This window comes from Amphiura filiformis, chromosome 6 (genome assembly GCF_039555335.1).
Source record: "Amphiura filiformis chromosome 6, Afil_fr2py, whole genome shotgun sequence".
In the NCBI taxonomy this organism is placed as follows: Eukaryota; Metazoa; Echinodermata; class Ophiuroidea; order Amphilepidida; family Amphiuridae; genus Amphiura; species Amphiura filiformis.
This window is the reverse complement of record NC_092633.1, coordinates 55118841-55407198: the sequence shown is the minus strand read 5'-3', so window position 1 is coordinate 55407198 and position 288358 is coordinate 55118841. Positions and strand designations below refer to the sequence as shown.

The 288358-nt window shown below is 36.8% G+C and overlaps 9 protein-coding genes and 1 long non-coding RNA gene across 18 annotated transcripts; 5 read left to right on the top strand and 5 right to left on the bottom strand.

Annotated features, from left to right (window-relative positions):
- The first annotated feature begins 27974 nt into the window (after nucleotides 1–27974).
- On the top strand, nucleotides 27975–36783 carry LOC140154623 (uncharacterized). Its single transcript, XM_072177190.1, has 4 exons — nucleotides 27975–28168; nucleotides 30808–31094; nucleotides 33455–33586; nucleotides 35956–36783. Exons 2-4 carry the CDS (start codon nucleotides 30906–30908, stop codon nucleotides 36781–36783), a joined length of 1149 nt encoding a protein of 382 aa, XP_072033291.1. The 5' UTR covers nucleotides 27975–28168; nucleotides 30808–30905.
- An 18269-nt stretch (nucleotides 36784–55052) lies between these two features.
- Nucleotides 55053–60955, bottom strand: LOC140155649 (kelch repeat and BTB domain-containing protein 8-like). Its single transcript, XM_072178573.1, has 2 exons — nucleotides 60838–60955; nucleotides 55053–58890 (listed from the first exon to the last, which is right to left on the bottom strand). The coding sequence occupies exon 2, from the start codon at nucleotides 58875–58877 to the stop codon at nucleotides 57105–57107; it is 1773 nt and encodes a 590-aa protein (XP_072034674.1). The 5' UTR covers nucleotides 58878–58890; nucleotides 60838–60955; the 3' UTR covers nucleotides 55053–57104.
- LOC140155650 (KRR1 small subunit processome component homolog) lies at nucleotides 60941–73785 on the top strand. The gene is made up of 9 exons (XM_072178575.1): nucleotides 60941–61054; nucleotides 65300–65487; nucleotides 66844–66978; nucleotides 68201–68326; nucleotides 68898–69038; nucleotides 69628–69798; nucleotides 71552–71629; nucleotides 72274–72435; nucleotides 73560–73785. Exons 1-9 carry the CDS (start codon nucleotides 61033–61035, stop codon nucleotides 73755–73757), a joined length of 1221 nt encoding a protein of 406 aa, XP_072034676.1. The 5' UTR covers nucleotides 60941–61032; the 3' UTR covers nucleotides 73758–73785.
- A 2513-nt stretch (nucleotides 73786–76298) lies between these two features.
- Nucleotides 76299–90121, bottom strand: LOC140155651 (NADH dehydrogenase [ubiquinone] 1 alpha subcomplex subunit 9, mitochondrial-like). The gene is made up of 10 exons (XM_072178576.1): nucleotides 89982–90121; nucleotides 84920–85096; nucleotides 84119–84216; nucleotides 83131–83222; nucleotides 82316–82457; nucleotides 81920–82022; nucleotides 81263–81330; nucleotides 80442–80518; nucleotides 79354–79516; nucleotides 76299–77808 (listed from the first exon to the last, which is right to left on the bottom strand). Exons 1-10 carry the CDS (start codon nucleotides 90019–90021, stop codon nucleotides 77644–77646), a joined length of 1125 nt encoding a protein of 374 aa, XP_072034677.1. The 5' UTR covers nucleotides 90022–90121; the 3' UTR covers nucleotides 76299–77643.
- A 130-nt stretch (nucleotides 90122–90251) lies between these two features.
- On the top strand, nucleotides 90252–104474 carry LOC140155648 (thioredoxin-like protein 4A). The gene is made up of 2 exons (XM_072178572.1): nucleotides 90252–90360; nucleotides 102672–104474. Exon 2 carries the CDS (start codon nucleotides 102793–102795, stop codon nucleotides 103219–103221), a length of 429 nt encoding a protein of 142 aa, XP_072034673.1. The 5' UTR covers nucleotides 90252–90360; nucleotides 102672–102792; the 3' UTR covers nucleotides 103222–104474.
- Nucleotides 104475–108179: 3705 nt separating this feature from the next.
- On the top strand, nucleotides 108180–123650 carry LOC140155647 (uncharacterized). Its single transcript, XM_072178571.1, has 3 exons — nucleotides 108180–108294; nucleotides 115906–117565; nucleotides 123392–123650. Exons 2-3 carry the CDS (start codon nucleotides 115927–115929, stop codon nucleotides 123619–123621), a joined length of 1869 nt encoding a protein of 622 aa, XP_072034672.1. The 5' UTR covers nucleotides 108180–108294; nucleotides 115906–115926; the 3' UTR covers nucleotides 123622–123650.
- Nucleotides 123651–133756: 10106 nt separating this feature from the next.
- Nucleotides 133757–154666, bottom strand: LOC140154621 (uncharacterized). The gene is made up of 13 exons (XM_072177189.1): nucleotides 154636–154666; nucleotides 154092–154145; nucleotides 153235–153435; nucleotides 152252–152431; nucleotides 151349–151465; nucleotides 150386–150517; nucleotides 149656–149782; nucleotides 149366–149440; nucleotides 148960–149031; nucleotides 147811–147882; nucleotides 137483–137554; nucleotides 137063–137140; nucleotides 133757–136172 (listed from the first exon to the last, which is right to left on the bottom strand). The coding sequence occupies exons 1-13, from the start codon at nucleotides 154664–154666 to the stop codon at nucleotides 134474–134476; spliced, it is 2910 nt and encodes a 969-aa protein (XP_072033290.1). The 3' UTR covers nucleotides 133757–134473.
- A 1486-nt stretch (nucleotides 154667–156152) lies between these two features.
- Nucleotides 156153–158595, bottom strand: LOC140154289 (uncharacterized). The gene is made up of 3 exons (XR_011859296.1): nucleotides 158468–158595; nucleotides 156925–157281; nucleotides 156153–156281 (listed from the first exon to the last, which is right to left on the bottom strand). It is a non-coding gene; the product is annotated as an uncharacterized lncRNA (long non-coding RNA).
- Nucleotides 158596–170937: 12342 nt separating this feature from the next.
- On the bottom strand, nucleotides 170938–238051 carry LOC140155645 (cytoskeleton-associated protein 5-like). Of its 9 annotated transcripts, XM_072178562.1 has the most exons (46): nucleotides 237974–238051; nucleotides 225975–226068; nucleotides 225338–225531; nucleotides 224504–224630; nucleotides 222914–223165; nucleotides 222259–222388; nucleotides 221758–221858; nucleotides 221310–221423; nucleotides 220349–220453; nucleotides 219789–219878; nucleotides 219137–219301; nucleotides 216125–216253; nucleotides 215180–215395; nucleotides 214591–214674; nucleotides 214030–214140; nucleotides 213332–213424; nucleotides 212821–213006; nucleotides 211957–212054; nucleotides 210627–210810; nucleotides 208663–208902; nucleotides 207948–208289; nucleotides 207182–207376; nucleotides 206434–206619; nucleotides 204549–204677; nucleotides 202579–202689; nucleotides 202218–202367; nucleotides 200822–201025; nucleotides 199798–199933; nucleotides 199359–199552; nucleotides 198382–198527; nucleotides 196700–196723; nucleotides 195404–195478; nucleotides 193276–193479; nucleotides 191821–191920; nucleotides 191235–191411; nucleotides 190775–190962; nucleotides 190155–190230; nucleotides 188960–189148; nucleotides 188084–188245; nucleotides 187254–187346; nucleotides 186236–186428; nucleotides 185517–185701; nucleotides 185223–185273; nucleotides 183178–183210; nucleotides 180986–181030; nucleotides 170938–175171 (listed from the first exon to the last, which is right to left on the bottom strand). In XM_072178562.1, exons 2-46 carry the CDS (start codon nucleotides 226029–226031, stop codon nucleotides 175049–175051), a joined length of 6387 nt encoding a protein of 2128 aa, XP_072034663.1. In that variant the 5' UTR covers nucleotides 226032–226068; nucleotides 237974–238051; the 3' UTR covers nucleotides 170938–175048. The 9 variants fall into 9 exon arrangements, with proteins under 9 accessions (XP_072034663.1, XP_072034665.1, XP_072034666.1 ...); XM_072178564.1 differs by lacking the exon at nucleotides 180986–181030; XM_072178565.1 differs by lacking the exon at nucleotides 195404–195478.
- A 4530-nt stretch (nucleotides 238052–242581) lies between these two features.
- LOC140155643 (RNA polymerase-associated protein CTR9 homolog) lies at nucleotides 242582–277299 on the top strand. The gene is made up of 22 exons (XM_072178561.1): nucleotides 242582–242668; nucleotides 243904–244002; nucleotides 245413–245652; nucleotides 246598–246715; nucleotides 247111–247200; nucleotides 249122–249378; nucleotides 250016–250123; nucleotides 257819–257938; nucleotides 259285–259491; nucleotides 260890–261018; nucleotides 262005–262188; nucleotides 262713–262801; nucleotides 263237–263422; nucleotides 264015–264158; nucleotides 265523–265615; nucleotides 266498–266614; nucleotides 267514–267731; nucleotides 269892–270027; nucleotides 270586–270729; nucleotides 271225–271376; nucleotides 273865–274035; nucleotides 275203–277299. Exons 1-22 carry the CDS (start codon nucleotides 242615–242617, stop codon nucleotides 275717–275719), a joined length of 3573 nt encoding a protein of 1190 aa, XP_072034662.1. The 5' UTR covers nucleotides 242582–242614; the 3' UTR covers nucleotides 275720–277299.
- Nucleotides 277300–288358: the final 11059 nt, after the last annotated feature.

Below are 288358 nucleotides of genomic sequence, written 5' to 3'. Positions count from 1 at the left end.
AATTTCAAAAATATCAATTTTCAATCATTATATCAAAAAAAAAAAAAAATCTAAATTACTAGTATTTGATATCAGAAGAACATTCCTTGTATTCAAAATGCAATTCAATATGTATGATGTGCTCTCAGGTCCCACAAAAATATGTGAAAATGTCGCTATCCGAGCCCTTAATGTGTGCCAAAAATCACTTGCCCCCTCTTGGCTTGCCAAAAATGGTTTGCACCCTTCCCCTCTCAGCTGGTCAAAAATGTCTTCCTTCCAATTCCCAACCCCCGCTCTTAATTATTGGTGAAGGGGATGATTACGCAATCTAATGTTCAGATATCAGTAGACCTATATTTTTAGAGAAAAGATTGGTATAGCTATATATTTTACCTTCATGCAAATTAATTGCTAAGTTTTAGGTAAAAAGAAGCTATGTTTTTGCATGCAAGACATGGCCATTTATTCCATAGGGAAAAAGACACTAAAGTTTCTCTATTTTTGAGGAACTATATAAAGTTATCGTAGAACGTGTTTCGATTAATGGTGATCAAGACTTAATTGATCTTAATTGATCTCATCAGCTACATTTTGCTCAGCTTAATTTAGGTATATTTGTTCACAGTAGAAACATAAATCTGCATAGCTATATAACTTGGGTCTAAAATGCCTAACTTTTTGACATTGGCAATTTGATCCATTTTAAGTGACGGAGTTTTTCTCTAAAAATGGAAAATGCAATGTCTATTATGGCATTGTGTAGGCCTATGCTAACATATAGTGATGTTCTACTATGAAAATTAAGCATGAGTGGTTTTGATTTCATTCAAATGGATATCTTTTCTTTATTAGAAAAGAGTAGACCTATTAGTAGGCCTACATATCATAATAATGAAAATCTAGTTGGGTACAATAGGTATATAGTTCGTATTTGTTTGGTATAAACTGAGGAGTAGGCCCTATAATACAAGTGCCTTCATAGTGGGTGACAACACCGGGGTGGACTCCATAAGTGGGTTTATCCTCTGTGGTGGTTCTGAAAAGAATGTGTGATTGGAAGCATGTAGGTGATTTATTTTTTCATGCATACATTTTGAGAAACATAAATGCTTTTAAGGGCATATTTTAACCCTTTTTTCAAATAGGGAGCTTGCTACAGAATTGTTTAAATGTTTTGACCACGAATATGTATTTCTAAATAAAATGATGCAAATACACTTTCAGCTCTTCATTAAAGCATCAAATTATACATTATCTGAATAATAATAATAATAATAATAAAATATATTTTTGAGCGCCTCACAACAAAAGCAAGTTCACCAAGCGCTTTACAAAGCAAAATACATGAAAGCTAAATACACAAATTATTTGCAAGGTACAAGCCAGCTGTACAATGCCATAAATTAAAAACAAGGTTACTATACCATAAATTAAGTACAATAATTAATCTACATCTTGAACGACAATTTGAATAAGATGAGTCTTTAGGAATGTTTTAAAGTTCTGCAGAGAAGTGATGAATCTAAATGATATCTGTAGTATTTGGGCATTTATTGGTTCATGATTTTATGATTATACCGGTGTCCCAAAAAGGTTACATGTAGATTTGTGAAAATAATCTAAGTTGCTGTTAACAAATTATATTAATGTCCTTTTCACATGACATAATCTTTGTACCCTCTACTCGTACCCCTGTGAATGTCAAGTTCACAACGTGCGTATTTAGCCCGCATTCCAAATTCCTGAGCAAGCTGTTTACTATGTTTACGGGACATAATGCAACACGAGGTTCGCTGCCCGCGCACAGTACATAGCATGGCAGATGCAGTATTATTCTGTTGAACAGAAAGTTAATTTTGTTCAGTTTTATTTCAAGAGACCAATCAGAAAATGGACAATATTCTTACAGTAATTTCAACTCAACAAAACCCAAACAAAGCCTAAATGCAAATTATTATTAATTTCATTATGTTGATGGCAGAAGATACAGCGTGCAGAAATGCTTTCACCAAAAATTGGTGACTCCATATGTTACATTATAATATTTTATGTATAATACTTTTCGTGACGTCAAAAAGTATATTACAAGTCAAATAAAAATGGGTTCCACGCCGAGTTGAATCACATTAAATAGCGCGCTATAATCCCGACTCTTAATTGTTTGCTAGATTCAAGCGAGGTCATCCGAAAATCTATCAAAGATAAATTTCTACTGATGCTGCTAAAAAATCCAAGAGGTGCTTTTGGATGTTTATTCTGCACTTTACCAGTAGGCCTACTATAGTAATAAATTCACCAGATCTATTTAATAGATTAAATCCACCGTGCCAGGAAACTGAATTCCTTTACCATTGTGTACTCTGTAGTGTTTTCTATTGGCTTTCCCTACACCATGACATCTAATTTCATAAACTTATAAAACAGTTATAAGATACACACATTTGCTTGCATTTTCTTCATTAATGTTTATAATGCACCCATATTTATAAACAAAATTTCAGATTTTCAAGAATATGCCTATTTTTAAGCACATATTCTTACTAATTCCGACATGTCCATTATGAAACCGTGTGAAACTGACCCTCGAATCCAAAAAAATTGGACCCCTCAAATTCCAATAATTAAATTCCTTTTGCTGGAAAATACACTAGGCCTATTATTATGTCAAGGACTCACAACATGCCCTTAGGCTTCTCAACGATGTTCACTTCATTCAATGCAAATCATCAATCACTACTATTCACTATGGATGTGAAGTCCTTGTACACCAGTATCCCACATGACGAGTGACTATGAGCTTTACGTCATTTCCTTGACAGACTTAAGATCAAAGAACCATCAACTGACACTATTTGTCGACTTGCTGAACTTGTTCCGAATCTCAATTGCTTTGAATTCAATGGACAGTTTTACCTTCAGACCCAGGGCGTAAAGATGGGTACCAGATTCGGACCAGTATATGCTTGTATCTTCATGGGTTTCATTGAACAACAGTTTCTACAACAGTATAAGGGTCCAAAACCTCATCATTTCCTCAGAGACATTGATGACATAATCGCGACACTAACTGCAGAGAAGAAGATTTGTTACACTTCATGGAATTTGTCAATCAATTCCACCCGGCGCTTAGATATACCTGGGAAATCTCCAACGAACAGATCAGTTTCCTAGACATCATGATCACCATCGATGGCAATCATCTCTGCACTTCAGTACACTACAAGAGCACTGACTCCCATTCGTACTTGACCTACACATCATCACATCCAAAGTCATGTAAGAATTCCATACCGTTCTCACAACTTCTCCGCCTGAGACGACTATGCAGCAGTGAAGCCGACTTCAGCAAGCAATCCTTGGACATGATCCAGTTCTTCAAGTCTTGTGGTTACCTCGACAATGTAAACTCTGCGGCATTACAGCGGGTTCATACCATCACCAGAGAAGAGAGGCTTCGCACTGAAGAGCGTGCCGACAATCACCAATGTCCCCCGCTTGTACTCACATATCATCCAGCCACTGTTGCAGTAAGTAATGTGATCATGCGCAACTGGAAGATAATTAGTGATCATCCTACAACCACTGATATCTTCAAAGAACAACCCATTGTGTCCTACCGTCGCAACAAGAACGTTAAAGATCACCTTGTTCGCTCTTCACTACCACAAACAGATGAAGAGACGGTAGCCAACCACGGCACGGTAACCTGCAAGCGACGCAGATGCAACACCTGCCGCCATCTGAGGAGCAACAACAGCGTAGCGGGACCCAGAGGAGTGTATCACATCAAGAAAACATTCAGTTGCATTTCAACCCATGTGATTCATTGCATTAGTTGCAAACGCCATCCCACCTGTCTATATATCGAGGAGATAGAGCGTAGGTTGGCCGACAGATTTACAGAGCACAGACACGATATCCTTCAGTTCTGCGTGACATCTCCCGACCAGTTCCGGAGCACTTCACTACCAGTGACCACACCTTGGATGATGTCGAAGTGACAGCACTTACTCAAGTTTCAGATAGAAAGAACCGCAAGCTGATGGAACAACAAATCATTTTCCAATTTGGGACACTCAAACCCAAGTAACCCAACGGCATGAATCTACAATTTAATGTATTCAATATAAATAAATGTGACTCTTAATTTCATCCATCATGCCGCTCAGTAGTCCAGGAGTTGCGATCTGCGTATCTGTTTTCGTTTTTGTGTATTTCCTGCATGTTTATGGTATGTGCGCTTTACGCGCACGCACAACACGCGGTCGCTTTTCACACGCACACGCAACAATCTTTTCTTTGGTTGTTTTCAAGTATGTGAATCGCAGCCCACAGTACACTTGATAAAGGCCATGGGTCGAAATATTGTGAATAAATCTGTGGATTAAATTCCCAGAAAATTAAAACGGTTTGTTCCAAAATTCTTATTTAATGGATCTACTAAACTCCTCAAAAAGGTTTGGAAACTTTAAAAAACGGTTGTATATCAGACAATTTTGAAATCTATCTCCATATTGTTTCATACCAGCGAAAACATTGTTCTTTCCTGTCAACAATGACACCTCATTTGTGACGATAATTTATTCCACGGCTGAGTAACTTTCTTTGAAAGACAGAGAGGTCTCAAAGAAAATGTGCGAAATAGACCATTATCTGCGCTCATCTTATTGCTCTGAATGAATGAACGAGTGGTTTAATGCATGAATAAAAGAATGTATGAAATGTTGTTTGCAGTACATCATGTTGAATGAAAAGTGCTAGGATGGGATTAGCAGTTCTAGTACATGTGGATTCAAACAGATCAACGCAAGTCAACCTATCTTGCTGGTCACTTCTTCATAGTGGTCATTTGCAAGAAAGTTCTAATCAAACATGGTTCAATTACCAGACCTGGATAAAGCTCGCGCTATTGGTCAGCTTGAGGCTGGCATACCTCAGAATCACGTTACGGCGACTTTTGGATTTTCTTGCAGTATGATCTCCAAGCTAAAAGTCAAGTTTCGTCAGACCGGAGATGTTAAAGACAGACCCAATAAGTAGCCATACAAGAAACAGAACGGCTGCAGAAGACCGGTATGTGAGACTGGCAGTACTTTGAAACCGTTTTTAATGAAACAATGTGGCATTCCTTATTCATGTTTACTGATGCAAATGGCGCAGACAATGACAGATTTGGCACATTTTGTTTGAGACCTCCTTGTCTTTCAAAGACAGTTACTCAACAATGAAACAAGTTATGGTCACAAATTTGGTGTCATGTTTGACAGGAAAGAACAATGCTTGCATTGATATGAAATAATATGCAAATAGATTTCAAATTGTTCTGATATATAGCCGTTCTGGTAAGTTTCCAAACGTTTTTGACATATGGATATATGGACGAGAAATAAGATGCTGTATCGTGCACAAAGAATGGTCCGAGCCTATTTCATATGACACGGTGTATGGATTTCAAAAGACGGTGTTATAATAGATATCGGCAAGGGAATTATTACAGCATGACGCTTTGCGTGTGCCGCAATCCTCTTGACAATCAGCCAATCAGAAAAGCACATTACAAAAATATTTTCGTAGAGTTGAATTTATTTCAACTCAGAAATATATTTCAATTTTAATCTCGTTTCACGTTTAGCAGCACTTTGACTTGCGAAAAAGAAACAAAGGGGCAGTGATGATAAGTATACTCTGTGGAAAGCCATAGAGGCCTAATAATTAAATATATAGGGGTTAGTCTTTGCCAAATATTTATATTTTCTATGTGGAATTTCTTTTTGTATACATTACAATAAAAAAAGACGGGTCATACTTTTTAAACGTTCAACGCGTTTATTAGTAGGCCTATACTAATTGTAGTTCTATTAATTTTATTATGGTTGTTAATTATATGTATTAAAATTATTATTTTACTAGGCGGTTACCCGTATTTCGCGGTTCTCGGCTGTCATAGTTATTGGCTTTTGCAGATCTCAAACCTTGTGAGTCCAATTTCCACCTACCCACCAAGTATGAGCTCCATAGGCAATTTGAAATTTTGACCTTTTTGACCTTTGACCTCTTAACCGTAGGTCTGAAGAAAAGATCACCGTGGAAACTTTTGTTTATTAGTCCAAGGTCCACCCACCCACCAAGTTTGAGCTCCATTGGAGCAATTTGAATTTGTTACCTTTCTTGACTTATGACCTCTTAACCGTAGGTATGATGAAAAGGTCACCGTGGAAACTTTTGTTTGTTAGTCCAAGGTCCACCCACCCACCAAGTTTGAGCTCCATAGGGGCAATTTGAAATTGTTACCTTTCTTGACCTATGACCTCTTAACCGTAGGTCTGACAAAAAAGGTCATCGTGGAAACTTTTATTTGTTATTCCAAGTTCCATCCACCCACCAAGTTTGAGCTTCATACGGGCAGTTTGAAATTTTTACCTTTCTTAACCTTTGACCTCTTAACCGTTGGTCTGACAAAAAGGTCACCGTGGAAACTTTTGTTTGATATTCCAAGGTCAACACAATGGCATGGCTAGATTTGCCATTGAAAGTATTTGAAATTAGACTTCAATTGAACTTGACCCCGTCCTTGACCTTTGACCTTAAAAAATATAAACTCGTTCTTCCTTATACCAAGCTGCACCCACCCACCGAGTTTGAGCCCCGTGCGACCTACGACGGCCTCACATTAGCAGTCACAGACAGACAAACAGACAGAGAGACAGAGAGACAGAGAGACAGAGAGACAGAGAATAGCGTATTATTATATATATTATAGTTTTATTAAAGTTGTATTAATTGTGGGACCATTAGTACCCATATAAGAGGCGTTGCATATGATTAACATTATTCATGTTTTAATGTAGGCCTATTTTGGGATGATAAATAGAACATACTCCAACATTACATGTAATATCACCGATATCAACATGCACAAAGTGTTGCAAATTCATAACCCAACGTGTTTATGTTGTAACCAGTTCTGCAACTCTTATTAATTTATTGTTTTACCCGTAAGTAGAGTGGCGTTGTGAAGTGTTGTGTCATCCGGCTTTTTTTTTATTCCAGCGTAGGCCTCTAAATACCGTACCAAACTATTCATGATTATTGATAACATGAATAAAATCAAAGCAATTTTTATTACCGTATTATTATGTGGGATGTCTATAAAATTAATGTAGTAAATTATCCGTTTTTTTTGGTTTGTTTGTTTTAAAATTAGTAATTGAAGTATAAGCCTACTGTACAGTTAAAATATTATGCAAGAAGACATCAAAAGGTGGTCATCATTGCGTGTAAGAACACTCACTAAATTTACCACTCTTAGAAATTGAGCAACTCCTTATGAATTAATTAAGCAACACCCAATATAACAAAATATATATCTTCTCATTCGACGTGTAATACTTTTTGACGTCACGAAAAGTATTATACATAAAATATTATATGTAACATGTGGAGTCTGCAGACTGCCTTAAGCGGTACCCTTGGACAATAGTATTTAAATACCCATATACGGATTCATTCAATAATTACCATTTTATTCATTCATTAACATAATAGCAAAATTTGAACCTCTAAACTCAATATAGATATTGTTAAATCTATCATGTTACCTACGAATACCTGGGTTTCTTCACGTATCATTTAATAAAGTGTTAAGTGTATGCTTATAGTTCCTAAATGCTGCAATTGGGGATACACACAAGGATTCTTACCAGTCAATTGGGGAAATGCCGCAAAATAAGGATATACCCCCATTCCTCTTTTTTATAACATGAAGGTGTGGCAGAATGTCAAAATCACAGACACTTATTTCATTCAGGATAGATACAAGGATTCAATTGGGGAAGTACCGTGAAATAGGGATATCTTCATTTCTTTTTGTTACATGGGGATGTGGCAATCAGACACTTATTTCATGCTGAAATTGGGGATACACAAAGGTTTCTTACCAGTCAACTGGGGAAGTATCGCAAATTGGGCACAAAGGTGTGGCACAGTGTCGCTCTCACAGACACTTATTTCATGCTGCAATTGGGGATACACACAAGGATTCTTACCAGTCAATTGGGGAAAAATAATACCGCAAAAATAAGGATATCCCCATTCGATCTTCTTTTGATAACAGAATGTCACAATTGAAACCTAAGTATGGGCCCAATTTTCAGCAGCTGTTCTCATAAAAGATTCTTTGGAGTGGCATAATTATAGTTTCTGTATTTTCTCATCTTCTCTGGTTTAATCAACAGTTCACACACCATGCAAAATGGAACAGGACATTGGTAAATGCCAGTTTAGGGATTCTGCAAGGTCTTGATCGATGTGAATAAAGTGTTAAGTTTGTCACCCATTTTCCCTTGTGTGCTGTATGAGCATAAGAATTTATAAAGATGTTGTTTTAACAATAATAATTTTCCCTATCCAGTAACGATGTCCCGTGTTCAGGGGAAGCGCTAGAACTAAACACTCCAGTGTCCGCAGGGACCCCCGAACTTGCAGACAATTAAAAAGTAGGGGGTCCGGAGTAGAATTTAGTGAGTCCAAGTTGCACAAATGCAGCATAAATACATGTAGTATGTCTGCAATATATAGCGCTAGATTGAAAAACTGGGGGTCTGCAGGGACCCCTGAACTTGCAGAAAATTTAAAAACAGGGGTCCAAACACTATTTTGGTGAGTCCGGGACCCCAAAAAGCAACCTAGCGCTACCCCTGCCCGTGTTATATGAGATGATAGATATTGGCCTATACTGGTACACAAAGAATTGTTAGTACCAAACTGGGGATGACGTACTACAATTACAAATCAGCAGGCCTAGGACCAGGCTAAGGTAGCCTAGGTCAACATAGTACTTAGTAGGCCTTATCCTGACAAAACCAAATCAACATCAAAGTTAAGGTCAACGGGAATATCCCCATTTCGCGGTATTTCCCCAATTGACTGGTAAGGATCCTTGTGTGTATCCCCATTTACAGCATGAAACAAGTGTACATAAATTATGGGTATAATCAGAAATAATGGCACCAAAGTGTGACAAAGTGGTCAAAATTACAAAGAGTGTTCTTGCGACAAGTGAGTTTTGGAACATTTATTTTGCGCACCATGTAGTCTTTATATTTTCATAAGTAGACTATTAAGTGACTAATTTGAAAGAATGTGGTACTTAATAATAGCAAACATTTCAGAAAATGCCATGAAAACCCATGCAAAACTTTTTAACTTGTACATTTTTTACAGTGCATGTTTCAAATACAAGTACTTCTTTTCACGCTAGCATGTAACACTCCTGACCATACGGGGAAGAAAATTGGGCATATTATTTTTTACATGACAGCTATGACACCATATACAAAACACAGTTTTTGAAGGATGAATTTCCGTGCTGGTCTTTTTCATACAACAACCTCACGGTGCCATTATTTTTTACTTTACCCATTATACATACCATTCTAGTTTTACTGTTTATAATACAGTGGCCATAAACCAGTAGAAGGGGCCTATTAGATACCATTGTCAAATGAATAGAACTCACACCCTAGCATGTGATTTACTATGAGTATGAACATCACAAATTGAAAATCTAGGCCCCTATAAATAATATAAACCCCGGAATATAAACTCGTTAATGAAGAAAACAGCATGAAATCAAAACAGTACTCTGATATCCACATTGCTGATATGAAATTCTGAATAGATATCAACAAGTAATCATGGTAATGACAATTTGGCTTCTGACAGAGTTACAACAATCCCCCAGAAATCAAGATTGGCAGCCAGAATGTTGACAAATTTCTGTAGGCTACATACTTGTCAATTTCAGCTTATAACCATGCAAAAATTTAGTTGCAACCCAGCAAACACAAAAACGTTTTAAAACGTTTTAAATAAGTTATATTTTGGCTTTTGGTTTAGGTAAAAACGTTTTAATAACATTAAAATGTCGGGTTATATAAAGGTCATGATAACGTTTTAAAACGTTTTGTATGAAAACACACTACAACAATATTTTTAAATGTTTTCAAAACATTTTATTTTAAACTATTTTTGCAAACATTTTTGCCAAATATTTTGTCAATACTTAAATAACATTATGTTAAAATATTTGAACCCAGCAAACACAGAAATGTTCTTAAAATGATTTTTTTAAACCTTTTAATAACATTTAAATGTCGGGTTATATAAAGGTCATGAAAACGTTTTTAAAACGTTATTGCAAATATTTTGGGCAAACATTTTTCGCAAAATATTTTTCAACCCCAAAATAACATTCTGTTTAGAATGTTTTGTATCAAGTTTTCAAGAATGTTTTTGGAATGTTATTAAAACATTTTTATACCCTTAAATTATATGTTTGCTGAGCAGTAGATTATCAAAAAATGTTTTTTAAGGTTATGAAAACGTTTTATACTCTTAATATACCCTTTATATAACCCGACATTTAATCGTTTTCTGACAACCTTTTATATCCTTTTGCGAATGATGTTGAAAACGTTTTGTGTTTGCTGGGAAGTTACTTACGTTGAAGTTGAAAAATATGCACAAGTCCAATGAGCTGCTGGCCACATTAGGTTCACTTTTGTCCATGGAAACGGGGACATCAAATTGGGTTGGCTTATTATATTTTGTCAGTGGAAATGGGGAGATCACATCAGTTATTTTTTTTCTGTGGAAATGGGGACACACTCAGCTTGATTTTTGACTGTGCAAATGGGGACGTCACAACAGTGTGGTTTTTGTCTGTTGATATGGGGATGTCACCTAAACTGTGTGTAAACTGCATTGTTAAAGCATCTTACACACATGTGTGTGGCAGATTGGGATAAAACCATGCAAACTGGGTATGTACCTCAAATCACCCCAGATTTTCAAAAATGCATTTTTACATCAAATTTTAACATATTATGACCATTAGAGAATTGGGGATATCCCCATTTCACCGTATGTCCCCAATTGATTGGTACGAATCCTTGTGTGTATCCCCAATTTCAGCATGAAACAAGTGCACACCCCCACACACGGACACACACACACCATAGTGATTACTAAGTCTCTCCCTGAACATTCAGGCGAGACAAAAACACATGAATTTAAAATTATACCACAACAAAATGTCGCAACACTTGGAATTTTAATTTGATTCTCAGTAGATATAGCACCAGTAAACCTAATTCGATTCGAAAATATCACTCTATCTCGCACAGGGGGCAAAAATGACAACATATGCCTGCATTTTATTTCAGCTATATATCTATTCAGCAGATAGAACAAAAAAACCACATGAATTTAAAATTATAAACCAAAACAAAATATCGCAACGTTTGAAATTTTAATTTGATCTTCAGGGGGCACATCACCATTACGCTTCCCAACGTGCAAAAACGCCTCTCGGAAATCTCTTCTAATTTTTCCCCCTGCAATAGATAGAGCAATGAAATTGGACATGGTTATGGGATAATCCTTAAGCTGTAATATATATTCTTATGCACATGGATCGCCAATATTGCAAATTTGACATTTTTACCCCATCCCGTGATTTCTAAGCGCTTGAAAACTCAATTCTTGGGATTTTACATCGATACATGATTTGCGCGATTAGTCCGCCAGGACAGATTTAAAATCATTTTTTCTGCTCATAATTTCTTAAAAACCATCCCAGGTTTAATATTGCATCAAAAAAAAAAAGGGTATGTCAGACTCATATTGGCTGAAAAATTAAAGAAATAAACTCAATTTCTACGTTTTACAGGGACTATTTACGGGTTGCACTTTTTCTCCGCGGAATCTTATGCTGGTGTGCCCCCTTCAGACGATAGCATACCAGTAAAATGATTCTATAAAATATCGCTTTATCTCGTTCAGCAGACAAAAACGACAACCAACGGGCATTTAAATTTGAGCTATCTGCAGTTGATAGCAAAACCACACGAATGCAACAAACACCAACTGACATGAAACAGATAAAGAAATGCAAAAGCTTTATTTCAAAGTTTGTTTCAGCGTCATACGGTATTGGGTTCTTGAGATATTTCAATTTTGATATTACCCATGTAAATCAACGCAGGAGCTCTATAGACACCGGCACCAGAATCGAGCAAATTACGGCATGTCTCGCCACATTCTCATTTAATTTAAAGTTATGGTAAATTCGTAAATACAACTATTACATCTGACGATAGCTTAAATTAAATTGATGGTGTAATTTGGGTCTCCAGTAGGCCTAGTGCTATCTACTGAAGATTAAGTTAAAATATTCAAGCAGTTAGGTCTGCAGACTGAGTGTTGTGACATTATTTTTGAAACGGAGTACGAGAACGTCATAAGCGTAACGGATGCGCGCATAACGCGTGCAGTATCAAATTATCGCGTTTTTTACGCAATCCCGCGCGACATTCGATCTGTCAATCATCTTCAGTAGAATAGCAAAACCATGGATGAATAATACGTGCGTTGTCGAAGTGCATGAGAAACAAGTTAATACTGAAAACCTTTATTCACAAACTGACTTTTTCCCAGTCATAGTATTACTAATCAAAAGTTGCGTAAGACTGTATTTTGTTTATTTCAATCAAAATATTTCTGCTCATGAAACGTGTTTTAAAATGAGTTTTTCCTGTTATAAAGAATTCATGCGCATTTGCTATCTACCGAAGATAGCTTAAATTTAATGCATTTTGTTACTCTTATCTCTTGAACGAAATAAGTTGATGTTTTTAGAATTGTGATAGTGGCGCTATCTATTCAAGATCAAAGCAAAATTTCTAAGTGTTGCGATATTTTCTTTTTCTAGGCATAATAATTGTGCTGAATTCACGTGTTTTTCCTATCTACTGAAGATAACTCAAACTAAATGCATGTTGTCATTTTGTCTCAAAGAGATAGCTTATTATTGTTGAACCCTGTTAGTGGTGCTATCTACTGAAGACAAAGAAGTTCCAGTATGGTGGTCAAAAATAAACATTTTAAAAGCAAGCACTAAATAAACATGTTTAAAGCAAGTCTCCACTGCTTTAAATTTTATTTGGATCTTCAGTAGATATTTATAGCACCAGCAGGCCCAATTCTAACATATCACTCCATCTCGTTCAGGAGACAAAAATGACAACGTAGGCCTGCATTTTATTTCAACTATCTTCAGTAGATAAGAAAGAAAACACATGAATTTAAAATTAAACCACAACAAAATGTCGCAACACTTGGAATTTTAATTTGATTCTCAGTAGATATAGCACCAGTAAACCTAATTCGATTCGAAAATATCACTCTATCTCGCGCAGGGGGCAAATATGACAACATAGGCCTGCATTTTATTTCAGCTATATATCTATTCAGCAGATAGAACAAAAAAACCACTTGAATTTAAAATTATAAACCAAAACAAAATATCGCAACGTTTGAAATTTTAATTTGATCTTCAGGGGGCACATCACCATTACGCTTCCCAACGTGCAAAAACGCCTCTCGGAAATCTCTTCTAATTTTTTCCCCTGCAATAGATAGAGCAATGAAATTGGACATGGTTATGGGATAATCCTTAAGCTGTAATATATATTCTTTTGCACATAGATCGCCAATGTTGCAAATTTGACATTTTTACCCCATCCCGTGATTTCTAAGCGGTTGAAAACTCAATTCTTGGGATTTTACATCGATACATGATTTGCGCGATTAGTCCGCCAGGACAGATTTAAGATCATTTTTTCTGCTCATAATTTCTTCAAAACCATCCCAGGTTTAATATTGCATCAAAGAAAGGTATCTCAGACTCATATTGGCTGAAAAATTAAAGAAATAAACTCAATTTCTACGTTTTACAGGGACTATTTACGGGTTTGACTTTTTCACCGCGGAATCTTATGGTGGTGTGCCCCTTCAGACGATAGCATACCAGTAAAATGATTCTATAAAATATCGCTTTATCTCGTTCAGCAGACAAAAACGACAACCAACGGGCATTTAAATTTGAGCTATCTGCAGTTGATAGCAAAACCACACGAATGCAACAAACACCAACTGACATGAAACAGATAAAGAAATGCAAAAGCTTTATTTCAAAGTTTGTTTCAGCGTCATACGGTATTGGGTTCTTGAGATATTTCAATTTTGATATTACCCATGTAAATCAATGCAGGAGCTCTATAGACACCGGCACCAGAATCGAGCAAATTACGGCATGTCTCGCCACATTTTCATTTAATTTAAAGTTATGGTAAATTCGTGTTTTATTATTACAACTATTACATCTGACGATAGCTTAAATTAAATTGATGGTGTAATTTGGGTCGCCAGTAGGCCTAGTGCTATCTACTGAAGATTAAGTTAAAATATTCAAGCAGTTAGGTCTGCAGAGTGTTGTGACATTATTTTTGAAACGGAGTACGAGAACGTCATAAGCGTAACGGATGCGCGCATAACGCGTGCAGTATCAAATTATCGCTTTTTTTACGAAATCCCGCGCGACATTCGATCTGTCAATCATCTTCAGTAGAATAGCAAACCATGGATGAATAATACGTGCGTTGTCGAAGTGCATGAGAAACAAGTTAATACTGAAAAACCTTTATTCACAAACTGACTTTTTCCCAGTCATAGTATTACTAATCAAAAGTTGCGTAAGACTGTATTTTGTTTATTTCAATCAAAATATTTCTGCTCATGAAACGTGTTTTAAAATGAGTTTTTCCCGTTATAAAGAATTCATGCGCATTTGCTATCTACCGAAGATAGCTTAAATTTAATGCATTTTATTACTCTTATCTCTTGAACGAAATAAGTTGATGTTTTTAGAATTGTGATAGTGGCGCTATCTATTCAAGATCAAAGCAAAATTTCTAAGTGTTGCGATATTTTCTTTTTCTAGGCATAATAATTGTGTTGAATTCACGTGTTTTTCCTATCTACTGAAATGATAACTCAAACTAAATGCATGTTGTCATTTTGTCTCAAAGAGATAGCTTATTATTGTTGAACCCTGTTAGTGGTGCTATCTACTGAAGACAAAGAAATTTCCAGTATGGTGGTCAAAAATAAACATTTTAAAAGCAAGCACTAAATAAACATGTTTAAAGCAAGTCTTCACTGCTTTAAATTTTATTTGGATCTTCAGTAGATATTTATAGCACCAGCAGGCCCAATTCTAACATATCACTCCATCTCGTTCAGGAGACAAAAATGACAACGTAGGCCTGCATTTTATTTCAACTATCTTCAGTAGATAAGAAAGAAAACACATGAATTTAAAATTAAACCACAACAAAATGTCGCAACACTTGGAATTTTAATTTGATTCTCAGTAGATATAGCACCAGTAAACCTAATTCGATTCGAAAATATCACTCTATCTCGCACAGGGGGCAAAAATTACAACATAGGCCTGCATTTTATTTCAGCTATATATCTATTCAGCAGATAGAAAAAAAAAACCACATGAATTTAAAATTATAAACCAAAACAAAATATCGCAACGTTTGAAATTTTAATTTGATCTTCAGGGGCACATCACCATTACGCTTCCCAACGTGCAAAAACGCCTCTCGGAAATCTCTTCTAATTTTTTCCCCTGCAATAGATAGAGCAATGAAATTGGACATGGTTATGGGATAATCCTTAAGCTGTAATATATATTCTTATGCACATGGATCGCCAATATTGCAAATTTGACATTTTTACCCCATCCCGTGATTTCTAAGCGCTTGAAAACTCAATTCTTAGGATTTTACATCGATACATGATTTGCGCGATTAGTCCGCCAGGACAGATTTAAAATCATTTTTTCTGCTCATAATTTCTTAAAAACCATCCCAGGTTTAATATTGCATCAAAAAAAAAGGGTATCTCAGACTCATATTGGCTGAAAAATTAAAGAAATAAACTCAATTTCTACGTTTTACAGGGACTATTTACGGGTTGCACTTTTTCTCCGCGGAATCTTATGCTGGTGTGCCCCTTCAAACGATAGCATACCAGTAAAATGATTCTATAAAATATCGCTTTATCTCGTTCAGCAGACAAAAACGACAACCAACGGGCATTTAAATTTGAGCTATCTGCAGTTGATAGCAAAACCACACGAATGCAACAAACACCAACTGACATGAAACAGATAAAGAAATGCAAAAGCTTTATTTCAAAGTTTGTTTCAGCGTCATACGGTATTGGGTTCTTGAGATATTTCAATTTTGATATTACCCATGTAAATCAATGCAGGAGCTCTATAGACACCGGCACCAGAATCGAGCAAATTACGGCATGTCTCGCCACATTTTCATTTAATTTAAAGTTATGGTAAATTCGTGTTTTTATTATTACAACTATTACATCTGACGATAGCTTAAATTAAATTGATGGTGTAATGGGTCGCCAGTAGGCCTAGTGCTATCTACTGAAGATTAAGTTAAAATATTCAAGCAGTTAGGTCTGCAGAGTGTTGTGACATTATTTTTGAAACGGAGTACGAGAACGTCATAAGCGTAACGGATGCGCGCATAACGCGTGCAGTATCAAATTATCGCGTTTTTACGCAATCCCGCGCGACATTCGATCTGTCAATCATCTTCAGTAGAATAGCAAACCATGGATGAATAATACGTGCGTTGTCGAAGTGCATGAGAAACAAGTTAATACTGAAAAACCTTTATTCACAAACTGACTTTTTCCCAGTCATAGTATTACTAATCAAAAGTTGCGTAAGACTGTATTTTGTTTATTTCAATCAAAATATTTCTGCTCATGAAACGTGTTTTAAAATGAGTTTTTCCCGTTATAAAGAATTCATGCGCATTTGCTATCTACCGAAGATAGCTTAAATTTAATGCATTTTATTACTCTTATCTCTTGAACGAAATAAGTTGATGTTTTTAGAATTGTGATAGTGACGCTATCTATTCAAGATCAAAGCAAAATTTCTAAGTGTTGCGATATTTTCTTTTTCTAGGCATAATAATTGTGTTGAATTCACGTGTTTTTCCTATCTACTGAAATGATAACTCAAACTAAATGCATGTTGTCATTTTGTCTCAAAGAGATAGCTTATTATTGTTGAACCCTGTTAGTGGTGCTATCTACTGAAGACAAAGAAATTTCCAGTATGGTGGTCAAAAATAAACATTTTAAAAGCAAGCACTAAATAAACATGTTTAAAGCAAGTCTTCACTGCTTTAAATTTTATTTGGATCTTCAGTAGATATAGCACCAGTAAACCTAATTCGATTCGAAAATATCACTCTATCTCGCACAGGGGGCAAAAATTACAACATAGGCCTGCATTTTATTTCAGCTATATATCTATTCAGCAGATAGAACAAAAAAACCACATGAATTTAAAATTATAAACCAAAACAAAATATCGCAACGTTTGAAATTTTAATTTGATCTTCAGGGGGCACATCACCATTACGCTTCCCAACGTGCAAAAACGCCTCTCGGAAATCTCTTCTAATTTTTTCCCCTGCAATAGATAGAGCAATGAAATTGGACATGGTTATGGGATATCCTTAAGCTGTAATATATATTCTTTTGCACATAGATCGCCAATATTGCAAATTTGACATTTTTACCCCATCCCGTGATTTCTAAGCGCTTGAAAACTCAATTCTTGGGATTTTACATCGATACATGATTGGCGCGATTAGTCCGCCAGGACAGATTTAAAATCATTTTTTCTGCTCATAATTTCTTCAAAACCATCCCAGGTTTAATATTGCATAAAAAAAAAAGGGTATCTCAGACTCATATTGGCTGAAAAATTAAAGAAATAAACTCAATTTCTACGTTTTACAGGGACTATTTACGGGTTGCACTTTTTCTCCGCGGAATCTTATGGTGGTGTGCCCCCTTCAGACGATAGCATACCAGTAAAATGATTCTATAAAATATCGCTTTATCTCGTTCAGCAGACAAAAACGACAACCAACGGGCATTTAAATTTGAGCTATCTGCAGTTGATAGCAAAACCACACGAATGCAACAAACACCAACTGACATGAAACAGATAAAGAAATGCAAAAGCTTTATTTCAAAGTTTGTTTCAGCGTCATACGGTATTGGGTTCTTGAGATATTTCAATTTTGATATTACCCATGTAAATCAATGCAGGAGCTCTATAGACACCGGCACCAGAATCGAGCAAATTACGGCATGTCTCGCCACATTTTCATTTAATTTAAAGTTATGGTAAATTCGTGTTTTTATTATTACAACTACTAGCGGGACACCCGCGCTACGCGCGGGTCCCCGCTAGGTGAGTAAATGGGAGCGTTCACTAAAACGGGAGGAATTACTGAACAGGTAGAATCATTGAAAAGGTAAATTTCATTTATCTGAGTCTGACCCTCGTTAAGCCTAAGTTTCCATTTTAGTTTCTTTCTTTCTTTTAGTTTCTTCTACATGGGCCAATTTTGTTCCATTTTTTAAAAACATTTTGCTGCTGCTAAGCTTGCAAATTTCCGTTACCATGTTTTTATTTACTCAATCCCGTTCCCATTATTTTCTAAATCTGTCCTTTCTTACATTTCCTGTTGACTTCATTTTTTTTATTTGCTGCTTAGCTTGTGATTTCCCGTTTTCATGTTATTTATTTAGTTCTGTCCTCAGTTTAATAGTTTTTTTTATTTAAATCATCTAATTTTATTAGATTTTATTATTCTTTCCTTCTTTAGCCTATTTTATTCCCGTTTTCATTTTCTTACTGTGACTAACTAAAGGCTAACCCACATATACGTAGGCCTACCTGTTTGTCCTCATTTTGTTTTCTTTTTTAATTACAGTAGGCCTACCTCTTCATGTTGTTTGTACTTTTTAACACACATCTTTTCCCCGTATTTATTACGCCTACGGTCGGTCGTTCACCCGTATTATCATTCATTGCGCGACTCTGCGTCGTTTACGCGCGACATGGCGTAGTGCTGCGTTACCCGCGCGCTATCGCTGCGCTACGCGAGCGGCTTGACATTAGATACGCCCGTACGACGCGCACGGGCTAGCTTGACAACTGACTCCCTTTTTTGTTTACCCAGCATAGCAACGTACCACATTTTCACTGATTTTGAGGCCAATTCTTGACCGTTTTCAACCAAATAAAGTTTAAACACGTTCCCGTATATTAATCGATCTCCCGTATGAATTTGGCGACATTTGGATCGAAACTGACGGAGCCTTTATAGGCATACATAGATACATAGATACATAGATAGATAGATAGATAGATACAACATTTCCCTATTTATAGTAAGATTACATCTGACGATAGCTTAAATTAAATTGATGGTGTAATTTGGGTCGCCAGTAGGCCTAGTGCTATCTACTGAAGATTAAGTTAAAATATTCAAGCAGTTAGGTCTGCAGAGTGTTGTGACCATGCATAGACATACCACCTAGACCTGTAACTGCCCATCCCTAACCATGGCAGTAGGTGAAGCCACGTATCCAAGGTGATTTTGGTCGGGTGGTCGGACGCGGAGAAATAAGCGTTCATGTCTGGAACGAAAAACGCGATCGTTTGCGTGATTGCTGCGCCGTTATCGCCCGCGTCAAATGCAACATGTTCTGTAGATGCGAACATGTTTGCTTGTTGCGTCCGGGTTGCGTCCTTGTCAAAATCGTTGCTAAGCAGTGTTGACTTCACTACGCAAGCCAAAGTTATAGGTCTAGGTACTTGTTTGTCTGGGGTTGTGACATTATTTTTGAAACGGAGTACGAGAACGTCATAAGCGTAACGGATGCGCGCATAACGCGTGCAGTATCAAATTATCGCGTTTTTTACGCAATCATAGGGCCTGCACTTTGGCTCGTTTTTTGCAGGTTTACATGGTCCAATAATCACAAGATGACTGACATGTGGTAACAAAGGAAGCAGTCACTGCAATTTGATTATGTCCCATATGATTGGCCATTCAAGACACCCCTGTGAATATACTATAGCGGCCTTTTCAAAATATAATACCTGTTTGCTTGACTGCATTGACAATACCCGGGAACAATACACACAGTGTATGCATTGGACAAACTTTTTAAAATAAGCATGATAAGTGATGATGTGACCTCCAGATTTATACATCGTTCGTCTCTCACAGAGCGTGTTTATAGTGAGACAATCTTTCCGTTATTTAGCTAAACTGCCGCGTAGTCTAGATTGGCAATGGTAAGTAAAATATAAACAAATATAGACTGCGTGGCAGTCCAGTTAAATACCGGATAATCTGGCTCACTATAAACACGCTCACACTGACGACATTTGATTGAATGGACTGCGCCGTGATTACGGTGAAGGACACCGGTTCAAATCCTTTGTTTGAAGCCAATCGATAAAAGCATGCAGGGCCTATATACCCTATACCCATGTACAGTTTATCCCTTACATAACCTATGTCTTGAATACGCTGGCAACGTTATGTAATAATCGGATTAATACTATATAGCAGCAGGTTCAAGTTTTTGAATAATCCGCGCTACAAAGTCCCATTCAGTGATCCCAGCGAAAGTGAAAAAAAAAATCAAATTGTTACGTGTATAAATTTTTTAATGAAAAACAAATGGCAAAAAAACAAAACAGGAAAACGACAGTATTGACGAAGTTGAAGCCCCATTCAAATACATGTAGCTAATTTATATACTGTCAGTACCGGTATATAAATTACAGACTCACGTAAATGCATTATTTTTTTGTCTTAGACACACGGCTTTCGGCTGAACCACTACACTAGCAAGCTATGTTAGCACATCTATGACAATGACGAAACGTACAAAATCAGCCATAGGCCTTTTATGACCTTTGACATTCTTTTGTGGCGAGTGACATGGTCTTTCAATTCACGCCGAGTGTCCTTGACAGGTTCGAGTATGCTTCAGTGGTCATGAACTTAAAGAATTCAAAAGATAACCTCTGCCCCAATAATCCCAGGCAATTATCTGAAACTGCTCCTCGGATCATAAGAACTCAGTCCTCAAATGATAGTCATAATAATGTCCAAAATATAAAACTTACTGACTATCATTGAAGACTGAGTTCCGCAGTCTAGTATCCAAAATCTGAATTTTGATGATTTTTACGATCGTCGGGATGAAAAAAAAAAATCAAAAAATCACTGAATGGGCCTTTAGTTCCCTACTCTCCTTACCCTGGCAATATAAATCAAAGAAAAATAAAGAAAAAATAAATAAAACAAGAAAAAGAAAAAAAAATACAAAGAAAACGCATTCTGAATACGAAGAATGTCTTTCTGATATCAAATAAATTTCATAATTTGGAATTCACGATATAATACAAATTTTATGACAAATTATTAAAATTTGATATTTTTCACATTTTTGATATATAACAGTCCTCGAAGTAAATATCATAAATCTAATGATATATTCTTAAACAGTCCCTGGCATACCATACATGTATAGGCCTATGTATAGTACATTAGTCTGCTTTATCTGTTTTAAACATAATTTCCATAAAATGTAAGCTTTTACTGTCAGATATGTCCCCTTTTAATTTTGAGCAGAACAAGTGAGGTAAAGCAAAGAAAATTGGAATTTACTACTACTAGCGCCAATGAATGTTATACGATTGTAAAGCGGTACGATCCTCTGGGTGTGTGTGTGTGGGGGGGGGTGCGTATGTGTGTCCTGCACGCGTATTTTTCTGCAACTATAACGGGACGCAATACGATACCGGTATGTTATAAGAATCAAACTTACAAGAAAGATGGCTCTTGTCAAATCCTACAATTCTGTCAGAGAAAATATGCATATTTGCATTAAATTTTTTATTAATTGACATAATTGATTAATTAATAAATATTTTATTTAATGATTTACCATAATTCCAAACATGTCAAACAATATGTCAAATTAAAGCTAATGAAATGCTTTATAAATTGGTAAGAGCACATTTTGCAGAATGCATTTAGTATTTTAGTTAATACATGATTCAAAACATTCTATTCCAATTTTTTGCTACACACGCATAGGAGCTGTACTTTTAGAATCCGCGCCTAATCAATAATAATTGTCTTTCAATCCATTGTCAAAGTACTGTGCTCCCTGTAGCATTATAGTGACCAGGTCGCGATATTTTTTTCCTAGTCAACATTTGCATCACATAATACATTTACATGATATGTGACGTGTCATGTCAAAAGGAGACACTTTTGGGCAGGATCGTAAATGGAGAAATAGCCAAAATTCTGCCTGGGGTGATTTTTTCACAATTTCGGTTTGTTACGAATTTGTGATGTTATTAATGTTAAAAATATTGTCTGATAGTTTCAGACCCGAATATAACTGGCATCTTGTATTTTTGAGACCTTTTTCAAGGTAATTTCCTACTCTCAACATTGTCAATAATATTTTTAAAGGCCGATATCTCAATTTTCAATTTTATAATACTATAACTTACGAACTCAATATCTTCGCTTAGGAATGTCCGATTACATTGGGGAAAACGGCATTGTGGAGCAAAATATCTCTACATTTAAGATATGTACAAACCTCAAAATTGATAACCTGCCCAAAAGTGTCTCCTTTTGACATGACACGTCACATATATAGGCCTATATGAGGCTGGATTGAGCTGTGTTCAGTTTTATACGGCGGATTTATTGCCATAATTATTACCTCTTACTTAACAAAAGAAAAACAAATTTATTCCAATTAAAATTCTACCAGGGTTCGAACCCACAACCTTTTATTTAACAGTCGAGATCGAATACCACTACGCTGTGAGTGCTTCTGCCAGAAATGCGTTTGTTCATCATACTTATTGATTACGGAATAAATCGCAAACACACGATATATATTATATTACTTGTCTATTAGTAATAAATACGTATATAATCTCCAATCAATAATGAACCTTGCCTCCGACTATGCGGTTCCTATGCAAATGTTGACTACTTTAAAATTTGAAAAGTATAAATCACGTTAGGTCTAAGGCTGTGCTAACACTTGTCTTTGATGACTTTGACCACAATTTTGTATTTTTTCAAATATCTTAAAAATTCAAGAATCTAAGCTAATTGAACAGACAGTAGTAAATTAATATAGGCGACCAGGTCCTAGAGTGTGATGGTTTTGTAGCAGATGACAGTGCTCATTCAAGCCTGTCAAGGTCAGTTAGTAGCCACTTGCTGAATGGATGGCCATTATCAGCTATCAAAGAGATGCCTTGTGCAGCTGCCAATCACAGTAGAGGTTTGATAACATTTTGTTAAAAACCCAAATGTGATATAAGGACAAAGCTGTGCATGTTGGTACTTAATTGTTTGGATTCTTATGTTGAAATTCCCTTGTATTAGTATTTTTATGTGTAGTGTATATTGTTCATAAATTATATAGCTTTTAAATTTTGGGCATTTTTGCTCTGTTGCACTGTACCATTATGGAATTTGAGCAAATCAATTACCGACACAAGCAGGTATACAGTGTATTATTTTATTTTTTTATTTCGTATCTCAGGAGCACAGCTCACTTGGTAAGGCGTCAGAATTTGGTACACGAGCGCTTCGAACTTTAAATCGGAAGGTGGTGAGTTCGAGCCTCATCACGGTCACATTAATTTTATAAACCAAATATTGTTCGAACTTTTCATATTTGTTTTTCTTTTATTGTTTCTTTTTTTTTTTTTTTTTCTTCTTGTTTTATTTAATTTTTTCTTTATTTTTCTTTGATTCATATTGCCAGGGTAAGGAGTGGAGGGAACTAACGGCCCATTCAGTGATTTTTTCATCTGGACGATCGTAAAAATCATCAAAATTCAGATTTTGTACAATGATATAGTCAGTAATAATCTTTTGATCATTATATGACTATCATCATCCGAAGAGCAGTTTCAGACAATTGCTTGGGATTGTTGGGGCAGAGGTTATCTTTTGAATTCTTTCATGACCGCTGAAGCAGAGTCAAACCTGTCAAGGACACTCGGCGTGAATTGAACTGATTTAATTTATATACTGACAGTATATATAAATTAGCTACATGTAGGCCTATTTGAATGGGGCTTCAACTTCGTCGATACTGCCGTTTTCTTGGGTTTTTGCCATTTTTTCATTAAAAATTTTATAAAAGTAACAATTTGATTTTTTTTTTACTTTCGCTGGGATCACTGAATGGGGCTTTGCAACGCGATATATTCAAAACTTGTATTCACCTACTGTTATAGCATTAATCCGATTATTACACAACTTCGCCAGCGTATTCAAGACATCCAATGCAAATAATCACCTAGATTATGACGTTCATACCGTAAATATGGCGGAGTACTCAAATTCATTCAACAAAAGCATGATTACAAGCTATTGCAATCTACCGCGACAGCTCGTCTCACACTCATAACAAATGCACTATAGGATCAAATAGGTTGACGACAACGTTTGATTGAATGCACTGCATTGCGCCATGATTACGGTTGAAGGACACCGGTTCAAATCCTTTGTATGGAGCTAATCAATAATTTCACGCACATCCTCTATTATTGCCCAATTATTGCCCGGGATGATTGCACACTGTAAGCTATTGTTATAATGTTTGATGAAATCGTGTTTAACTATTTGCTTAAGAAAGGCACAATACAGATAAAGCAGACAGATTTACTACATGTGGTACATGTATATACATATAGGGAATGTGTTCGAGTATTACCTAATTATAATAGGGGCGTATCCAAAAATGAATTCACACCCCTTTCAAATGTCGAGCCAAAGTGCAGGCCCTATGCCCGCGCGACATTCGATCTGTCAATCATCTTCAGTAGAATAGCAAAACCATGGATGAATAATACGTGCGTTGTCGAAGTGCATGAGAAACAAGTTAATACTGAAAAACCTTTATTCACAAACTGACTTTTTCCCAGTCATAGTATTAGGCCCTACTAAAGTTAATTTCTTTAAACTTCCGTGGTCCGAGCTGTGCGCCAAGCGTCTACGAGCGTACACACAGAAAAAATAAGCAATCATGCTGATTGGCTGATCAATGCACTTGACAACAAGTCGGTTGACCCATTGGTTGTCTGTTCGGCGCGTAGTAGGCGACCTTGTCACTTTTACGCGATCGCAATTCACCAGCGCGTACCCCGACCACGGAAGTTTAAAGAAAACAACTTTAATCAAAAGTTGCGTAAGACTGTATTTTGTTTATTTCAATCAAAATATTTCTGCTCATGAAACGTGTTTTAAAATGAGTTTTTCCCGTTATAAAGAATTCATGCGCATTTGTTATCTACCGAAGATAGCTTAAATTTAATGCATTTTATTACTCTTATCTCTTGAACGAAATAAGTTGATGTTTTTAGAATTGTGATAGTGGCGCTATCTATTCAAGATCAAAGCAAAATTTCTAAGTGTTGCGATATTTTCTTTTTCTAGGCATAATAATTGTGTTGAATTCACGTGTTTTTCCTATCTACTGAAGATAACTCAAACTAAATGCATGTTGTCATTTTGTCTCAAAGAGATAGCTTATTATTGTTGAACCCTGTTAGTGGTGCTATCTACTGAAGACAAAGAAATTTCCAGTATGGTGGTCAAAAATAAACATTTTAAAAGCAAGCACTAAATAAACATGTTTAAAGCAAGTCTTCACTGCTTTAAATTTTATTTGGATCTTCAGTAGATATTTATAGCACCAGCAGGCCCAATTCTAACATATCACTCCATCTCGTTCACGAGACAAAAATGACAACGTAGGCCTGCATTTTATTTCAACTATCTTCAGTAGATAAGAAAGAAAACACATGAATTTAAAATTAAACCACAACAAAATGTCGCAACACTTGGAATTTTAATTTGATTCTCAGTAGATATAGCACCAGTAGGCCTAAACCTAATTCGATTCGAAAATATCACTCTATCTCGCGCAGGGGGCAAAAATGACAACATAGGCCTGCATTTTATTTCAGCTATATATCTAACCTTCCATTTTCGTATCTAATCTACTCTGCACTGATCTTACAATAAATTAGTGATTTAAGGCATAATAATACCAACATCCCGACTCAGGCTTATATAACTCGCCAGCAAGAAACTCAAATCAGTATCACTATCATAGGCCTATTCACTTACCATGCAGATACAGCCTTGACCCAATAATTATTAGGGTTACAAATTAGATAAGCAAACATTACTGGGTAGATATATATAATAGGCCTATATAAGTTTTTGAGTTAGCAGTGTTCAAAGTAGAATTTAATGTCATTTGTCAAATAATAGGCATATTCGCTACTTGCACGGTTCCGCCATTATGCACTATGTGCGGGGAGAGCCTCGAACTGGCAGCATACATGAATGGGAATTGAACTAGTCATAACGTTCTGTGTAAGGTTACATAATTCTTCCTTTCATGTATGCTGCCAGTTCGAGGCTCTCCCCGCACATAGTGCATAATGGCGGAACCGTGCAAGTAGCGAATAGGTCCTAAAAACTTCATTTGTGAATTAGGGGTTCATTCATAGGATTGAGGGCATGATCGCTGTTTATGCCCGAGGCGTAAGCCGAGGCATAAATCAACGATCATGCCTGAAATCCTATGAATGAACCCCGTTCATACATACCCAACATTCTGAACATTGTTAGCTATCCAAAACAAATGAAAATAATAAGGTTTACAAGTTTAAATAACATTTTCATACCGTTTTCCTTCAAAAATTGGGAGAAAATGAGTAGGCCTATTATACTTGCAGGAAGCAGCTCGTGAGGTCAACGGCCGGGAGTCCACGCGTTCATCTCTTGCGCTCCGCGTGTGATGGGCGCGGTGACATGCGCGTGTACGCAACACTAGCAAATTGTGGATCGCGTTAATTGGGTTCCAACGCTGCGTGACGCAGCTTGTTTATGCCCTGCGTACTGGTCCAGGTGGTGTATGACGTGCAGTCCCTAAATTCAGTAAATTTTCATCGTCAACCGTGTAATTGAATGGGATTATTTTGAAATTTTAAAACGCTTGAAATATCACAAACAAATAGGCCTATGTTGATAAATAATATAAATACAAGCTAAAACCGTTGGGGTTCGATAATGAACCCCACAAAACTAACCGAGTATATGGAAAATGCCATACGGCCGGGCGGTTTCACGAGTTGCCGGCTCGATCATGTCATCCGCCGCCTGTACTGGTCATAAACGGTATTTATGACCAGCAAAAAAGGGCGCAAATCCAATCAGAAACGTCGTTATATCGTGAGTAGGCCTATGTATGAACGGATTTTCAAAAATGTATGTTTAATATAGGCCTATGTTTAATATAGGCCTACAGCAGTCAACATCATGTTTAGAAACTAAACAAAATTAAAAATATACGGAAAAAAGTAACATAGGCCTAAATTAGGGGTTCATTCATATATTTTCATGACTAAACGATTGTTTATGCCCGAGGGCTTTAGCCCGAGGCATAAACAACGTTTAGTCATGAAAATATATGAATGAACCCCGTTCATATACGCAACATTCTGTTTGCTGTTATTTCCTCCAAAACTAAAAATACCATCATTTTAAACTAAAAACTACCAGTTCCTTATCATTTTTTTACAGTTTCTCCATCGCTAATTGTAAGAAAACGTTTTCTTGCTCAGTCCATCGTGCTTGGACTCGCGCGAACATCGCGTACATCACTCGCGCTTTGCGTAAATAGCTCGCGAACATAGACGCGTAATAATCCTACTCGCGAGCGTCCATCAGTTCTCGCGCGGCTTGTTTATGACCGGAACGCCGGGCATAAACGTTGTTTATGCCCGCCTATCGACCAATCACGCATGCTCTTATATAGCGAGTATGTATGAATGAGCTGTTCAAAGTTGATTCAATTCCTCACGCATTGTTGAAATGTATATGTTGGATGAACAGCTAAGTAAATAAATACAATAATAAATAAATAAACAGAGTAGAATATAAATAAGTAAACAAGACATATAAATACATACCATAATTAATAAATACATAATGGATTGGATATTATTATATTATAACAACAAACAGAACATGATCAGTTATCGGCGATATCATCAATACACCATGTGCACGGCGATTACGGAGGTCGAATTGTCAGGGAGGTCGACTTTTCCGTAGGTCGAGTTGTCAGGGAGGTCGATGATGACAGGTGATCTTGTTGTTTTGCTATTTGTTAAAATCTAAATCATGGCAGCTGCAGGTGGCCGTGGTAGTCCTCCTATTCCCGTGGCCGGTGGCAGAGAGTTTGACAACCGATGCAAATACACCATGTTCAAACCCAGGTATGTATTCCATTGTCATGATTGTAATTTGTAAAGTACAAATGAAATATGAATTCGTTAAGCTTAAGCCCCCAGCAAGTGTACCATGTTTACTACAAAACACAAACCCATACAAGGATTCATTCTAATCATAAAAGCCTAAATGTAATACAGAGGGTCCAGATACATGATCATGGATTGAATCCATGGGAATAGCTGTGTACATGTACACATAGATTGAATCCATGCTCTAGCTGAAGCAGGGCATGCCATGGACTTTCAAATATTTGGACTATATCCAAACTAGACCTGCCAGCATTATCTTGGTCAGGCTGATGTCACAAAGGGAAAGGAGAAAATGCCTTGTAATTTGTAAAACCAGTGTGTGCATGTGCAGTTCCCCTTCCTCGAGCTGGTTGCTAAGGGGACAATGTTCCCGGATGTCCGACCGAGTGAATGCCTCCCTTCTGACCATGCTGACCCTGGCCTGTTATAAATAACATCACATCATGACATAAATGACAATTGACATCTACTGGCCTGTTTTCATGATTAAACGGTTGTTTAAATGCCCTTGGGCTGCAAGTGGCCCCTCGCGGCCTCAGCTCAGGCATAAATAACCGGTTAGTCATGAAAATATATGAATGAACCCCTAAATAATAGTTTGATCAGCTCGTAATCGGCAACTTTTTAGGGCAAACTACCCTGAGAATGCAATAGTGGTCAAGCTCTATGAGTTTATCTTGGTACGGGCCCTTAAGGCCCCTGTCGTTTAGGCGCCTAGCCCTATCATAAGATTTTGACATTTACCCCCTGGTGCCCAAACCCTTTGACCTATGGGGTTGAAACTAGTGCACACCTCCAAGTCAAGGAGCATCTTTTTACCAAGTATGGAACCTGGAGGGGCTATCATTATACATTTTCCGCTAGAGGTGACAAAAGAATTTTCAGGAGAAAAAGAAGGAGAAGAAGAAGACGACTAAACAGCAGAAATACTATGCCCTGCTGTGCAGGCATATAAACACAGCCAAAAAAGAAAGTCTCCAGTAGTTCCATCCCCATTTAATCAGATTCTGATGAGTTTATGGCAAACTAATTTATATAATAATTGTCTATACACTCTCCTTCGAAGATTGATACCAAATTTGATATCAAAAGTTTAATCATCGTGAGCATGGGAACCTTTCTTTGGAAATTCGTGCAATTTTAAAAATGACATAGGGAGTTGTATCACGCGGCGGGGCTAGCGTGTGTGTCAATAATTACGTCGCCTGAATAGGCCGGCAGGTTAATCGATAAAGCGTGACTGTTTGTGACTGCGGGAATTTCAAATGGGGTATAACATGTCGGGTTGTATGTGTAGCTGTTACACACATTTCGGCGTTGTTGTAAAGTTCTTTACCGGGAGATTTATTGAGTTCAAGTTTTAAACAGTTTGCGCAGACTTCAAAATAAGTAATGAGACAAATTTGTTTCAAACGTTTTCTTGTAAGCATCATCAACATAAAATATAAAATTATCAGCATTCACACAACATTATCTGCAATGACTTCTTTTACGACGTTATAAAAAAGTATTTTTTACATCTACACATCTGCACGCATCTGAGAGGTCTAAATTCATTGTCATTAAAGGTTTACCCATGCATGTAAAAATGCAAATCAAATACCCCGCTCTTTTAATTGTGCGCAGGCAAGCATGGCAAGTGTACAATGATTCCTGTACGGGTTGCTTCGGGCCACATAATACGCTGATACCATGCATTGACTTTTGCGTGGTCAATTCGTAATTTGTCATTTTTAAAATTGCACGAATTTCCAAACAACGGTTCCTTTGCTCACGATGATTAAACTTTTGATATCAAATTTGGTATCAATCTTCGAAGGGAAGTGTATAGAAAGTTATTATATAAATCATTTTGTCATAAACTCATCAGAATCTGATTAAATGGGGATGGAACAACTGGAGACTTTCTTTTTTGGCTGTGTTTATATAAACTTGTACCCAGCCCTCGAATTAAGGACCTGAAGGGGTACAGCAACTTTTTAGGGCTAGTTGATAATTGCCTTGGATTTTCACTGAAAAGGCAAGGCAGCATAGCAGTTTGTAATATTTCAAGAGGGCATCATGGCAACTGTTGCAAATTTGAGAAGGGCACCAAGGCAATTTCTCAAAAGTGAAGAAAACATGTCACACAAATCTAGATAGATGGTTTTATAATGAAGGGGCAGGGCTGGGGCACCATCGGCAACTTCATTAGAGGGCACGGCAAGTGACTGCCTTGGGTAAAGGACATATTTTGAGGGCATTACGGCAGTGGAGATGGGCACCCATGGCAAAATGCCATGGGTGCCGTGGGTTAATTTGAGGGCTGCTTGTACCCCAAAACATGGTATTGCCATCAAAATCAAATTGATTTGACCAAAATTACCAAACTTCGATCAAATACTTTTTTCCAAAATGGCTGCCATTCCAGAGTGTTTTAGCCAGGGCACAGTGGATTTCAGATATGATCAAAAACATCTGTAATTCTGTAAATGTGTTCCCAATGTTTTATGGGAGATTTTGATGCACGTTTTTGGTTCTGTCCAAACCACTGGATCAGTTGACGCAATTCAAACTAAATCAAATTGTTATTTCACTTTTGCACATGTTTACAGATTCAATGGAAAAATCTCCTGCTTTGGTATTGGATCAAACATAATTGATGATAGCGATCTTGATGGTGAGATAGTTGGATTATGTTTTCAAAAAGTTGATGAAGGACGTATCAGACCAGTACTACCTGTTGGTGATTTTTCGTCCGTCAACTGGACAAATGCACCAACAAGAAAAAACAATAGGCGTCACACGGTTCTTCCACTACCAGCAGTGCCTGCACAGATTCCAGCCACATGGGAAAGATTTCGAAATCACAGCTGTTGTCCAAGCTGAATTGCTTCATTTGGTAATTGACAAATATGTGTCTCTTTTGACATTATTAGGCCAAAAAAAAAAGGTTTGTCTTAAAGCTCGCGCGCGCATTTGTAAATTCGTGAGATTTGGAAAAAAAGAATTTATTTTTTATTGCAAAAAAAAAAATTTTTTAGTTTTTCCGGAAAAATTCAGCGAAAATCAGATTTTTTTCTCCAAATACCATGGAAAAAGTCGGGAATAAAAAAAATAAAAAATCGCATTTCGCATTTGTTTTCAAACCACTTGTGAGCTTTGAGACAAACCATTATTTTTTTTGGCCTTACATGTATATAGGCTATAATAGTATAGACTAGGGAGTAAACCAGGTTTTGCTGATGGCATGAAACAAAAAATTTTAAAAGCCAGGTTGGTTCTGACTAGGTCGGGGCACCCCCCCCCTCCATGGCGCTGCCACTGCACCTAGCATAGCAGTGTGAGGAAACATGACACCACTGCTCTGCTACTGCATAGAAGTGCATGGTTAAATTTGAATTTCAGTAATGTCAACGATAAAAACACTGTTAACATGCCAGTCGATTCCACATTTTGTGTTATCTGCACACATCACTTTTGTTCTGAAATCGACTAAGTAATAATGACACACACACAGTTTTAAAACAACATCTTTTGCACAGAATTCAATGGGATTTGAACAGTAAAGTGGCAGTTGAAACTCTGGTGATAACACTTTTACAGTGCATGATGGGAAGTCCTTAATTCATCCTCTGGGTTGGACCAAACCACACACATCCACCAATTTTTCACATTATTATGTTTTGATGAATCCAAGTGTGTGAAAATATTGGATCCAAAACATAATAATGATAAAATTGGATGCTTTACGCCCAATATTTATTGGTCTCGCTATGAGTTTCAAAATATTGGACTCGACTACGTCTCGTCCAATATTTTAAAACTCATAGCTCGTTTGACCAATAAATATGGGCTCAATCGATCCAATTTTATATCACTATGCGACCCTCTTACAATGTATATGTGACCATCCAGCACAACTGAGCCCTGAAGTCGCCAATCATCATTTTTGAGATATTCAACCAAAATATTCTGCTTGAAATTGGCTTTAAAATGATGTATATCATGTCTATAGTACTTGACATTTAAGTAGTGAAAAATCAATAAAACAGTCAATAAATCCTTTGTTTATTGTTAAGTTCAATGGAGCATATATCTCAATAGTGGCACTGGAGACATCCGGGCTCAGTTGTGGTGGATGGTCACATATAGTAACTGTAAGACCCCACTGTGACCCGGGACTGTGACTCTGTACATACATTGTATAGTGCCCTACATTGTAGCTCTGGGGCCTGGATTCTATAACAAGCCATTGAAAAATCTTGGTTGGACCAAACAATTCATGCTCCAGAAAGCTCGATCATCGGGGCCTGAGATTGGAATTCCAGTTTCCTTTCTCACGAAGTAAGGGCTAAGAGTAAAATTGTACAATTGTGTTTGGGAGTGGCCTTCTCTCTTTTCTCTTTTTCCTAGCTATTTTCTTCCATTTCTTGCTTTGTTTATCAAAGCTATCTAGGCCAGCATGCATATATTAGCCTACACTGGCTATTCAGGCTTGTGCATTTGTATGAGCTTGGAACGGTCCATGGTTTTCCGTGGATTAGCATGTGTTCCTCACGGACCAACCTGGGTAAACAAACAAACAAACAAATACAAGATGATTCTGCATTCCATGCTCCCTGGCTTGATTAAATGTTTATGAAGAGCCTCTACATTTGGTAAACATGAAAAGCATTAATTAGTAGACATTTTTCAAGGTCATTCCTACTCTCAACTTTGTCAATAATATTTTTAACCCTAACAGAACTAGGACTCACTAAAGCTCACTATTAAAACCGCTCTGCGTGCACGGATTCCACGGGACTTGATGACGCAATCAGACCAAGTCATATATACCCAGGGAATCGCTGGCGGGCCAACGTCACCTGTGTAGCTACATGCTGGGGATCTTCTGCGTGGCATGCGAGGGGTCCGAGGTTCAATCCGGGGTGCCAAGTGACTTTCTTCTTCATCTTCTCTCCTTTTTCGTTCCTTCTTTCCCTTCCGATAGCCAAAAAACCTCGGGTAGGGTTAGGGTTAAAGGCAGATATCTCAGTTTCTATAATACCGTAACTTACTAACTCAATATCTTCGCTTAGGAATGTCCGATTTCATTGGGGAAAACGGTGTTGGGGAGCAAAATATATTTAAGATATGTAAAACACTCAAAATTGATAATCTGCCTAAAAGTGTCTCTAGATGATATTACCACGTCACAAATATGAATGACAAAGGAATGTCCTATTCTGATGTGCAGTTAATATACATTTATTATTTCAGTTGACTCCTCTAAATGGACAAGCACCAGCCAACTTATTTGAAGGATTGACTATTGATCCTGTTCGAGAATTGCATATACATCATATGGTGCAAATTCATGCTCAGCTGAATGCGAACAACATTTACTTTGGGGTAAGTAGACAAAGTAATTCATTGTAATTCTCTAACCATCCATGATTCAAACATGAGTGAGATCTTTCTTTAAATATGTTGCTCTTAAGGGAAGGGTATGAACGTTTGGACAGTATTTATTGTGGGACATTAGAGCACATCAGACATATCGAATTGCATTCTGAATACGAAGAATGTCCTTCTGATATCAAATAATTTTGATTTTTGAAATTTGCAATGTAATACACATTTTATGACAAATCATTAAAATTGATATTTTTGATATTTAACAGTACTTGAAGTAAACTTTATAAATCTGATGATTTATACTTAAAGTGTATGTAGGTGGGATGAAAACCGACGATCAATTGAAAATTTTGACCTTTTTAGTATTGAAGATATGGATTTTTCCCCAAAACACAAAAAAAAAAATAGGTCTTTTTTGGGAAAAATCCATATCTTCAATATGAAAGGTCAAAATTTTCAATTGATCGTCGGCTTTTCCTCCCAGCTACATACATTTTAAGAATATATCATTAGATTTATAAAATTTATTTTGAGGACTGTTATAAATATCAAAAATTTGAAAAATATCAAATTTTCATAATTTGTCATAAAATTTGTATTATATCGTGAATTTCCAAAAATGAAAATTATTTAATATCAAAAGGACATGCTTCGTATTCAGAATGCAATTCGATACGTCTGAGGTCCTCTCATGTCCCACAAAAAATACTGTCGAAACGCCATAAACGCTCATTCTAGGTCCCTTAAACGGCATTTCTAGTTACACTTGTGTCGGGCTATTACTGCTCTGAGATCCATGCTGTCTGCATCTGGTGCTGCATTTTCTTGTTTAACTCCAATTTTGTTTAACTCCAATTTTGTTTAACTCCATTCTAGCACTCATCCATGTTTTTCCCAAAAATTGGCATGGAGTCATCAATACAGGAAGATGGGGTGTGATGTCTGAACTGATATCCAAACCTTGTTTGTACTTATGTGAATGTCAAAAAATTGGGGATAGTGAACCTTGTTTGAAATTAGTAACATGTAACATCAAACCTCAGGGTTATTGCACATAGCATTCATAGTATGACTTGCAGATTTATATTGGGTTCCAGAATATATTTCTTACAAACATTTTCTGAATGTTTGGAATTTGGCAACTCTTCTAGTAGGGCGCACACAGCTTAAATATTGCTGGCTCTTTCTAAATCTGAGTGCACTTGTGAGTTGCTCCCTCCTAGGAGAGTAGAAATCCACAGAAGACAACTTAGAAATGCCAGTGATCTTGCCCAGCTACCAGTTCCTGATTCCAAATTAAATAAATAAGTTCTGGTACAGATCCAATAGAAATGAAAGTAGTCACTACTCACTAGATATATTTCAGTTCCTATCAGGAACCTTGTTCACTCTGCAATGACTGTGGTGTTTATGTCGGCAGTCCTTGGCTGTGATGGTGTTGCCACTTTTGTAGTTTGCCGTTTTGAGATGATCTGGTCATAGATTCTGTCCAATTTGTATGCCCCCTCGTCCTTGTTCATAGTGTTTTTGCCCCTGCTCCTGATCCAGATGGCTCTTTTAGCCAACGTGTGGTTTTGTCAGAACTTATTTATTTAATTTGACTTTGAACGATCCTGATGAATCTCATCAATTAAGTTCCTGATTCCATCTGTCCTCTCCTGCTAAGACATGGATCACATACAGCCCTCCTTAGCTGTCTTTTATCTTTGATTTATTCTGCATGTTTTGTCTTGATTTTGTTTTTTGTATGTATTTTGCCTGTTTTGCATCCTGTGTAATGCAATGCGACTTTCAGACTTTGATGTTAATAGTCTGTAATAAAATTAAAATCATATTCATAACCTCATTAATATACGTGAAGCCTGTAATCCAATCAAAAGAAATTGATTTCCTGACCGCGCACTAATTGCGAGGTCATTAATAACTCACAATGACTCCGGACGCGCAACAATGACTTCTGCGCGCACGTGCGTGTATAAGCTACGCGTTATGGCAATGCACACGCCTACGCGATGCCGTCGCGCTTCTGTGATTGGAAGCTCTTGTTGTCGGCGCGAATGTTATATCGCCTGGTTGATTTTTTTGTAGGGTAGGTTACAACAATGATTAAAACTGGTTATATTTAACAGCATTTTATGGCATAAAATAACATAAAATGCCATTTTGATTTGTTCAAAATATTAGATACGACAAAATTGTAGGGTTTTGTTTTGGACCTCAGCCCAAAACAAAACCCTCCGATTTCACACAATGACCTCAAAATAGATGGTGCGCAGTTATTATTGTCTCATTAAAGCTGTAGTATTGATGCAATATCAGATAACTATTTACTACTAATGAAGCAAACTTCCTGTTCTTTGCAGGATTTTTCAGGCTTTGTGGAAGACATGATCGATGGGTTTACAGATAATGCTGTTGGTACAAGAGATGCACTGAGAGCTCTATTTCCGGTACTTGTCCCTTCCAACCAAAACACAAAGAAAGGAATTAAGATCTCCCCTGCAAACTCTAAAGAAAACAGGACAATATGTGATGGTGTGTTACATGCTTTGGTCTATGGAAGACATACTGATCTTCCAGAGATCAGAAATAGGGTACCAGGACGCCAAAGCCGCCTTAGGCATAGAGTGCTGCTGCCTAAAAAAATAGGTAACCGTTCAAGGTCAGGTTCATCAGGCTCATCAGGCTCAAGGTCACCTTCACCAGTTAATAACATACGTCTATCTTCACGATATACAAACAACGTTGCACCCATCCCAACAGTGAATGATATGGTAGCGAACCCAAATGACTTTGAATTAAGAGCAGGTGACCTGCATGAGTTTGTTGAATCACATGCCCCAGGTGCAGTTACATTCCAGGTCACCACAGATGACAACAGCCATCAATCAATGAAAATTCAGTTGGTTATAGAAGTATCATCTAGGATAGAAGAGGGTGGTTTATCTACTGTCGAGGAACATCTTGCATTTGGAACGGAACAAAACTTTCAGCAGTGTTTAGCTGCCCTCTCAGAAGGCCAGCAACAAATATATGGACTTCTTGTAGTGCCGAATGGAATGAAAATGATCAAGGTGGAGGAGAGTAATGGGACGTATGAAGTATGTGAAACCGACTTGGTTACATGGGGCAGTCAAGAAATTATTGGCATTTTGCAGTTGATTAGTGATATTCTTGAACAAGATTTCTAAAATATTATCTAACATTACAGACTTCTATGTGATGCCACCATCTTCTTTTTTTTCTGAACTCCACATAATACGAGGGGGTATCAAAAAGTTTTTGAAATCGCCCAGAAGTGAAACAGCTATATCAATGAAATTTTGTCAGTGCAATCACTGGTCCTTATGTACACTATGGTTCAAAAATGGTTCCATAAGTATGTTTACTTTTTTTACAGGCGACGCTAGATGCTAATAACCTGCTGCCCCAGTTACTGTGCATAAACTGCAAGATTGAGAAAATTGAGGCAAGCAGCGTTATTAAGATCCTGCTTTTGAAGGGTTGCAGTGCCTAGAAAATCGATGATGAAATGAAACTTATCTTCGGTAGTGATTGTGATATGTCACTGTTGCTTTTTGGAAAAGGAATTTTTATTTCATCACAGATTTTCTGGGCACTGTAACCCTTAAAATGGAACTTAATCATGCTACATGAATCAATTGTCTCCATTTTGCTGGTTATGCAGTTACATAGGCAGGTATTGACATCTACCGCCTGTAAAAAAAGTAAACATACTTATGAGACCATTTTTGCACCATAGTGTACATAAGGACCAGTGATTGTACTGACAAAATTTCATTGATATAGCTCTTTCACTTCTGGGCGATTTCAAAAACTTTTTGATACCCCCTCGTACAAATCACATTCAACCAATACGAAGTTGTGCAGAAGGCATATGGCCTGAAAACTAGTACCGTATCCTGCAAAACAGGCCTAATTTGCAATTAGTGATTAAAAAAATACACATACATGTAACATCAAAAGAAAGAGAATAAGTCTCTTTAGCCGTAAAGGGGAAGCATCTGGTACCATGTTATTCGGTTTGAATGTTAAATGGAACAATCCAGCGTCATAGAGGGAATTATATCATGATTACAGTGACTTTTGCCGTGTGATAGTTTTTATTATATCATGATTACAGTGACTTTAGCTGTGTGATAGTTTTTATTATATCACTCATACATAAATTCTAGACAGTTCATTGGTTGATTGCCATTTATCATTTTTACCATCAGCCTCTCCGTGTGATAGTTTTTACCATCATAGTGCTACGCCGTAGTGCCCCTGCGCCAAGCCGTGCGCTGACTCTTAGACTCACCGATTTAGTTATGGGGTGGACACCAAAATGTGAAGTATGTCATGGCAAAAATGCTGTTATGTTGATGAAAAAATGTATTCCCTATGTTAAATAGTATTTTTGAGCAACAGAATTTATGTTTGAGTGATATAAAACAATTAATATTAACTGTCTTAAATTCATGTAATGGTTGAAATATAATTCCGGCGAGTGGAATGGAACAATACATCTTTCACTTCGTGATTATATTTCGACCATTACACTCATAGACAGTTAATATTTGTATACTATCACACTCATAGGCATGTACTATTTGTATACTATCACACTCATAGGCATGTAATATTTGTATACTATCTCACTTGTCTTATGTGTGATGGTAGAGTAGTATTGACTTCAGTATATTTTCATACTTATTTAATTTGGTTTTTGGATAAATTCATCACAACTTAACAAATAACCAATCAAATGAAAGATTTTGGCTTCCAAATCACCCGGCCCCAACTCAACACAAAAGTTGGTAACCATGAGAGTTTCCAAATCTTTCAAAGACCCCTTTGCAATGATTTTTCATCAAATTTACCTCCCTTTTTCATGCAAAATCAAGGACAAAATTGGGCCAAAAAACAACCCCTTTTTTGTGGTTTTCAATAACTAGAATTTCAAACACCCATTTCAATGACACTAAATATTGACATAAAATTACCAGATTTTCTCAAGTACCCATTTTATCCAAATTTCGCAGATGGTGCAAATTAAATGCCCCTTATTTTACCGCTTTCATGGTCAATTTCACGGACAGTGCAAATTAAATACCCCTATTTTGCCAATTTCGTGGTCCTTGATACTGGTAACAAAATTACCCATTTTCTGCATCATTTGGTAACTCTCATGGTTACCAACTTTTGTGATGAGTTGGGGGGGAGGGGGGGCAAAATCATTACTCAAAATCCCATGCTTATGTTAAGAAAATAGGTGTGAGCTTTAACTTTACTGCAGCTGGTGTGGGTTAGTGTGCAGAGCACTGACCTGTGTTCCATGCAGTGTTTACTTGGTTTTAAATTGAAATATTTCTTCAAGGATTATTTTACATGCAAGTCATATCAAAATAAAACCCTGGCATATAATATTGTTCACAAGTATTTACGCACCGAATATAACCAAACAAGAAAGAGGTTAGAATGAAATCTTAGACTATTTACATGTACACAGCTAGATGAAAATAATTATTCTTTATTTACAGCTATAAATGATTTTTTTTTAAACAAAGATCACATAAAATTGATTTTTATTGTGAAAATCATTAAAAAGCATGTTCTGTCGCAAGCTTATAAAGATGGTTTAAGGGAATTGGAATGAGCGTTTTGAGCGTTTCGACAGCATTTTTTGTGGGACATGAGAGCACATCAGACCTATCGAATTGCATTCTGGATACGAAGAATGTCTTTCTGATATCAAATAATTTTCATTTTATGAAATTCACGATATAATACAAATTTTATGACAAATTATTAAAATTTGATATTTTTCACATTTGGAGATATAACAGTCCTCAAGTAAATTTGATAAATTTAATGATATAGTCTTAAAGTGTATGTAGCTGGGAGGAAAAGTGACGATCAATTGAAAATTTTGACCTTTCATATTAAAGATATGGATTTTTTTCCCAAAAAGACCTAATTTTTTTGGTGTTTTGGGAACAAAATCCATATCTTCAACGATAGGTCACAATTTTCAATTGATAGTCGGCTTTTCATCCCACCTACATACACTTTAGGGAGAAATCATCAGATTGATAAAGTTTACTTGAGTACTGTTAAATATCAAAAATATCAATTTTAATGATTTGCCATAAAATGTGTATTACATTGCGAATTTCAAAAATCAAAATTATTTGATATCAGAAGGCCATTCTTCGTATTCAGAATGCAATTCGATATGTCTGATGTGCTCTAATGTCCCACAATAAATACTGTCCAAAGGTTCATACCCCACCCCTTAATTTGTCCTATTTCTTTTATGATAATGTAGTTGTAGTATCGCACTAACAATCAAGTTCAAAACAAAATGAAGACTGTACATAATATAATTTATAAGGAATTAGAGCAGTTTTAATATTGCATATTTTAGGTCATGACACAGCCGAACTTTTCCAATCTTGATTTAAAAAGGTCTATAAAAGGTCTATTAATATGCCTATAGCACGATTTCAATACGACCTTCGGTTACAAAGTTACAACAATTTGAACACCTGTACATTGAAAAGAAAGAAACAGAGAAAATCAAGTTTAAAGTTAGAGTATTTTCATTGAGTCATTTTTAGCACACCTAAAATACATACCGTAAAACCTCGTCTACAAGCATATAGAGTGCTTTTGGTGAAAGCTAAATTAATCCAGGCGCCATCTATCAACAAAATTAGAACATTATGGAGTTATAGCGAATAAATTACCGATACAAGCATATACAAATAAGTACTATTGTAAGACCAATCTATAGTATTGGGATATGGCTGCATCGTCTTAATATAGCCTTCATCAAAATCAGTCTATATGCTTGTAGAGGAGGTTTTACGGTACATGTTTAGTCAACTTGGCAACGATAGACTATGGGCTCATCCTTGAAACCCTCTCTCCCCCTGGGTTTTTTTGGAAGCAGGTATTTTTGGAAACCTTGTCCATTGAGGCTTGGAAATCCGCTTGTCTGCACATTGGCCAGCGGTGGGTGAGCCGCTGAGGCTTTTTCAAAATAACCGCCAAAATCACAAAAATCGCCATAACTTGGTAATTGAAGCGGGAATTGAAGCTCCTAGCAGCATAATTCTGATGTCTACACCCATGTTTTCAGGGTCAAGAATTCCAACAGTATCACTTACAATGGCAAAAGGACCTAAATTTCTAAGATGGCTGCCAAAATTTCAAAATGGCCAACACGTAAAATTAAAATTGCCTATATTTCGGTTCTTGAAGCTCCTAGAAGCATGGTTTTAATGTCTATACCTATGTTTTCAGTGTCAACTGTCAATGTATCCAGTTAGCACATTATAAATATCCCTGAATCAATAATTGTTAGATGGCGACACAAATTTAAAAATGACTCCCTGAGAAAAACATAATTCTTGCAAATTGTACCTTAGCACCAATGAACAATTGAATACATGAATCCAAAACCCACCCAAGTCCAATCAGCAATTGGAAGCTACTTCATCAACACCAATATCAGCAGTAGATAGCTAACCCAGTAGCAATCAGCAATAGGAAGCTACTTCATCAACACCAATATCAGCAGTAGATAGCTAACCCAGTAGCAATCAGCAATAGGAAGCTACTTCATCAACACCAATATCAGCAGTAGATAGCTAACCCAGTAGCAATCAGCAATAGGAAGCTACTATATAAAAACACCAATATCAGCAGTAGATAGCTAACCCAGTAGCAATCAGCAATAGGAAGCTACTTCATCAACACCAATATCAGCAGTAGATAGCTAACCCAGTACCAATCAGCAATTGGAAGCTACTTCATCAACACCAATATCAGCAGTAGATAGCTTACCCAGTAGCAATCAGCAATAGGAAGCTACTTCATCAACACCAATATCAGCAGTAGATAGCTAACCCAGTAGCAATCAGCAATAGGAAGCTACTTCATCAACACCAATATCAGCAGTAGATAGGTAACCCAGTAGCAATCAGCAATTGGAAGCTACTTCATCAACACCAATATCAGCAGTAGATAGCTAACCCAGTAGCAATCAGCAATAGGAAGCTACTTCATCAACACCAATATCAGCAGTAGATAGGTAACCCAGTAGCAATCAGCAATTGGAAGCTACTTCATCAACACCAATATCAGCAGTAGATAGCTAACCCAGTAGCAATCAGCAATAGGAAGCTACCTCATCAACACCAATATCAGCAGTAGATAGCTAACCCAGTACCAATCAGCAAAAGGAAGCTACTTCATCAACACCAATATCAGCAGTAGATAGGTAACCCAGTAGCAATCAGCAATAGGAAGCTTCTTCTTCAACACCAATATCAGCAGTAAATGGCTACTTTATAGTCAATGAACAATTGAAAGCTTATTCATCAACACCAATATCAGCAGTAGGTAGCTACTTTAGCGCCAATGAACAATTGAAAGCAACTTCATCAACACCAATCAGCAAAAGGAAGCTACTTCATCAACACCAATATCAGCAGTAGATAGCTAACCCAGTAGCAATCAGCAATAGGAAGCTACTTCTTCAACACCAATATCAGCAGTAGGTAGGTACCTTATTATAAACGCCAATGAACAATTGAAAGCAACTTCATCAACATCAATCAGCAAAAGGAAACTACCAATATCAGCAGTAGGTGGCTAACACAGCAACAAGCAGCAATTGGTAGCTATTTCATCAACACCATGCACCAATATTAGCAATATGGCTACCTTAGCGCCAATGAACAGCTACGTCAATTGAAAGCTGCGTACCAATCAGTAATAGGAAGTTACTTCAACGCCAATATCAGCAGTAGATAGCTAACACAGCAACAATCAGCAATTGGTAGCTACTTCATCAACACCAATATCAGCAGTAGAAAGCTAACCCAGCAACAATTAGCAATTGATAGCTACTTTATCCACACCAATACTTGGGCTTGGATACCGTACTTCTTGTGTTTAGGCAATAGACATGTTAATTATTTTTCCACCCCTACACACATTATTTGGCCCACATCTCAAAATCAGGATTTCCGAGTTCCGACTGATTTTGCTTGATTGCATCACATATATTAAATTTTCATCGATTTGTAATCGATTGGTAGTATTTTTATATTCAGGTCTAAAATCGCGCAAAGAAAGGACGCGTTTTCATATGTGTTTCAATGGGACGCTGAATTGGTGGTGTGCGTCCTTAAGTGCGAGTAAGGCCGGCGCACATCACCAATGCAGCGTCCCATTGAAACACACGTGAAAACGCGTCTAGGCCTCAGACCTTTTGATTATAAAAATACCACCAATCGATTGCAAATCGATGAAAATTTAATGTTTCAATGTACGGGTAGTCTTCTGATTAAATTTCGAGATATGGGCGTTTAAACAGCACCACTCCGTTTTCGACCCGTTCCCGAACCTGAAAACCCGTTCTGGCCATTTTTCAATCCGAGGGCCTATTTTTTTTCAAAAATTATGCCACCTTTTTGGTGATCCAAGTTCATGTGTAGGTCTCAAACTATTATATAGCCTATAACATGCTTTTCTTTTTGATTGCAAATCTACAGGCCCAAAATACCTTAAAAAAAGAAAGTTTCTAAATCTATAACCAAAAGAACCGATTTTGAAACTCTGACAAGGCATATTGGCCCGAATTAGGCCTGTCATAGAAATCGGGTCAAAAACAGGATAGATACGTGTAAAATTACGATTTTACGGTCTGAATTAAAACTTAAGGGATAGGGAATGAGCGTTTGGACAGTATTTATTGTGGGACATTAGAGCACATCAGACATATCGAATTGCATTCCGAGTACGAAGAATGTCCTGATATCAAATAATTTTGAAATTCGCAATGTAATACACATTTTATGGTAAATGATTAAAAATTGACATTTTTGATATTAAACAGTACTCGAAGTAAACTTTACAAATCTGATTATATGTGCTTAACGTGTATGTAGGTGGGATGAAAAGCCGACGATCAACTGAAAATTTTGATCTTTCGTATTGAAGATATGGATTTTTCCCCAAAACACCAAAAAAAATTAGGTCTTTTTGGAAAAAAAATCCATATCTTCAATATGAAAGGTCAAAATTTTCAATTGATCGTCTGCTTTCCTCCCAGCTACATACACTTTAAGACTATATCATTAGATTTATAAAATTTACTTCGAGGACTGTTATATATCAAAAATGTGAAAAATATCAAATATTAATAATTTGTCATAAAATTTGTATTAGGCCTATATGGTGAATTTCAAAAAAATGAAAATTATTTGATATCAGAAAGACATTCTCGTATTCAGAATGCAATTCGATATGTCTGATGTGCTCTCATGTCCAACAAAAAATTCTGTCGAAATGGTCGAAACGCTCATTCCAGATCCCTTAAGGAGTCAATGATTTTAAAGCACTTCAAAGTGAAAATATAATTTTCATAATTCTGATTGTTAAAGTTCATCAAAGTGACGAAAAAGTAAACAAATTCGGCGTTCAGAGTTTTGATGAGTCAATATCATGTTCAAATTTTAGCTTGTGTCCTTAAAACGACTCAAATATCAGTTTTTGTCGGGGGAGGGGGAATGAAACTTAATGAAAAAATATGAATGTGAAGAAAATGTATAACTTACTTTTATTACGTTTAAAGGGAAAAATGCAAATATATCATTCAAAAGACGCTGATGCGAGTGACATTTTTCAGATTGTCAAAAACAAACAAACAAATAAAACACTGTTTCCGTTCATGCCATAGGCATTGGGTAGGCCTACGTAACGGTTTACAACAGCGTGGTGGGCATAGTTCAAGTACTGCGAAAGGTGTAACAATTAGATAACGGGATGACATCATCCAAATATTTGTACACAAATTGACAAGGAATTTGATGGACTTTGTACAATTGAAAACACGAATTTTGAATGTATGTGGGAAGATCACAATTCCACAAACAAATAAGCGGACAAATAAGTGATGATTCTCAAATTAAGATGAGCATAAAAGCTAGCATAGCCACTTGGTGCTATACTTGATCAGTCTCTAGAATTGCATGGACATGCATGCGAGGACATAGAAGTTGGAACCGATTACAGTAAGTTTAAACTTGTTCAAATATATATTAATTAATTTCTGCTCTTATAGATTTGCGGTCTGATAATATTGGCAATTTATTTCGAAAACAAACATTCATTAATTAAATTATCAATTTCCGTGTAACTTGTTTGTTGTATAAATATGGTACACAGATCCGTAAAACGAATTGCTTTTTTGAAATCATTCACAGTTCGGCCCTACATGTATAACACAAACGATGTTAGCTTCATTGTTTTTTAGATAAATTAACAATAAAATTGATTATCCAGTAAACCTGTACTATTAGAATGCCTTCATAATTATAATTTCAAAAATGGTTATTTTGTTTTATTTCTTTAAGTCAAGCAGTGTCCGGCAAGTTTTTTTTTCAAACAACAGAACAAAAACATATCTATCGTGTCAGTTGGCACTGCTTGAGTTTATGCAATGCTTTTAGCAATACTATAATATCATTTTATGGAGCTATAAAACTAATCATTGAGTATATATAAAAGTATATAAATGAATGACTATCTCGATTAATCAAGGAAGCGTTCGTCACATCGTCTTTGTCGTAAAAAAAAGTCGACAACACTGAACTCGAGCGATTCATTTGCGACACTAATAGTAGGCCCACTAGGCTACTTTACAGCAAATTTTAAACGGAAGACCACAAACATATGGGAAATATTGAAATGTGCAGTGCATACTCATATCAGTAAATTCATGATTATTCATTACGCTGAGATGTACTTTCAAGGAAAATGGTGACATTTTCTAACTTCACAATTTTGAAAACATTTTAAAACAACTTGAAAACCTGAACACATTTCAAAGTATTGCAGCATATAGCTGTACGATTAACTTTTTATGTTGTATTTGTTCTTCAAAGTTGCCATCTACCTGATGTCGAAATGACTGATAACCAGACAACAGAGCTATGACAATGCCATCCTGATGTTACCAACCTGATGATCGTTACTTCTGCTAAGATCATGGAAGACAACGTGACCACAACACCGTTTAGCACTCTTGATGATCGAGTGTGGGAGCTGCCAGTGGTTTATGTAATCGGGATACTAGGAATCCTGGGCAATGGCATTGTTTTCTTCGTCTTCATGAGAAATCCGAAAACGTTGACAAAACTATCTAATTTGTATATCTTGCACCAGACTATAATCGATTTTTGTAGTTCGGTTGTTTTTCTTGCATATCGTACGCACTTATATTACCAAGAACGTGGATATCTTGCAGGTACAAGTTTACTGGACGTTATTACTTGTAAAATATGGTATTCAGGGTATATACTCTGGGCAATGTTACTTACTTCAAATCTGAACTTGACATTACTCTCTTTAGAAAGACACTTTGCTGTGTGTCATTCCGTGATACATCGAAATAGGTATACAGTTAAGAGAGTAAAGATCAGCATGGGTATCATATGGATGATTGGAATATCCTATCAAGTTTACATGCCTATTACACATGATATAAATGAATACGGGTTCTGTAGACCAAAGTGGCCGAATAAGGTAATTCAATCTGCCATGGGCGTGGTGACTTTCTTAGTAGAATATCTTATTCCATTGACGATAATGACGTATTCGTATATCACGATCATCATCCAACTGAAGTCCCTCTCTGTATCTTACATTGAAAGAAAGCGTCAGACAGGGATTGTGAGAGCAGCGCCTGAATCCACCATCACAAAACCACGAAGTAAGTCGCAATGTCAGTCCACTGCAACGTCAACCGTACCCACGAAGCCACGGAGTCATTCATTTGGACAGTCAGTAGCGGATAGAATCAGATCAATATCAACAACAACTACAGGAGCAGGAACATCTTCTCAAGTTCAATCTCCTGCAGACCACCAATCTTCAACAAATACACTAACTCCAATCACAGATGCTTCAATTGAAATTTCATCTGACGCAAAAAACGAAGATGACCTGCCTCCGGTTCGGCCAACACGATCTCCAACCCTTGTGATGTTTTATACGGCCAAACATAATGCCACAAGGACTCTTTGTATCGTCTTCATCACATTCGTTATCTGCTGGACACCGGCAGAAGTCGAATACCTCATCGATAATTTTCGCAGTGAAAATCAAAACTGTTTTGTTAATTGTGAAAGCATACTTGATGCAGTTGTGACTAATATACTTCTATTTAATATGATTGTTAACCCCATTATCTACGCTATATCGCTCAAAGAATTCCAAGAGAATTTAAAGAAGACATTTTCGACTATAAAGAAATTCTGTTCGTCGATGACAATGCCATGCAAACTACGTGCCAGACGTCGCACAAGTTTTACTCCAAATCAACATGGGCAAGACAATGTTATATGTACTAATGAGCCACGAAATATAACTGTGCTACATCATCAAACACTTCAGTACAGAGAAACGTACCATTCCTAAAGAGCGTCGAATGGTATTTATAAAAGTATACACCTATCCGACTTCGCCATTACTGCGGTGTCCCCGATGTAAAACTGCGGTGTCCCGAGGTCGGGGGTTCCATCCATTATTTATTGTGTGCTATACAGAATTGTACCCGGGAATTGTACACAACAGTGATATTCAATACACAATCATGAGTATTGAATTACGAATTAAATCTCCCGCTCTGGTACATCTGTGTTGCCGTCAATAGAGGGCCAAATACAGTAAACGCTTCTCGGATTGGTGTATAGGACTATAATTATAAGGCGCTTTGTCAAGTACAACATGTTCAACATGTTTAACTGAAAGAAACCTTGGTGAACGGAGACGATAACAAATTCGTTCTACCTATTTTCGTCATGAACTAGTAAGATATAAAATGGTTTCAAATTTTGTTTGAAGTGTTGCTCTGATTGACTTTTATTAATAGATATAATAATATAGTCTTTTTGTTTAGTGGTACTCTAATGCCACATGATCAAAGTTGGTCAAAAACAACAATAGTTGAATCAAGTTTTGTGAAGTAGCACCAAGTTACACTCCCGGGTTACACCTTTTAAACAGTTGTACGAAGTTGCGCAAACTTGCACAACTGCGTCGTGTAAATTTGCCAATAAATATGCAAATTTCAGTGTCAAGAACTAACACATTTTTAGTTGAAGGTTGACAACTTCGTATAAATTTGGGGCAATTTTGTCATTTGATGTATATGTATTTAAAAAAATCTCAATTAATGCCGACTTCAAGGCGACTTGAGAAGCCAATGACACTGTATCTAGAGACCGCCTCTGCATGCAATATTAGGCTTTTAATAATAAATATATTATTTATTAAATTACATGCCATACTCCGTATGGGCCACTCATTTCCTTTTAAAGGAATTTTCTATTTTATTATTACATGTAGCCCTACATTTTGTATGTCTAATGTCTTTCAACATTATCCAGTATAGTACAGCTCAACTGATCATACTTTTCCTACATTCGACCTTGCATGATTTTTGAGTTGACAGTCATGAAAATAACTATAGATACTTGACAGACCATTAGTAGCCCAGTTCTGAACCTTTTCATTGATCATTCATAACAATAGGTATAAGAAGGGATTATAATATATCCGTAACCTTGATATTATAGTACATCTCGAGGAAAAAGTGCAATGGACATGTTTTCATTTTATGTTTCAAATATCCCGCGCATGAAACAGGCATGAGACTGCACTTTCCTAAAAAAAACTGAAAAAACTGAAAATGCGCGTGAAATTGGGCAAAAAGTACCAAAAACAGGCTGAAATTAAATAAAGTTGCGGAAATTTTGACTATAAAAAAAACTGAATTCAGTTTTTAAACTGAAAATTCTCATGCCTGATGAAAATTGAGTATTTAACCCAAAATGGAAAATGGAACAATTTATTGGAAATCTGTTTAACAGATTTTTTTGACATCTTTTTCTGCACTGTATTATACCTAAATTAAGAAATTTTATAAATATTCAAAGAAAATATAGGTCATCCAAAATTTTTTGATTTTTACACATTTTGGGGCAAAAAAGGAAAAATAAGCAAAAATATCAAAATCTGTTTTAACAGCTTCATTCATCAAGTCATAACAAACAGCCTACATGCTTAATTTCTAATAAAATATTGAAATTGTGGAAAATATAGGTATTTATTGATTTTCATGTTTTTTCTTGCAAATATGCTAATAATATGCAAATTATGAAATTGCAAAATAAAGTTTCTACATAGCATACATCTTTCAAGTGTGATGTTCAAAATGACAGACATCAAAAAGAGATTCGATGAAATGTAAAGGTGTAGTAACAATTTTTGCATGGACTGTCTGGTTAGGAAAAGTACGGTAAGTTGAGCTGTAGCCATAAAATTTTAACAGGCCATTTGCACTCGTATAAAAAAAAGATCAAGCAAGTTGAAAGCCAGAAACATTACATAACAAATTTTCTTGACAGGAAAATAAGAAAGTGTAAAGGATTAGCAACTAAAATAAATGCAGTTCATGAAGGGGACTTGTAAAGCAAAGGTCTTCGAGTGGGAATTTCTGGCTATTCTAAACCCAAATCACTAATTAACCTGCAAACACATAAGTAGTTATTAAATAATCCAAAAACATTTTCAAACGTTTTGTATAAAATACTACCAAAATGTTTTTAAACTGTAATTGTTTTTACACATACAAACACAATTGTCAAATTTAAATAACATTACGTTTTTGCAACATCTGAATATGTTTGAAAAGTGTTTATATAGTCTGTATACCTTCCTTGAGTCAGTAATTTAGATTTTTAGTTAATTTAGTTTTTTATTGTATCTCTAAATGTAACGATGAGAAGTATATAAAAGTATACATTTTCAGAAAGGAAATAATGCAAGGAATCCAACTAGCATTTTTATAACAGATTTCTGCAAAAATTAACAGTTTTTGAGAAAATCTCAAAATTTGATTTTACTTTACCAACTCGAGGAAGGTATACAGACTCTAGTTACTAAAATCTTGTGCACCCTTTATGAAACCAAATATTTTAAAGTTTTTCAGACATCATTTGTACGCCTATTTGAAAATGTAATGGCAACATTTCATGTACTCATAACAATGAAGCAAAACATATATGCTACTTGCCTTGTACTGTATATTTTATTATTTTCATGTGTAACAACATACCAAGAAGTGGTAGGTACATGGAAAAAATGAAACATGTTATAAATAAAGGAAGCAAATAGAATAAGAATATATACATCATAGCTTGATAGCACTTCTAATTAGCAAATATAGAACTATAAATACATAGCTTGATTTGACCAAGTAATTACACTACATCCAGATTTTGAATTTTCCTGCCAGCAAAGGGACCGTTCACAAACACTTGTAAGGGGGGGGGGCTGATGCAAAAAAATTTTATCGCAAACATTTTTCGGGGCCCCCTTTACAGACCTCAAAAATTTCAGGGCCCCCTTTTTAACATGAAAATTATGGGTCAACCCCATAGAAAAGCATATAAACTCAATTTTTCCAGGAAAATTTGTGGTCATTTTTTTCAGGGCACCCCCCCCCCTTAGGAAGGTCAAAATTTTTCAGGGCCCCCCTTTTTGCATCAGGCCCCCCTTTACAAGTATTTGTGAACGGTCCCTAAATTTTCATAAAATAGTGAGTCCTATAATAAATGGGCTATTCCAGTTGAAATCCATGCACCCCTATGGAAGACATGACCTTAACCTCCCACACAGGGAGTGTGAATTTCAAGTGGAGCTACTTGAATGTGTGACTCCATGTGAAATCTACACCCCTGTGTCACTGTGTGGGTGATTAAGGTCATGTCTTACATAGGGGTGTAGGATTTAGATTGGAATAGCCTATTGTTAGTACTTTTAATTGAAAGGAGGCAGGTCAGATTTGTTCATATGTGTCCAGATCTGATCTAGTCAGGCTAAAGTCGGCAATAAGATAAAGGAAAAATCAATAAAAACATAAGAAAATGTAAAAATTAAAGGTTCACAACTTTGCAACCAAGTATACAGGGCACCTTGGGATTCAACATCTGTAAGTGTAGGTTCTGAGCAAGTTAGAAATGGTAGTAACTAATTTTTCAACATTTCCGACTTTGGCCTGAGTGGATCAGATCAGGTCACATTGACTTGAGGCATGTATCAAAATAATATGTTTCCTAAGTTTAAATTAAATTGCACTAGTGGCTTTGATAACACAGCTATGTTTCACAATGACCCATAGAACAATACTAATGTGGTAGCCACAATGAGGACTGAGGCTATCACTTTTTTGTTTATAACATTTAAATGGAACATATTGCAGGCCTAAATTTGAACAGGAATAAAATAAAAATGGGAGCTTTCTTCCGATGTGAAAATCTACATTTTTAAAGGATAAAGAGGAGGATGAGGCTGTTGATGCGGTCACACACCTGTAAGTGAATGCAGCTCTGAATGAAATATGGGGTGACACTATAAGTGAGGTACAAGTCATAGTATTTGTGTGAACACATACACCTCAGGTCTACAGATTGTATACAGGTGTCCCAAAGAAATATTTGTTTTTTATTTGTTTTTTCTAGAGGCTAAAATGACCCTAACATATCACCACAAACATGCAAAAACTGGCAAACATTTGATGATATTTTGCAAACATCTTTTACAAATTGTTGATGACAGTGCATTTTTAACATTATGTCCAAGTCTTGTTTTTCTTTTACATTTTGTATCAATGTAAAAACAAGTTTAGTATATTTACTACATTCCCTGTGCAGCCTTGTCCAAATCTCTCTTATTATTCCTCGCTCCTCTTCATCATCATCACGCAATGACCATATGTGCATAGATGTTAATAGACTGATGGACGGATTTAGGGATTATCATTTTCTTCAGAAGGGGGTCCCAAATTTACAAAAAGTCAGCGTCAATAAAATTGCGACCCTTCGGCAACAAATATTTTATGACTCCCTACCACCGATACACTTTACCCCCTGTACAGGCTAAAATTGTTTTGAAATCAGTCTTTTTGAATAAAATAAACACACTATCTGTGCACTGTGTGGTCATCTTATGACTCCCTACATTTTGGTCATCAAAAGTTTTATGACACCCCCCCCCCCATGTTTTTCTTTCCAAAAATGTATGACCTCCCAGTATATTTGGGACCCCCCTTCCGAAGAAATTGATAGCCCCTAAATCTATGAGGTTACAAGATGACTTGTATGGAGACTCATTATGGGTAGTCTCATAACAGGCTCATAAACTCAATCCACTTTCAGTCGTTCCACATTAACGTACATGTATGGGCATTTGGTGTGCTGATCATGATGGATGAACATAGACACACTTTATCACACACTATGATATTAAATTTTCTTTGTGTATTACCTTTTCTGAATCAAACCTTAATTGACCTCATTTTTGGACCAAATCTAAAAGTAGACATACTTCACTACTTGTCAGATCTGTATTAAATTGTAACCAAATTGGTAACTTTATAAACATCACTAAAAGTAAAATTTTGAATGAATGAATGAATGAATGAATATTAAAACATACATGTATACTACAATTTTTCCTACACATAACACTTGTTTTTTGTCATTAGGGCTGTCCCTAGATCATTTTCTTGGGGGGGGTAAGTCCAAAGTTTCATCATCAATCAGAGAATGCCATATGGTACAGCGTGGAATCTGCATCTTTCTTTACCTGAATAGATGCCATAGAAAATGTTAATGGGGGCATCAAGTAAAAAGCTGAGCTTCTTTGTGTTATAAGCACTGTGTTTAGAAAACAAAATGCTAGCAATTTGAGATGCAGTCCACCCTTTGTGTACAACACTGATGGGTGTCAAATAGTAAATTTGACTAAACTCACCATGCAGCAATCATTAAACTTATTGATTATGCATTTACAGTATTTTGAGGTTACAACCATTTTCCATGGTAAGTTTCAGTATATATCCATGAAAAAAGCTAATTCCCAAAATTTCAGTTGAAAATTGTGTTTATGAGTTATGCGTGCTTATGTTTTTTACATAAGGGGAAGGCTCCACAGGCCACTGTTTTGTAATTTTGTTCTGTTAACAGAAAATAAATATGAATTTGCCAATAATTTTGCCAAACAAATGAATCTCTAAGAATGTTAAATGTTTTACGCACACAAACATAATGTAGTCAGAGGTTTCCAGTGGTATCAAAATCTCATCTTTTTAAGAAAAGTGGGGAATATGGCTAAAGATCACAAAATACCCCTTTAATATAAATATTAAAAAAATTCTGAGCAAGTTGAAATGGATCAAATGATGCTTAGATATTAGAACAGAAAAATTTTAACACAACAACATGATCTCATCTGGGTCAAGAACCACAGCAAGCTGGTCACATCTAGGTCAACAAGCAAGTAGATAGATCAAAAGATAAAGGGCGAGCCCTGAAACAAACACAATATATGACTGACCATTGATAAAGTTTATAATACTTATGAAGTAAAATTAATCATTAACATAATTGCCTTCAATAAAATAAGTCACATATTTACAATATGAGAACAAGTGTAATATACACATACATCCATACAGGGGCACAGTAGTTTTATAGGAGACTTCACACGATTCCAGAAAAGATACAGAAATGAGGTTGTTTTTATAATAATTAAAAAACTCTGCATTGCAAGATGAAAGTGTATAGCACAATCCTAACCATTTAGTTTGACTTAACTGGCAAAGTCAAATTATAAAATTATGGGGTTTTTTTGGGGGGTGCATTTTTCTTGCAATCTTAGACTTGGCACAATTTTATGCATTAAGAGTCGTGTATTTGGCCTAGATGTTACTATATTTATCTTAATTTTAATTAATGGTTATAAAAAAGAACAGAAAAATGTTTCACAAAAATAGAATTAAGAGATTGAAATTAGTCTGTATACAAGTCTTTTGGCTTGATCATGAATTGATTGCTTTAGCATACAATGTACAAAAACACCCTAAAATGCATGTTAAATTTGCCCTTTTCACCAAACATTTAGTCAAATAAAATATATGCATTTGATTTGCATTCACAGTTAGGCCAAAAAATTTTTTTTTAAAAGATTGTTTGCTTGTCCTCCACTGACCACCCTAATCTGGAAAAAAGGTTTTTTGTTGTTTTACTGTACAAATGAATACTGACCCTAAATTCCAGAAAAAGTTTTTTTTTCTTTCAACATTTTTGACATCCTGAAAAGTGCATTGTTTACTGTATTTCATCCAATCAAGGATTTCATCAAATTACAGAGGCTTCAGAATTCTGCAGCCTGTGTGATTTTTGGTGTTGGAAAAGAGAAGGTTCTGAACATTACAACTCAGTGGTGTAATCTACAGAAACATTTCTAATGAACTGAAGATATTTTTATGTCCTGTGTAAAACTGTGTACAAGGACAAACAACAAAATAAGATAATCATGAATATTCTATAGTAGCACTAGCAGTAAATTCTTCTTAAACTTCTACATTGTATGCTCTGTCATTTTAAACATAGGGGGAAACAGTGAGTGACTGGGTTTCACTGGGTGACAGGTGCATCAGTTCTTTGGGATTGTCACAGTCAAAAGGCCCTAGTATTAATATGGCTAATTCTTCAGCAGAAGCTGAAGACGTCAGTTTAGCCAGTGAAGTGCTCCAATGAATTACCAATTTTGTAGTGTAGAAGTCTAAGAAAAAATTCCTAAATATTGCATGTTAGTAAGACCTAACATAAATGAGACAAAAATTCATTCAAGAATACATACAACAAGTTTGTGAAATTACACACTAGAATTTAAAATAATGTAATATTACCAATTTTGTAGTGTAGAAGTTTAAGAAAAAATTCCTAAATATTGCATAAGACTTAACATAAATGAGACAAAAATTCATTCAAGAATACATACAACAAATTTGTGAAATTACACATTAGAATTTAAAATAATGTAAAAAGAAGACCCTGTCTTTCATTTTTAGGAAAATGAGAGGTACACTGTACATGAATAAAAACTTTGTATTCTTGTTGGAATGGAATGGTAGAAAACACACACTCTATGCTAAATGATCTCATGCAGATACACTACATGTACATACAATGTACATGCCACAAACTGTTTAAAGACTAAAAATGAAAAACAAACAGCAATCATAAATTCCAATATTGAAAAAAAAAAAAATTTGGTACATTGTACTTCTGATAACCGGTACACAAACAATACACAATCTCAGCTGTGCCGTTCTACATGCAGGCCAAATGGGTACTGCATCTGAAATTTCAGTTGAAATCCATACACCCCTATGGAAGACATGACCTTAATCATCCACACAGTGAGTGTGAATTTCAAATGGGGGTTACCTGAATGTGTGACTCCATTTGAAATTGACACCCTCAGTGTGGACTATTAAGGTCATGTCTTCCATAGGGGGTGTACATGTATGGATACATGCAAATGCCATCCATTTTGCTTTCAAATTTGCATAAACATTTTAAAATCATGGTACAAATTTAATACTATTTTTCAGTACATTTTTGTGCTGCAAATACATTATACTTTTAATGTACACATTTATTTACTTGAACACCATAATTCAAGAACCAAAGTATTGGCTTATAATTGGCGAAATAAATGAGGCTCATTGTGTATTACAATGTAATATAGAATGACATGCACACAGTTGGGCTCAGCACTTACGTTAGTTGCACATTGCATAATGTGTGACTGGTGCGCGCTTATGTGAATTTACGCAAGCTAATGTTGGGACATTATTGAAGCGTGCAGTAACAAAAACCGAACAATTTTTGCCAATTATAAGCCAAAACAAACTATAGCAGCTTCCTACATCTACATTGATCATGTACAAATGCATGGAAGTTACACTAAAACACTTTTTGCTTGTAAGTTTCTATGACTGAACACATGCACTAACACTTTGTGACTACATGCAATATGGTGTCCACTTTCACTATTTAGAGATTCCAGAAACAATCTACATACATGTACTTGTTACAAAGAATGACTGAATCACAAGTTGAAAAAGTTTTCACTAATAAAGGCCTACATTACAATTTACAAAAAAGGTTCAATTTAATATTGATGTAAACATACACAATGCAGCCTAGAGTACTTTAACAGTTGCTATGTTACAAAAATTCAAATTGTATTGCACTTTACAAAATACTTGTCTTCAAGGTTTCATAGTGTTGCTAATTACGTGTTCATAATAACGTCCAAATTCAAGCAATTTACACAGAGTTCATGAATAAATAATGTAGCCACCATGATCATCTAATTAGAGCTATTATATACATATGTAGAATCTATCTAAATTTCTGTGTTTTAACCCTACCTGATTTAAAGCAAAGCTATTGGTTTGACCTTTGTGCATCTATTGTCTCATACAAAGATACCGTCATTTTGGGGTAAAAACAACTATAATATTTTATAATAACCTGTCCTTCAGAATCATTGTTCTACAAATATGTACATAAATAAAGGTATTGCCTATTGTTAATATAGGAGACAATGGATGCACTATTGTGGCTAAAACACTACCTTTATTGTCTTAATTAATATCATGTTCAATATTAACCTTAGACTCAAATTATATACTTCCCAGCTTCCCTTCCCGTTCCACAAACAAATGTTTAATATACAACACTCATGTTTGTTTTTAACTCTGCCTCATACCTCTATGCCCCCACTGGACAGTCCAGAAAACTTTTGTTAAAGTTTTCTGTACTGATCAGTGGTGCAATGGCTTAAAAGTCATGACACCACAGAGGATGGTACAATATGTGGCATGATCAAGGAGAATGAGTCACATGTCGACCCTAATCGAAAATGAGTTTTATATAGGCCTACATGTATGTTTCTAAAGAAGACATTTAGAGCCTTCTGAAACTGAAAACCCCACAGTGATACGACTTTTCTTTGCAAAGTTACAACAATTTATCAATCGCTGAAAACAATGTAAAACAAAAGAATTTGAACACTTTCTTTGCCAATATCTCAAAATCAATATTAGCGACATCCGACTCATTTCCCTTGACCGTGTCACATATATATGTCTAGCTAAGGTGGGTATTAAACTAAATTTAGTATGATGACCAGATTGTTTGTCATCTAAATCCAATTTAAAGGGATATACAGTATAGGTACATTAATTCTGCTAGATGAAAACCAAACCTTGCAGCTTTCAGCTTTTCACACCCAAAGTTTCCCAAGTTCAATTCCATATACATACGGTATATTAAAAAAAATTGACGTATTATGGCAGTTGTACAATAAACACTAAATGGAATAAACACACAAGCCAATTATTTGAGGGTGCTCAATAAAATAATATATGAAAAAACAATTGAGTCAAATTTAGTAGCAGGGTCCATTTCTTCACAATTTAAATATCAAAAATTATCAATAAGCTGGTCTAACATTTTGGGTGTTGAAATTAATGACTGTACATGTATATCCCTTTAAAGATCTCATACCTTCAACTACCATCAGCCACTCTGTCACCAAGAAATATCTTGGCCACATCACAGCTATGGACCTCTTCCATCGGCATATCAAACCTTATATCTTCCCATCTTTCATTAGACTCATTGAACTCATACAGATCAAATTGTGGATTGAGTTGCATCGGGATGCCTAGTCCCAATTCATGGACCCCACACCACATTCCACAAAGATAAACTTTGGATTTGTATTTCACAGCCGAACCAAATTTGATTAAACTTGGCAGGGACCCTCTGATGCTCCACCTCTGTGATAATGGTGCAAAAGCTTCCACTCCACAGCAAGGCACGTCTGCTACATCTTGCGATAGAGGAGAGGCTGACAACCCACCAATTGTCCAGATCTCTGTGCCGTACGTGACGCAGGCAACGCGGATACGAGGACTTGGCATTGCAGGCATGACTGGTTTCCAGGTTTTCGTTGTCGTGCTGTAGCTCATAGTTCTGCTCCCTGCAAAGATGTACAAGCTATTCGTGAGTGTCGCAACGCTAAATTCGATAACATCACGAGGCATAGGATCGATGAAGTGCCATTCATCCTTAGCTATGTCATAGCATTCAACACTTTTCAAAATCTCCCAGTCGTTCATGCCACCGATAGCATATAAGCATCCATTTAAGTGTACTAATCCAAAGTCGGCCCGTCCTTGCAACATGGGAGCCACTTCCGCCCACCTTCGCCGAATATGATTATACCTGAACACAGTTTTGTCTTTGTAGTCATCCGTGGCCAAGTAGATATCATTTGTTGGTGTAACAGCCATTTTAGCACCGAGTGTTCTGCACACTGCAGGTATATCCATGAACTGATAGCGCTTACTTGGGAGTTCTACACTCAGCAATGCATACTCCCTTCCACGACGACCAAACAGTAAGATGGATTCTTGAGCTGTCATACCCAACCTTTGTACACCCTTTCCTCCGCTATCTCCATCTAGACATGGTACACTACTGTGTTGAGAGGCCAATCTCTCCAGCCGGCTTCTGCACTCAGCAGGAGCCTGATCAAACACGTCTTGAGCGAGAGCTCGCCATAAAAGAGCTTTGTCAACTAACTCTAAATGTATATCTCGTAACAACTGCTCTATGTGAATAGATCGGCCGTCTCTATCAGCAGACACCCATCTCATCACGGCTTCAAACATCGCATCCTCTTTGTCAATGTTAAGATCTTGGCTTTTAGTCAAGTCCACCAAAGTTTCTGCCGAGACTTGCAAGAACTCATCTTCTTGGCAGACGGACACAAAGTTATAGTTGATGAAATCCCAGGCGGATTCAGCCAGCGTTGAGCACTGGTAGAAAACAGCTAGTTTATAGATGCCTAAACAATTTGCTATATCTAGACACCTCTCTAAGTACTCTGCACAAAGATGAATAGCAGGGGCAACCTGTAGGAGGTTTGCAGCAACAAAGACACTCTGAACACAGTCGTTATCCAGGTGCAGATTGCCTGTGTACATGAAGTCAAGGATATAGCCAATAGATTTGGGATCCACTTCTTGTAAAGAGACAACAGCTTGTTTTACCTCCTGCATTCCAGCTGTAAACATTGCTTTGAAGTATGGCGAGCATGCTGCCAAGACATTACGATGGCAAGTGAAATCTTTGCGACCTACTCGGACTGTTACGTCCGTTAGCGTCTGATGAGCTCGCAGTTGTGACAGAGACTCCAGTAGTAGGTTGCTATGGTTACGATCTGAGTAACGTGCATGATTGGATGTGGCTATACCAGGATCGTAGCCAGCCATGGTGTGTGCAATTCTGGAAGAAAGTAAATGAATTCCAGAGTAAAAGAATGCAAATATGATAGCAATATCCCCACTTTACATGTACAGCTAAAGCCAGGGGGTAATGATATGTTAAGGGCCTACATGTACATGCATGTAACACTATTCTGAAACAAACTGCAGCTTTAACAGACATACATGTAAGTTGAATTTATACTTGATCTCTGAGCGATTGCGATGCACTGCTTTTTATTCATATCTTGAAATCCCAAGAAGATTTGACCCCGGTGAGGTCAAATGAAAGAGAAACTAGAAATGTTGCAATTTTCGACGCAAGGCGTCCATTGGGATGCCTCCACCATGGGATGATTTAAATTCAGAAAGATTGGAATGTCAAACTGTATGAGTGGTAAACAAACATTCAAACAAACATAACCTCAAATGACCTTTGATCTACGTATGTGACCTTGGATACCACCAATATATGAGGGTGCCCATAAATGCTGGTACATGTATGACCCAAATTTGGTTGTGTTCGAATTTAAACTGTTCATATAAGACCAGATTTTAACCAAAAGTCTTAAATAATGGTATTTTCCAAATTGACCTTTGACCTCAGTGTATGACCTTGAACAACACCAATTGATGAGGGTTCTCACAGTGCAATTATGACCCAAGTTTGGTAGCAATAGGATTTGAACTGTTCATATGAGAACCAAAAGTCTTAAATATTGGTATTTTGTTCCAAACTGTCTTCCTGTTTCCCCAACATAAGTGTGGGTGCAGTTGCACCTACTATGAACTTTGAGGGGGATGCAGCTTATTTTCTCAGTCATGCATACAATCAGCTTATCCAAGAAAAATCAACTGGCATTCTGGCAACACTACAGCTAAGACAGCAAGTGCTAGTATTGGATGCAGCTCAGTCAAGAAGAAGCAACCAGCCAGTAAGGTTGCGAAATGTCACTACTAATACCTGGATTTGTTATGAGAACTCTAGTAATAATCTACGGTACATGTCTAACAGACCTGAAGTCTTGCAGTGGTACATAGGGATGCACTGTAACTAGTGTAAGTTTAAGAAATAGTGCATTGGCAATGTACAGAAAGAAAAAAATATGTACCCAGTTTGAGTCCCAGTTTGATTATTTATACTTCATTATTTATTAAACTAAGCAACTGAAACCCCAAAATGGCGAATTATGGTATAATTTACTTAAATCATTAATAATAATAATTTGTACAATAATACGGTACAATTACCGAATAGGGTGCAACTTGCTAGACTTGAGTCCAGTCCTTGTTTACAGAGTTTAGGGTTAGGGTTTAGGGTTGGGGTAGGGCAGTCTTGTAATAAGACTAGTAGAGTTGCACCCTATTCGGCAATCGCTCCAATAATACTGATTTGAGAGGGCATTTTATTTAACAGCAAAAACAGCCATCGGTTGCGTGCCGATGTTTTGTTAGCCAGAGCCGCCATCTTGGATGACTAAATGAGACTGTATGAGGGCAGTATTTTTTTCAATCATTGTGCAGCAGAGCGGGATGTAGATTTGCACGAATCAAGGATTCTTGCAAAAATTCTCTTGCGAGAATACAAATCAAATGGATTTGCCCGCACTGCCACAGATTTCTAGGCCTGCATTTTAGCCTACGTCTCGTATCCTACTATAGTACTGAATGTACTGTACTATTAAATCATGTGAATTGTGTTGTGATATGTGACGATGACTTGATTTAATTAGCCAATCAGAACCCGACTTAATGTTTACGCCATAAACTGCACCAAATCGGGCAGTGCAAAAGATCTTTGCAAAATGCTGTAGTATACAATTTTTATAATTCTATTATTCTACATGACTGAACATGTTTTGTGTTGAAATTGATGAGAGCATGATAAGCTTATTGAGTCTGACATTTCTATTCAATTCATGATAAAATAATCACAATTTATAAACATTTAAATAACCAATTTACAAACCTTTTTGGAAGTGCAACGATAAGAGTTACCTATCGGTATTTTCTGTCAGTTTTAGCGATTCTAGCGGTTTTTATCTTGGCCTTTTCTTCTCCTGCAAATCAGTTTCCACAGTGACCTGAGTGATTGACCCTAAATCCACCTTCTGCACATGCGTAACGGAAGCCCGTGCGCCGTATTTCGCAGTCGTCCAACAAAATGGCCACCTCCATGGCAGAAAGTGAGTACAAAATATTGTTCGTAAATAAGTATTACAGTGCGATTATTCTCGATATTTTGAGTAATATACAGTTGACGTAAGTTTAGTGTATAATAATATGTTGAAAATGCCGTAAATCATCCCTTCAAATTCCAGAAAATCGTGTGTATTTGTACGTCATACATACACACACATGCACATGTGCTAGTATACTAGCTAAAATGCAGAAAACCTTTGACGAGCGCGACTACCGTGATGTTGCAAATTCGGCGCTAACAACGCGTACGGCGCACAGTTCATTCATAAATTTCCACTCGGCAACAACAGATCGCCTCAGCAGCCAATCAGAGACAAGTGCGTGCAACGCATTAAATACGCGATGTATCCTTACAATACGCGCTCGTCAAGGTTTTCTGCATTTTAGTATAGTACACGATCATGTCCGAAATTAATATTTTGTTCTGGGTCTGATTATTCGGACTAATGTGCTAGGTATGCTAGGTGAATTCAAATTAGCCATCAAACTGTATCATTTTATATATGAAATTAAAGCCCTTGAGTAGGTATGTGAGCATTCCTTACCTGACTGAGCATGCGCAATATTCAGCCTCTCTCAGCATAGGGAAATCGCGCACCCGGCGCCATTTTGGAATTCATTACCGGTAGTAAATTTTACGGAAAAAAAAAAAAAAAATTTTGGGGAATTAGATCGAGTTAAAAACAGTTCCAAAGCTTACAAGGTCAAGTCAAAAGGTTGAACTTGATCATAACCCGGAAGAGGTCAGATGATTCGCACGTGGTCGCGGCAAATTTTGGCGACTTTCTAGTGGGTTTGAAAGTGACGATTTCGATCAATTTTTTTCGGAAATTACTCTCCAAATATCTAAATAACGGAGTTGAGCGGTAAGTTAAATGGAGCACGCGGTGAATAAAGATATTTTTTGTACATAAAATGTTTGGTTTGATGAGATTGGATGGATGCCTTGCGCAAAAAGTGAGTGAACTGGGGACTTTGTGTAGTACTGAATTTGGCTACTTTTGCCAGTGAGTGAACATGTTTAACCCGGCATGCTTTATATACTAATTGAATGGGCTCATGCTGTGGATGCTGGGATAGATTCTCACTCTGTGCCGACTCGGGGGAAGAAGCAAATTTGGACCTTTTCTATTCCTATCCCATCATGCATAGCGCTATCAGATTTTTGCTCTGATAGACGCATGAATGACTGTGGGCACATCGGGTAGGCCTATGATGGCGGGGGATAGGGGCCTACAGGCCGTTTTTTGGCCATTTTCCTATTTGATTTTCTAAATGTTCAAATTGATGGGGGGGACATAGTCCTATGGCGCTTTCACGTCATGGGGGGTAACTTGAGCAGGAGTGACCCCATTCTAATGATCAAGTGAACTGGCCCTCGAGTTTCCGCAATGATCTTTGGAATAGGGAGCATGCGCCAGCCAGTGCTCCAAAGGGTGCCTGCTCAAACACAAAACTTAAGGTGGGGGGAGGGGAGCGGGGGGGTCATACTTGAGCAGGAGCGACCCCATTCTGTTGATCAAGTGAACTGGCCCTCGAGTTTCCGCAATGATCTTGAATAGGGAGCATCGCCAGCCAGTGCTCCAAAGGGTTCAAATTTGATGGGGGACATAGTCCTATGGCGCTTCGTCATGGGGGGGTAACTTGAGCAGGAGCGACCCCATTCTGTTGATCAAGTGAACTGGCCCTCGAGTTTCCGCAATGATCTTGGAATAGGGAGCATCGCCAGCCAGTGCTCCAAAGGGTGCCTGCTCAAAGACAAAACTTAAGCTGGGGGAAGGGGGGGGGGGGTTCATACTTGAGCAGGAGTGACCCCATGCTGATGATCAAGTGAACTGGCCCTCGAGTTTCCATAATGATCTTGGAATAGGGAGCATCGCCAGCCAGTGCTCCAAAGGGTGCCTGCTCAAAAACATTTTCCTGGGGGGGGTGAATGCATCAGCTAGTGCTTATAACAATTAAACATTTTAAAGGGTGCCCCTCAAACAAATTACCCCCCCCTTGTATCAGTGAAAAGGTGTACTGGGTGGGTAGTATCAAAACCATGAGTTTTTCAATGACAAAAAAATAATAAGACACTTCAACACAAATTTCATTTTTTTGAATAAGTTTTTCTTTATTTTTGCATATGCTGTTGGCCCTCACTGTGGTTTCCCAGGGACTGCCTTTTGAGGAGAGCGTGAGCAATCGCTCTCTTCTGCTCTCCTTAAATCGGAGAGTGATTTTTAGCTTTCCTTAGTTGACCATTCTCTCACTACATTTTATTGTTAATGTTCTAAACAGCTCTTGAAGGCTCTAGAAGAGCTATGTAATGCTCTCCTGCAAATTCCAAAAGACAGTCCCTGGTTTCCATCCTCTGTCAAAGCTGGAATCTGCATCAGAAAACAGAAATAAAACAAAATGTTACTCATACATGTTCATTTGTATATTAGGGGGCTATCATTTTCTGCGGGGCTCCCAAATTTCCAAAAAGTCAGCATCAATAAAATTGCGACCCCCCTATTTCGGCAGCAAACTTTTATGACCCCTCTCCCACCACCCACTGATACACCTTACAAGTCATGTACCGGTACGTACCCCCTGAAGAGGCTAAAATTGTATTCAGTCTTTTTGAATAAGATAAACACACTATCTGTGGTCATCTTGCGACTCCCTACATTTTGGTCATCAAAATTTTATGACCCCCTATTTTTCTTTCCAAAAAATTATGACCCCCCCTGTATATTTGGGACCCCCCCCTTCCAAAGAAAATGATAGGCCCTTATGTTCACATCAATTCAAATTCAATCAATCTAGGATTACATTTACAGTTCAGTACCGGTAAATAGCAAGTGCTTGTTTCTTAAAATTGTGTACTCACAATGCACAGTATAGGCCTATAAGCATTTTAATATGTGCATGCACAAAAGTTTGTACAGGAAATTGGCTGAAAAATTGAGACTTTCAAATTAGCATATCTCCGCAACCACATGTCGTATGACATTCATTTATGCCTCATCAGTTTTCTTTCATTTACCTCTTTAATATGAGATTACTTTGATGAGAATCAAAAAAAGTTCTATTTTTTTTGTATTATACCTACCTTGAGTAAACAAAGCCAACACTGAAAACCTTTTTTTCATAGCACTTTCCGTAGCAAAGTTAGTTCACCACGTAAACTTGTATGGCTCAAAATTCGGACCGCTCGCCATTAAGTTTACTGCTTTCTGTGTTTTGAAATTTGTTGACGTTTTAACGATCCCCGATTTCCGGTCGATTATTTTAGCTGTGTCGCGTCACATGCACAATCAAACTTGCACCATTGGCACTGTACAAATAAGAGAACACACCAGGTACCACCACCATGATGATCAATTGCACAGTTGGGAAACCACCAACCAACAGTACACACAGAGCTGCTCACATTACAACCCCATGCACTGAACTGACCAATCAGGTGCATGGATTTTCAAGAAAATTTGTTCTGGACTATGAAAAATGCTCATGCATATTACGTGATTGATGTATATACATGTGTCAATGGAAATAGGATGAAGATCGAGGAATAGCTAGGTAGTGTAAAGTGGTTATTATCTAGGTATGCTAGGTGAATTCAAATTTGTCATCAAACTGCATCATTTTACATATCAAATTAAAACCCTTGAGTAAATAAAGCCAAAACTGAAAACATTTTTGTCATAGCACTTTCCGTAACACAGTTACATCTTGTCAAAGATTGACTTTCATCAAAAAGATTCTGCTAGCAAAATTCCCCAAAACAGCATTTAGGGGTGTTTCTAGATCTTAGTCTCATGGCGATAGCAGCTTTTTTTTAATGGAACTGCTATCAAAATCCTTCTAAAATTCCATGTGCGAGTGGCTCATCACCATAAAAAATCATATATTTGGGTCAAGTGAAGTATAGAAAACATATTTATGTAGGTTTCCTTCACCGACCTGTTCTCGAAAAAATTCAAATTTCTATGTAAATATGCATTGTGTTTGGGCCCCGGTCTTGGCGAATTTCGCTGACTAGCAAATGTGTTAACTAAGGTTTGCCTGGGATACCTATATTATCCCACAAGGTGCTAAAGATTGCACATTCTAAGAGGGATTTTAATAATCTCCTAATTGATCCTGATGATACAGCACTATTTAACTATTGCGGACCTTACAGGACCTTTTGCTGGTTTATTGAGTCGCATAGCAAAATAACTGAATTGCACAATTCACTTTTCTTTAAATCTCAGGATCATCAGCCAAGTTTTCAGAAGATCTGCTTGAAGTACCTAAAGGATGGAAAGAACCAAAATTCTCAAAGGATGACAACCCAAAAGGATTGGCAGTTGAAAGTTCCTTTGCTACACTTTTCCCAAAATACAGAGAGTCATATCTGCGTGAATGTTGGCCCCTAGTGGAAAAGTCTCTTAGTGATCATGTAGGTGAATGAAATCGTGTTGGAAAGTGGCTATTCCAGTTGAAATCCATACACCCCCATGGAAGACATGATCTTCCACACAGGGGGTATGATTTCAAATGGGGTAATTGGGGTTACCTGGATGGGCGACTACATTTGAAATTCACACCCACTGTGTGGGGGATTAAGGTCATGTCTTCCATAGAGGGTGTATGATTTCAACTGGAATAGCTCAATTCATCTATCAAATGGATTATGAAATTATTGCCAATGAAAAATGCATACTTTTAAAATCACTAATTATTTGCAATTTTCCGTTCTGTAATTCGGGGCTACTTTGGCCCTTCAGGGTAAGTTTGACCTACCAAAAAAAAAAAAGAAGAGTTTTGTTAATAAATTCAGAATTTTTTTTATTCAATCTTTTTAAATTTGGAACTACCAATTACCCTGCTTTGTAATGCAGGATTTCTCTGGGATTGAAACTAAACAAAGTTTTTAATTTTTAGACATGTAGAATGTTTGTTCATTATGAACTATTCCAACTACATGTAAAGGGTGCACACCAGTAAATAGCCCCATTGACTTTCTGTACAAACAGGGTCCAGGAAAACATCATTTTCTTGACTCCAGAGCGATTCAGTTCTTCAAAACTTACCCTTTCTGCAAGTCAAAGGTCAGATGAAGTCATCCATTGTAGAAATTATATACGGAGTCTAGCATTTTTTTTCCAGAAAATGCAGACTAGATCACTCTATAGCCTATACAGCTTACACCACCTCACGAATAGCTTGGTGTTTCTGAAATGTAATACATTTAGCCAAATCGTCATAAAAAGTCGGATCCTGCTCATTTTTCACAGACAATCTATTTCCCAGGCCTAAATGAGGATTAAATATGAATCGGGGCCTAATAGTTGGGTTTTAAGCCTTTTCTAATGTATTTAATTAAGTCGTATTGCACGTTTCCTCGTTTGAAACGCTGATTTTTTTCTCCCAGGGTGTAGGAGACTTGTATTTACTGGTGTGCACTCTAAAAACGAAGGCGATTTACACTAGTGGTTTATGAGACTGGCAACTCATATCAAAATGTTTCCTTTTATGGATAACAAGAAGCACCATATAGGGCATGATTGTTTAGAATGTCATGTCCTTTTCTGCGGATCCAATTGGCTTCTCTCAGCCACCTGGTAGTCATATCTTCACTATCAATTACTTTAGAGTCCTCCCAATTGATTTGTAGAGACCTTACGATCAGTGACGGCAGATTTGTGAATATCTGTGACAGAAGACCAGGTGGCTGAAAGAAGCCATTTGAATGTTTGTACTGTACTTGGATGTTTACTAATTAATGGAATGGATAATGGTGTGAATTTTGCAGGGAATCAAGGCTGTGTTGGACGTCGTGGAAGGCAGCATGTCAGTACACACAACTCGTAAGACTTGGGATCCATACATAGTCATCAAATCCAGAGATATGATCAAATTATTAGCCAGAAGTTTACCATATGAGCAGGTGGGTGTATATATAATTAACAAGAGGATAAGACTAGCAGAGCGTGGGCTCAAATAAATACTTTGTTCAACCTAACATAGTGGCAAAAGTTATTATTTTATTATTTATTACTGCATGCACCAATAAAGTACCAGCTTACGCTTGTATAAATTCACATGCACCCATGCACCTGTTCAAACATTCCCCAGCATTCAGTGATTGTATTTTATCAAAATTATTTAAATACATTTTCTTACTTTTTCCTATCCTGCATTCATCACAATAAGCAGCAGGCCATGAACATTGTTTAGCACCAGCTCGTGACCAATCACACCTGCTGTTAGATTTATGTATGAATGGTTTATTAAGTAACAAAACAATACTTTATCCAAAATGTAATATTGTTTCAGTAAATTGTGGAATATATGTTGTTTCAATAAAAAAAAACATCTATAACTTTTCTTTTCCAATATGGCCATTGCCCAAACTATAGAAAGTAAGAAAGTGCTAGTGGCGATTTTTGGAAAAGCACTCTTCAATTACATACTTAAAACTAACGACATAGTATATGTGATGCAGCACATCAAAAGGGTGGAGGCTCTGCAGCTAAGTATAGATTAAAATAGCCAGAAAAAATGAGGAAAATAAAAAGAATTTGGGAGGCTTTTTCAATTATAAAATATGAATTCCTGATCAATTTTAGCAAATGAGGTGTCATTTTAAATCTTGCAAAATGCTTAAAAAGCAGAAATACTGAACTCAAAATTGATTTAAAGTCCCTTTTTAATTTGCTGCATTACATTATATCCCTTGTATCTCTGTATTAAAGAATCTGCACCACTAAATAAAGTAACCTAGCAGATGGCACAAAATCATAATTACGGGGCCAGGACTATTTGAGTTGAAATTACCTTTGTGTTATTCTTGAGAACATTTAAGGCTTTTTAAAGATATTTTTTGAATAATATAGTATTAGTAATGTGAATTTCGATCAGGGCACTTAGAAAACATTGATCCCAATCGACAGGTACATGTATCTCAAAATTTTAGAATTTACCATACACTTTTATCATCTTTTATGACTACTTAAAGAAATGTAATTGAAAATTGCATTTGAATAGAGTCATTATATAGAGTAATGTAGGGAATAGTTAGTGGTATGGACCCTGAAAGCCACTTACAAGTTGTGTCTTTGTCAGATATTACATTTGTGTGTTTTTTGTTATTTCCTAACCTCCCTCAGGCCCTTAGAGTTCTAGATGATGGAATGTCAGCAGAAATAATTAAGATCGGTAGAATGGTCAGAAATCGACAGAGATTTGTCAGAAGACGACAAAGATTAATAGGACCCAATGGCTCCACGCTAAAGGTATGTTATTTGTCAGAAGACGACAGAGATTAATAGGACCCAATGGATCCACTGTATGTTATTTGTTTTGTTTTGTGTGCTATTTTACGACACCCAAGTATTTTTGTGACACAGTGAATGTGTTATGTTACCATCTTCAGAGGTTTCATATATTCTGGAGAGAGCATGATCATGGGAACTGTGTTTATTTATGCTTGCTCTCAATGTTGATAGAATACAAATATCGTATAGTTAGAGGTCAAGGGGTGGCAAATTTAGAGGGGTATACACAAAGAACTACAGCCTATTTGAGAATGGTTCTAGGTCAATGGGGGGAGGGTGCTGATTCCAAATTATATATACTTTCATAGAAGGTGTCAGAAGTCCTCAAAAGGTCACGGGGAACACAGGGATCAAATTTCAAAGTTGGTCAATTATGGTAAATTCATCTCATCATAAAGATTCAGAAAAAGTATTATACACATAGTGAAGTTTTTTAATAAGTCAAAAGAAAGCAATACATAAGGTGTGTGGCCTGGTGTGTGCAGGAAGTTGTGTTGTAACACTGTTGTTTCTTTTTTCCAACATCCAGGCAATAGAGTTATTAACCAAATGCTACGTGATGGTACAGGGTAACACAGTAGGTGCTGTAGGGCCATACAGAGGTTTGAGAGATGTCAACAAAATAGTGACAGACACCATGAATAATATACACCCTATATATAATATCAAGGTAAGGTTTGCATATATCAGTCTGTCGGTTGTGACTGAGGTCGATCAGTTTAATGTATTATGGAAATCCTGTAGAGTGTTTTGAAATTTGACTGTATGAATTAAACATCTTAAGTTATAAAGTTGTTTTATTAAAAATGTTTGATTTTGTTACACATACAGCACCTAAAGCCTGGATTTTTGCATGCTATGTTAGTTTGTTGAAGTACATAACAATCACGTAATAATCAGAATTTTATAATAAACATTGAGGGCGTCCTCCTCGATAAATATTTCAATGTTGCTATAATCCTCTCTGTAATGGTAGAACATCATAAAATGTTGCCGAGGAATGCACAGCAAATTCTCTCATGGTATAAGGGAGGGTGACAAAATGTGTTCAGAAATTAAAAGTTAAAATATCAAGCAGGATACCTTTACGAGGTGCTAGACGTCAGAATTTGTGATCTGGGAGGAGCTTTATACAGTTGCCAGCAATCGGCAGATTGCGATAGCAGCCCTCCACCAATCTTTATCACAGTGCATAATTATGCGCTCTATGTATAATTTCTAAACAAAATGCTCAATTACATCCATTTACTTATTTCCAGACAATGATGATAAAACGAGAACTGATGAAGGATGACAAGTTGAAGAGTGAATCATGGGACAGATTTCTACCTAAATTCAAATCAAAGAACTTGAAGAAACGCAAACAGCCATTGAAGAAGAGAACCAAGAAAGAGTATACACCATTCCCTCCACCACAGCCTGAAAGCAAGGTATGACGAAACAACTGCCATCTTAATACAGTATGTCCTTGAATAGTCGCCCCCTTCAAACAAACGCCCCCACCACTTTTTTAACCAAGATGTTTAAAAAAATGCTGATATTTCCATGCTATCTTGTGTAGTAAGCTTACTAAGGTGCACGCATGGTGTCAGTAGTTGGCGAAAATCTTATTGTAAACCTGAAAGTGAACCTAAGTTCATAGTTTGTCATTTAATCATGAGGTTTAAGCTTACCTAAGGATTTTAACAGGAATTATCATTCTAAAAATGACCTCAAATAAACACCCCCTCCCCTTTTGGAAAATACAACGCCTCCCGGTGGCGATTATTCGAAGAATTACAGTACACACGAGGCAAAAATTAGGGGTATTGTGTTTAAAAATTGTGGTATATGTGTTTTGCTCGAAATGTACCCAAAACTAACTGGTGCTTTTGCGCGTTACTAGACATACTTCATGGCGTGATGCACTGACCGTGTCTAAGGAGCAACACAATGCATTGTAATTATTAACAGAATTGTTTCATTCATTTCCATGAACCATTGGCAAGGACCTGAATACCCCCAATTTGTCCCCATCACTGACTGCCCTATTGCACATGGCAGTAAAGGGAGTCCTGGTTCTCCTCTGTGGAATTCTGTGGAAGAAAGTTAAACAGTGAAAGATTTACGGAGATGATGTATCATGCAATAAGTTGGTTTCCTCATCTTAATATTACAACCTGTAACTGAATGTTTGGATATAAGTGACATCAATATGCTTGATACCCATCAATGTTGATGTTTAATGAAAACATCTTTATTCCATACAACATGGTGCTGTGGATATGACCATAAGAGTGTCTTGTCCATGTTAATACAGCCTGTATAATTGCGGTGGTGGTTTGTTTTTGGAGGACAATGACACTGATTTAATGGTTACTCTTCTTAAATATTTTGCTTGCTTATTAATTTGCTTTATTAATTCTATTTTTATCAACTTTAGAAAAGCACTTTTGCCATAGCGGTGTGAGGCCATGTACCCCTACTCATTTCCAGGGGTAATTGTACTTGAAATGGCTACATGTTTTAATGTTCTGTTAGTAAAACACAGACCAAATTCAAAATTAATAGGCTATTCCAGTTGAAATCTGTACACCAGAGTGAATGAGTGACTCCATTTAAAAACAACTCTTCCATAGGGGTGTATGGATTTCAGCTGGAATAGCCCAATGTTAACAAAATTAAAGATAGGAACACAAGTGTAAGGATTTTACTCTAAAATACAGACACATACCTATGTTTGGTTTATAATTGGCAAAAATTTAGTTTTTGTTATTGTGTGTGTCAATAAAGTTTCAACTCATGCTGGCTTAAATTCACAGAAGTGTGGGCCAGTCATGCATTACGGCACACAATGCGCAGCCAGCGTAAGTGTTGTGCCCAAATGCGTGTACACCATTATATATTAATACACAATGTTATGCGTCTCATTGTTTTTGCCAATTATAAGCTAAATAATTATTTTTAGGAAATTCCTTGTTGAAACAGGAACCCATTTGTAGGGACTTTCTGTGAACACTGCCTCACTTGAAAAGGACTTCTCTAGGGAAAGATCAAATCTTACTCATGTTTACCGACATAGAGTACCAAGTAATTTCAACTCGTCACTGCCTCACTTGGGTAACAGTTACCTGTATACCAGTATTCAAAAGTACCCCAAGGTTGTATAGAATCAACTAATCAAACTCATATCTTGTATTTCAGATTGATAAAGAGTTGGCTACTGGTGAATATTTCTTGAAGGAAGGACAGAAACAGGTTAAAGCACAAGAGCTGAAAAGGGTATGTATACAAAGTAATGAAAGGAGAGGTCAAATCAATCACATGGGAACACCCTATGAAATGTTGTGAATGTCAAGGATTTAAGATAAGGACATTTTCTACAACAATATTATGTTCCCTTGCTCTTGATCATGATATTTAATTATAAATCACGTCAACATTCTTCAGTTAAACACTGCTTTGTCTACAAGCATGCAATGTAATAATAATTGGTTTTGGTTATCTTTGGCCATAGTGTGACTGCTTTGATGGGCATGGTTTAAATGATAGGCCCAAGGTGATTTCAAAGCTATGCTGTGACCAAGGCTCAACATTTTATTCAATACATTTCCATAAATACGCTTACATGGATGTTGGAATTGGATTGTGAATTTGCGGGCAATACTGTAAAGCGTGATATTTTCAGGGAATTAAAATTTTGCATTTGGAGAGAACCCATTTTCTTGTGACATGAAAATTTACAGAATTTGAACATTCAGATGATTCAGATTATACAATAACAAGGTTGATGCTTTCAGTAAATGATATCAAGATAGATTACTTAATGTTATCCTGTCTTTTATGACATGGTATTTGGTAGAAAAAAGAAACAAACACACAAAACATCTCACATAAATTGACAAATTATTTTCCTTTTCTATTAGATGAAACAAGCAGAAGCTAAAGCCAGGAATCAAGAGAAGAGAAACAAGGCATTTATACCACCTAAGGAGCCAACGGTAGCATCTAAGACCACACCAACAAATAGTACTGATACCAGCATAGACATTGATGCATTCAAAGCCAAAATTAAGAAGAATACACAGGTAAGAGTTTAATAGCTTTTTATTTATTAATGAATTACTATATGTGACCTATCTTATCCAATCAGGCCAACAGAGGCAATTTGAGTTACATGTATTGTACACAATGTGATTCTTCGCCGTGAGCGAAATAAGTGTTAATTTACAATGTTTAGATTAGGTTATACTGTATGGAGGCTAGGTGCAAATATCTAATTTCAGGAAGGGGGAACACAAATTTCTCCATGGGGAGATGTCCTCTAAAATTCCTAATAGAAGAAAAAGTATAGAAATAATTGCCCTGTACATCTTCCTTTTAGCCCAAAAAACAGCCATGTTTTGGACCAAAATATTCTAAAATTGACAATTTTGTGTGCGGTTCATGGGCTATGTCCCAGTAAAACCAGCACAAAACATGTTAATTTCCCCCTAATCCTAATCGCCCCTGGTAGCCAGGTTGACCTGGTTCATTGGATTAAATTGTGTTAAATATATTCCAAGGAAGCAATCTATAAATCAGAAATTATCAGTCCAGAGTTTTCATACTTCCTTCTTTTTTGGGGAGGCAGAAAGTAAACAAATGACATATCCCCTGGGTAACATGACAAATATGTGACCCCTCGGCACAACTGAGACATCCGGGCTCAGTTGTGCCGAGGGGTCACATATGGTATTTGAAGAAAATTTAATTGTTTTTGAGGCAGTGAGATTGAAACTGTATCCACCTATGATAAATTTACCTGTGCTTTTATTCAGGCATGAACATTTTCAGCATTTTAGCTGATTTCAGTACTTTTTGTTATTGTTTTCATAATTTTTATCAAATTCACAGAAAATGGTAAAAAAACCCATAATCTTCAGTGGTTTTTATTTCAAGACCAGTTTTCATGCCTGTTAATTACTCCCTGCATACAACTGGTAAATGGGAACATTTCCTTCCCTGCACATCCAAGATGACTGCCATGCCATCATGGACTTGCAGTAAAGGTGAATTTGAAAACTGCTTATGAGGAAGAATCATTTGAATTTTTTTTTTTTTTTTGCTTCAATTGTATGTGTTAATCATGATTTTGACTTACGCTGAAATAACAGAAACTTGCTAATGTATTCTAAATAACCACTTTTTCTCTTAATTTTTTTCTTTGCAGAAAAAGATGAAATTTAGCCAACCAGAAAGCAGTGACTCAAGTAAAAGAAAAGACAGAACTGGAAAGTCTAAAACAAATGATGGTGATATATCACCCATTAAATTTGAACTGTGCGAACTACGAAACAGTGTAATAATGGCCTTAAGGCGACGGAAAAAAAGATACACTGTTCTACGGGCAGGTGGACCTTTCAAGTAGGGTCGTTTTTTGTTTTTGTTTTTTGGGTGTTTTTTTTTTAAATGACCCAAAAAAATCACCAAAATCTGTAAATAATTTGTAATTTTGAGAAAATAAAAATAAAAATTTTGTTCCTGAAATTTCCGAAATTTGGGTCGGCATTCATTTGTACAGGAAAGTTGTTTTTTTCCCCCCATTTTGTTCAAAATCTGGGTCAGTCGGGCCAGTAGAACAGGGTTTTCTTTTTTCGTCGCCTAATGTCATATTTGCACATGACAAAGTTGAACATCCATGAAGAGATGTTTGTAGTACCAGTGATGATACTAGTAATTAACATATCATCCAGAACCTCCAGTGATGATATGGAGTGGTAGGATCATTGGAACAGTACTGACATGTTCAAACAGACGTCATAGTCTATTGGTAAACAAATATGTGACATGATCAAGGGGAATGAGTCACATGTCGACCCTGGTCGAAAATAAGTTCGGAGGACATTTAGTGCGTTCTGAAACTGAAACCCTTATGTTACGTCACTTGATCAATCGCTGAAAACAATATAAAACAAAAGAATTTTAACACTTTCTTTGTCAATATCTCAAAATCAATATTAGCAACATCCGACTCATTTCCCTTGATCGTGTCACATATTCTCTACAATGCACAAGCTATGAAATCTGTAGATATCATAATGGGTTCTGGGTACTTTGTGTTTCAAAGTCACAAATTTCCTGGAAGGGGGGGGGGTAGCCTTTGGTCTTGGTTGGGTTCCCATGCTCAGGTCCCTAACAAGACTATAATATAAGTTGATAAGCTGGTGTGATAGTAATATGGACAATTTTGAATTTTTACCCAGAGCAGCCAGTGCATTATGTTGAAGAAAAAAAACCACACAGTGCATCTGGCTGGATTCGAATCGTCAACATTCATGATACTAGGACAATACTCTATTGCAATTGAGCAATGCTAAAGAAAACCGAAGATTGAAATCTCTAGGTATATTAGGTTTGAATAATGTTCGTAACATTCCAAGCAGAAGGTATCAGAACTCCTATTATAACAAATACACAAAGTCAAATTGGATGAAATTGCCTATAAATTTCAATCTTCCACTCTTCTTCCACATGAGATTAAAGCGCTGTGCTAGTATTATGAAGTTTGTTGCCAGTTTGAATCCGGTCAGATGCACTGTTTTTTATTTGTTTTTTCAATGTTATGTGCGTTGGCTGCTCTGGATAAAGACTAAAATAGACTAACTTGACCCCCTAAGTTGACAAAACCACACCATTTCCTTCACTTTACGGGATGTCCGCATCAAAAATATTTGGGTTATTTTTATACCCTAAATGTGATTTCTTCAGGGAAAACCTTTTCACAGAAATTGAGATTTTGATGTATCAACTTTAGTACAGAAGCGTGGATATAACCAGGATCCAGTGATGAGCGCAGACAAATAGATAGGAAATTGCACACCACACAGAGAAAAATATTTCATGGGGGATTGCACGGAAAATAGCTACTTTTGTGGGGATTTGTGCAGTTTTGACGATATCGCAGTGCTTGTGCAAGATTTACAGCAAGGGTGTCTGGATAATTTTTCTTGTGCACAATGGCAGAAACCAAATAGAAAGACCCCTGTACTTTTGCTGAAATTTGCCTTAAAATTGCACAGAAATACTCATTGAGCGGACCAAATCTTACTACACGGAGCACCGTGTTGGGACCTGGATATAACAATCAATACTGTTGCTGCATTATCTTTCTCATATGTATTAGATGTTGATAGCATGGCGGAAAGTAAGAGAGACTGTTATAAAGCTAAGACTATATAGTCTACTTCATTAGACCCTTTTTAATTTATCATCAGTTATCCGACATTCCCCTTCTGACCATGGAAGCGCCCTCTATCCTGTTATGATCCAACAGCTAAATCTTCAACATTGATTGCTCACTCTGAAAACTGCCCCACACCGAGAACCGTGCTGCTTGGGCAGGGCAGTTCTTGACGGACAGCGGTTTTCTGAGTGAGCCATCAACGTTGAACATTTATAGATCGGTATACTGAATAGGATAGATGGCATTTTCCCATGGTCAGATGGGGAACAGACCATATAACAGTGATAATAAATTCAAAAGGGTGTACTAAAGTAGCCTAATAATATCATTACATACTTGCAAAATACCAAGTCGGTAGCTCAAAATCCGATAGAGAACATTTTTATTTGTGACACAATCTGGTCCATGAATGCCAAAGGCGTCAAATTTGAAATTGAGATAGATAAAGGCAAAAATAAGGAGTAAAAAACAATAAAAATACAAAAGACATCACAAAACTTAATAACTTTAAATCAAGTATACTAGACCTTGGGCGTTTTTATTATAATTATGATAGCCATTTTTTTTTTCAAAAATGCCTTATTTGACCTTTATGGACCAGATTGTGTCACATTTGACAAGTAAGAGCTACTTCATTATAACTATTATTTGTTTTTAACAATTTGTTTTAACTTATCAACATCTATACTTGTCAACACAAAAATAAAGACAATATGGATATCAGTATATATGTAGTCTTTGTGTCACACATTTAATGGTACATATTATTAATTATATGTATCGTAAAATAAGTTCACCATACTCAAAGGGTTGATTCTCTTCTCTGCACAATGGGCACTACTCTACACTGTTTTAACAATTTCTGTATAAATTAACAAGCAGCATCAACTTTCAAATAGTTTCAGCAACTTTGGTACAGCTTTTGATCTTGAGTACCTTCCAGCATTGCACAATGTAAATGATGGGAAATGAATATCAGGTATACAATGTACTACGTTTCAGCCAGGTTGTCACCTCTTACATCATACTCGCATGTTAGGTGCTCTCTGGCCAAAACCTGTGGAAATCACTCTGGTAATATTTTTACTATAAGGTCAAGAATTTGGCTCTGCTAATGGCATCACACATTGTTGATTTCCAAGTCTGACATCTTGGGAAGTGTAATACATGTGAACCAATGTAATTTAACTTGAGTTTGTACCCATAAAGTTTGATGAGGGCCCATTGATTTTCAAACCCAAGGGTATCAAAATGGACTATTCTAGTTAAAATCCATACACCTATTGAAGATGCGACCTTAATCTTATACACAGTGAGTGTGAATTTCAAATGGGGATACTTAAATGGATAACTCATTTGAAATCTACACACCTGTGTATGGATTTCAACTAGAATGGTCCACTTCTAACACTGGTCTTGCTGGACACATGTGAGCCTCTGAAAGAGGTTGATAACGGATATGAATGATACGGAGCAAAGAAATCTAAAAACAATGAAGCGTAAGATATATTTAGTACTTCAGGATTTAACAGGACATGCATCTCAAACCAACATTCATAAGCCTACCCATTCATAAGCCTACCTCTTCAAAAAATGAAATGATGTGATCTGCTGGCTAACTGACAAAAACCTAGAGTCTACATTTGAATCTAAAACATTTTCCTGGGATTTCTCCCATGAAACATGAACCAGAAACATCACTTTGGATATATTTCACTAGCTGACTTTTCAGATTTTCAATTTTCTCAGATGAAATCATTTAAACAGTATGTCATATCTTTGAGGATTTTCTTTTGCAATTGTGTGACGAATTTCAGTGTGTAAAGGACTGCCTTTTTAACACGTTGCCAATTAATAAACTCATTTCTGTTGGATGTACATTTAATGAATCTCTACAACAGCATGTCAATGGTGAGTGACCGGGAACTTTTAAGCAGTAATTCTTGTTTAGTTCAGTCTTTTCAATGAACAAGGTCAATCCAGTAGTCTACAACATGCATATCAACAAGTTTGCAAATTCTTCCCGCAATAAATTCTATCATATTTACACACACATTGCATTTGATAACCACTACACTGCAGGTGCTGGTTCAATATCATCAATACCAAGATCAAAATATCTATCCGCTCTGTGCCTCCTTAGCACCCTGATAGCCCCATCTTCCACTGTGGTTGCTTTCACTCCAAGATCTTCTAAGCCTGGTATTCCAGCAGTGACATGTTCATCAAGATGTTGCTGGAATGAAGAAATCAAGATTATGATAGTATTACAATCAGATTAAAAGGCAAAAATAGTCAGATACGCTTGAAGGTATAACTATGTAATGTTTGATTTTACTGAAAACAATTAGCTGTTTCAAGTGCAAGCACAGCAAAAAGTACCTTATGACTACAATTTACACCTCCTTCCTTGCAAAACTACTTCTTTTGATATTACTAGAAGAGTGTGTGCAAGAGAGATAATGCATTAGATTTGCAATCCTTATTAATTTCACATTTACACTTCACTAATACCAGTTATTTGTTAGAAAGCCTTAGGGGAGAATTACCAGATTCTTACACTATATCAAAATTTTATTGCTTATAATCTGCCCCAAACTACCCCTGATCAGCCAGTCTTATGTCACACTTTTCTGCACAACCATCTTTTTTCCCCCACTCTCTCTCAAAGGTTTGCGTTCAAACTTTCTTTTTTAAATTCCACAATTTTAAAATTATTCATGGAATTTCAATGATCTAATCTTCTCTTGAATCTCCAGGACCAAAATGAAAGCTCCATGACTTTTCCATGCTTTTTGCCAATTTTAAAAATGACCTTTCCAGAGTCTATGGGCACCCTGATAGATACATGTGCACAAGTAACAGGTGCATTTCTTGAAAAACCAACTTGGACCTTGCTTTCTTTGAAACTTTCATCATCTCCTCAGGCCCCCACCTCAAATCCCTGTTGATATTAGCATTCTTTAAGTAGAATTACATGCAAGGCATGCAGTGCATCAGCTAGACATGTCTATGGCTAATTAAGTTGATGGTAAGTTTCCTGTTCTGAAACTTTAACCCTGTTGATATGATCATTTTTCATTTGAAGTAGAATTACATGCCAGACATGTTGTGCATCCGCTAAACATGTCTCTAATGAAAGTTTATATTAAGTTTCATGTCACATATTTTTGTCGGGTGTTTATAACTTCATTGTATTTCATTATCACTTTTTTTTTACTAAAATGAAAAGAAATTTGCTATTTTTTGTAACATGATGAAAGAATCCTTAAATTTTCATTATTGACTACATCCTCTCCCCCTGCAACTACGATAGACTGCTGAAATCAAGAGCAGGGCATGTCTGACATTTGAGAGTTTATTTTTTCCAACTCAATGTTCAGATAGTGGACTTTTGGCAAAAATGAAAGAGTGATGCAGGCCAGTGACAGGAAACTTGGAATCGACTTTCATTAGCCTGGGGTTCATTTCACTAGACTTTTAATCCTTCGTAACTCAAGTAACCATTCGTAAAGTTACAAATACCCAATACTAGACGTAACTTTATGAAGGGTCCCTGCAGTAAATCCCTATTACCGTTCGTAAGTAAGTTAAGCGAAATGGAACTTAGGACTTGTCATAAGTTACGAACGATTTCGAGATGTACCAAACTTCATAAAGTTGAGTGAAATGGACCCCTGATGCTCATCACATTCATGGCATATCTTGCTTAAAATTTGTATAGACATATTCATTTAACTTGCGCTACAAATAAACAACCAATTGTTTATATTTGCCTTACCAGTTCCAGCATCTCTCTGCTGAGATATGGCGTACGTTTTGTCAGTTCAAACCCTCTTGCAACTGCCCTTAAAGCAAACCTAGGGATCATTGTTTTCACATATGGCCGACGTGATACTCGATAGATGAATGATACAAGATCATCTAGGTGATATCCTCTAGGCCTGCAAAATACAAAAAGAAAAAGCATTTGTTTTGTATCATTAGTTCTCTGGGTTGATGGGATGAACAAATTTTAATCTTTACCCAGAGCAGCAATTATCAATCTGCATGTTTACACTGGTAACCCACAATCCGATTCAGGCAACAACCAGCACGTTTCTACTGATGCGTAAAATAAGGGTTGTGGTGTGTACCGGAAGTACTGAAAATATTTTCCTGACCCCAAGCTGCTTTTAAGGTCACGATGTGATACATAAAATGTACATAAAAGTAGTTCAACACCCAGCAACCGTTAACCGTTGTGTTTCCACTGACAGAAATAACGGGTGTCACACCACATGGTCTACCTCTTGAGGTGGATCACGGTTGCCGGGTGTCCACACCGCATCACTCTGAACCGATCTGTTTCCACTAAGCACATTAACCGGTAACACTCTAAACTAAACCACATTACCCGCCAACCGTTCCCCAGTAGAAACACGCAGAATGATAATGGAGTATGCTTGCTATTTAAACATGACAGGTGCTGAGCGACAAAAATTCATATGCTAAATCCTGATATCTAGGTCAACCACTGAGCAGTATACAGATAGAATAAGAATGGATAATTATAATCAATTACTGACAAAAATTACTGAAATGTGCAATCTGCAAGTGTAAGTATCCTATGAAATATCCTGTGAAATCTTCTGAATACACACATATACTTTTTAAAGGCATGAAGACGTTGGCCACCCAAGGTACACACTCATGGCTTGTTATCCCTGGTCATGTGCCTAGCACTCAACGGGTCAGAGAAAAACAAGTTTCCTCTTCATCTTTCCTTCCCATCCAGGTAAGGCCTCCAGTAAGTTAGGGTTAAATCAAATTAAACATCACTTCACACGTACTCAATGCTCTAGACTAATAAAACAGTTGTTTCCTTACCCCATTAGTTCATAGGTTCTTCCAGCTGTATCCTTGTCTTTGATACATGAAATGATAGCCTCTGCTACGTCAGACACCTGTCAAAAAAAGGCAAAAAAACTAGTAATTTAGTTAAAGATTTTGGTGATTTTTAGAGTCATTTGCTAACAGTGGCTTAGCTAGGGGAGGTCATGGGAGGATACATGACCTCCATATCCCAGGTTTAAATCTAACCCTATTTCAAACTTTTAACCATTACCCTAATACTCAACACTAATCCTCAACAAAAACCAGCCTGTAAACTGTAATCTGTATGCAACACTCTAAATTTCCCGGTTCATGTTAATTCCAGGATACCCTCTACACCCCATGTTTAAACCTAACCCTATTTCAAACCTTAAACCCTAACCCTGATACTAATCTTCAAAAAACCTGACTTAGCCTGTAACCCTAATTGATATACAACACTCTAAATTTCCTGGTTATCTATATATCAAACAAGGAAGTTGAGGAAAAACCCTTACACCAAGCACATAACTTTCTCATCTGACCATGGACACACCTGGGCAATCTGCAGCGAATCGTGGACTTATCATAATAGCCTTCTATGGGTACATCTATTATGTATGGCGTCAAATGTATTTTCAGGCTATAAAAGAGCAAGACCTTCATCTTCTATACAAGGGAGTGTGAATTTTATATAAGGTTACCTGAATGGCTATCTCCATTTGAAATCTACTACCTTGTGTGTGGAAGATTCAAGGTCATGTTTTCCATGGGAGATGTAAAGATTTCAACTGGAGTCTGAATAGCCCATTGCTGTTCTGTATGATAATACTTACATAAACAGGTCTTTTCACTGTAGTTGAAGCACTTGGATAAAGCGGTACATTACCAAAGAAGCGTTGATCTGGAAACAATAAAAAATTATTGTAATTGTGTGTTGTATGGCATGCAAGTCACCACTTGCATTGAAACAACAAACTGCAGTTTCAACCACATTGATGAAACTTGGACCGTTTCCATACCTTTTCAGCACGTCTGAATACACAAGTTAAGTATCAATTACTAGAAACAATACTGTCCTATATGACAAAACTGACATTTTTGTTGTTATTGAGTTTTCAACTTCGATGACAAACAGGTGATTAGTATCTACTTTCAGATTATGAAACATGCCTAAGTTCAAACCTAAACCTAAAATCTGACACTGTAAAACAGGTGTGCGTGTACATTGTACAAATTGACAGAAAACAAGTTCTATTAACCTGTGGCTGAATCATTCAAATATCTCTAATCTTGTTTGATTAGTCCAGTTGCCAACCATATATTCTAATAATAAGCTGGGCGTCTGAATCTCAATTATACATGCTGGGCAGGTGTGGTTACACTTTTCCTTTACTTACACTGTGGATAAGTTGTAAGTAGATGGAAATATCCACAACAAACTGACAAATTCTGAGCAGTATTTTCTGTAACACATATAACATCATACTTACTTGCAAAATGATTGAAGTATCTATCTTCTGGACCAAATATGAGTGATGGTCTGATAATGGTGGCATCTGGGAACTCATCTTTTACTACAGTCTCACCCACAGCCTGTAATGAAGAATGCAATTACATTTTTCTTTAATTATAGCACCATTTTGGTATAATAGCACCATTTTTGTGCAATTTATGCTTGTGTATTAAGTAAATAATGAGGTTAAGCTTATAATATAATAATAACAATAATAATAATAATAATAATAAGAGTAGCTTTCAGAGTCATGCCGCTGCCCCTCAGCGGTGTGCCGCTACGCTTGCAGACAAGCGGCATGATGAAGCGTCACAACGCTCAGCAGCAAGCGGCAAAAAGTATGAAACCAGCATAAGGCTGCACCACAACCTACCTTTGTACTGAGATACTTCACATCTGATTTGATGTCAGCATTGAGTGCTGACATATGAATAAATCTTGGCACACCAGCTTCCTTGGTATATCTAGCTAGACTTCTGGCTGCATCAATATGAACAGCTTCATAGGGGAAATTTCTGCAGAAATACAATGTAGCAAATAAAAATTAACACAGATATTCAAATTACGTTATGTCAGTCAATAAATAGTTTCAACAGAATATTTTTGTGTGGCCCATGTTAGTTGAATTAATTAAGCAGATCTAAAATATTTGAATTCTTGAATACCTTTCTTGTTCATAAAGTATGGCTCAAGTTTCAATACATGAAATCTATGCAGGACCTACAGATGACAAGAACTCAATCTCCAACCCTTCGGCAACTTTAACAGTAAGACATTTTACTTTTTCATATCCTTTCTGTGACCTTTGGTTTCATTGTGATTTTGATTTCATTAAGATTCCCCCCAGAAATCATGGTGTGTCGGTACATCATAGATCTTCAGTGTATCCCCACTGAAATACCATAAAATTGGCCCAAATCTGTGAAGTGCTTCTTCCCTATTTCAGCATAAAATTAAGAAAATTTCAGCACATTCATGCATTAATATTGCCTATTGCCCATTCTGGCATGTGCACATGTCCCAGTTAAGTCATTCTCAATTTCTGACCAGGACAGCACTAAGCAGTGGGATGAGAGGGAGTGGAGTTGTCAGTACTACATGCACTGCTTGTGCCCCCTCCCTCCCCCCGTAGCATTCAAACCCGATTCAAATTTAAGAACACCACAACTCGTGATATGTCAGGCTTACCTTGTCTCATTGTTTGAACCAATAAGATTGATGACTACGTTGCAATGGCCTATTATGTCTCGAATCAAATCTTCATTGTGCAATGTGTAATCCTGTGACAACATATAGAGCAAGTGATAAGATGCTTGTAATAAGCTAATTAGTCCAAGTGAATTCCATACACCCCCTATGGAAGACATGAACTTAATCTCCCACATAGGGTGTGTGAAATTCAAATAGAGGCACCCCAGTTGAATTTCACACTCCAAGTGTGGAAGATTAAGGTTAAGTTTCCCATAGGATAGGGGGCGTATGGATTTCAACTGGAATATCCCAAATATATAAGCATACATGAGAAAAATATTTTGTTAAATATCTCTGTTTAATTATAATGATAAAAGTTCAATTTTAAAATCTATTTTCATCACAAGGCTGTGTGACCTAATAGTAGTATACCCAAACTCCAATGTACTAAAATTATATTGATTAATTGCAACAAAAAGTTGTTGGAACATTTGAAAAAGCATGGCAATCACAACATCATACACACATTACACATCAAGGGTAGCGCTAGGCTGCTTTTTGGGGTCCCGGACTCACCAAAATACAGTTTGGACCCCCTATTTTAAAATTTTCTGCGAGTTCAGGGGTCCCTGCAGACCCCCAGCTTTTCAATCTAGTGCTACCGCAGACATACTATTTACATGTATGCTGCATTTGTTCAATTCGGACTCGCCAAACTAGACTACGGACCCCCTACTTTCAGAATTTCTGCAAGTTCGGGGGTCCCTGCTGACTCTGGAGCGCTTTGTTCTAGCGCTACCCCTGTTACACATACAGAATTACAGCAATTTCATGCACATATGAACAATTTTCATGTACATATTACAATATAACTTAAAAATCAAATTTGCCAATTTTATGAGTGGTTCGTGATGGACAGTCATATCCTTGCGTATCATCCTTCCACCATCCCAACACACACACACAAACACACCTAATTTCTTACCCTAAACAAGAGCTGGCCAAGGTCACCCATCACCTTGAGATGATTTAGATTGTATTCATCACAGCGATGTGGTACTACAATTTGAGAACCTTCTCGTCCTGAAAAACAAACAAACAAACAGATAGATAAATAAATAAACATCACAAAAAGAAATTGTTCAGCTTTCCCAATGAATCACTAAATTCAAGAAAATTGGTGGGCTGGTAAAAATGCATCACTTTGTGGATCTTATCTGTCCTTATTTGGATTACAGATGATACTGCTTAAATGGTTCCTGTACTATTCCATAGCTGTGGTATAATTATTCAAGCACTATTTTTAGAATTTACCATATCACAGGCATTAATTTTGCCTGTCCCAAGAGTGAAATGCCCATCCAAAATGACGGGTGGATGGGTGGCTAGCTAACACCATGTGTTTTGAATGGCATCACAATACCACCTAATACCGTAGAATTCCGTCTAGAAGCATATATGCCTATAAACGAGGGTTTTTTTTAACGAAAGATATGAAAGGCCAATACCCTTCTCAAAAACATTGCAATAGATTGGTCTTACAAATATACATGTTTGTACAGCCACCTTTATCAGTAATATAGTTGTTCAAACTCCAAATAACGTTTTTGTTGAGAGTGTCTGCCTCTTGTCTCTTGTGTCAAAAAAACCTCGTTTAGAGGCATATATAATTATGCTTGTAGACGGAATTTTACGGTATTACCACTCTTGCTAGTATCAAAATTGGACATTCAAAAAAATATACAAAATATAAACAGCTGATGTACTGATCAATAAAAGAACTCACCCAATCTTGTGATTAAGTAGCGTCCAACAAAACCAGTACCTCCAAAAACAGCAGCTACAATGCCACTGAAGGACGATCTTCCACCTCTTCCTTTAGGTACCAATGACAGGTGATGTTTGTTGCTAGCATTGCGATGCGGAGTGATTGCAATGCACCCTAATGGGCGCAACACTGCACCTATTAAGCAAATGACATTTGAAAAAAAATGTATTAAAACATTCATTTCATTCACACATTTTGCATAGATCTATAACACCTTCACTATCGAGATCGAATTAAAAAGACTAGTTTGCGTCTTACATCATGGCAAAGGCACTGCGTGTGCGCGATTGGTTGCTGTGCTGACTGGTCGCCTGCACAGTACTGCATTTTTGGTCTGGTTGCATTTGATTGACAGGATGTCAACTAGTGAGTCTTTTTAATTTGGTCTTAAATTATAGGTACAGCATATAAGACTGGTAGCGAGTCTACAGTTTTTGTCAGAGAAGAACGGCAGTTAGTTGTTTACATTTTAAGGTCCGTATGCACAAAAGAGTTAGACTGGGTCTAAAGTTAGACCTGGTCTAAGCAGAATTTAGTTCCACCAGGAATGGACCTTTACTCTTATTTCCTTCCTAAAGTAGCTAGCAAATTTTAAAGATTTAAATGCAAAGTTCAAAAATAATACAAAAGAACTTAAGAAAATGTAAAGGAAAATGTCCTTTCTCCTAGTATTAAATTCCACTTAGACCAGGTCTAACTTTATACCCAGTCTAACTCTTTTGTGCATACGGACCTGAGAGTATGCAGAGCGTAAACATGGAAGTGGGGTTCTGATTGGCTGAATCAATCGTCTGACAATCACAGCAACAGACTGATGCGTCCAATTTACTTGAGAACTCCAGCTAAGAATTTGCACACGATAGTTATGCATTAGAAGCCAGAGTGCTTTGCTATGGTTTTTCGGTCTGACAGATTTTTTTTGCACAGGAGGTTATTTATTCTGGTAATGTTGAAATTTGGATGAAAGTTATTTTGATGAGTCAGCTGTATCTTTTGAGCAAGATTTGCCTATTTTGGGCAGTCTAAAATTTTGCTGAGGTGTAATTTTAGCAATATTTTTGATGCAATCGCCTGTGTTTACTTCTGAACTTCCATTGCTTTACACAGTGTCATGCTTCGGCGAATCCGACTACATTTTGAATGCTACAGTCTCTAGCCTGGAATGTGAAGCTATCAGTGAGCAAATTCTTGGCTAGACTTCTCGAAACAACGTCCAATCGACACAGATCGGTGCCACTGAAGAAAACGCAAAGCTCCATATATATCGCTCATTAACAGGGCGCTCCGCTTGCGCAATCTGAGTAAGGTAAGGGACTGCCGTCCTTCTCTGAAACCCATCCAGTATAGACCTTTTTCATGGACATCACCTATGCCAATCAATCGATATTGGGTCCAGCATTATATTCGAGTCATCCGCACCCAAACGCAAATATTGCGCAGGCACGCTCGTTCAAGTTTGCACCACGCTAGGCGTCCTGCGCGAGATTGCCAGCTTGCAATACGCGTTAAGTTTCGTCACGCTATGAAAATTGAAAAGTAAACAAAATTGTGAAACAAAACAAAGATTGAATTTCAAATAGAATTGCGTTTTTTCCGTATCTTTTGTATTTTATAGCTCATCAAAACAAGCCGAAACAAAGGTAATCAGCATACAGTTCCTGTTTAAACAATTATTTTATGGAAGCTAAAGGGACAGCTGACAAAACATTAATCAAATGCAGTGAGTAAACCTTTGACAAGAGCATATATTAAGTATACATCGCATATTTAACAAATACTCGCACTTGTCTCTGAATGGCTGCTGAGGCAATCTGCTGTTGCCGAGTGGAAATTTATGAATGAACTGTGCGCCGTACGTGTTGTTAGCTCCGAGTGGAAATTTATGAATGAACTGTGCGCCGTACGTGTTGTTAGCTCCAAATTTGCAACATCGCAGTAGTCACGCTCGTCAAAGGTTTGCTGCATTTGCTGAGAAAATATGTGTGCAGTATAATTAATTGGTGTTTTCACATCGTGGGCATGTGGGAAACGCACATGTTGTTTGTTTACATCTGAGACCCCAATATCGATTAGGTGACGTTATCAGAAAAAGGTCTATAGAACAACCTCGACCACTGGCGACCAGGGCTGTCAACTCTCACGCATTGCCATTGGCTGTGAGTCTCATGCAATGCCATTGGGTCCGTTTCTCACGGTCTCAAGCCAAAGGTAGTATAATCTCACGCCTAGTAGTAGGGGGGTCACACATTTGCTCATTATGTGTCTGCATACGACCCATAAATGAACAATGGCATGTTTTGAGCATAAAAAAATATCAAATTGTTTTCTTCATACAGACCTAAACATTTTGAAATATTTATTTAGTATATGTGTAGTTACAAAAAAAATATTTTTTAGGTCTATTGACCTTTTGAATTTTACACGGCGGCTCTGTGAAAGCACCCGATCATTTATCAGCAAAGACCAGTGTCTGGATCCGCAGAAGAAATTAAGAAATTGCCTTTAGAAAGCGAGTTTTTTTTTTTGTTGCCAACGATGTAGTGAATTTTAAAGTTACTTTTTCTGAACCATGAGAAATGTATCTTTATTTTGGCACAACTTGTTTTTTTCTCGATAAATTTGAAAATTTGATGTTTTTTGCCCGAAAGCGTGTGTATTTTCCCATAGGAAACGCCGTCCAAGGGTGAAATTTTGATATGATGACTGTAGATGATGAGTTACCCTACTGTGTGCCACATGTGCAATCAAATTGAGACCCTTTTTCCTGAATCTCCACAAAAATATCTTTCTTTTGGCGTAAACAAGAAATTTCTAGGATGTTGGGTTCAAAAATGGCAATATATTGAAACATTTGTTTTTTGGCCATTTTCCTGTGTATTTTCCCATATAGAAATTGTTGACCTTACTTGTGAAGTTTCATATTTTTCCATTTCTGGAGTGTAGTTATCAACATATTATGACCAACTTGTTGTTTTTATATCTACTGCAGTGGTCCAACTTGAAGTCCTAGAGTTGTTTTACCTTGAATATGGATGTACAAAGTTGATATTTTTATTCGAGGGTGTCCGTAACTTGCTGTTTCATTCTGTAGCACTTTTTTACATTGAGCGGCAATTTCCTTGATTTTCTAGATTTTTCCCACTTTGGAGCAATTTCTCACAATATTTTGATGCACATGAAGCTTTTGTTGTTGTTTTTGTGTTTCAACCCAAGGGTTAGAGTTGGCTTAGTGTAAATGCAGCCATTCACAATTCATATTTTTAATCTGAGATTGTCGTAAACCTGCAATTTTATTCTGCAAGGGGTTAAAATGAGAGTGCGACGATCCTTGATTTTGGTGTTTTAGTCCATATTTGGAGTAATCTTTTTCAAAAACTGAAGCAAATGATGTACCTCTTGACATATCTATGTTGAAAGACTCAGTTATACAGCAACTTAAAGTGAAAATCAGACATAGGAAGCATATAATTTTGATTTTTTTTTCTTCAAACATGCCATATTGTCGAAAACATGCGTTTTTATCCAAATCATGCTGAAAAACAGCAATTTTTCAGATATTTTAAATTAGCGTAACTCGAAAACGCTTTATCCAATTTGAACCATTTAAATTGCTATCTTCATCTTTTTTTTTTTTTTTTCTGAAAAACTTAATGCCAAACATTTATATTGTAGATAAAATAATGATGTGACCCCCCTACTAGTAGTAAATCTCACGTCAAAAGCTGGAAAATTAGTAAAATCTCACGCATCGTGAAAATAATTTGTTGTCCCTACAACCCCCCGGGCTTTTCAGAGTCTCGAGGGCTGTGACTCAAATAATCACGGGGCAAAATGAACATTGTAGTCGGCAAATCCCGGTACGCCTCTGTTAGGGACAGGCACATCTGAGTGAGTGCGCTATTTATTTTACTTGATAATAAAGCCCTATGTAAATCTGTGCCATTTGTGCCACTGAAAACACCATTTTGGAGAAAATGATGAATAAAACCAAAATGAATCGTTTTCAGATGCTCTAGTTTGCATTGACAACAGATTCAATGCTTTAGGAAGCAGAATGCAACATTGACTTCACTTTTTAATATTTTTTTCTGTTAGATATGCCTTGGTGAAAATCACCGTTTTGGTCAAAAAGGGGTCAAAAAGGGCATTTTGGGAAAAATTATATTTTGACCCAAAATTCATCTTCTGACAAAAGGGAAACATGGTTTGACAAAAACTTTCATCCTTTTCACATAACAATTCCAGTTTACTTATTTGCTGGGAGAAAGCACTTTTTTTTTATTTTTTTGGAAAAATCATTGTTTTTGCCTAAAATGGGCCCGAAATGGCGAAAAATGGCAAAATTTGACCAAAATTAGCACAAAAATCACATTTTAACACCTAAAAAATTGAATTTTCATACAAAATTTCACAGATGTGTTGGAAATGATAACATACATAATATTCAACAAAAATTAGATAAAATTACAATGAAAACAAAAATTGACAGGGTGGCACAAAAATTATCAAGTCCCCTATGCACTCCTATGGTAAGTCTTATCAGAGAAAATGGCCCAATGTTCCGACAGTAATTTCGTCATAACTTCACTTAGCAATACAGTAGAAGATTGGTTTTGGTGTCAAATTGTTTCTGAGAAGTTCTCTCTTCCAATAAACAACAATTCATGTTAATATAATTAATTTGAAATTTTTATGCCTGTCCCTACCTCTGTCTCACGCCAAGCAATTCCAAAAAGTTGACAGCCCTGTCCGGTCGAGAGAATCATATTGTATTTATTTCGAGAGAAACAAACAAACAAACAAACAAACAAATATTGTATTTATAATTTATACATCCATGGCTGTCGAATTCAGCTACCATAGAACTACACAATAACTTTCGACATCGGCAAAAGAGGATTACATAAAATCCTTCGATAAAGAGGAATGCAATTTTACAAGCCTTAATCCTTATCAAAAAGTACACCCAATGATACGTTTAAACAAATGCTCTTGAGCTCAAAATAACTAAAAAACTTACTCCGCAAATTGATCGTCGATTTCGTTAGCAGAGCTGACATTTTCAGATGTAGGCTCGTTCGCGGCCACAGAAGGGTGTGATTGCTGTTGTCCCTTTCTTTGTTTTATATATTAAATTTGAGTGAAATTTGCATTAATATAAAACAAATTACATATTTCTTAAATTCATATTTGGGAGTAATTGTGAGATTAAAATGAATATGGCTTTAAAAAGGCAGTTCCTAAATACCAAGCAGTGTCGAAGGCTGCTGCCACAAGATGAACTTCCGCGTCCGGGGTCAAATCATCAGTCATCAACAAAAACGCTGAGAAAACGTTCCTCTACTTTGTTATTTTGCAGCAGAGAAAGTCCTTATACATGTTATAGACTTACAGTTGAGGTATACAGTTTTATTTATCATTGTTATGCCTGTGTTTCGTATTTTCTGTATTTCATATGTCGCTCCATTAAATTATCTATTTTTACGTAACTGTAAGTAAGCTTAAAAAATAAACTTAAATATACTAAAATGCAGTAAACCTTTGACGAGCGCGTATTGTAAGGATACATCGCGTATTTACTGCGTTGCACGCACTTGTCTCTGATTGGCTGCTAAGGCGATATGTTGTTGCTGAGTGGAAATTTATGAATGAACTGTGCGCCGTACGGCGTACGCGTTGTTAGTGCCGAATTTGCAACATCACGGTAGTCGCGCTCATCAAAGGTTTACTGCATTTTAGTATAGTCCATTGTTTTCAGATTTCCTTTTACAAATTAAGCGTACTGCTAGCCGTCCAGCGCGTATTATTTGCATAAGGTCCAATGCACACGCTTGACGTCGCGCACGTATACGTGGTCGTGGTGAAAGTAAAAAGCCCTCACTTCGCTCGGGGATAAAATGAACCCCGTTCATATACATACCAGAACATTTGATTTGTGATTCTTATTTCATCAAAATAATAACAAAAAAATTCCAAGTAACATTATTAAAAAACAGGATTTTTCTTCATTTTCCCTACCTGGTGATCGCACATCCGGGATATCAGGCATAAACGCTGTTTTAATATGCCGGCTCTCGACAATCATGCGCACTGTTATGTAGCGTGTATGTATGAACGGTCCCTCGGGCATTTACAACTGTTTAGTCATGAAAATATATGAATGAACCGGATTGAACCCCTAATGCAATTCCTGATCTAGTCCGAATAATCAGACCCAGAACAAAATATTAATTTCTGACATGATACTGTACTGGGTCTGAACTGTTTCCATATGAAATCTTGATGGCAAATTGGACAATAGAAGCACATGGTTCTACGTGACAGCTTTTTAATCCCTATTCATGTTACGTGAATCACGCTATTGTGGACCATCCTTCTGATACTTGAGTGTTTGGACAAGCGGAACGGTCTTTTGTCTACCTCTCTGTTTGTAAACAAACCAGGAGGTCGAAATCGTCCTCCTCGCCGAATACGAAAGTCAGCGTAATAGTACGGCACTATTCCTGATCATGACATGAGAAAGTTCTAGAATATTTTGTATTCCCCATGTTAGGCCAAATAAAAAAATGAACATGTTTCGCGTCCCCTCCCGCTTCCTTTTTTGAGGTTTCCTCAAATATATTTTTATTTTTTGAAATTCAGTAATAATAACTTTTCAAAAAATAAATCTAGGAAGTTGGGATGCTTTCTATAGCCTTGTTAAGATACAAGAAACATTTTAGGAAGGTTTTGTGATCATTAGAAGGGGTGTAACTCTCAGAACAACAAATGGAAAAGGGCCTCCTCCTTTTTCCAGGCCTCCTCCTTTTTCCAGGCATTTTTGTATATGGTCATTTTCACGGTAAAGGGTGTAACTTTTGATTTTAGGGTCAAAATTTCAAACCACTTAAATATGTTTCTGTTTACTGAAATCATGCATAGAAGCAACTTAAATTCCAGTAAAATAATGTTTCAAGGCTTAAACCTTTTGATTTCTAATAAAAAATTGACATTTCCATAACATTTTGGTTAAAATCTAAGAAAAATGTATTTTACATAACCTCAGAAAATTATGACATGAAAGCTGGAATACATGTGAAATCCCATTCCAAAGTAAGTCAACAGATATAAGTTAAATTTTATACCATGTTTTGCTATGTTTGTAATTGCAGTTTTGAAAATTTTAACATCAAGTGTCATTTACAATGGAAATTTCCAAACCTTAAACATATTTTTTAAGTTTTAATTGGGTTCCTAAAATAATTTGAATGTCTAACTTCATGTACAAATACTACTTGATGAAAGGAACCTCCCAGCCAAGTTTCACAGACATTGGAGTTATTTTTTAGAATTGGCAATTCAAGCGATTTGTGTTTCGGAGGCTTCAGTTAACAACACAGGTGATCATAAAAGTAAAATATTTGGCTAACTACTACAAGTTGACATAAAAAATAGGTAAAAAATATCACAATTACCCATTTTCATGCTTTGCTTCTAAGTATTGAATTTCAGTTGCGACAAAAATTAAATTATCACAGCAAGTCATTTTTTTTGTTTCGAGGCTTCATGTTAACAATTGTTAAACATTGCAGAAGGAGTTTTTTTGAAAACAACAGTGTTGGGATCATCTAAGCTGTTATTTTCTTGTGTGTATTGAATCAATGATTCTATGTGGCAGATATTGTAGATTTATCACATGTTAATTTTTTCACCCATTTGTTAAGTATGGTGTTTTTTGCATGTGAAGCCTCCGAAACAGGCTTTTATGGGTATCAGTATATTTTTCAAACATTAACCATAATGTCAAATTTTTTTTTAATTTATGACATTCTGCACATATCAAGTAATAATTACAATGCAGATATCAGTATGAAACACACTAATTTAGATATGCATAGATGATAATTAATGTTACTGTTGTTTCGGAGGCTTCATTTGTTTCGGAGGCTTCAATTGTTAACGGAAAGTTTGTATTGGGTCCCATTTTCAAACGGTGATATATATCTCCACGATTTAAAAACATGTGACTTGAGGATCTACTTTGCTACATTTTGATAAATAGATTGGATGAGCTCTTTTATTTATATTTGCACAAGCTTGCTGAACAGTTTGTTTGGAGGCTTCAAAAAGTTAACGGAAAAACGGCTCTTTGAAGTCAAGATTTTATAAAAAAATTTAAAAGCTTGCAAATCGACTAATTTTTGTTACCCATTTCAAGTTAAGATAACAACTGTTATGAATCAAGAAGAAGTGAAGAAATAACCAAGAATTATGAACCAAAGCTACACCCACAAAGTTTGTTAACAATTGTTAACGGAAAATGAAGCCTCGAAACGACAAATATCAAGTCCGGTTCTCAAAAATACAGGGCTGTTCACAATTAAATCTAATGTGGCAGTGTTTACTGAACATATGACTGTACTTTCAGGATAAGAAAAATTATCCATGAACTAATTGAAGAAAACACAGGGTTTTACAAAAATGTTACTGTTTTTTATAGTTTTTCAAAATGGCAATATTAAGTACATTTAAGCCTGCTAAAACTGAACGCAGTAACTCCCAAAGCTGATTATGCTACCCAAGGTAGCTGCTAACTAGATGACTTATGTAGCCAAAAATCATGGAATTCTGTGGCTTTATTAGAACACTACGGATTAAAATGTTAAAAATCCAAAGTTACACCCTTTACCGTGAAAATGACCATATGGGCGACTTAAAAAAAAAAGACTCCAAAGTGGGACATTTTGTCCGAAAATTCAAATTCGCTATCCAAGTGATTTTTGTGTGCTACTTTGAAGTTAGTATGTTAAAGTTTGTGAAACAGTTGAGGGGACAGTCTGAAAACATCTATTTATTTTTTTATGGCACATGTACTACAGAATATACCCACTTTGTAAGAAAAGTCACATAAAACTTTATTTGTTTTTTAGGTATCTAAAATAATGGTTATCAACACTACTGTAACATTCTGAGGTAATCTGTGACATGAGTTAAAGACAAACAAGCCCTTTAAAGTATATCTTTACCATCAAAAACTGAAAAATATCATTTTTCATATTAAAAACACTGATTTTTACTCACTTGAGGGGCAGAAGTTTTCATTCTCAAAAAAATTAACTGTAGTTAAACTGTTTAACATACCTACATTATAAACAATACCTGTCAGAAACTATTCCAAAAGTTTTAAGTTCATAGCATAATGCATGACAAGGCACTGCAGGATCCAAAATGTATTTATACCATATTTGTACATTGGTGTTACACTCCTGACGTGCCAACTTTGATAGGAAATTGCTATTCTGTGCATCTCAAAATCCTTGTCTTGTTTAGAAATCAAGTATTTAGATTGTTCAACATATATGAAACATAGAAAAGCTCATTCTACAACAATTATTATGGGTGTCTTTGAAATTTTTTGTCCCTTCTGCAAGAATTTATCTCAAGTTTTTAATATTTTAATGATAATTCAAAACGAATATCAGTAACACCATGTAAACTTGCCTTTAAAATGTCAACATAGTCTTGTTTTAACCATTCTGAAAATGTGGAGCTAATGCTTCATTCATTTCTAAGATAGTTCAACACCAAGATACATAATGTACTTTGTTCACTTTGTGTTACCCTCCTGACACACCAAGAGTGGTAAATACTAGCAACTCTTGATGATCACAAACATTTGACATTGTTTAAAGAAATAACTGTTAGGGATGTTAAAGTAATGCTGACAATCATAAATATATTAATTACACATAAATTAGTTATAAAAAGTACAAATATGTGGCTAAACATAGTGTCTGTTAAGGTACTTAGGCAAGGTGAAGCCCTGTTTTTGAACAGAACACATTAACATTGCCATGATTTTTATTTTTGTTGGTTATTTGTACTTTAGTTTATATGATTACATGATATATTATTGATAATATTGCCATAAATTTCACTTTACAATTGTGCATTGGTGTTGTTTTGTTGTCAGGAGTGTAACTTTAAAATGGTGTTACACTCCTGACAACCAACTTAATGCACAATGAAGCAGACACATGTAACATAGCATGTCTGTTTCCATCATTATTAGTTTATTTGCACTAGATACAACAACAGAAAAATATGATTGCTCAATTTCATCAGCAATAACATTGTCAAAATCCAGGATAAAATTCAATGTTACACTCCTGACATTCTTAGGGTACACAGTTTGAACTCAAATTTATAATAAGAAAATGTAATTTACAAACATCAATTTAGCATTGAATGAAAGGTAACAGAACACCTATTCAAAATATGGAAACTGGAATTTTCAGCTGTTGATTAATATTCTTTCTTGAGTGATTTTATTGCTAAATTAGAATTTGACCCCCTTTTTTGAAAATGTTGACTTCATTGGTAGATGACACATTTGTTGGTACTTACAAAAGCTAAATTATACAGATATTTGGTAAAATTATAATATAAGGGTACATGTTACTGGAACAAATATCAGGAATCAAATTGAATAGGTCTTACTTTTGCTATAGCTTACAGAAATTTCATGTTGAATTTCAATGTCCACAAAAAACGTTACCCTCCTGACTATTTTTGGCATCAAAAATTCTCATATTTTTTTTCTGAAGCAGCCATAGAAAACATTTTCTGGCAATGAAAGGTGGGCATCATAACTCATATTTAAGAATAATTACCTGCTCTAAAAATCATTTCAATTTACAAATATAGGGTGGAAACTGAAAGGAGTCATTTTTTTTGAAGTCGCCCATATGCTAAAAAGGCTCTATTAGGCGCGTGAAAGTCGATTCCGAGTTTATCGTCCCCCGCCCGCGTCATTTAAAAAAAAAAAAAAACACCCGCGTCAAATGTTCAAAAATGCCAAAATAATTCATTATTTTCAAAATATCAGTGTTTTCACCAGTTTTAGCAATTGGAAACATATATTTTTGTTTGTAAAACATATAAATTCATAACTTGGAAGCAAAACCAGGCTCTTTTCTAACTTTTCTAGTCCCTACCCATATAAAAACATGTTTATAAATAACATGTATGAGTGTGGCTTTAAATCAACACGCATTTTAGGTCAATAATGAAATCTGATGAAATAATGAAAAATGAAAAAGTCACCTCACCAACCTGGGAAAAAAAAGGGACGATAAACTCGGAATTGACTTTCATGGGCGTTATAAGTATGGGTATTTACACCAATTTTGCAATAAAAATAGAAAATAAAAAGCCCCTCTTCCTCCTTTTTTTTTCAAAACCCGGACGTGAAACATGTTTTATTTTTACTTGGCCTTATGTGTATTTGAAACACTTTTTTACTTTGTTTTGTTTTGTTTTTTAGCTTTTGGATTGTCCCTCAACCTAGAGATAAATGCTAGGATCATTAATGGTTGACATTTATAAAAAAAGAAAAATAGGTCCTAGTGTAGGCTGTAGGCCTATATGGTCATTTTCACAGTAAAGGGTGTAACTTTTGATTTTTTGGGTCAAAATTTCAAACCACTTAAATATGTTTCTGTTTACTGAAATCATGCATAGAAGCAACTTAAATTCCAGTAAAATAATGTTTCAAGGCTTAAACCTTTTGATTTCTAATAAAAATTTGACATTTCCATAAGATTTTGGTTAAAATCTAAGAAAAATGTATTTTACATAACCTCAGAAAATTATGACATGAAAGCTGGAATACATGTGAAATCCCATTCCAAAGTAAGTCAACAGATATAAGTTAAATTTTATACCATGTTTTGCTATGTTTGTAATTGCAGTTTTGAAAATTTTTAACATCAAGTGTCATTTACAATGGAAATTTCCAAACCTTAAGGGCTGGGGTATGAGCGTTTGGACAGTATTTATTGTGGGACATTAGAGCACATCAGACATATCGAATTGCATTTTGAATACTGAAGAATGTCATTCTGATATCAAATAATTTAGATTTTTGAAATTAGCAATTTAATACACATTTTATGGCAAATCATTAAAATTGATATTTTTGATATTTAACAGTACTTGAAGTAAACTTTATAAATATGATGATTTATACTTAAAGTGTATGTAGGTGGGATGAAAAGCCGACGATCAATTGAAAATTTTGACCTTTCGTATTGAAGATATGGATTTTCCCCAAAACACACAAAAAAAATTATGTCTTTTTGGGAAAAAATTCCATATCTTCAATATGAAAGGTCAAAATTTTCAATTGACCGTCGGCTTTTCCTCCCTGCTACATACACTTTAAGAATATATCATTAGATTTATATAATTTACTTCGAGGACTGTTATATATCAAAATTTGAAAAATATCCAATTTTTATAATTTGTCATAAAATTTGTATTATATTGTGATTTTAAAAAATGAAAATTATTTGATATCAGAAAGACATGCTTCGTATTCATAATGCAATTCGATAGGTCTGAGGTGGTCTCATGTCCCACAAAAAATACTGTCGAAACGCAATAAACGCTCATTTTGGATCCCTTAAACATATTTTTTAAGTTTTAATTGGGTTCCTAAAATAATTTGAATGTCTAACTTCATGTACAAATACTACTTGATGAAAGGAACCTCCCAGCCAAGTTTCACAGAAATTGGAGTTATTTTTAGAATTGGCAATTCAAGCGATTTGTGTTTCGGAGGCTTCAGTTAACAACACAGGTGATCATAAAAGTCAAATATTTGGCTAACCACTACAAGTTGACATAAAAAATAGATAAAAATATCACAATTACCAATTTTCATGCTTTGCTTCTAAGTATTGAATTTCAGTTGTGACAAAAATTAAATTATCACAGCAAGTCATTTTTTTTTGTTTCGAGGCTTCATGTTAACAATTGTTAAACATTGCAGAAGTAGTTTTTTTGAAAACAACAGTGTTGGGATCATCTAAGCTGTTATTTTCTTGTGTATATTGAATCAATGATTCTATGCGGCAGATATTGTAGATTTATCACATGTTAATTTTTTCACCCATTTGTTAAGTATGGTGTTTTTTGCATGTGAAGCCTCCGAAACAGGCTTTTTGGGTATCAGTATATTTTTCAAACATTAACCATAATGTCAAAATTTTTTAAATTTATGACATTCTGCACATATCAAGTAATAATTACAATGCAGATATCAGTATGAAACACACCAATTTAGATATGCATAGATGATAATTAATCTTATTGTTGTTTCGGAGGCTTCATTTGTTTCGGAGGCTTCAATTGTTAACGGAAAGTTTGTATTGGGTCCCATTTTCAAACGGTGATAAATATCTCCACGATTTAAAAACATGTGACTTGAGGATCTACTTTGCTACATTTTGATAAATAGATTGGATGAGCTCTTTTATTTATATTTGCACAAGCTTGCTGAACAGTTTGTTTCGGAGGCTTCAAAAAGTTAACGGAAAACGGCTCTTTGAAGTCAAGATTTTATAAAAATTTTAAAAGCTTGCAAATCGACTAATTTTTGTTACCCATTTCAAGTTAAGATAACAACTGTTATGAATCAAGAAGAAGTGAAGAAATAACCAAGAATTATGAACCAAAGCTACACCCACAAAGTTTGTTAACAATTGTTAACGGAAAATGAAGCCTCGAAACGACAAATATCAAGTCCGGTTCTCAAAAATACAGGGCTGTTCACAATTAAATCTAATGTGGCAGTGTTTACTGAACATATGACTGTACTTTCAGGATAAGAAAAATTATCCATGAACTAACTGAAGAAAACACAGGGTTTTACAAAATGTTACTGTTTTTATAGTTTTTCAAAATGGCAATATTAAGTACATTTCAGCCTGCTAAAACTGAACGCAGTAACTCCCAAAGCTGATTATGCTACCCAAGGTAGCTGCTAACTAGATGACTTATGTGGCCAAAAATCATGGAATGCTGTGGCTTTATTAGAACACTACGGATTAAAATGTTAAAAATCCAAAGTTACACCCTTTACCGTGAAAATGACCATATGTAAAGTTATAATTTGTTTTCATGTCTCACTCTATTAATGATTTCAAAATGCATTGAATTTGTATCCATTTTGAAATCATTAATAGAGTATGACGTTCCAGCATGCATGTCATGAATTGGTCATCTTTTGTGTAACATAATGTTTTATGATAAAAATATCACCAATCTTGATTCACTTCAACACAACTTTTAATGAATACATTTCAGACCATTAAAGTATACGGTCGTGCGCTATGAATTGGGGGCCAAATGCGTTACATACTAAAAAATTCAACAATTTACATGTTTTTGTACTAACACTGATCTAATTCATATTCTGTTCATCAAAACCCTATAAAATTATATCACTGTAAAGCTTAGAGTACCAGGAATACACACATACAAACATTTGGTCAATATACAGGGTGCCACAAATGTCATATAGGGTGGAAAAGTTAAATTTTGGTTCAAAAAGTGTACAATTTTGTTCCTCTCTTATTTACTAACATAAACACCTGGTCTGTTAAAACCTTTTTAGATGTGCTAATAACATTGTAGACTTTCAAAAAAAGCAAACTTGTAATGATGAGTTATGTTGTCTAACTGAGATACAGGGTGTTCAAATATCTACAAAATTTTTATGATTTTTATTATATTTTCAATCCAAACTTTTTTCCTTTATGGTTGCATGTCATGAATTGATCATCTTTTGTGTAACATAATGTTAAATGATAAAAATATCACCAATTTTGATTCACTTCAACACAACTTTTAATGAATACATTTTAGACCATTAAAAGTATATATTTCTGAAAAGCTTATATTACAAGGATGCCAAATCAACAAAGTATAACATCATAATACAGGGTGGGTAAGAAATATACAGGGTGGAACATCAACAAAATTAGCATCTTTCTTGTCATGGTAAACCCCATATTTTCTTTTTATGAAAGCTATGTAGCTCAAAATAAATATGGATTCAGAAAGACATTACATGGGCCCTTCAAACAAATTAGGAAGAAAGAGTTTGGTATCCCTTGCGTTAAACATACAGGGTGGTCAAAAATTGTAAAATTATTTTACAATTTGTATGACATTATCAATCAAAACTTTTTTCCTCCATGTCTGGCACTAAAACTAATAGCAAAATTGAATTCCTCATCAAATTTCCTAAAAAATATGTGTACTTTTAAATAAGCAGGGTGACTCAAGCAAGAGATAGGCCATTTAGAAATGTCGGAGCATTATGTGCACACTTTGTACAGTAACATATAGGGAAAACTGTCTTAATTAGCAATTAATTAGGCAATTAATTAGTTATTTCTTTTGTTACAGTTGATCTACTATGAGGTAGATCTACAATCCAGGATGATATATGTGCAATTTGTGGTCCATGCTAGTTGTAGTTTTTAAGATACAAAGGTTTAAAGTTTGCCATATTTTCACAATTTTGTGTATTAACCCTATGGGGCTCACCCGCCCCAGCTCACCCGCCCCGGCTCCTCCATTGACACATCTTACATACTGAAGTATAAATCTCAAAGTAGTTGTCCAATTGACTTGGGTTTTTTTGTATTTGACAAAGAACAAAATTATCTACAAAATGACACCAAACTTTCTGAAATAGGTATCATACTTTTAGAATAAATCAAACTTGAAGTGGGAAGAAAGCATTTTCATGTTACGGCTCCTCCATTTTTGGGTGACCTATTTGTGACATGCGACCTTATGCCCTACACAAAAACCAATGGCATATTTGAATTCCTCATCAAATTTCCTTCTAAGAAATGATTACTTTTACAGAAGTAGGGTAACTTATTCAAGAAATATGACATTCAGAACATTTCGGAGCATAAATGCATGCTTAGTACAGTAATGTATAGGAAAAGCCTAGAACCCATGACACAGAATGCAGCACATTTACAACAAATTAAACTAGCTTAAAGTAAAATTGGTCACATTACCTACTAGACATAAATACCAAAACAATGGTACATAATTCATCTCAATACCTTGCTGGGTTATGAAGTTACAGTAAAAAATATTTTTGAGAGTCACCAAAAAACAATATTCCCTATACTTTAACACATGACATGCCTCATCCGTAGGCTCCTCATCCGTAGGCTCCGCCACCCCTGACTTAACATCCTTTAATTGGCAATATCTCACAAAGTACAAATAGTATGAAAGTTTTACCTTCCACAATTTTAGCCAAATAAATTAGCAAGAAAATAAGACCAAAACCAGTTCAGTACACCTATCCATTCTTGAGATCTGTGACAAAATGTTTGGGAAAAAATAAAAAAATTTAACACCGCCACCTTTTCCTATACCCCAATTCATGGCGCACGACCATACATTTCTGGAAAGCTTATATTACAAGGATGCCAAATCAACAAAGTATAATATCATAATACAGGGTGGGTAAGAAATATACAGGGTGGAACATCAACAAAATTAGCATCTTTCGTGTCATGGTAAACCCCATATTTTCTTTTTCTGAAAGCTATGTAGCTCAAAATAAATATGGATTCAGAAAGACATTGCATGGGCCCTCCCAACAAATTAGGAAGAAAGAGTTTGGTATCCCTTGCGTTAAACATACAGGGTGGTCAAAAATTGAAAAAATAATTTTACAATTTGTATGACATTATCAATCAAAACTTTTTTCCTCCATGTCTGGCACTAAAACTAATAGCATAATTGAATTCCTCATCAAATTTCCTTAAAAATATGTGTACTTTTGAATAAGCAGGGTGACTCGGGCAAGAGATCTCGGAGCATTACGTACGGTACACACTTTGTACAGTAACATATAGGGAAAACTGTCTTAATTAGTATTTAATTAGGCAATTAATTAGTTACATCTTCTGTTACAGTTGATCTACTATGAGGTAGATTAACAATCCAGGATGATATATATGCAATTTGGTGTCCATGCTAGTTGTACTTTTTAAGATACAAAGGTTTGAAGTTTGCCATAATTTCACAATTTTGTGTACATGTACAACCCTAAGTATAAATCTCAAAGTAGTTGAACAATTGACTTGGGGTTTTGTGCATTTGACAAAGAACATAATTATCTACAAAATGACACCAAACTTTCTAAAATAAGTATCATACTTTTAGAATAAAGTAAACTTGAAGTGGGAAGAAAGCATTTTCATGTTACGGCTCCTCCATTTTTGGGTGACCTATTTGTGACATGCGACCTCCAACATAACATTAATTATTATGCCACTGGTGTTTGAAAATGAAATGCATAATTAAAGTTAATGGGCTGATCTGGGGAGGGGGCACTTCAATAATATGAAATGGATATAGGTGTAGGACAAAACTTCAAGGGGCATTCGGTTAGAGCAAAATGTAAAAAATATGGGGTCATTGGGTGAGAGCATGATTTTTGACCTTTTTTAAATGAAACCTTTGGGTGAGAGCCGAAACAGTGCCAGAGAAACCTCAAACATTGAATTTCTAGTTCTAAATGGCTTTTGTATTTTCAAAATAAGTAACAAAATCAGTGATAAATGAAAGATGGAAAAATAGGGGGTCTTCGGGAGACAGAGCATGTGTTTGTAAACAAATATGGGGTCTTTGGGTGACAGAAATGCTGACAAAGGGGGTCTTAACAGGCCTACAGTACATATACCCGTCACCTCTAAAGTGGGAGTGCAAATTTAAACCAAAAAAAACTTTGTTCATCTTTTGAACAACCTAAACCCAAATTATTGATCAAGATTTCATGTGTAGGCCTACGTATGTAGTATAATATTTTTCTTACAAATATGTAATTATTTTTTATTTTCAGATAATAATCGGAGACAATTGGCGGAAGACGGATAAACTACTTTGAATAGCTTACAATTACATTGATTTGATCCAGATTGCACTGGACATTAGCAAGTTGCTATAATCCCTACCAGTTCATCATGTCTTTTATGTTGCCACATCTCCACAATGGCTGGCAAGTGGACCAAGCCATCATGTCAGAAGTTGACAAAGTAGTCGTTATACGCTTTGGTCACGATTGGGACCCAACATGCATGAAGATGGATGAAGTCCTGTACAAAATTGCAGATAAGGTGAAAAACTTTGCAGTGCAATATCTAGTGGACATCACAGAGGTTCCAGATTTCAACAAAATGTATGAATTGTATGATCCATGTACTGTGATGTTCTTCTTCAGGAACAAACACATTATGATAGATTTAGGGACTGGTAATAACAATAAGATCAACTGGTCACTGGAGAATCCACAAGAAATGATTGATATTCTGGAGACTGTGTATCGTGGAGCACGTAAAGGACGAGGTTTAGTTGTGTCACCAAAGGACTACTCAACTAAATACAGATATTGATGGTACATTGGCACATTTAATGTACAACAATTCATTAATTTATACTGGTATTTTAATCCGGGCACATTTTTTTGACATATATTGCATAACATTTATAGGGACTGGAGTCATCACAAGTTGTCTGTGTGTATGGCATCACACACAAGTCGTGTGTCTGTATATCAGTCCATTTATTATGAATATTTGCTATCTACAGATGACCCATCTGGGACTGCTGTCCCTATTTTTTGGTATCCAGTGATGGACGTTTAAGCAGAGAATATCTTTTAGAACCTTTAAAAATGTCTTGAAGCAATTTGCTATCAAGCCTTGAAATAAGCAGACTGGAACCAGGTGCAATATGAGTTTGAACATTGCTCCTGGTTCACTGGGATTTTACAAGAACCAGGAGCAATTTCTGAAGAAACAGGAACGATTTTCAAATAGAAATAACCTTTTCTGCATACTCTACAGCATATACCAGCACTACTGCATCAAGTGCAAAACTGGCACCAGGAACAATTTGTTTTAGGTCATTGCTCCTGGTTCATGAGAATTTTATAAAGATCAGGAGCAACTTGTGTTCTCTACGAGGACAAATATTTTGCTCCCAGTCCCAGTGATTACTAACACTATTTATTTCAAGGCTTGTTTGCTATGTGATACTATAAATGAAGTACAAAGTGACAACGCTTGCGTATACAGCGCGTAAACAGTGCGCAGTGCTGCATCTCTGCTGAGATACACAAGCCTTCAAAGTCGGCACAATGTGTGCGTCCGCGTCTGTACTTTGTACTTCAGAGTAGACTGACTGTAGTGGGGTTGTCAGCAAAAAATTGGATTTTTTTTTCTATTTCAGTGTCATTTTGTTTGTTTACTCATTTTCCATCAATGCATTGAATAGTGCATGCACTCCTACATACATCATACATGCAATGCCCTGTAATATAATTTTGAATGTTCATTAGAGAGGACATAATTCAAAGAACAGGCCATAAGCTAGCGAACCATGAAATTACATACATTTATGCATTGTTTGCCAAAAGCAGGGCCTGTGAAATATTACCTTTGTTGCCAAAGTCAATACAAGTTTGAGTACCAGTAATACAAACTCAACATTGACTTCAATATCAATGCATGGCATATCTGTTGTTGATTTGCGAGCGTAATGTCTTTGAATTTTACAATTACTGTTTAATTATCAAAAAATGACATCTAAGTCAACCTCATTAAATTGTTACACTTTAATTGTATTGTGTTGTAGTATTGTCTCATTCAAAAGAAAGAATTGGCCTGCAAAGAGCAGATATGATTAGGTTTTCATTTTCACACTTTCTCAGGCTAGAAGGTAGTTGTCATTTAACCAAACATTGCAAGTCACAATTAGGAAATAAGAAAACAGTTACATTATATGGAAACGTTTCAAATAAATATGGTACCCACAGGGTTTGTAACCAAAAAATAAAATTTAAGTTTGAAATTTTACACATGTGTGGCTGTGTTGACCTTTAATTGACCCCTACATGCTCAGGTCCACTTTTAATTTTATGAACATCTTGAATGTAGTTTGGGACCTAAAAAGGTTGGTTTGGTTTAGTCCTGGGGATGCAAAGCCAGTGCTGCTAGCTACCAGTCTATAAGGCATATCTCATGAAAAGTCAGGGAATGCTTGTTGTATGAATATAAGGTCCTGGAAAGTGTAGGAACCAGAGTCCCTGAATCGCATTATAATACTTATAATAGCCTACAAATTCCTAAGTTTAAAATGTGATGAGATTGTGATGAGGGACCAATCCAGGCAATAGATTAAATTAATATTCGTTATCCAATAGATTGAAATTTAACTTATCTGAATGGGATTGAAAACTTTAAATCTTATAGATTGAAATTCACATCCATTATAAGATTGATATTTTTAATCTTGGCATGGATAAATCTTTGGATAAAATAGACACTAATCCAAACCTAATCCAAATTAGATAACAATTTTATGGATTACAAAGCTCATGCATGGATTTGAATTTTAATCTATAATTAATATAAATGATACATGTATTTAAAATTATTTTTCAATCCATATTGGATTAAGGATTTTTTTATCTAAGCCTGATTTGTCCCTCATCACAACCTTAAGTATTAACTTTTTAATCTTGAGAATTAAGAGAGTACCATGACCAACAGATGGCAGGAGTTTTTTTCGTACATGTACATCATTTTTTTAAAGTCAATTGATTTTAAGAAATCTTTTTATTTTCATTCAATTTGATTTAATTCCTAGTAGAATTTTAATTCTAATATATTTTTATTTTGTTTATTAACATGGATGTAAGTTTTCAGGCTTTTGCCTGATTTCAGGCCTTTTGTTGTCCAGATGTACGCCAATTTTTTTATATTTTCAGTCCATTTAAGGGCCATTCTGGTCATTTTCTCGCTGTTTTTCAGGCTTTTTATCAAAAGTGGACTTTCATCCCTGAGTAAGAGTTTGCCCCAAATTGTCAGACTGGAATTTTTAGTGAAACTTTTATGACTTTTGAAGGCCAATGGGGAGACCCCCTCAGCAGCCCCCTGATGGGGCCACTGATTATGAGTGCTAAAAATCAAAACTAAATGAAACAATTCGCTTTTGTGGCGATCAAGTTAATTATGCAAATATTTGAGTTTAGAACAGATTGACACATGAGTATCAGTTATCATCAGGTGTATTGAATTGAAACTTGTCAGGTATGTAGCACAGATAACTATTTCCGCATTGGATTGTCCACAGGTTGTACCGTACATCATTCTGTTCATAGCCATTTATGGTTCCCCAGGACACCGAAACTTTGAAACAGTAAAAAATTGCACATTTCATTATATTTTTGTGTGGCACAATGTATTCTATATCTGTTTTCAGTGTGCTTTGTGTTACTATAAAAATGGCACAATGTGCACCAGCTTTTTTGGTCAGGGGGGGCAAAATAAAATTTTGGGGGCACAGACGAAAAAAATTACAGTTGCATCATACAATACATAGACACAAAAGGCTTTATTGGGGCGATGTGCGCGCATAGCGCTAAAATTTGGTATTTTACACTATTTTCGCCCATTATTAGGAGGGAACTGGCTATATCTTTACAATGTGCGCGCGTAGCGCGCAAACATTTTATATTTTCGGGCTGAATTTGGGTAAAAAAGACCTCCCTGCCCTTTTTCTTTTCCTTTGCCCTCCAGATTTTCTCTTTTATTTTTTGTCAGAGGGGCACTTTTTTCTTTCATTTTTTGTCAGGGGGGGCACTCTGCCCCCCGCTGGCTACGCTACTGATGTGCACATCATAAACCACAAGCTTTCAACCTTCATATCCTTGCAACTTTATAACTTGATCTGCAAAACCTGTTGCTCCAACCTCACATCCATGGTCGTTCTGAGGCATTATTTGGGAATTATTTTCTTCACTTCTTTAGAGCACAAAACAGAGAGAGTATTTTGGCTTCATGTTTGGGTAATTTCCTCCCATATTCACGCCCTCACCACTCCATCAAATAAAAAGGCATTGAAATTCTACAAATTTTCAGGTTTTGCTGCTCAACTGCATTAGTACATGGCGCCGTGTAGTGATTTTGAATTTTAATTCAAAATCACTACACGGCTACATTAAGGGGTGAGGTATGAACGTTTGGACAGTATTTATTGTGGGACATTGGAGCACATCAGACATATCGAATTGCATTCTGAATACAAAGAATGTCCTTATGATATCAAATAATTTTGAAATTTGCAATGTAATACACATTTTATGGCAAATGATTAAAAATTGATATTTTTGATATTTAACAGTACTCGAAGTAAACTTTATAAATCTGATGATTTATACTAAAGGGTATGTAGGTGGGATGAAAAGCCGGCGATCAATTGAAAATTTTGACCTTTCATATTGAAGATATGGATTTTTTCCCCAAAACACCCAAAAAAATTAAGTCTTTTTGGGAAAAAAATCCATATCTTCAATATGAAAGGTCAACATTTTCAATTGATCGTCGGCTTTTCCTCCCAGCTACATAAACTTTAAGAATTGGCACCCTTACACATCAAATGATCAAAACTAGAGTTGGTTCCGTTTTTTCCCCCACGAGGTGTCAAATCCCGAGGGTCGAATGTCATAATGGGGCCAAAATTTAAGATTTATTCTATGCTGGGAAATTTAGGAATACATTTTAATAATATTTGAGGTGTATGGATGCCAAAGAAGATTGGCTGCGCTATTTGTAGCAAAATAATACCGCAAATATAGCGCCATGTACTACGTAGAAGGCTGGAAAGCTCCTCTTTTCTGACTAGATTTATTTATTTGTTTGCTAAACTGCTGTGACTGCATTGACAACCTTTCTTCTGCGACACACAGGACCTGCTGATGAAATAAAGGCCTTTACAGTTTACAGTAAACAATATCAAATGTCTAGGTCTGAAATTGAATTTATCTTGTTTTTCGACGTCATTACCAATATCAAATACCTACGAGGGTCATTTAAAAAGTTCTACTTCCACCGTCATATCGCAGCTTCTGCCGGGAGCTTCTGCAAGGATCAGCATGTTCATTTTTTCCATGATCATTATAATTGGGCGGATGATGATAACCTATATGGTTTTATCTAATCTCTCTTTGTAGTAATGTATCTAAGTATTTGTCTGTTTTGATCCCGGTTTTGATTAATGGAAATAAACTTGAAATCCTTCCTCTTTTCAACCACATATCCCCAAACCAGTAGTAGGCCTATTGCTGATAATGGTGCGTTTACAGTCTGTTCAGTCAGTTCACGATACAAAAACAATTTTTTTAGAGTTTGAAGAAAAAACAATAAATAATAATAATTATTATAGAAACAAAACTTTGCACAATTGTAGGCCTATACCTTTTGTCTTTAGTGATAAAAGTACGATATATCTCATGCCTAGCAACTGAAAGTAAACGATATCAGCAAAGGGGAATACAAAGGGCGTGCTTTGTATAAAAGAGCAGGTGATAACCCCCGTAGATTCAGTTGTCGGTGTTTCCCCTCCCAGGATGCGGAGGCAGTCTAAAATCATCATCATCATGGATAAGGAGTCGGTTAATAACGGTAAGTTTAATTATGTACATTTTGTCATTATTTGTATGTTGATGTCACGGTCTTAACAGTACAATTATTTATAATTTTTAATCGCGACTGAGCTACCTTAATCAGGGATTCCCGTCCATTGGTAAAAAGTTGGACTCCGTACTTTAAGTTCAGCGACTGTCCGCCCCAGACTTTTGATCAGGGTCCTGGGGCCAGGCTAAAATTTAAAGCCCCTCCGGCTATACGGATCCACATGTGTACAGTAACAACATCCCTGTCATGCTTTTAATCGCTTTCTGATTGCTTTACTAAAGTTCCACACTTTCCTTCAACCCCTCTTTTTTTAAACACTTGTTTGTTTTATCCTTTCAAATTTGGGACCCCTTGATCTTGGGCCCAGGCATGATCACATTATGTGGGACAAGCTGTCAAGGCGTAATTAGTCTTACAAAATGGCATTTCCTGAAAGACGTAAAAGTTTGTAGAAATTGTACTGGCTTGACATATGCCGGGGATAATGTGCGAGCCGTAACCTTAAGAATGGAAAAAGGGGAATCCAACTGTGAGGTGCATTTTGGCATAGTTTGCTCAGTTTTGGGAAAAATCATGATTTTGACCCATGATGCTTTTGGACTTTAAAAAAGTTCCTAGTTATAAAAGAGACGTGGTCCAATTTTTCATGTTCTGTTTTCTATTTTACATTGAAGCTTAATAAGTTTCCAAATTTTGAGCTGTATTGCTCGAGTGGTATAATTTATTAAAAGCAAAAACAAAGGCATGTCCCAGGCTATAATGATAGTACATACATTTCCAGTGTGGTTACCACAATTGACCACGTTTCTTTCACACCATTTAATCGAAAAATATTTTGGGCGTTAAATTTTACTGGTGTATACCGAAATCTCAGTTCTGATGAAGAAAAACGGGGGATGGGGCTAGCAATCGGGCCAAGGTCCTTTAATGTTTAGAAAAGTAATGTTTAGTTTCTAAACATTCTTAAAACAAAATTTATAGTGAAGATTTTGTTTTGTTATGTTGTGAAAAAAATTGGGTCAAAATCATGCTTTTGTATGATTTTCTCCATTTGGATCCGTCAAAGTGTGTTTATGTAAATCAAAAGTGATACCATCGTTATTGCTGAAAAATAGACTAATTATCAAACGGTTGAATTGTCTAATTGTCAAACGGTTGAATTGGCTCGTATGCGTTATAAAAAGGTTTGGAAGTGAACTTGCTTTAATTGAGTAAAGACATAGCTTAAGTTGCTCCGAGTTTGTTGTCTTACTTGCATTGTACCCTCTTGCATCAGTAATTTTACACTCTAAATAAAAAATAGTAAAAATTACTCAATGATGAGTAAGAAGGGAACCGATCAACAAAATGAGTCAAATGGAACTCTATTATTGTTTAAATATTGACTCAAATTGAGTACAATGTAATCAACATTGACTGTTCTATTCACTCATTTTGTTGCCACGTTTCACTCGGGTTTTCACTCAACAATTAACATTTAGTAATTTTTATTTAGAGTGTACAAAAATTGTATCCAACCTTTTGTAAGCGATGGAAAGGTTAGGTGCAATTTTAAACTTAAGTTGAATAATATTTCTTAAAGGAGGATTTCGTGATCCTAGCATCCTCTTTTAATGACATTTTTCAGTAGATATCCACGAAAAAAGCTTATTTCCAAAATTTCAGTTGCTTCTGATCGTGCGTTTGCGAGTTATGCATGATCATGTATATTGCACTGCTCCATAGACAATGTGTTGTAATTTCGTTCTGGTGCACCAGAACGAAATTCAAATTTCACGGTATCTTTGCTAAACGAATTAATCTGCAAGAAATATTTTGTACATAAACATTATGTAGCCAGAGGTTTCCAGTGATATAAAAATCTCAACTTTTTTTGAGAAAAGTGGGGGATGAGGCTGTGGATCACGAAATGCCCTTTAACCTACATAATGCTTTACGCAGTTTCATGGTATATGCCTAATTGATAGTGATTCTCACAGATGACTTTAATAGAGGCAGGTGCAGCAGTCATAATTGTCAACTGGTTATTCCATTTATCATTAACAAAAGTTGCCTTTGTTGTTTTGTTTGAATATGAACCTCCAAATTTACGTGTTAAAGTACAGCTTTAATAATAATAGTCATAATTTAAATCAGACTTTGACCGTGATCATGCGTAGCGTTATTAATAACATCAACAAAAGTGTGCACATGGTGTATAAACATTGAACAATTTATTTAAAAATAATTCTATTCCGGGTTCTTTACGACATAAGAGTGCAATAATAAAATAGTAATTATGTTGTAGTTTAAGGTTAGCAACTTGCGTAGCTAGGATTTCGGAACCGAGGGGGCACAACTTGTAAATGTACCGATGGAAATATTTTTTGCAGACGGAAGTTGTGAATTGTTGCCCCAATTTTTTTGATGGTTTGAAAAAGTGAAGAGCAAAAAAAAAAAAAAAGAAAAAAAAAGAAAAAAAAACGGAAAAAAAAAAAAAAAAAAAAAAAAAAAAAAATTATAAATATTATTGCGAATATTCGCAATAATTATTACGAATATTCGCAATGTATATTGCGAATATTCAAACTGGTGAATATATTCGAATAATTCGCAATTAATATAAAACTATCGAATATTCGCAATGTTATTGCGAACATAAAATAATCTACAGTAGACCAGTTTGATTATGTAAAAACCTTTCTAATTAATGCAAAGTGTGAATAAAACTGTCAACAGTCATATCAGGTTATAACTTTGATAGATAGTTTTATACTACAGCTTTATTACCTACTGAAGATAGTTTTATACTTGCATGTTGCAATCTACTGAAGATACTTTTATTCTCAAACCCTGATATCTACTCTAGATATGTCATCTACATCAGATTCTTTAATTACCATACCCTGTCATCTACTTTAGCTCGTTTTACACTGGCATACCTGTGCGTATCTACTGAAGATACATTTATAGTAAACTTGTCAGTGTAAGATAGTTTTATAATTACGCCAGCAATCGTACTGAAGATACTTTTATACTACAGGATGTGACTACTGAAAATACTTTCTATTCCAAATTTAATATCTAATATAACTCCCAACAGGTAAAACAGGGTGATTTTATACTTAGTTGGGAGTTTTATTCAATTTGAAATCTATCTTTAGAACGTTTTGTACTATACAAGCTATCTACTCACATATTTTTATACTCATGCTTTAAAACTATCTACTGTAGATATATTTACACTGACAAATTGTCATCTACTTAAGATTCTTTTATACGCAAAACCCTAATCTACTTTAGCTCGTATTACACTCATACCCTGCTATCAGGGTTCTGAATATCTTCTGATACTTTTATACTCACACTTTAAAACTATCTACTCTAGATAGTTTTATAATCACACCTACTATCTACTGAAGATACTTTTATTCCCACACACTGATATCTGCTATATATAGGCCTACTGTCATACTCATAACCTGATATCTACTGTTGATAGTTTTATTCACACTTTGCTATCTACTTTAGAAAGGTTTTTACTCACACACTATCTACTGTAGATAGTTTTATGTTCACACTTTGCACCAGCTATCTACTGTCAATAGTTTTATACTCAATAATTATTGCGAATATTCGCAATAATTATTGCGAATATTCGCAATAACATTGCGAATATTCGCAATAACATTGCGAATATTCGCAATATTATTGCGAATATTCGCAATAATATTTCTAATTTGACACTAATATGCTTCCGTAAAAAACGGATAACAGGCGCTAGCAACCGAAAAACAATTTTAAAAAACCTAATTTTATGTATAATTCAATTGATTTCACAGTTTTTAAACTTTTTTTTTACAATATTTCCCTTTTTTCTTTCACCACCGTGCATAAGCAAAGTAAAAAATTAGTCCATTGATCACCCAATTTTTTTTTTCACCAACACCTTCCGACGGACCCCCCCTGGCCCCCCCAAAGCAGAAGTGCAGTATCTTGCGCAACTGCATGGCTCTCCTGCGTGGAAGCACTTCAAAATAAAATTATTTATTCAACACCAAATAATAAAATATCGCCGTATTACAAGTGAAACCATTAACAATTTCTGATAAAACCAGGAAACAAAATACCCAGGGGCGTCGCTGCACTCACGCAGCCTCAGTGTAGCCCTACCACCATGACCACGGGACCTTAATTTAACTTAGAAATGAGAAAACAAAATGTGAAAACAAGGGATATTGACTATATTAATCATTCTTGGACACCCTGTATTTTCGAAATCGCAATCGACTACCATTTCCACAGTAAAAAGTTAATTCATAGCAAATATGTATAACTATAAGGCATTTTGTTAAGTGCAAACCGCACAATATGCTCGGAGACAAAATTGTTTTGTTTGTTTGTTTGTTGCTGTTGTTGTTGTTGTTGTTTTATAACTTCCATCGCTTTTCAACATTAACAATGAAAATCATGATATTACACATGTGTGCATGTAAAATGTACGGTTCAAACGATTTCTGTGAATCTTTTTTTTTTTTAATAATATCATAATAATTGCTTTTTATCAATGTTTTAAGATAAGCTGCTTCCTCTCCTTACGTATATGATTCCGTCAGATGAGGCTAGAGTTTAAGGAAGTGGTTAATAGCATGAATGATATGTGTGCTTAATAGTTTGAAAAATAAATACGGTTTTTCAAGGAAATTACACACATCAGTGTTAGGGAAAACTTAATCTAGTATACCTTCAACCATGGAAACTCCCACAGGAATTTAATGCTGTTTTATCATGTTTTTAAACAAACACGATAAAATCGCCTGCAGTTTTCCTAATTATTTCGTTTATTTTAAAAATATATCATCAATAAAATATAATTTATGCATAAAATAGAGTAACTAGAAAGCACAAAAAATCATTTACGGGATTGTAGATCATTTTTTTAAATGATACATAATTATGCTAAAGACAACGTTATATGACTGCAATCTCCGCGCAAAGAATAACGACAAAGGCACAAGACATTGCAAGAAGCATAGAAAGCCACTTTGATCAGTTTGATGGCATGTAAAACTGAGTCATTTTAAAGAAAAGTTGAACAATGATGGCGCTATTTATCTAAAATCTTGTTTGCATCTTTACAAAGGATAGACACTTGTAAAAATGGTATTAGAACATCAGCAAACAGACTAACAAATGACAAGGGAATTTTCATACAAACCGTGAAATGTAAGGTATATTAACTCATATTATTTGCTAATTCAAATTTAAAATTTATGTAAATAGCGCCCTCAATTTGCACACAAATGTACAGTTTATAGAAATAAAATTACCACAAAAAAGTAGAAAAAGATGAATAATTTGATATAGCAACGAAAATCTATGTTAAAAGTTGCTAAAACTATATGTGTATATACAGTTTATTAGTGTGACAGCGTTTGGTATTATTCAGGTCTAGAATTGAACATTATAATAATGTTTTAGTAGAAAAATTAATAAATGGTCACATCAAACGACCGTGAGACACAGACAATTATCCAAAATTACGACACAAATCAAATCAAATTCAAAAATAAAAGTACCATATGCAAATGAACAATGAAATCAATCTTGATTGCAACAAAATTGCATTTTGACTCATTCACAAGAACTGTGAAGACAGTTCATGAGTTTACACTATTCTTTTCTACCAATTTTGAATAAAAAACAATTGAAAGCAATGTGAGTTTAAAATAAAGTGATCTTAATTGAGTGTCAATAGCACAAGAAAAGTTACAAGGTTAGTGTGATCTTCTTCCTATTCCAGATCCACAGCTTCGATATAACTGATAAACCGAGCTCCCAAGATCTATCAAAATAGAATATGACTAATGAGGATATGAGGAACAAGGTGCCAAGACATAAGTCACAGTCATCAATACGGCATCATCAAGCAATTCGCTATTTTCTAAGTGTTATATATTTCCTCATGTCTTTATAAGATTAGATCATACTCAATTATAAGATCATCCAAAGATTTGCGAACTGGAGTGAATCTGTAATAGTCGTAATACCATTTTTCGTACCATGACGCATTGTAAAAACATTAATGTTTTGGATTTAGTTTGAACATGCTTATTATACAAAATACGTCCCTGAAGTTTCAAATCACTCAATTCAAAACCAAGATCTTGCGCTGATTTTTCCCGAAAAAAAACCATGATCTATTTAAGAGAATTTGAATATTGTTTAATTGGGATAACAGTTTTTCAGGAGCATAAGATTTCCAAAGGATATTAATGTCAGGGTGAAACGACCTGAGAGCAGATAGTTCTAATGATCCCAAGTAATGGAATGTTAGTACATATAGGACCGAAACGTTGTGGTTTCCCAATAAGAGTTAAATTTGGCTCTCCAACGCCTGGCAATGATTTAAAGTTTGCTCTATATGCTCCAACTCATACTGTGCATAGATACTTAGGTTCAGCGTAGAAGTAATACTTAGGCTAAACCTTTGCATTGCAAACCTTTATCTTAGTAAGCGGAAACAGTTCAGTATTTTTAGCTCCAATCCAATCTCTGACTAAAAATATCAAGGGTTGCGAATAAGTCATCAAAATATTCAATAGAAGCTATAGAACCACCTACAAGTGCTATCAACTGCCAACATAGATCATGAATTTAAGCTCTTCACCATTCACTGGAATCCCACAAATACTGGGATCATTACAATGCCAAGTGTATCCATAACAAAAAGGAAAAGGTGCGGGGAAATTATGCATCCTTGGAAAATACCGTTTTCCTTACAATAAATCTGACCACAAAAAAACACATTCTGAACATTGTCGAGGGTTGCGAATAAATTGTTTAAAGATTCAATAGAACGATGAAGCAAGTGGTATCATCTGCCAACATAGATACTTGAAGGCTAGTAAATGTTTTTAGATGCTTGATTCCATAGGGGCGTTGAATAATGCAACAGAAAAAGCATGCAGAAAAGAATGAACTCGAAGTTGATATCAAACCACTAGACCACAAAACCAATAATCTGGAAATGTGTTATCACTTTGACTACGCAATACAATCACTACAATAACAGCAACAGCAGCAACAACATACATTTGTAAATCAAAATTCGAATTTGGGGAAATAATCGTGTACAAGACTTAGCACTCCAAACGTAAATTCAAATTTTGTGAATTACCATTTATAGTAAATTAAGGAGTGTAGCGAATTTGTAAAGAGGGAACAAATTTTTGCGATGCGTCAATACTTTTTTCTGTCACCAAAAGTTATCGTGAAAGCAGGCGGTCGTGAAAGCAGGCGAGACTCGTGGTTCGTTCGAGAACCACCTTGTTTTTATCAAGCGGTTGATCAAGAATTCATTTTATACCCATCAGATAATTTTAGAATATTCAGTGAATTAAACAAATGTTTATCACATCATCTTTTTCATCAGAATCAGTAGTTTTATCTTTGGAACTTACAAGATTGTGTAGAATACATGAACCATCAAAAGCTAATGTAACAATATTATCTGCGACATGTGCACGCATATCGACCGATAGCAAGGTAGAAAAATAGTTTTATCATGTAGGCCTATAACAAAATAACCTTATACGGTATTTCTCTTCTTTGTTACAGACACATTTCGATGATTTCGCCATGTTATTATCCTCGCTAATCGTAGGTATTCTGCTCTTGAAAACTTCATCTTCGTCTGGTGTATCTATACGAAGTCATCTATCAAGATCAAAGTTGACAAAGAATCAGCCACTGGTAGAGACCTACATGCAGATGAAGTACAAAGGCAAGCTACGTCAGATCAGATCCCGATCCAAGCGTTGTCCTAAAGGATGGTACCGTAATGCCGGTGATGGAATCTGCTACAACTGCATGATATGCGTCTTTCCTGATGTACCATTGTCTCAATGTACACCGTCATCCGATACTGTATGTGGGTTTATGTCACCTGGTACTAAAGGAAGACCAACTGAAGAACCACTTCAGCCTGACTTCCAGGTGGCTAACCATATTGGCATTCACCAGACAACTGTAGAGACCATATTAACACAACAGCTAATTGATAGGGGTGAAATCAATAATGAGCAAAGCGATCAGTCGTTGGTACGTAACCGGTACAAACGGAAGAAACGAAGATGCAAAAGCAACAACAAAAAGAAACACAAAACTAGTCAGAAATGCAAGCGAGATGGTAGATCTTGTAGGAGAAAGAAACATAGATGCAGGAACCGAAAACGTAAACGGAAACCCTCGACGTCACCATCTGAAGTCCAAACTACATGTTTGGATGATCATTATTATAACGATACAATAAAGCAATGTTATCCGTGTACTAAATGTGTTTATCCTGAGAAAGAAGCTACCATGTGCTCACAATATCGTGATACAGTGTGTAGTCCATTCCAAACACCAATTTCATCCACACAAGTATCGGCATTCTCACAGGGACATGAAATACTGCAGATTGTTCAATCTCCAGAAGCAAATTCAACCCAAAACAATAATAGCGAATTGAGTACCAGCGTTCCAACTGATTCTGATTCGCTAAATACCCGGATGTCTCATTCGGCAACATCATTGAGAAAACATCGAGACAAGCGGGCTGGTGGCAAAAAATGGAAAAATGACAATCGGGCTGGTGGCGATGAATGGAAGAATGACAATGGAGAGTGGATCCAATGTACATTGTGTGATCCGACAGTACATGTAGTAGTAGAACTATGCGAGCCTGATAAAAAGAAAGACACGGTGTGCGGACCAAAACCTGTAACTGGTTCATCTACCACAGAGGTTTCGCGTATAACGATCAGGCCTAAACGTCCGCCTGATACGAAAAGCATTACCCGCAATGCCCAAAACCCTTCAAACGTTTTGACAGGAACTCACATTGAATACAGTACGCTAAGAGATGACAGGGAAATTGCAGTGACAAACAGTCAATCAGATTCGAAAACGAAAAATTCAAACTTTGTGACAGAGACACCTCAAACTAAAATCCCTTATCATACCATCGCGGATGAAAATGATGTCACCGCCTCTGTAGTGGAGAACACGGGATTGCTAAAGAAATCACTCCAACAAGATCAAATTGATTACACCGTTCTCGGCGTTGTAGCCGTTGCAGCTGGTTTCTTAATTTTTCTTCTTGCTGTGATATTACTTGGAATCTGCTTTATGAGATCTAAACCTGCATCTTCTTTACCGCCTGGAGGCACAGCGTCATCAGTGATCACACCGACCACACCACCTCTGCATACTGGCTCTATGTCAAATGTTGATGGTAAGTAACATTGTTGGAACATTTTGAGAGAAATGTACCCTAAATCCCTATTATGTTGAAACCGTGACTGGAACCTGGGCACTGGAGCAGACAAATCCAACCAAAATTTGCATTTCAGGTCTCCACTTACTTTAATTTCGATATAAATGAACATTTATTTTGTGAAATACACCAAATTCAAAACACGCTCGTCACTCTCTAATCTACTATTTGTTTGGTTCTTGATTATTTGTTGAATTTTCTTCAAAGCTAATCAAGGAAATTTCACTTACGTGCAGACGTGTCAATTTACGGTCGCCACTTGAGTATAAAATTGTCACATCATTGGCAAATAATATGAAGTCTAACAAACTCGACGTGCTAATTATATCATTGATATACTTAACAAAAATGAGGGGCCTAATATTGCCCCTTGTGGGACACCGCATATTACACTTTGAAGTTCAAACTTCCCGGTGTTATAATTTACTGCTTTCTATATCACTTAGATACCTCACAAACCAGTCATAAACTATTCCCCTGAATTTATAGAGATCCATCTTATGAAATAGGGCCTAAGTCATTGTGATCTATTTTTTGCTTTATAGTAGTAAAAGCCTTTGATAAGTCTAGATACACTCCATTGTTTTTAATTAACTAGGAACATTTCCAGTCGACGAAGACTAATTATTGAAGATTTGTTATTTTGAATAAAGTTACGTATCTCGTCGTGACCTGCACTTTTGTCAAATGTATCAATTATCTTCAGAATCTCGGATTCTACTATCGGTTTCATAACTATTTTGACAAGGACTGGCGTAAGAGAATCATAATAGTGTTAGCCAGATCGAGTTGTGAATTTGTGTCGCTTATACATTTACCAAAAACAAATAAAAATCATTTAATACATTTGATATTAATGACGGGTTGGTAATTATATCCCACCCGGATACACGTTTATAATGAGATAGGACTATTGTATATATATATTATAGGATACTTTGTTTTTGTGCAATGACATTGTTAATTGTTTTCCATGTTTGTCGCATGTTATTTTCCGCAAATTCAAACTTTTGAAAGAAATAGCTCATTCGATTTGCCTTCCTGATTACGCCATGCAATTTGTTTCTAAAGATTGTGAAATTTTGATCACTTTAAAATCTCATATGGACATCTTATTAATTTATACTACGATGGAATCCGTGGGTTTCTTTTCTTTTTTTTTGGGGGGGTAAGTCTATTCGTACATTATTTAAGTGATACACATTAACTTAAGCTCGTATATAGGTCTTGAATATTTTACAAATTTTAATGCATGCAATCATATTTATCATTATTTTTATCCAAACTTTATTGTTATCATTACTGGGTATTGAGTGAATGTTCTTAGTCATCCAGTAGTTTAAACAGAGTTTTGAATATAAATCTAATACTGGAACTTACTTTTTGCAACTTCGATATGTTGCGTCTGGAACCACCAGCCTTTATCAGGCAACTGACCTCATAGTATGATCAGGCAACGTGACCAGTCCAAGGTCAGTTGCCTGATGAAGTCTGGTGGTTCCAGACGCAACGTAGCAAAGTTGCAAAAAGTAAGTTTCAGTATTAGATTTATTTCCAAAACTCCATATCGGGTATTATTATGATCATGCATTTCTTACCATTTTACCTTAGATAATCGCTTTTTAACCTTACTAACTTTTGTAAAAACTCTTTTGTGATAACACTCTGCTTACTTTCGTTTTTACTACATGAACTGTCATCAAAACTCGTGTCAGCAAACGAGTGATTCCAAAGTCCTTTTGATCCGTATGTTGGGAATAAAAATAACACATGACGTCATCCACACCGTGCATCCATTTCTGCTCCTTCCACTTTATCTCAGCGTCCAGGAAAACTATTTGGCGTTATAAATGCCATTAAATGTACGATATTTTTAAAAGAATAGGGCTAATTATTTTTGGCATTATGTCTCAACTTACAATTAATTGGAATCAGCAAAATTTGTAGGACAAGCAGAGCAGAATGTCATAATTAAGATATTAAATCCCCAGATAAAGCTAGTTAAGCGGCCAAGAAATACGATTTCTTTATTTTCGGCTTTAAATGGACAGAAACCCTTCTGAAAGTTGTTACAAGTATTTTTTTTATAATTCTTGTCAAGAATAACAAAATTAAAATTTGACTGAAATCGTATGAAGACTTCAATGAATATCGTGTTTCAATTTAAACATTTGTTTTTGCAGTTTAGGCGGCGGAAGTGGGGCGACACATCCCCCCTAAAAATCACAAGAGAAAAAAAAAGTAATAATAATATGCCCTTGTACATATGCCGATTTAGTACGAAAAACACTGTGTTTGGACCCAAATAGAGTAAAATTGCAATTTTTCGCTCGCTTTGTGCGCACTGGTCCAGAAAATAGCAAAACACCTTATTTGGGGCTAAAATGGTCTAAAATTGAAAAAAAAATCCCTATGTGTTATAATAGGGTCAAATTTCATACAACAGTGTTCATATTTCAAAATGCTTAGATTTTGTCATAAACCACGCTGAAGTATGCCTCTTGTCATAACAATGTGGATGGTGAGACTATTCCTTACTTGACGGTTACATGACGGACAATTTGAGACCATTTTCATTGAAATTGGAGCACTTTTAGTTTTCCACCCTTATGTAGCCAAAAAAACTGACCACGTACACCCCCTCCCAATTTTTACCTTTCTGCTCATAACTTAAGAACTTTAAGTCGCGGATAGGTCACTTTTTCTGAATCGTATAACGAATACTTTGGCATGGTTTTTGACCAAATCTGAGCAATTTTGAAATTTGAACCCTGTTGTGTAAAAGTTTGAGAATTTTTTAACTTTGCTTTTCGTTTCTACACATTTTGCTGATCTAAAGACGTCGATTAGAAGTTGATTTCCGATGGTACACGAATAGCCCCTTCTTTCAACTAAACTATAACCAATACACCAAATAAATCCCTCTCTCTCGCGCTCTTTTTCCTCTTTTTTCTTCCTTTCTTTTTCTTCTTCTGAACAACTATGGTAGTTCAATTTCTGATTTTCTAATAATCAGTTTAGTTTTCTTTCAGCATTCATTAAGTTCCAATATAACCTGGTTTATTTAATTAATAATTAATATGAGTCATAAGGAAATCGGAATTTGTATTTTAAAGAATTATATATTTCGTTGTTATTATATCCTTAATGAGCAATAAAAACATCTAGGTCATTCATTGAAATTAGAATTTGTGTGCCGAAAAAACTTTCAGTTTAATTGACACAAATGTTTTACAGTTACTAAGCATGTTAAGTCTATATATTATATTACACCATATATTGTATACCAACACGGAAGTCAAAAGTATATGCAAACTATAATAAATGCACTCATTTGTTTTACTTATTTAGCTGAAATAATAGACCTTGCAGGATATAAATGGTTGCGAGATGAGTCTAATGATCTTAGTACTGCTTATGTAGGAACAAAAGAAAAGTAACCACCACAACCGGAAAAATCAGGTTAAATCGACACTCCTAATCTCGATTGTCATTTACTTCATTATCATTAAGTAACGTTAGCTTAGTTTTTATGCAAATATGAACAGCATGTTTCACTTAGGGAAAGGGAAACAAAGGAATTTAAAAAAATTAGTTCCACAAATTTGTTGTCACGCAAATAAGCATAAAATATAAAAGATTTTTACGCTGTCTATCATAATTCAAATTATGTTAGAACATGTTATAATTATATGGGTGGGGGCTATCTGATGTATCGCTAAATAATGTTTATATTGGCCATGGCGTGATCAACTCGGGGCGAGAGCGAAAAAGTGACTAACGCTGGCTCCCAAATACTGATAAGATGTTGTAAGAAGATGACCAGAATAAAAACCTCCGCATTAATAGTATTAAATCATGAATAACAAAGATAGTGCCAAGATATACTCTTAAGGTGCCTTTGCACAAGAACAGTTTCACCTTGCTATCTACTGAAGATAGTTTATACAACCATCTTGCTATCTACTGAAGATAGCCGCTTAAACAGTCAGCTTGCTATATCTACTGAAGATAACTTAAACAGCCATCTTGGTATCTACTGAAGATAGCTTAAGATCCATCCTGTTATCTACTGACTATAGCTTAAACAACCATCTTGCTATCTATTGAAGATAGCTTATACAACCACCTTGCTATCTACTGACGAAAGCTTATACAACCATCTTGCTATCTACTGACGATAGCTTATACAACCATCTTGCTATCTACTGACAATAGCTTAAACAACCATCTTGCTATCTACTGAAGATAGCTTAAACATCCATCCTGCTATATCTACTGAGGTTTATACAACCATCTTGTAATTTACTACTGAAGATAACTTTATGCAGCCATCTTGCTATCTACTGAAGACACAGATTATACAGCCATCTTGCTATCTACTGAAGACATAGCTTATACAGGCATCTTGCTATCTACTGAAGATATGCAACCATCTTGCTATCTACTGAAGACACAGATTATACAGCCATCTTGCTATCTACTGAAGACATAGCTTATACAGGCATCTTGCTATCTACTGAAGATAGCTTAAACATCCATCCTGCTATATCTACTGAGGTTTATACAACCATCTTGAAATCTACTACTGAAGATAACTTTATACAGCCATCTTGCTATCTACTGAAGACACAGATTATACAGCCATCTTGCTATCTACTGAAGACATAGCTTATACAGGCATCTTGCTATCTACTGAAGATAGCTTAAACATCCATCCTGCTATATCTACTGAGGTTTATACAACCATCTTGTAATCTACTACTGAAGATAACTGAAGACATAGCTTATACAGGCATCTTGCTATCTACTGAAGATAGCTTAAACATCCATCCTGCTATATCTACTGAGGTTTATACAACCATCTTGTAATCTACTACTGAAGATAACTGAAGACATAGCTTATACAGGCATCTTGCTATCTACTGAAGATAGCTTAAACATCCATCCTGCTATATCTACTGAGGTTTATACAACCATCTTGTAATCTACTACTGAAGATAACTTTATACAGCCATCTTGCTATCTACTGAAGACATAGCTTATACAGGTTATGAAGATAGCTTATATAACCGTCTTGTTATGTACACTTCGAACTGTAATTTATCAAAAACGTTGGGTACAATCTTGGCACCAAAGTTTATCTTGAACCAAATTAAATGAGGATTTCAAATATTGTTGGTGCTTATTTTACAAATGGGGTCTTGGGTGTTTTGGGGCGAATTTTGGATTTAAAGGACCGGTAACATATGGGTCAAATTTCAAAGTTGGTCAATTTTGGTTTAAAGTATTCCTCTCATCGTAAGGATTAAAAACGTATAGTTTTACCTATCTACGACGACCTGTTCTCAAGTTTTGAGCAACTGAGGCCAAATTTTAGGGGCTATGTGTCAAAAACTGCAAAAAAGCTCCGATTTCAGTAAAATTGGTCTCAAATTGTTTGCCATGTTTCGTTTTGCTTATAACTTGAGAACGATATGTCACAAATAAGTCATACTATGTTTTTTTTAATCCTTAAGATGAACTCTTTATGCGCCTTTGCACAAGAACGGTGTCACCTTGCTATCTACTGAAGTTATCTTATGCAGCCACCTTGCTATCTACCATTGCTACCACCTTGCTATCTACTGAAGATAGCTTGTACAAGCACCGCACTATCTACTGAAGATAGCTTATATGCAGCCATCTTGCCTCCAAAGCACAATCGTTGCAATAGAGAAATAGTTGATATTAATACTGAAGTACATAAATCCTAATTATGTTTTTATTATCTTTCCTTCACAGCTAACATGATGTCTCCCCATGCGGACACGTGGTCTTCCTTTACATCGGCATATGAATATGTTTCTTCTTCACCATACTACCCAGAAAGACGTGTTGGACCCTCTGTCTCACAGACGGATTTACGGCCCTATACCGGGCCCTACGTAGGCATACAAAAGCCTCAATACTATATATTTCCAAAAGCGGACATCATTAGTGTAAGTCAGATATCGAATCCGTGTGAAGTGTGAGTCATTGCAAAGCAGAAACGTTGTAGAAAATACTACTGTCTGTTCAATTAGCTTAGATTCTTGAATTTTTAAGATATTTGAAAAACTAAAAAATTGTGGCCAAAGTCATCAAAGAAAAGTGTTAGCACAGCCTTAGACCTAACGTGATTTATACTTTTCAAATTCCAAAGTTCAATTTAAAACCCCATTTCTTTTCAATTTTGCCTCATTTTTGGCAGTTACTTGGGTCCACCAAAAGGGTTTGCGACCTTTTACAAATCGAGTGGGACGGTCCATTCTCAACTTAGGGCATAGACCCTATCCAATTTAGCAAAACAATCTGTCCACCAATCTGTCCTGCCATTTCAATTGTTATACCGTTCCGGTTATTGGATAGGTTCTATAGGTGATGATGGTCCACCGGTTTTTGTTACACGAAATTATATGGCGCGATTACGTTTTATGCATAACATTATTCTGAGCATTTTTTCCACTAAACAATGACATTAAAGTTATGGATTTCGTTCTTATTTCAACTGGTTTACAATGTATTGAGTTTTGTTTAATACCACCATTCCTTCCCAAGAATATCAGCATTCGCTTGACATTTTCAGATACAGTGACTTTACAAGAATTGTTTTCTGTAGCCTGATTGTTTTAAATAATATTTTCTTGTACGAAAGTTCTTTTGTTTCACAGTTTTTTCAGTTTGTATTCAACAAACAAAACGAAATAACAAATTGAAAATAAATGTGTAGTTTTATAATAGGCCTATCATAGGCCTACACCTTCTCAGACCCATTCTCAGACCCATTCGCACAATAAATAAATAAATAAATAAATAAATAAATAAATAAATAAATAAATAAATAAATAAATAAATAAATAAATAAATAAATATATCCAATGAAAAAAGTTATCATAGGCCTTATAGGCTACAAGAGTGCTCAATGTGTTAATTAAACTTATTTAATTATTTTATAAATAAATAAATAAATAAATATATAAATAAATAAATAAATACATAAATAAATAAATAAATAAATAAATAAATAAATAAATAAATAAATAAATAAATAAATAAATAAATAAATAAATAAATACGCATGGAATGTTTTTATAAGCTGGGCCTATAGGGCCTATTAGAAAACCTTAGTTCATAAATAATTACGTAATGTTTCAACAGTAGGGTTTCAACACAAATTATATTAGGCATACTGGCAAATATTTTGCTGGACAATACTTCCTGATGCGAATGGTTGAATAAATGTATCTCTGCGCATTGTAACATTCGTCCCCATTGCTCTAAATGGATTGATTCTAAAAAATTTATGGTACCCGACGTTCTACGGCTTTTTATGAAAATATCGCGGGAAAAGACCAAAATTGAAAAGAAATGGGGTTTTAAATTGAACTTTAGAATTTCAAAAGTATAAATCACGTTAGGTCTAAGGCTGTGTTAACACTTTTCTTTGATGACTTTGACCACAATTCTTTATTTTTTCAAATATCTTAAAAATTCAAGAATCTAAGCTAATTGAATAGACAGTAGTATGTCCTATTAAATACTAAATGCATTAGAGAATGAATTTGGAGAAAACCTTCTGATAATTACAAACACTCGCTGAGCAGCAAGACCTTCCCTCTAAGCTTTTAATCCGATAAGCTGATTATCTATTTGTTTTCATGAATTGGAAGACATTCTTTGATGTATTACTGAGCTGAAATTACTGGAGCGTGAACCACCCAGGCTGGTGGCTCAGCATAGTATTTTATTTTTCTCCAAATTCGTTTCCTAATGGTTTCTATGGCAGAGTAAAGAACGTATTCTTGGATTAAGGAATGGGCAATATATTTGTTGAAAAGGCTCCAGTATTAGTATTATTATGTACGGTATCTAAAAAGGCAGGCGTAGGATATCTCTGTGCACCATTTATTAGCCAGATCACCCTGGCCCGGGCGAGTGGAGGCAGGCACCAGATTTGTTCCACGGGTAGGAGAAATTGTTTGTTTGTTCCTTTGTTTGGTTTTTTTTGGTGGGGTAGGCCCAAATCGGTATTTTTTCTGATTTCTTATTAGGGGCAAATTGGGTGAGCCCAATATTGAAGGGATACCCTTCTTTGTCTCCAATACATTTTGCAAGCTTCTTGGAGCGTTGGGGGTGTTAGGGATTTCATGCAATTCCAAATTCTGTATCTTCTGTAGGCCTATAGGACTGTATTGTCATCAATATTGTTGTTATGGTATTTATTCAAAGTAAACTCGTATTTTCTCTCATTGGTGAAATGTTCAGTAGGCCTATGCAGGCCTAAGCCTACTTAAACTAGTCACAAATAGTAGGTGAACGATGTCTTTCTATGTTTATAAAAACAAATTGCGTATAAAATACGAAGCCTTTTTTTTATCAAAAGTTGCTTTTCTGCATGAATATTGAAACCTGCCTTTGAATATTAACATATGCCTAAGTATTATTATACAAACACCCAAATGATGTCGAGCATATCCTCCGAATAAGTTGTCAACCAATATTGTGCTCACATCGTAATGCACACCTAATTGAGCCTTGATTAACGAACCCGAATACACCACCAATATATGCTGTGCACAAAAAAAGAACCAAATGTATGTTTTGGTTAAATGCCTAAAACTGATTAAAAATCGGTCATTATCCTATCCACATCAGCCTGACAAAAAATCTTACCAATAACAACAAGCAGGCTATTTCATACAATTGAATGAATATTTCTACTAAATGTTTTGTATATTTATTTATATATTTATTTTTATAATAATGTTGTAAATGATCGATTCAGATTTATTGGTCGAGGCTACAAGAGTACATATTATATATGACAAGTTAATGGATATGATGGAAAAGGTCGAGTAGGTATTATATACACTTCAAACGCACTTATGTAACTTTTGTAAAGTAACACGTGTAAGATCAATGTAACATTTTAGGTTTTCAAAGTTGAGGAATTTATTTGATTGTAAATAATCATATTATTTTATGTTTCTTATTTTCATGCTACATGTAGCGCGTGGCGCACATTTTGTCACATTTGTCAAAACTTTTCAATAACATTAAAATTTTGGGTTTTTAATAAAGATCATAAAATGTTTTTTGCATAAAAACCCTCCCAAAATAGTATTAAGATATAAATCATTTTGGCATAATACTTTGAAAGTAAACGGTTGTAATGTTTAAATAACAATAGTTGCAAACGTCTTCTGGCAACATTATAAATGTCTTGACAATGAAATGTTCGTCAAATATTTCTTTAACATTGTATAGTCCTGTGTTTTCGTGTTGTGTTTGCTGCAGGGGATCCCACTTCGATTCGGATTTCCAGGTGCAAAACACAAGAGAAAGCAACAAATATATAGGCTATATGTTGCCTTTTAAGTTCTTTAATCTTCTGTTTATTTCTGAACTATGTCATCCTAATGTACAGTCGCTAATGAGTTATTCCAGTTGGAATCCATACACCCCATGGACGACACGACCTTAATCTTCCACACTTTTTCAGAGGGGGTGGGGGTCAAGGGGAAAGGGGACAAAGCTTTACGAAAATTGTCAAAATGGGCTAAAAAGTACAAAAAAATGTCTACAATTTTACAAATTCTGAATTTTATGGAAGCTGCAGTATCCCACAGGGGGCAAGGGGGTGCAAGACTTCTAACGGGGGTACCCCCGGTATAGCTTCTCCCTTGCCCCCCTCGGCTACGCCATTGAATGGGCGGGCTACCTAATTGGGTCACTTTGTTTGAAATCTATACACTCCTTATACGGCGGGAGATTAAGGTCATGTCTTCCTATACAGGGGGTGCAGGGATTTCAACTGGAATAGCCCAATGGTTAAAGCTGAGCAATGTGCTTGCGCAAAATTCTATAATTTTATTGAAACGTGAGTGATATGTGCATACTTTGGGTAGGCCCTATGGTTAACTTACAAACTATTAATTTACAGTCACACTCTTAAACCAGCGTAGTCAAATCCCGTGGTCAAATTGACCCCGTAAGTAGTCAATGCACCTTACCCCTAAATATCAAAATGTGATCACAATTTAGGGGTAAGGTGCATAGTTGACTACTTAGGCCTATGGGGTCCGACCACGCTCTTTTAAGAGTGTAATGTTAGGCCTACGCTTTATACTATGCATGTTATCCGATAGTGAAAACAACACTCTTTTGAGAGACAGGTACACCTAAGAGACAACCGTTCAGCAAACACAACATAAACGTTATATAAACGATGTAAACGTTTTATAAAAGTGTTTTTGTTTTTGGTGAAAACGTTTTAATAGCATTTAAATGTAGGGTTATAAAAGGCCCATTAAAACATTTTAAAACGTTTTGCATAAAAAAGCACTACAACAGCATTTGTAAAATGTTGTCAAAATGATATTGTATGTTTTGAAAACATTATTGCAAAATATGTTGTCAACACTCTAATAACATTGGAATGTTTTGCAGCAAGTTTTCAAAATTTGTTTTTGAATGTTAGTAAGACGTTTTATACCAGTTATGTAGGCCTACACTTTATATAACCCGGTATTAAACGTTTTCTGTAACGTTTTGCTATGGTGTCAGGGGAAATTTTATATTTTACAATCAAACCTTTTAATTTTGACCTTTTTGAGTAAACCGGTCCGAACGCAGAATTTATTCAGAAGGGTACAGGACTTCCAGGAAGTGGACCTAATATATGTTTATAAGTTTTTGTGCTTGCGCATATTTAAAAAAAATAATAAGTGGACCGAAATTTGACAGGGGAGCAGTGAGCGCATAGGTTCGCTCAGGCTGGTCACTATGTTGGAATTTTTCTCTGACTCTAAACCAGAGCTACAAATGGTTCTTTACCGGGCATACAGTAGATGTAATGCAATGTAATATTGTGGTGGAATAAAATAAAGGAATTCTAAACAATAAACCAAGACAAATTTAAGATTCCCTTAATTGTGTCAATGATTGTTTTGTACTTTTAAATTCGACGTAGAATATAATATTCGATGTAACATGTCCGACTTCTAACGAATGGATAATATATTTCCGTAGACATTCGACATCAACAAACATTCGTTATATAAGATATAAATAGATTAAATAACGAATACTTGTTGCATGAATATTCTACGTCGAATATTTGAAGTATGTATGGATCTTAAGAATCCAAGTACTTCGGAAGAGATTACTTATTGTTGCCATGATTCACTTGGTAGCCCGCCATGTAGCCCCAGCGCCTCGACTCGGCACTCAATTATAGGCTGTCGAGGCCAAGCCTACTTCTCGACGGACTACCGGTAAACTGCAACTATGTTTAGCCAATGAACGTATCTTCTGGCTCAGTAGATAACAGTTCCATCCATTGGTCAGTATAAATCGCACAATTCTAAATAGATCTGAACTATATTAATAAAAATTCCTTTAAAAAAGGAATGTGGCGCCCAATGTGAACTTGGACGTGATATGGTGAATTCCATGGTGTGTAGATTTGGTATTATAATGATTTTTCTAGGGAAGAGTAGAAGATGATCAAATGCAAGAGAAATGTGTTTGATTGGGGAAGGTGTTCTGACAATCCAAATATAAACTTAGTCCACCTCAAATGACCTGTAACAATTTGTGATTGACATTACTTAATTCACCTCGGATGACTTTGATATGACATTCAACATTTTCGCGCTTACACCAATCATATATCCATAACAATTTAACTCTTACAACTTCCTGTCAACTCTCTAATTTAAAACTTTAAATTTCTGACAGTGTTTGCCTTTTCTGTCTTGTGCCATTTAGTACACTACAGTTTGTTACAATAATTAAGATAAGCAAACATTGCTGGATAGATAACAGGATTTAGTTATTTACTTAATCCAATCATGGAGTAACCGCTATATAGATTCTATGGTAATTAGCAAACAAAAGCCATCAGTTTAAGAAAGCTCGTTAATTGATCTTAACACTATGGACCATAAGAGTCTCATCCCAATGGCTTAGTCCAATAACCTCAATTACATAATCATAGTGCAAAATTTGACCTCAAGTTGCAGAGTATGAGTTTGTGTACAAAGGATGAATGTACAAATGTATTAGGGTTTAAGAACTGTTCCCATGATAGATGAGCATGTTGTGGATCCTAGTGTATGGTCAAATGTCACCGTCTATCGGGTTCTAAGGCACACGGTAAACTGGTTGAACGCATACAAAGGTCAGGGTTTATTTGGTGTTTTTATAAATCCTAATTTTGTATTTTAAACAAAGAATATACGCTCACCATTTTATCCCGTGCATATCAGAAAACAATAATAAAATAAAATCCAAGCAAATTGTGGTTTTATTTCTGAGCTGGGCATAATTTTAGCAAAACAATTGCGAAGGCAATCTAGCAAGAGTGAAATTAGAAGCCGTTCACAAAGTCATGCCTATATTGTGGCCCCTCCGTAGAGGGCGCCACAAAAAGTGGTAGATGCTTGGCTTCGACTTGTAAATCATGAAATGGAAATAATCCGTGTTTAGGCTCAAGTCTCATCATGCTTATTCGCTTGTAAAGAAAACGCACTTTTTTTTTTTAATGATCATTTCAATTTTTATTTTTATATATGCATACTATGGAAATAGATTTACATATTATAATCTATAAGAGAATTCAGAAATATATATTTTCTTAATAAATTAATAGGAACTATTATACAAAATATGTAGGAGTGCTCCTATATTCTGTAACTAACACAGACAGAATCGTGATTCACGCACGAAGGCTTTTAGAATAATATAGACGAATCCAATTTCACGCATTCCAACTCCTCAATGGCAGCCATAGCCGCGACGGGGACCCAGCTATCTCACCTAAAATGTGAAATGATGCGGCCTTGAAGGGTATTTGCATTCTATCACCCGTGTTACACGTACACGTAGACAATAGAATGATGACAGTTTACAACACAAAATAATCTAACATCGAATTTTAAGCGGGTTTAATCCACCCAATTGGGCACTCACAACACCTGTTTGGTGCATGCGGGGAACCAAATATGGCCGACCAAATCCTGACCATGACTTGGCTCGTTGGATTCGTCTATAAGACAATAAGCCTTTTTGAAATATGGCGGGCACAAAAGGAGAGGGCGTACTTTGAAGTGAGTAATCTTTTGTATGCTTCTCAGCTGACAAAAGATTACTTACTTCAAAGTACGCCCTCTCCTTTTGTGCCCGCCTAAGTTCAAAAAGGCTTATTTGACTGTGCATGTTATTTATAGAAAGTGAATTCATTAACAATGTAACAATATAATACAGATGATTCTTAATTTCTTATTGCACTGCACCTACCCTCGATTCCAGAAAAATACAGCACTGAATTGTTTGGATTAAATGTAATTTGCCAAATGAAACCTAGCTGAATCGTAATCCTTAAGTCAGTTCTAACTGGCAATGAAAGTAACATTTTAATTTATGGTAAATTTTTGGAAAAAAAGGACCCAAAATGTGCGTTTTTTAGGCTGGTTTTCGTATGTTGTGTCAAGCCAAAGACTAGACTTGTACAAAGACTAATTTCAGGTTATGCATTCTAAATTTTGGAAAACACATTCAATCGAAACTCTTTTATAATCAATTTTCAAAAGAAACTAAGATAGGCCCTGTTAAAATTATGAGCAACTTCTTGAGTAACTTCTGACGATTTTGATTACTTTCGTCTAACATTAACACTTGCGGGCGTTTTGACATTCCGACAGAGGCAGCGGCTCATTTTCCATAGCGTCTTCCACGGCGGGTACAATTTCCGGCAGCGTCTTCCGCTGTGGAAGACGTCAATAAGACAAATAAACCCCCCAAACAAAACTGATCGTTTGAGTGGAAACAACGGAAGGCCGCAGCGGAAAACCAAAAAGACGTCTAAAGGTCCGTTCATACTACCACCGCATTTGCGATGCGTTGCTTTGCGATGCGGTGCGTTGTCGCACTGCATCATACTGCAAGTACTGCATTGCGATATCGCAATAAAGTTAAATACATTTTAACTGGGAAATGCGACGAGTTGCGTTGAGTTGCGGCAAAAAGTAATCGATATATCGGCATCGCAAAGCAACGCATCGCAAATGCCATACGATGCCGATATATCGATTACTTTTGCCGCAACTCAACGCAACTCGTCGCATTTCCAAGTTAAAATGTATTTAACTTCATTGCAATATCGTAATGCAGTAGTTTACAGTACGATGCAGTGCGGCAACGCACCGCATCGCAAAGCAACGCATCGCAAATGCGGCGAACCTTAAGGTTCGTTCATACTACCACCGCATTTGCAATGCGTTGCTTTGCGATGCCGATATAACGATTACTTTTGCCGCAACTCAACGCAACTCGTCGCATTTCCAGGTTAAAATGTATTTAACTTTATTGTGATATCGCAATGCAGTAGATGCGGTGCGACAACGCACCGCATCGCAAAGCAACGCATCGCAAATGCGGTGGTAGTATGAACGGACCTTAAAGGTCCGTTCATACTACCAACGCATTTGCGATGCGTTGCTTTGCGATGCGGTGCGTTGCCGCACTGCATGGTACTGCAAACTACTGCATTGCGATATCGCAATAAAGTTAAATACATTTTAACTTGGAAATGCGACGAGTTGCGTTGAGTTGCGGCAAAAAGTAATCGATATATCGGCATCGCAAAGCAACGCATCGCAAATGCGGTGGTAGTATGAACGAACCTTAACGCATGCAACGGCAAAACGCTCGCAAAAACGTCGGCATATATTTTGGTCTTAAAGATATGATATGGTTCTTATATATATAATTTAGGCTAACATAGGCCTACATTTATTATTTGCTTTTACTCATTTCACCGTTTTTGGTTCTAAAAATAATTTTCCTGACTAAAGAACCTTTTTTCTGTTCTTCATAATTCTTGAAGAGTTCTTTATTAAGGGTTCCTTAAAGATTCGTCAAGCTTAATGTTCTACAAAGAACCATTTTCGTGGCTAAAGAACCCTTTTGGTTCTACAAAGAACCCAATGGAGAACCAATGAATTTATAGAACTTTTTGCACTTTTTTTCTAAGAGTGTATAAAGTGTAATATGAAATGGTGCTCCCTCCACGTGCTCTTGAACAGGGTGAGTCAAAAAAGTGCAATAGAGAAAAGAATCCATTTTTATTAAAGAACCGAGTTGAACCTTTTAGGTTTGAAAACATTTTATATATGATATATTCATCAGCAACCTTGTGTGAAGAAATAAAGGAATTAGCATTTACCGTTTTGTTTTTATGACACATTTGATAGCGATACCCAATTTTAATGTTTGTCCAAGAGACATCTAAAATTTGAATGTCAGCGCACTCTGTGTAAGGTAGATTTGGAACAACTGCTATTTTCTCAACCTCATTGGCATTGAAATTAAATGGAGCACCCAAAGTGTTATTGCCCTTGTCTTTTTTAAGGAAAAGAAACATTATTTTGTATTATTTTCATTTTCAAGATGTTTATTTTCATTTTAAAGATGTTTATTCTCAATCAAAAACATACAAATTTGTAGGCGGGTTTTTTCAAATGTCAAAATAAAATGCGCGCAAATTGAAGTGGAGTGAATTACAAAATATCCAGTAAGTTGGACATATTGGGATTAAAAAACTGGAGTTGGAGTCGAGTGAGGTATGAAGGACTTAAAGTAATGTTAGAAAGTTTGTTTGAACAGAAAAAGAAATTAAAATAACGCAAAAATCAACCTTTTTAAGTTGATGTCAGTTTCAGAGCTAATGCTTTTACCGTGCATTGTGTGCTCTCATTCAAATTACATGGTATCTCGTGGACAAATAACGAAATTGGGTATCGCAGCAAAAGGACTTAAATTAAACGGTAGTCGCGATTCACTTCATATTTTCACAGAAGGTGACTTTTGAGTGTGGCATTTATAAACAATTTAAATAATGGGAAAGTTTGACTTGGTTCTTGCATAAATATCGATTCTTTGCTCTATTGTACTCTTTTTGACTCACCCTGTATAATAGCAAAATAACAACTTTTAATAACGAACTTTAATGACGTTTTCACTTATTATATAAGGTTATGGTCCATTCTATTGTGTTCTTTAAAAGCTTTAGTGTATATCTTGATATATATTTCGTTTGTAAGTTTGTAAAACGATGTTTTCTCCTCGTGCTGTATAGGCAATAGTGTGTCTTTATCAAATATTGTACGTTAAATAGATTCATACATCGTGAACTACGGAATTAAGACGGTACTTTCTCCACGTACTCTTGGTAATGGCAAATTTCTATAACTTTTTGGCTTATTGTGTTCAAATTGGCTTAGATAGACCAATTGCAGCGCAAAGTGCTTTCTCCTTGTGCTCTTGGTAATTATTTAATATGTTTTATTCCGCAAGAACATATTGGCCCACACTGATCAAAACACCCTGTACGAGTTCTTAGCATAATATCCTCTGTTTGTAAAACTTGCTTGAAGCGTGAATTATGTGTGTGAGACAGATACTGGTAAGAGTTTAACGCTGTCTCTTGTACACTATGTTATCAAATAGTTGTTTGGTTTAATAGTCATGAAAGTGCATGGAGGCTAGGAGATGTAGCAGAGACATATGCCCCCTGTTTAGTATGTAACAAGGCATCTCATTGGTCCTGCTGTTTGAAGACTGACCCCTGATAGTGTACTAACACTGGAGTAATGCATATCACATTACAAAATGATTGAAATTCACTGCTTTGAGTCAAGAAAGAGAAGATTTTTTTTATCAATACCAGTATCCATGGTATCAGCGGAACCGTCTTGTCCTTTTTGAGGACTCTTCTTGTTTCTTATTACGATGGCTAAATCTGCATCATCATCCAGGTTTGTTGATAGACATCAAGATCTGTCACTGCCTGCATCTCCCTTCACTGTTGATGATATATTCGGGTATCTCTGGGTCACCGAAACAATCGCACGTAGCAAACATGATAACAATGGGAGTCATATAAGCAACCATTGGTAGAAGAGTAGCTGCGCTGTAAGCATATGCTATAACTGGAATATCAACACCACACTGAGACAAGAACGCCATGAGGACCAGAGGCGACCAACAGAAAATATCAAAATATAAAGTGAACCGCATGTAGCCATACATCCTGCACGTTTGCTTGTCGTACGGTTCGATTTCGGATTCGGCAACTGAGATATCCGACGACTCGGAATCGCTCCCTTTGTTAGTGTCGTCATTAATGTCGTCAATATCTGATTGCTTCTTTGATTCCGTGTCGGAATGTATATCTGCTTCTATATCGGACCCTTTCTCAGTACGCAGAGATTTGGAAATTGTGCGTATCTCTTTGCTGCTATCTTCGTCATCAGATGTGCCATTGTCGCCAGGTTGGCGAATTTCCACCTTTACATCTTTAGCATCTGCCGTGTCTTTCTTATCAGTGCGTCTAACTTTTTGTTTAGATCTCTTCTTCTTTCTCAGTGATAGCTTCTGCGACAACTTAAATGATCTTCCTTTCTTGCTACTCTTGCGGGTATTCTTCTTGTCAGTCTCATTTGCAGGCTCAATGCTTTGCTCCTCAGTCTTAGCAACTCCTTGATTGATCTCATTTTCTTGTTCTCCATAGTCACCTCTATCGTCATCTTTTGTCTTCCTGATACTTGCACCACCATCCTCCTCATTTGAATCCAATCCATCCTCTTCCATTTCTCTCCTATATTCTTCTTCTCTTAAAGCCTGTTCTTCTCTCCGTTCTTTTCTCCATTGAGCTCGTAACGTTGCCACTTTCTCTTTATTTTCTCTGTACAGAATAACAGCTATGATGAAACAGATTAAATGTAGAACCAAGAATAGAAAAATCGACAGAGCCCAAGCTGGTTTGGTTCCTCGTGAAATCTGAATGGAAATGGTTCTATTTCCAAAAGGACTTTCGGCGTTTCCCTCTTCGACGATGAAGTTAGATGGTCTCCGTATCATAGGAAGGCCAATACAAAAGTCGGAAAGATAGTAAAATTCCGAATCGACACTCGCAGCTAAAGACCCTGTTAGAGCAATAATACCAGCTGCAACCCATACACCAAGCGACGCCCAACGAGCAGTCTTTATATCCATCCGTTTTTCACTTTCTAGATTTTTAACTCGGATATAAACATCGATACTTATGAGCAAAAGAAAGAAAACGCAAGCTTCAGCTGATAGCAATGACAAAAACCCTGCAAACCTGCATGGGATCGAAACCCACCACTCTTCAGAAAAGACGTAATAGTCTTTCGCGTAATAAAAATCAGCCGCACACAATACGGCCAAATGAATACCCATACAAATATTAGCAACACCAAGATTCCAAACAAAGTAGTTTTGAACTCGGTGAGGTTTTTCTTTGGCGTCGCGCCACAATCGACTCGTTTTCCATAGCAGGAGAAAACCATTCATGAGGATTGTCAATATCGCGGAACCCCAGAAGAAAAGCCGGATGAGGGGATTTTGAAACAGGTGACCACAATGAAACAATGGAGTATGAGGTGATATAGAAATGCATTCACCTGGCATGTGGCGCTCGTTAAACTGGCAACACAACCGGTGATTATCCACGTATCTGTAAAATTAAAGAAAAATAAGAAAACCCACATAATGCCTTGTGGCAAGCTAAAAACGGTGACTTTGGCGCAAATCAACTTGATAACTGAATCTGTTGCTTGCGGTTCATACTACGAAATATTTGCTCGCGAAGTAGATTTTTGAGGCAATAGACATGATTAGATTTTTGGAACTGGACGTGGAAGGGGCTTACGTGAACACCTGACGTCAATTTGGTGTGATTCAAGAGCACTGACAGCAAATGCCTATTGGTTACTTTTAGTTCAGTACATACCAGGATTTAATGCGCATCCCCCAAATCAACTTTTTAGCTATATGGTCCTATAACACATTCAAGATGTTAACAAAAAATAAATCCCGGCACTCCGGTCATAGGCTATTCGCACAGGTTTGAGAGACAACCCTTCTTTAGGGGTTAGCGCAGCGGTAATTCCCTCGCTTTGCACCACTGAGGTCCCGGGTTCAAGCCCCGGCGAGGCCCAAGGACTCATGTGCACTTGGTTTATCCCAATTCCATGCTCGCTCTCGCAGGTTTTCTCCGGGATCTCCGGTTTCCTCCTGTATCGCAAAAATCGGTGATTAGTTGTTTGGTTATCAAAACTTCCTTCACCCAATGGAATTTGGGGAGCTGCACAGATAATTGGTGGATGTTACAATCTAAATGCGGATAGGTGTGCGCCGTTCGGCAGCAACCTAGTTGATGCGATCTGATTGTGATGATTCACCATTGCAGCGAAATTACAGCGCTTTGAGTCCTCTAAGATCTGGAGAAAGGCGCTTTATAAATCCAAAATTTATTTATTTATTTATTATTTTATTTTGCGGGTGGGGAGGGGGGACGGGGGCAAGATATCCCTGAACACTTGGCTCAGCATTATATATACTTACAAATGTGTAAGACTCCTTAAACCAGCCCATGAATCAGCATTGGTTAGCACGGCTTCTCTTGTGTTTGTCACTAGTACACTAAAGAGAACAGAATCAACCGTCATCAATATGCAGTTTCGCGGGAAAGTTATGATGTTTATGATTATGAACAAAATAATAATTGTAATGAAACAATTATTGATTTATGCATAACTAATTACCTTATTGTAGTCGTACTTATCCCACAAATTTTTTGTGGTCAAGTTTCGTGTTCAATTTATAGTTTCTAACATGCAGCGATAGATTACTGAATAATAAAGCATGACAAGCACAATTTGATCACGTTTTACGGTGTTTTTATTTTGCACTGAAAAGTAAAATACATATTGATCGTGACTTTACTTATGGTATCACAATAACATTACAAAATAAGGGTCTTACAGTATGCGAAGTTCTTCGAGACCGTCAAATGCCGATGATTCAATTACCCTGATTGGTACATGCCATAGGACCCTGCAATTAAATATACAGATGATGAAAAAAAAGCCTCAACATTTTTCAAATGAAACAAAGAAGATTATTTCAACTCCAATACACCCGGAATAAGTGTAGTGAAGTGTAACAATACGGCAGTCTTTCCAGTCCCTGGATATCCTCACAAAACAAACTCGGAGACATCACTGTGCGTTGTGAAGTGTAACAACAAGGTAGACTTTACAGTCCCTGGATATCTCACAAAATAAACTCGGAGCGCATTGTGAAGTGTAACAATAAAGCAGTCTTTCCAGTCCTTGGATATCCTCACAAAATAAACTCGAAGACATCACTGCGCATTGTGAAATGTAAGAAAAAGGTAGTCTTTCCAGTCATTGGATATCCTCACAAAATAATCTCGTGAGATTTCACTGTACATTGTGAAGTGTAAGAAACAAAGTAGTCTTTTCAGTTCCTGGATATCCTCACAAAATAAACGCGGAGACATCACTGTACATTGTGAGAAATTGAAGAAAGTAGTCCTTTCAGTCCCTGGATATTTCACAAAATAAACTCGGTTATATCACTGTGCAATTTGTGTGCATTGTGAAGTGTAACAACAAGGTAGCCTTCTTAGTCCCTGGATATCCTCACAAAATAAACTCAGAGATTCCACTGTGCATTGTGAAGTGTAACAACATGCACTTTCTAGTCCCTGGATATTCTCGCACAGTAAACTTGGAGATTGCACTGTGCATTGTGAAGTGTAACAATAAGGTAGTCTTTACAGTCCCTGGATATCCTCACAAAATAAACCCGGAGACATCACTGTGCATTGTGAAGTGTAACATCAAGGTAGACTTTCTAGTCCCTGGATATCCTCACAAAATAAACTTGAAGATTGCACTGTGCATTGTGAAGTGTAACAATAAGGTAGTCTTTCCAGTCCCTGGATATCCTCACAAAATAAACCCGGAGACATCACTGTGCATTGTGAAGTGTAACATCAAGGTAGACTTTCTAGTCCCTGGATATTCTCGCACAATAAACTTGGAGATTGCACTGTGCATTGTGAAGTGTAACAATAAGGTAGTCTTTCCAGTCCCTGGATATTCTCGCACAATAAACTTGGAGATTGCACTGTGCATTGTGAAGTGTAACAATAAGGTAGTCTTTCCAGTCCCTGGATATCCTCACAAAATAAACCCGGAGATACCACTGTGCATTGTGAAGTGTAACATCAAGGTAGACTTTCTAGTCCCTGGATATTCTCGCACAATAAACTTGGAGATTGCACTGTGCATTGTGAAGTGTAACAATAAGCTAGGTAGTCTTTCCCGTCCCTGGATATCCTCACAAAATAAACTCGGAGACATCACGGTGCATTGTGAAGTGTAACATCAAGGTAGACTTTCTAGTCCCTGGATATTCTCGCACAATAAACTTGGAGATTGCACTGTGCATTGTAAAGTGTAACAACAAGGTAGTCTTTCCAGTCCCTGGATATGCTCGCACAATAAACTTGGAGATTGCACTGTGCATTGTGAAGTGTAACAATAAGGTAGTCTTTCCAGTCCCTGGATATCCTCACAAAATAAACCCGGAGATACCACTGTGCATTGTGAAGTGTAACATCAAGGTAGACTTTCTAGTCCCTGGATATTCTCGCACAATAAACTTGGAGATTGCACTGTGCATTGTGAAGTGTAACAATAAGGTAGTCTTTCCAGTCCCTGGATATCCTCAAAAAATAAACCCGGAGACATCACGGTGCATTGTGAAGTGTAACATCAAGGTAGACTTTCTAGTCCCTGGATATTCTCGCACAATAAACTTGGAGATTGCACCGTGCATTGTGAAGTGTAACAACAAGGTGGTCTTTCCAGTCCCTGGATATCCTCACAAAATAAACTCGGAGACATCACTGTGCATTGTGAAGTGTAACATCAAGGTAGACTTCTAGTCCCTGCATGGATATTCTCGCACAGTAAACTTGGAGATTGCACTGTGCATTGTGAAGTGTAACAATAAGGTAGTCTTTCCAGTCCCTGGATATCCTCAAAAAAATAAACCCGGAGATACCACTGTGCATTGTGAAGTGTAACATCAAGGTAGACTTTCTAGTGCCTGGATATTCTCGCACAATAAACTTGGAGATTGCACTGTGCATTGTGAAGTGTAACAATAAGGTAGTCTTTCCCGTCCCTGGATATCCTCACAAAATAACTGTACATTGTGAGAAATTGAAGAAAGTAGTCCTTTCAGTCCCTGGATATTTCACAAAATAAACTCGGTTATATCACTGTGCAATTTGTGTGCATTGTGAAGTGTAACAACAAGGTAGCCTTTTTAGTCCCTGGGTATCCTCACAAAATAAACTCAGAGATTCCACTGTGCATTGTGAAGTGTAACAACATGCACTTTCTAGTCCCTGGATATTCTCGCACAGTAAACTTGGAGATTGCACTGTGCATTGTGAAGTGTAACAATAAGGTAGTCTTTACAGTCCCTGGATATCCTCACAAAATAAACCCGGAGACATCACTGTGCATTGTGAAGTGTAACATCAAGGTAGACTTTCTAGTCCCTGGATATCCTCACAAAATAAACTTGAAGATTGCACTGTGCATTGTGAAGTGTAACAATAAGGTAGTCTTTCCAGTCCCTGGATATCCTCACAAAATAAACTCGGAGACATCACTGTGCATTGTGAAGTGTAACATCAAGGTAGACTTTCTAGTCCCTGGATATTCTCGCACAATAAACTTATAGATTGCACTGTGCATTGTGAAGTGTAACAATAAGGTAGTCTTTCCAGTCCCTGGATATTCTCGCACAATAAACTTGGAGATTGCACTGTGCATTGTGAAGTGTAACAATAAGGTAGTCTTTCCAGTCCCTGGATATCCTCACAAAATAAACCCGGAGATACCACTGTGCATTGTGAAGTGTAACATCAAGGTAGACTTTCTAGTCCCTGGATATTCTCGCACAATAAACTTGGAGATTGCACTGTGCATTGTGAAGTGTAACAATAAGGTAGTCTTTCCCGTCCCTGGATATCCTCACAAAATAAACTCGGAGACATCACGGTGCATTGTGAAGTGTAACATCAAGGTAGACTTTCTAGTCCCTGGATATTCTCGCACAATAAACTTGGAGATTGCACTGTGCATTGTAAAGTGTAACAACAAGGCAGTCTTTCCAGTCCCTGGATATCCTCACAAAATAAACTCGGATACATCACTGTGCATTGTGAAGTGTAACAACAAGGTAAACTTTCTAGTCCCTGGATATCCTCACAAAATAAACTCGGAGACATCAATGTGCATTGTGAAGTGTAACATCAAGGTATACTTCTAGTCCCTGCATGGATATTCTCGCACAGTAAACTTCGAGATTGCACTGTGCATTGTGAAGTGTAACCATACGGTAGTCTTTACAGTCCCTGAATATCCTCACAAAATAAACCCGGAGACATCACTGTGCATTGTGAAGTGTAACATCAAGGTAGACTTTCTAGTCCCTGGATATTCTCGCACAATAAACTTGGAGATTGCACTGTGCATTGTGAAGTGTAACAATAAGGTAGTCTTTCCAGTCCCTGGATATCAAAAAATAAACCCGGAGATACCACTGTGCATTGTGAAGTGTAACATCAAGGTAGACTTTCTAGTCCCTGGATATTCTCGCACAATAAACTTGGAGATTGCACTGTGCATTGTGAAGTGTAACAATAAGGTAGTCTTTTCCGTCCCTGGATATCCTCACAAAATAAACTCGGAGACATCACGGTGCATTGTGAAGTGTAACATCAAGGTAGACTTTCTAGTCCCTGGATATTCTCGCACAATAAACTTGGAGATTGCACTGTGCATTGTAAAGTGTAACAACAAGGTAAACTTTATAGTCCCTGGATATCCTCACAAAATAAACTCGGAGACATCACTGCATTGTGAAGTGTAACATCAAGGTAGACTTCTAGTCCCTGTATGGATATTCTCGCACAATAAACTGGGAGATGAGTCGGCAATAAATTGGGGGAGGAGTCGGCGACCTTCACGTGGTCTCCCCTGTTAACTCGCTAAAAACGAGAACGAACGTCGACAATGAGTCAAGGAAGAAAGCGACATATCGCAGAATACTGTGCACCAGTATGGAGCAGGAGCCACCACACCCACCAGGTAGACACTGGTCTAAATGAAGCAATGCGCACTGTGTCAGGAAGTCTGCGACCAACTCCAACCGAACAGCTTCCGGTTTTAGCAGGAATCCCTCCGCCGGACATCAGAAGGAAAGCAGCCTCCGTAGCTATAGCACTCCGATCTGAAGAACCAGGACACCTCCTTCATGACACCCTGTTAAGAGCTAGGAACAGTGAGGGGGAAAGCAGGAGATTGGTATCCAGGAAGCCGTTTGCTCAGCAAGCAATAGTCTTGATGAAGACGACACAGCCTAACCAGACAGCCAAGGACTGGACAGCTAAGGCATGGAAAGACCAATGGCTTCAGTCTTCCTCACCACTCCAGCGCTTTGTCACAGACCCAACAGACACCATCCCAGGCTTCAATCTACCCAGGTCTGCTTGGACAAAATTAAACCGCCTGAGAAGTGGAGTTGGACGCTTCAATGCCAACCTGTTCCAATGGGGCTTAAAGGAAAGCCCAGCTTGCGAGTGCGGTAGTGAGGAACAAACAGCCGACCACATCATCTCATCCTGTCACCTCCATAGACCACCGAATGGTATCTCCGGCCTGATTGAAGTCGATGAAGCCACCAGGGACTGGTTGATGCGTACTGGGCTTGAAATTTAATGAAATTTATGTTTTGGCTTTTATATCTTGTTTCTTCCTGACATACGCAAGAAGAAGAAGAACTGGGAGATTACACCGTACATTGTGAAGTGTAACAATAAGGTAGTCTTTACAGTCCCTGGATATCCTCACAAAACAAACTCGGAGACATCACTGTGCATTGTGAAGTGTAACAACAAGGTAGTCTTTCCAGTCCCTGGATATCGTCACAAAATAAACTCGGAGACATCACTGTGCATTGTGAAGTGTAACATCAAGGTAGACTTCTAGTCCCTACATGGATATTCTCGCACAATAAACTTGGAGATTGCACCGTGCATTGTGAAGTGTAACAACAAGGTAGTCTTTCCAGTCCTTGGATATCCTCACAAAATAAACTCGGAGACATCACTGTGCATTGTGAAGTGTAACATCAAGGTAGACTTTCTAGTCCCTGCATGGATATTCTCGCACAATAAACTTGGAGATTGCACCGTGCATTGTGAAGTGTAACAATAAGGCAGTCTTTACAGTCCCTGGATATCCTCACACAAATAAACTCGGAGACATTACTGTATTGTGAAGTGTAACATCAAGGTAGACTTTCTAGTCCCTGCATGAATATTCTCGCACAATAAACTTGGAGATTGCACTGTGCATTGTGAAGTGTAACAATAAGGCAGTCTTTCCAGTCCCTGGATATCCTCACAAAATAAACTCGGAGACATCACTGTGCATTGTGAAGTGTAACAACAAGGTTTTTTCCAGTCCCTGGATATCCTCACAAAATAAACTCGGAGACATCACTGTGCATTGTGAAGTGTAACATCAAGGAAGGCTTTCCAGTCCTTGGATATTCTCGTACAATATACTCGGAGATTTCACTGTACGTCCCTGGATATCTCACAAAATAAACTCGGAGCGCATTGTGAAGTGTAACAATAAAGCAGTCTTTCCAGTCCTCGGATATCCTCACAAAAAAAACTCGGAAGACATCACTGCGCATTGTGAAATGTAAGAACAAGGTAGTCTTTCCAGTCATTGAATATCCTCACAAAATAATCTCGTGAGATTTCACTATACATTGTGAAGTGTAAGAAACAAGGTAGTCTTTTCAGTTCCTGGATATCCTCACAAAATAAAACGCGGAGACATCACTGTACATTGTGAATTATAACAAAAAAGTAGTCCTTCCAGTCCCTGGATATTTCACAAAATAAGCTCGGTTATATCACTGTGCAATTTGTGTGCATTGTGAAGTGTAACAACAAGGTAGCCTTTTTAGTCCCTGGATATCCTCACAAAATAAACTCAGAGATTGCACTGTGCATTGTGAAGTGTAACAATAAGGTAGTCTTTACAGTCCCTGGATATCCTCACAAAATAAACTCGGAGACATCACTGTGCATTGTGAAGTGTAACAACAAGGTAGACTTTCTAGTCCCTGGATATCCTCACAAAATAAACCCGGAGACATCACTGTGCATTGTGAAGTGTAACAACAAGGTAGACTTTCTAGTCCCTGGATATTCTCGCACAATAAACTTGGAGATTGCACTGTGCATTGTGAAGTGTAACAACAAGGTAGTCTTTCCAGTCCCTGGATATCCTCACAAAATAAACCCGGAGACATCACTGTGCATTGTGAAGTGTAACAACAAGGTAGACTTTCCAGTCCCTGGATATCCTCACAAAATAAACTCGGAGACATCACTGTGCATTGTGAAGTGTAACAACAAGGTAGACTTTCTAGTCCCTGGATATCCTCACAAAATAAACTCGGAGACATCACTGTGCATTGTGAAGTGTAACAACAAGGTAGTCTTTCCAGTCCCTGGATATCCTCACAAAATAAACCCGGAGACATCACTGTGCATTGTGAAGTGTAACAACAAGGTAGACTTTCTAGTCCCTGGATATCCTCACAAAATAAACTCGGAGACATCACTGTGCATTGTGAAGTGTAACAACAAGGTAGACTTTCTAGTCCCTGGATATTCTCGCACAATAAACTTGGAGATTGCACTGTGCATTGTGAAGTGTAACAACAAGGTAGTCTTTCCAGTCCCTGGATATCCTCACAAAATAAACTCGGAGACATCACTGTGCATTGTGAAGTGTAACAACAAGGTAGACTTTCCAGTCCCTGGATATCCTCACAAAATAAACTCAGAGATTCCACTGTGCATTGTGAAGTGTAACAACAAGGTAGTCTTTCCAGTCCCTGGATATCCTCACAAAATAAACTCGGAGACATCACTGTGCATTGTGAAGTGTAACAACAAGGTAGACTTTCTAGTCCCTGGATATCCTCACAAAATAAACTCGGAGACATCACTGTGCATTGTGAAGTGTAACAACAAGGTAGACTTTCTAGTCCCTGGATATTCTCGCACAATAAACTTGGAGATTGCACTGTGCATTGTGAAGTGTAACAACAAGGTAGACTTTCTAGTCCCTGGATATCCTCACAAAATAAAATCGGAGACATCACTGTGCATTGTGAAGTGTAACATCAAGGTAGACTTTCTAGTCCCTGGATATTCTCGCACAATAAACTTGGAGATTGCACTGTGCATTGTGAAGTGTAACAACAAGGTAGACTTTCTAGTCCCTGGATATCCTCACAAAATAAACTCGGAGACATCACTGTACATTATGAAGTGTAACAACAAGGTAGACTTTCTAGTCCCTGCATGGATATTCTCGCACAATAAACTTGGAGATTGCACCGTGCATTGTGAAGTGTAACAATAAGGTAGTCTTTCCAGTTATTGGATATCCTCACAAAATAATCTCGAAGACATCACTGCGCATTGTGACATGTAATAACAAGGTAGTCTTTCCAGTCATTGGATATCCTCACAAAATAATCTCGGGAGATTTCACTGTACATTGTGAAGTGTAAGAAACAAGGTAGTCTTTTCAGTTCCTGGATATCCTCACAAAATAAACGCGGAGACATCACTGTACATTGTGAAGTATAACAAGAAAGTAGTCCTTCCAGTCCCTGGATATTTCACATCACTGTGCATTGTGAAGTGTAACAACAAGGTAGTCTTTCCAGTCCCTGGATATCCTCACAAAACAAACTCGGAGACATCACTGTGCATTGTGAAGTGTAACAACAAGGTAGTCTTTCCAGTCCCTGGATATCCTCACAAAATAAACTCGGAGACATCACTGTGCATTGTGAAGTGTAACAACAAGGTAGACTTTCTAGTCCCTGGATATCCTCACAAAATAAACTCGGAGACATCACTGTGCATTGTGAAGTGTAACATCAAGGTAGACTTTCTAGTCCCTGGATATTCTCGCACAATAAACTTGAAGATTGCACTGTGCATTGTGAAGTGTAACAATAAGGTAGTCTTTACAGTCCCTGGATATCCTCACAAAACAAACTCGGAGACATCACTGTGCATTGTGAAGTGTAACAACAAGGTAGTCTTTCCAGTCCCTGGATATCCTCACAAAATAAACTCGGAGACATCACTGTGCATTGTGAAGTGTAACAACAAGGTAGTCTTTCCAGTCCCTGGATATCCTCACAAAATAAACTCGGAGACATCACTGTGCATTGTGAAGTGTAAAAACAAGGTAGACTTTCTAGTCCTAGGATATCCTCACAAAATAAACTCGGAGACATCACTGTGCATTGTGAAGTGTAACATCAAGGTAGACTTTCTAGTCCCTGGATATTCTCGCACAATAAACTTGAAGATTGCACTGTGCATTGTGAAGTGTAACAATAAGGTAGTCTTTACAGTCCCTGGATATCCTCACAAAACAAACTCGGAGACATCACTGTGCATTGTGAAGTGTAACAACAAGGTAGTCTTTCCAGTCCCTGGATATCCTCACAAAATAAACTCGAGACATCACTGTGCATTGTGAAGTGTAACAACAAGGTAGTCTTTCCAGTCCCTGGATATCCTCACAAAATAAACTCGGAGACATCACTGTGCATTGTGAAGTGTAAAAACAAGGTAGACTTTCTAGTCCTAGGATATCCTCACAAAATAAACTCGGAGACATCACTGTGCATTGTGAAGTGTAACATCAAGGTAGACTTTCTAGTCCCTGGATATTCTCGCACAATAAACTTGAAGATTGCACTGTGCATTGTGAAGTGTAACAATAAGGTAGTCTTTACAGTCCCTGGATATCCTCACAAAACAAACTCGGAGACATCACTGTGCATTGTGAAGTGTAACAACAAGGTAGTCTTTCCAGTCCCTGGATATCCTCACAAAATAAACTCGGAGACATCACTGTGCATTGTGAAGTGTAACAACAAGGCAGTCTTTCCAGTCCCTGGATATCCTCACAAAATAAACTCGGAGACATCACTGTGCATTGTGAAGTGTAACAATAAGGCAGTCTTTACAGTCCCTGGATATCCTCACAAAATAAACTCGGAGACATCACTGTGCATTGTGAAGTGCAACATCAAGGTAGACTTTCAAGTCCCTGGATATTCTCGCACAATAAACTTGGAGATTGCACTGTGCATTGTGAAGTGTAACAATAAGGCAGTCTTTACAGTCCCTGGATATCCTCACAAAATAAACTCGGAGACATCACTGTGCATTATGAAGTGTAACAACAAGGTAGACTTTCTAGTCCCTGCATGGATATTCTCGCACAATAAACTTGGAGATTGCACTGTGCATTGTGAAGTGTAACAATAAGGCAGTCTTTCCAGTCCCTGGATATCCTCACAAAATAAACTCGGAGACATCACTGTGCATTGTGAAGTGTAACAACAAGGTATTCTTTCCAGTCCCTGGATATCCTCATAAAATAAACTCGGAGACATCACTGTGCATTGTGAAGTGTAACATCAAGGTAGACTTCTAGTCCCTGCATGGATATTCTCGCACAATAAACTTGGAGATTGCACCGTGCATTGTGAAGTGTAACTAATAAGGCAGTCTTTACAGTCCCTGGATATCCTCACAAAAATAAACTCGGAGACATTACTGTGCATTGTGAAGTGTAACATCAAGGTAGACTTTCTAGTCCCTGCATGGATATTCTCGCACAATAAACTTGGCGATTGCACTGTGCATTGTGAAGTGTAACAAGGTAGTCTTTCCAGTCCCTGGATATCCTCACAAAATAAACCCGGAGACATCACTGTGCATTGCATTCCATTCAAGAAGTCTTTCCAGTCCTCGAATATCCCCACACAAAAATAAATAAATGAATATATAAACTCGGAGATATCACTGTGCATTGTGAAGTGTAACAACAATGTAGACTTTCCAGTCATTGGATATCCTCACAAAAAAGAAAATCGGAGATATCACTGTGCATTGTGAAATGTATCAACAAGGTAGTCATTCCAGTCCCTGGATATCCTCACAAAATTAACGCGGAGACATTACTGTGCATTGTGAAGTGTAACAACAATGCAGTCAATCCCCGTACCACCAGTGACCATTGCATACAGGATTTACCGTCACTATTTACAAGTATATAGTATAAAGTACTCACAATCCTTGAAGAGATGGCAGTTCCTTGAGAGCAGACTTACGCAACACTGAAATCTCGTTGAAAGACAGATTCCTATGTGGAGAAAAGAATGAAAGACATTGTTTTACCTAATTAAGCATGTTTGCTTTTCTAACGGATGTTCTAAGAATCCCGATTCATCCTGACAACGTTGTAAGTCATGAATCACGTTAAAATAGAAACAATAAATGATTTCAAAACTGTCAGCACACACGATTGAATGAAATATTGTCCTTTTGCTTACAAATATTTAAAGTAAATGCCTTTTCAACTTGACTTGTTGCTCCTTTTTGCTCTAATTGCTATGGAGATCTTTATCTTTCTATTTTGTTTCACTTTATGATGATCTTGATATTGGGGAGTCCGATCAAAGAACACAACGTTCGTCCTTAAAGACCTATTCAGTGATCCCAGCGCAAGTGTGAAAAAATTAAAATTGTTTATAAATTGCTTAAAAGTGAAGAACGGTCATTCAAATTGTCATTTGGTATTTTTGAAATGACAACTTTGGCAAAAAACGAAGAAAACGGCAGTACTGACGAAGTTGAAGCCCCATTCAAATACATATACCGTAGCTAATTTAGATACTGTCAGTATCTAAATTACAGATTCGTGTAAAATGTCTTATTTCGTCTTAAATACACGACTTTCAGCTGAACCACTCGCAGGCTATGTTAGCGCATCTATGACAATGACACGGGTACCAAAATCTGAATTGTGATGATTTTTACGATCGTCCGGATGAGCAAATCACTGAATGGGCCTTTAAGTAGTACAACTCTAGTCTTCAATGGACACAGTTTAGTGAGATAACATATAGGCCTAAAGGTTATCTTGAAAGTAAAACACGTCTCAGCAAAAATATCAAAGAGCTCGCAGCGATCTGGAAAGAGCAACAAAGTCTGGTTCAATATAGACATTGGACAGGGCCGAGACCCGAGCCGAGGTCTGCCAAAAAATTATCAAAGTTACAAATGCTAATAGGCCTATCACCGAAGCGTGGGAACTTGAGTCAAACAGTCAGTGCACTAACACAGACCCTAGAAAGGTCTGTGGTCACTACATGCCTGCATGGTAACGGGTCATAACTCATCTGGATCTTATGTTGCCTGGACATGGATGTGTACTTACAACCATGTTAAATGATTAAGCCCTTCAAACGTTCCGGGATGAATTTCTTCAATGTGATTGAATACCAATGACCTGAAACGATACAGAACAAAAATAACGGAAAAAGAACGAATAGTTGAGTTGAATGAGAAAGTGAAGATAAAACTAATACCTGCGACGATATATTAATATTAAAAAGCACAATCATTTGCGAGACACTAAATCAGTAGCTATATTGGTGATGTATTTTTCTTTATACCATTACATCATCCATATCTGACTGCTGCGGGTGAATCATCAAAAGGCGTAGCCAACTTCAGAAGAGCCTGAAATTCAACAAGAGCATGAGCATATACCTTAATTTATGACACGACCTCAAAATAAGATGAGATCAAAGGTAAACTACAGCAATTAAAGTACAACTTACAGCGCTTTCAGGTCGACATGTCTGTTGGCAAAAAGGCCCTGTGTCAATTCGGGATGAATTCCGCCAGATAACTCTCTGTAGATATAAGGAACAAGTTAATGTGTGAAAGTAATTAAATTAAACTTCAAAACTGCTTGTTTATTTCGCTTACCAGGAGCGCTTTCGAGGAACTTCCTCGTCTTCAGCCAATGTTGTTAGCTCTGATGTTTTCTTGACCAACCAGACAATCTTATTACCACACGTTTTACAACAACAACAATAACAACAAAATAAATAAACGGACGACTCACAAAACACGTGTAGTTCTTGAAGCAAAGTTAACGTCATCTTCGCTCCAATCTCGGTTACATTTGATATCGAGTTGGTAATCTTCCGTGATGTATTGACAATCACAGTCGTGTGGACAAGCTATAATGTCTGTTAAAAGTTGAAGGAAAAAATATTGGCGATTAGATCATATTTCAAATAAAAACTTCTTTTGCCCATCATCTGTTGTATGTGAGCGCGAGGCAATTTCCCCATGCAGTTGCTTGTTCCAAACCCCCTCAGAGCACTTTGAAACATAATTATACTCCAATAATGTTTAGGGATAAGGGATGGTGGTGGCCAAGCGTAACTGTAAGACATCAGATTCGGATCACCTGTTATCGTAGAACTTACGGGACCTAAGTTCTTAGCGTCGTATATATTTCTACCAGGAGTGAAGAAAGAGTGACGTGAACGAGTAAAAAATTGTGATTATGAAATAGCAAGAATATGAAAATTTGACAATTTCGCTCTGGAAGAGTGAAATCCGGACTGAATTTAACGCTGGAAAGAGTAATTCACTCTCAAAGGAGTGAAATACTGAAATATCACGTGATTGCATGGATTGATCACTCATCATACAGCCTATAGATGCAATCATTAAAGTGGCAGTGACATTTCACTCTTTTACGATACAAATGACAAGATTTGATCCATATTTCATATTTGATCCTTAGTTTTTACTTTTAATGTTCGGTGTAACGGTTGACTTACGGCAAATCGATTCATCATCTTTGGATGGGCAGTCAAAACTCCTATCACACAATTCATCCGGTGTCACACATGGCGTAAAATTATACATATTCATCGAATTGCACAGGTAACCATCATCGTCACATGTCACGTCTGAAATGATATAAGCCATACAGGTCATACATAGACAACCACAAAGACAGACAAACAGACACGCACAGTATAGACAATTAATGGGTCAATGCAGAGGTACCGAGTGAACGTACTAGGGCTGTGCGATATATTCAGAAATTGTTTTTGCTATGGTAGTTAATCCTGTTACATCATCACTTCTGCGGCGAATAGTAAGAACAATAAATGGTTGACTTTCGGGGCAAAATGAATCGATATTATTAGCCTTTTCAAGATATGGCGTACACAACAATTAGGAGGGCAGTCTTCAATATGGGTAAAACCCGGCAAATTCAAAAGACTTTACCCATTTCGTGCAGCGCGATCCTATTGTGTCCGCCATAGCCATCTCGAAAAGGCTAAAGTGGGCAACACAGGGAAGATGTTCAGGATGGCTACGTCCAACAAATTATGGTCGAACACAGCCTGACTGTTGAGGTGAAGTGGTTGGCCCGGCTCAAACAATTTTCGGCTTGATTTTGGCAAATGTGTGGTTGACCCATGCATATTTTTTCACGGAGGACATTTTGGGGGATCTGAGGGAGGGGGTCTCCCTCGATGTCGGAAAGGTTGAGGATATGAGAAGGTTGGGGAGATGTTGAATCAAATTAGACAAAGACATATTCCAGCAGGAAGCATTAGGCGGAGGCGCTGTATTTAGCGTTAGCTTTGGATGGTTTTTTTCACCCGGGTAAGTCCCCGGGTAAACGCGGCGCCTCTCTCATATTTTTCTACTGTTTCATAGGCTTTACTTCATTAAAGAACTGAATAGAGGAATTTGATCTTGATATGACATTATATATATGCACTTACCATCACAAAAATATTCATCCTTAAAGTTCATGCACTCCGCTACTCCATCACATCTTGTTTCTTGTACATTTAAACAAACACCTACTGCACAATCAAATTGACTCGGTACACACGGATCTGACGACGCAAAAACATATGGAAATCAGTTAACCCCATGAGAACTATATACCTGCCGATTGGTCAAAATGAATGTCCAATTTTAAAACAATCCAGGAGGGTATTAATAAGATCATCTGCAAATGTAAGTTTGACCATAAATACCATAAATAGTTCAAAGCCGTGTAATAATTGGCAACTGAAATGAGCATTTCAAGTTACCAACCAATCAGAAATGCTGTTAGATGACCAGTAGTGTCCAGAGTTCTGTTATTCAACGTTTATGTTAAAATTTGTACATTAAATGTGTGACTTACGTATTAGCACCTTACACCTGCTCACTACATACAAACACACCCCTATCTACTCTACACACCCCTCACACCGGGGTGCACAGACAGAATTTACTATAAATCGTCATTCCAAAATAATGTTGACTTTCCATCAAGCGGACCTCCTGGCTAAAAAGAGCCTTTTTGTAATTAGGGTTTTGTGTGTGTTATGACATAATGTTCAAACACTTTCACAACAGCTCACAACCACAAACACGGTAACACCCCCTTTTAATACACATCCCATAACACCCACCCCATCAACACCAACGCACATGACAGAAATACAGACGAAAAGACAAAGGGAGTGGGAGGAGCAGAGGGATTGGGAGGGAGGGAGGGAGGGAGGGATAAAGAGAAAGATGGGAGGGAGGGAGGGAGAAATAGGGAGAAGGAGAGAAGGTGGAGGAAGAGAGAGAGAGGGGGAGAAAGAGAGAGAGGTAGTGGAGAACGATCATCGAACATGGTCCCTTACCTCGCACTTCATATGCATTTTGGATATACAGTTCGATCTCGAATCCGTTGTCTCGGACAGTGTAATCACTTAGAAATTGAATCCACATTGAAGGATATGCGGATGTGTAAATTTTACGACCGTGTGTACCAGTCAGCTTAGTTAATTGGGATTTCCTGTAATGCTCAATCACACCTTCACCTAAAACAATACAACACAAGGAAAAAGTTAATAAAACCATCACCATCATCATCATCATCATTGGCACCATCGTCGTCGACACACTGCCCATATTATATTTAAAGTTCTAAATGTGACGTTGAACTGCCCACGTCTGGGCAACTTTTACTGGGACACATGTTTTTAAAACTCGCGCCAAATCAAATACGGTATGCCAATATTATTAAGGCTGTTGAAGACTCGAATTCGTCTATTCCAAATCTTGTGACACCTCATGCATATTGCCAACAGTAGGATTATAATATATCTCAAATCTCTGCTGTCAACTGATCTAAAGTACCCATCCTATAAAGAAAGTATCCAGTTTGATTTTGGTCCATAAGTCAAAGATGGGGTCCTATACAGATAAATTTATGCCGCACAGTTTGATACCTCATTTGTTCAAATCGATGCAGAATTAATGACACAATGACCTTTTGAATGCACCTACCCAGGATTTTAAAGTTGCAGTAATTCCTACTGATGTGATTCTCCTGCTTCTCAAGATTCTTCATAAAGGTAGACAATAACAGAGACGGACTAAGACTGTTAGGAATTACTGCAACTTGTAAAATTGAGGTGATTGCATTCAAATGGTCATTATTTCATCAATTCTGCATCGATTTGGACAAATGAGGTTTCAAACTGTGCGGCATAGATGTATCTGTAACATACTTTTGGTATGTCTTGATTTAACACCCCTTCTTTGACTTATGGACCAAAATTAAACTGGATACTTTCTTTTTGGGATGGGTTTATATTTTATGCATATTCAATCCACTTACCTATAGTAACAAAATCATACGTCTGTTCCAAATGGAACGATTTGAGGTGAGCATGAACCACATAGCCATCAGGTGCGCTAACATGCCAAAGACATGTATTATTATTGGCATATTCGCCAGGCCACCCAGATGAATATATACTGTACTTAGCGCCAACTCCAAGCTTCCCGAAGTCAATATATGGATCTCCTAGACATTTATCTACAGAACAAATGAGAGTACATGTATATATAAAATATAATCTTAATTTTACACAATATTGTATTTAAAAATTGAAAACCTATTGTGCTAAACACAGTAACCTAAAATACATAACACATCTTTTATCGGACCAGTATAGTTCTCAATTCTGCAATTTTGGAAGAAGACAAACATAATTTACTAACTCGCATATCCATGTCTTAGCGTGGTGGGTCTGTGTCTAATGACAATAAGGCGGAAGCCTTCACCCTTTGTCACTCCTATTTGTAATTTGCTACGAGTTTTCCGCTCTGGCAAGAAGAGTTGTCAAATGATAGTACAGCCTATATCCAAACATTGTTACCAATTCCGCCCTTTCTGCAAGCAAAAGATATGCCATGCAACAGATGCCCAGGGGAGAGGCAAGCTACTCCTCGCTCGAAATACCGGGACAAAATTCAAGTTGGTCCAAATGAAAAGTAGTTGAATCTGCGTCTTTATTTGGACCGGTTTTAGGCCACATTGTCTTCATATTGGCCAGTTTAGCATTAACACTGCGGTACGCCTGCATGCAGGAAAGGGAATGAGCAGTGAGGAGGGCATGAACTGAACTGTTGTAGCCTCCTTTGTGTTTGCGGAAAGGAAACGAGTGCTTAAACTGAACTGATGAAGCCTACCTTGTGCTTGCAGGAAAGGGAATGAGGGCATCAGCTCAGCTGATGTAGCATCCCCTGTGTTTGCAGGAAAAGGAATGAGGTCATCAACTGAGCTGATGTGGCCTACTTTGTGCTTGCAGGAAAGAAAAGGAAGGTATCAACTGAGTTGATGTAGCCTATCTTGTGCTTACAGGAAAGAAAACGAAGGTATCAACTGAGCTGATGTAGCTTACACTAGCTGTACTTGCAGGAAAAGGAATGAGGGCATGAATTAAACTGATGTATAGCCTACCTTGTGCTTGCAGGAAAGGGAATGAGGGCATCAACTCAGCTGATGTAGCATCCCCTGTGTTTGCAGGAAAAGGAATGAGGGCATCAACTCAGCTGATGTAGTCTACTTTGTGCTTGCAGGAAAGAAAACGAAGGTATCAACTGAGCTGATGTAGCCTACCTTGTGCTTGCAGGAAAGAAAACGAAGGTATCAACTGAGCTGATGTAGCTTACACTAGCTGTACTTGCAGGAAAAGGAATGAGGGCATGAATTAAACTGATGTTAATAGCCTACCTGGTGCTTGCAGGAGAGGGAACGAGGGCATCAACTGCTCTGATGTAGCTTACACTGTTACTTGCCGGGAAAGGAATGACATGAATGAGGACATGAATTAAACTGATGTATAGCCAGTGGCGTAGCCAGGATTTTGGAACCGAGGGGGCACAACTTGTAAATGTACCGACGGAAATATTTTTTGCCGACAGAAGTTGTGATTTGTTGACCCAACTTTTTTTGGCATGGTTTGAAAAAGTGAAGAGCAAAAAAAAAAAAAAAAAAAAAAGGATATTAGGCGGTACCAACATAAAAACACACAATTTTTATGTAAAATTCAATTTCATTCACAATTTTTCATCATTTTTTTTATAATTCTCCCCTTTTTTCTGTCACCCTGGGTATAAAATAGTCTATTGTTAACCCAATTTTGTTTTCACCAACGCCTTCAGTCTACCGACGGCCTTACATGAACCGACGGCCCCCCCCACTGGCTACGCCACTGTGTATAGGCTACCTTGTGCTTGCAGGAAAGGGAACGAGGGTATTAATAACTGAACTCATGTAGTCTATACCCGGTTCCCTTTACTGCAAGCACAAATGAGGCTAAATCAGTTCAGTTGATGCCCTCATCCCCTTTCCTGCAAGCACAAGGTAGGCTACATCAGCTCAGTTGTTGTCCTCGTTCCCTTTCATGCAAGCACCAGGGAAGCTAAATGGGGCTAAATCAGTTCAATTGATATCTCATTCCCTTTCCTGCAAGCACAAGTTAGGCTACATCAGCTCAGTTGACGGCCTCGTTTCTTTTCCTGCAAGCACAATGTAGGCTACATCAGCTCAGTTAATGCCCTCGTTCCCTTTCATGCAAGCACCAGGGAAGCTAAATGGGGCTAAATCAGTTCAATTGATATCTCATTCCCTTTCCTGCAAGCACAAGTTAGGCTACATCAGCTCAGTTGACGGCCTCGTTTCTTTTCCTGCAAGCACAAGGTAAGCTACATCAGCTCAGTTGATGCCCTCATTCTCTTTTCTGCAAGCACAAGGTAGGCTACATCAGCTCAGTTGATGCCCTCGTTCCCTTTCATGCAAGCACAAGGTAGGCTACATCAGCTCAGTTGATGCATCAGTTGATGCCCTCGTTCCCTTTCATGCAAGCACAAGGTAGGCTACATCAGCTTAGTTAATGCCCTCGTTCCCTTCCCTGCAAGCACAAGGGCTCACAAGGGAGGCTACATCGTTCAGTTGATATCTCATTTCCTTTCCTGCAAGGAAAAGACGGGGGAAAAGAGCTCACAAGGGAGGCTATCAATTCAGTAGTTACCCAGCATACCCTCAATCCCTACATCAGTTCAGCTAACTACTTTGGAGGGGGAGGGGGAACTACTAAATTATGTTATCCATTATAATGCGCCTGCATCTGATATTCTCTATATCATGTATACCGTATACCGACAAAAGCTTCTCGCAGTATTTGTGGAAGAAGAAAAAACGAAACATTCTTGACATTAGGGAATTGCACATTAATTTCTTACCACATTTTGACTCGTCTGATCTATCCGGGCATATGGCGCTCCCATCACATCTTTCTGGGCCAGTCAAACAAATGAATCCAACAGTATGAAGTTTTGTGCATGGAAACTCCCTGTTTCCTGAACATTGGCTGGAATCTACAAAAACATAAAAATTAATAATTATCTAATAGAAGCAAATATAGATTAAGCGTGATTGAATATTTATTCATGAAGCGTTATAGTGATTTTATTTTTTTATATTTTTACTTTTTGTGTGTGTATTTTTACCATTGAAGCCTGTATAGAAAATACATCAGGCTTCAATGGTAAAATGGTTCAATATAATTCCAACTCGAGACCTCTCGGGAATAGTCCTCGTTTTATAGCCAATTTTTTGTCCCATTTTTAGTCATTTTAATGACACTTTACTCTTTGCCGTCCATATTTTCATCCCTGAAAATTTCTGTTGAGAAAGGGGATTTCCACCCGGCTTCCCCTGGCTATAATACCAGTGGCGTACCGTGGACGCCCCAACCCCGGGGGCTGAAGAAGAAACAATTTTGCCGCCCCTTCCTTAACAGCCCGAAAAGGTTGACCCAATTTATTTCACGGTCGTTTGAAAAAGTGAAGAGCAAAAAAAAAAAAAAAAAAAAAAAAAGGATTTTAGGCGTTAGCGCCCTAAAAGCAACCTATTTTCAAAAAATTTTATGCTTTTTCAATTTTTTGCGCCCTTTTTTCTTTGCTAACTCGTTTTGCCGCCCCTTCATTTTTTGCCGCCCTGACGATTTTAAAAACCTACCATTAGCATTTCCATCCATCCATTTTGCATGAACAAGAAATGCGGTATATTCTTCCCAGATATCATCTCTGTTATTTCCAGGAGATTTGAACTTCATGACGACAGTTTCATGGTTCGAAGATAAGAAATTCAAACCGTTAGAACCGTCAAATTTCCACGATTTTCCCCCAGCGGTTATTTCAAAATGTCCAAACCTTTCTGCTTTCTTAAAAGACAATTTTATAAAGCCGTGTTCTGATCCCCTGTTTAAGACGAATTCGCATTTTTTTCCAGATTTGACTCGGTTCGGATATAAAGGAGAGAACAGTTCGACGTTTCCAGTATTAGGTTGAAGAGTAAACGTCCCTCCACAACTGTCTTTAAAAAAAAGAAACAAACGAATAAGTACGTGAGATTAAAGGTGGGTAACTTGATTGACAATCTCATCCCCCACTTTACCTCATCAAAATGCTGATTTTGGTATCAGATGAAAGCTCATATTTTTCTCATAAACATATTGAAATTGGGCGTTCCAAATCGGTATATTTCCGAAAAATCATCAAAAAACTGTCGAATTATAGTCTCAAATATGGTATACCATATTTGAGACTAATTATGGTATACCATATTTTAGACTAATTAGGCAGTTTTTTGATGATATCTTCAGAAAGACACTGAGTTGGAACTTTTAATTCCAATATGTTTATGAGAAAAATAGGGCCTTTCACTTGAAATCAATATATTACATGATCATGATGATTATCATAAATAAAAACACTGTAGACTACCAATATCACGATGTATAAATGTCATTAATTAATAGGAATTAGTCACATTTACAAAAAAAAACATTTACATATTCTTTTTGCATGAGTGCTTAAAAGGGATGACATTTTATGTTATACGTACGTTTTAAAGAATTTGATTTTCCAAATATATCAGGTCACCTTTTTTGGTCAAAATCACCAAAATAATGCATTATCCCGCAAATATTGCATGAAGATAATGGTAAACATGAAATGTATTCTCCACAGCAAATATGAAGGGCAAAGGGAATATGTGCTTTCCCCCCCAATCTTTTTGGTGATATTTTTACTGGGGGGGGGGGGCAACGGGGAGGGCAACGTGGGAAGAGGGAGCCCAAGTAGGGGACTTTTCCTCCTGGCGGCCCGCCTGGTGCACACCCACCATTGGTCCATTCGAAAAATGCATCAATGCTTCTGCTTTGACGAATTATGATTATTTATTATATGTTTGCTTTTGAAGAAGCATGTCACGTGCGACTGTTTTAAAGTTGATTAAACAAATCATATTTCAAACGTAATGTTTAACATTTTTACTGATGAGGGAAAATATTTCCATTTTGATCCGCATGAAACGGATATGCGGGACTGGGCTGCATATCTTATGCAAAACATTCACCTCAGTAACAACTTATAACATGGTAGGCCTACTTATGTTTTCCTACTTTAAAAGTGTTTTGCTTGAAGTTTGATTTTTTTAAGCGTTCATTTTTTTCTTCAAATAAAACTTTATTTATTTATTTGCTTTGTGATTTTCTTACTTGGGTAATTGGACGGTTCCGGCTCATATGGTGGATTTCGCCAGGTGTCATCCCATGGATCAATCCAGCCTGGATGCCAGGGCCTCTGACATAAAACACCATCGAATATAAGCAACAAAAGATATCGTAATAACATCATGCATGGGATCCAGTCGAAATTGTCGACTTTATGGTGAAATCAATTCTACCTGAAATAAATTGAAAATAAGGTGCTGTTATCTCAAACAAATTTTGCACAAAACAATTAAAAGGCAATTTCCTTATTATTTTGACCAAGAAGCGCAGGACAAATGTATCCATCTTTAACATTACATTTGCTGTTGGTGTGTACAACAAAAGAGCTCTTTTTCGTGTAGCAATGCTTTTTTATCGAGCATTACAAAATGACAATACCATCTTCGTGACGTTTACCAATATTTCAGCCAAACTCCATAGTTCCCATTCGGGTTACGTATGACGTATTCATTATGGAAATAAAAGATGAGTTGAATTGAAAGAAATTAAATTTGAATTTGAATTGAAGTGAATTAAGAATAATATGAAATATGAAGATTACCAGAAATTCCCCTCGAATGTTGTCTAAAGTTTACACTATAATCATTTTAATATCTTTATAAAACAACATTTTGTATTCCACACCCTAATATGTGATTAGTATCAAAACTCAAAAGAATATCACTTTTAATGTTAATAGGGCACAATGCTTCAACAGAAACTAGACCTTTATATAATTCAATTATAGCCTAAAGCCCGGTCATATATCAAAATAATTTATCTTACCCATGTATATTAGAATTATTCTGTAAGATATCTTATATCCTCGTCAAATAACCAATGATCCTTTTGGATGATTTCTCTGTAAAACACAAAATCCCAAAAGCCTATTCTGTGACCACGTAGAGCCTGCTCTCCTGCTGCACTCCTCGTAAGTTTTGGTACGATGCTTGTGCCGAGCGCGAGGTTCAATTTTTCAGTTAAGTGGTTTATGATAAAAATAACTGCTAATGGAATAATATTTAAAAGTTTTTGTCAGTGATGGATAAAAATCGTTCAGTTTTGATATCAAACGAATAAAAAACAATTGAGTGTAGAATCAATTAGAGCCAGCTATTATAGCATGATGATACGTAGCAGGATCGTGGCTAAACAAATTATTGTGGTAGATATCGGGGAGCATTATTAGATATGAAACCTAATTCGTCCTATATAATTAGGAAAAATTCAACTTTTCAAATGAATTATTTACCGGGCTTATCATAGAAAAAACTGAATTTTGATCGACAAGGGCCAAAAAAGTTGAAACAACCACCCGACTTTTAATGGTTAAAAATATTTGAAAAGTTGAAAAGTCTATATAAAATACAGTAGGTAATACATTTAGAATTATTCGTCAAATAGCTCGTTACGATCTGAATATCTACTAGACTGCGCTGCATTCCTTTTTTTTTTTTTGTTAAACAATTCATACGTTTCCATGCATGAAACCATTTAAAATCTATGACGAAACACATCACGTCTCCAGTGACTGCCCTGCCCAGAGAACCCTCATGGATATCTGAGCTGTTGAATCAGAACAGGAATGATGACTTTTCCATGGTCAGGTCAGAGAGATTAATTTAGGGAATGATAAATTAAACTGGTCTACTACAGTAGACTAAATATCTACATGCTATTTTTACTACTTTTCTGAGCGCGTGCCCAGCTAGTATAAGTCTGATGGATGACAAACATGTTTCTACTGAAGATAGCATTTAGCAGAACGTGTGTTAGGAAAGTCTTTTGGTATTATTATTTTGATATCAAATATTTCAATGTGTGTTTGTTTATTTTTCGCTACCTACTCTAGATAGCATTTACGACGCGATCGGGGCCTATCATACACAGGAAATTTGGGAGCCGTTACCAATTATTATAGCCAGGTCTCGTGTGACCAACACCTCTTATTTTGTCTTTATATAATACAAGGTAATTTCTTGCGTACTGAATCATCACTTGTTGTTGTTGTTTGTTTGTTTGTTTGTTTGTCTGTTTTTTTTTCTTGTTTTTTTCCCTTCATGTTCCTGATAATCTCTGCTATATAAGTGCCGTTTTAAATTTTGGTCAGCTTCTTCATGTTAACATTTCTTTATAGCTTTGCATTCGGCCTATTGGCTATTTTTTTAAGCGCGCGGCCAATTACAGCCGTTTTGCACCGGGATTTTGCGTACTGAATCATTAGATTTTGCGTACTGAATCATCATCTATAGAACGCGTGTTAGGCAATGTTTTTTGGAATATTATTGTTTTGCATGTTTGTTTTTTTGCTCTTATTATTGCTATCTTCTGTAGATAGCATTTAGGACCTACAGAGAAAATAATTAATACCTCTATTTTTTTTTTTATGTTTAATTATTTTTTAATGAATATTATTTTGACTATCTACTGAAGATAGCAATTACGGCTGGTTTATATAAGACAAGTGGTAATTTCTTGTGCACAAAATAATCATTGTTTTTTTTGTTTTGTTTTGTTTTGTTTGATTTTTGTTTTGTTTCTTATATTTTCCTTCATGTTCCTGATAATCTCTGCTATATAAGTGCCGTTTTAAATTTTGGTCAGCTTCTTCATGTTAACATTTCTTTATAGCTTTGCATTCGGCCTATTGGCTATTTTTTTTAAGCGCGCGGCCAATTACAGCCGTTTTGCACCGGGATTTTGCGTACTGAATCATTAGATTTTGCGTACTGAATCATCATCTATAGAACGCGTGTTAGGCAATGTTTTTTGGAATATTATTGTTTTGCATGTTTGTTTTTTTGCTCTAATTATTGCTATCTTCTGTAGATAGCATTTAGGACCTACAGAGAAAATAATTAATACCTCTATTTTTTCTTTATGTTTAATTATTTTTTTAATGAATATTATTTTGACTAGCTACTGAAGATAGCAATTACGGCTGGTTTATATAAGACAAGTGGTAATTTCTTGTGCACAAAATAATCATTGTTTTTTGTTTTGTTTTGTTTTGTTTGATTTTGTTTTGTTTCTTATATTTTCCTTCATGTTCCTGATAATCTCTGCTATATAAATGCCGTTTTAAATTTGGGTCCGCTTCTTCATTTTAACATTTCTTTATAGCTTTGCATTCGGCCTATTGGCTATTATTTTTCTAAGCGCGCGGTCAATTATATCCGTTTTGCCCCGGGATTTTGCGCACTGAATCCTCAGATTTGCCGGAAAACAGGCAAGGAGAACACCAAATCTAGAACGCGTGTGAGGCAATGTGTTTTGGAATATTATTGTTTTGTATGTTTGTTTTTTTGCTCTATAATTCTTGCTATCTTCTGTAGATAGCATTTAGGACCTACAGAGAAAATAATTAATACCTCTATTTTTTCTTTATGTTTAATGATTTTTTTAATGATTATTATTTTGACTATCTACTGAAGATAGCAATTACGGCTGGTTTATATAAGACAAAAGGTAATTTCTTGTGCACAAAATAATCATTGTTTTTTGTTTTGTTTTGTTTGATTTTTGTTTTGTTTCTGATATTTTCCTTCATGTTCATGATAATCTCTGCTATATAAATGCCGTTTTAAATTTTGGTCCGCTTCTTCATTTTAACATTTCTTTATAGGTTTGCATTCGGCCAATTGGCTATTTTTTTAAGCGCGCGGCCAATTACAGCCGTTTTGCACCGGGATTTTGCGTACTGAATCATTAGATTTTGCGTACTGAATCATCATCTATAGAACGCGTGTTAGGCAATGTTTTTTGGAATATTATTGTTTTGCATGTTTGTTTTTTTGCTCTAATTCTTGCCATCTTCTGTAGATAGCATTTAGGACCTACAGAGAAAATAATTAATACCTCTATTTTTTCTTTATGTTTAATGATTTTTTAATGATTATTATTTTGACTATCTACTGAAGATAGCAATTACGGCTGGTTTATATAAGACAAGTGGTAATTTCTTGTGCACAAAATAATCATTGTTTTTTGTTTTGTTTTGTTTTGTTTGATTTTTGTTTTGTTTCTTATATTTTCCTTCATGTTCCTGATAATCTCTGCTATATAAATGCCGTTTTAAATTTTGGTCCGCTTCTTCATTTTAACATTTCTTTATAGCTTTGCATTCGGCCTATTGGCTATTATTTTTCTAAGCGCGCGGTCAATTATATCCGTTTTGCCCCGGGATTTTGCGCACTGAATCCTCAGATTTGCCGTACTGAATCATCATCTATAGAACGCGTGTTAGGCAATGTTTTTTGGAATATTATTGTTTTGCATGCTTGTTTTTTTGCTCTATAATTCTTGCTATCTTCTGTAGATAGCATTTAGGACCTACAGAGAAAATAATTAATACCTCTATTTTTTTTTCTTTACTTTTAATGATTATTATTTTGACTATCTACTGAAGATAGCAATTACGGCTGGTTTATATAAGACAAAAGGTAATTTCTTGTGCACAAAATAATCATTGTTTTTTGTTTTGTTTTGTTTGATTTTTGTTTTGTTTCTGATATTTTCCTTCATGTTCATGATAATCTCTGCTATATAAATGCCGTTTTAAATTTTGGTCCGATTCTTCATTTTAACATTTCTTTATAGCTTTGCATTCGGCCAATTGGCTATTTTTTTAAGCGCGCGGCCAATTACAGCCGTTTTGCACCGGGATTTTGCGTATACTGAATCATTAGATTTTGCGTACTGAATCATCATCTATAGAACGCGTGTTAGGCAATGTTTTTTGGAATATTATTGTTTTGCATGTTTGTTTTTTTGCTCTAATTCTTGCTATCTTCTGTAGATAGCATTTAGGACCTACAGAGAAAATAATTAATACCTCTATTTTTTCTTTATGTTTAATGATTTTTTTAATGATTATTATTTTGACTATCTACTGAAGATAGCAATTACGGCTGGTTTATATAAGACAAGTGGTAATTTCTTGTGCACAAAATAATCATTGTTTTTTGTTTTGTTTTGTTTTGTTTGATTTTTGTTTTGTTTCTTATATTTTCCTTCATGTTCCTGATAATCTCTGCTATATAAATGCCGTTTTAAATTTTGGTCCGCTTCTTCATTTTAACATTTCTTTATAGCTTTGCATTCGGCCTATTGGCTATTATTTTTCTAAGCGCGCGTCAATTATATCCGTTTTGCCCCGGGATTTTTCGCACTGAATCCTCAGATTTGCCGTACTGAATCATCATCTATAGAACGCGTGTTAGGCAATGTTTTTTGGAATATTATTGTTTTGCATGTTTGTTTTTTTGCTCTATAATTCTTGCTATCTTCTGTAGCATTTAGGACCTACAGAGAAAATAATTAATACCTCTATTTTTTCTTTATGTTTAATGATTTTTTTAATGATTATTATTTTGACTATCTACTGAAGATAGCAATTACGGCTGGTTTATATAAGACAAAAGGTAATTTCTTGTGCACAAAATAATCATTGTTTTTTGTTTTGTTTTGTTTGATTTTTGTTTTGTTTCTGATATTTTCCTTCATGTTCCTGATAATCTCTGCTATATAAATGCCGTTTTAAATTTTGGTCCGCTTCTTCATTTTAACATTTCTTTATAGCTTTGCATTCGGCCTATTGGCTATTATTTTTCTAAGCGCGCGGTCAATTATAACCGTTTTGCCCCGGGATTTTGCGCACTGAATCCTCAGATTTGCCGTACTGAATCATCATCTATAGAACGCGTGTTAGGCAATGTCTTTTGGTACATTATTGTCTTGCATGCTGGTTTTTCGGCTCTATCATTCTTGCTATCTTCTGTAGATAGCATTTAGGACCTACAGAGAAAATAATTAATACCTCTATTTTTTTTTTTTTTTTAATGATTTTTTTAATGATTATTATTTTGACTATCTACTGAAGATAGCAATTACGGCTGGTTTATATAAGACAAAAGGTAATTTCTTGTGCACAAAATAATCATTGTTTTTTTGTTTTGTTTTGTTTGATTTTTGTTTTGTTTCTGATATTTTCCTTCATGTTCATGATAATCTCTGCTATATAAATGCCGTTTTAAATTTTGGTCCGCTTCTTCATTTTAACATTTCTTTATAGCTTTGCATTCGGCCAATTGGCTATTTTTTTAAGCGCGCGGCCAATTACAGCCGTTTTGCACCGGGATTTTGCGTACTGAATCATTAGATTTTGCGTACTGAATCATCATCTATAGAACGCGTGTTAGGCAATGTTTTTTGGAATATTATTGTTTTGCATGTTTGTTTTTTTGCTCTAATTCTTGCTATCTTCTGTAGATAGCATTTAGGACCTACAGAGAAAATAATTAATACCTCTATTTTTTTTTTTATGTTTAATGATTTTTTAATGATTATTATTTTGACTATCTACTGAAGATAGCAATTACGGCTGGTTTATATAAGACAAGTGGTAATTTCTTGTGCACAAAATAATCATTGTTTTTTGTTTTGTTTTGTTTTGTTTGATTTTTGTTTTGTTTCTTATATTTTCCTTCATGTTCCTGATAATCTCTGCTATATAAATGCCGTTTTAAATTTTGGTCCGCTTCTTCATTTTAACATTTCTTTATAGCTTTGCATTCGGCCTATTGGCTATTATTTTTCTAAGCGCGCGGTCAATTATATCCGTTTTGCCCCGGGATTTTTCGCACTGAATCCTCAGATTTGCCGTACTGAATCATCATCTATAGAACGCGTGTTAGGCAATGTTTTTTGGAATATTATTGTTTTGCATGTTTGTTTTTTTGCTCTATAATTCTTGCTATCTTCTGTAGATAGCATTTAGGACCTACAGAGAAAATAATTAATACCTCTATTTTTTCTTTATGTTTAATGATTTTTTTAATGATTATTATTTTGACTATCTACTGAAGATAGCAATTACGGCTGGTTTATATAAGACAAAAGGTAATTTCTTGTGCACAAAATAGTCATTGTTTTTTGTTTTGTTTTGTTTGATTTTTGTTTTGTTTCTGATATTTTCCTTCATGTTCATGATAATCTCTGCTATATAAATGCCGTTTTAAATTTTGGTCCGCTTCTTCATTTTAACATTTCTTTATAGCTTTGCATTCGGCCTATTGGCTATTATTTTTCTAAGCGCGCGGTCAATTATATCTGTTTTGCCCCGGGATTTTGCGCACTGAATCCTCAGACTTGCCGTACTGAATCATCATCTAATAGAACGCGTGTTAGGTAATGTTTTTTGGAACATTATTGTTTTACATGTTTTTTTGCTTTGCTTGCTATCCACTATAGATAGCATATAGAGCCTACAAAGAAAATAATTTATACCTCTTTTTGTGTTCTTTATGTTTAATGATTTTTAATGATTATTATTATTTTGACTATCTACTGAAGATAGCAATTACGGCGGGTTTATATAAGACAAAAGGTAATTACTTGCGTCTCTGCTATATAAGTGCCGTTTTAAATTTTGGTCAGCTTCTTCATTTTAACATTTCTTTGTATATGTAGCTTTGCACGTAAAATGGCCAAAATAACCAGTGGGATTTCTTTCATTTTACCTTGTTATTTCAGTTTAAAATGGACAACAATGATTACTAATATTAGTTTAACATTTTGAATAAAAAATGACCAAATAAAAATTTGACGAAAACATTATGGCTTTATAATCGTACATTATGGTTTAGAGGCCATAATTTCTTGGATTGATCAATTCCAGCGCCTACAATACGTGTATTAGTAGGCATATCACCTCAAAAACAAGCGCAGCAGAAACACGTTATTTAATGTTTCTATACATGAATGAGCTTTATGAAAGCATCAAAAATAAAAAAACGGAATTGAAATCGGTCAATGCAGTGATGTAGTGTCAATTTTAAAATGCTCGTAAATGGAATAAAAACCTGCCACAAAATGGCTATAATGACAAAATATGCACATTTCGAGATTTTGAAGGTTTATTTGGACGCTTTCTTGAAAAAGCAGCGTTAATTTAACTATCACAGGTTAAATGCCTACCGTATCTTTCCTGACTTCGTTAAAGAAAACAAAATTTAAAAATCTATCATTGAATAATTATAATAAATTAACCAAATTTACTATTTTAACAATTTCGGCCAATCTGCAGACAAATTAAAGCTGATTAATATGCAAAATGAATGGCAATAGAAAACCGTACATGATATCAGGGTGCGGCTTTTTGCACACATATGTATACGAAGTTCTTTCAATTGATAACAAAAAATACACAAAAAGTAATTAATTATACAAATTAGCTAATTTAAATTACAGCTCATTATGTATTCATGATATTATTATGTAAATTAGGCATGAGTAATTTTTTTCTTCAATATTTAATGAAAGTCTATTCATTCATCATAAATTTGTCAAGTATGATCCTGATATGATGTTGACTAAAGAAACTGCAGTTAATTACTTAAATATAATACAAAAAAACAAAAAAACAAAACAAAAAAACAACAACAACAAAGTTTTTGACGGTGTCTGGAATAGAATTTTCACTTTTTCTGTAAACATGATAATTGATATGTGTCACCATTGCTCAAAGCCAAATCCGAAAAGTAACAAGAGCACTAATGGTGCTGTAGCTCATTTTCCCTAATTAAATATGCAAATTAGCTAATTAATATGCTTAACATTTGAGTATTTTTGTTTATATCAGTTACTTTGTACCAAGTTTTGAATTTCTATGATCTTCACACAAAAACTGATTACACCTGTCTCACCTTAGGCCAAATTTTTAAGAGCTGTATAGTCAATAAGATAACAATAATGTTAATTGGACCACTAAGTACTTATCTTAGAGACAAACAACTGGGTGAGAAGGAAAACAAGAAACAATTATATTGAGGGTTTAGGACCATACACTGCAAACCCAAAGTGCCTATATTTCAGCAGATCCTCTAAAATTGGTTTGGCAGTAACAATGAGGGATTAATTACTAAATATAGGCACAAATTTAGACCACTATTTGGGAGTATACAATCCAGAAGATCAGACCTCACATGTAGTCTGATAAATAGACTCAAAATTAGACACTATAAGCCCAAAACAGCATAGGGTGCATTTTACACATGGGTGGTTCTGGAATAAGAAGCAAACATGGGTAACATTATGGGCTCTTATAAATCATTGCAAAGGAGCAATTTCCAGTTCAGTGAATTGCTAGCAAACAATAAGCATGGATTTCAATGGTGATGTTATTATTTGAACAGTAATTTTACATATAGTTGTACAACAATCAACATTGAATAATAGTTAGTGATCTTCAGAAAAAGTGTAAAACAAACCATTTGGGCTGGTAAATTGGGAGGGAGCTAGCAGACCATGAATGTGTCTATAATTGTTTCCATAAGTAATTTTGTCCAGTATCAGTTTAACCAAGGCTAATAATACTCTATTCATATCTAATCTCCAATACTAGAAGTTTTGCTGAATTTAGACGTTCTGGGTTTGCAGTGATAGCTGCTCCAAAGACATTTGGGTAATTTCTGCATTCTATATTGCACACATTTTACACCTGGCAGCTATTGCAGATAGGGTTTTCTTGCCCTAAACTCCTAATGTGTACTTGATCTCTTATATATACAAAATTGTAAAAACACATAGGTAGGGTTTATGCAATAGCTGTCAAGTGCTTTATTTTTAAGATTATGTACAATATAGAATGCAGAAATGGTCAAAGGTCTATAGGGTAGCTATTGCAGATACGACCTTCTCGATATCATTACAACTTTCACAACATGTTTGCCTGACCTAATTAAGTGTATTTAATTAGCTCTCAGTTTATTTACTCAGTATTTTATAACTGCTAAGCCTTTATAGTTGTTTACTGGTCCCCCCAAAACCTCCCAATTGGAAACATATTACACATTATTAGCACATAGTAGCACCATTGAGTTATTAGTTGGCCTTGGTGCAATATCTATGGACTTGCCAATGTAAGGCAAAGCAACCCTGAAAAGCAAACATTGAAGGAACAAAATTCAACATCTTTTACAAAATGAAACAGCATCGCCAGATCAAGGAGTTTCTACAGTGTTTGTAATATGATCAGCACCACAAACAGTCTGCAAAGGAGACTATTCTATGAAATTTGTTAAATATTTTCGTAACAAAATGCTCTAAAAATCACACTTTCCGTCCGAATAGACACATTCATGGTCTGCTAGCTCCCTCCCAATTTACCAGCCCAAATGGTTTGTTTTATACTTTTTCTGAAGATCACTAACTATTATTCAATGTTGATTGTTGTACAACTATATGTAAAATTACTGTTCAAATAATAACATCACCATTGAAATCCATGCTTATTGTTTGCTAGCAATTCACTGAACTGGAAATTGCTCCTTTGCAATGATTTATAAGAGCCCATAATGTTACCCATGTTTGCTTCTTATTCCAGAACCACCCATGTGTAAAATGCACCCTATGCTGTTTTGGGCTTATAGTGTCTAATTTTGAGTCTATTTATCAGACTACATTTGAGGTCTGATCTTCTGGATTGTATACTCCCAAATAGTGGTCTAAATTTGTGCCTATATTTAGTAATTAATCCCTCATTGTTACTGCCAAACCAATTTTAGAGGATCTGCTGAAATATAGGCACTTTGGGTTTGCAGCGTATGGTCTTAAACCCTCAATATAATTGTTTCTTATTTTCCTTCTCACCCAGTTGTTTGTCTCCAAGATAAGTACTTAGTGGTCCAATTAACATTATTGTTATCTTATTGACTATACAGCTCTTAAAAATTTGGCCTAAGGTGAGACAGGTGTAATCAGTTTTTGTGTGAAGATCATAGAAATTCAAAACTTGGTACAAAGTAACTGATATAAACAAAAAAATACTCAAATGTTAAGCATATTAATTAGCTAATTTGCATATTTAATTAGGGAAAATGAGCTACAGCACCATTGGTGCTCTTGTTACTTTTCGGATTTGGCTTTGAGCAATGGTGACACATATCATGTTTACAGAAAAAGTGAAAATTCTATTCCAGACACCGTCAAAAACTTTGTTGTTGTTTTTTGTTTTTGTTTTTTTGTATTATATTTAAGTAATTAACTGCAGTTTCTTTAGTCAACATCATATCAGGTTCATACTTGACAAATTTATGATGAATGAATAGACTTTCATTAAATAATGAAGAAAAAAATTACTCATGCCTAATTTACATAATAATATCATGAATACATAATGAGCTGTAATTTAAATTAGCTAATTTGTATAATTAATTACTTTTATAATTAATGACGTTCTGGGTTTGCAGTGATAGCTGCTCCATAGACATTTGGGTAATTTCTGCATTCTATATTGCACACATTTTACACCTGGTAGCTATTGCAGATAGGGTTTTCTTGCCCTAAACCCCTAATGTGCACTTGATCTCTTATATACAAAATTGTAAAAACACATAGGTAGGGTTTATGCAATAGCTGTCAAGTGCTTTATTTTTAAGATTATGTACAATATAGAATGCAGAAATGGTCAAATGTCTATAGGGTAGCTATTGCAGATACGACCTTCTCGATATCATTACAACTTTCACAACAGGTTTGCCTGACCTAATTAAGTGTATTTAATTAGCTGTCAGTTTATTTACTCAGTATTTTATGACTGCTAAGTCTTTATAGTTGTTTACTGGTCCCCAAAAACCTCCCAATTGGAAACATTACACATTATTAGCACCATTGAGTTATTAGTTGGCCTTGGTGCAATATCTATGGACTTGCCAATGTAAGGCAAAGCAACCCTGAAAAGCAAACATTGAAGGAACAAAATTCAACATCTTTTACAAAATGAAACAGCATCGCCAGATCAAGGAGTTTCTACAGTGTTTGTAATATGATCAGCACCACAAACAGTCTGCAAAGGAGACTATTCTATGAAATTTGGTAAACATTTTCGTAACAAAATGCTCTAAAAATCACACTTTCCGTCCGAATTTTCCTTGCTAAATAAGTAACAATCATGAACGATCATGCAAAGATCGCTCCCTCAAATTACCAGATACATTGCTCAAACGATGTAGCAAGAGAAAGTAAAAAACATACAGAAATCTGGACCATGCCTATAGTTCATTGCTTGCGCAATGAGCTAAAAATGAAAATTCATTTGCAATGAGACTTTAAATTAACATTTTGTTATCTGGATTAACATGGGGAGGAGAGATGGTAAAAGGAACCGTTATGATTATTGGCGGAGCTTCACGCAGCAGGGATGAACAAACAAGACGTAAGACAAATAGCTATATGCAGACTTTATACGTCACTGATTCCATGATACACATGAGATGTGTTAAGCGGGGTGTTAAGCCATCACTCGATCGTTGAACTCTGGATTTCATATTATATCCTTCATGCTTACCCTTTCACAATCATGCAAAAAGTAGAAATTCAATAAAAATTGAGGGCATCGCTTTGAGCAAATCACACATTATGGCTTTAATGATGATGATGATACTTGCACAAAAATAAATCACACTTCACACAAACGATTTGCCAAGTACAGACATGCTAGCCTGTATTTTCTTTACTATCAGTGCTCTATCCATATTTCATTTCAGACAATTTTTTACAAGCAAAAAATTAGAGATAACGATATAGATAAGTATGAATGACATGGCTTCGTTAGCAAATTCGAAGCTTGAGTGCAGCAAGGTTGTAAGTGCTTTGTTATTAGTATGCACATACGATATTCTTGCATTCAATTGATATCAGTCAATTGTTATTGGACTATCTTATAGTTTGCCTCAAAGCCGTTCCCAAGTTGAAAACCTAATGCAGAATGCCTTTTTTTAAGGATTTTTTTTATCTGTCGTAAGAGCTTTTTGACAATAGATCACCTTTCATCTCTCAAGGAGGTTTCACTGTCCGGCAGGAATAACGCGCAAAAAAGCGGGCAATTCTATCAATGCGTGTGGGGGCTTTGAGACAAACTATTAAATTAAGATGGCCTTATTTGATTACAAACAAAATACACATACATAGCCTCAACTTCTGGCACTGTTTATTACTAACTGCTATATATTTGTATTGTGAGTATTGATATCTGTAGAACTGTGTCTCTAAGATTGATATTATGTGGACAAACTGAAGCAACCTCTGTAAAAGTAGACATCTTTGTGGAACATTAATTCTTGCACTCAAGGCTTAACATAAGGGTGTCATTTCTTCCCGGGGAAGAATCCGATTCCCCATGTGCATGATTTTTCAGGGGAGGAGGAACATGCCCCAAACTTTCATTTTGATTTATTAATGCAAGACAAAATTTTACACATGTAAAATGACCACTTTTATGGTATTTTAGTATAGTACCTATCATGACCAAGTACAAAATTTCTAGGGTGGGATCAAAATTTGATATAGAAAACATGTGCATCTATGAGGGTTCTAGTCTAAACCCTACACTCAGTTGATCATCTCATTGATTTAGGTGGGATCTATACATGCAAAAACTGTATAGGAACTTTTTGGGATGCAAAGTTAATTTCTGGGGTGGGGGAAATCAACAAATTTTGCCCCAAATAATGGAAATTTTCATAATTTTGTTTTTTTACTGGGTGGGGGATCTGGGGGAAAGAATTCTCACTGGGAGAACTGCTCCCACACACCCCTTCACTGTGGCACTGCATGCCATTGCAAACTGTTATTAACTTTGTAACTGCTTCTCTTCAAAAAAAAATGATGAAGTACTAATATAGTACTACTTATAGAAAAATTATTTAATTTGTGTACATCGTGGACCATTCAACTACGCTTGTTACTCCGCGACTAATCATGCTAATACACAAGCGTACAACGCTACGCTACACGTCCATATTAGTGAGGTTTACAGCCACGCAAAGAGTATGTTCCACGATGTACACAAATTAAATCATTTTTCTATAGAGATAAATATCCATTATCTGTATGCATCCTGTATAACAATTTGATAAAAGGTCAAAGGACACCTTGTTAAGACAATGTACAAGAGTTGTTGGCAATTAGGTAACATATAATTATTACGTGTCATCAGACACATAGCCAGAAATTTCCAAAAAATGCACTTTTTTGCTATATAAGTTCACTTACATGCAAAAATGTGGACTTAACGTCCCTAAAATGGACACATCACTCTAATTTGAAAGGTTTCACGCAATTTGGTCCTTCTTGGGCACATTTTTTGAAAAGTAGACCTTTTTGTTGATTTGGTGGATGCCTCACACCCCCTGGCTACGTGTCTGGGTATCATAGCACTAGTCACATGTGTGGCTGCTGTCAGTCATATTTTGCATTATATTGCATGTTTATGTTTACAATTTAGTAGTTTACTAGAAACTATAATTACACATTTAACCTATATAAGCACTAGTTCAATCTACATGCTAACCAGTGTTATACAAGTGACTCGCTTTGATGATACAACTTTGAAATTATGTTAAATACACAAATATCGAGTGAAATATGTTTGATAATACAATTTGAGCCAACGTTGGGCTATTCCAGCTGAAATCCATACACCCCCTATGGAAGACATGACCTTAATCTTCCACACAGGGCATGTGAATTTCAAACAGGGTTAGCTGAATGAGCGACTCCATTTGAAATTGACACCCCTGTGTGGGAGATTAAGGTTGTGCCTTCCATAGGAGGTGTATGCTAGATTTCAACCGGAATACCCAATTATGTGACAGGATCAAGCAAATTTCTCTTTCGTGACAAATATGTGATATCGATGATAACTTCACTATTATTAAGAGTACATTGAACCAAGCCGAAGCTTTAGTACACTTTGCACATATCTTATATTAAGACAATTTACATGATTGAGATGTTGGGTATCAGATAAATAATAACTAATACTGAATATATCATGTTTATATCATTGACTTACTAAATGAACAAATCAAAATAATTACAAACAATGATCAACATTTGTGTTATTCCAGTTGAAATCCATACATCGCCTATGGAATGCATGACCTTACTCTCCCACATGCAGTGTGAATTTCAAATGGGGTTACCTGAATAGGGGACTCCATTTGAAATCTACACTTCCTCTAACATGTCTAGATATAAAATTTTCAATCCAACATTTAATGGCATGTATGATACATGTTAAACTACATACCTGCCAGTGCCTTGAAATATGAGCCTATTTATGTTAAATCCAGTCTACCAAAAGTAAAACTAGAATTACAATGTACTTGATTCAATCGCCATGATTACGTATTATTTCAATTTATCAAGACAAGTGTACTGATTACATGTACATTACTTTTTGTGTGAAATAACTAGCTGAATGTTGAAAGAGTGCTGGCATGCTGTACCTATGTGTGCTGGCTGGCCATCATTATTTGTAATACTGTAATTAAAGTCTCTGTACAATATATACATCTCTATATTACATAATATTAACATCATCATTCTTCAATCTATAAACACAGGCACAAGTATGTGTTTTACACTATGCTGCTGCACATGGTACCACCCTGTAAACCAAGTTTGTGACCTTTCACAGTTAATGTATTTCACTCTCTACGCTGCACTGAAATGCAGTATATTGGTGGCTACAGGATGGTGGAATACAGTTTCTCAAACTAGCATAATTGTGGTAGCATATTCGTTCCAATATGCGCCCACACCCCAATAAGCGCCCGCACCCCAATAAGCGCCCGCACCCCAATAAGCGCCCACCCAGGGTATTTTCAATTTGCTAAAGGGTACCATTAATGTTGAAGTGACTGATAGACATTGATACAGTGAAATAGCTTGAGGATTTGAAGTCCTGTGTAAACTTGCAGTTGCAATACATTTACTGCATCAGAAAAGATACTAGAACATCTCGGGACACTATTATAACGTAGGTAAATTTGTCTCTAATAAACGGCCCTTAGGAAAAAATAAGGTAAACCAGGTAAAAAATAAGCACCCACCCAAAATGACTTTGCAAAGCACCCTGGGCGCTAATTGGAATGAATACGGTACTTTAGTATTTAAACTTACAGAGCTACATTGTAACATATCATACTGCCAGAGTTCATAACTTTACTTTTATTATTAGAACCACTGGGAGGAGCTTTTAATATGATTAGAACCATTGGAAGGAACTTTTAATTAAGAAATAAAGGGTAATGCAGTATCCTTTGCACCCAAATGAGTCTGAGGCAGTAAAACGGTACATAATGGGCGAGGCTCAGCCAAACCCATTAATAAAACATTTTTACTGCCGAGGACACATTATTTGGGTGTAAAGGGTAATGACACGCCCTTTATATTTCTATTCTATTACCACAAAATGGTGCAATTTAAAGAGAAAATATCACTTTTTTGCACAAATATTGTAAGTTGTTTACTTCCAAGGCAGAGCGCATTTCACAAAAATATTGCACGCATAACAAATTAATATTTGACTGATCAAAAGTAATATTGCTCTTATAAATTTAAACAATCTTGTATTGGGAAGATGTCAGCATTTGGCCAAGTAAGCTTCACAAAAAAGCTCCTCTTTAGAAGGTGATATTTTATGAAAACTGTCATAAAAGCAATATGGCATTTGTTACAATGAGTGTTGCAACTGGGAGCATCCATAATTTTCGATGTTTGGTGTTGTGGGCACTGGGTTGTCTATTTCTTGAGGGAACTTTTTATTCTGTCTAGTCGTTTCTTCAAATCTTCTACGTTGTGATCTTGTGATGCATTCTGTTGCTGCGATGCTTGCACGTTGCTGGAGCTTGAGCCTAGTGAAATCTGAAAGGGCAAAAATGGGCAAAATGCAAACATTTAGTTTCCATGGTACTTAGAGTGTTTACCTACACTGATTAGCTAGATGATGTGACATTAGAGTTGGCATTTATCTACACCATAGTAGCAATAGTCCAACGCAGGTGTTATTAAACAGTGGGTCCCACACCTCATTTGGGGTTGTGACCTTAACATGATTGTGACTTGATACAATTTGACATAAGGATTCAAGAACTAAAGTGCAATTCCAAGAAAGTTTGGAAACCCAGGTATAGACATTACCACTCCCATTTAATACCACAAAGGCCTGTACCCTGCATTTTGCTTGTATGATATCATGTAAGGTCCGAGAAGATATTGTACACCTCTTACTATGTATTTCTTCCTAGTACTAATTTGCTATTCAGTGCCAACATGGGTTCGAGTGACAAAAAAAAACACCTCAATTGCAACATCTGGATGAGCTCTGTTAATTGAGATATTATTTGTCACTGTCGACCTATGTTGCACTGGACTGCATATCAAATCAGTACACAGTGAAGAAATGCATTATTAGAAGTGTACTATAACGTCTTCTCTGATGTAAAGTACTGTGAATACTTGTCTAGCATACTACATTATGTAACATCATCTATTAAAATAACTTCAATGAACAATGTGTATCATATAAATAAGGAAAACAAATGAACAGTAAATTATCAAAGCACATAAATCAGGAGCTGCTGGAAACTTAATAAAATAATATAAATAAAACTTTAATAACACAACTTAATGGAATGTGAGAAAAAGCATTCATGTACAAATCATCACAATCTGAAAAACATTTGTACATGTAGAGTATGTTAAAACATAAGAACTAAAAGTACAAATTTTCTCACAACAATCAACCACTCTTCACACATTTCATATTTCTTTTACATACAGAATTTTAACATTAATTGTACAATACTAAAGGTATCAAAACTAACTCCAAAATTTGTATAATTTGTTACTTCTTAAAATGCTGCATTAGTGTATTTATGCATGAGAACCCAAGCATTTTATATTTAGTAAAATCAAATGAGCTAACAAAGAAGCACAGGCGTAGATGCCGGGGGATGGGAATAAATCCCCCCAATATACGTTGGGGAAACATAAGATGCATATTTTTTAGTGATTTTTTTCTTGGTAGGGGTTTGATTTCAAAAATGCAGCAAAGAAGTAAATTGGGGACCACATGGGTGATAATTAGGAATACATACACATATGATCTTGACAAAATTATAATTAATATTTTTAAATGATCAAACATCGTAAATGCAATTGCTTATTGATAATGATATATCATAACAATGCTGATTCTCAAATGACAAATCTGTTGATTTACTATATAAACAACAGGCAATATATCTAGTAGGCACCAAAATACCTGCAAATAAAAAAAGAGTATTTTTGAACTAAAAGCACTTGACACTGCACGGTAATACTACTATTATGCTGTGTAGCTATTACACAGACACCAAGCCATTAGTGCTAGGGATTTCAAGCTGTATGCATTGTTCACACCCCAATGAAACCTTTAGCTGCTTGTGTTTTTAAAAAGCCCCCAAAATATCCACTGCGTTTATATTGTGTAACCATCACCAAACAAAAGTGCTTTAAAAAAGAAATGTGCAGAAGGTGAGATGCAAATCAAATTATTAAAATTCTTTTATTATATAAAACAAATTATGCCTTTTATAAGTGTCCTGAATTCTTTTGTTATAAAATGTTCTTCCCTTTTAAAAATATAATGGAAGAAAAACACTACATGTTTTCTTAGGTCAAGTGTCAATACATTTAAAGCCATTTATAAAGTACCATATTCATTTTTTTAAATGCCCACCAGGGATTCAAATTCAAGGAGAACCCGAGAACCAGTTCTCCTGAAGGTTCTCGCTGGATTACAACTAGGAGAACCAAAATTGGTTGGTTCTCCAAGTCTCAGACCGCATATTGTGTTATATTTTACCTTTCTGCAACAAAAATATTATTTAATCCAAAAATACAATTCTGAAATGTTGGGGAAAAGGTTTTCTTCATTTTAGCGGTCAATTTATTGTATGATCATGAACGGGAATCCATGGCCCATGCATGCATACGTACTTTCATTTAAAATTAATTATTACTCAACAATCCCATAATGTGACCTTGCTAGTTTGTTGTATTTGCCGTAAAAGTAATGATGTAACAGGATTAACTACCATAGCAATAGATGAATACAATTTTTGAATATATCGCCCTGCACTACAACGTTTACGCGAACCGAAGGTTTTCGCAAACAGGTTCCTGCAATTGATTAGGAATTTGAACCCCTGCCAATGCAACCACCTGGCAATTTTCAACCCAATTCAATTCCAGACAAATCAATCCCAGAGTGACAACACCTTCTGCTTCGAAATTATAGTGGGCATAAGTTACAACTATATTGACTACTTAAATTTTTTCACCTCATAATGTGCCATGTTGAAGTGATATTGAGCTAAAAATTGTGTTTCAATACTTATTTCTGACTGTTGTCATCGTGACTGGCACTTTGTTTTTTACATAGATAGGTAAATGGCACACTACAGCTCAGCAAGCGCTGAGGGCTCACATGCATGATTGTGGGAGGACCAATCACTACAAAATAGACGATCCTTTCTTCTTTATACACATGTACAGAGCTGCTCATGACTTCGGCTACACAATCTCTTTTGTCACTGTGAGTCCTGGTAGGTCTACATGTAGTGGTATGCATTAATTGATAATAAAATTAATTGTAAATAAAATTACAATTTCTATATATAGATGTAAATAACCAATGATAAGAAACTTTTATTTATAAGACCTAACCACAATGAAGTGTGTTGAATTACATTATAATTTTTTTTTTAATTTCTTCTGCGTATAGTATCATAGACATTAACATGTACTATTTAACTATTACTTCTTGTGATTTTGTAATCATGTCATCATTTGTAGCTCACAGCTTTATGTTTTTAAATTATATTAAACCGGTAAAAAATTGGATTACATTAAAAAAAGTTTTTTTCTTGTTGATTATCTATTCTTTGAACCACCAGTTGATGAATCATGTACAAAGTTTATGCAATGGTTGACAAAGTAAAAGGGGTGGGAAGAACAAACATGTTAAGTTGGGGTTAACAAATTAAAATAAAAGTACTGTCCTTTCTATCACACAAACATGCAACTGACAAATCAGGGCATGGTTAGGCTTTGAAAAACAAATTGCACAATTTTGTATAAAAAAAATCACATATAATTTAAGTTAACACATCAAGCCATTTAATTGGTAATTGTTGTTTATGCGATATTTTTAAGATAATTAAACCCAAAATACCACAGCAAACTGTTAATATCTGATCAATTACTTCACTGCACATATTTACAAACCACATTGTGGTAACCATTACCCAGTGTGTTACTGTTATTGGTAAGAATAGATTAGAACAAATGTCACACAATTTACACATAATTTCACATCTTAAAAAATCAATTTTGATAAGTACTGATAGGCTGCTAATGCACATAGCTATGCTAACTTTAAAGGTTACACTCAGTAATTTATTGCATTTAATCATTTTTACCCATTTTTAATCATTTGGTCAAACATTGTGACCAAATAAATCATTTTCCTCACATTCATATGGTTATGCATTGTTCCAAATTCAACTTGCTAGCTTGCAAGAGTTTTAAAACTCTTTAACTCTCAGACTTAAAAGTCTGTCAAGGCAAAACTGGTAACTTTACTGTAATAATGATACACAAGGGAATGGGCACAAATCTTTCTGTTGTTTTGTTAGTTAGTAAAACCATGAAATCGGAACGCGAGAAAGTACGGTGAGGGAGAGTGTTGGGGGATCAGAAAGAGTTAAAAGAGAACAAATAAACCAAAGCACCACAAATTTCATGTGTAGTGCAGCCTTTGAAAAAATAACAAAGCGTTTGCAGAAAATGTGCAGATACAAACCCAAGGCTATTAGGTTCAATATGTCGTAGTCTGCTGTTAGAACCCTTGAAAGCATAATAATTGACCAGGTACAAATTCTATCAAGAACATGCTTTTTTTTGATGGAATTTATAATAAAAAACAATTTTTTTTCATGAATGATAAAACCCCTTGGCAGGATCTTAATTTGCTTGAAATATTACGGTACATGCCTCATATTGGTGATATAAACTCACACAACTTGTATAATTTACAAGCAGATGCTTTTATACAACTTGCCTATTTTGTCAACCAAGTATCAAACATAGGATCCATGCTGATATGCTTACTATTTGTGATCAAGGTGATCCTTATATCCCTGATCCCAGGCATGTTTATATAGGCTTGAGCATTTTGCTTGAGTCTGGTCCTATCGGGATCTAATGGCACCAGACCTAGAAATAACTAAATTAACAATCTCTTTTGATTTTGTTTTCAAATTCATAAAATTCATATTCCTTTTTCTCTAAAAAATCTGTTTTGCACTTGAGGACAACAATTGCTTTGCATAAAACAGTCAGGGAAAACAAAAGTAGGTGTAGCAAGTATTGTTTTTTTAGATAGCTTTTAAAATTATGACAAGAATACATATAAGGTGAAATCAGCCATTAGGTGTTACCATGGTTACAACAATTTCAACATCCTCATCCTCATGGCATAGTCCAAGTCAAAAATAAGTTTGTACATTGACATTCACTATTATGATACTGTGATCTTTTGAACAGTGTGTATTTCATTGCAAAACTTTTCTTGGATCACCAATTTGGGAGATAATAGAGGGCGAGATGGCCGAGTGGTTAAGGCGTTGCGCTGCCGGCCGGGAGATACGATCGACGAGGGTTCGAGCCTTGGGCTTGCCTTAGGTGAAAATTCTCTTCCCTCCCAAAAAGTTCCTATATGGTCAGAAATCCTTCAATTCAGTTCAGTTATTAATTTCAGAATTTAATTGAAGAATTTCTTCTACCCCATACACTGCTTATCACGTGCAGATATAGGTAGTGTATGTGCTTAAATCCGTGATTCGGAAGTCACGTAAAGCCGTTGGTCCCGTGTACAGGAAGAGTCAAACCCTGTGCACGCGTAAGTGTCAGAGCTATTCGAAAAGAGAAGGGGGACCATCCCGGTTCTGATATCTGCAATCAATCCTAGGTTCCAGGATCGTGCATAGGTAAAAAACTATGCACGTTAAGCCCGTGCGACAATACTCAATTTGAGATATGCACGTATATAGGAAGAAGAAGAATTGAATTGAGTGTCATCCAACTATTTAAATTTAATACAAAATTTACGCCCACATTTTTGTAAACTAAATTAATCATCTACATTGAATAAACTAAATGTACTATCAACTGACACAATCTTTTTTCCCCAACAAACATGTTTGTTTGGTTTATTTCTAACAACAACAACAACCATTTTCCCCAATTTCGCTGTAATCATGAACAAAAACGGTAATTTTTTTGGCTAAATTGTATTGATTTTGACTGAAAATGTGTTTGCAAAAACTGATTCCATTTTTTCAAAATTTATCAAGGTTTTGGTGATATTTAAGGGTCATTTTAGCTTTTCAGACTAACCCTATGCCTAAACCTCAAATAATATAGGCCTATACGGTACAATTATTCCTCTGTTCTTCCATAAGGCCTGCTTTTCTCTCCAACTTTAGACAGCAATAGGATGAGCATGTTTTCATTATTACAAATGTATCACCACTGCATTGATCACTTCAAATTTGTCAGAAAGCTGTGTATTAATTATGTGGAGCAAGAAGAATGAGAGATTACACACACACCATGTTAATGCTATCTTACCCTCTCTGGTTGATATAATCCTGCAATACCAGTATGATCACTAGACTATACAATGATAGCATACAATATACACACACAATTAGTCTATGGGCATAACACATGCTATACAGTCAAGTCATAACATTCATATTATTATCGTGGAATGTAATACTTGTCTATAGAAATAAAGCCTACCATAGAGTGGCTAAATCATGTCAGGTTTTAGTTTTCATGCTATTTGTATCAATTTGAAATACAGATCTGAAACAGGGTCTTTATAAAAAAAAAGAGGAAATAAAGCTGAAAATGCTCCAAAAAAAAGCTGAAAAACAGTGTAAAATTGGGGTAAAATGGCTCAAATAAAAGAAAACACATAAATTTGATCAACATAAAAAGCTGAAAAGAGGAAAAGTTTCAGGTCTGGAAATGGTTATTATTGTAGTGCACAATTAATAATATTTAATGGCAGAATGTAGCCCTTCAAAACTTAACACCCATACTTGTGGTGGGATAAGGAAGGACTTTGAAACTTTTGTAAGGAACTATGGTTTCCTGTTCTTATTTCCTGGGATTTATGTGTACAGTTGTCAATATGAGTAAAATTATGTAACCACCAATTCAGAACAAAACAAGTGCATGTTTTGTGGCTATTTTTGGCTATTTCAATAAATATATTAGGCTAGTAAAATATATAGTGTGCTGCAGTAAAAAAACATTCACTCACTGGAAAATTACAATATACATTGTAGTATCGGAAAATTAATGAAATTACTCAGTTGCTGTTCAATTGACTTTTTAACTGACAAGAATATGAATCTGAACAGGGCCCAATATTTTGTAGCAAAAAATCATGCAACGCTCTGCGTAATTTGCCCTTCTCCTCGCAATAAGATTTGGTCCGCACAATGACTTGTTTCCAAATTCCAGCAAAATATAGGGTTTTGCTTTCTGCTGTTTTACTCAAGAAAAAGATCTGACAACATTGAGGTGAAACTTGCACAATCACTGTCCTTCAAGCCTGTGATGTTGTCAAACCTCTGCGCAAATCCCCGCAACATTAGCCATTTTCTGCGCAATTCCCCATGAAATGTACAAGTTTTTGCGCAATTTCCCCGTGCAATTGGCTATTTTCCCTGCTATTCCCCACAAAATTGTGACAATCTACCATGAATGGGCTGTAATGTCGGCAGAGCTTGTGTCCACTGGACCTCTCAAAAAACAATATGCGGGATATTCCTCGGTTCCAAAGCACAATGTTTAGATATTTCACAATACCCTCAAAACAACTGATGCAAAGTCATAACCTCATTCATAACCGTCACTTTTTACTTTTTTATTCAATTAAGTCACACTTTCTTCTTTTAAATTGATAACAAAATTCAATTTTTAACTGTATCATCAGTTTTCCCTCTAACAAATCGAATAGCTCATAAGGGAAATATCGCTAACAACCAATCACACTAGCACACAATCATGCGATGTCCACATATGGCGGCCAGTGCCCGCGTGAATTGTTCGAATGCATAACACGTCACGTAACACGGTCATTGTAAAGCGTACTTTTAGCTACGTCACGAGACGCTGCCATTATACTTTTTCAATAACCTGCATTTGCGTCCGCGTATTTAAAAGTTATCGTCTGTGATTGGATTAAACACATCGTGTATATTAATGAGGTTATGAATAGAAAACAGAGGATTTTCCAGATCTTTTACTGATTTTTTACTACCTTGCAAACAAGCAATGTGGGACATAGTAAAGCTTATTTTGAGGTATAAGTTACCTGCCCAATATCTCAGGGTGAAAAAAAAATGAAAATGCCGATAATCATAACATTACAGCCCATTTGTGTTGGGGTTTTTTCTCAGTGCACTTTTCCATTTTCCCCTGTGAAATTTGCTTTTTTTTTCCAGTGCAAAATCATTGGGCTTGCTTATGAGCACATACTCAAATTCCTTCCCACCTGTCTCCCTCCCTCTTTCTCACAAACAAAATATGTAAATAAAGAGATGTGAGAGAGGATAATCCGTCTTCTTGTGCAACTCATCTTATATTTATTTCAAACAGTGATATGGAAAAGAAAAGAATGGTACGGACGCTAGACTAAAAACTAAAAGCTGAGTAAAAATAAAGTAGAAATAGCAAATTGGCACTGCATTAGAGACCAGGAGTTGTTTTTTAGTACGTTGGTTGAGTGAGCACACCTATCTTACCCTTTCAGGATTATAGAGATTGTGTGATTTCCGCTATCATGGTTAGAAAGGCAAGCAATGAAGCAAAAATAAACTGCTCTGTTAGTTGCAATGCTCATTAGAAATACACTGTTTTGTTTGTCTCACTGTGGACTATTCCAGTTGAAATCCATACACCCCCTGTAGAAGACATGACCTTAATCTCCTACACAGGGGGTGGGAATTTCAAATAGGGTTACCTGAATGGGTGTGTCAATTTGAAATCTGCACCCCTGTGTGGGAGATTAAGGTAACATCTTCCATAGGGGGTGTATGGATTTCAACTGGAATAGCCCATTTTGTCATTACTGGTTTGAACACTTTAAGTCGACATTTTTTTATTGATAAAAACCCAACTAAATCCAGATGATTAATTTCTATGAATAAATTGAATTAAGATCATTTTTACCTACAAGCTCTGGACAGAAATTGAATGGACATTTTAGTTACATAAGACAATGATCATATAATATACTATATTTGTTATTTACTTGTCTTGTATCTATGGAAACTGGCTGGCTCCTAAAAACCTATCTCCTAAGTTAAAATGCAGTTGATTATTTACAGATACTTGGTGGGGCAGGCACATATTCCAATTTGTAAACCAACAATACATGTATTTGTTAGTTTTGAATCAATCAAATTATGCATTCTTTAGATCATATCAAGAAGTTGTGAGACAAACTTAACATACCTTTGAATTAATTAACATGCTATGGTCACATGCTATTATATTAATGATCATCATATAGATATTTCAATTTCCACATGGTTAGTATCAAGAAATTACAAATCTAGTTATTTTATATTTCAATGAACAGAAATGAGTCAGGCATAATTAATTATCCACATATGTGATGCGATCAAGCAAAATCAGTCGGACCTCAGAAATATTGATTTTGAGATATAGTCATACAAAGGAAATATTTCCTTTTGTTTCATCTTGTTTTGGAGACTCTTTAATTACTCATATCTTTGGAACTGGTTGTTCAATTTCAATGGGGTTTTCTGCAAAATCCAGATTTGTAAATGCTTTTTACTATCCTATAAGAAGCTGAAATTTTAATATTTACGAGTTTTGCCGACTAATTTTGCTTGATCGCATCACATATGACAAAATCAACCCATATATTTCTTCAACAAAAAACAAATTTACATATGCTGAAATTAGAAACACCTGAAATATAGCAGACATAAGTTGCTGATGCAGATAACAGGGAAATTAAACAGCAGAAATATGAATTGGGTTAATCCATTTAAAGTCCACACTCCCCCTGTGGTAGATTTGGAAATATCTTCTACAGAGGGGGTATGAATTTCAAATGGAATTAGCACATTGACAACTCTATTTAAAATGCACCCTCCCTCTGTGGCGATTCAGGTTGAATCTTTCTCAGAGGGTGTATGAAATTCAAATGGAGCTACCTAATGTGTTCATTACATTTGAAATTCATACTCCCACTGTGGAGGCTATTTTCAAAAATCTTCCACAGAGGTAGTATGGATTTGAAATGGAATAGCCCATTTACATTCAAATGAGAAGATGCAAAACCACACTCACAAATTGAAAAATAAACACAATGCAATTTCTGATACAAGATATTTAAAGGAAAAGACAAATTACAACAAGTCTGGTAACTGCATTGCCCCCAACTGCCATTTTTAAGACCAGTACTAGCCATATTTGGGAAGGAAACCCATATTTGGTACGGTCATACCCATATTTGGTAAGGTAATACCCATATTTGTTAGTGTATAACAACACTGGGTACATACATGGACAACAAAAAAAAGCACAGAAAATGTGCTAATAAGCAGCTCATGAAGAAAGTTTGAGTGAAAATACAACACTGTAACAAAGAAATAAGCATGCATGCCTTTATACTAAAAATGTTAACAATGAAGAAACCACAAGCTTTTGAAACTTAAAACAAATTCTATTGAAAAAACAAAGACTTGATTTAACACGCTATATCAAGAAAACAAAATCGCAGAAAGAACATCAAAAATGTGACAAATATTGTTACCTCAGGAGACGAAAAGAGCTGGTGTTGTGGAGAATTATGCTCAGAGGATGGCTTGAATAATAGAGGAACAACGATGAACCAAGTTATTGTTACAAATCAACAAAGCTCTATCATTGGAATATTTATTTCGTAGCACCAGGTTCAACTCCTAACATATTACAGACTTCATTTGGTAAGTACGTATGACTTTAGAATATAATTTGAATTCTTGTTACATTTTGTAAACTAGCGACTGAATTTCTACATTTACACTAACCAAAAAAGCCAATGTTTTAAAAATGTGAGGTTACTTACAAGAGGTTCCTTTGGTGGTTGGTGGTCAGTGCCTGATTGCTGTGTGGCATTTGGATTATTATTGCTACTCTCTGCGTTGTCAATACCACACTGGGATCGTAACACCTTGAGTCGTTCACGCATAGCTGTCATTGATAAGTTTTCATTGTCTGTTGCGCTCATGGAATTTATAATTGGTGCTGAAGCTGTGAAGAAATGGAGATAAATTGATTTTTCAATAATAATACATTTTTCCTAACTGATAAAAAAAAGTACCCGATTGTTTGAAAACACTGCATCACAAGCATCGCTATACTTCCATTTTTTAAAACAATTTTGCTCGCAATTGTCCGCTAAACACCTGTCTGGGATATGTGTTAGTGTACCACCTATTGACCAAATTGCATTTACTACAAATTTTACTTCCTGGAACAACAACAATGGGTGCCGTGAATGATCGAGTGAATGTTGTCATGGTATATGTCGCTGCAGTTTTATTGCAGTTTTATATGCATGTGGAAAATTTGTAGATTAGAATCTGTGCAATAAATTGGGGCGTTATTAGCAAATTTTAACGGACAAGTTTCATAAAATCTTTCTGATAATGGATTCACAATTTACACACTTGAACATGCTGAAATTGAACGTTTGCATGTAAAATAATTTGATTGTCTCAATCAATCTGAATGTGATAATGAAGCCTGTGCCTGCTTGGCATACTATGTATACTATTGACTCACCTGTTGTACTGATAGGCTGTGATTTGGTCATGGTACTGCTAAGTGAAATAGTGCCCTTATCCCCTCTTTCTGAAGCTATATTCCGTAATCCCCTCTCGATGTAGTTTTGGAATACTTGCGATGTTTTCTTTAGGAATGGTTCAATATCCTCCTCTGGATATTTTAACTTAAAGTCGTAGAGTTCTGCCAGTCCCTGCAAAATGAATTAGCAATGCATACTAGTTTATATATCAAACATACAGTATCTCTACAAAGTTAAGTTCTCAGTCTAATAGAATGGGCATCTCAGGTCAGCATTATTACTGCATTCACCTTGTGTTGCATTTTCCCCTTGTAAATCAGATGACCAACCTACCCAACTTCTAATGCAGTTCTGCAAATGAACGATCTCCTAACAAAACTCAAGGTGACTGCTAGTTACTGAACCAAATAAACAGGAATTTTGATATTCAAATGTGCATGTATTATCTTTCTCAATGTTTACCACATGTCGATTTCCTTAGGTAGCCTGTTAAATACAATTTTATTTTGACTCATTCTGCTTGTCTAAAGGTTTTGCATTTGAAAGCTTTACTATAATAAATGTTAGCCCTTAGATCACCAACCCCTGAACTCTGCCAATTCCAAAGTGTCATACAAGTTTACACATGTGACGGCAAATACATTTTAGTCAGGAGAATGAATCCAAGTCTATCACACATGCTTTTATATTTAATTTATGTGGTTTCATACTGCCATGCCACTTGCCGCTGAGCAGCGTGATGCACATATGCTGCAGACAAACAGACATAATCAAGGCATGTCATTGGCCGATACATTATTCTGCTTGCTGCAGCGGCAAGTAGCATTAGTCTTGAGACAGGAAATTAGTCTTGAGACAGGGGCATATATTAGTCTTATGATTTGACATTCACTGTGTGGCCCTCATGGATCCATACACCAGCCATAAATCAGTCTCATCTATTTACACTAATATCAGTAACAATACTAACAAACATGTAAGAATGGGCTAGCTTACCTCTCTTGTGTTTTCTTTGGAGCCAATCTTGCTAAATATTATGGTCAAATCCTGATTTCTAGCTGCCCTCCTTGGTGACGATCTCATAGGTGTCTATACAGAAAAAGAAATACATGAAAATAATCAATCGCATTAAACAGAATTAAAAGCTCAAGGAAAACAAATTCTGCACATTTTGTTTTACAATAGCTGTTTTTGTTTTTCTCCAATCATAAATATTATGAATGAAGAAAAACAACTTGCTTCAAATATCATTATATATTATGGTATAACACTGACAATTGGGAAATGCATTAACCAATTACAAACAAATCTATTTTGCAGTATATAAGAGATGGTTTTTTATTTCCGTTTTAAAAAACAAAAAGCTCAACAACTTTGTTCCTTTCGCATACTTACAATATACGAGACTCGTTTGTAATCAAGTTTATGCTAGTCACACCAAGGGAATAACTGAGAACAATGAAATTTATGATGTGATTGGTCACATCAGACACTTTGGATACATTGTTGGTTGCCAGCTAAATTCTAGTGTGAAAGAAAAAATAACATTTACCCCCACTTATTTTTCCAAACATTGACTGTGTATTAAATCAGTTTACAAGTAGGAAATGATGAGGAGGAACAGTTACTTCATCAAATGAGTAACCACCCATTATATCATATCATGTTATGGAAATAAAATCACATCTGCACTTCATCCACTGAACAAGTTGCATAGCATCGTGCAACCCAGACGTGACTTTGTTCTTTTTACGCGATAATCAGGATGAGCGGTTGGGCAGTGTGTAAGCACCTAGCCAGATAGTATAGATGTAAACAAGTTTTACCTGTTGGTGTGGGTTGTTATTTTGCTCACTCTCTGATGCAGAACCGTTGACTTGTTCTAAACTACCCGTTGATGCCCTGGAGCTACTCCTCAGCACTTTCTTCAGATAGGATTCCACTTCTGATTCTTTGGGGTTGGATATTAATGTGAAATAGTTCAGCACCTACATACAAAAATATCAAAAGATAAATTCATCAAACTCTTAATGTTTCATGTTAAAGAGAACTTAGAAGGTATTAATAGTTGAGAATATTGGGCTGAACTTCCAGATCGACTCAAATTATTGATACTTTAAACAAAAAATTGTGGCTTTTAAAATGGTGAATTGTACTCAATATGTTTACTGGAAATCCATTCTTATGATTTCAACCAAGAAGAAGACCACATTATCAATTCATAATATTGCCATGTAGGGCTGTATACCTTTAACACATGCCTGCATGAATGTGGTATTCCAGTTGACATCAATACACCTGCTATGAAGAAATGACCTTATATTCCTACACAGGGAGTGTGGATTTCATATAGGATTACCTGAATCGGTGACTCCATTTGAAATCTATAATCTGTTTGGAAGATTAGCGTCATGTCTTCCATAGGGGCATATGGAATGCAAGTGGAATCGGTGACTCCATTTGAAATCTATAATCTCTGTTTGGAAGATTACCGTCATGTCTTCCATAGGGGCATATGGAATGCAAGTGGAATAAGCCAATGTGGTGACTAACTATGTTGTTGGGCAGGTAGGTAACAATTCAGATGCAACTTTCTGCCAATAAGTTTATCAGGCCTATACTATATAATAACCTTTTAGAATACGCCTACTGGGCCAATAACATTCATTCAAACAGTATTAATATCAGTATCACACACATACCTTGTTGCCCAGTATCTTTGCAAGGGAGTGAAGTATAGTCTTGACTGTCCTCAATGGTACATCAGTAGACCTCTCCTTCCATGTACTAGATGGGAATGCTCTAAGAAACAGGTGGATATCTAATAACACATGTTCAACCTTTAATTGATTGATGACATTAGGCATCATACGCACCATACGCCATAAACACTGCAAATAAGAGAAGACAATCCAAGTGAAATCAATAAAACGTACTGCTGAAATGCAAGATTTTAGTCTACCTTTATAGAGGTTATGTGTGTTCTATAAGCTGCATATCCTATCAGCGACTGTTATACCTTGTTTAGGACTTTCAAAAGAAGTACCTGCATGTGCAACCATGACTGTTTCAAAATAGCCCGCCAAAGTCATGCAAGTAACTCTGAGGTCGTGCATTGAATTGGTTTGAATGAGGAATACTACGGGAACCAGTGCCTTTTGTTAGAAGTCACACATGAGTAAAGTGGATAACCTCTATTCAGGCATGAGAATGGGTTTTTTGAAAATAGCCTGAAAAAGAGTGTGAATTCAGGCTTGAAAAGCTCAAAACAGGCTGGAAAAAAATGAAAATTTGGTCAACAATATAGCTTCAAGTGAATTCAGGCCAAAAGTTGAAAATTCTTTACCATGTTATTACCATGCTCCAAGCTGAAACAGCAAGCAAAAATAACAACCTGCTATCTATTCCCTTTGAAACTAGGTCTATGAAAACAAGCTGAAAATCATAAACCTAAAATTAATGGAACAGTTAAATGTAGGGCAAGCACAATTTCTATTTTGAATTATAAGTCTTATATTCCTACACTGCATCATTGACCTCTTTCAGCCTTAGAGAAATGATTTATTATTTATTTATTTATTTATTTATTTCAAACATATTTAAAGAGGGTAGCCCTGATCAGTGAACTATAATCTTTGCCTGTAAACCTGACGAGAGTGTATTTTAAGCATGCATCATGGATTTACTGTACTTGTCTCTGATTGGCTGCTCAGGTGATTTGCTGTTGCCGAGTATAAATTTATGAATGAACGCCTTGCTAGCTTCGGTTTTGCAACATCACGGTAGTACACGCTCGTCAAAGGTTTACAGCAAAGTATTACAGCACTGCTTTCCACAAGGGCCCTCTGTACATTCAACAATGGACATTGCCTAATTTCAAGTGTTATACAATCTTACCTTCATTACTAGTTGTGTAAACTTTGGTGAATTACTATCATGTGCAACACATTCATGAAGAAGTTTTATAAGTGCCCTGTACATGAAAAATGTAAATGAAATAGATCAACATATTAATTTTCCATAAAAACATCTTGCCAGAGACTCGCTGGTCGGGTATCTCCGCGTCCTAGATTTTACACTGCTAGTTTGTTTTTCTTTATGTATTTTATTGTTGCTATACTTATTTTATTCATGTTACCTCATGTATCATTATTTGTCTTTCTATATGTAATTTTATGAGAATAAACTGGCTGATTTAATAAAAAAATTGCAATTTGCAAACGTACGTATCGAACGCCCATGGAATATATTCAAAATCACTCTCCTGTGACCGGATTTTGAAAAGGTTGCATGGGCATTGGATACTACGTTTGGAAACTGCAATCTCTCTCATATCTTAAAAGCAACTTACTTAATGAGCACAAGAAGACAGAGGTGTCAAGAGTGATTAACATCAAAGTTATCGCACAACAAAAGTTGAATACAAGTACACCTTTGTTTTCATATTTTTTCTTTATTACCTTATAATTTTCTCCTAATTACTTAATTAAAATATTTCCTCTAGTTGTTTAACTTACCCTAAAGCATGATTGGGGTCTGCATTCTCTACAACCTTGACCATCAGCACATTGACCGATCTGACCACCTGAGGTCCCTCATCAAATGCCATCAGCCTATCATCTATCAGCGCTGTGATGAGGCCATTGATTATATCACACAACACTTCTTTGGATGCCTTCTGTGCTAACTCGCTGCATTGAAAAAGCTGGTAAAGGTCAAATCAAAGAGATTCATTCATTAGTTCTTGATTATAAGTCGGAAGACATGACCTCAAACTTTCATAAAAGCTTTTGTTGTTCATATAACCATAAATTTTGTTTCATTGAAAGGCAATCTTCTGAACTTCTAAACTTTTCCTCCATAATGTTTTAGGCTAATTGTACTATAAAATTATTTTGATGACATTTTTATGTTATTTTATATTGTTAACCAAAACAAAGATGAACAAATAAAGGTACATATGAAACTGAAACTCACCGACATAAGAAGCGCCACCAAGCACCTGTACATGCGTACCACATCTTTGGAAGAGTTTTCATCACCCATATGTTTACTGAATGCCATGCGTAGCTGTATTAATGTAGTCACTAGAAGTTGGTCTACATGTTCACCCATCACCTTTTCTTTGTCGTCTAGTTTAAGCACCTCATCAAGCTAGACAGGTGGATACAAAATTCATGATAAAACAATAGTTCTCATGTAATATTTTGAGCATTTGCTTTGCCTTCCTACCCAATCACCTAACAGTTAATGTTCATGCACTATTAAACAAATATTAACTGTCTATGAGTGTGATGGGTGAAATATGAGGTGAAAGATGAATTGTTCCATTCCCCGAGCCAGAACGGTCTTACTTCTTCCCTGTCTGTACTACAAGGCTCTGCAGCTGATCCGACTGTAAAGCACGCAGGGGCTTGTAGGTTTATGCCTGCCCATAGCCCACTATAAACAACTGCACTTTAGCCCCAGAGGCCCTCCTTCTCCAACTCCCAAAACTTTTTAATGAGATGAATTGGTTCCTAGCTCAGCACCTGTTTGGACCAAATTATTATAGCAATCTTACCTGTGCTAATGCTTGAATGCATACGGCTAAGTCATTACTGGCTATCTGAGAGATGAGTATATTCAACTGCATATTATTAGGTGTACTAGGCTTCTGAGCTCTGAAAATGAAAGAAATGGCTCCTGGTTACCACAATTTGGTAATCAAATGATATAGTTTATAGATCACTATCACCTGACAGTGTTCATTTATATTTTAAAATGAAATAAAATATCATAATTTTGTTAAGTAATTTCTGTTGCAAAAGAAAATTGAAAAATTTACAATAATCATGCAAGTTACCACAAGATGTGCTACTTTGTTGACTCCATGGCACAATTCATGAACATGTTATGACCAACTCAAAATATCAGGCCTTATAAATATCATTGCACATTGCTATGATAATTAAAGTACTGAGTAAAGAGATGAGCTATACAGTTTTGACGGATAGTCTGTGCAGTTCAATATATTGAATGATTTCACTGAAAGTATTGAATATATTTACTTGTTTTTCAGTTTGATATAAATAAACCTTAAGGTAATACGATGTATTGTTGGTCGAAGCAGCAACAAAAAAATGTAGTTCACAGCATCTTGCGAATAGTAGTGAGCTTCAGCAAAAATTGCATTGCTCAATTCATAGCGAGCGTGTAGAAGAATTCAAATATCACAGATATATTTTTCTAGGTCCTGTGGTTCTTGAGTTATGTTGTAAAGAGGGCTGAAACAACAACACTTTTGTAAAACGTACATAACTCATTAACAATAATAAATTAAGCAGGTTTTCCAAGTATATGATTTGTAGAATGTACTTTTGCAAAACACCAAAGTGTTATTTTTCAATAATATATTGATTCAGATAATGAAAATCGATTTTTATGGCTGCTTCGACCATTAATACCTCGTATAACCTTAATAGTCAGCTGTGTTTGAGAATAAAAAACACACCTTGAAAATTGCAGAAAAAGATGGAAAAAAAATCCACTATCATGCAAAGTCATCCGCTACCTCATTCTCAATAAAGGCTTAATATAATACCCAAGTAGGTCCACCAAGACATGGTGGCCACACTTGGGGAGGATGCCCCTTCCTACAGCATGGTAAAGAAGTGGGCTGCTGAGTTCAAACACCACAAGACAACTCTTGTCTGGAAAAGCCAGTTACTATCACCACATATGAGACTACATTGCCCATCCTCAAGAACTACTGTATAGTTAATCTCCTTCTACCTCGGGCCTCAAAGCTATCAATCATCCCTGTACCTAAAAAATAACAGGGTGATAATATATTTCTCTTGTGTATGAGGCACAGGTTTTTTGTCACATGATTAGCTTTACCACACCTGTCACAATTCTGATTAAGTACAAAGGATGTGGTGAGGATATATTATAGTAAGTCTCTATTTAGTTGAGATAACTGTTAAAAACATTCATTTTACCATGTATAGGTCCATGTTTGCCCATATTTACTAACCTTCTTTGTGGCATGACGATTGGTTTAGTCAGTAAGTCATCCACACAGTTGGTGTCTTCTAGCTTAGGTTCAGAATAATTATCAGCTGTGGATTCCAGACCAAGCTTATCCAGATCCAAAGAGAATACCTTAGGCCTGTTGGCATTTAAGTCTTTACCAGGGGCAGGAGGAGCAGTGGCAGGACGAGGACCTTTACTGGGATTCCTATAAAGACACAAATGAAATGAGTTAGAATGCAGCTCAGAATAAAAACCATTCAATTATCTGTTTGAATTTCGTAATTTTTAAAAAAAACAAACTACTGGTGTAATCTAATGATTCCCAACTGGTGAACCTGGACCCCACTGGTGTTCCCAGCTCTATATTTTGGGTCACAAACCTACTGCAGGAATGATGTATTACACAATTTGGCGTTATGTCTGACCAACAAATGGCATATTCCAAAAGAGGTTGTGACCCCCACCCCCTGTATGATCACTTATAACACATGAGAATTTGTGTTCAGTAATCTTGCCTATTTGCTATTCACAATGTGTACACAAATTCAACATGTTGTGTTTCGGACAAGTTACAGATCCACCCATCCATACTGTACACAGGTAATTTTTGACCAAACATGATAAATACATCATTGGGGATAGTTTTATACAAAATCTCACATAACCCTGTTTCCTTTGTTCTGAAGCTGACCATGCCTGGTTCATGCAATCTTACATCTACACTTTTTGCATGCAGAGCAAAACAGTTTACAATAACATAAATAAAAAAAAAAAAAGTACCAATCTACTTTGATTTTACCGGAGATTTTCTGTACAAAATAATTTTGTCTACCTGCACCAACAAACGATCCATATAGGCCAATTTAACCACAATGTATCATGTCTCATAAAATTGGGATCGTAAAAGTGAAAGTGTAAATTACTATAACTGCTAACACCGTACCAGTCTTGACTTCAACAGCTTTGCTTGTGCAGTAAGAAAAAAACCAAGTAAAAAAGTACAAATTTATACTTTTATTTTAATATCAAATTTTGTCTTATTGTTTTCACATTTGCCACTTCCGTAGCACCATTAGCACATCTATGCTTGTTCCAAAAATGCACAAATCTGAATTTCAATGAATTATAGGGTGTTCTGCCTGAAGTCTAATGCTGTTTTTTTATGCCTTAATGTTCTTTACCAATTCTTACTTCATGTTGGCATCAGTCTATCAAGTTTCATTTGGACATTTTGACAGTATTCACAAATAAACACAGCCAAATTAAAAAGTCGCCACTAGTTCCATCCCCATTTAATCAGAGTCTGATGAGTTTATGGCAAAATAATTTATATAATAATAATTTTCTATACACTTTCCTTTCGAAGGTTGATACCAAATTTGATATCAAAAGTTTAATCATCGTGAGCATAGGAATGGTTGTTTGGAAATTCAAGCAATTTAAAAAATGACAAATGACAAATTGTTTTTATGGAATGCTTATACAAATTACAAAACTCTGTATCATATCATACTTATAATACTCAATACAACAGTTAATTTGATAGTTTCGAATGTGTTCTATGTATAGTTGAAATCATAGAATTCCCTTAGTCCCTGAAATGTTATTTTATTTGCATTATCGTAACTGCATATGCGACAGATTTTCAACAATATTTTCAAAATATTTTTCTTACAATTTGTCATTTTGATCTTTCTGATCCAATAGCTATTCATATTTTGATTACCTTCTTGATTTAGATTCCATTCTTTGTGCATATTAAAACAAGAGTAGGTTAGTATCTAATTAGTCATTTCTATCACAAAACACACAAATTTCACTTCAAACATACACCTGAATTGATGCACTTCTAAGTTCACATCACATGGTTTTTAACTGGAGCCAATTAGTTAAACATGGATCTAATAAATAAATCCACATGGTTAAAAAGCAGCATGGTTATTAACTTAAATCACAGTGAATCATAACGTAACAAAATGCACTGGTTGGGTGGTAGAAAACAATAGTTCTCAAAAGAAATATTCAAGCTGCTAGCTAGCTAGTCATGCAAACAAGGGGCATACAATCAAGCACAATAAGCATCCAACCAATCATGACATAAAGGAGCCGAGAGGAAACAAGGAATCCACCTGTCTTCATCATCGGCTATGGGGGTGGCAGCTGCTACTTTGATCTGATCCCCTTTCATCTTCTTTTTCATCCATCTGCGGAATAAATCACCGGTGGTTTTGTTTCATTTATTTAAAAAAATGATAATAATACTTGTTTCAATGTCTAGCATTACTCAAGATTCTTCTCATCACGGGCACAAATGCTGTAAGACGACCAAGTTTTATGACGCATGCCAGATAGTATAGATGATAGTTTGATTAGTTGAAGATGAATTGAGCTGGAAAAAGAGAGAGAAAGCGTGCAATAGGTAGGTGTGCTGAAGAACGAAAAACAAACATATCCATTTGATGCTTCCCATGACAAAAACTCAAGCAGTGCTGCACAGACACTATTCTGGTAGCATTTAGCAAGCTACTAATATGCCGATCATTATTGAACTAAGCATTTATAACACATCTTATGATGCTGAATAAGCACAAGCAGCTGACCATCCACCATGCAAGAGTGAAGGAATCTATCTACAGATGAAAACACACACTTCAATCAATCATCAACCACATGCACAACTTGCTTATAGTTACAAACATTAGTCTTTCAGATAATCCCTCTTCTTTAACATATGAAACCAGTTGGACCAAATTATATTGAATGAAAACAGTGATCACCCAATAGAGAATATGATGAATCAAAATTGAACAAATGTTTTTTTAGCTAACGGTTGTGATAAAAAGCTTACACTAAAATATCTTTTTTTTTCTCTGCAACGGGCTACATGCATGCTATCAACACTATATTTGAGGAGCAATTGTGACCAGTCAATGAGCCCGCAACAGCAGATCACACATAGCCTTCAATCATGGATAAGTGCGAGGTAACACATAAAATGTGCCTCACACATTATTCCAACTTTTAACATCTTCACTTAGAATTGCAAATATCACCACTTTGCCCAGGGCTGATATTTGCATTATTTTTAACATGTTGAAACTGAGGTTCTTGGTCTCAAGCCTGAACCTTTTCCTAACATCCCAACCCCACCCTTTCAACAATCAATGTTGAGTGCCACAAAGCGTGTATGAGCAAACAAGTAGGATTCAACATTGATCAGGGAGTGAGAGTTAATTATTGAATAGTGCAATCTGCAATGAGTATCCTAGAGGACATTCTCTCTGTCTCAACTAAATCTATGACTAGTCCCCGAGCTGAAAATGTAGTTTAGATTTGAGGGCAATCATTTGAATGCCAATGGAGGGAGCAAAACAAGTGTTTGGTTGTGTGACGTGTAGACTAGCTATAGTAGCAGACTTAGTTACCTGTATGCATCTCTCCATCCAGGACTATGGGAAAAGGAGTGTGTTAAAGACAAAACAACGAGTTACAATAAACACTGGGTTACTACTATCAAAGTTTATAATCAGGCTGTAGAATACATCACAACATTTTAACAGGCAAGATGACATTGTGCTACATCTTATAGGACTTTGTGTACTAGTTACAAGAAATACTTCATCTAAGAAAAGCTCTATATCTTTTAAGTCAAGTTGCATCTTCTGTCTGCCTTACGTATGTGCAATCACTGTTATGTAACATCAAAGTTTGTCACTACCTGCATTAATGCAACTGCAGTGATTTACTGAAAAGCAAATTTGTAAAATGAATGATAAACGTTTTTTTAAATAATTCAATTTATTCCCAGCTGAAGAAAACTATAATACAGGAAAATTAAAATAATACTATGCTTCACTATTCATAGAAACAGGCATCTTGCTGGTCAAAATATTTGATGTATAGGTATAAAGGTGGGTTCTCTTCTTCTACAACTTCATATGTGGGTTGCTACGCTAACAGAACTGATGACTCCCTTTCCTTTGTCAGTACCTTTTCTGAAGATAGCTGCCTTTTGTTTACAATGACCTAAATTACAATACCACTGCGGGTCATCACCTAGCTCTTGGCCCATGTCACTGGCAAGCACTTATGGGAATTTACATGAGATTAAGGATGCTCAGGTACGGGTATGATGTACCAACTGGAACAGGTTATTCCAAGGGGAGGGGTACTCGGTACATATTACCATAAAGGGACATCATATGTGACCTATCGCATCGAAACACGGCAGTTGTCGTCAAAAATGAACCTGTTGTAGATTTTTTTACCAAACTAAAGGACTGTTTTTAAGCTTTAAAATGGCACCTCTTCCATTAATATCCGATGCAGAATGGCCATTTTATGTGACAAATACAGTTCAAATTTCTTATTATTTTCTTAATTTTTCGGGGCACATTTTCTTTATTATCTTTAAATGTGGGTTTCCGACAACTGCCGTGTTTCGCTGGGATGGGTCACATATGCGTCATATTTCCAGCCATCTGGTATATCAATTGCCCCTTGTCCTCTAGTTCAGGTCAAATTTTTTTTTCAAATTTGCAAAAATATTAGCAAAATAAAAAAATGCAAATATATCTCTAACATTTATTGTAAAAATGGGTGAAATTGTGATAACAATTGGTCAACTTCAAAATTGAAAGAGTCATCTCCCTGTCCAAACCCAACTTCTTAAAGTACCCCAGGCCAGGGAGTATCAGTCTTGTTAACCCAGCTAAGTAGCTACCTATTCTTACATAGATGTTAATCTAAACAGTGTAATCAAGTCATGCAGGATATATATTGATTCATGCTTCATTCATACACTATCAGTTGCCATCTCTCCACATTATAATATAATAATTGTACTTCCACATGTGATGTCTAATCTAAGAGTAGTCACTTTTATGGAGATCCAAATACTGTAAAGTCAACATGATTCAATTGAAAAGTAGGATGACAGGCAAAACCACCAAAAGTATCATCTGTGCGTGCTAAATTTCAACCTCTAAAAGATACTTTCTAATGATAATAAAATACAGGTAATAAATAAATAAGTAAATAATGTGTATTTTGACTGATCCACATATTTTCCCTGCTATTGAAAAGAAATAAATTTGTGACTACTTACGGAAGACCCGACTTGCCCGCTTTGTTGGCCGATTTATCATCTGTTTTCTGTTGATTCTGTGGGGGTGAAATTTTCGGAGCCGCTGCAGTTTTGCGAGCGGACCTCTTTATTCGCTCTTCAAGCATTCCCATGTCTTTGTCGTTGAGCTGATTTCAATAAATAGAGAAAAGAATGGTCTCTTTTTTTTATAACAAAGTAGAAGCACTTATAATTAGATAGAAATCTTGATCACTACTTGGTGCTTTAGGTGGTGATGAAGGTGGTACTACACCCCCTGATAAATTTTGTGACTAATTTAGCATTTTCTCAAAAATAACTACACACTGGTAACAAAAGTTATGTATAGGCCTATATATTAGAGGGGCAAGGAATCCAATTACTTCACTGAAATTTCAGTGATTCAAGACAAGTGGTTCATTATATATGTTAAGAAATGAGGTACATTCTAGCGGTACCTCTTCTTATCATAAATAACGTACCGCTTGTCTTGAGTCACTGAAATTCCAGTGTAGTAACTGGATTCCTTGCCCCTCATATACGTAACTTTTGTTACCAGTGTGTTATTATTGTTTGAGAAGAATGCAAAAATAGTCACAAATTTATCAAAGGGTGTAGTAACACCTTTAGAATAGTGAAAATGAAACCATCAAATATAGAGGAAGCTTGGATTATTTACCACATCGTGACAGATAAAATAGTTTTGACAAAAAACCATATTGCCCTAGTTATCTTGGCCATGGTGGAATGCACTCTCACGTACATGTAGCGTACTAAGCGTGTGTGCAGTGTAAGAGGCATACACAAAATCTTCTGGACCATGTTATACCGTATAATACGCCAGTGTGTTTATCGCAGAGCTACAAGCGAGTCAAGTGTGTTCCACCTTGGCCAAGAATTACTTGAAATACCTATAGTTGGCAATATTTGCAGTCCTACTTAAATCCTTTATAATATTTGTGTGTCAGTCACATACTCACATGGCCACAATATTTATAGATGTCTTCATTTATTAAGAGATAGATTTGCACCAGTGTGTTGAGGGCAGCAGACCTGACACTATTATCCCTGTCACCAATCTGTGCCGCAATTTCTTTCACTGCTTTAGGTGGAGATGGCTGACAAATGTTTAGACCATACGTCTCAATCAAACCTCCTAATTCTTCTAAGCACTCTGAGGATTCAAACAAACAAGATAATTTTGTCATAACTGATTCTGTTTGGTAAATGAATGATGGATTATCAAATATGCATCCCAACAATTCAAGTCCTCTAAAATAATGAATGTTTCCCTTATGTCACATAAACATATTTAACATGATTTTTTGATCGCCCTAAGAACAAAACAACACCACCTCAATATGCAACAGACTCAATGGTAAAACTTCCATGCTTATATTCAGTGGGAAGGGCTCTTACCTGCTCTCTGTCTGGAGTTCTTAGACTTAAGACCCTCCATAATGAAGGTGAACATCTTACTAGCAGGGTACACTTTGGTCAGCAACCTCAGCACAATGCGTGTTAACTTACGAATATTCTCTTTACTGTCTCCAACCTGTTGCAACAAAACAAAAATAAAAATGTTTCTTGAATTTGATGGAGGCAAGCTGTGTAAAACCAAAATACAGAAATGTATATGAAATTCAAGCTTTTATTTTGGACAAATAAAATTGAAAAAAATAAATAAAAAATTGCATTCTGTACAAAAATTCAGATTTGATATGAATATGTTAGAGAGAAAGTAGTCTCCTGTCAATAGTGTCATGATGGTAAATGCTACAATGGGCTACTTCACTCAAAAACACACTACAACAACATTTCTAAAAATAGAAATATAATAATAATAAATTTTGGATTTATAAAGTGCCTTTCTCCAGATCTTGGAGGACTCAAAGCGCTGTAATTTCGCTGCAATGGTGGATCATCACAATCAGATCGCATCAACTAGGCCAGTTGCTGCCGAACGGCGCACATCTATCCGCATTTAGATTGTAACATCCACCAATTATCTGTGTAGCTCCCCAAATTCCATTGGTTGAAGGAAGTTTTTGATAACCAAACAACTAATCACCAATTTTTGCGATACAGGAGGAAACCGGAGATCCAGGAGAAAACCTGCGAGAGCAAGCATGGAATCTGGATAAACCAAGTGCACATGAGTGCTTGGGGCGCGCCGGGGCTTGAACCCGGGACCTCAGTGGTGCAAGGCGAGGGAACTACCGCCGCGCCAACTCGCTCCCCCAAAAATGTTTTCTAGATGTTATTGGAAATAGATATGCCAAATATTTTGCCAACATTATGTTAGAATATTTGCAGAAAGTTGTCAAAAAATGTTTTTGAATGTTATGAAAACATTTGAAACCCTTCTTATATCCCAACATTGAAACTTTTCTAGCAACCTTTTGCGAAAGATGTCGAAAATGCGTGTTTGCTGGGTACATACCTTTATAATAAGATATGGAATAAAGCTATGTGCTTCGTGGTCCAACAAGTTATAATCCTCGTCTCCGAGCAGGGAAAATAGACCACCGAGGTACTCTAAGACTTTGATATGTAATGATGTGTTGGTATCAAAAAATCGCAAAGTAATCCATTTCAGAATCAGATCTAGGGATGCAATGGTGGCTTCCTTACCACTATCTAAACACTGAGATAAAAGGAAAAATGGTGCAGTTAGATGCGAGATGCAAAACATTTAACAGTGATTTGCTAAAATAAAAAACTCTGGACATACCTGCTGATGCAGAGACTTGAACAACAGGCCTTTGAATTATGCATCTGATGCTCTAACAACTTGAGTTACATAGACTATCCCTGATAAACAGGTCTCAAGTCTGGTAAGTAAGCGGTCAGGGTAAACAGTATAAACAACATACAAGACACCAGTGTACAAGATCAATTTAATGATGTTTATTAATATACTTGCAAGTGATAAGACTAAAAGTGACCAAATAAACAAAACATTTCATATTTGAGTCAAATGTATACAGCACCTTACAATTAGATGGAGTTACCTGTGTTGCTGTTCTGTTCCATTTTGTCAATTCTATTGCATATCCTTTTGATTAAATGGAAGGAAGCAAGGCAGCTTCATTCAAATGTTCATTGCACATTTCTTTTTCATATCTCCAACATTAAAATTCTCAAGTTGCAATTAGCTTACCAGTTCTTTTCACACAATTACAATACATTAACCAGAGATGTCACAGGCTGACCCCAAAAATCCTGAACTTGCAAAGCGTGGCGAGCGAAGCTCTCGCAAGAACACGGCCGGGGGTGCAGGGCCCGCTTAAGGGCCCCAGTTCGCCTCGGTAGAGGTCGAGGGGTGAAGCCCCGAAGCCAGATGGTTTCTGCACATTTAGCACCACAGTAAAGGCCATTTCAGAGGGTAAAAGAACAGTTCAAAGCTCCTGGCTTGTTCTACACTTTTAATAAAAAGTGCTTCCTTCTTCAGAAAACATGCTTTAAAGTTTTCAGTTTCCTATACTTTTATGTAAAGAGACACTCTTAAAAATAAAAGTTTTTTGGCTTTATTACATGGACAATATGGCTGATGTTGATATATGTGAAGCAGAAAGATAAGACAATAGGGCCACTCCAAAAGCGAAAAAAAAAAAAAAAAAATCTCTGAATTTAAACATCTCTGAATTTAACCGTAACACCCAGTAAACGGCACAGGCACGGGAAAGGCATAGGTCCCCTCCGACCAAAACCCCCTGGCAGTGTTAGGGTTAAGCACTTAATATAACCAGCATATTATATTTCACACATTTTGCACCAGAATGGGTACTGGGAGAATTGTCCTCAAAATAACAATTAACTACAGTTATGATACTTACCTCAGTAAGCATATTAATAGCAATTAGTTGCTGTTTGAAGTCATTGTGGAATAGTTTGGTCATCATGGTTTTGCTCACACAATTCTCCATTTGGTCTTTAAGCTGGTCAATGTATTCTTGACGTGGCGATGTGAAATTCCACTTCAGAACCTGGACAAAAGACAAGACATGTGAATTTCTTTACCAGTTTGGTTTAGGAAAATTTCTCTTAAAAAGATTTATTTGACACAGGGGCTTAAATTTTTCTTGTCTTGATGCTTTGGCATTTGTTATTCACGTAACATAAGATAACATATTATAAATAGTTTCCCTCTTTACCCCAGAACCACTTGACTCAATATGTAAGCTATTTTGCACCAACCTTCAAATCTTGTTCATCTCGTATCCTCCTGTCTTTGCCCTTATTCATGATTAAAGCTGGACCAGTATCCTCATCTTCATCCTTCTTCTTACGAATTGATTTGGAGCCAGCCTTAACAGAGATTAGAAAACAAGCGGGAAATAGTCAAAACAAGCAAATCACACCCTTATTGCACATCACCACAAAAATAGGAAGGAATATCCAAAACTAAAGTCATGTATCACACATGGTTTTAGGTTTGGTTACAGCTTGAATTATGTAGCGCATACACGCTGCTTGTGAAGATGTGTGTAAGGAGTATGCAGGTAATAATTATAAATTATATTAGCTCCCTGTGAATATGGCATGCCTAAGGTCAAAAAAATGTTTGGTTGTCCTTGACTGACCGACCCAAGTTGTCCAACCGACCAAAACCAATTTTTTTTGTACTTTAACATACATTCTTATTCAATGGAGTGCGTCTTGTAAAGAATTCATGTAATTTGATTGGTTTTCTGGTGTATAATATCTCACAATATTTGATAGTGATATTAGTCAGGGCGCACGCCGCCACGCAACGGCGGCATGCTTGTTGCTCCTCAATGATCGCGCGATAATGCGAGAACTAAGAACGCGATTCGGCAGCTTAGATGTCCGTGATGGTTTCGTTCATTTAAAACAACGGGGATGTCCTCACAAAAGTAACTTTTTTTTGTTGAAAAAGGCAGTTTTTCTCATAAAATTACATTAAAACTGAATAAGAATGAGAATAAAAGTAGTGGATCGTTGCGCCGGCATCCACTACTCAAAATATTGGCCAGCCCATCCATTATGACACATTATTGGATAGGCAAAAGACAAAATCCTATCTTTTATTCTCTAAATCATATTGCCACATTATTTCAAGGCACATTATATATCAAATCCCTCCTGTGTCCTAGTTTTACATGGCTGAGTAACCCTGCCACCTGTTTCTACATCAATCTTGGGGCTAACTCTTAGTAGATGTAAACATATTTGATAATGTAATATGCAGTAGGCCTATAAATTAGAAGTGTCAAATTTTATTAATTATTTTTCTCACTTGGATTCTGCTACTTGTAGTAAAATGTACACTAATTGGTACACATGATGGCATGCTAAACAGTCAAATTGCTTTTTGAGCAATTACGATCCGAGTGTCATCCCAGGTGTCACATCGAGAAGTAAATAAGAATAAAAATCTGTCTGATTGGCCCTGTCTTCCACAAGGTGGTCTAAGACAACCAAACATATTTTTTTTGTTGGGGGAGGGGCCTAATGTGGAGTATGCATGTAATAAGGATTTTACCCAAGTGGTGGTGGACCAATAAAATTACAGAATTTGTTTTCATTCAGTGACAAACATTGGCCAATGTCTGACAGATGATACCTGGACGATCTCTCAGATCATTACAAATGAGGCTGTATAATCACCCCTTAAAACTGCCAAAATGTAATCAAGGCTACCAGCTATTGCATATGTTCATCTTTCTAAATCCCAACCAACATAAATCAAACCATAACAGCTATATAATAAAACATGATCTGTGCTTAAGTGCATTCAGCACTCCAATCAAAGAAAACGCACCTGGGTACAGTTTTGAACGGTGTAACTCTTTTTATAGGCAGTATTGATAAGCTAATGTTAGAGAAGATTTTTTTCACTCCCTTCAATGCATTTCTTTCCTGTAATGATTTGCAATTCAGTGCAACATGGGTCGATTGTGCTAAGAAATACCGCAATTGGAAGATCTGGATGAGCTCTGACGATTTGAGGTATTTTTTGTCACTATTGACATATGCTGCATTGAATAGCAAACACAGGAAATAATTTCATTGTGGAAAATGTAAGATACCTTCTCCGAGTTAATGTGCTTCTGATTTTTGCCACCAATATATCTCTGCCCTCATGACATGACTACAAGCCTTAGTGTTTCTTTGATCAGAGTGCAATTAACCAATTACTATACCTTTCCTTTAGCTACTCCTTGGGATGCTTTCTCTTTGGAGGCCTTCTTGCCTCCATTGCCGGTAGGGGGCGCTGTCTCGTTTACAGATGGTGCAGAACTCACAGCAGAAGAATTACTATTAGATTCGGACTATGTGGTGAAATACACACAGATTCACGATAGGGGAAAAATATAGGCAGAAGACTTGATGTGAAACAAATAAAAAACAACGAGCTAATAAGCATAGAGATAAGCTACAGGTGCACTGCAACAACAACTTTTGAAAACAAAATGTTAAAAAGCACCAAAATTACTCATTTCATTAAGTGTAACCAAGAATTATAGTAATCCCATCCTAAAAGTAGGGATGTGAGCAAATAATTAAAGGATTTGGCCAATTTTGGCATCAACTTCTCCTGCTGACAGCACCAAGATTTAGAATTTTCAGTACTGTATTTTCTGACAGAAAGAGAAGTGAGACTGTGACACGATTTCTTTACAATGTTTCGGAAATAATATTGCAGAGGACACATATTTGCTAGTTACACTGATAAATCTCTTCAATCAATTGCTCAGAAGTTTACAACTCCCATTTTATCTTTTAATTTTGTAGCTCATAAAATTAATGTTGGTGCTCTTCAGTAACCAATACTACATGCCCAAATGAATAAAATAACCAAAACCAACTGAAAATTGAATACATATAAGTACATTACAACTTATTTGCTGTTTAACCCCAAACTAAAATGAACTCATACACCCCCTATGGAAGACATGGCTTTAATATTCCAAACAGGGAGTGTAAATTTCAAATGGGGTTACCTGAATGGGTGACTCCATAGGAAATCTACACCCCATGTGGGAGATTTAGGTCATGTCTTACATAAGGGGATGTATGGATTTCAATAAATAAAAGCACCATTAAGCATTCAATACAGCCAAGTACTGAAACTGAAAGTGAACTTGCATTGGCTTAACAAATTAAATCTTTTAAATAATCAAAATCAACTCAATTCTGATAAATTCATAATCATGTCCACCCACAGCCCACACAGATGCACACAAACAGAGGGTGATATGAACATGGCATTCAACCACTTGTTAAAGTGGAACAATAATGATTTCATTGGTTTAGCATGTAAGGACATTGGGTCAGGAAGATCAAAATGTTTTGCATATCTTGATTTTGTCCTCTCACTTTGATAGATCTATATCATATATTGGTGTATGACCACATACAATATGAAAAAGATGACTAAAATTACCAAACTCATGACAAAATTGCTACCAAAGTTGATACACTCATATTGATTTTCAGTGGTTTCTGCAGGCTATTTCAGTGCACACCTTTCTTTCAGTATGTTTCTTCATCAAAGCATATCTATATTTTGACATGAAATTTCCTGCATATTGTTAGATATATTGTGTTTTTTACTGACAACATAGCAGCATGGAAGACATAACCTTAATCTCCCACACACAGGGTGCCGATTTCAAATGGAGTCGCCCATTCAGGTAACCCCATTTGAAATTCACACTCCCTGTGTAGGAGATTAAGAGCATGTCTTCCATAGGGGTGAATGGATTTCAAGTGGAATAGCCCAATAGGCTATAATAACAATGTGTGAAATCTTAACGATCAATTTGATATTGATAGTACCAAGTTTCACTTGTCTAATGGTGGCAATAAATTCATTATTTCAAGTAGTATCAACTGAGTAGGCAAAAAGATCCTGTATCAAATTACCTCATAGGTTCCAACATTGAATCTTCCTTTCAATATACCTTACATGCTAAATGAATGAAAATAATCACTGCACACATGAGTGATAAAGTAACATGATTGCTCTAAACAAGTTGGGGCACTCAAAAAACCAATAATCCTGTAGAGGGAGTAAACTAATACCTTAGCAGGTGCCGTCTTTGGTCTCTTGTTAGTCTTGGCTGGTTTCTCAGTTTGTTCGTCAGGTGACGAAGCAGAAGAGCCATCTTTCTTGCTGCCAGACTTGGAGGATGCTGGCTTGCCAGGTTTGGCTGGAATGTTCTCTCGTTCTTTCTCCAAGATGCTACACACTTGTGTCTTAGAGCTTGGCTGAAAAGGAACAATATAATGCATATATTACATTATATGAAAGACCAATGAAGTCATTTCCTGAAAAGGCTTGAATGGTGAGCGTAGCTCAGTGTGTCACAGCTGGGAGTTCAGGGGCAACACCCTGGTGGGGGTCAAACCCTCCTGTGTTTAAGGGTAGACGAGGTATTGTTGGTCGAAGCAACCTAAAAATCGATTTTCATTATCTAGATCAATATATTATTGAAAAATAACACCTTGATGTTTTGCAAAAGTTCCTTCTGCAAATCATATACTTTGCAAACTTGCTTAATGAGTTATGTACGTTTTACAAAAGTGTTGTTGTTTCAGCCCCTTTACAACGTAACTCAAGAACCGCAGCACCTATAAAAGTATATCTGTGATATTTTAATTCTTCTACACACTCGCTATGAATTGAGCAATACAGTTTTTGCCAAATCTCACTACCATTCGTAAGATGCTGTGAACTACCAAATCCAAACAGTTTAAAATAATTAATAACCTTAAAGGGTTAAAAATCAACAGTTTGAGACACTTATTTTACACCAAATCTCCTATGTACCTTTAATTTTCCTGTCATTTTCACAGTTTTCTCGTAGCCAAGATGCATCATGAATGCTGGCAGAGCTTCAGTAGCCTTCTTCCTTACATCTGCATTCCTATCCTCCAATGATGAGAAGAGATGAGGTACTGACAGTGCTAAATCACCAGGTAATGTCCTGTATTTGACTAGAGTTGTGGCAAGGAAACCAAATACCTAGTGGGTAAAGGAAAGAGAATTTTGTAAATTTAGTCAGTGCCAACGGCAGGTGTTGTTCTTCTCTGCATGCCTCCAAACACCACAATTGACTAAGTGTTTTCATGTTTAATTAAACTGGAATTATTATGGGATTGGTAGAATTATAGGGTTGTTCAAGGAAATAAAATAGGATGTTGGGAAAACATGAACATTATGCAACTATATCCAAATGTCAAAATGATGGTTGTGGATCCTATTTTAGAGAGATCTGCAAATGTTGTAAAAGCCAAAATTCATCTTCTACTTGTCCAATTTAAAACAAATACCAATATTATGATGGACATACTTCAGTGTTTTTGTTAGAATTAAATGTTTGCCTATCATTTGATCAGATTGCCCATCCATTGACATTAGCCAAGCAGGCTACAGCAGCACACTGCAGTAATGTGAACAAAAGGTAATTTCTTGAACCCAGCACATAAATGCATGTTCACAGGAGTCCAAATCATCCCAATTTGATTTGTGTCACATACAAAACACTCAACAGCATGATTACGGATGTGAATATCAAACACTATTTCCAACTCACCTCTATTTTTATAAAAGGTTTATTCAACCCAAGTGCAGTACTTAGAATTTCATCTTCAATAAATGGTGCTAATCCTATCTGCTCCTCCCATGTTTTGATAGCTTCCACAGCCGTGGCTCGAACCTGGGGCTTGCTATCCGACGTTAGCACCAGCATACCTGGTAGTAAGGTGGAAGCCTGCTTCTTGACGGGTGCACCCATTGCGGTGGCTATTGTAGCACATATAGTTGCTGCTTGCTTTGCAATGTTCTTATTAGATTCTGTTAACCTGCCTTTCAGAGCGGCTGGTAGTTCGCCAATATTAGGGGTGATAAACTTGGCTTGTTTTAAGATTCCTTCAACCTATTGAGATTTAAGGATACAAATCATTATTACCAACTACAGCACTTACGTACAGAACATAAATAATGCAGCTTCATTTAATTTAACCAAATATTTATTTTTTCAATGTTTCACCTGATTTTCATGAATGCTCCATAATGTGCACCAGAACGAAATTACAACGCATTGTCTATGGAGCAGTGTAATACACATAATCATGCATAACTCGCAAACGCAAAATCGGAATCAACTGAAATTTTGGGAATAGGCTTTTTTCGTGGATATGTACTGAAACATGTCATAAAAAGAGGATGCTAGGATCACGAAATCCTCCTTTAAGATAAAAATGTGACATCAATATTTTATCTGAAACTTATCAAGAGAAAACACATACCTTTTCCAGTGCTTCTCCCCTAACCTTCCACTTGCTATCATTGAGTTCCCCTATCAATCCCGATGTGATCTGTTCAGATATGTCCGTTCTTGGTACAAGATCTACCACATTCATTCCTGGTCCAGCAGCTTGCTCTGCATCTTCATCTCCATCATCACCCTCCTCCTCATCATCACCATCAGCAGCAGCTCCTTTCTTTTTGAGGCCTCGGAATGGTGCTGGTGGAGTCTGACCAGACATCTGGAAGGTTAACATTAGGGGTTTGTTAGATGTAATAAGAGTACATAGTAATTTATATTACTTTTGCCAACATCTTATGGTTCCATCATCTACAAATAAGTGTCTTCTCTTATTTATACATGACCATCCACCACAAATCGTCGGCTGTATTCCATAGTGGCGTATAGTGATTTTTGGTCATTTTTTTGAAAATCGGCACATATGTTTTTAATGATGTTCTCTTTCATTTTTCTAAGTCTCATCAGTCATAATTAGCTAATTAATTAGTAATTAATTAATTAAATGTGGCGTATAGTTACAAAGTGACATTTTTGTATTCCATAGTGGCGTATCGACCATACGCCACTTTTTATACACATTTTATAATTATGAAATATCGGCAAAATGAAAACATCGTATGTCATAGTGGCGTACACGCATCGGACCTATACGCCACTATGGAATACTGAATCGACGAAAAGTAACGCCATAGGGATTTTACACGGCGACCGAGGTGGCGTCACGGTTAACGTTAGGTTAGGGTATTGGGTTTTGTTCGCTTTCCATAGTGACGTATAGATTTACTTTCAGTTTGCCAGCAATAGTATGTATTTATTTCTTTTGAAAAATATATAACAATAAAATCTATTTAGTTTACTACAGAAATTTCACATCATTTACAAAATATAATGAATGTCTGATTTACACAACTCGATTTTAAATTGGCATTTCTTCAAACCCGATTTTCTCGAAAAGTTGTTTATTCATGGCGCCCACTATACGCCACTATGGAATACGGACGACGAAATGTGCAGATGTTGGCGGAACTAGTTTTGAGATATAGGCCATTAAATCTATCAAGCAAACAATGGGTTTTTAGTCCTGAAATATACTTGTTTTCTGTTGAAATTTCATCTCATAGAAAAGCCCTTAGCCGGTTGAGGTGTTCGAGTCACTCATTATTTATTGAGACGCGTAGAATATTGATAGAGAATGTCGCATTTGTGTCCTTTGTGGAACGAGGGTTATCGAGGACGAATTCCAGTTTGTTCTCATTTGCAATTTTTTCACCAGCTTGTGTTTAAGATACCTGCCAGTTTGGGTTTTGTCTCGCCCAAATAAAGTTTTATTCTTTAATAAATACGGAAGACTCAAACACTTTGGCAGGCTTAGCTGTATTTGTTTTTCATGCATTCAGTCTAAGAAATAGTGTAGTTAAAACTTAATGGTAATACTTTTCATGTAAAAATTATTCATCAATATACTGTTTTCCCCCTTTCATATAAAAATTATTCATCAATATACTGTTTTTCTCATTATATTGTAAAATAACTTGTGTTGTTTGTGTATTTGTGATGCTTTATAATGCTAAATATTTTGGGCCAAATGGACCAAAGGCCTGAATGTATTTTATAAAATAATTGAACTTGAACTTGGGTTTTCTAAACCAACTTGTAGATATTTTTACTACCTCGATAACAATTGGGATAGGCAATGTATCATTGCCGCGTCCACTTGTGGCGACAATTCATTTTTCACCAATACCTAACGCCTTTAATAAGAAAGTCAATAAAAAACAGCTGGGCACATAATTAACTGTCAGCTGCGTGTACTGTTTGCATTGCACGAGACATGGTATGACAAAAAGTGTTCATTATGTAACCGGTACGATGTCGTGACGGCTACACAGATGATCATCCTACCATAAGGTCTCCCTTCAGAGGACATAAACAACCCATCCTCACCTTTTCAAATTCTGCATCGATCTGTTGCAAAAGAGCAGCTTTCTCATCTTCAAAGAGCATTCTGAGATTGCCTCCCATGTACATGTACATAACACCAAGTAAACTGATGCCAGCTGCTCTAACTTGTGGATTCACTGCAGCCAATGCTTTCTTGGAATATGATATATATGCTTTGGGTGTCATTCTGTGTGAGCAAGTGAGATAGATAGATGAGTAAACAAGGTACATTGGATATTAAACAAGAAGTAATGTATTGTTAAACCCATGGTGGGGAAAAAAGTGATAGGGAAGCTCCTTCCCAGGAAAGTTGGCACGCTCACATTTTCAGTTATACCAAAAACAAAACAGCAAGTTGTGGGAAATTTGCAGATGACTGAACTTCCCTGTCAGGAAATTGACATCTTTTCCACTACATGTTAAACCACTCACAGAGTGAATGGGGGATCTTATTGTGTTAATTTATTGAAGTTCATGATACACATCTCTACTTTAAAGCATCTTTGAAAGGGTGGCAATTAAGCATCAGTATTTTGATACTATGACCAGCATCTAAAATGTTTATTAGGCCAAAAAAAAATAATGGTTTGTCTCAAAGCTCACAGGTGGTTTGAAAACAAATGCGAAATGCAATTTTTTTTTTCCGACTTTTTTCATAGTATTTGGAGAAAAAAATCTGATTTTCGCCGCATATTTCTGGAAAAACTAAAAAAAAAAAAAAAAAATTTTGAAATAAAAAAAAATTCCGCATTTGTTTTTTTCCAAATCTCACGATTTTACAAATCTTGTGCTGAGCTTTGAGACAAACCTTTTTTTTTTGGCCTTATCCTGCACATATTGTACACCCTGATTGGACTGCATTAGGTACTGGTTTCAGCCCTGTTTACTAGGGAGAGTCTAGCTGTTTGGCATCAGCTTATCATGCAAAGGTCATGAGTGTGATTCTGTGTCTCTACATTCTCCAATTTTTTTTCAACCCCAAGTTTACACCAGTACTGTAATTCACTTCCACCCCACACACACACCCAGTTAGTAAACACCAGCAAACAAAGACAGGAACACACTAGGAGTTTTTACTATGCACCTGTGGATTGACCCGACAACTCCAAATTCTGTGGTCCTTGCATATACATTTGACGTTGTTTTCGATCTAGTAACACAGTCCCGGCACGGGAGACATCCACGATACATGTGGATCCAATGTTACAATTTTTTGTAAGCGCCATGGTATCTTCTAGTGAATGGCACCATATGCCCGTAAATGTAAACGTGTACCTTTGTTTGTTGGTGTTTACAAATACACGGTCCATAAGCAATGTATTATGATACTTACGTAGTGAATCCAAACTCTTGAATACCTTGGGCAAGCCAGTTCAACACCTCTGCCTGGTTCTTGGGATTTTTCTGCCCATCAAATGCATATTTAACAGCCTAAAAAGTAAATCACAGATGTTGTTAAATGTAGCATTTTCATTATCATGTATGATTCAATCTTATCAAACCAGGGGTCCATTTCACTAAACCTTACGAAGCTTCATAAGTCTCGAAATCATTCGTAACTAACAACAAGTCTTAAGTTCCATTTCACTAAACTTACTTATGAACGGTACCCTTTGTAATTAATAGGGATTTACTACAGGGACCTTTTGTAAAGTTACAACTAACATTGGGTATTCGTAACTTTACAAACGGTTACTTGAGTTACGAAGGGTTTATAGTTGAGTGAAATGGACCCCCGGTCATAGAATGTCAACAAAGTGTGATATGAATGTAAGCATGCAATGGGCTAATTCAGTTGAAATCCATACACTCCTATGGAAGACATTAATTACCTTAATGTCCCACACAGGGGGTGTAGATTCAAATTGAGTCAACCATTCAGATAACCCCATTTGAAATTCACATCCCCTGTATGGAAGATTAAGGTCATATCTTTCATAGGGGATGTGTAGATTTCAACTGCAATAGCCCAATGGCACAATTTGTTTCTGAGCAAGATGCTGCTGATAATAACTACATTGTCATCAATCAATCAATCAATCAATCAATCAATCAGCACACTCCACATTTAAAATGCTGTGTGCTTTCCACCATCATATCATCAATTGAGTGGAATAGTTTCAGTACAGCCTACTCTTGTGTATCAAATTCCACTGAATGTGCATTGTTGTCAACCTGTTGAATTTGAAGTGCTTACCTCCAAACTTATAAACCCTAGTGTAGTAGCCTCAGCCATAGCGGTCATAGCTTCTTGCACCTTAGCACCTGATTTGATGTCACCAATCTTGTCCACCATACCCTGGATGCAATATCTAGCTGTTGTTGTAGTGAATTTTGCTTTCTCTGCCAGGATTCCTACAAGCTGTACTTTAGCACCCATAACCTGTTGAGAGGGGAAAAAGCCCCACGTAGGCATGAGAATTAACTTTGACAAGGAGATCATACGGATCACAAGTGTAATAGATTCCAAATAAAGTGTGGTATCTGCTATTGTTCAACAAGTCCAAATAATGTAAGATTGTTATGATACCAACTTGAATGCCTTATGAAGTCTGATTGGCGATCTTTTCTTTTAGACCACCCGAGCTATATAAGGTTAAAACTACGAATTTATCAAATTAAACTTTCACATTATTTGTATCAAATGAAAGGCCATATTTTTTTATTAACATATTGAAACTGGGAGTTCCAAATCAGTGTATTCCTACCTGAAAATTGGCTTCTTTCCACCCAGGTTTCCTGGCAAGAACTCTGACGAACACCTGTGCATGAATGTCTTTCTTCTCCATATTGTGTACTTTCTGCAATTTCAAACAAATGTATCAATTACTAAATCATGCACAAAGTTCAAAAACTTGACCGAGACACAAAGACATTGTTCACTCTCGCTCACATACAACACATACTAAAAGAAAAACAAGAAAAACTGACTCATTTATTCACACACTCAAACAAACAATCTAGCCATGTTATATACATAATATTCAAGTTATTTGAAAAACAAACAAACAAAAAAAAAACCCAAAAACAGTAATCAAATTTACCAATGCCAAGATTGCCATTTTTCACGGCAATTTTGTACTCAAAGCTTAACAAAATTGCGGAAGTTCTGAAGAAAAGGAGATGCGTGTTGAAATTTGGATCTATGGATATTGACAAAGCAATTTTGAAATTTCGACCCTGTCGTATAAAATTTGACCCCTGTTGACCCGTAGGGACACTTTTTGAAATTTTTAACATGGCTTATTTTTTCTACGCATGTTTTCTGATCTAGAAACATTGATCATAGGTATATTTCCATATGTCCATAGTCATACCAAACATTATGATCACACACATTACCGCAAATATTACAGTTAGTCGTGACAATGTTCTTCGATGATATCATTATATCCTCTAAGCTTACCGTTGTGAATTCCTCCATGCCAGCTAATCTTTCCTTCCAGTTGGCATTGGCAAGCTGCGTTAATATGCTAGCTGGAAGAACAGCTTTGGCACGTTCCTCTATTTCCTCGTCCTGAAAAAAGGGAAGAATGAAGAGTTTATTGAAGACTACTCTGATTGCATCACCATTGTTACTGGTTCTGATTGATTTCAATGGCTGATTAAGAAGTGTGGCATTCTAACATGATAACTGTCTTTAAAATTACACACATACTAAATTAAATTTCCTACTTGTTCAGAATTAATGTGGTGTTCGGTGAGCGTGAACACAGCACTGATAACCAATCATGCTCTAAATCACACTCCTGGGATTGGCATGCTCTAAATCATACTCTTCAAAACACAAGACCTGGTAAACTCCTTTGATCTCTTCAAAATACACAAATCATTGGTATATATTTGCATTGGAACTTGTGTACAATTTTATCTTTCATTGATAACAATTTGTAATGAACATTTCATAAGCTCAAGACTAGTATACAACTATACATGTATCAGCGCAACCAGTGATTTGTTCCCTTACCGGTAATACAGGTTCTGATTGTTCATTTCCATCACCACCAGCTTTCTTCTTACCACCTTTAGCCCCTTTTGCTGCTGATTTACCCTGCAATTGATAATCAAGAGAATAAAAGTCATTCAACTTTGGTAAATATTCAAAACCTTTCCTTTAACACTAGAGCAACACTAAATTATGCTAATTCCAATGGATTCAACTGGTTCTGATTGGCTAATTGAATCACATCATCACCTCCTTCGCAAATCAAGCTGCATAACATCACATGACCAAGGCGTGACCCATTTATTTTTTCGCAATAATCAGGAAGAGCAGTCGGACACTGAAGGACCTTATCGAATACCATAGTCTATTTAGATTATTATAGAGGCAGTAAATTCTCACTAAAAATTACACTCATACCAGGAAAAAGGGCACCAACTAACCAAAACTCCTGCAAAACTGGCTTTGGGAAACTGATACACAACGCCACCTTTAAATGTTTAAAACATTGTTTTGATGTTTGAATATAAAAGCACACTACACACACCAGGTGCTGAATCTGTTATACTGATTTTGTTATTATAAACAGACAAATGAGTGATATGCTACTCACCCCTGCAGCTGACTTTGAAGCAGCTGGCTTTTTACCACCTGCTTTGGTTTTCCCAGGTGGCCCTGATTTCTTGGGTTTTTCTACAGGTTTTTCTTTGGCTGGTGCAGCTGCTGCTTTCTTCCCTCCACTGGCACCACCGCTGGCACCTCCACTGGCACCACCGCCGCCTCCACTTTTTTTCCCTACTACCTCCGCTTTGTCGCAACATTCTTTGATCTGTTAACAGAGAAAAACATGGTGAAAATCTTACTAGGCTAAATGTCTTCCTTATATTTAAAGGGCTGTGACCTGATCAACAGCCTAATCCCTAATTGCTTTTCATTGATATTTAGATTTTGGTATCAAAAGAAAGCTTACAATTTTATCATTACCCCCATAAAATTAACCACCAGAGATGTTTTGTATAGATGTTGTGAACAAAAACATGGACAATAGTGGTAACCACAACAGGAAGTATACTATCCTATGGGGCATTGTTAGACATGTTTTTGCTTGTCATATCAAACTGCTGGTGCAATACAACTCAAAATTTGGAAGCATTTTAATAGTAGGCCTCAATGCAAGATAAAACACAGAACATGAACAAATCAAACCACGCCCCTTTGACTGACTAAAATGTTGATATTTTCAAATGTTTTCACTACTTCACGACAACCAAAAACACACACATGAATCTGAATATCATTGATGATGCCATAATCTCTGATCACACCCAATGGGCTATTTTAGTAGAAATCCATACACCCCCTATGGAAGGCATAACCTTAGTCTCCCAAACAGGGTTGTAGATTTCAAATGGAATCACACATTCAGGTAGCCCAATTTGAAATTCACACTCTCTGTTTAGAAGATTAAAGTCATGTGTTCCAGGGGGGTGTATAGATTTCAACTGTAACAGCCCAATGGTAATCTTACTGAATCCAGTAAGAGAAAGGAAATCAATACCTTGTCCATTTTGATCTTATCCAGGTCAGCAAACAATGGCGCCATGGGTTTTTCTCCAACCACCTTGAGAGCAGTGCCTAACGCTTCGGCTGATTTGTCTCTGACATCGGGTGTTGTGTCGGCAAGTTTCTGAAATAAATAAATAAATCATTTGTTCTCTTATTATCCTAGGCACCGGAGTTTCACAATTTTGGGGGTCCATTGCGATTTTGGTGGTCCATCGTGAATTTTGAGAATTTTGCCCAAAACAATACTTTTCAATGTAAATTCACCAATAATAACCTTTTTACAACATAACAGGCTTAAATTTTTATTCTTTTATATTTTTAAGATAATAAAGGCCCCAAAATTTTGACCCACCTGCTGAGAATTGAAGTAAATTCTGCAATATTTGTAAATGCAACGTCAGGAAATCGTACACTTTTTGCATGCTTTCCGAACGATCGCTGGCCTGGGGAAGTCCCGATTGATTTGTTTACAACCAAGCACATGCCGCTATTAAACGTGCAGTTAATGTTTATTTAATTATTTATTACAACCTGACAATATTCAATTTTTAATATTTTAAGTTTATTTTCTCATAAATAATCTAGGTTTCCTTTATTAGTATTATTGTTACGATGAATAAAAGCAATTTTCAAGACAAAATCCAAATGATAACCCCTTTTTCGTATTATTTGTGGTAGCGCGTGTTTTAGTTTTTGTAGCATCAACTACACGTTGATTTAAAAACTAAATGCGGAAGTGAAAGTACGAACGAAAATTGCTCAAGATTGACAGACTTTGCTCATGTTTTTGCACCTGTTTTTGACCACGTTTCGGACCAAAACTGACACAGAAATGAGAAAAATTATCATAGCGAACGGAGATGGAATATCACGCGAAAATGCACTTTTATTTTTTTTAACAATCAACATTTGATGAGGTGTAGACCGAGTGCGTGTGTATCGTCATATTAAATCGTGAATTTCAGATGGACGCACAAAATCTGTCTGGAAAACGCATTTTTCGCGCTTTTTGACTTGAATTTTAGCGCTTTATAAAAAAACCGGCCGCGCATTTTGCCGTTTTAAATCGCGCGAAACTCCGGTGCCTATATTATCCATAACAGTATTTGAAGTGCAGGGTATCAAAGGCAAAGTAAACTAGACTTAGCTGTGGTCTAAGACCACGAACACAGCCGTGTTGTGACCCCTTAATGACCTTTGACCCCAAAATCTACGAAAACCCCACAGGCATTGCCTTATGTCAATGCATGTGTGTACATAGTATCACTCTGCCATGTTATTTGTGACAGAAGGGACATTTGAAATGTTTTTGTCTTGGACGGAAGTGATCCCTTAATGACCTTTGACCCCAAAAAAATATCACATATACATTAGGTAAACATAATTCATGTGTGCACATACCGTCACTCTCCTATGTTTTTTCTTAGCTAATCAATTTTTTGAAGGAATTTCGTTTTATACGGAAGTGACCCCTTAATGACCTTTGACCTCAAAAAAAAAAAAAAATACCACATATACATTAGGTAAACATAATTCATGTGTGCACATACCGTCACTCTCCTATGTTTTTCTTAGCTAATAAAATTTTTTTGAAGGATATTTCGATTTATACCGGAAGTGGCCCCTTAATGACCTTTGACCCCAAATCTGTGTATGATTCATAGACACTGTGTAATAGCAATGCATGTGTGCAATTTGCGTCACCGTCCTATGTAATTTGTGGGAGAAGTAGCATTTTGAAGCTATTTCGTTTTATACCGGAAGTGACCCCGTAATGACCTTTGACCTCAAATAAAAAATACCACATATACATTAGGTTGACATAATTCATTTGTGCACATACCGTCACTCTCTGTTTTTCTTAGCTAATAAAATTTTTTTGAAGGAATTTGGTTTTATACCGGAAGTGACCCCTTAATGACCTTTGACCTCAAATCTGTGTATGATTTATAGACACTGGGTAATAACAATGCATGTGTGCAAGTGGCGTTACTGTCCTGAGAAATTTGTGGGAGAAGTAGCATTTTGAGTTGAAATCACATTTTTGACCCCTGTGACCCCTACGTGACCTTTGACCCCACGAATTTCATATGACATGTAGGGGCATGGTCAGTGATGATAGTGACCAATTTAGGTCAAAATCGATGCATGCATGTAAATTCAAGAGCAAATGTAATGGTCGGCAGAAGAAGAAGAAAGAAGATCCTGTAAGAAAAAAGACACAGCCGTATGTCACGGCTGTGTAATCAGACAAGCTTTCCATAGACTATATTTTGTTTCTCCTTTAGCCCCCTCTCTCTGACTACTTATGGTCAGTTTCATCAACAGGTTACAGTCCCTATATGTACGAGAAGGATTGTGTTTATTTCCCATTATGGGAAAAAGGTTCATCTCATGAGCTTAACAGTTTAAATAGAAATTCAGGTCTATTCTACCACCTGTTTTAATAAATACAGTATTGTCAGTAATAAACACTCCCCCTCTAATAAACGCCCCTTTCAATTTGTCAAAAATGCAAACATTTCCATGCCATATCGTGTGAGTAAGCTTAAAACTTGCATCAGTCAATGTCAGTGACGATCGCTTAATTGCATGGACAAAACCTATTACGACTCAAACTTCCATCCATTTCATTGCCTAATTATGGTAGAATTTCACTAATTCCATGCATTCCATAATTTTGTTATATTTACCGTGAAAATGTCATTTTCCACACGATTTTGTGGGCGCCGCCATTAGTAGTAGCAACAGGAGCACCATCGGGAAATTGAACCTGATTTTGAAGTTTTTTCACTGAAAATTCACTTCTAATATAGGCTCCCCTTTTGGAAAAATGCAACGCCCCTGGGGCGTTTATTACAGACAATATGGTACTCAATTAAGCTTAACTATGCACATCTAGAATGGTCAACTGAATGCATTGCACTGATCGAAGCAACAACTTCAAATAATTTCTGTACTTATGGGTGAATAAATAAATAGAAATAGGATACAATGATCTTACCTGGACTAGTGAGCTACACAATGGTTTCAGCACACTTTTTGGTAGTGAGGAAGGTACACATTTGGCAAAAGCTCTAGCTAGAAATGCTGCTGTCTCTGCTCTGATGTTAGGATTCTTATTAGCCAATGCAGCCATTACATCCTCCATTATATTCTGTAACGTTGTCTGTAAACAAGACAATATTCAACAAATTTAATATCCACAATACTTCAGTGTATTTCTAATTGATATCAATTTTGTTTCTACTCCCACATGTTTTTAAAAGAAAAGTTTTTGTAATGAAAATTGACCAATTTTAATGACAATGTTTCTTATTTTCCTGCTGCAGTCTTGTGACTATGACCAAGTGATAGCCAATAATCTATTACTTACCATACCTTGATTTTATTGATGCACTTTGGGCAATAAGTTATGTGATGCCTTTATTCAGATTTTTTTTTACTGCAATATAAATAATCTAGTTGGTGTCACTATTGGTAAATTAGGTCATTCTTGACCAAGCTTGGAACACTTGGCACACTCGTAGATCAAATGTTGAACACTTGTCTTGTTTGACAAATACAAATACACTGACTTTGACATGTTATCTCTTCAAAGGATTATATTTTTGGATCCATTTCTGGCAGCTACATCAACAAATTTTTATACTTACTGAGGGATAAATTGCATCAATGGCCTCTCGCAATACTGTTACAACGTTCAATTTCTTCTCCTTAAATTTGTCTAAAATAGTTGAAATGCACTGCAAGAAAAAGGTAAGAAATGTGTATACTTTTTAGCTCAGCACCAGTCTTTGTCTCCAGCAGAGGTCTTCTGCATGTATTGGAAGATGAAGATGATGATTAAGGTCATTTCATTGGGGGTTATGTATTCAACTGGAATATCCCAATGTCAAGTAGCAGACATTTAATCGTAAGTATTATTAATTGAAAAAGTTTTGAGCACAATTTTGAGTTACTGATTCAATAACCAGGACACGCCAGTGGGGTTTGTCTAAATTTCCTGTCGAAAATTTTACTGTAGAAATTGTGAAAAAACGCTCAAAACCTGGGAATAGGCTAGGGCAGGGGTTAGAGGGGTATCACCCCAATTAAAAAAAAGAAGAATACAAAATTTACTGCTGATACCTTGCTTCGTTAAGTAAATGCCATTCGTCCAATTCCGGAATTGTAAAAAAAAAGAACAAAAAATTCTTCAAGTCTGTACACTAACCTGTACTGCATATGGTGCAAATTTTTTGCGGAGTCCCAAGGCTAACCCACACATGCATTTACCGGCCACCGCTACTATCATTACATTGGTATCTTTGGCTATAGTCTGATGGGATGAAAAAGAATAGAAAAACAAATGATGTTAACAGTTTTTAAGGGTTCAATATTATGGTGTAGGACTATAGGTATATTATATTATAGAAATATGTTTGCTGAGGAGGACACCCTCAACGTAATTTGAACATTCTGATTTTCACTCAATTGTAAGTAATTTTAGTAATGAGATTTTGAATAAATTTGTGGAGTATGTCATTTATTTATTACGATTGAAATATAAGTCAAACACGTATGTGATGTTCATAACACTTTCAACATTCCGAGCGACATCATAATGTTCACACAAGAAAGACCAATGTCAGTCACGGTCACCAGAGTGACATGCATTGGCAACATATGCACTAGAATTAAATAGCAACTTTCTTCGTTTTGCCTCATCTGTTCTCAGAGCCAGGTAGACAATTTTCTCTTTCCTTATGAAGCTCTGAAAGATTTGGCCTCTTCCTTATGAAGCTCTAAAAGATTTGGTCTCTTTATTTTTCATTGCTTTTTTAACATTTTACATAATCAAAAGGTCTTCCTTATTTTCACATATATGTGACATGATCAAGGGGAATGAGTCACATGTCGACCCTGGTCTAAAAAGAGTTCTACATACGTTTCTAAAGAGGACATTTAGAGCTTTCTGAAACTGAAAACCCCATGTTGATACGAATTTTCATTGCAAAGTTACATCAATTTATCAATCGCTGAAAACAATATAAAACAAAAGAATTTTAACACTTTCTTTGCCAATATCTCAAAATCAATGTCAGCGACATCCGACTCATTTCCCTTGATCGTGTCACATATGTTCCAATAATGTAAACAGTTAACACTGATGAGCGACCAGTATATTTACTAACCTTTTTCAGAGCTCGGACAAGATCAGCATAATCCCCTGCCTCAAGTTTAGGTTTGGTTGCCAGGGGTAACACTGCCTCTAAAGCTTCCTTACGAGTCTGCCATTTCTTGGCTTCCTGTGAAGGCAAATGAAGACCAGCATATAGGGATTGTGAACTGGTGAAGCAGAAAATGCAGAATGCCAAAGGACACACTCAATACTACACAAACCTTCTTTGTGTTCTTTGCTGGTTAAGGATGCAAGCAGGATCTTGTTTGGCTGCCAGAAATTTTTATTTCATCATATCGTTGAAAGTAACAAAGACTGGATCCTGTGTGCAGCCATATTGTATTTAGTTGTGTTGTCCCATAGAAAATCAAGGTTAAAAAAGTTGCCCAATATTGGGTACCAAAGTTGGCTGCCAAATGGGAGGTTGATAACACTGGAAGAGATCATTTTCCCTGACTTACCATACTTTCATAAAAGTCTTTGGGCAGTTTCGACAGGATATCTTCAGGTTCTATGAGATCAAATGGATCCACAGCTGGCCCTGCATCAGCCTCATCATCACCTGCATGAGGATGAATTAGTACCAAAAAATAAATTTAATGTCACAAACATTACTCGCACATTTTTTGTTTTGTGGCAGCAATAAGGCAGTAAGATGCACATGGTAAAGCACAAATCCATGCATAAGTTACAGCACAGCCAAGTGTTTATTTAAAAGATGCCAATTTACAGCGGACTTTCTTCGCCACAGCTTTTGTGCGGTTGTCAATCACTGGTGTCCGAAATCAGGAAAAATATATGGACAACCTTGGCATAGATTATGTATGTCCTTAAATCTGACACGATTCAGCAATGTCCCATCTTTGGGGTAGGGGTTTAAGTCTCTTATGGTAAGGTAGTCAGGTATGGTGAGGTCTACCCTGCATAACAATATTACTTGCAGACATACAACTAAATCTTACCCTCCTCTTCTTCTTCGTCATCATCCTGCGCCTCAGCCTTGGCTTTCAAATCTTGCTGTGACTTCAAGAAACGAGCCTGTTTGGGTGCTTTGCCTGGCAGCTTCTCAAATAACTCTTCTAACTCTTTTAACTAGTAAAAGAAACAAACACATAATATAAACAATCAGTATTTATGTTTGGAATCCATTGAAAGGCTACAGGACTAATATTGCTAGTGGAAGAAGTTTATTTATTTCAACGTAACTCATATCATGATTTGTTTGCAATCCTCAACAGTCAACAATGTATTATCAGGTATGAAAACAAGCACTGATGACATAATTTCCTGAAACTGCTTAACATTTCCTGAAAATGTGTATTTCCCTATATTTTGTACAGGGAATATCCAAGCAAAATTTCCTGAAATCAGAAAAGTTTCTGAACCTGTATTATATTTACAGCTATCAACTTTTGTTAGTTAAACAGGTATCAGGATATTTTGGTTTTAGACTAAAAAGTACACACAATCTGTAGTTTCAACTGCAATGGTAGCTCACATAACATTGAAAATTCCACATCTCTACACAGTGTGTAGGTGACTTTGGTCTCTTTACTCATAACATTGAGCTGGCTATGTAGTTAACCCAGTATGTATTGGCAAGTGACTGAATCTAACCTGTACTGGCTTAATATTCTGTAGACTAGGTTTTATGGCTGCTCCAATCCACCTGTACATCTCCACAGCCAACTGTTTGGCCTCCTCCCTCACGTTCTTATCACTGTGCTCTAGGATTTTTGGTAATGACTTGACGACAGGTTTGAGTGCTATAATTTTGTTGCCAAAGTCCCTGACGGCTAGTTTGATGACCATGGTGCAGGCTGTGACTATTTTGGGTTGCTTGTTTGTCAATCCTTTCAGTACTTCTTCCTGTCAAACAAAATAATGTTTTCTTCTTTTAAAATACTATTATTTCTAGAACGCTTGTATTCCTTTCACTGAATTTTCACTTCAGATTATATTTTCAAGAATTTGATACCCAATCAAGGATGGAAGCAAGAACTGACAGAAATGTCTGAAACTGCTTCAACATTGAATGAAAATTTTTATTTTCACTATACTTTTTACAGGGAAGAGCAAAGCAAAATGCCTGAAATCAGGCAGATGCCTGAAAATGTGCATCCCTGAACACACTAATTAGCCATAACTGTACTGAATCATACAAAACCTACACAAAGTAGGGCCTCCTCTTCAGCAGGGAGTGGACAGACAACACATGGGGCACATCCAACCAAATCAACACAAGTGGGTTCAGAATTTAAATGGCTAATCTGCTATCTGCTCTAAAATGTGAAAGCACTGTCAATGTAATGTAGATAAATTCTGACATTTAGTATGTAGTAAGATTGTAAGAATGCTAAAAATAGAACATGCTTAATTTATTCTGGTGCTAGTAAGGCTATCCATTTCAGAAAACATCCTTGGAATAGCTGTTAACATTTTACAGAAGTGTTCTTTATCGTGTTTTTTTTAAAAACAAAATTAACCTATCTGGCCTGAATGAAAATTGTTCATCCAACAAATATCACCACTTCCAAGCAAATTTTGAAACTAGTAGTGAAATATATTTTGCAACAAACCTTGGTGATTAAAAGCCTCCTTCCATCATAATGGTATCCCAAGAGGCTGGCTGGCTCAGAAAATAGAAATCAATTCTTGTGATATAATTAAGAAACAAAGGGTGCAGCATTATCCTTTACACATAAATAATGTGTCTGAGGCAGTAAAAGCGTAAATAATGGGTGAGCGCGCCGAACCCATTATTTAAACGCTTTTACTGCCGAGGACACAATATTTGATGTAAACGATAATGCTGCACCCTTTATTTCTATTCTATTACCACAAAATTGTGCGATTTAAAGAGAAAATATCACATTTTTTGCCCAAATATTTCAAGTTGTTTACCTCAAGGTGGAGGGCCTGCGGCGTAGCTAAAGCGTAAGTGAGGCGAGTATTGTGAGCAGCGTAACCAAAGCGTAATGCTTTGCGTAGAATGCGTAACAACGCTAATATACTGCATCGCGCTTTGCTGTGTGCTGTGATGCGAGAAGAACATTAAGTTTGTTGCCCTGGCCACTTGATTGCTAATTAATGGTCTTTCACGTGACGCGTTTCGACAAATCACGGTGCGCGATTTTGAATAATAGGTCGTGGGGGTAACAGAATACAAATTAGAGGAAGTTGTAACTGCATTCCATTGATACCTACCATGACTACGTCTTGTTTCTCTAATTCTATGTAAACCATAAGTATTTCAATGCCTTTTTCTTTCGTCTTTGTCCTGGATGAATTTAGACATTTGTTCACAACACCTGCCCCCACTTCTCCACAGGTTCTAAAAATAGATAGAGAGAAAAAAGTGTACAATGGTATTATGGCCTGAAACTTGAAAAATTGAAATTACAAGATTTAAAAGTTCCACATTAAAGGGAAACAGATATTGCTATAATCAAATAATCAAATAAAATTTTTATCTAAAATAAAGAGATTTCAAAAAATCTAGAACTAAAAATTCTTATGTAATAATTATATCAGTTGTGTTTATTATTGAAATGATACCCAAATTGTATATTTGTCATGTCAATTTATCGCCTGGCCCATTTACTAAAGCACAGGTTAGACAAAGCCTAAAGTACATGTACTTTTTGCTTTGTGGAGCCACAAGTTTTAAGTGCATATTTTCCAGTAATTTTAATACGCACAATTTACATAATACATTCTAATGTGTTTGACACAGGTGTGTAAATTTAAGTGTTGATGTCACTAAGACACCATATCAAATTCGGTCCTATAGCACTATCGGCGCCCGCATAGGTACTCTTTCTATCATACCCTAGTGATGTAATAAATTGTATTGAGTATAATAATTAACATTTGCATAGCATTATCGTTTTTCATTTAAATTAAAAACGAAAGCAATTTTCTGATGTTCAGAGTACGACAGAAAGAGCCATCGGTACCTATCGGGGCACCGATAGCACTATAGGACAAAATAAAACATTGTGCCTAACTGAAAAAATTATAATTGTAAACACTAAATACCTGGGTGCAAGAGCTGCATTCTGCTGATAGGCCAGCACAGCATCCAAGCCTTTCTCTTGAGCAACTGCATTGCTGTCCGTCACAAACTTTTTCAATAACCCCGCATATTTTGTGTACTCTGAGCTTTTCTCATCCGATATCTTGTTGAACAGTTTAGTGGCCTCCTCATATCCATGTAATCTGGCTTTCCATACCTACAGAGAGGAGAAATAGAAAATACAATGTAAATTGGAATCTTGATGAAACTGAAAATAACTCGGTCAACACTCCAGCATAGAGCCCTTTTTGATAATGGCACTTCATCTCTCATGGCAAAGGTCCAAAACAGTTCTAGATAAAGTTCTTTATTGATGTTCTGCGACAACAATGGCTGCTGTGACTGATCAAGTGAATGTTACGATGGCAGTGTATGTCGCTGCAAATTGGAGTTTTATATGCATGTGGACGACTTGACGTAAAAAATAGCAGATTTTTACCTAGATTTTTTATTATACTCATACAATATTTGCTCAATTTTGTGCCAGTCGGAAAGAAGCATATTTTGATTGATTGCCGGCTGGCAACCGCTAGTGGTGGGGTAGGGGTACTGCTGTCCAACGCCTACCAATGTAGTCACAACCCTGACTGAGTAGCCTACCTTGTGTGTACATTGGTCATCAATGGATAGTTTGAGCCATTCTTGGTCATCTCCCATGGTTTCTATTAGGTGAAGACATGCACATCAAGAGAATCTGTGATAAAAAAAACACACAAAAAAAACAATGTCAATAAATTAGTAGATCTAGGATTTGTAATAATTCTACCTAATTTACACTGAAATTTTAGATGACTAAATGCAGCATAAAAGAACATCAAGTAAAAAAACTTTCATGATTGAGTCTAATGAATCAACTATTAATGGGTGCTGAATGGGTATTAAAAAACTTGAACATGTAGGTTTATAAATTATACAAGTGCACTGTGCTGTGCATCAAATGATCTATAGCCAAAATATTAAATTCTCGATCATGAGAGCCAACTTGGGTACGCACAGTTATTTGCGTCGAGCGTACTACGCAAATACCGGCGCTTCCGGCGCAAACACAGCTTTTGAGAAGTGACCAATCACACGTCGTTGCTAGGTAAGGTCAAGGTTCGGTCATGCAGGTCGTAGCGATCGTGTTATTCTATGAAAAATACGCTGACGCAAAAGGTACATCCTCTCATGATCGAGAATTTGTTATTTTGGCTATAGATATTCACCAGCATATTTTTTGGCCTGCTGAGTGCTGATGACAGGTTAGACAATTTTGTCCTCAAATACACCTTGAACTGGATTTAACATATGGTCGCATGTCATGAATTGGTCATCTTTTGTGTAACATGATGTTAAATGAGAAAAATATCACCAATGTTGATTCAATTCAACACAATTTTTAATGAATACATTTTAGACCATTATAATTATATATTTCTGGAAAGCTTATATTACAAGGATGCCAAATCAACAAAGCATAACATCATAATACAGGGTGGGTGAGAAATATACAGGGTGGAACAACAACAAAATTAGCATCTTTCTTGTCATGGTGAACCCCATATTTTTTCTTTTCTGAAAGCTATGTAGTTCAAAATAAATATGGATTCAGAAAGACATTGCATGGGTCCTTCAAACAAATTAGGAAGAAAGAGTTTAGTATCCCTTATGCGTTAAACATACAGGGTGGTCAAAAATTGTAAAATAATTTCACAATTTTTATGATATTTTACAATCAAAACTTTTTCCTCCATCTCTGGCACTAAAACTAATAGCATAATTGAATTCCTCATCAAATTTCCTTAAAAATATGTGTTCTTTTGAATAAGCAGGGTGACTCGGGCAAGAGATAGTCCATTTAGAAATGTCGGAGCATAGTATGCACACTTTGTACAGTAACATATAGGAAAACTGTCTTAATTAGCATTTAATTAGGCAATTAATTGGTTACATCTTTTGTTACAGTTGATGTACTATGAGGTAGATCTACAATCCAGGATGATATATGTGCAATTTGAGGTCCATGCTAGTTGTACTTTTCAAGATACAAAGGTTTGAAGTTTGCGATATTTTCACAATTTTGTGTATAACCCTATGGGGCTCTCCCGAACCGGCTGCTCCATTGACACATCTTACATGTACATATTGAGGTATAAATCTCAAAGTACTTGTCCAATTGACTTGGGGTTTTTTGTATTTGACAAAGAACATAATTATCTACGAAATGACACCAAACTTTCTACAATAGGTATTATACTTTTAGAATAAACCTAACTTGAAGTGTGAAGAAAGCGTTTTCATGTTACGGCTGCTCCATTTTTGGGTGACCTATTTGTGACATGCGACCATATAGGCTGTTCCTGCATTCCAAATTCATACACCCCGTATGGAAGCCATCCTTAATCTTCCACACAGTCAAATTTCAAACGGGGTTACCGGTTCTTGAATGGGTAACTCGATTTGAAATCCCTGTGGGAGGGAGAATAAGGTCATGTATAGGGGGTGTATGGATTTCAACTGGAATAGCCAATTTTGTTGACTGCCTGTACATCAATAAACGTTGCTGAGATGGGCAGCTGATGATGACATATTTTAAACACCTGAAACCATTTGACAGCTTCATTTTGGTAATTGACTTTAATAAACCTTGTTTTGAACTGTAAGGTCCCTATAAATGTTGACAAGGGAAAAAAAGATTGTGATTCACAAACAGGTAGTGGGTACCCCACCTAACTACAGTACACATGTAATATCCAGATCATTATAATGTTGTATCCAGGGCTCCAAGCAATATAATCTCAATCAATCAATCAATAGTAACTAATTGTAGGGGCCTTGAATCCAAATGCCAATGTTACTTAAGGTACTGACTACCATGACTACTGATACTGATAGAGATGATATTAATATGTAGCTATATGGTTCAGGTAACTGAGCATTTCAAATTTTCATGTGATTAAGTTAGCACCAGTGCATCCACTGCCATACTCATTATTGGACCTGTCTATCTTCTGTGACAAAAAGTGCTCAACTTTATAAATAACCCCATTGTTTATCCTCTAATTACATAATTCATCCATTGTAAATACAGACTGTATCTGTGCTTGTATTCAAGAAGAGTACAAAAATAACATGTAGGGTGAAAATGATTTCAATTTGCCTGGATGTAATTACTGTGCAGTGTTCTCTGACTTTACTGAGGTGACCTTGTCCTTAGGCCAGGTTATCAGGGTGATGCCTGGGAGCTTTAAAATGCTACCATGTGACCATCAATATTTTCAATGTAGGCTTGGCCGATATTTTGATTAAAATAAAAAATAATTGATTATTTTATTTATTGGGTACTCGATTATTTAAAAACACAGTGTAATCGTAGTATCAACATTTTTATTTTATCAAAAATAATCAGTTGTTTTTCTAAGCAAATAGAGCAATATTTTCAACTGATTGTTTGTAAAACAGTTGCATCTTGGAGACTGAAACTAAAACCAGAATAATAAGTGAAACAACTGTTAAACACACCTTTTTCCACTTAAAAAATGCTCAGCAATGTATAATAGCACAGGATTCTATGCAACAAATGGTGCTCATCAGCCTATTACAGTCACGCAATGTTCATTATCGAAAATAATTGATTTAAAAAAATCGCTATTTTAACAAGATTCACCAAGCTTATTTTCAACCCATCCTATATCCTTTAATGTCTAAACCCATCGTACTGGTACCATAGTCAGTTGTGTTGGATTTGGGGCTTAACAGTTACAATGAATTTGAACTTTTAATTGTGATTACTAATTTAATACATTTTTGTACAATGAACAAGCACAGAGTGTCTTGAATTGGAAAAATAATTGCCCTTCTTTTAATCTTCCAGTTTGAATGGGAATTAGGATTGGCTAACAAAAAAGGACACTCAAAAGTATGACCAAAACAAGCTGAACTATAGTGATGATAATTATTGTTATTTTATTATTTATGAATCAAGTGATGCAACATTCAAACAGTGTACCGTATTCTTTCAATTTTCAGCTCATTCTGGTCGTACTTTGAGCTTGTTTTAGGAATTGTGTTTGTTATTGTCAAGTGTCAACCAAACCTAATTCCCGTTAGTGTGTTAGTGATCAACCTTTAGGGCCCAATTTTTCTGTACATCAAACTTGACAGGAGTAGATATAAATTGATATGACCTAAATGTACATTCATTTGATGAGGGCAATTTACACTCAATTCAAATTAATCTTTCACACTGTACATGTATGTGTTGTCTTGTAGACAGGTATAACAGGAAAATGACGGTTTCCTCTACAGACTACAGTCCTATCAATTTGTACCATCTATCTTGTCTATGCTATTAAAAGCTGTAAATTTTCATGTAGACTCCTGAATCTGATGACTCAGTATTGTGCATGTTCTACACGTACAGTGCAAGCTGCCTGCTTGTAAGTTACATCCAAGAGCAGTATAATGTAGTACCTTATGCCATGCCAGTGTGTGTAATGTGTCTACATTTTATATGCAGGCATATGCACAGCACATTTGCAATCTGTGTCATTTGTTTTCATTTGAAGGACTTGTATTCTGACAGAAATTTATCATTGAAATACAGCTGTCATATTGACTCATGATGCACTATTTTAAATGTTGTCTGTACATGGGCATATTGACAAGCAAACAAAGATTTATGATCCTTTACTCTGAATCTTATGTGTGTAATTTTCCTACTTTTTACCAATTGATTTTACTTGAAAACAATATTTTTGTGCTGTCGCCATGGCATACAGCACCCATTATTTAGCCAGAATGATTAATGTGAACTAAATGTTTAGTACAAAAGTTGCAAATCTGCAAAGGTAAAAATTATATGAATGTGCAAAAACAAATCAGAAAAAATTGACCATGACCAAGCCTTACATTAGACAGGCGCCGGGCGATTTTTACCCAGTGGTTCTAACCTTTTGGCTCCTGGTTCAAGTTGAAAATGCATAGACCAGGAGCCACAAAAAACAAGTGTTTGGCTCCTGGTATAAAAGCTTAAATTGACCAGTATAAACTATAATTGACTGTTTTTGTGCTCAGTTGGCAGGTCAACATACATGACAAACCACTATATTGCTTTTAAAAAAAGAAAAAAAGAATAGGCCTAGCAGTTTAATTAATCTTACAAGCAACTAAAATGCCCTTAAAGCCCTCAGCAAGTAAAGTATTAATACTAGTCCAGGTGCAATTTAAATTTACCTTGCCACTTTGACCTTCTTGAGTCCCAGTCCCAAAACACTTGTTCATTGAAGTTATTGCACTTTTTTAACGCAATTTTCCTATCTGGTTCAGTTCATGAAAAGAGTGGGTCACTGGGTTGCCAGGTTTATTACAAATTATATGGATGTTTTTTCTTCGATTTTGTATGATTTAAGCTTGGTCTACCATGTAAAAATTATAAAAAATTATTTTTTTAAAATTTTTTTTTTAATTGGTTGGTTTAATTTTATTTACACTTTGGTATACATACACATAATGTATAAATAATGCTGGAATGGATAAAACCTGTAAAACTAATTAATTTCTTCATTTCTTGAAATTGCTCCTGGGTTTGCAAAAATCCCAAGGACCAGGAGCCGCTTTTTGGCTCCTGGTCTTGACATGCTTAATGTAAGGCTTGACCATGACACAAGGTTTAATCTTAGGTCGGATAGCGCCTGTAGTCCCTCTGACTGGAATCAATTTAATCATCAGTGCAGTTTGGTTCCAAAATTCTGCCATCCTATTCAGAGTTTTCCAAAGAATTCAAAAATCTATAAACTCGCCAAAGCGCTGGCTATGGGGTGAAAATTTCACTCTTATACCAAAAACCTCCATTAAAAGGAAAATCCTAAAAATTAGTATTTTTCCAGACCTGTACGCAACTGTTCATGACAATCAATTTTTAATCTTTTTCATCAGGCCTAGAAAAAATTTGCAATTGGGCAATCTCCTTGCCAGGAAACTTGGTCATTTGGAGGGAAATTTTGCTTTTCTGGATAAAGAAGTACATAAGTTCAAAGGTGTGCAATCCTACCAAGTTGGAGGGAAATTTATTGCCGGAATGCCGGGAAATAAAACATATTTTTCAGGCATACTTTTTCATAAGAAACATCAAACCAAAATGGAACAAACACCCACATATGATCCATACACACAAGCAATACATACCAATGCAATATTATATGTAATAGTAATATCGCAATCCCCTTTAAACTTAGGGAGATTAAACAAACATGCAAAAATTATACAAGAGGTATCCTTCAGAAATAAATAAAAAGCTATTTAAAAGTAAATTATAGTGGGCCTAGTAATGGAATTATATTGGGTCCTAGTGGCGGGGGTTATAAATTTTATCAAACAATTGTATAGGCCCTAGACCTAATTTAGACAATTTCCTAAATGGTACCATATATTTGTTTTATTAGCAAGAATCTGAAAGACAAAAGTATGCTACTACTGTACTGATGAAGTACCTCATCATACTAACATGACATGAAAGTTTTATCTATGTCAGATGGTGAAATTTGAGTCATGCTATAATTTCTAGAATTAAAAAAAAATCACATTGTTCCTTCATATGGTCATATAAGGTTGCAACGGGCCCCTCAGTTATTTCAACCAAAGCTGCATACATGTAGAGTATTTTCCTATGTCAACAGTTGATGACTAAAATAGCCAGCTAGAATCAAAATTAAATATATCCTGGAATTATTATAGCTTGCCAATAGTGATCAGCTGTGACCAGAAATCACAGAATTGCAGATTTGACTGGGAGTCATCAGTCACACACATGGGGTTGTCATCATATTCTTTCAATTCTCAAGCTCAAATTCACAATTTATTTTTTCCTGAAGTGCTGTCACTTTTGACTACATGACATAATTGAAATTCACACATGAACTGAATTTGTCGAGTTTACTGCCAGCCAGTTCAACTGATTGGCTATCTTTGCTAACTCATAGACCACAAAAAAATGGTTTGGGGCTGGGCTAGTAAGGGGCCGTCCACAATTTTCGCCATTTTCACTTACGTACAAAGCGTACGTAAGAGGGAGGGAGGGGGTAAAAATCCTGGGCATGTGTACGTAAGAAAAATGGCGATTTGTTTGAGCAATAAAAAAATGAAAGTGGAAAATTATGATATTTTATTCATAACTTATAACCTAAAATTGTTCAATTCGTTTTAACAATTTCTATAACATGACATGCAAACAATGATTTTCTCTTTTAATTTGGAGTCTTATATGCACAGTTGTCCTATTTCACATTGTGCTTAATTTATTTCATACCAAAATACATTAAAAAAGTTAATTAATCTGCGACAATGGCAGCAAAGGCCCAAGTGTGGATTGTCAGTGTTGCGACAAAAGACATGAAACCCATTACAAGAACATACACCAAACATGCCGAAGGGATGTCCCCCTGGATCCCCCTATATGGCTCAAAATATGCTACGGTGTCATATTATAGCCATATATTTTGACATCTTTTTTTTAAAATAATAATTATAGAAATGGAATATTTGCTAGTTTAGTGGCAAGTTTAGGTAGTAAAGACATAGCATACACAATTTAAGTAAAATCCTTTCACTCTAAATAATAAAAAAAATAAAAAATAGCTGTAAAAATGCCTATTTTTACACTTTTATTTGTAACATGCCAAGAGACGCCTTTTTTTACAGCTTTTAATTTTTTTTATGGATCCTTATTATAGAAATTCATGTGACCTGTTTCCCAAAATGGTGCAGTAAACCAATCAAAAAAAGAGAAAGAGGCATTATGAATTATAACAGATCAAAAAAAGGATTTAAAAGTTTGCCTTGCGTATGTTACTATTAGGGATGCCCACTCTCAATACAGTTTCCACTAGAACGATTTTTCATTTACTGTGTGCGTGCACTCACACACGTATTGTCTATGGAGAAACTGATCGATACAAGAAATCCCAGGCCTGTTAAATGCAGGGTTGTTAGGTTAAAACCGCCCCGGTTTTAACCGGGTGGTTAAAACCGGTTAAAACCTGGTTTAAACCGGGCAGTTTTGACCACTAAAAAGTGGTCAAAACTGGTCAAAACCCATTCTGATACTTTAAAGTCACCATTTAATGCAGTAATCATGGTAATTCAAGACAACTTAACCCAAGCCTATTTACATAAACAGAAAGGAACATTTATTGATAATACATAATTTGAGTTAATAATAGTATTCTGAATATGCTAAAGTGACACTATAGGTGTATATGTACAACATGATGATGTACATAATACAGTAGGCCTGTAATGTAAAACTTTACATTTCAATATTACTTACAAATTACTAGCAAGAAGGTAGAACGTTTGTTATTCTTGTTTACCATTGTTTTTAGGATATCAACTTCCTAGATAACATACAAAATAAACTTTGAATTTTTCTTCTTTTTATTAGATAAGACTTAATCAATAATTAGGAATTAGGATCATTTCCCAGGGATCAGTGGTATGATTTGGTAACATAAATAATTAATCGAATTAATATTAATTAAGTCAGCAATATAACATAATGCTTTAAATCTAAAATACAAACGGAATGGAACTTGGTATTGTAAATTGTTAACACGGATTGTTAGAGTGTGTGCAGACTGCAGAACAGCTAGTTTACAAGATTTTGAGATCTCGAGCAAAATGTTCCTTAATTTATTAATTTGACTGATCAAAACCCAATTAGCATTGAAGTCATTAATAAACTATGTAATTGCAAGAAGTTTATTTTCTATCACAGCATTTATGCCATATGTGGAATCGTATTCTTAGTATTGACCACTTTTGACCGGTTTAAACCAGGTTTTGTCCGGTTTTAACCTGGTTTTAACCGCTTTGTGGACAAAACAGGTTTTGACCGCCTAACTTAACAACCCTGGAAATTAGACCAAAATATTTTAAAAAATGAGAAAACCGTTTCTTGAGTCGATCATGCTTTTTACGATGATCATATTTGCTTATAGATGCTGTATCTATTGAGTTATCGTGTACCTAAATCGTCATTTTACCAAGAAAATGAACATTGAAATAATGGCAGTTGAAGTTTAAAGTGGTCACACATTGTGCACTTTCATCAAATCTCGCAGGAGAATGTGGCAGTTTTTATTTTTCTACCTTACATTACATAAACATCGGGTAAATCCACGGCCCCTTGAGAAGTTTGAGCGAAATCCATTCATAACTTGATATTTAAATCGGGGGAAAAAACTTGAAAAAACCCACATTTTATCAGCTAAAACGGAGCCATTTGACACCACTAGGTTTTTGTGCTTCCGTGGTGTTTCCATAAGATGCGCCGCACATGCAGATACGCGTCGCGTATTTGTGTATTAACAAATTGCGCGATACGCAACGCGATGCGTTGTTGCACGTGTGTACCCTGCTGGTACAACAAAGATTTTCTTTCCTTTTCAATTTCAAACACGAGTGGAATATTAGTGAAATAAAATCCTTAAAATATTGCAGTTGGAGTTTACAAATCTGGATTTTCATTCCTTGTATATTTATAAAAAACATAACAAAGTACAAACATATCAAAAAAACTCAATTTTGCGAAAGAAACAATGTCTAGAGTACACAGCTGCCTTAAGGTCACAATTTCATTCATAAAAACATGCCTGGTCAATCCCAATCACTCCGAGCTACCGATTAAGGCCATGTGAATGTGATGTGATTGGGTTCATGAATATCTAATGAGCAGCGCGATACTGCTTCAAACCAGAGGAGGCTTAAAGGCATTCCTACAATGCATTATGATTGGGAAATTTGACCAATATAACCTAATTTTAGAGGCAAAGTCCCCATTGCCACACACACAAAATGGTCATTTTAAAACGGCAGCCAACAAGCTAATAGTTGAGACTTAGGACTGATATTTGATTTTCTTACAGGAAACATTCATATTGTCTCACTGCATTAATTTTATTCCTAAGTCTCGATGTTTTCAATGTTAAATAATATGATGAAAATATTAGATATTTGCACACAATCCCAATGCAAAGTATGGTCAACTTGCCACATGTGTACAAAAACCAGACATACCAAGGTCAGAAACCCCATTGGGTCATGGGAATGTCTTTAAACATCCTCTGGCTTCAAACGGTAAAAAAGATAACGGGGATCACCAAAATTCCGATGCTATGCACTTTGCATGCTTTGTGGTGCCTGGCGTGCTAACCGGCTCCTTTACTTTTAACTTTGTACAGCGTGAACATTGGTGAATGGGGGTAGTTCGTTTGTGCCTAATAGAATATAGAAATAATGAATAATGAATAATGAAAAAAAGCTGTGTGGGATTTCAAAAAGTTCTGGACGCAAATCTACTACCGGTACTTCAATTCCCATGGCCTAAGCGTAAACATGGAAGTGGGCATGTGGGGTTCTGAGTAAGGCCCTTCGCACTTAATTATTAGTTTCCTGTTTACCGCCCACTGTCCAAAATTGAAAATCTCAAAATAATTAATTATTTTATTTTTATTTCTAATTTTCTCCTTTAAAATAACTTTCAACTGTACTTCTATAATTTGCCATTTTCTGACTTAAGTTAAATAATATCAACAATATAAATGATGAATGAACAATGACTATGATGAGTACAACTCAACCTTCACTTATTTATAAAATCAAATATTGTTGTGAAATAATTAAATGCCCGCTGTAGTCAAACCAAAACGAGTCAATAGTTGTTTGTAATAGTTCAAACTAAATAAAGAAAATAATTTTAAAAAGTCACCTCGTCCCTTTTTCAATATCTAAAACAGGAAACTATCAAGTGCGAAGTCGAAGGGCTTAATGATTGGCTGATTCAATCATCTGATAACGACTCACGACTGAGACCGATATGGCGATAATCCATTAATCTGATTAGGCGATTTACTTAGGCAATTACGCATCAAAACATTGATCAGCAGCGGTGCTGTCACTCGCATTCAAGTTTCAACTCTCTGCACCCGCACGCGCCAGCGTACGCTCAGCATGTGCATGCCCAGTGAGCCGGTGAGTGTCAGTTTTGTATCAAGTATGTAGGTATGCCAGGTGAATTCAAATTTGCCATCAAACTGCATCATTTTATATATCAAATTAAAGCCCTTGAGTAAAGAAAGCCAACACTGAAAACCTTTTGTCATAGCACTTTCCGTAGCAAAGTTACATCTAGTCAAAGATTGACTTTCATCAAAAAAGATTCAGCTAGCAAAATTCCCCAAAAAAGCATTTCGGGGGTGTTTCTAGATCTTAGTTTAATGACGATAACAGCTTTTTTTAATGGAACTGCTATCAAAATCCCTCTGAAATTCCATGTGCGAGTCTCTCATCACCAAAAAAAATCATATATTTGGGTCAACGTCAAGTGAAGTATAGACAACATATTTATGTACAATGTAGGTTTCCTTGAGCAAGCGGTTCTTACAAATTTCAATGTAAATTTGTATTGCCGGTTTAGGCCATTTTGGCCGACTAGTAATGTGTTAAGGGTACTTGTACCGGTACATGCCACAAAATAGCTTTCCATAGACTTTACGTGCAAAATAGGGGTCACGCTTTTAGGCTATAAGTCGAGTTACGTCTTACTTTGAAATATTATATTTGATATCATCTTTTAATTTAAATCAGAACAAAATTCTGCATAACATATCTGAAAATGACACCATATTTCAGGTCTACTTTTTGAGAAAAATAGCGCTATACATGTATATAAAAAGACCCGATTTTCCCGTGTTTACGTCCGACTGCTAACCGCGTTTTGACCTCATGTGTTCATGCGCTCATCATCGTAAACATCACTCAAATTTTAGCGTTTCTGTTCAAATTAGTAGAGATCACATTCACAAGTTCTAGCAAAACACGATTTGCAACACTAAAATTGTTAATATTGTAGTTGTACCGATTTTGCACATATTTTATGCAAAGTTGGGACTAGTAATATAGTCATAAATAGTGATAATTGATAAACTTTTACCGGAAACCGCTTCAACACAGTGGCGATCTTTTCCTTTAGACCACCCTCGCTATATAGGGACTAAATTATTACTTTTGCATCAAGGTTTACTTTTGCATCAAGGTTAAACAGTTGCCAAACACTTTGAAGTCAAGGTTTAATGTATTGGAAGGAGGGCAGGGCTTCGATAAATGAGGGAAATTATGGGGTAAAAAAAAAAAACAGGCGGATTTAGTGGTATGAACCCTTTTAAACTGACGTTTCCCTCTTATACCTAAAGTATGAACATGATGATGAACCACAGATATTACTAAATTATTAATACTGATGACAGACACACTTATTTATTATTGCATGATTGATTGTCAAGAAAATGTCACACACCGTCACCGGTAGTCCGTCATCACGGTCATGACCGTGTATTAACAATGGCTCCTTTATTGCATTATGATTTACGTGCTACATTCGCCGGTACCCGTGTAATGTCAGTGTACCAATGTATTTTCCATAAAAACACATAAACGAAGTATGGCAATCAATCGTATTTTACATTCCACACACGAACTGATTTTCCAAATTTCTACCTAAAATTATGTCCATACTTTACGGTTTTATTTCCAATCATTTAGTTTAAAATCTGTAAATTACTTACCAAAATAAACGATGAAATACGTCGCGATAGAAACTCCCTACTTCGACCTAATTACTTATTCAAAATCGGATGTGTTTGCACATGACAAATTCGAGCAAAATGATTGGATCATTAGAAATGACATCATTCTATTCGTTCGTTCGTACGATTTTTATATTTATTTCACCAGTAATGTACGTTTTAAAAATAGTACTGGGCGAAAAAAAAAAAAAGGCACATTCAGTCACATTTTTGTGCCTAACATAAGATTGTCAAGTTATTATTTATATAATGATGTCTGCAAGAGTGGGGAGGGGGTATTAAGAGAAGGTTTATTTATTGGTTCGTAAATAGTAAATCGAATTCTTTTATGAGGGAAACTTTTGAGCAAAATTGCAATTTTTTGTTGGTCTAAGCCCTTAAAAGCGAATAAAGTATAGGCCTACATAGGCCTAATTATTAGACCCATTCAGTGATCCCAGCGCAAGTGTAAAAAAATTAAAATTGTTTATAAATATTAAATAATTGCTTAAAAGTGCAAATTGTCATTTGGTATTTTTGAAATGACAACTTGGCAAAAAACGAAGAAAACACTGAGCAGTAGGCCTATATGACTGATGAAGTTGAAGCCCCATTCAAATGCATAGATGTAGGCCTATAGCTAATTAATTTAAAGTCTGCACAAGAAGTATATAACGCAGCTGTTATAAATACGCCTAGGCCTATAGCTTTAGAACTAATAATTGTTTTCCAGGGCCGGATTTACCTTTTTCAGGCCCTGGGCCAGGCCAAAATTTGGAGGCCCCCAAACTCACCGTGAGGAAGGCATCTGCATGCGACCAAGCTTTGGTTTACAAATAGGGGCCTAATTAAGATCGGTTTTTCTAAGACATTTGTGCGCGAAGCGCGCGAAAAAATCTTAATTTCAATGATCATTTTAGCCCAAAATGAAGGTGAATTTTGCTATGTAAATGTCCAGTGCACGCGAAGCTGGCGAAAAATTTAAATTTTGGATAATTTTAGCCCAAAATGAAGGTGAATTTTGCTATGTATATGTAAGTGCGCGCGAAGCGAGCAAACTTTTGCAATGTTAGCATATTTTGGTCCTGAAATACGGGTGGTTTGGGGCTAAAAAGAAACATGCACAGGGCCAAATTGGGGGCCCCCAAATTTTGGGGGCCCTGGGCCCGGGCCCATCTGGCCCAATGGTAAATCCGGCCCTGTAATGTTTTCACACTCATGCCTAGTGAAACATTCAAAACAAAGTTTAATATCACTACGCTCGCATCACATGATTCCCATGCAGGACATGATTAGCAGTGGTGGCACAGGGGAAAGGCATTTCCCCCTCTCATATATTTTTCTTCCCCCCCACCGTTTCCCCCCACTTTTAAGGCAAAAAACTGCAACTTACAAAAATTTCCACTTTTGATATAAAATTGGATCGATTGAGCTCATATTTATTGGTCGAGATCTCATTTTCAGGCAACGAAAATTTCAACTTAGCTCCGATTTTTGTTAGAAATGGTATAGGCCTATTGTTTGTCATATGAATCAGAAAAAGAATAGTAGACTAATAGTTTGACCAATCCGCTGAATTAACTTGGTCGAGATGGTAAAAAGTAAAAGTAAAAGAAAATGCCATTGACAATTAGGGGATGTGCAATAACTATGAGCCCTGGTGGGAGGATAAAATGGGGGGGCATTTTTGGTGAGTCGAATGGGGGGAGATCGGGGAGGAACAATTTTCAACTTCAAGTTCCTGCTCGTTGCGCTCACTGTGCAAATCAAAATGTTTAAAAGGGGCAGGGGCAAAATTTTTTGGCAGGCCGAGGGGGGGGCAAACGATTTTTGGCGGGCCGAGATTTTTGGCGAGCCGTTAAAAATACTTTGCACAGCTCCTTATAATATCGGTTACTATTTTTTAAAATCTTTACAGCCATGGTGCTATTTACTGCCAACAAATTTGATTTCAACAATATAATACACACATAATAATAATTTTTTTTTTTATAGAAAGAGAAAAACAATTTAGGCTATTAGACACAGCCCCCCCCCCCCCCATTTTATGGAAAATAAATACTAATCTATTTTTACAGAAATGTTATAATATGGCTTTAAGAGGGGGTCAAAAAAGTTTTGGGTTCACGAAGAGGGGGGGGGGGGGTTAAAAATTTTACACGCGAAAATATTTTTCCAGCCCCCCAAAAAAAATATTTCCGAACAATCGGAGCTTTCATTTTGAAATTTTTTAGAAGCTTCAATTATAATCAATTTGCCCATACCTATATTGATCATGTAGCCTAACTTTATCAGTCCTCTTTCTGCTAGCCTGATCAATCCGCACAGTAAAGCGTCTATGCGTATACATTAAAAGACTAACAAATTAATTTTAGACATAAAGTAAAGGGCGCACTACATGTGTTTCAAGCTGGGTGTTTCAATCAAAGTATCTGAATAGAGGAAACAAAGACCTGCATTTTCAATTTAATCAAGTTTGCAGGTAATCAAGTTTGAGATGAATAAATATGTATAGGGCCTACGGGTGAAATAAAGTGGTACTTTTTTAATTTTCCCTGAATAAGAAATTCTGAAAAAATCGAATCAAGTTTGTAAAATCGGCGATGGTGTGTCAAATTTTAGAATCTGGTAGGCCTAAAATTATATTATTATGAACAGCAAGTGGATCCAGGGGAGAGAAATTCTGCTGGACTCCTCGCTCCCCCTTATAACAGACTGATGAGAGGGCTCCGTGGTTTTACGAAAATTGGTTTAAACATGTTAAAGAGCAGAATCTTGGTCGAACTTTTAAAATGAAGTTTAAAAAAAAACACCCCGAAAATGCTCCAATCTTAGTTAGGGGTGGTGCAATAATTAGGGGTGCCCCCGGAGAGGTGAATTATAGGGGACGGGGGGGCAAAGATTTTTGGCAGGCCAAAAGGGGGGGCAAGCATTTTTGGCAGGTCAAACGGGGGGGTCAAGCGATATTTGGCAGGTCGAAAGGGGGGGGGGAAGCGATTTTGGGCACTGGGCACCGATTCTACTTACGCCCTAAAAAGGTGTAGGAAAACGTTAGGAACACGTTCAATCACACTATGCAAAATTTCCAAAGATTTTTGGCACGGCCAAAGGGGGGGGAGCAAGCAATTTTGGCAGACCATTTTGAGAATTCACCACCCCGGGGGTACAGATAATTACTGCACCACCCCTAAACAATATGACTGACTCGTCTGATCACAAGGATTAAAGAAATGTATCATGAGTTTTAGCTAAGACCTGTATAAAATCTCATTTTCAGGCAACGAAAATTTCAACTTAGCTCCGATTTTTGTTAGAAATTGTTTGTCATATGAATCAGAAAAAGAATAGTTTTGCCAATCCGCTGAATTAACTTGGTCGAGATGGTAAAAATTAAAAGTAAAAGAAAATGCCATTGACAATAGGGGATGTGCAATAATTATGAGCCCTGGTGGGAGGATAAAATGGGGGGGAGACATTTTTAGCGAGTCGAAAGGGGGGGGAGCCTGGGGAGGAGCAATTTTGGCAAGCCGAGGGGGGGTGATTTTTAAAATAAACGCTCTAAAAAGGCTTAGGAAATCAGTATGGAAACACTATTATGCAAACTTCAAGTGCCTCCGAGTTCCATTTTAGCCGAAAAACACCATGTTGGGCTAAAATAGGATACAAGAATTGAACAATTTGCGCGCTTCGCAAAATTCAGCTTAAATTTGGGCTAAAATAGTCTAAAATTAAATTTTTTTGCCCGCTTCGCGCGCAAATATCCTAGTAGAATCTAAACACTTGGCCACTTGAGTGCACATGCCTTCCTGCGTTTGGGGGCCTCCAAATTTTGGCCTGGCCCAGGGCCCCCAACTTTCCTTCCTTTTTAGCAATTTATACTCAATCTTCCCACTTTGATAGAAGAAATAATCTAAGAGCCCCGAAAGAAGGAATCACATTAGAAGCTATTAGAGAGTTTGGATCTAGGCCTATATATAAAATTTATACCAAAAATCAGGGAGAAAAATATACGTAAGAAAATCATCATTGTGCACTCCAAACATAATTTCAAAATTACTAAAATTATCATCAGTGGGGAGTTTAGAATCAATAAAATACTGAAGTGCTTTCTGGTTTTAATAGGTTTATCCTACTGTTGAATCTTCATTCGTTACTTTGTCCTTTCAAAGACAGTTCTTGTTTTTGATTGAAAATTACATTTTCTTCGGAAGGGGGAGCTAGGGGGGGGGGGGGGGGGAGGGTCCCAATTTACAAAAAGTCGGCGTCAATAAAATTACGACCCTCCCTATTTCGGCAACAAAATTTTATGCCCCCCCACCACCGATACACCTTACTTACCCCTAAAACAGGATACTGAAAATTGTATTGAAATTAGTCTTTTTGAATAAAATAAACACCGTAGGCCTATCTATCTGTGGTCATCTGTGGTACTCCCTACATTTTGGTCATCAAAAATTTATGACCCCCTATTTTTCTTTCCAAATATTTATGACCCCCCTCCCCCGTATATTATTTGGGACCCCATCCCTTCCGAAGAAAATGACCCTAGCCCTAAAATGATGGAATGATAATTGCTTTGATCCTTTGTCAATTATATAGTCTGTCTGATATAGTGTTGTGCGTCCTGAATGAGCATACAAAATGGCTGCTCCGGCAAGAGGAACGGTGGAGATCCCACTGCGGGATACAGATGAGGTAAATAAAGATTCTTGTAATGGGATTTGCTTTCTTTTGTTTTATGATATGAAAGTTCAAATATTAAAGTATACATTCCATTGAGTTGTTAGCTTAAATAGTCTCTATAATTTATCCATTGAATGGACTTAAAATGTTACGATTCAAGTCGAAAATGTGAAACTGAGGAATTCAACAACCTTGACAATTTGTCCTTAGTTATTAGGCTTCATTCATGTCCTTGGCTTCTTCTCGCGGTTCTGTACAAAACCTCAAATGAGTATAGACGCACATTGGTTGATTTGCTTCAACTAGAAGTTTTGGCCTGAACGAAAACTACTGCACTGGAAATTTTATTTCAGCACAGACAACAGTCATGACACTGACAGTTGACGAGTTGTGGAGTCCAGTCAAAAATGAGGGAAAACCAATATTTGATCAATAAATCAATAACTACTTGCCTTGAGTTGCTGAATTTTCAGTGCAGTAGTTGTAGTTCTTGCCCTTAAATCTTACTTGTCATCTATGCGCTATAATTGTTGAGAAAAATGCAAAAATAGACACAAAATTGGCCAGGGGTGTAGTACCCCCTTTTAAGCTTTTAAAAGCTTACTGTACGATCATGTTTTCATCGGAAAGTCAAAAATTACCTCCCGAAATTGACCCAAACCCGGAACGGTGGAAGTAGAACAAAACAGGAAGTATGTTTACAACGCCGGAATTCAGCAATCTTCGGCATGATTTTAATCTAATCAATCAACAAGTGTCATATTTTTTCCTTGACGAAGTGTTGAATTAGAAATCATGTGTCATAACACCTCTGCTCTACCACTAAAAATTTTTTTAAGCCTTTTCAGTTTTCTTCTTTGAGTTGACGAGAGCGTAATTATGTTAGTCTGGGGTTGTTGAAGTTTGATTTGACATACTCACTCACTGCTCACCATGAATGGAGTTAAACTTTTTAAGGGGTGTCTATGGAGTGGTCCTGAATTTTCCAATTTTAAAATTTTGGACTTGATAGTGTCACATTTGTAGGACATTAATGGTGATGATATATCAAAGAAACAACTCCAAACAAATAATTTAGCTGTAAAGAGAAATTCAAAGGCCTGGACGGAGAACGGGAAATTTGATGAGGAATTCAAATATATGCTGAACATTGGACATCCCCTAAAAATATTAAAGATTATGTATGAATGGTGAACAATTGAACATGCTAGTAATTAATATTTCTTTATTTCCCTGATTCTTTGTAGGTAATAGAACTTGATTTGGACCAGCTACCTGAAGGTGATGAAGTGCTTAGTATCCTGAAACAAGAAAATGCACCACTTAACATATGGCTTACTCTTGGGGTAAGTAACTTGCAACTCTTGTTTGCATCTAGGAATTCAATCAAAGGTAGTTCCTAAGACCTAATGCGGCCCATACACTTATACTTTGATCAGCTCGTAATCTGCGGGCCTTATAACATCGCGGATAAATACCAATATATTTTATTTTGATAATTGTCTTGTGACATCTCCCCAGAACATCGCAAATTATATTAATGCAAGCCCAATACTTTGTCTTCTTTCTTTAACAAACACAATATAGACCAGACAGGTCAACTATAACACTGTTAACTTGGATCTACTTTTCGGCCTAGTGTTAAAAGCCTAACAATTCCCGCCGATTACGAGCTGATCAAATTATAATCAATTTGATCAATGTCAAAGACCCTAGAATAGATACAAAATCTACCATTGTGAACTGTACACACAAACATAATAGTGAATTTATTGTCCAGTGTCCAGCCATCAATAAAATCAAACAAGATTAGATTTCTTCAATAATATTGAAGAGAAATATTATTTTGTATCCAGTCCTCAGGGTCCCCAATATTGATCAATGAAATTGATCGTGTATGGGCTGCATTATATTAGAGATTACTTTTAAATGGCAAACTCAATTTCCATACTCTTGGCCCTTTTGATTTTAACTTAAGATTACATTCAAGTGTTTTGCGATGTTTTTTGCAATTTTCAAAGCAATCTGAGATGCACTGACCTAATGTGCACTATTTTCATCAGTAGGAACCTATACATGTATGGTTTATAATTTGCTGTAAAAATATGTACACATGCATTTTTCATCATTCAGCAATGTTTGGAATTGCCTATATGAGGTTTCTAGATATGAATGCAATGCAGGAATGCGTCTAGAATCAATAGGCTTACAGCTTAATATGACTAAGAATTGAACAGGGCACCTTCCTCATGAAAGTTGATGAAACTACTCTAAATATAGCTCTTCAAAAGGGACATCCTGGGTACCGGTAGCAGTGTTCGATTTAGAGTGGTTTTACATGCATTTGTGCATGTAACTTTGGCTCTGTGCATGTAGAATTTTGCCTGTGCATGCAAAATTTTGTGTTATTCAGCCCATTTTGAGGAAAAAATCAGAGTTGTGCATGTAAATTTTATTTTCTAAATCGAACCCTGACCGGTAGTAATGTCAAATTAATAGTAATACAGACATTTGGTGTTTATGTGAAAAGATGGTCAGGTCAGTAAATAACTGTCAATATCATTATGATTAAGTCACTACTATTCATAAGAAGAATTTTAAGCAGTTGACGGTTTATATTTTCCAAATAAAGCCAGCATACTCATCTCCCATTTAGGTGTTATCTAGCATGACATACAAATAACATGAACAAATTGTTATTTGACAATAAAAACCATAATGTTGACCAAATCTTTTTTGTGAATTTTATGCAACAGTTGGAGTACTACAAACAAAACAAAGTGGATGACTTTGTCAAGATCTTTGGATCCTGGCAAACAGATGCCCATTTGAATTACCAAGGCAATGAGAAAGATCAGATGACTGCACTTGACACTCTAGCAGCATATTATGTCCAGCAAGCTAGAAAAGAAAAGAACAAAGATGCTAAGAAAGAGTTATTCACACAGGCAACATTGCTTTACACAATGGCTGATAAGATCATTATGTACGATCAGGTGAGTCAATGAGGGAGGGAGTGGGAAAACAAGCAAGGGAGGAGAAAGGAAGGGGTGGGGGGTGAGGTAGGAATTGCATCCAGTAAGCAAGAAAGGAAACAACTTTGATGCTGTGGAGTTACTCATTCAGGCAGCATTGCTTTTTCACAGTAGCTGATAAGATTATTATGTATGATCGTGTGAGTGAATGAGAAATCAAGCAAGGAATGAAAAAGGGAAGGGAGGGAATGAGTGAGGAAACAACTATGATGCTCGACAGTTATTCACTCAAGCTAGAAAGGAAAAGAATAGAGATTTCTAGGAAGGAATTATTCACACATGCCATGCTGCTTTACACATTGACTTACATGGTATGTATGATCACTGATTACATGAGTGAATCAGGGAGGGAGCATACCAAACAAGGGAGGTACATGTAGAAAGGGGAAAGGAATGTGAGAAGGATTATGTGGACACTAGAAAGAAAAACAATTATGATGTTGGGGAGTTATATATTATTATTAAGAATGATTATAAGGCTTTGTGAAACAATCTGAGTTTGTGCTTTTGAATTACTTCTCCTGATGGCAAAACTTGAGAACAACTGCAGTTGCCCAAGAGATAATAGGATTAGGGTTATGTTTTAGGATTAGGGTAAGGATTAGGATTTAGGATTAGTAATTTGGTTAAGATTTGTGCTGGGTCTAGGATTAGGTTTAAGGTTAAGCTTAGGGATATGATAATGGTCTGGGATGGTGATCATTTATCTGAAAATATGATTTCAGAAAAAAACCAAAAACAAATTAAAGCTAGAAATTATCTTTCCTTATAGCTCATAACATAAATATGAGTAATCCAGTAATCCTAAAGACATTTTATTTTGTAAGTGCTCAGGCTGTTGTTTTGATGCATTTACAACCTTCTTTCAGTCAGTTAAACTTGCAAATGATATTTTTCTTCATTCAGAATCACTTGTTGGGCCGTGCATGTTTCTGTCTCCTGGAAGGAGACAAAATGGACCAGGCTGATGCTCAGTTTAATTTTGTGTTGAACCAGTCTCCCAACAACATTCCAGCTCTACTAGGTAACATTTCCTTCCCATCATCATATAAGATAGTTAAAATGGCAAGATATCCTCACAGTAATATTTTGTTGCCAATCTAAATGTAATTTTTGGACTACCTAGATCAATTGGTAAACATATTTTTCAGTTATCTTTTTGAGCTTTTAGAGTTGGTGCATAAGCTGCTAAGAGATTTAACTGCTGCATTTATCTCAAGATACAAAATATTCTGGTAAATGCACTGTACATTGTATGTATATAGTTACAGTTTTGGTTTCTTTTATGTAAATACAGGCAGTTCAGGATTCTATATTGTGATGGTAATTGCATGTGAATGTATAATTTATTTACAGCACTTTCTTTAATAGAAATTAAACCCTTTTTTTTAAATTCATGTGATATTTTTTTACTTTCAGGAAAAGCATGTATTTCTTTCAACAAAAAAGACTACAGAGGAGCACTAGCTTATTATAAGAAAGCACTGAGAACAAATCCAGGATGTCCAGGTATTATTACAAAAAAAATACTCAAAATAATTTCAAGGATCAGATTCTGACAATCTTGATTTTACATTCTTTTTTGTTCTTATGGTGCTAGCCAAGGTGTTTTTCAGTGTCACAGGATCAGTACTTGGTAGTGCAAGTGGTTTGTTAGCTTATTATTGCTGAATGAAATTACACTCATCTGATTTAGGTTAATGCTGTTTTTGCATAATGTTAATACAGGGATGTAAATCTTCCGGAAATTACCGAAATTCAGGGAATTTGGCCCCCCCAAAAAAAGATGGAAATGTAAAAAAAAAATTCCATTTTTGGAATTGGATGATGATAATTCATCATAAAAAAAGCCAAAAAAACTTTTAGGAGGGGGTGATACACCCCCCAAAAATGTTCAATACCGCATGCAAGCCCTCGGCCACATGGATTTTCAGGAAATGGATATGTTGCCCATTTACATCCACTTTTAATAAAGTGGGATCCTTTAATTTCTTTGAGTACTAGGCGGTTACCCATATTTGGCGGTTCTCGGCCGGGCGCGATTACCTGGCTGATGGTGACTCTACCCACCAAGTTTCATGCCCATATGACAGTTTTTACTAATTTGACCTCAGATGACCTCTGGTTACCCCAAAATGACCTTCCAAAAATTTGGCTCTAAATAATGACTGAACCCACCAAGTTTTATGCCCGTACGACAGTTTGTACTAATTTGACCTTAGATGACCCGTGGGTGACCTCAGATGACCCCAAGATTACCTTCCAAAATTTTGGCTCTAAATGTTGTCTGTACCCACCAAGTTTCATGCCCATATGACAGTTTTTAGTAATTTGACCTCAGATGACCCCTGGGTGACCTCGAATGACCCCAAAATGACCTTCTACAATTTTGGCTCAAAATGTTGTCTGTACCTACCAACTTTCATGCCCATACAACAGTTTTTAGTAATTTGACCTCAGATGACCCCTGGGAGGGGGCCCCGGGGTCAGATGACTTAACGAAGATAAACTTCTTCTTACCAGGACAGAACTACACCCACCCACAGAGTTTGGGCCCCATAAGACCTACGACGGCCTCACACGACAGTTTTTAGTAATTTGACCTCAGATGACCCCTGGGAGGGGGACCCGGGGTCAGATGACTTAACTAACATAAACTTCTTCTTGCCAGGACAGAACTACACCCACCCACCAAGTTTGGGCCCCCATCACGACCTACAACGGCCTCACATTAGCAGTCACAGACAGACAGACAGACAAACAGACAGACAGAGAGACAGAGAATAGCGTATTATTATATAGATTGTACAGTTCCTATTTTCATTTTAAAATGTTTTGTCATAGCTATACGTTGATCCTGTGTTTCTCAACTGGAAGTCATTTTGACTGAACTTACCCTCTCATTGCGTAACCGGGAACAACCCGTAGCGTATGTCGCACAAAAACGTATACTGTACATTCTACAGATTGTAGTGGGGTGCAAGCTAACAAAGTGCTGTTAGACCCCGCGTATTGTATTGTATTGTGGGAAGAAATTTCAGTAGAGAAACCCAGGATTCATTTCTGAGAGTTTCAGGAGCAAATTACAGGGTGTTTGAGTTTAAACATTTTTATTTCACAGCTTGTATAGTGCATTTTATGTTTAAAATCAAGGTAACAGTTTGAAACCCATTAATTTGATTTTAACTTTTGATTCAGATTTTTGAAAAGAGCAATGGACATCAAAAAATGCAAAATGTCAACAAATGCAATTTTTGGCACAAAGAATGTGATCGTGCAAAGGTCTGACCCTTAGCATAGACTTGTACAATTCAGAGAATTTCACTGTAAAATTCATGTTAAAATAATGTTTTGATAACAGATATGACATGTGAAGAAATCCTTTCCTTTCAAATAACATGATTTCTGTTCATTCATTATAAACCCACAGCTGCTGTTCGTCTTGGCATGGGACATTGCTTCATGAAGCTCAACAAGCAGGGCAAGGCCAGACTGGCATTCCAGAGGGCTCTGGAACTGGATCCTACCTGTATTGGTGCAATCGTAGGACTGGCCATCTTGGAATTGAACAGCAAGGCAGCAGATGCTATACGTATTGGTGTACAGCTGCTGTCTAGGGCCTATACCATTGATTCTGGCAATCCTATGGTGCTTAATCATCTGGCCAATCATTTCTTCTTTAAGAAGGTAACTAACATTTGATCTCGTTGGTCGCATCACATACTGGCGGATAGATGGCAGGGGTCGTAGCAAATAGTGGTTGATAAATAGTGATTTTTGGTCGCAATTTTTCAACTTGAGAAACGTACAGTATGTACAGTGTACTGCATAGCAATTGTTGACGAGTCACTTGTTGTGAGCAGATGTATAAAAATTAGCTTCATGATACCAAGATATTGTGATATCATAGTCTTACCAATACTTAATTGCCAAAAGTTATGTGTTACTATGTGAACTTAACACTTCCCAATGCAGCACACATATGCCACTATGGGTTTTGCCAAAACTATTTGATGTGACTGACGATTGTATAACAGAAATAATGTGACTTGTGTGTCTACATGTAGGTATCGGTGATATATTTATTCATTTTTATTCACGAAATTCCATCAATACAAATGAACTGGTCTCCCTGGAAGACCTGGATATGTGTTTAGCTCAAATTATTATACAACAATTACAGACCAATTGCATTTTAAAGTAAAAACACTTCACTTTTTGACACCCCCCTTAGCCAAACTATTTTTGTCTGTAGCATCATTAAACTTCTGGTCTACTCTAAATAAACTTGATTTCATAAATCTTTGATTCTTTTGTATTTTAGGATTATACCAAAGTACAACATCTTGCCCTACATGCCTTCCATGGGACAGAGAATGAAGCCATCCAAGCAGAGAGCTGCTATCAGTTAGCTAGAGCATTCCATGTGCAGGTGAGTTCAATATGTTTGCCAGCTCTACTTGGCGTCTGAGAATTGAGACATTCAAGCTGATAGTTACTGAGAGCTTTCCATATTTATGTAGAGATAATGAAAGTGAGAGATTTTAATACAAATACATGGATGTGAAATGTCTTCATGAAGCCAAGGTCTGTGACCTGTTAGTAATTCAGCCAATGTTATCATTTACCCTTGACTATTTATATACCCGCAATATTTGCAATTGCAAATTTGGCTTTACCAGTCCTAAATTCGGTATGGGTGTTTGGGGGTGTATGTGGCTGTATGTTAAGGTTTTCAAAACTGTGCTAGTCTGATTACCTTGAAGCTTTGATAAAATGATTGGACTCAGTACACCGGTCGATCTTACCGCTTTCCGATGTTGATTAAGATACTTCTTGCATCGATCCCGAGATGCGGAAAAAACCAATAGTCATTTTGTCCCACATAAATGAATAAATAACAAAACCCCGATCCCCGGTGGACTCACCCAAAAGGTGACGCCACACCATATGATCGCCCCTTATCCTCCTTGGTCTCCGACTGACACAGACGTGCCTATCGATTGTTCATAGCACTGTGTATCAATTTCTCGACCAAAACGAGATATACGGTTGTAGTTTCACACCTTAGGTAAAACCAAACCGGTATTGTTCGCTGAGGATAGTTTTGACGGCATTTTCTGGCGAAAAAGTGACAAAAAACGATCCAAAACTTAGCTACATATCGTGCCTCCGTTTATACGGGACACACGAGCAATTCAAAATGGCCGTTCGTTGATGCCATTCATTTTGTTTCCCACGTAAAACAACCATTGCAGCCTGTAAGTTACAATAGATGTTTGTACATACACATTGTATTTCATGTACGGTAGGTTATTGTTGCTATGTTAGGGTGATTACTCTATCGTTATGTCTTCATTACCGTCCAATAAAGACGAGTTAATCAGATATTCATACGGTGGGGATTGGTAGGGACCCGCCTGACATTTTAGTAATAAAGTTAGCCAGTCCTTACTTTACCACTAACGTTAGCGACCAGCCTCCGTGCTCAGGTTTGCTTACTGGGCTTGAGTCGCGTGTTGGGGGGGGTAGCCCCCTCCCTTTCTCCTCGCTTCGCCTCGGCCCTGTCGGGCTTGCCCTTCCCTGGTGACGGCGCGGGCCCCACACCCGCTCTGTTTCACCCACAGGGAGTGCTCACGATCTTCTAGATGTCTTTCTTTTGCTTAGGACTCTCCGAGTTCCAGCTTGACGATTGGGATAGGCTCCGTCATCGCCATAAGACGAAGAAGAAATCTACCAAGGGCACTGGTAAGGTCGATACGGTGGATTCTGCTGTGACAGCCCCTATGTGTCATGGCAGGTCTGCTTAAGGGGGCTCCGGTCCCCGGACAAGCAGGCGGTTCCTTCGGGACTGCTAAGCGGCGTCCAAAGGCTCAGCAGCCAGCGAAAGCACTGACTATACGTCGGAGCAAAGTAGCAGGCAGCAGAGCGGTAACCACCAGCGGAAACCCTAGCGGGTTTTGCAGCAGGAGGATACCAGTCGATCGGTAGATTCTGCTGTGACAGCCCCTATGGGTCATGGCAGGTCTGCTTAAGGGGCTCGGTCCCCGGACAAGCAGGCGGTTCCTTCGGGACTGCTAAGCGGCGTCCAAAGGCTCAGCAGCCAGCGAAAGCACTGACTATACGCCGGAGCAAAGTAGCAGGCAGCAGAGCGGTAACCACCAGCGAAAACCCTAGCGGGTTTTGTAGCAGGAGGATACCAGCCCTCTAGCGAAAATCCTCACGGGTTTTTAGCAGGAGGACACCCGCCTGTTGCAGGCATGTCTCACGGGCTCAAACAGCCACAGTAGTAGCCAGCGACGGGCAGCATGCAAGGGTACCCGGGCTTGCCTGGGTTGAACCCTAGCATGCATGGGTTCAGCAGAGACGATACCTCGGCTAACGCTGTGGGTGTAGTCTTAGCAGAACCAACTGGGGTTGTCACACGGCAGCGCTCCATGGCGGGACCGCCGAGTGATACCCTGGGCCCTAGAATAGCTGCTGGCTGTCCACAGGGACTGGCTGGCGATTATTCAGGGGTTGGGCTCGCAGTCTCTCACGGGACAGCGACCCAGGTGCATTCGGGGGCAGCTACAAAGACGAGCTACGGCTTGACTTCAGTGGTAGCCGCTATGCACCCGCCCATAGCTGCCGTGAGTGGTCCGCCACACACAGCGACCTTGGGCGAAGCTCTAGAGGGTACAGTAAGTAGCTTGAACAGCCTAGCTGATCAACAACCCACTTATGTCCTCGAGAGCCAGCGGAGCGTGGGTGATCCATTACCGTCAATGGGTCAATTACCCTCTCTTGATCGATCACTGTCAAATCAACAGGGCATAGCTCCATTGATTGACGCTGCCTATTCAGGTGGCGAGGTGATTGATCGGGGGTATGCCCGCTCAGCTACCCGTGGTACTAGGCAAGCTCCCTCTAGCCAAGGGACAGCCCAGATAGCGGGTACCCATACACACGGCTTGATCTCTTGCGGGGAACGCAGTGAGGCATGGGTACAGTGGTACACAGCCGGAGCCCTCACGGGCACCCTCGCTTAGTACCGCGCCGTACCACGCCAGCACACAGCTTGATCCCCAAACAGGGAACGCAGTGTGGCGAGGGTACAGCGGTCCACAGTTGGGAACCCTCACGGTACCCACGCTGATACCGCACCGGTACCGCAGCACCGCTTTAGTCGCCACAGTCTCTGTGGCAACAAGGGGAGGCGGTGCTGGTACTGCAGTACCATGGGGTTACCCTGGTGGCGGATCCTTTCAGGGTCAGCTGCGGCGGGTATGCCCGTGGTACCCGCCGCAGGGTGTTTCTTCCACGGCCCAGCACCGTGGCAAGTGTCGCCAGCGATGGCCACGCAGTACCATCATCAGCTGTTGACCAGGCCAGCCGGCATGGGGCTAACCCAGATCTTGATCAGGGTAGGCCCCGTGCTGCTAGCGCTAGGACGACGGCTGCGAGAGCATGCGGACCCAGTGGTGCCATGGCGGATACCTCAGGGTCTTGCGGGAGTACTCCTCTTCTGCTGGCAGGTAGTCGGCGAGCCACACAGTGGTTAAGCCTTCTTATCCGCTTTCAGATGCCCGTCCTCAGTTACCGTCATCATCAGAGCATGATACGGATACTGTGGGCGAGGGAAAGGAGTCGAAGCTGAGTCCGGTAGTGACATCACTACAGTCTCCTTCCCCGCTGCCCCGCGAGGGGAGCAACAGCACTGATCTTCCTCCGGACACCCCTAAGGGGAGTCCATGGAGGAGGACCAGGGATCCTTTCAGTAGGATGCTCAGCTGCTGCTTCCTCACAGGGGACGCCTGCACTCTCATTCCCGGCAAACCTCACGGGTAGATATCGTGGGGCTGTCGAGCTCAGTAGAGCTATGGCGCGCCGCGTGCTTGCACGCTTCTCTGCGTGTAACGCGGAGGACCACGAGACCTACCTGAGGGGATCCGAGAGGGACCCACATGTCGTCAAGCGTATCACGCTCAGACAACATCTGAGCTCTGCCGCGAGGTGAGCCTATTAGCGGTGCTAACAGCTAGCCTCAACGAGAGCTCCATGGGCCTAGCCCATAGGGTGTCCACTCAGCGCCGGGGGGAGGGGCCTGCCACTCCAATCGCTCAACGCGATGGAAAGGCAGGGTCCCTTTTTCTCTTTGGATGCTTCTGCGCCACGGTGGAGGACCGTGCAAAGAAGCTACCAACGGAGCACTCTGAAGAGGTCGAAACTGCCCTTACCATGGGTAGGAGCTCCGACTTCAGCAGGCCGTGCACCACCAACAGTACCCGAGCCCACTACCTCTGCAGCACCCATTTCTGGGAGGCGCAAGGGTAGCACAGGAACAGCTGGCAAGCCCGAAGAAGAGCAAGCGCTCTTCCAAGGGAAGCTAGGCAGAGCATTCCTGGGGGCTCAGCGTTTTTCCACAGGGGATCTCCCAGTGGATCGACCGCTTATGGCTTTCACCCAGAGGTGGGAAACCATCTCTTTGAGCGCCTGGGTATGGTCAGTGGTGAGTGGGGGTTACAGACTGGCAACCCCGTCTCCCCACATTCGCCTGCACTTTCAGAGGTCCACAGTAGTGCCGCCAGACGGCCCCCAGCGTCGGGCACTACTGACAGGGATCACACAGCTTCTCACGAAGCGGGCGATTGTCCCGTCTACCCCGTTCTACGGGTGATCTTGGAGCCATTGGCTCCAAGGAAGACCGGCGACGGGAGCCCCATCCGGAACCGCAGGCCGTTGAACACGCTTCTTCAGGCCCAAGAGGTTCAGAATGGGGACTCTCGCCGGTGCTAGCCTGCCCCATCAGGGGCATGGGAACAGCATCGCTAGATCTCTCGGACGCCTATCTGCATATGCCAATCGCCTCTCAAGATCGGAGGCATCTGCGCTTCTAGGTACAGGATCAAAATTACCAGTTTTGATACCGCCATCCGCCTGTCCATCTCTCCCAGGGTGTTTAACACTCTTGGTCAGAGCGGTGGCAGCGCATCTGAAGCACAGGGGTGTCAACATCAGTTGCTACCTGGACGTTTGGCTCATATACGGACGCACTCCACTGAAGACTACGGTCTCATGGGGTTGATAGTCCGTGGGTGCGGACCCTGGATTTTTGATCAGCTCAAAAGTCCAGCGTGGTCCCGACGCAGACACCACTATTTGTAGGGGCCCAGATCACCCTCACGGAGGGGTTCGCGGTGCTCTCACCCGAGCGGGTGACGAACATGGTGCGGTGTGCCTGACTCTTGGCCGAGTCTCGGCAAAACCCGCTGTGGCATGGATGAAGGTGGTAGGCCTAATGGCCAGTATGGTAGACCTCGTACTGTACTGCCGCTTTCTCGTTAGGCTTACCCAACTACACCTTCTAGCCTGCTTGCAGGCCCATTCGTCACCCAATATCCTCGCGGTTCCGTTGTCGGAGATCGCGAGAGGAACTCTGGTGGTGGACCCATCAGCCCAATTTGACCCAGGGTGTCAGGTTCCTGCACCCCGGTATGTCACGTAGTGACGACCATAGCCAAAAGCGGGGCTGGGGGTCCACATCCACGGAGACTCCGCCTCGGGCCTATGGGGCCATAGAGACAGAGTTTCACATCAACCTCCTCGCTTACGAGGAGGTGATCGATGGAATCACATACCGTTGTCCTGACGGATAACACAACCGTGGTAGCCTACCCCAACAGACAAGGGGACTCCGGGCCACCACGATTGAGCCTGCATGCACGACACCTGATAGGGTGGTGCAAGTTCAGGCAGATTACGATGAGAGCGATACACATCGCTGGCGTCACCAGCATCCTCGCGCACAATCTGTCACGAGGAAGGGTGTCGGGACCAGCAGAATGGTCCCTTGCTCGCAGGGTCGCTCAGACGATCTTCAAGGGATGTACCACCCTCGAAAGATCTGTTCGCATCTCATCGCAATCATCCACTGCCGGTGTACTGCTCAAGGGTCGCGTACCCCCAAGCATTCACCGTGGACGCTCTGTCCATAGACTGGGGAGGGATGACAGCTTATGCAGTCCCTCCGATCTCACTACTCATGAGGGTGGTGGCCAAGATCGGGTGGGAAGACTGCATTGTCATTCTGCTAGCGGCAAGGCCGCTGGCACTCCCCGAGGTACCAGATCTACTCCGGATGCCCGGAGCGGAGGTACCCAGTCTATCACTAGAGGACCTGCAGTTAGCTGCATGGCCCTTACCAGGGAACACGCAGCGGAGGGATACTTTTCATCAGAAGCTGTTTTTCTCATCGCCGGGGCTAGACGGAAGTCTACCCTCCGTACGTATAGCCAGAGTCTGGCTCCATACTACGCTTGGTGCAATGAGACAAATAGCTCTCCCGCTTCAGAGCCTCTGTGCTGCTAGTTCCGGAGTTTCTGACAGAAAAGTTCCAAGCAAGACTTCAGCGGGCCACTGGGGCCAGCTATAAGTCAGCTGTCCTCTCCATTCACCGAGGTTTCGAGACGGGTCGACTATCATAGCCGATGGTTACCTTATTAGTCTCGCCTCGCCGACGGTATGTTCAACGAGTGTCTACTAAAACGGAAAGTGATCCTCCTAGGGATCCCAACACAGTCTTAGATTACTTTAAGGGTCACCCTTTTGACCTTCCGTCAAAAGCGCCGCTAAATACGTAACTCTCAAGATGGCTTTCCGGTTTGGCGTTGGCTTCGGACGGCGGTGCTGAGTTGCACACGGTCTCGAGGTTAGCTTCCGTGTTCACAAACACTGGAGCGACACTGTTTCGGCGCTCTGTTCTCGTGTCGGCTTCCGCAGAGGTCGGAAGAGCGTCTTGGAGGGTATGCGTGCAGAACTCGGGTTGGGCAAGGTTCGGCTGAAGCCAAAGATAGGCTGGGGTGTCCGATAAGGCGATGCAGCACTATTTCTTCCGAACACAAGCCTTGCGAGGGACTCACGACCGCATTCATCACCCTTACAGAGCCTTTCGGTCCAGCCGCTGTCGCAATGGCTGGTCCAGGTGTTGGTGGGGTCCGGGGATCGCGAAGGTTTCGCCCCACGACCCACTCGACACGAGCTATCTCATCATCTTGGGTATAACGCTCGGTTGTCCCTTGAGGAGATCTAGCAGGCGGTGTCCCGGAAGCCACCTTCGCCCTTCTCTACGATACTTCCGCTTACGTTAGTAATCAGAGACGGGCGGAGGTTTACCGGGACATTGTTCGGGCGATCATAATACGGTGGTGTACGGGTACCAGGTTTTCAGACTATACAGAATACTCAGCATGGTAAGAACCAGTGTCGCTATTCTTAACCACCAAACTTATTAAGTAAGGAGGTTTATGTCTGTGATCGCGTGGTCTTTTTGTTTCCCGACCGTTGGGGAAAATATTTTCTGACCTCGCGAAACCATCGCTTCCGCTCCCGATCCCTGATCAGATGCTGACCAATCTTGTACCTCCATCCGTCGGTTACTTGCTAGATCGATCTTTCAGATGTTGATGCAAGAGTATCTTAATCAACATCGAAACGGTAAGATCGACCGGTGTACTGAGTCTAGTCCCAAACAAAAATGTTTGGTAGACTCATAACCGGTGCGATCTTACCTTTCCGATGTTGATTATCCCGACCCCGCCACCCCCTACAAGTTTGGTCCGGTAGGGGATCCCAAGTCGGATAAGGGATTTATCATATGGTGTGACGTCACCTTTTGGGTGAGTCCACCGGGGATCGGGGTTTTGTTATTTATTCATTTATGTGGGACAAAATGACTATTGGTTTTTTCCGCATCTCGGGATCGATGCAAGAAGTATCTTAATCAACATCGGAAAGGTAAGATCGCACCGGTTATGAGTCTACCAAACATTTTTGTTTGGGACTATTACATTACAGGTCAAATGTTACATGGCAAAGGTCAAATAAGGTAAATGCTAAAATGTTTCAAATGGCCTCAGTGCTCACATGAACAGGTCAAATCCAGTTGCAACCAAAATCGACTAATAACTAAAACCTGTGCATTCACTTTTATGAAAGTAATGTGCAATATTTGGAATATGTCTGAACTGAATATGAGGCCTGCCAAACAGAGATTATACAACATGCTTATTCTTTATTAATGACTCTGGGCTGGGACACCTATATAGTATATTGAATTCCACTAACTACAATTGCTTTTACTTGTCAGGGTGATTTTGACCAGGCTTTTCAGTACTACTACCAGGCTACACAGTTTGCATCTGTAGCATTTGTATTACCACACTTTGGACTGGGACAGATGTACATACAGAGAGGAGATGCTGACAATGTTAGTACACTTTCTTTAATTGATGATGTTTGCAATTAAAATGACTGTACCAATTTTTTAGCGCCTGCTTAAGACTTCTTAGGTTAGACTATAGGGCCCAGACTATTATAGTCTGTGCCCTATTGTCTATAATAGCCATGTGTGTAACACTCTGGTAATTGGTAAACAGGATGTCACTGGGGACAAAAGTAGTCTGTGTACTTTCGAAAAGAATGTTTTAGTTATGTTGCTCGAAGAAATGTGGGTTAAAACAACATTGGGTTTTTAATTTTGACATTTTTGCCCATATTTGACCTCACAGATGGAGTTGTCAAGTCTTTGCCAAGTTTTAAAGCTGTAAATTGCATTTGATAAAGGCCTTGAAACTTTTTTTCTCTTTTTTTCAAAATTAAATTTATATATATTTTTTTGTTGCAAAAAGTCAGGTTTGGGCTTCTTTTCCGGTAGGTTGGGTTACGCCAATCAAAGAATTTTTTTGCCTTATTGATAATAATACAATTGTAGTAACATGTTTACGAACATGTAAATCAGTTCTAGGAACATATGTACCAGCACATAGGAACTGCAAGATCTAAGAAAAATAGTGTTTCGGCTTCCTGTTTTTTTATTTTAATACAATTGTAGTAGCATATGTACCAGCACGTAGGAACTGCAAGATCTAAGAAAAATAAGAGTTCCGGCTTCCTATAGTGTTTATTGATAATAATACAATTGTAGTAGCGCATGAATCAGTTCTAGGAACTGCAAGATCTAAGAAAAATAAGTGTTCCGGCTTCCTGTTTATTGGTAATAATGCAATTGTAGTAGCACATGTACCAACACATTCTGCAAGATCTAAGAAAAAGAAGTGTCAAGATATTGAGGTCAAATGGTGTGTCCTGAAAAACCGTTTCATATGATGTTGTATCCAACACTATGAATCATAGTAACACATTAGCTGAACAAAAGTTATGGTATGTTGTTTAAAATGTGTTTTTCATGAATTTTAATTGCATAATTATTTGTCATTTTCCATAATTCCAGGGTTAAGACCAACCATAATCCAATCAATTCATTCTTCCCGTTTATTGATAGTAATACAATTGTAGTAGCGCATGTACCAACTCGTGAATCAGTTCTACGAACTGCAAGATCTAAGAAAAATAAGTGTCAAGATATTGAGGTCAAGTGGTTTGTACTAAAAATAAACAGTTTAATCACAGTTGGAAGAATTTTGTATCCAACACTTTAAATCATAATAACACATTTAATAGCTGCTAAATTTCTCTGAACTGAAGTTATCGTCATGTTGTTTAAAATGAGTTTTTCATGAATTTTATTTGCATGTAATTATTTGTCATTTTCAGGCTTCTCAGTGCTTTGAGAAGGTGCTCAAGTCACAACCCGGCAACTACGAAACCATGAAGATTCTTGGCTCTCTATATGCCACCTCCAAAGACGACAGTAAACGTGACATTGCTAAGAGTCACTTGCAGAAGGTGGTGGAACAATTCCCTGATGATGTAGAAGCATGGATTGAGTTGGCACAGATCTTAGAAATTACTGATGTACAAGTAAGACAGACACTTTCATTCATTGCCATAATAACTTGGTTACTATTTAAATGCAGAATAAAGTAATTATATTGCAGAGTGTGGATGCCAAATACCCTGCCTCCGGTAGAAAATTGTGAATACTCTCAATCATCTGGGAATCATACAATGAGAGAATGATTTCAATCTATTCAACCAGATTAATCCACATACCTTGGAGCAACCAATGTTGCGGTCAGTACCACTGACCTTCAGCTGGGCTGTGATGTTAAACCCCTTGAAGAGGACTCAGGTGGTGGAGGACTCAGAAACAACCTCTCACACGCCTGGGACAGAACCATCAGAACTCTACCTCGCCAAATGACGTCACAGGGTGACGTCATTGGGACTCAAGGTGTTTAACATCACAACCCAGCTGAAGGTCAGTGGTACTGACCGCAACGTTGGTTGCTCTAAGGTATGTGGATTAATCTGGTTGAATAGATTGAAATCATTCTCTCGCCTGCCTCCGGTATGGTAAATCTTCCATTGTGGCTTTGTCATGCTTGTGGGTGTAAATAGTGTCCCATCAGCATTTGTTGGTATTGTAAAGTTTAGAAATCGACAGTATTTGACATCTGTAAGCTTAAGGTTTGTGCATTTGTAGTGCTTTGTGTTGTACAACTCAATTCCAACAAGAATATTACAGCAGATTAAGCAGACTTTTTCTTGGCAAATCAAAAATGTCATAAAATAATTAAGAGTTTTGGCACAATTTCTTGGTATTCTATTTCAATATAATTCAATGGAAAGAGTACATATAATTTGTCATACTGATTGTAAGTGAAATTCTTACACTCCTAGATAGTGAGAACCAATCAGAGCGAACGTTAGTAAATTACTAGCCGTGCATAAATATTGTATAATTGCATGGGCGCGTAGTATGCGTAGTGATTTCGGGCGCGTTCATTTTTCTTGCTGGTTGATGGATTTATAGTGCCAAATTTGTTATAAAATAGCAAAAATCACAGGATTTTTTTTATCGTGTATGCAATAGGTTAATAAATGTGTATCACTTGTTGCTCGAGAAATCGTACAAAATAATGCACTTGTACTGAGATATTGATGTGTCTAATGCACTCCCCCGTGGGGCTCCCAACAAGTATTACGCATTTATTAACCTATAATCAATCATTTAGGACCCTAGATCTAAAAGGGGGTTAAGTTACCCAATCGTGAATAATAATTTTAGTGAGTTTCAAGCTACAAAGTGGTTATTCTACTATTCTACACACTGTATGCAAGTTTTATAGTGAAATAATGTGGTAGAGCCATGTGAAAACACACTCCAATCTGTTAATACTTATACCCTAAATCCTATCTGTAATCTGCCAGGGTGATGGCTGTTAACCTTAAGTCTTGTCTTGTTTTTGTTTGCAGGCTGCATTGTCTGCTTATGGCACGGCCACCAGGATCTTGAAAGAGAAAGTCCAAGCTGATGTTCCGCCAGAGATATTGAATAATGTAGGAGCACTGCACTATAGATTAGGCAATCTACAAGAGGCCAAGGTATAACAAATACGTATTTCTTATACTGATTCCTTAATGATGTTAATGTATGAAGGTAATCCATTGAGATTGGCACACATTTATGTTGGAACCAGCACTTCAGACATGTTCCAGATGCATAATGGGATATTCCAGTTGAAATTTTGACACCCCCTATGGAAGATATGACCGTAATCTTTGACACAGAAAGTGTGAATTTCAAATGGGGTTACCCAAATGGGTGACTCTATTTGAAATCTACACCCCCATGTGTGGGAGATTATTAAGGTCATATCTTCCATAGGGGAGTGTGGATTCTAAATGGAACAGACCAATACAACCTGGAGGAGATTACTCCAACAGCTTAGGGCAAAAATATTATCTGCATCATCTGGATCAAGGAGGTTATATAAACATGGAGAAGCATTAGCTTATGTACATTGCATTGTTCCTTTGATGCCGATTTGATTTGCCGACAGGCTGTTCATAAAAGTGGTATCATTGTTTCTAACAAAAGGATTCCGCCATTGGTAACTGACTCGATGGCATATTAACACATGACACTGCAGTCGAGTATCAATAAGTGACTAAAGCAAAATCATGTGGAAGTGGTACCATTGTTATTACACAGCCCAATGTTGTGCTTTAGTTGCCTCAATTTGAGGCCTTCTATGCATTTCCAAGGCGGCGTCCAACATGGTTTGTGCGGCTAATTTGAATAACATGAATGAACACGCTGTGACTTGACAATACATCTCGATACATCTCAATGTATGAATGCAAACATATAATGATAAAGTCGCGTAATTGTACAACTATAGCCGTTAATCGTACAACTTCATGAATATTGATTGGCAATATTTTCCAACATGTTAGTGCTCAAATCAGACACAATAGATGAATAAAAGCTTCAATCCGTTGATCTAGATCCCATCCATATTGTGCAAATATCTGCAAACATATTTGAATAAACTTCACATACAAAAACTAATGTTTACTCTCAACAGAAATATTATGAAGCATCACTTGAGAGGTCCAAAGCAGAGGCTAAGCATGATGAGACTTACTATAGTGCCATATCGGTTACATCATCGTACAACCTGGCCAGGTTACATGAGGCTAACTGCTCATATGACAAAGCTGAGAAACTATACAAAGATGTCCTGAGGGAGCATCCTAACTACGTGGACTGTAAGTAACAATTCAGATTAAAGAGGTTATTTTGAAACAGGGCTTCCAAAACTGTGGCTCAAATTTGGGTCGCAAGTTCTTCTGCAGGGGGTTACGGACCTTGACTGAAAATCGAACAAAATAAAAGGAGGACAATGTGTAATTTAAAATTTGTGTATATTCCTTACAGCTTTTGTCTCTCATTGCCAGTATACACTCAGCAAATAATTAGTTTCAATTTCAAGATCCTGATTTCTACCTAGTGTGTGGGAAGGCAAGTGAAACATGTGTCAGGCTTTGTATATAAGTGTAAATAATATGACTATGCATTGAATAAATCCTGCCAGAAAATGGTTGACTAAATATTCTGCTTACATCTTTTAAAATTGTATCTGCTAGTTAATGCACCTCGGGACTCTATGTATGTATACATTTTTAGCCATGGTTCAAGTATCATGCGTGAACAGTCCTGTAAATACCAGTACTATTGAAAGCCAACAAGTAGCAATTATTGACAACATGTTCACTGCTCTTGTATATATCAGGTTATCTTCGTCTGGGTTGCATGGCAAGAGATAGAGGACAGATCTATGAAGCATCCGATTGGTTCAAAGAAGCACTACAGATCAACCAGGTATGGTATGGAGCTTAATAGAAATAGATGTGAAAGGCTAAGGGTTATCAACATATTCTCAGTTGCTTTTATTTGTTGGCAGAAATATTTTGAAACTAACTATAGAATATTGTTGGATCATCAACAAGGAGTATAAAAGCTCTTCATTAGAACAGATAATTGGGCAAATTGAATTACTATATTACTGTAGGGTTAGAATTCTCTCATAATTTCTTGTGTGAATTAAAAGCTGATATTGAAGGATCATCCGGATGCCTGGTCCACGCTTAGAAACCTACATTTAGCCCAGCAAGATCAAGGTCCTGGTCAGGAGAAATTTTGGCAAACAATTGTTTGATTGGTGAAATATTGAGTCATCAAATACCCATATCACCCCCCCCCCACACACACACACACAAATATCTAATACTCTAACCAAATATTTTTGTGTTGTAGGATCATCCAGATGCCTGGTCCCTCATTGGCAACCTGCATTTGGCTAAGCAAGAATGGGGTCCTGGTCAGAAGAAATTTGAGCGAATCTTGAAGCAGCCTACCACTAAAGATGACACTTACTCTCTGTTAGCTCTGGGCAATGTTTGGTTACAGACTTTATATCAACCTACTAGAGACAAAGAAAAGGTATGTATATGATAGTGGGGTGTATATGCGTGGGTTATTCCAGTTGAAATCCATACACCCCCTGTGGAAGACATGACCTTAATCTTCCACTCAGTGGGTGTGAATTTCAATGGGTGCTTCCATTTGAAATGTACACCTTCTGTATAGGAGATTAAGGTTATGTATTCCATAGGGGTGTATGGATTTTAACTGTAATAGCTTACGGTTGCATAACTATAGCTTTATGTAATAATGAATAGTTAGCACTAAATATTTGGAGGTTTTATTCGGATAAATTTTAAGTAAATCCAAAAATGCAAAAATAAAGGGTCATTAAGATACGGTGAAATGAATGGATGTTTGAATTTTATATGTACAAACATCCAAAACACAAACTTATTAACATTATAGATGAACCATCTTAGTAATAGTGTAAATCTAGCTGGAATTTGATTTTTTTTGTAAATATTTTGATACTCATACTTTATGTGGAAATTGTTTTTCAAAATGAAAGATATAGTCAAACCTATTACACATACCAAATGCAAGTGAAATTTCAGTTAAATTTAGACAAGTAGTGCAACATGTATGATTTTATATGATTTTTGAACAGGAAAAGCGCCACCAGGATCGTGCATTGGCAATGTACAAACAGGTGCTACGTAATGATGGTCGTAACCTGTATGCAGCAAACGGTATCGGTGCTATAATGGCTATGAAGGGATACATACGTGAAGCAAGAGATGTCTTCTCTCAGGTATGGATAAAATGTTTTACAAATATTATTATCACTAGTGCACCTGCGGCTATGAGAGCCCAGATGCTGTGAGAGCACTGGCACGATAGCGATACTGTTTCATGCTCCCCTCAGTCATACGAAGGATTCCACCTATCAAGTTTAAGCCCAATAGGGCAAAGTTTAAATTTAGCCCCTACATGACCTTTGACCTCGGTTGACCTCCATATAATGTTTTTCATGCTCCCCTCATACGAAGGTTTCGACCCACCAAGTTTGAGCCCGAAATTTGACCCCTCCGTAATGACCTTTGACCTCGGTTGACCTCGATTTTATTTCAGGCATATATACCCCTCGTATCAAGGATTCCACCCACCAAATTTGGGCCCGATCGGACAAAGTTCGAAAAATTTGACCTTTGACCTTGACCTCCAATGACTTCCGATGACCTTCAAAATCACACGGTCAACATGCTTTTCCTGGCACCTACCCATGTCCCAAATATCGGATTGATGCGGCGAAGCGCGGCGAAACGCATAGCCGGACAGACAGACAACGCTTATGATTATTATAGTATAGATTTTGCAAAGATTGGAAGGGTTTGTGCAGTTCCATTTCAAGGCTGTGAATGTCCATAAGTTTTACTACAGGTAATTGGAATTTCCTTGATATTTAATTTCTGATAGAGAAAGAAATTAATGTAATGCTTTTAATCAAAAATAGAACAAAAAATTTCTAGTATGTGCAAAGTGCATATGTGATGCAATCAAGCAAAATGAGTCGGATGTCAGGAATATTGATTTGAGATATAATCAATAATAGTATTCAACTTCCTTTGTATTTTATTGTTCTGAGCAACACTAAAATGGCCATATCTCTGGAACCATAAGTCTAATTATGATGGGTTTTCAGCAAATTAAAGCTCTGAAAATGGCTCATATAAAGAAATTGAAAACTAAATTTTGATTTTGATCGACATCAGACTCATTTTGCTTGATCGCATCACATATGTGTAAAGTGCATCGTATTTGTGTAGTCCTTAAAAATTGGATTTTGATTCCTTGAAAATTCTTGGAATATTTGTGATCATGGAAGAGAGGCAGCTTCAAGAACAATGTTATAAATTTTGAAAAAGAATGTTTTCTGTAGCAATAAATAGATAAAAGAGGTTTTCAGTAACCTTTAGAGGATTTACTTTACATGAAGTCAACAATGTCCCACCCTGTTTAGAATTGGGCACACAATTGTAATAAAAGATGAATGTATGTGGAAGGGATATGTGTGGACCAGACGATAGCACTGTAAAACCAAACTTATTTTCGTCATTAATTCGAAGTTTATGTAGTCCATTTTAATACTCTCATTTTTGTGTGTTTACCATTCAGGTTAGAGAAGCTACTGCTGACATGAAAGATGTATGGCTCAATCTTGCTCATATCTATGTGGAACAGAGACAGTATATTAGTGCTATTCAAATGGTAAGATACACACTGTTTATTTTCAAATTCTTGGACATGAAAGAAATGAGTGTTGCGCACAATGTGTATGTTACTGCTGGTATATGGAGTTCGTATTGTGTAAAGCATAAAGTGAAGGGCATAGAAGATGTTCTGTGGTGAGCTAAGTACTGAATGAATCTCACCCCTGGTCCACTACTCCTTATATAGATTTGCAGGCTCTACTGGGGGCCAACACGTGAGTGGAGCCTGTGTTGGGTGTGAGTCATCCGGCAATAATGGGATAAGTCTAAAGAATGGGATTCCTGCAAAATAATGTGAGCCCACTAAAAATCGGCCATAAATAATGTGAGCCAGCTAAATGATAGCCAGCAAAATATCAGCCCGCTAAATAATGGGATCCTGGGGTTGGGCAAAGAAAACATAATGATAGACATTTGATAAATAAGACAATGTGGGATCTCAACAGTATGTTAGTGCTAATCAAGAGGAACAGCATTTAAAGCGTTTCACAGACACATTATGTTACCACTATTCAAATGGTAACATATATAGTGTTTAAGGATGTATGCAGTATCACGTTCGGTGCAAAATTTGTAAACTATTTTCACTGTATCTTTTAAGCATTTCACAGACACAGTATGTTAGTGCTATTCAAAGGGTATAAAGATAAATTGTAGCATTTGCACATAATGTACAACACCTCAAATAAGAAATGGTATGCAAAGGTCATTGATAATAACACTCCTGAAATCACTTCAAAAGGATAAAATAATTACTCAACAAAAGTTGACAGAATTTAAATCATGGGACATTATAAACGATACCTAGTATTTATTCGTTTCATTTTCATATTACAAGTACACTTTAAGCTGAACAGTACATTATGAATTGTTCTTACAGTATGAAAACTGTATCAAGAAGTTCTTCAAGCATCACAGCACTGAGGTATTGACATACTTGGCAAGGGCATACTTCAAAGCAGGCAAGCTTAGGGAATGCAGACATACTCTGCTTAAGGTAATTTAAACTAATAAGTTATATATATAGTGTTTCTACGAGTACACTGTCGGTTATCACAGTACCAGTGAATCGGGTCTGTGTGTAAGTGGTCAAGCTTTCGTCAGATGTGTCTCTGACTTTATCAGAAGCTTCACCACTCACACAGGGACTGGTACTATGATAACTGACAGCATACTCATAGAATACTATAATTTATTGTGAATTCTAGTCAAGAAAGCTACTTATTTGTAATATAAACTAATCAAGTAACAATTGTTTTTTTATTTAATCAAACATGCCTCCGTAACTTGTTAGTAGTGACCATGCTGAACTTGTTTAGGGCTTAACTTGGTTAAGTTATAGGTGATACTTTGCTAAAGATATAACTTTAATAAGGGGCAACATGAACAAATGTGGTTGTGCATTTGACATGTGTACAGTCAAATCACAAACATAGCCAGGAATTATTTGGAGTTGGGCAGATTTTTGCAAAAGTGAACTTTGGCATGTTAGTGTCACTTACCGTGCAGGGTGCAGGTGTCTTAGGGGTGATGTGCCTCTGAGAAGTTGGAATTTTTTTCAAATGAAGCTTCAATTGGAGCACAATTTTTAGAAAATTTTGGTAGGCAAATTCCCAATCCGAGGTGGAATTTTTGTTTTGAGTTCAAGGACTTCTGCTGCCCTTGCCCATTGGCAATGGACCTGAGTCAAATACTTGAATGCCCCCTCCATTTAGATCTCTGTGTTGAATTGTGATAACGAATTAACATAGAGAAAGTGGAATCTGCCTTTGTTGCAAGAAACCCACAATCAGAAAAAATAAGAGAACTTAAGTTTTGGTGGACCAAGGTGGTTTTAGGAGCATTCTGTTTTTGTCAACCACACAACTAGCAACATTTTTCTTTTGATCATTTTAGGCTCGCAGGGTGGCTCCAAATGACACATTAATCCTATACAACATTGCGGTAGTCTTGGAACGTATCGCTATGGCTGTGTTGAAAGATGAGAAGAGCAATCTGAAGACAGTATCTGGTGCCGTGGCAGAGTTGGGTACAGCACAAAGATACTTTCATTATTTGAGTAAATCTGGAGATAGGATGAGATTTGATCTACAGCAAGCTGCATTAGAAGCTAGGTAAGGTAGAGAAATAAGATGGAAAGATCTCTTTACATTTTATGAGATACCGTATTTAACCTAATTAAGTTGGTCACATTTGGGGCACTTATTAAATAATTAAATGAAAGTCAAAATTGGTAATATATGACAATCTGGTCCATGGGGGCCAAAGGTGGCAAATTTGAAACTGAGATAAAGTTAAAAATATGGAGTAAAAAAACAATAAAATGCAAAAGAATTCACACAGAAGATTGAGGAATATATATACGGGAAGGGTTATAAACTATATTTTAAGTGGATTATTACTTTTTCCATATATCCCATCATGCACTATTCCAGATAAGACACCTTTGGAATACCAGGTGAGGTGCTCCAAGTGCGTACGCAGTGTAATAAAGTGTAATAACATCCTTACAGCCCAACAGCTGCGTGATGACCTGGAATATTAGTACAAACCGGGTCATCAAAAACAAATGGCAGCTGTCGTCGGAAAAAAATCAATTTGAACATGTCTATGGGATATGGGGAAAAAGGCCTATGGACACATGATATGAACTGAAATGAATGATCTGTTTCAGGCAATGTTCCGATTTGCTGAGTCAAGTTCAGTACCATTTACAGCAAATGATTGATCTATTTCAGGCAATGTTCTGATTTGCTGAGTCAAGTTCAGTACCATTTACAGCAAATGATTGATCTATTTCAGGCAATGTTCTGATTTGCTGAGTCAAGCTCAGTACCATTTACAGCAAATGATTGATCTATTTCAGGCAATGTTCTGATTTGCTGAGTCAAGTTCAGTACCATTTACAGCAAATGATTGATCTATTTCAGGCAATGTTCTGATTTGCTGAGTCAAGTTCAGTACCATTCACAGCAAATGATTGATCTGTTTCAGGCAATGTTCTGATTTGCTGAGTCAAGTTCAGTACCATTTACAGCAAATGATTGATCTGTTTCAGGCAATGTTCTGATTTGCTGAGTCAAGTTCAGTACCATTTACAGCAAATGATTGATCTGTTTCAGGCAATGTTCTGATTTGCTGAGTCAAGTTCAGTACCATTCACAGCAAATGATTGATCTGTTTCAGGCAATCTTCTGATTTGCTGAGTCAAGTTCAGTACCATTTACAGCAAATGATTGATCTGTTTCAGGCAATGTTCTGATTTGCTGAGTCAAGTTCAGTACCATTCACAGCAAATGATTGATCTGTTTCAGGCAATCTTCTGATTTGCTGAGTCAAGCTCAGTACCATTTACAGCAAATGATTGATCTATTTCAGGCAATGTTCTGATTTGCTGAGTCAAGTTCAGTACCATTCACAGCAAATGATTGATCTGTTTCAGGCAATGTTCTGATTTGCTGAGTCAAGTTCAGTACCATTCACAGCAAATGATTGATCTGTTTCAGGCAATCTTCTGATTTGCTGAGTCAAGTTCAGTACCATTTACAGCAAATGATTGATCTGTTTCAGGCAATGTTCTGATTTGCTGAGTCAAGTTCAGTACCATTCACAGCAAATGATTGATCTGTTTCAGGCAATCTTCTGATTTGCTGAGTCAAGCTCAGTACCATTTACAGCAAATGATTGATCTATTTCAGGCAATGTTCTGATTTGCTGAGTCAAGTTCAGTACCATTTACAGCAAATGATTGATCTGTTTCAGGCAATGTTCTGATTTGCTGAGTCAAGTTCAGTACCATTTACAGCAAATGATTGATCTGTTTCAGGCAATGTTCTGATTTGCTGAGTCAAGTTCAGTACCATTTACAGCAAATGATTGATCTATTTCAGGCAATGTTCTGATTTGCTGAGTCAAGTTCAGTACCATTTACAGCAAATGATTGATCTGTTTCAGGCAATGTTCTGATTTGCTGTGTCAAGTTCAGTACCATTCACAGCAAATGATTGATCTATTTCAGGCAATGTTCTGATTTGCTGAGTCAAGTTCAGTACCATTTACAGCAAATGATTGATCTGTTTCAGGCAATGTTCTGATTTGCTGAGTCAAGTTCAGTACCATTTACAGCAAATGATTGATCTGTTTCAGGCAATGTTCTGATTTGCTGAGTCAAGTTCAGTACCATTCACAGCAAATGATTGATCTGTTTCAGGCAATGTTCTGATTTGTTGAGTCAAGCTCAGTACCATTTACAGCAAATGATTGATTTGTTTCAGGCAATGTTCTGATTTGCTTAGTCAAGCTCAGTACCATTTACAGCGAGCTAGGAGGCAAGATGAGGAGGATCGTCTCATCAGACAAAAACATGAACAGGAGAGACAAGCACTCAAACAGAAACATCTTCAAGAACAGGTAGGGATAAACACTGGCTAATGAGGATATACATATGAGAAATACAGCAGTGGACACTCAGGAAACGTGGATGTCCATGCTTCCAACACAGTGTTCTAGATGTAAAACTCCATCAGAAAGCGTTATAGCTAATGACTGCCGGTATTGGATGCCGCACTTGGATAGTAATAAGTTATGTTATTGAAATTGGTCTATATGTCTTGAAATGTGTGTAGACATTGGCAGATCCTTTTCATTATTTTCAATTTTTCCATTGACAGTTATAAATGTCCTCATTCTGTTAGCACAAACATGTCTTGTATTACAATGAGGCATAAATAATACAAAGTGATTATTTTATTCAGCAAATAACTTTAAACGAAATGTTAAAATTTGTTAAAAATGGATTGCAAAATGTACTTTGAATGTTGTGATGTAATAATGATGCTGGCTATGCATGCTATGCTACCAAAGTTTAAGATTATTGTACGTCAACTCCTTAACCTGTAGAAATTTGCATAAACTTAATTGACGATGGATTGTGATAAATCTTTACCATAATATGTTTCCTGTTTGTAGATTGCCAAACGGGAGGAAGTGGAACAGAGGAGTAAAGCATTAATGGAGAAGAGGGCACAGTTTATTGAGAAAACCAAGAACTTGCTGATTGTTCCCGATATGCCGGAAGAGAAGCCCAGGTCTGGTGGTGGTAAACGAGGAAGGGTAAGTAATAGAAGCACGATATTGTCATCTAGTTTTTGTTGGAGTTTTAAACTGTGGCCTACATAGAACCATACAAAGATGAAAAGAGGCCCATAGCAAAGAAGCAAATCATTTACATTGCAATAAAGTTACTAACTAACACAAGATAAATTTGCCAAAGAGCAAATAGACCCAGATTGCATAACAATAAACTCTTAAAAACAACAAACTTCTAGTGGTCATGGTGAATTTATAAAATTTTTCAATAGTAAACAGTTACAGAAGGATTGTTGGAAAGCAGACCAACTTTTGTCAGAAGTACGTACAAAGGATATCCCAATATGGAAGGGTTCTTTCCATTTCATACATCTCAGGGAATTGAAGAGTCTTGCAAACAAAATTGACCTTAACAAAATGAACCCAAATCATTTGTTATTTCTAACAATATCACATAAATTGGATATCTAAGTGTCCGTCCTTCTTATAACAACACCCATTTCTATGATATTATAACAGCGACCCAAGACAGGAGAAATCTTAAGTGATAGTGGCAGCGAAATGGAAGAGGAAGGTGGTGAGAAGAAACCAAAGAAAAAGAGGAAGAAGAGACGTGGTAGCATGAGTGGTGATGAAGATGACCAAGGACAGAGGTCCAAGAAGAGACAAAGGTAAACTCAGCAGGTCACTATAGTGTCTCACATCTCAAATTAGCAATACCATATGTGTACGTCCATATCAAAACAATGCACTTGTCGGCTGCTACATGTGTCTCATTTCACATAATAGCTAGGAACAAATACCAGACTCATCTCCCAAGTGGAGGTCACTTCAAATCATCCCCAAGTCACATGGTTAAGGAATGTTCTCTGTATAAGCCCATTCGCAATTTCAGATCATGGTGCATCATGGGTAATATTTGCCGATAAAATTGGAGATAAACACGATGAGGCTACTGTACATTTCAATGCGGTGAACTGTGCCGTTTGAATAAAAACATCTTGTAGACTTGTACTGGCAGTTTGCTGATTATTTTGTCTTTATTTCTTCATGATATCAATATATTTAATCAAATACAATGTATCATGAAGAAATAAAGACAAAATAATCGACATAATTCCAGTACAAGATGTTTTATGCAAACGCACAGTTCACCGCATTGGAAACGCACTGCAGCCTCCTTGTGTTTATCTCTCCTTGAAGAACTGTGTGACGATGTCTAAGCATGCGCAGTTGCAATTTTCCGAAATTGCGAAAGGGCTTATTCCTAAACCATGTGACTTGGGGATGATTTGAAGTGACCTCCACTTGGGATGAGTCTGGTATTTATTCTTAGCTATTATGTGAAATGAGACACATGTAGCAGCCGACAAGTGTATCATTTTGATATGGACGTACACATATTGGATATGGCAGTGACAGTTTCAAATTGCACGCTAACGTAATCCGGCACAAGAGAGATTTGTCCATACACTGGCGACTCTGTCCCGTACATGTACTGATGGTAAGAGTGTGCATCGCCAGGGTTTTTCATGTCGCGATATTGCGGCAAAATTTATTGTGATATCAGTCATTTTTGCGATCAATTTTAAGGCACTGAAAACTTTGTTTACGTTCGGCCTGATTTTCGCACAATGTTTTACAAAACTAATAATTGAATTAATATTGAATGGATGCATGGAAGGAATTAGGTACGTCGCAAGTGCTTCAAATCTGAGTACAAACATGGAATATATTGCCAAATTGGCAACTCTATTCAGCTTTCATTTGGGAGTTGTTGAGTATAGTTTATTGTGGGGACATTGGTGAAGCAGTGAAAATTATCGCATCACAATAATATTTTGTCACAATATTGTCGCCAAGCGTGATATCACACACCCTTAACTGATGGCAAGCTGAGCCACTCTTAACAGCTCTCAAAATAAGACTAGACACTATAGTGTACTTATTGTGACATTACAACCAATATTCTGTACTAGCAGTGATTATGATTTCGAGATAAATCACTTTTGCCCAAACGCTACTGGCTTAGAAGTTGGTGTAGTATTCGGCAAGGTCCTTCAACATTGTCCGACTGCACTTCCTGATTATTGTGTAAAAGAACTAGGTCACATGATGCTATGAAGTAGGCCTGCACGACTAAGTCGCCAATAGCCAAGTCGTGACTATTTGGCGATAGTCACAACTACGACTTATGATTACCAATTAGCGACTATTCCTGAAAGTTCAACAAGCAACAAAATTGAAGTATAGACAGGCTCTAAAAGTGCTAAAAATTGTCTACCGCCTTGAAAATCTTTGTGAAAGTTATAACTTTACCTATTACTTATTGCCTGTTAGAACTAAGTAGAGGATTAGTGTACATGTGTTTAAGTGTATTCTGAACAAAAAAAAAGTAACCTTGAACTTTGAAGCAAATTTTGACCTTTTATAGTCACCAATAGTTGTAGTCGCGACTATTTGGGTGACGATTAGTCGACTACTAAAAAATGTCGTGCAGCCTTACTATGCAACTTAATTGGTGAATGAGGTGCCAATGTGATGATGACATGATCTAATTAGCCCATCAGAACTCCACCTCATGTTTAAGCTGTATACAGCACCAAATCGGTAAACTGCTGAAAACATACTGTTCAATATGATTTGGGTCCTAAGGGGGGATTTGATTTGTTTGTTTTGCTCATTGGTTTTTGCAATGGACTTAAGGGAAGGGGTATGAACGTTTGGACAGTATTTATTGTGGGACATAAGAGCACATCAGACATATCAAATTGCATTCTGAATACGAAGAATGTCCTTCTGATATTAAATAATTTTGATTTTTTAAATTCAGCAATGTAATACACATTTTATGGCAAATCATTAAAATTGATATTTTTGATATTTAACAGTACTTGAAGTAAACTTTATAAATCTGATGATTTATACTTAAAGTGTATGTAGGTGGGATGAAAAGCCGACGATCAATTGAAAATTTTGACCTTTCGTATTGAAGATATGCAATTCGATACGTCTGAGGTGCTCTCATGTCCCACAAAAAATACTGTCGAAACGCCATAAACGCTCATTCTAGATCCCTTAAGATAAAGAGGAAATACCAAGAAAGAACAAGTTGCATGAATTTTATTTTATGGTTACCTTGTTTTTATTGTTTATCAGGCAACGTGAAGGTGGCCCACGTAAAAGGAAAGGTGACGCTGGGTCCAAACGCAGGCAAAAAATGGTGGCGGAAGAACCTGCTGGGAAGTTCAAATCCAAAGCATTCTTGTCATCAAGTGAATCCGACTCAGATGATGACAAACTCAAGATTGCAGAAGATGAGGATGCAAGGTGTGTACAACATAAAATAGCAATAGCAGGGATACGAGATGTCCGCATCTTTGTTGTTTTCCGTATTTTAAAGTCTGCCAACTCGCGACTTTTGCATTCTTCTCATTTTTTAATTGCCATGATCATACTTTTTTTCTTGAAAATGGCGATATACCTCTGTAAAATGGTGATTATATGAATTTGGACATAAAAAGTGGTCCTTTTTTTCTAAGAGTGTACTACCATACTATATCTTGATTCTCCATTATAGTCTGAATGAGTTGTGGATGAAAGGGTGATTTCAAGACCATAATCTGTCAATTAAGCTTACACTTGCATTGTGCAATATGTATATTAGTGAATTTCCACATTTTTTGTCCAAGGCCAGTTTCATCCCTGCAACAAGTATTGGGATTGTTTGTCTATGTTGACTTTTTAGCGTTAGTCACAACTTCTCACTCTCTGCTGTATTCTCAAAGAGGATCAATGAATAAGGCAATTATTTTCCAAACTTAATCAAAATTAACAAATTAAATTTTTTTGTCTATGTAATTGAAATTGGTCTATATTATGCAAATTATAGTTTACTTGTGAGCAAAATTGAACAGTTAGTGTGTTTGGGGACAGGGGAGTTGATATAATCTATTGCTTGCACCATGCCATTCTTTTGACCATGCCTTAATGTATTTACGGGTATATTTGCATTTTAAGCACTAGGTTGCTTGTAACTTTTATTCAGATTTTGATCTGCAAATAGTCAATTACTAAAAAACCTGAAGTCCTGCAGCCCTAATATATAGGTATACACATGGTTAAAAAAAAAAGACTCATTGACACTTCCTGTCAATCTTATTGACATCCATTCTGGACCACCACTGTCCATCACTTTTACATACCCTCTTGACGGGTTCTCTTGTGTATACAAGGCCCAACATCTTGTTTATGTAGTTGCTCTGAAGATGGCAACTCCCTAGAATACTGAAATCTTTTCTGGGACTTCTCTAGGGGAAGATTAAAACCTACTCAAATCACAACTTTGTTGCAAATTTTATTTTACACAAGTTCCTCCAAACACTTTTTGCTGGCAATATAAATAATAACAGAATATAAAAATTAAATTAAATTCAAAATTTCACTACCAGAGATAGATGATGAGTTGATAATTATTATTTGCATTGTCTTTCCCAGTGCACGTTCCAGTGGCAGTGACAAGGAAGAACGTACAGAGGAACCAAGCAAACAACAATCTCGTAGTCGTATTCGTAAGATCCTTTCCGATTCCGATAGTGATAGTGGTAGTGGTGGTGATTCCCCATCACCTCAAAAGCGTGCCAAAAGACAACTGAGCGATTCAGATTCAGACGCTCCTGCACCAAAGCAGCGAGGGCGTAGACAAATTAGCGATTCAGATTCAGATGCAGGAGAACAATCACCCAAGCAGCGATCAAGAAGAAAGATTAGTGATTCAGAATCAGAGGGGGGATCACCCAATCGGCAATCTGGCCAAGAATCTGGCAATGAGGATGAACATCGATCTGAAGCAGGGTCAGAAGCCGGATCAGGTGGCGGTAGTGCAAAGGGTTCAGAGAGGGAGGCATCGGAAGCGGCATCAGAGGGGGGGGGACATTCAGATGGGGGAGGGGGTAATGAGTCAGGGCAAGAATCGGGGAATGAAAGGGGAAGTGAAGCTGAAGATAGTGATTAGTAACCTGAAATGATACTAATACCCATCAGCATTGAGTGACTAATAGCCATAGTGTATTTCATGCAAGAATCAAACAAGTGTATGATCACAATGAATACAATAATTAAAACCATTTGGTGTTAATATGTGGATTCTGGGTTTCTTGACTAGAAAACCGAAATTCCTTCCCACAAGGTGTATTGCATAACAATAGATACAGCTTGGAGGCTAATCCAGCTTTGCTATGCAATATATGTATATTGTATTATGGGAAGGAATTGCTGTCAAACTGACTTTTGGTTTTGAAACTCAGGATCCATGTATTGCAGGTTACTGTATAACACCATACAAAGCTACCCAATATATATTGTCTGTGCAGTGATAGTACTTTATGCAGCAGTGGATGACTTGCTTGCTTCCATCCTACAATTCACTCTGGTTTGAAAGTTGGACCAAACTTGGCTATAAATGTAATGCCAATTGGTGGTGTGGGATGGATTCTACACAAAAATGCTTAAATGGAAACTGCCACCTGAGACGCACATGAACAAGTTTGTGTCTCCGATAGAAATATCTATTTTCTCCTGGTGTGTTTGAAGTCACGTTTATAGAATATGAAAGTGGGAACGGAATATAAAATTCTACTTTACAAAGCAATGGATGCTGTCTGTATCTTAGCTTTGGTAGTATTTACATGGTGCATATATTTTGAAATTATGGGAGGGGATAATCACATTGCATTATGGGAAATCTCCATGTCATCCTTCTATGTGTGCAGCATATGATGTAAATGTGTGATATTTTGCTGGTTAATAATTGTTCCACAAAACTTGTTTGTGGATGATGTAATATTAATAATACACCATAGCAAGGATGCTAGGATTTCTCTCTTATAAACAAAATGAAATCAGGAAAATTGTCAGTATGTCAAATATCGGTTAAAAAAAAAAATTTCATCCAGGAAGTAATTCTTAAGAGTGATGATCCCACAATTATAGTATTACTGACTAAGCATGCAGTTAGGAGCTGTGTACTGGGCACATATTGGTCAATTCCAATTGAAATTTATACACCCCATGTGGAAGAAATTACCTTAATTTCCCACATAGTGTGAATTTCAAATCGGGAGGTTACCTGAATGGGTGACTCCATTTGAAACTTACACCCGAGTGGGAGATTAAGACCATGTCTTCAATAGGGGGTGTATGGATTTCAACTGGAATAACCCATTTGTAATGCAGGTGTGAAATCTGACCCAGCTTTATGATGTGATTATAAAATCCTGTGTTGATGCATTTCCAGGGATGGTTTTGATTTTGGATTGGTCAGAGATGTGAGGCTGGTATTCTGATCCTAACCCCAAAAGTAAACCAAATTGGACTAAAAATATACTAATGTTCATGACTTTGAAATTGTTTTTGCTCAAAAAAAAAACTTGCTAAAAACATTGAATAATTAGCACTTTTCCAAATTTGTGAAGAACATTTGAAAAAAGCATGCCTTTTTAAAACCAGTTTTCCAAAATTTGTGAGCCATAACCACAGAATTAGAGAAGGAGAACCAGGACTCCCTATACCGCCACGTACAATTGCGTCAGCTGTGGGGAGAAAATTGGGGTATTCGGTCCTTGCCGACAGTCGCGGAGACGAACGAAAACAATTATGCGTCTCATCTGAAGCGTCTTGGAACTCGCGTGTAGGTCGCATCAAGTGCGTCTCTCAATTGCGCCCATCATCCATGCCGCGCTTGCATGACAACAAATGCCTCGATTGCATTCCGAGGGAAAACGAATACCCCCAATTTTTGCTCCATGCCTGTATCAAGATGGCGGTCGAGTCCCGATTCTCTGTCTTTAATTCTGTGGCCATAACTAAACTCAAGTGAAAATACCACTTGAATCGGCCTCATATCTCAATATACTTACCTTTCCACTAAGACCCCACCCAGGTAATTCACTTGTGAAGAAGACCATTGTAACACCACCTATTATACATTGCATCATGATGGCGAGTAGAGAGCACAAACGGAGGGTGCACGCTACATCTTATCCTATTTTGGCTCGGGATGAAGCTGTATAAAGATTATACAACAAAGTACCAAGTGGTTCTTACTAGAGTTAGTTACATTGCTTTAAAAATGTTATGTGCATTTTGATATCTCACTTCACACAGTGAAACTTGTGTGTTCATGTGACAGAAAAAAAGTACAATGTAAAAAATGACAAGATTTACTTTGGCTTGTCCCTGTGAGCATGCCGATAATTAACTAAAACTGCTCAGTTTAGAATGATGCAAGACAGTTCTATTGGAGCAATTTGCTGAATGTACCAATCATAATGTACCAAGACATGCATATTGTCATGTAAATGGCCATTTCTCACTCAAAGCAAAATCCTTGATTGCATCTGCAGGCAATTGCTTCTGAACAAAATTATACTTGACAATACTTTTTGTGCATCATGTATTTGCTGATTAAGTAGTCACATCTGTATCTGTAAACCTGAATTTCCTTTCATCATTGCAAATATTAGAAGCAATTGAATAGATGTGTGTAACATTATGACCAGATTAAATATGCGTACAAACTTCAATAGACATTTTCAAATCAAAAGTTTTCCAACAACACCTGCCATTTGTTTATGATGACCAATTTATAATAATATCCCACGTCATTACACAGTTGTTGAGCACAGCACTTATGCTCCTGGTAAGCAGCATGATGTATCAGTCGGTGACAAGCCTTGATTTTGTCTGCACTGCGTGTGTATCACGCTGCTCAGCTGCAAGCAACATGACAAGACAGTATGAAACCGCTTTGCGCTTAAATGTGACCTTAGGCGAACATAGGGATGCTCGCTTTGTTGCTCCTAGTACACTAGGCCTGAATTTCATAATATTTCTGATGTTGATGTTGACGAAACCAACGAGCCAAGTGATGGTCAGAATTTAGTCGGCCATGACTGGGTCCCTGGCGCACCAAACTGGTGTTGTGACTGCCCAATTGGGTGGATTAAAGCCGCTTAAAAATCGATGTTATGTTGTATTGTGTTGTAAACTTTTATCATTCTATTATCTATGTGTAACACAGGTGATGAAATGCAGTTTAAAATCCCCGCCATGGACGCATCAATCATTTCATATTTTAGGTGGGATATACCCGACGGGCACCCAGCTATGGCTGCCATTGAGGTGTAAGAATGCGTGAAATTGGATTCGTCTATAGTCTATTCAATTGTGAAGAGAGGAGGAAGTGAAGAATTTCTTTTAATGAAAGAAGTTTTTCAAAATACCAAGCTTGATATGTTGATTCATTTTGTTACCTGTATGTTGGTATATCAGTATGTGTAGTAAATAAACACAGATATTTGTAGCTCTAGTAGTTGATGTTGTCTTTATTTTGAAAATGTGTCGGTTTTAATGAAAGAAAATTTGCGGAAATGGTGTGCAAATGATAAAACCAGATAGAATAGAATACTTAGGGGATTGGATCTGTGCAATATCCTGGACTGATCAGATATCTCTGCAGGGGTGTGTGTGTGAGTAGGTGTTCCAGACCAAACAATGCCATATTTGTGATAACACACCTCCAACCGTGGACACACTTCTAAACGTGGACTGTCCATGGTCTGACGGAAATGATGTAAAAACACCATTTATAGCACGTCCTCTCTTGGCAGTATAGGGTGTACCCCCTTGGATAGTACCATTTCACAGTGTATGTCCTCATTTGGAGGCAGGTTGGGGGGATACCATTCGTAAAATGCAATGCAATATTCCTGGACTGATTGGATGTCCCCGCAGGTAGGAGGGTGAGGGATATACCATTCATACAATACTGTTTACTGGCTGGATGATACACAAATATGATGACTCGCAAATCATTTCAAATTTGTATATTTTTATTATCACAATTTTAAAACATAAAACCATACATTGATATCAATTGGACAATGATGTATTCATTTTTACATACATATGAATATAATACAAACGGGTATGCAAATAAGCAAACCATGTCACTCATATAGGTTGGTTTAAAGAAGAAACATCACTGGCCAGGCCAACTGACCTGTGCAGTATCTATTACCAACAATTACTATTATATTTATACTAGGATATGGGCAGGTGACCTTGACCTTAAATATCACAATGTTCTTTTACACTCCTCTGGACCTTGGCGAGTAGGACACTTATCAATTATCATGGATAATTACTTGCCATAAAATGTTAAAGAGTGTAATACTCTATGAATAAATGTGACGTGTCATGTCAAAATCAGACACTTTTGGGCAGGTTATAAATTTTGAGGTTTTTACATATCTTTAAAAATATAGAGATATTTTGCTCCATAACGCCATTTTCCCCAATGAAATCGGACATTCCTAAGCGAAGATAATGAGTTCGTAAGTTATGGTATTATAAAATTGGAAATTGAGATATCGGCCTTTAAAAATATTATTGACAATGTTGAGAGTAGGAATTACCTTGAAAATGTCTCAAAAATACAAGATGCCAGTTATATTCGGTCTGAAACTATCAGACAATATTTTTAACATTAATAACATCACAAATTTGCAACAAACCCAAATTGTGAAAAAATCACCCGGGCAGATTTTTGGCTATTTCTCCATTTACGATTGACAGTAAGAAAGTAAGAACAATTTTCTTGATGATAATTGCCAGGATTGAGATATAAGACATGAAAATTGGCTATTCCAGTTGAAATCCATACACCCGGGCCCCTATTGAATACATGACCTTAATTTCCCACACAGGGAGTGTGAATTTCAAATGGGGTTGCCTTGATTGGTGACTACATTTGAAATTCACATCTTCCACACGGCCCTGATTTGGTAAAATGATCTATACTTGAAAATCGCTGTTTCGGGAAAAAGAGCTTTTAAGTTTGAGCACTTGTCATTTTTCTTTTTGAATAAAATAAATCATTAAACACATCTAATATCTTAGAAAATATAAAAATCTTTTTATTTGCAAAAATTTGGCTCATTTGGTTGAGCAATTTTGAAATGACAACCATTTTTAGGAAGTTGGGTTCCTAGTCACCAATGGAAAGAGCGCCCTCACATTACCAAAGATATGTATTCATCTCAAAATGTCCAAATTTCAAGTTAGATCGTTTGACCAAATCAGGGCCGCGTGCCAGGGGGCGTATGGATTTTGAGTAGAATAACCTAATTTGTCAGGCTGGAAACTTGTTTTATCATGTTAGATGGTTTTGCCAGTTACAGTGTTTTTCTTCACTGACCATTATTCTATATGTGACTATCCACCACAACTGAGCCCGGATGTCGCCAGTGCCACTATTGAGATATGCTCCATTAAACTTAACAATAAACAATAGGAAACAAAGGATTTATTGGCTGTTTTATTGATTTTTCACTACTTAAATGTCAAGTACTATAGACATGATATACATCATTTTAAAGCTAATTTCAGGCAGAATATTTTGGTTGAATATCTCAAAAATGATGATTGGCGACTTCAGGGCTCAGTTGTGCTGGATGGTCACATATGTGGTACCAAATGAGATTACAGGGGTGTAGAATTGTCACCTGTGGGCAATTCAAGATTTCAAAGATGAAAGTTTATACATGGGTCAAAATTCAAAACTGCTCAAACTTTTTTGAAATCCATAAGCAACATAGAGCATTGAACTGCAGAGGATGTTTAAAGACATTCCCACAACCCAATGGGGTTTCTGACCTTGTATGTCTGGCTTTTGTACACATATGGTACAGTTGATCATGCCTTGCATTGGAATTGTGTGCAAATATCTGGTGTTTTCATCCTATTATTTAACATTCATAACATCGAGACTTAGGAATAAAATTAATGCAGTGGGACAATATGAATGTTTCCTGTAAGAAAATCAAATATCAGTCCTAAGTCTCAACTATTAGCTCGTTGGCTGCAGTTTTAAAATGACCATTTTGTGTGTGTGGCAATGGGGACTTTGCCTTTAAAATTAGGTTATATTGATCAAATTTCCCAATCATAGTGCATTGTAGGAATGCCTTTAAGCCTCCTCTGATTGAACTGTATGCTGGCTATGTGACTAGTCACCAGGGCTGTTTAGTGTGGGTATAACTTAAAAAGGATTAATGGTGTTTTCTGTGGGATATTTTGCAAGTCTGTAATTGAGAAGACATGGTTCCATTATAGATTTTTCAAACAACAGGCCAAATTCATGCTTACATTTTATTTGATATTGATCAAATATGCATGGCATTTATGATCATGTTGGCTTATTCATAACTCTTGATCATCTGGTGTTGCAGCTGGACAAAATATTTTGTATAGAAAATCTATTTCCAGTCATTTTTAACAGCTAATAAATTTTGTAGAATCGGTGATATACATTTTTGTATTTCCACCATTATCGATATCAAATATAATTGATTTTTCATCAACAAAGATTTGTTACAAAAAAGATTAAAATGAATAAGGTATATTGCTGATAGTGATTGTTAGGCAAAAACGTTGCATGCTGGGAATGAAAAGGGCTCAAATTTGCCATCGTGGGTGATAAATTTAATAGCTTTTGAGCCCTTTACATTCCCAACATGCATCATGTTTGCCTAACAATTGCTATAAGCAAGCAATAAACCTTATTGACACAGATTGATTAAATACTCAATACATTGAATAAAAAATTATAAATTAGACTAGCAATAACACAGAAATTTGTTTGGTGATATGATTGTCTAACCCGATACAACCCGATACAAACATGCCATCAAATCAATTTATCTTACACAAACGTGATAATGCAACTCTAGTCCACTGAATTAATGAGCAGTCGCCATAATCTAATGGACTGTTGTGCACTGCATGAGCCTATATATGACCAGTTCCAACAAAACACAGAACAAGTCGCCAGGCATGTTTTTGAGTTATATGCCTATAAAGATGACATTCCCATAAAAAAAATATCAATTTTTGGAATTCTTTAAGTTTATGGTATTTGATCTTGGGACTGAGTGGACTTTCAAATCCTTGAAAGTATTTATTAAAAAGAGGTTTATTTAATCAATAATTGACAGTTGAACTATGATAACCCCAACTCAATCCTGTGTAAAGCAGGAAACTAATTAACTCATTTCTCAGAAATAGCAGTTCAGTAAAAAATATCAAGGTGTCATTTACAAAATCATCCATATTTTGAAAAGTATTGATGCTATGTATATAATTTTTGTATCATTTTGAAGCTTATTTTCACGTGCTTACATTTTTATTCAAATCATGAAATGTCAAAAATGCGACTTGTTCCTGGTTTTGTCAGAATGGGTCACATATGCGAGTGTGAGCCTTAAAAAAAAACTTATGTGTTATAATTGACGGATTGTACACAAATTTGCTCACCAGATATTTTCGGTTGTTAAAGCTACAACAAATGATCTAGTTTATTGATTGATTTGACGACTCTTGACTTGTGATGTCATAATTGGATCGTAGATTTTTGATAACATGTAGCGACCCATCACTATTTAGAGAAGATTGGTTAGCCAGTAATGGCCTCTTTGACTCCTCTTTCGAAGTACTGTGGTTCTCTGTCGCAGATCTACAAATCGATCAATAAACAGAATCATTCTGCTGAAGAAGTGTTGTGAACAAAAGTTCAATCCATCACTTATTTCATTACACTAGCACTTTCATGCTAGTAAAATGTGTAAATTCTTTTTCAAATGAGTTCTACTTCAAATCTTTTGGGCTGAGTGACATCTGAATAATCGGCACATTCATTTATTTTGTACATTTTCTGGAAACATTTGCCAACCGCACTACAAAACAGACAAGTTCTGTATACATATACGATGCAAAATATGGATTCTTCATAATACCTGTACAAGTGTATGGGTTGGTTCAGGCCCGTACGCAGGATTTTTTTGGGGGGTGCTGATTTTGAAAAAGTGGACTTTTTTCCAAAAGGGGGGCGATTTTGTGAAAAGTGGACTTTTCCCCCCAAATTTGGACCTTTTTGACCAAAACACCGTAAAAAACCTGATTTTTTTGCTCGCTACGCTCGCAAATTCTTAAATTTTGGGACTTTTTTATACTTTGCCAAATTTGGGGAGGTGCGGTCACACCCCCCGCACCCCCCCTGCGTACGGGCCTGGGTTGGTTATTTTAAGGGCTTTACAATGGAATGCTTGTTGGCTACAAATTGGCAGCTAACTTCAGGAGTAAACGAAATGATAACTATTAACAGGCCTCACAGAATTTTAAAATGTCCACTTACCCACTGGGTCATGTCCACATATATAGGACACACAGATGTTCACTTGACTGTCTTAAAAGGGCATTTCATGATCCACAGCATCACCCCCCAACTTTTCTCAAAAAAAGTTGAAATTTTTATACCACTGGAATTCTCTGGCCACATAATGCTTATGTACAAAAATTTCGTGCAGATTAATTCGTTCAGTAAAAATCTTGTGAAATTTGAATTATGTTCTGGTACACCAGAACGAAATTACAACACATTGTCTATGGAGCATTGTTATACACATAATCATGCATAACTGGCAAACGCAAAATCGGAATCAACTAAAATTTTGGGAATAAGTTTTTTTTGTGGATACCTACTGAAAAGTGTCATAAAAAGAGGATGCTAGGATCACGAAATACTCCTTTAATAATTTACTTGCACTGTTCTTTTTGAAGTTTGCACATACAGCCTGTCTCAAAAAAAATTGTGCAAGTGAAAAGCGCCCTCTGTGGCAATTAGAAAAAACCATTGTGACACGATGCTTACATCAACGTCAAGGACAGTCTTAGCTCTCAAATACTGTTTGTTCTGTTCAATTTTCTCTTTTTAATCTCGAGATATGTTTAGTTAACAACAAAAGGGAAAAATCACAATTGTGCCACTTTTACTAGGGAATAGGGCTGTAAATGTAAATCAATGATAGCTGATGTTGATGCGTCTAATGCAGTCCCTCCTTCAGGGCTCGTGCATTAGACGCATCAACACCAGCCCGCGTGCATTATTTTATCTAATTTCATTAATTTGTCAAATTTCATGAACTTGTCAAGTTCATTATATAACCTATAAGTGTGCAATATTTGTTTGTCTTTTAACATGTCTTGAATGAACAGTATTTACCATGGTAAAATCATTGACCTGGACATGTATTTAATTTTACAGCAGAATGTGAAATATTTATTTATCGTTTAATTTGTCGTAAGTGGGAAAAAGAGAATCATTATACTAATTGATTTCTAATTGCCAAAGAGGGCGCTTTTCACTTGCACAATTTTTTTTGAGACAGGCTGTATAAGGGACCATTCATTATCAATGCAGGAGGGATGCAGTAGAATGTTGAGATGAGGAAAGAAAGTGACCGGAACTTTGGCTGTAAATGAAAGGCTGTCACCCTCCATCCCTAAAACGTGATCATGAAATAATCATGATTTTCAGGATTTTATTCTTCATAACATAATCATACAACCCCAGCAACTCTAGTTTTGTTTACAGGACATCATTGATTATTTGGTCTGTTCCCTTAAGGATCCCATAAACCTCGGCTGTGAACAATCAGAGATTTTCATTATGCCGGACTTGGTTGCTTTCATTTTTGCTACTTGCACAATTTCCTAACATATGTATCAGGCCGGATTTACTTTTTAATGGAGCACCCTGTTATTTTGTTCATTCTAGTGAAAAAATACAGCCAGAAACTCAACATGAGGTAGATTTAGAGGTTTTTAATATTATTATGAAATCAAAATTAAAGTATCTCAAATTCCAGAGAGAGAAAATTTGATAGAAAATGCTTCAACTGGAGCACAGCAGTACATGGAACAGCCAAGAAATAGTCAAAAGTAAGTAATTAGCATTGGTAATAGCAATGCTATTAATAAAGTCCACACTTCCTCTTTAAGGATTTTGAGGGTTTTTTCATATGAAGATAATCTTGAATTTGATCATTTTTAATACCGATGATTTTGTAAAGGAAATTAATATACTGAGAGTCATGAGGCAGTCAATGATATTTTTGTTTGATAAATATAGCAAATATAATTCCATCTACAAGCATCTGAATGAGGGTTTTTTGACGAAAGACGGAAGGCAGACTCCTTCCACAAAAACATTTTTTTAGTTTGAGCAACTATATTGCTGATACAGGTTTACTAGTGGCTGTACCATGATGCATTATTGTAAGACCAATCTATTATAATGTTTTTGTGGAGGGTGCCTTTCGCCTCATTTAGAGGCATATTTGCTTGTAGACAGAATTCTATGACATTTCACCTAAAAATTCCATTGATTTCACAAGCAAAAGTTCCAAATCCGGTAGCAACCTTGGAACTTAATTCAAAAGTGATCCAAATTTTGCATGGGGTATTTGTTCATGATATGGTGCCCCTTTAAAAATAAAAAAACCTTCCGAATCAGCCTGATTGGTATGTGTGTGCCAAGCAACATGAATTTGATCTGCTTCAGCAAATCAATGGTTGCTGCTTTTAACAACTTTTATTCGGAGCCAGAAACTAGTTTGCGTCTAATGTCACCTGTCAATCAAACTGTTCGTTTATGAATTTCCAAACGCAGCAGATCACATGTGCCGTATAGTTAGCTTTGCATCTTCAATAAATCAAGCTGTTCTAAAAGTTCGGTCTTAGTATAGGAAACTTTCTTGAAGGCACCATGTCAACTATGCATAGAAAAATTGCTTTTTGCCTTATAAATAGTACCAACATTATTCACCATTTTCTGTGATTCCTTTTCTCAGATGAAGGCACCAGATAAATCAACCCTCCTTTAACGCACTACTAACCAATCAGGGGATGTGTCGAGTTGATCGTCAGATGCAAACTAGTTTCGTCATCTCTGACTGCTATTATAAACATGATTGTTATGTTTCACCTTTTCATAATGAAAATGTGTCCTTTTCTACAAATAATAAAATACTGGTGATTAATTGTTTGTACGAATATAGCTACATAAGTACAGCTTCATTCAGTCATACACATAACACTATTCAGAAAAAAAGTCTGAAACATTCCAATCAAAAGTAAACAGTACCTGTAGACCAACCAACCATTTCTTGGCATTTTTTCATTATAATTACAAGTTATATTACACATTTTATCAACAAGAAGAACAATCAAATATCAATAAAAATAGAATGCGACTCGCATGACTTCAGGAAGTCTACATATACACATCTTTATCAGGGCACAAAAATAGCAGTATGTTTAATATTATATACAATAATTACTCATACTATGTAACAATTAAGTACAAAAAATGCAATTATATACATCATCACATTTGCCATGTAAGCAATCACACACTTTTTCCTGTGAAAATCTCTCTTTTCCATCTAATTGAGGCAGTAATAAACATGTAAAGCACATTGTTGAAGACACTAGACCTAATGGTCCAAGGTGATTTCAAGAAGCAAATATATATAAAGACTAAAGAAAAAACAAAAGAAAAATTATGTATATACAAACCAAAATTGAAAATGACTTTTTTGCCCAGGAGCATTGTATACTTGTTGACTGTATTGCATGCTGTGACTGCATGAACATTGTATGCCACTTTTTAGCATAAAAGATTTCTTTAGGATGGTCAATGTGCACATTTTAAGCTTTGATAGAAGCAATAAGTGCAGAGTTGAAATATGCTTTAAAGAAAAATGATGAAAACTAAAAATTGATATGAATATAATCATAATTACAAGTGCAAATCCAGTGCAGTACCACTGATGGTGGAACATTTGCAGTAGCCACCTTTGAGCTGTGAACATACTCTGTGGGTACCAGTCAGATACCTTGGTAATCATGTATCTGTGCAGGCAGCCACAATAGGAATCTTGTAATGCACTTGCTGATGCTCATGCCAACCATATACAATGTTCTTTCCAGTAACTGAGCTTAGTTCATTTACGCATTTACTCTTCATCTGTTCTCTAACTTAGGACAACCCTGATTCATTTGAAATGTTTTTTGTAGTAAGCTTTTTTTGATAATGTACTAAAAATTACATTTTGGAGGTTCCAAATTGCAGCAGAAAATGTGAGACGATTTTGACTCTTGTCTCAAGAGGAACATAACATTAACAACATGCTTCATACTAGCAGCGATTGATCAAGCCCGGGTAGTAATTGCGCAAAAATGCTATTCCAGTTGAAATTCATACACACCCTACCAAAGACATGGCCATAATCTCCCACACAGGGAGTGTTGATTTCAAATGCATTCACCCATTCAGGTATCCCGATTTGAAATCTTCACCCTCCCTGTGTGGGAGAGATGTCATGTCTTCCATAGGGGTGTATGTATTTCAGATGGAAGAGCCCCAATAGAGGTGCAACACAAACTACATCAAGTTAGCACATTACCAGTCAGTCAAAAATGGCAAGCACAAATAAAATGTTAATATTACCACAAACCTCAGCCCTTAAAATGGTGAATACCCTGTATATTATATTTCCACTGCTTTACGGGTAATAGTGAACATCTGATCAATTGGACACCCACACATGCAAGAAACCCTGGTATACCATTTCCCCCCTGGTGTGGCAGTGACGTCAACACGTTGAAGCAGCTGTTTTGCTCGGACATCTATGTGGCGTCTTAAAGCGCGCATGTGTGTATGCCAGCACTTTGAGCGAACACTAGCGATTTG

What these genes read in the sequence shown, in the direction of transcription:
- LOC140155643 (XM_072178561.1), top strand. Translation starts at nt 242,615, where the DNA reads ATGGCTGCTCCGGCAAGAGGAACGGTGGAGATCCCACTGCGGGATACA. An exon ending in ATATTAGTGCTATTCAAATG is followed by an intron (nt 265,616 to 266,497) that starts GTAAGATACACA and finishes TTGTTCTTACAG; the next exon opens with TATGAAAACTGTATCAAGAA. An exon ending in CAAGCTGCATTAGAAGCTAG is followed by an intron (nt 267,732 to 269,891) that starts GTAAGGTAGAGA and finishes GATTTGTTTCAG; the next exon opens with GCAATGTTCTGATTTGCTTA.
- LOC140155649 (XM_072178573.1), bottom strand. Translation starts at nt 58,877, where the DNA reads ATGGCTGGCTACGATCCTGGTATAGCCACATCCAATCATGCACGTTAC.
- LOC140155651 (XM_072178576.1), bottom strand. Translation starts at nt 90,021, where the DNA reads ATGTCAGCTCTGCTAACGAAATCGACGATCAATTTGCGGA. An exon ending in TGAAGTATCTCAGTACAAAG is followed by an intron (nt 82,023 to 82,315) that starts GTAGGTTGTGGT and finishes TCTTCATTACAG; the next exon opens with GCTGTGGGTGAGACTGTAGT. An exon ending in ATACTTCAATCATTTTGCAA is followed by an intron (nt 81,331 to 81,919) that starts GTAAGTATGATG and finishes TATTGTTTCCAG; the next exon opens with ATCAACGCTTCTTTGGTAAT.
- LOC140154621 (XM_072177189.1), bottom strand. Translation starts at nt 154,666, where the DNA reads ATGCCCTCGTTCCCTCTCCTGCAAGCACCAG. An exon ending in TCAAGAACTACACGTGTTTT is followed by an intron (nt 149,441 to 149,655) that starts GTGAGTCGTCCG and finishes TTATATCTACAG; the next exon opens with AGAGTTATCTGGCGGAATTC. An exon ending in CTGCCATCTCTTCAAGGATT is followed by an intron (nt 137,555 to 147,810) that starts GTGAGTACTTTA and finishes ATTTAATTGCAG; the next exon opens with GGTCCTATGGCATGTACCAA.
- LOC140155648 (XM_072178572.1), top strand. Translation starts at nt 102,793, where the DNA reads ATGTCTTTTATGTTGCCACATCTCCACAATGGCTGGCAAGTGGACCAA.
- LOC140154623 (XM_072177190.1), top strand. Translation starts at nt 30,906, where the DNA reads ATGAAGGACGTATCAGACCAGTACTACCTGTTGGTGATTTTTCGTCCG. An exon ending in AAGCTGAATTGCTTCATTTG is followed by an intron (nt 31,095 to 33,454) that starts GTAATTGACAAA and finishes TTATTATTTCAG; the next exon opens with TTGACTCCTCTAAATGGACA. An exon ending in CGAACAACATTTACTTTGGG is followed by an intron (nt 33,587 to 35,955) that starts GTAAGTAGACAA and finishes TGTTCTTTGCAG; the next exon opens with GATTTTTCAGGCTTTGTGGA.
- LOC140155647 (XM_072178571.1), top strand. Translation starts at nt 115,927, where the DNA reads ATGTTATTATCCTCGCTAATCGTAGGTATTCTGCTCTTGAAAACTTCA. An exon ending in CTCTATGTCAAATGTTGATG is followed by an intron (nt 117,566 to 123,391) that starts GTAAGTAACATT and finishes TTTCCTTCACAG; the next exon opens with CTAACATGATGTCTCCCCAT.
- LOC140155645 (XM_072178562.1), bottom strand. Translation starts at nt 226,031, where the DNA reads ATGGGAGATGACCAAGAATGGCTCAAACTATCCATTGATGACCAATGT. An exon ending in ATGACCAATGTACACACAAG is followed by an intron (nt 225,532 to 225,974) that starts GTAGGCTACTCA and finishes TCCTCTCTGTAG; the next exon opens with GTATGGAAAGCCAGATTACA. An exon ending in TTGATGCAATTTATCCCTCA is followed by an intron (nt 219,302 to 219,788) that starts GTAAGTATAAAA and finishes TCTTGTTTACAG; the next exon opens with ACAACGTTACAGAATATAAT.
- LOC140155650 (XM_072178575.1), top strand. Translation starts at nt 61,033, where the DNA reads ATGGCCACCTCCATGGCAGAAA. An exon ending in CCAATGGCTCCACGCTAAAG is followed by an intron (nt 68,327 to 68,897) that starts GTATGTTATTTG and finishes TCCAACATCCAG; the next exon opens with GCAATAGAGTTATTAACCAA. An exon ending in ACCCTATATATAATATCAAG is followed by an intron (nt 69,039 to 69,627) that starts GTAAGGTTTGCA and finishes ACTTATTTCCAG; the next exon opens with ACAATGATGATAAAACGAGA.